At 35.2% G+C, this 243,793-nt stretch overlaps 12 protein-coding genes, 1 long non-coding RNA gene and 3 other non-coding genes across 26 annotated transcripts in view; 6 read left to right on the plus strand and 10 right to left on the minus strand.

The window, feature by feature from the left end:
* The window catches only part of LOC115440645 (ATP-binding cassette sub-family G member 1), a 46,946-nt gene extending 45,173 nt beyond the window's left edge, over positions 1-1,773 (minus strand). For 2 of the 3 annotated variants that reach the window (XM_030165041.2, XM_030165039.2), the window contains exon 1: positions 1,654-1,773. The gene's annotated coding sequence lies outside the window, so the exon portion shown is untranslated. Of the gene's footprint in view, positions 1-1,090; positions 1,165-1,653 lie in introns of those variants that run through there. The other variant, XM_030165040.2, reaches the window with a different exon arrangement.
* Positions 1,774-13,722: 11,949 nt separating this feature from the next.
* LOC115440591 lies at positions 13,723-15,528 on the plus strand. The gene has a single exon (XM_030164964.1). It carries the CDS (start codon positions 13,723-13,725, stop codon positions 15,526-15,528), a length of 1,806 nt encoding a protein of 601 aa, XP_030020824.1.
* Positions 15,529-19,588: 4,060 nt separating this feature from the next.
* Positions 19,589-19,781, plus strand: LOC115440653. The gene has a single exon (XR_003938380.1). It is a non-coding gene; the product is annotated as a U2 spliceosomal RNA (small nuclear RNA).
* Positions 19,782-24,441: 4,660 nt separating this feature from the next.
* Positions 24,442-24,634, minus strand: LOC115440654. Its single transcript, XR_003938381.1, has one exon. It is a non-coding gene; the product is annotated as a U2 spliceosomal RNA (small nuclear RNA).
* A 444-nt stretch (positions 24,635-25,078) lies between these two features.
* On the minus strand, positions 25,079-69,121 carry LOC115440644 (ATP-binding cassette sub-family G member 4). 2 transcript variants are annotated; one of them, XM_030165038.2, is made up of 13 exons: positions 68,898-69,121; positions 64,281-64,408; positions 50,142-50,259; positions 41,188-41,377; positions 38,220-38,544; positions 34,960-35,101; positions 33,615-33,817; positions 31,159-31,319; positions 29,837-30,005; positions 29,390-29,490; positions 28,934-29,089; positions 28,041-28,226; positions 25,079-27,546 (listed from the first exon to the last, which is right to left on the minus strand). In XM_030165038.2, the coding sequence occupies exons 1-13, from the start codon at positions 68,927-68,929 to the stop codon at positions 27,388-27,390; spliced, it is 2,070 nt and encodes a 689-aa protein (XP_030020898.1). In that variant the 5' UTR covers positions 68,930-69,121; the 3' UTR covers positions 25,079-27,387. The 2 variants fall into 2 exon arrangements, with proteins under 2 accessions (XP_030020898.1, XP_030020897.1); XM_030165037.2 differs by lacking the exon at positions 68,898-69,121 and having other exon boundaries at positions 64,281-64,578.
* Positions 69,122-71,587: 2,466 nt separating this feature from the next.
* LOC115440610 (etoposide-induced protein 2.4 homolog) lies at positions 71,588-86,323 on the plus strand. The gene is made up of 7 exons (XM_030164988.2): positions 71,588-71,817; positions 71,883-72,043; positions 73,484-73,739; positions 75,222-75,341; positions 76,969-77,192; positions 78,352-78,423; positions 84,426-86,323. Exons 1-7 carry the CDS (start codon positions 71,803-71,805, stop codon positions 84,526-84,528), a joined length of 951 nt encoding a protein of 316 aa, XP_030020848.1. The 5' UTR covers positions 71,588-71,802; the 3' UTR covers positions 84,529-86,323.
* A 2,200-nt stretch (positions 86,324-88,523) lies between these two features.
* On the plus strand, positions 88,524-88,989 carry LOC119190473. Its single transcript, XR_005112921.1, has 2 exons — positions 88,524-88,654; positions 88,780-88,989. It is a non-coding gene; the product is annotated as an uncharacterized LOC119190473 (long non-coding RNA).
* Positions 88,925-108,111, minus strand: LOC115440620 (equilibrative nucleoside transporter 3). The gene is made up of 7 exons (XM_030165009.2): positions 107,639-108,111; positions 101,999-102,153; positions 100,633-100,778; positions 95,940-96,377; positions 94,428-94,513; positions 93,677-93,873; positions 88,925-92,567 (listed from the first exon to the last, which is right to left on the minus strand). The coding sequence occupies exons 1-7, from the start codon at positions 107,867-107,869 to the stop codon at positions 92,456-92,458; spliced, it is 1,365 nt and encodes a 454-aa protein (XP_030020869.1). The 5' UTR covers positions 107,870-108,111; the 3' UTR covers positions 88,925-92,455.
* A 681-nt stretch (positions 108,112-108,792) lies between these two features.
* On the minus strand, positions 108,793-150,702 carry LOC115440611 (protein bark beetle). 2 transcript variants are annotated; one of them, XM_030164990.1, is made up of 14 exons: positions 150,000-150,350; positions 123,750-123,913; positions 117,368-123,570; positions 116,779-116,990; positions 116,281-116,416; positions 115,684-115,903; positions 115,126-115,251; positions 114,509-114,538; positions 113,381-113,642; positions 112,962-113,163; positions 111,910-112,042; positions 111,482-111,602; positions 110,177-110,777; positions 108,793-109,896 (listed from the first exon to the last, which is right to left on the minus strand). In XM_030164990.1, the coding sequence occupies exons 1-14, from the start codon at positions 150,348-150,350 to the stop codon at positions 109,622-109,624; spliced, it is 9,036 nt and encodes a 3,011-aa protein (XP_030020850.1). In that variant the 3' UTR covers positions 108,793-109,621. The 2 variants fall into 2 exon arrangements, with proteins under 2 accessions (XP_030020850.1, XP_030020851.1); XM_030164991.2 differs by lacking the exon at positions 114,509-114,538 and having other exon boundaries at positions 109,622-109,896; positions 150,000-150,702.
* Positions 150,703-151,649: 947 nt separating this feature from the next.
* LOC115440614 (RNA-binding protein Rsf1) lies at positions 151,650-153,718 on the plus strand. Of its 3 annotated transcripts, none has more exons than XR_003938376.2 (3): positions 151,650-151,828; positions 152,056-152,637; positions 153,475-153,718. XR_003938376.2 is itself a non-coding variant. In XM_030164998.2 (3 exons), exons 2-3 carry the CDS (start codon positions 152,067-152,069, stop codon positions 153,488-153,490), a joined length of 453 nt encoding a protein of 150 aa, XP_030020858.1. In that variant the 5' UTR covers positions 151,650-151,828; positions 152,056-152,066; the 3' UTR covers positions 153,491-153,718. The 3 variants fall into 3 exon arrangements, 2 of the variants coding, with proteins under 2 accessions (XP_030020858.1, XP_030020859.1); XM_030164998.2 differs by having other exon boundaries at positions 152,056-152,503; XM_030164999.2 differs by lacking the exon at positions 151,650-151,828 and adding an exon at positions 151,964-151,982 and having other exon boundaries at positions 152,056-152,503.
* A 426-nt stretch (positions 153,719-154,144) lies between these two features.
* On the minus strand, positions 154,145-162,429 carry LOC115440612 (mediator of RNA polymerase II transcription subunit 17). Its single transcript, XM_030164992.2, has 12 exons — positions 162,096-162,429; positions 161,310-161,562; positions 160,589-160,870; positions 160,200-160,335; positions 159,245-159,462; positions 158,882-158,965; positions 157,951-158,104; positions 156,938-157,074; positions 156,591-156,676; positions 155,860-155,992; positions 155,069-155,210; positions 154,145-154,414 (listed from the first exon to the last, which is right to left on the minus strand). The coding sequence occupies exons 1-12, from the start codon at positions 162,182-162,184 to the stop codon at positions 154,194-154,196; spliced, it is 1,935 nt and encodes a 644-aa protein (XP_030020852.1). The 5' UTR covers positions 162,185-162,429; the 3' UTR covers positions 154,145-154,193.
* A 356-nt stretch (positions 162,430-162,785) lies between these two features.
* Positions 162,786-166,537, plus strand: LOC115440613. 3 transcript variants are annotated; one of them, XM_030164993.2, is made up of 6 exons: positions 162,786-163,024; positions 163,452-163,634; positions 164,478-164,601; positions 164,898-165,058; positions 165,334-165,438; positions 165,593-166,537. In XM_030164993.2, the coding sequence occupies exons 1-6, from the start codon at positions 163,004-163,006 to the stop codon at positions 165,716-165,718; spliced, it is 720 nt and encodes a 239-aa protein (XP_030020853.1). In that variant the 5' UTR covers positions 162,786-163,003; the 3' UTR covers positions 165,719-166,537. The 3 variants fall into 3 exon arrangements, with proteins under 3 accessions (XP_030020853.1, XP_030020856.1, XP_030020854.1); XM_030164996.2 differs by lacking the exon at positions 162,786-163,024 and adding an exon at positions 163,092-163,111; XM_030164994.2 differs by lacking the exon at positions 162,786-163,024 and adding an exon at positions 163,220-163,241.
* A 1,735-nt stretch (positions 166,538-168,272) lies between these two features.
* Positions 168,273-186,262, minus strand: LOC115440635 (pancreatic triacylglycerol lipase). 2 transcript variants are annotated; one of them, XM_030165025.2, is made up of 8 exons: positions 185,950-186,262; positions 184,537-184,582; positions 179,588-179,855; positions 179,120-179,268; positions 177,752-177,975; positions 173,844-173,945; positions 169,382-169,538; positions 168,273-168,811 (listed from the first exon to the last, which is right to left on the minus strand). In XM_030165025.2, the coding sequence occupies exons 1-8, from the start codon at positions 186,002-186,004 to the stop codon at positions 168,694-168,696; spliced, it is 1,119 nt and encodes a 372-aa protein (XP_030020885.1). In that variant the 5' UTR covers positions 186,005-186,262; the 3' UTR covers positions 168,273-168,693. The 2 variants fall into 2 exon arrangements, with proteins under 2 accessions (XP_030020885.1, XP_030020887.1); XM_030165027.2 differs by lacking the exon at positions 173,844-173,945 and having other exon boundaries at positions 168,285-168,811; positions 185,950-186,248.
* A 2,272-nt stretch (positions 186,263-188,534) lies between these two features.
* LOC115440623 (phospholipase A1 VesT1.02) lies at positions 188,535-193,419 on the minus strand. The gene is made up of 7 exons (XM_030165011.1): positions 193,371-193,419; positions 192,648-192,693; positions 191,999-192,272; positions 191,019-191,167; positions 189,765-189,988; positions 189,214-189,364; positions 188,535-188,770 (listed from the first exon to the last, which is right to left on the minus strand). The coding sequence occupies exons 1-7, from the start codon at positions 193,405-193,407 to the stop codon at positions 188,692-188,694; spliced, it is 960 nt and encodes a 319-aa protein (XP_030020871.1). The 5' UTR covers positions 193,408-193,419; the 3' UTR covers positions 188,535-188,691.
* Positions 193,420-197,145: 3,726 nt separating this feature from the next.
* On the minus strand, positions 197,146-243,457 carry LOC115440634 (serine/threonine-protein phosphatase 6 regulatory ankyrin repeat subunit A). 2 transcript variants are annotated; one of them, XM_030165024.2, is made up of 20 exons: positions 243,067-243,457; positions 222,669-222,770; positions 212,834-212,935; positions 212,017-212,133; positions 209,793-209,885; positions 209,246-209,459; positions 208,594-208,790; positions 207,027-207,125; positions 206,456-206,600; positions 206,044-206,201; positions 204,496-205,723; positions 204,214-204,413; positions 203,527-204,063; positions 203,057-203,263; positions 202,280-202,973; positions 202,073-202,165; positions 200,922-201,133; positions 199,899-200,027; positions 198,861-198,996; positions 197,146-197,511 (listed from the first exon to the last, which is right to left on the minus strand). In XM_030165024.2, the coding sequence occupies exons 1-20, from the start codon at positions 243,391-243,393 to the stop codon at positions 197,285-197,287; spliced, it is 5,217 nt and encodes a 1,738-aa protein (XP_030020884.1). In that variant the 5' UTR covers positions 243,394-243,457; the 3' UTR covers positions 197,146-197,284. The 2 variants fall into 2 exon arrangements, with proteins under 2 accessions (XP_030020884.1, XP_030020883.1); XM_030165023.2 differs by lacking the exons at positions 200,922-201,133; positions 202,073-202,165 and adding an exon at positions 200,665-200,885.
* Positions 199,432-199,515, minus strand: Trnal-uag. Its single transcript has one exon. It is a non-coding gene; the product is annotated as a tRNA-Leu (tRNA).
* Positions 243,458-243,793: the final 336 nt, after the last annotated feature.

The following is a 243,793-nucleotide window of genomic DNA, read 5'->3' on the forward strand; positions in this document are numbered from 1 at the left end:
CGACTGTCGACGAATCATCTCTCATCAGTCGACATTCTATTGGCCACTCCACTTACCATCAGGTGCATTGGGATCACTTTGACGTGCGCGTATTACAAAAATATCATGTAATTTATTTTTTATTATATATAATATCATAATAATAATATCAGCCCTGTATTATATACTTGCCCACTGCTGAGCACGGGCCTCCTCTACTACTGAGAGGGATTAGGCCTTAGTCCACCACGCTGGCCTAGTGCGGATTGGTAGACTTCACACACCTTCGAAATTCCTATAGAGAACTTCTCAGATGTGCAGGTTTCCTCACGATGTTTACCTTCACCGTTAAAGCGAACGATAAATTCACAAAGAATACACACATGATTTTAGAAAAGTCAGAGGTGTGTGCCCCTGGGTTTTGAACCTGCGGACATTCGTCTTCGCAGTCCGTTCCACACCCAACTAGGCTATCGCTGCTTTTTGCTTTTTTTATTATATAAAAATATTTATTTGCTGGTATCGTATTTACATTCTTGAAAAGTTTGTATCAAGAACTATTTTAGACGAATTCCAAATACGATACACATATCAGCAGCATTAATAACTAATAAATAATAAATTTTAAAAGATCCTGACTGACTGACATCGTAACGCCTTAACCGGCACCATGGCTCTGAGTATATTATCACAAGTTCCTCACTAAGTGTAGATATATATTACGAATTAATTATTTAAAGAGATTGAAATAAAATTAATTTATGGATTTTATCGTGGTAATTTCGAAGACTGCAGCCTTCACGGTTAAAGACGATAATGACGTCTGAAATGTACTTATTCTATTTATTATTATAAAAACTACTGTTCCTATTTGTTTTTGGTTACGAGTGCCTAAAGCGCTGACCCGAAAGTTTGGTGTGTTTGTATAAAGGCCGACCCTGCGAGGCTAATATCGTAGTCAGGTTAAAAAAAAATGTTTTTGATTTAATAACTTTACAAGGAACACACTAAGACTCACATCAGCAGAACCACCAATACTACTATATTTTTTTTGCAATAAAACTATCTATATCTATAATATTATTAGTTAAAATTAATAAAGTAAGCTTACGCCTTTATCCTTGATGCCTAAGCAGAGACATAACAAATGCATTTGTAATCAGCTCAATTCCCATGCGATAAAGGTTATCTTATTATGATCATTTAAATTCCGAAAACTTACTTGTGTTTTATTAAATTAAAAAAAAAATGGTTTGGGAATCGAACTTAAAATGTTGATATATTTATCTCAAAATTGTTAATTCGTGGGAATCGTCAGAAAAGTAATTTCTGTTTGTGTCCTTTTTTTAAGTTACTTAAAAATTGAACTTATTAAAGATAAGCCAGAAACCTATATCATGAAAAAAAAGGAAAACAAAAATGGTCGCAAACAGATTTTTTTTAACGATTTCCACATATTAACAATTTTGGAATAGGTTATTATTTTATAAAGAGTGAGAATTAAGACATCGGGTTGATAAAAAAAATGCATTTTCTTCGTCCATCGTAAGCCGTATTACAGAGCCCGCGCATCACTACTTTACACATAACACAACACAACTTTCTAAAACAAATTAAATCCAATTTAACGAACAATTTCATTAAATACGAACAATTCCAAATTCAAACAATCACCTGTCATCAATCCACGATGTTTGGAAACAATTTTACACGTTGTGACGTCACGGCGCGGCGCATGCGTACAGCGCACGCGGGACTCTACAGCAAACTAACATTGCCGGTCGCACTTCACGGTCCTTCGCTCTGAGTGAATGGCGGGAATCCATACAATATTGGCTGGTTAGTCAATTTGTAAGACTTATTTCTATGTATGTAGTGTATTTGATATCAAACCAAAATTAAATTCATGTTATTATGATTGTTTACGGGAGTTTTATTAACAATTAGTTTTGGTCCCTTAATATGACATTTTTAGGGTTCCTTGAGTATTTCAAAGGAACCCTTGTGTGTTTTTTTTATTGTCCGCCTGTCTTAGGAACGAGTAGATATATAAACTTGAAATGTATTACGTAACGCAATTTTGAAGATTTTTGAACCCCCCCCCCACATGTAACGCGCCGTAACGTTTTCCTGTAACCCCCCCCCCCTCCAAAAGTTACGTAACTCTAAAGTAACAATTTTTTTTCTATTCACAATTATTTTACGCAAAATACCGGATAGTCGCTAAAATACATTTGTTTTTTTTTAAATAAAAAAAACACATAACACTTTGTAGGAGACCCCCCTCCCGCCCCTGTAACGTATCGTTACCTTTTACCAGAGCCCTCCTCTCCCCTAAATGGCGTTACGTAATACTTGAACAGCTCCTTTCTTATGGCCTACTCCACACTGCCGTCCATCCTGGAGGTCAACCGCGGTGTGCAAAGAAGCACACAACACACGACGACCCTCATCATGCTAAATATGTCTAGTATCTCATGTCGCCTAACAAATGTCACCTAGCGAAAGCTTATCCACAAAGAGTTCTAAGATTATATAGAGTGATTTGATAATTACCTATATAGTTTAATGTCTGCGTATACATGAATGAACCATGGACAATAGAAATCAGGTCATTTCGCAATAAGCATTGAAGTCTGATATCTCAAGGGAGTTTTCTTAAGTTTATTTTTTTTCAAAACGATAACTTGGCCGTAATTTTCAAGGTTGGTGAATTTTGCAATCAGTCTCTTTAGTCATGAGTATAGTGTATTTTTCGTCGTAGGTTATTTTTTAATGTTTACGGTGTCTAATATGGAACTGGTTCAAAAATTTGTTCAAAAAGTGGATATTTTTTTTAAGTTATACTTCTTTCGGCGCGTTCGGGAAAAAATATGAGAATATTTTTTTTTTTGTTTTCATGTTTGTTAGAAATAAAGCTAGAACCGTAGAATTTTAGCGCGAACGAAGCCAAGAGTGTTGTTGTTAGTAACAACATTAATAGTAAGATTTATTATTCATAAATTTCATTTAATATTTCTGGTTGAAAGCGGCGGTAGCCTTGGGAAAGCGGCGGTAGCCTAGTTGGGTGTGGAACGGACTGCCAAGACGAGTGTCCGCAGGTTCAAATCCCAAGGGCACACACCTCGGACTTTTCTAAAAAATCATGTGTGTATTCCGTTAAGGTTTGCATAGACAAATACTAAGCCTTTTTTATAATGTAATGTAAACTGGCCGCGTAATAGTATGTATCTTTTTGAATTATTGTATTTGGAATAAAATAACAATGTACTGTTACTAAGCAATGTGTGCTAATCTAATACGGTTGTCTAACATGTTAACTCTATTAAAATATAAGTTCCTATTCAACGGAAAACCTTGTTTATTTTTCACACTTACTCTGCAAGGGCGACTCGAAGCCCAAGATAGTTTTTATGAATTTATCGTTCGCTTTAACGGTGAAGGAAAACATCGTGAGGAAACCTACACATCTGAGAAGTTCTCGTTGTTTGAAATAACTGTCAGCGATTGACAGAATGCGCGCTGCAAATTCATAGTTAAGACGAAACAACGTCTTTTTACAACAATTGACAGTTAATATTTTCGTAACGTTTTCTTAAATTTTCTAATTTTCCGCGCATTTTTTTTTTATTTTTTTCTTTCATAAGAACCTTCCCCTGACAATAACAAACAACAAAAAAAATGTGAATTCGATCCAGACGTTTACACGTGATGGCGTGACCAAGGAAAATAGGGATTCATTTTTTTATATATATAAATTATTCTTCTAATGGGCCGAAATATTCAAGGTCGATGAAACGTTAAAAATACAACCCATTATTTTTTTAATTTACGTTGGGAAAAGATAGCTCTTTTAAAAGGCAGTTTAATAAAAAACATGTATTTTTAAGTATTAAAACAAATTTACCTTAATTTGCATATAAAAATATATTATTTGCATATGGATTAGGAAGTAGAAACACGTATACTAAATTATGATTATGTAACTTTATGCTTAATTACTTACGGAATAATTGCGTATCCGAATTGTTTTAAATAATTAAATGGTATAAAAATAATTAACAGTATGTCAGTTCCATTTTTAATTTGCTATTCACACCGCAATAAAACTATTTCCATTCAATAATGGCCTCTGATGAGAAACAATTTAAACGAAATAAACATGTCTACAATGTCAAAATTATAACTATTGGATACATAAATTAATTAGAAAAATGTACGCAATGAAGTTAGGCACGATACCTGCCCTAATTGCTGTACGCTATTCATAGCTGACTTCAATTAGAACATCTTTGAACTGTCGAACTGTACACAATATTAATATATAGAAGAGCTGTCAATACTACAAGTAAACAAAGCTAATGGATGTCAATGTCTCTTTTTTCGTAAGTAGTAATCCAAATACTAGATAAAGATTGTATTAGCCACATACTGCTTCAACTCTCTCACACTTTTCCGACAATTCCCAGCTAGATAAGATTGCGCAGACAATTCTCTAAGTCTAAAGCGACGGAATTTGACGCAAGATATTTTATAAGTACTTTGTCGCAGCATGAAACCCAAAATTACGACGAACATTTAGTCAACTATTATCCTGCGGCTTAATTAGATAAAGACTATAAATTAGACATCCGTTACTAATGCTCACGACAATTCATTGTCATTTGAAATTGCACTCTATCCCTGCAAAGTAGAAGTCATTTTGTGATATCACATTTGGTAATGGGAACGAGGGAGGCCAACGACCCATTGCCAGGCGTCTATTAGCGCTTTGTTTATTGCAAAAGGACTCAGGGCCAGATCGTTCTAGTGTTTCGCGAGTAACTCTAATTCTAATTGTTTATATTTGTCCTTATGTATGCATGTTAGTTGTAATTAAAGTCGTAGCCTTTATTGTGCGTTTAGAATTAATGGCGTATACCCTTCGTGAAGGTCAAAAATACCGCCAAGTAATGGAGATTATTGTAATATGAGTCCTGCATTAAATACTATTTACTGCTGAGCACGGGCCTAAGGATTAAGGCTTACTTCAGTTCATTACTTTGGCCTTATGCGGGTTAGCAGACTTCACATACCTTCGAGATTGTTATGAATAACTTCTCTGACTTCCACGCGATCTTTTCCTTCACCGTTAAGGCAAGCAATAATTCATAAAAAAAATACACAGTATTTTAGAAAAGTCTGATGTGGGTGCCTTGTGTTAGAACGGTCATTCGTCTCGGCCGTCCATTCCACTTCTAACTATTCTATCAACTGTCAACTTCGCCGAATATACATTAACTAATTGGCTCTCTGTCTACCCTTTCAACAAAACAAACACACATCACGCATTTATCCCTGAAGGGGAATGGAAAGGCGCAACCAGGACACCCACTTTTCGCCAATAGCGTTCCATCCCATGATACGATAGGGGGCGAGCCTATCGCCATACCGGGCACAAATTCCAGACTCCAGGCTGATACTGAGCAGAAAAACCCATATATCACTTACCCGGTCCGGGATTCGAAGCCAGGACCTCAGAGCGCTTCCGTATCATACATGTAGTACAACTACGCCAAGGGGGCAGTTCTTTCAACAATAAAATTTGAATTCATAAGTCATAACTGTCCGATATATTTTAAATATATTGTATCAAAGCCGCTTGCGTTATTAACCAATAGTTAGGTAAACCATATCCGTTGTATCAAATATACCAATTAAGCAATGAATCAAAATCAACGTACCGTTTGACAGCTCGTAATAAAACACGTTCGATTTATCGATATATTGTTTGTTATTTCAAGTTATTTTGAAATTAGAATTAATTTAATCGAATTACAAAAAATATTATAATTGATAATCGTGTTGTGAATTTATGCGGAGTAAAGGATGGCCTACGTGCCAAACATCTTAATCCGTTGAGCGACTTAAATTTAAAGAAGTCAAAACGTTTCAATACTCTTTCGCATATTTTATACGTCAAATTAAATAAGTACACCCGTATTCATAAACCATGCTATGTGAACCAAAGAGTATATGTGGACGCGTAGTGTGCCCGAACGCAGTGTCAGAAATTTCATTGTTTCCCTTGGCTTCGTTCAGATTTCTTTATCTGACAGCCAACTAAAGTAAAGGTGTATTGCAAAATTAGCCAATCGCAGCAACCCTGTGCCTATGCACTGCGAAAACTGTCATGCTGAAAGAAATGAGAAACAGACTTGTTATACACCATTGGTACCTATTTAACAAAATATTGTCTAAATACGGATGTAAAATAGTTAAGTATGCAATATTATTATTTTTTATAGTTGCGGTATAAATAGATTATTCGACCGCACATTTGCGGTTTCGTAAAGAATCTAATCCGATGTGTGCAGTCATCTGTCTATTCATTTATCGAAGCGTGCCAAAACCTTGACTTTTGTTTTGTCTTGTCAAATTGTTTTGGTGATAAAAAAAGTATTTTTGTCGACCACCTGAACGATAAAATAAAACTAAAAAAACCGCGATAAATCCGAAACTAGTTTTATTTCGATTTCTAACATTCGCGTATCATATAATACACTAGCTATTGCTTGCGGCTTCGCCCGCGTGAAGTTTTTCGGGATAAAAGCTATATATTTTCCCGGTATAGAAAGTAACTTATAACCTTCCTAGGGTCTTAAATTATACCAAATTTCATAAAAACCTTTCAGTAGACTGAGAAAATCGATAACATGCAGAAAAAAAAGAGGCTTTATTTTATAATATGTATAGATCATCGATATAATATGTACCTATTACGTACTAGATTTGGCGTTCCAAACATGCGCTGTGTTCAACTGATTTGAACTAATATCCATTCAAACTGACTTTAGTATGGTCAATATTGACAGCTTGTGGTTGTGTACGGAGTGTCACTCATGATATAAGAACTCGAATCTAAGTGTAAACCTGAATTTGAATAAAAAATATTAGTTAAATAAGTAAAATTATTTGTTGTTCAAGTGAAAAAATAGGTTGATTGTCATTTTAGTTCAGATTTTGAACAACTATTTTATATGGACGTTCGTGTCTATTGAATAATATGTCGTCAGTGGTATAGATTGTCGAAATTGAGGACGGAATACACGTGGCGAAAAGATGTAAATCTTGCGTGTAATCTATATATATAAAAATGAATCCCTATTTCCCTTGGTCATGCCATCACGCGTGAAGGGCTGGACCGATTTCACTATTTTGTTTTATTGTGTTTGATATTGTCAGGAGAAGGTTCTTATGAAAGAAAAAATTCAAAAAATTGCAAAGAAAATTAGAAAATTTAAGAAAACTTAACGAAAACATTAATTTGATATAACTGTCAATTGTTTGAAATAACTGTCAGCGATTGACAGAATGCGCGCTGCAAATTCATAGTTAAGACGGGACAACGTCTGTCGGATCAGCTAGTTATTTTATAAAAACTTACATAATAAATATTAAATGCTTGAATCCCTCTTAGTAGAAATAAAAACTGTTTGTATAATATAGAAATAATAATATTGCATTGTTTTAATTTTTATAACTAATTGTTTTTTCTACATAAAATGGTCTCTAATAACTAGTCAATTAAGATACTTAAATTTTTACGACCGCAATTTTTTTCTAACCTTGATGAATATATAAAAAAATTACAAATGCCTAGCAAGTCACGTTGTTTATCAATGCGTTATTTCCGCACATAAAATGCCATTAAACTGAATTTTAGTCCACATACTTTATATATTTCTAAGTGTAGCAATATCATATAGAGTTTGGTTGTAGGCAGTAAAAGCTGAAATTGCTACTACGATTTTAAATCTCCTCTTATAGAGTTTCGTAATTATCTATCATGCATAACATAATGACAACAACGTACCAAAGAGATCTGACTATACTATTTAATGTCTTTGTAACGTACCGTTTGCGCTTTGCATCTGTAAGACTAATAAGTTAATGTACCTTACGCATTACGTGCCTACCTCTTACAGGCTTTGAAACTCATGTAATTACCCTTCAATTTTTTAATGCTTTGAATGACGAGACGAGCTTGCCGTCCGCCTGATGGTAAGCGATACGACCGCCCATAAACAGTAGAAACACCATCTAATACCTTGAATTATAAAGTATTATTTGGAATTCCACTGCGCTTGAAGTCCTGAGACATGAGATGTTAAGTCTTATTATGTCCAATAGTTACACAGGCTACAATGTCTTTCAAACCGGAACATAACAGTGACTACACACTGCTGCTTGACGGCAAATATAGTCATTGCGGTGGTACTTACCCAGGCGAACTCTCACATATGAGAGACCTACCACGAGTCTTTTAAGATCTTAGAATATTAAGAACAATATTCGGTTTCTGTTTTTTATATTTGTTTTTCATGGATGTAATAAAAAGTTTTGTATTGTATATTGTTCTAGGTTGCATAATTGTAAGTGAATTATAGACGCGGCCATAGCCTAGTTGGGTGTGGAACGGACTGCCGAGACGAATGTCCGCAGGTTCAAATCCCAAGGGCACACACCTCTAACTTTTCTAAAATCATGTGTGTATTCTTTGTGAATTTATCGTTCGCTTTAACGGTGAAGGAAGACATCGTGAGGAAACCTGCACATCTAAGAAGTTCTCTATAGGAATTTCGAAGGTGTGTGAAGTCTACCAATCCGCACTAGGCCAGCGTGGTGGACTAAGGCCTAATCCCTCTCAGTAGTAGAGGAGGCCCGTGCTCAGCAGTGGGCAAGTATATAATACAGGACTGATATTATTATTTATAATTATAGACGCGGAAAAAACTTGTCACATTTCCTTCAAACCGGTTGTGTTAGAATACTTTACTGTATTTATAAGTACTATTTAACCTTTTATCTAGACAAAAATAGTCTGTGACTTTTAAATATCATTTAGGGTCTTGGTGCTGCACGCGAATACGTCCACAGAAATTCTGGGATTAAAGACCCTAATGTGTTCTGAATATAAAATTACCTATGCGCCATCCAGGACATTATTATTTCTTTATTCAGCGGAGTAGTTTAATACCCAATGATGACCCTTAGTGTTGTCTTATCGTTAAAAACAGATAGTATCAATAATACGGTTTTGAATATATTTTGTTTTGATTCTATAATATTGTATTTTGAAAAGAAAAGGGTCCAGAATTACGTTGCGCTCTGTGTTTACTTTTAACGAACATCCAAACAGTTCTACTGTATTATTAGAACTTTCCAGCAAATGTCAAATACAAATTCTAATGTGTTGGAATTCTCACGACATTTCAAATACCGCCGAAACAAACCAATTTGCATTACTTTAAATAAAACGATATTACCTACAAATAATAAAAACTACATGTTTGTAACTTTCCGTGTAATTCAATCTCCGAATGTACAGGAAAAGTAGTTGTTTTACCGCCATTTTCAATGAACAATACCAATCGCTTTTTTGATCGACCAATCAGAACCAACGTTTTTTTGACATGTTTACAAAATTAGTTATTTTAAGTGGCGTTCTTGGAATCGGATTGAAGATTGAAATTGCGATCGTTTATTGAAAACAGTTATAAGAGCGACATATAAAGATACAAAGTTTAGGTTTAAAGTCTAGGTTAGGTTTTATTTACTTTACCGATTTAGAAAATTCTATTACAGGCTACGATGTTTGTGTTACAGGATATTTTGTTTCCTCGATTAGTAATGGAGAAGCAAGCAAAAGATAGTTTTACATAGTATTGCGTCCCCAATATCGCCAATTGAAATTAGATTCCAGAAATGTCTTATATTATCTTTTTCGTCACTATAGTAGAGGAAACCCAGCTGTGGGTTATATTATTATTTAGCTGTTTTTATTATGATTATAAAACTTGGTCGAAAGTTCGATATTCAGTACAAAATACGTTTTCGGATTTCAAAGTTATCAGTTTTACTATATCTACCAAAGCGCAAATAAATTTGCTATAGGATTTTCACCTTAACAGGCAACAACAATATTTCGTGTCATTCACAATAGTTGATCAGTAATTGTAAGAAAAATTTAAAAATTGAAAAATTAAATTGGAAAAATCTTTTCACTGTAGAAACTTCTTACTGAAACGGTTCAGATTTTTGGGTATATAACAATAATTAGAAATAATACACTATAAAACACACTTCTAAATATTTATATTTCACACATAAAGGAACTACTAATTAATCATATTACTAACATATATGATTTGCTATGAATTGTGCTTGCTACATACATAAAGTCCATGTTAGTGCTCAAAGTGCTGATAAAACCCAGCATGGAAATAGCAGGAGCGTGGTTTAGAGGCTGACGAATATTTGTGTTTTAGACTGCTAAACATTGTCATCATTCTGTTGTTCTTTCAAATGAATATCATTCAATGTTAATTTTGTTGTTTTGTTTTGATTCCTCCCCCCTTCCTGCGATACTACAGCTACACCCATGCAAGCTAATGCATATGTGACCCTCTTTTGAAAAAAAAAACAGGGTTAACAAGGTTTATCGAACTGCTTGTCATCCTGAAAAATATTTATTATAGCCACCTAATGCTCAGAATAGATATGAAAATGTAAACCACGACACGACGTAAATTATACGCAATATCATCGCGCGTGATGCAATTAATTCCTGCGTGTCGATTTTAGACTAATTATAACCTCGGCAACCAGTGCTATAAAAGACACAATAAGTCCAAAACTGAATAAATACCAAGGAACAATTCCCTTCCCTGCAAACGCCTCGTGTTTGTAATGATATATCTTCGTGTCTTTCATTAAATTCTTTTGTATTAAACCATGTTTCTCTATTAAACCGTTCTCTCTTAAACGAATCATCATCTTGTGCAAAGAGGCTCTCAAAGGAAATCCCTTGTACATAAACATAGCGTAACTTAACTTGAAAAAAACATGATCAAAAACGTACAAAAGATTATTACCGTATTCATCATAATAATCATATTTTTGGTAAGAATACCAACTGTAAAAAACGATAGTAAATTTGTCATCTGACTTGCTCACAGTCCTGATGCTGTCAAAAAATAATTTGCAATTCGGGTCACTGTTATTTAAAGCGATTTTAGTTTCAGTAAGTAATAGTGTGTTCACTATCGAACTCACGCAAGATTTCATCTTATTTATACGAAGATCATTTACATTTGAAATCTGCGGCTCGTAACCCGGCTTGGTGATAAAACTATAAAGATTTGATTGATAGAAGCAGTTCACGAGGTACACAAACCATAACCAAAATATAATAATACATTTAATCGCCCACCCACAATAGTTGATATTGTACACTGTTTGTATCACCAAAGTGTTCAGCAACATTAAGAAAACATAGAACCTGTCGCGGATTTTTAACACTAGAATAATGAAAACTGCGACTACGACAAACGAAACGAAAAATAACAACCAAACACTATACTCGAATTCTATATAGAAATATTTCCATATAGGGTAGGGTGAGGCTTTCTTCACTAGACATCTTACTTCTTCGTCTAGGTTTAAGTGTGAAGATATGTAATCAAATACCGCCGCCCTTTCTTGAGACAAGACTACTGCACCTATCATCATGTCGGTATCTCCATTTTGTACCATACTCATTGGCCCTATAATGGTCATATTGTCAATAAACGTAGAGTACACTTCGTTAAAGTTGTAAATGTAGGTAATATTGAATTGTTCCTTTTCCGCTGCGATTTCTAGTGCGTACTGCTCTACACCCTTTGAAACCATACCATGTCTTATTTTAGAAGGATCCATGGCGTAAGGAGGCGTGTGAGTTACTAAAACACTTATCGTACAACCTCGTAGACTATTTATCAATTTGTCGGGAAAAATATCGACTGAAACTGACACCGTAGGACAGCTTCCAAAGTTTATAATTCTGTTGTAATATTTCCCACACCCATAATTTTCATAAGGGTTGTAAGTGTACAGAGAGAGATCTAGCCAATTTACAACCACTACTTCCACGACATGATAGCGCATTAATACATCAAATATTTCTCTCAGTTCACCCTCATCGACCCTTTTAACAAGTATAATGGATTTTACATGTGCGTTCCAGGTGGCTTCCCGCGCGAGGAGCGGGAAGTTCTGCGCAAATTCGGATGCGTTGCTAGTCGTAAGTAAATATCCTTCATTGTGGAGATGATAATTAACTGTTGCTTTGCGATAAATGATGCTCAGTAGAGTCTGTGAGTGCACCGCTCGTAATAAATGCTCATCGCTATAGCCTATCTCGACAAACGTGAGTTTGTTGATGGCGTAATGCCTCTCCAGCAGACGCATCACGCATGAAACTACTCGGTCTTCTGCAGAATAGTCTTCGCGTATCGCCCGTTCTTGTTCTAATATGTTTTGACCACAACTGGTGCCCAGGAGAGCCATCGTTACCCAAAATACGAGTAACATTTTCTAAAACTCGATTGTGTGTGTTGATTTCTTAACTTTCCAGGTAAAGGTATTTAGTTGTTGGACAATTAATCATTGCATTAGTCGCCATTATGATTAAGTAAGATAAAGAAACATTATTGGATATATGAGGTACCTACATTCACTACTGGACTACATAATTTTATGACTTATAAGAATGCTGATTCGGCCGCGTTATTTATTACTTAAGTATTATAATCATAACCTATTTTTAATGTTAACTATACACCATTGCCATTAATGCAAAATATTGTGTATAAAATCTTTTTGGACACTTCTTATTAATCTAAATATGAATTTGAATATATTAAAAGACACCCCAAATCCACGTCTGATTTCTCAGCTAGATACCTTCATATCAATTGTTCTGAATGTTGTTTAAGCAGTTTAATCGTGAACAAAAGACAGACGGTCTTACATTTATCTATATTTTGATTTGTTTTCAACAAATGTAGAATAATTAATGGTAATAATGATGTACACTAATGGTCTGTGCATTAGATTAGATTCTTATTGATGTATTATAAACGAAGAGGCCTAATGTATTCTGATGTTACAAATAAGGTAGGTTATTTAAAAAAATAATTACCAATTTTGTTAGTGCTAACTCTGATGGCAAGTTAATTTTTATATTTAATTTTAAATTTAAATTACTTTATTTTATACTGGCAATCAAGTGATTCTACTGCCTCTGATGGTAAGTGGAGTGGGGTCCAATAGAATGTCGATTGAGGAGAAATGATTACCCTCGGCAGTCGACCCAATTATGCCGGCCTGTTAGAACCGGATATACACAGGCTGGTCCCGGAACGCTACACATTTACGTGGGCCACTATGGCGGGTTTTAATACCTTGTGTACGGTGGTAGCTATCCGGGCGGACATAAAATATATCCTACCACCAATATAACTTATACAATAACAATTTATATCTGTTATAATTATATATGACCAGGGAATCTTCCTATATTACCCCAATTTAGGGATGTAGAAAAAAGATAAAGCCATACATATTTTAGCACGTCAATTTTGGTAAATAAACTTAATTCTATATATTGAGCACGTTTTAAAATCTTCTTTATGTTTAAATAATATTATAATTAGTATGTATCTGATCGATAAAATCTATATTACAAGTACATAGAAATATTATCCACTTTACCAACGCACGCCAATTACTTGCCTCATCAGAACACTAATTATTGTAATTTTCGCAGCGTAATTTTTCTCTACATGGATAATTATAATGACTACAAAATTATGATTAATGCCTCACAAAGTTTACTTCAATAACAAAGGACCTGTACAACTGTATTAGTTGTTCAAAATGTTACTCGTATTGGTAGTGACGAGCCTTTTAGGTACAAGCTATAGTAATAATGTATTGAATCAAGAACTGGGGATAAGTGAAGACTACTCCGCAGAAGACCGAGTAGTGGCATGCGTGATGAGTCTGCTGAAGCGACACTTCGCTACCATCGGACAAGTCACGGTAGTCGAGATTCGCTACAGCAACGAGCGCTTGCTACAAGCAGTGCACTCGCAGTCACTACTGAACGTTGTTAATCGCAAACCTATAAGTAAACATTATTTATACAATCAAGCATATTTAGTGACAGCTGGTAACGTATCCGACTTCACGCAGAATTTCCCATACCTTGTCCGGGAGCCTACTTGGAACCCACACGTAAAGTTCCTGATAATTGTTAAATGGATCAAGGAGGCTGAATTGAGGCAAGTATTTGACGTACTACTACATCTTCATGTCATCAACGTATTGGTGGTAAACAGGGCGGATCGATCCCTGTACACTTACAACCCTTACGAAAACTACGGGTGTGGGAAATATTACAACAGAGTTGTGAACTTCGGCCGCTGCCCTACATCGGTCAATGTTTATCCCAATAAACTAAAAACTGGACTGCGACGCTGTAAATTGACTGTTACAGTGCCTCACTGGCCGCCATATACCGTTCATCACACAAAAAAAAAACATGGAATGCATCCTTTAGGCGTAGAACAATTTATCATTAATTCTATAAGAAAAAAGGAAGGATTCAAAATTTCTTACATTTATAAAAACGAAAGCGAAGAGTACTCAAACGTGAGTAATGATATGCAGGCTACGGGACCGTTAAGTTTATTGCAAAAAAATAAAACTGATATAATGATGGGTGGAATGGTTCTATCTGCAAAAAGAGCAGCAGCATTCGATTACACGTGTGCCCACTTAAGTATGGCTGAAGATTTAAAAGTTGTAGTCAGAATAGCTTCGTTCAAGCCTGCCTGGACAAGCTTCTATCTAGCATTCGACATGTTAATGTGGCTGTTACTGCTATTGTGTTTGATAACATTCGCGATGTTGATGATGTTGTTACTAGAGACCCGTGACATAGGCGACGTTTATCTCAAGTTACTTGACGGCTTGCTCCTGCACGGATGTCACATTAGCAGTAAATGGACGGTGAAATGCGTGTTCATATTTTGGGTCTGGTTTGCTTACTTGGTGAATTGCTTTTATCAGTCCAGTCTGATGAGCCTCACCACCAAGCCTGTTAAAGAAATTGAATACACGCGAGTGGCTCACATATCGCAATACGAACTCAAACTGTGTCTTAGTCCATTAATGATTAAATTGCTTAAAATAGAGAGGAACTACAAGAAAATTCCGTATAAATTGCAGAAAGATGGTTGTGACGATTTTTTTGGTAGCATCAAAACTGTCGGCGAAACTGAAAATCAATACACCGTTGTCCTGTATTCTATATTTATGTACCACAAATACGATTACTATGATAAATATGGAAATCCCCGTGTGCGCGGTTTGAAAAGCACATTGTCTAAATTAAGTTACGCTATATACATGTACAAAGGATTTCCAATGTCGCATAGGCTGCATATGCTGGCACTACGGTTGAGAGAGAGCGGTTTTATCCAGAAATTTATGGATTACCAGCTTCACATGATGAGCACGAAACATCGCTACAAGCAAAAGGATTTCGAAGCTCGTTTAGTCGCTCCCTGGTACCTTTACATCTTTGGCCTTCTATCTTCTACGATAGTGTTCTTTGCGGAACATTTAAACCGAAAGAAATCAACTCAAAAGAGAAGACTTAATGCCCGTCGAGTCTAATTTGCGAAGCGGAATTAGGTTAGGTATTATTGGAGTGTGAGAAATTCCGTCTCTACAAAAAAAAATGAGTCCATATAAATATTAGTACAAGGAAAAAATGCTTTACTTAATAATCACATATAGTGCTTCGTATTTCAAAGTTCTAGATAATGACATTTATTCGCGACTTAGGTGAGCGACTTTTAGTTTCGTCATTCATTTGTATTTAAAGAATAAAAGTTTTGTGTATATATTTTACACTTCTTTTCGTAAATAAAGTTGTTACTAATCAAAGAATGGGACGTTACCCTATTCAAAGTAACGGACGCGTTAATTTATACCTATTTAGTGTTAAAATTCTGCAGTTCATCGAACCACGGCTTTGTGAACTATGAACCGATGATTTTGAATCATCGATACTTAAATGGATATATTTTTATCGACACCGCCATTATGTAGCACAGCGGATGAGAGACATAACGGTATCATGGGAAATTGCCCATGATAATTATGTTTTATAAATCGCCTTAATTGTTTACCCCGATCCTACGTATACATCATAGCCCCGTCATCTTATAGTGCAAAAATAATTTCAACCAATATTTCCGCGAGAAAGACGTAGGTAAGGTTGTGTATAGCCCGACCAGAAAAAAATCTAGCTATGTTACGCCAAAATATGGAACTCATTTCTTGTACCGTGAACTTTTAAATAAAACTATTTTCCATATTTCTGAAAAAATCTCTATTCCTTCCCTTCTTCCTTCTTGTTTTTTATATTACTAGGCTAGCGCAACTATTACTATTGTAGTATTGTGTACTAATCTGGGACAATATGCTTGTTCCAAGGGTTTTTTCCTCAGGGGGTTTTCTTTCAAATATACAGTTTTCCTTCTTCATTTTGTCTATCGCGGGTAGACTCAAAACTGCTTGCATCACCAGAGAGGAGGCTAACTTCCCCAGTTGAATGAAGCCTCAGTGATTTCTGGCCCTGTAATAGAGGAACGAGGACACATTCATTAGTATTTTTGAAAATTAGACAGTTCAAGTATGTACAGTGTACATTTATTGATTTTGACACCTTTTTATGTCAATGGCACCCTTATCTCAGTTTAATTGTTTTTTTTTTAACACCCAAGTTACAAAGTAATAAAGAACAGCTCTCGAATAGGCTCACGTCCCGCTCTCCGACCTTACCTTATTAGCTGGAACCCGGTTCTTATTTGTATTTGGCCTTAAGTTTAGCAAGTAAATAAATACAACATGAATTCCACCGGTCAACACGATTTTTGAGTCTGGCTCCTGAATGCGAAATTTTGGTTTCTCCTATGTTACAAATAAATAAAAAAATAACTGTTCCGACCAAAGTTTGCTTTTGTAGAAACTAGAGCAATTTTACTAAGTTTCAAAAAATACATACAAATTTTTATACCTCCTCTGTAATTTTATTTAAAATTACGATAAAAAAAGTTTTTATTGAACATCAAAGTCTTTTTTATACAAGAATTATGACTAATAATAGCAAACAAATAGAAAATAACAAAAAATCATGTTCAAAAATGTTTTTTTTTAATGGATCTTTTATGTTCGTGTGCGTATTAATCCCCAAATGTAATGTCCCATCATACTCTCGTTGTACTGCTCTTGGTAATATCGTTCAAAGTCCATTACATCTTGGTAAAAACGTTCTCCCTGCTCCTCTGAATAGGCACCCATATTATCTTTAAATTTGTCCAGGTGAGCATGTAGCATATGGAGTTTATGGGACATTCTGCATCCCATCAATTTAAAACTTTCAAGCATAGTTTCAATGAACTTTTCATAATTGTCGACTCTGTGATTTCCAAAAAAACAATTGACTACTGCTTTCAGACGCTTCCAGGATTATTTTTCGTGAGCAATAAGGAATTTTGTGAAATCATCGCTGCTCATTATTTATTTTATTTGTGGTCTAACGAAAATACCAGTTTTAACTTTAGCTTCAGATAATTTGGGAAAAAATCTCTTTAAATATTCAATAGCTTCAGAATTATGATCTAGAGCTTACAGAAATTGCTTCATTAGCCCTAACTTGATATGTAACGGTAGCATCAATATTTATTTAGGCTCTACTATTGGTTTCACTTTCACATTATATTTTCCAATTTGAAATTAACACAAGCACCGTGAGGCACCCATTTCTTATCTTGATTCCGTATTTTAAGATTATAATAAGCGTCATAGGCTTCGCAATGCTTCAAAATCGTTGCCGAAGCAAATTTCTTACTTCTTACTTTAATAAATTCACCGCAAATAAAACAGAATTAATCAACATTCTGTTTACACTTTCTTGGTGCCATTTTCTAACCAAGTGCCACATAAAAGTCGGTTGTTACAATTCAAATATACTTTTTTTAAATAGTAATAGACTAGTAAACACTCACTACTGCCGTTCAGACATAATTCACAATTTGCAATTAAAATGATCAAAATGCTACCGCCTATTCCTCGTAAGAATCATTTAAAATATTCAAAACGTACTTATCAACATAAATCAGACAAAAGCAAACTTTAAGGGTTAAAAATGGATATCGGAGTGTTTTTCGATGTTTGGAATCAGAATTCAAGCATTAGAACAGAAACACAAAAAAATATTTTTTTTGTCGACTTGTGCTCCCAGTCTGTGTATTGTTTTATTTATCTCGTGAAGGGGATATAATAGGGGCCGTTCTAGTATTCCGTAACGCATTTTTTCTTGTTAAACGTTACGATGCGTTACAGGGGCGGGAGGAGGTTCTCGTACAAAGCGTTATTGTTTTTTTTATTTTAAAACAATAAGAAAGGTAATTATTTTAGCGCCTTTCCGGTATTTTGCCTAAAATAATTGTGAATATTACAAAAAAATTACACTTTAGAGTTACATAACTTTTGGAGGGAGGCGGGGGCGTACTGGAAAACGTTACGGCGCGTTACATGGGGCGGTCAAAAATCTTCAAAAATTACGTTACGTAATATTTGAACGGTCCCATACTCCCCACGGGTTATATAATGTGCAACAATATATACTCTTGTTTAATTATCACTACATAGTATAAAACAAAGTCGCTTTCTCTGTCCCTATGTCCCTTTGTATGCTTAAATCTTTAAAACTACGCAACGGATTTTGATGCGTTTTTTTTTAATAGATAGAGTGATTCAAGAGGAAGGTTTATATGTATAATAACATCCATTAAATAGTGGAGAGCTCTGTTATTTTGTTACGTTATACTTACCCGTGCGAAGCCAGATCGGGCCGCTATATTTTTATATGCAACGTTCACAGTTTTTCTGTAGTGTATTTAGTATCAGCATTGCACCCGTGCGAAGCCGGGGCGGGTCGCTAGTATCTCATATGAATGACAATCCGTCACTGTTTGACGACAAATAAATGGAGAGCCGAGCAAACCACATACAGGTAAAATAATGATATAAAATTTATTTTATACATAATCGTACATTTCCAGTTCAGAATATGAAAATTTGTGTTAGTCCTTGAATTGTTAGTAATATTATGATAAATATACTATTGTCATTAAAGCCTATTCCGTCTACTGAGGCGAGTCCATCAATTTGCAATTACTTTTCGTCTTGGACAGCTTTATTAGGTAAGATTAATTAGCTATCGAAAGTATCGTTCAATTAGACTGTCCGTAATTACAAAAATACTGATTCGTTCCCGTAGAGGGAATAGGCCCCCAGACCTACTCTATATTATAATATTTCTTATCCAACTATTGTTGAAAGTAACCTTGAAATACAGGTATTCGGCGGGAAAAAAATCTTTTTTACCAAGTTTCTGTTGCAGTTACAAAATATTATAACATGAGTTACACCATTTTTCTTCTAAGATGACGATTATAATTACTGTAAAATGGCAAGTATTTATACAACAAAATAAAATAATTTACTTATTTATATTTACTAGCGGAATCACCGACAAAAGTACTAAATGATTCGAATGATTTACACATCGATAGAGGGCGCTGTCAAATGTGGTAAAAATCTACATCGCGATGTCAAGATTCTCCTCCGATTAATGACTTCACTGGAATTTCACTCTGCAGTTATCGCTTCTCGGCCTTTTGGCTAAGATCAAAGTGTAGTATCTGTTCTTTTCAGCTTAATATCTGAAAGTTCCCACATTGTGGGACCAGTATATTAAACTGATTTTTGTAAAGCGACGGGATGTTCGGAGCTCGCTCCACTCCCGTCACGGGTCGGCCCGGCATTGCAGTGCCGCCGGGATTGGCCCAATTAATCTCTTGAAAACCTTATTCATCGCTGAGATTGGGATTTAATAAATTCCTCCTGGCACGTATTACTGACTCAATAAGAGAAGGCTATGTATGAACCATGGACAGGCGTCGTCATGGCGTATAGGACGAATGGAAAAGTGGAAACAATACGGGCTCACTGGACAGGTTGTGCTATTGTTAGTTCTAAATAATCTACCCAATACTACTTACAACAACTATGAAAAACATTAATATTATGAGGATTGTTATCATTTTGTTACAACTAAATTTTTTTATATATACAATAATCTGGGGAGTGGTTCGCACATACTTTTTTTGTGTCACATAGTTTAGTTGGCGTGTTTTGTTGAACTTTAATCACATATTTTGGATTAACATTGCGTGCTAAATATTAATAACTTATTTTTGTATAATTTGTGAGCTGGTACATTGTGACATAACTAGGTCCGATTGAAGAAATAATTCTGTATGCTGGAGAAAAAAAAAATAAAAAGTAAGGTTAGAATGAATTATCTACATACATACATACATAACATCACGCATTTATCCCCGAAGGGGTATGCAGAGGTGCAACTAAGGCACCCACTTTTCGCCAAGTATGTTCCGTCCCATGATGTGACAGGGGGCGAGCCTATCGCCATATCGGGCACAAATTCCAGACTCCGGGCTGATACTGAGCAGAAAAACCTAAATATCACTTTGCCCGACCCGGGATTCGAACCCAGGACCTCAGAGCGCTATTGTACCGGACTAGGGGTCGCAATACCGGACCATTTTTCAAAACCGGTATTTTCGGTATTGACTTAAAATAAATTCCGGTATTCCGGTATTTTCGGTATTTCCGGTATTTGAAGAATTATTAGAAAAATAGGAAACATATTTAAGTTAGTAATTAAATATCAAATTTTAATGACAGCTTAGTGGTTAGTTAAAAGCTAAATGAAAAGAGATTATTTTCTTAAGCCAACGTTCATGCCGTTTTGATTTCTGAGAGCTGGCTCAAACCTCACCTTTCTTCTACCCTTACCCCCTCCCTAGTTTCATTTTGATTAGAAATGATCGAGTTGACAGGAGAGGGGGCGAAGTCGCTATATATTTACGTAGCGACCTGAAATATAAAACTGTAATATCTTCCTCTGCTTCTTATTCTGCTTATGCGAAATTTCTGTTTCTTGAAGTTTGGGTCAAGAGAGTGAAAACCTTACTAGGTGTTATTAACTGTCCCTCATCTGTTGATTACTTCTCCAGTCTGGAAACAGTTCTGGAATCTATAAGATCAGAATATGCTCATCACATTATTATGGGTCATTTAAATACTGATCTCCTTGCCAGCCACTCTTCCCGATCTCGTTAACTCCTTACTGTCCTTTACTCTGCTAAGCTGCATGTCCTACCACTGCAAGCCACCCACCCACCATGACACTTGGCTTGACATTATCCTCACCTCTGCTCTTTCCCTTTTTTTCTCCCACGGTCAATTTCCCGCTCCTGGCTTCTCTCACCATGATCTCATCTACATGTCTTACGCCCTAAAACCTCCCAAGTTCCCCTCAAAGATATTGCACTTGTTTAATTTTGGTCGCATTGATGCGGATAAGCTGAAAGGAGATGCTATTAACTTAAACTGGGATCACCTATTGGCAGCAACCTATGTTGACGATAAAGTCACAATTTTTGACTGCGCTGTCACTTCATTCTTTGATACCCATGCCCCTTTAAAGAAAATTAAATTACAACGTCCTCCTGCACCATGGATTATACATGGGGTTAGGATAAGAGCGGCGAGTTGTTGTGGTGTGTGCCTAGTTGGGTGTGGAACGGACTGCCGAGACGAATGTCCGCAGGTTCAAATCCCAAGGGCACACACCTCTGACTTTTCTAAAAAATCATGTGTGTATTCTTTGTGAATATATCGTTCGCTTTAACGGTGAAGGAAAACATCGTGAGGAAACCTGCACATCCGAGAAGTTCTCTATAGGAATTTCGAAAGTGTGTGAAATCTACCAATCCGCACTAGGCCAGCGTGGTGGACTAAGGCCTAATCCCTCTCAGTAGTAGAGGAGGCCCGTGCTCAGCAGTGGGCAAGTATATAATACAGGGCTGATATTATTATTATTATTATTAGGATGGCAATGAGACGAAGGGATCGGGCTTGTAGCCAGTACAGAAGGGATCGTTCGGAGGAGAACTGGTCCCTTTTTAAGGCTGCAAGGAATCGGTGTAACCAGATGGTACGTAATGTTAAACGCCAACACATTCTAAGTAATGTTTCTTCTTCCTCGCCAGCCAGTATCTGGAGATTCCTCGGAACTCTGGGTATTGGCAAAGTTAAAAACATAGATCTCCACGATGCGGTATTGGTTTGGATGACATTAATCAACATTTCACATCTGTTACCATGATTGATCACCATACTAGGCGTCGTACCAAGGATTTCTTAGCGGATCTATCCAGGCCTAACATTAATACTTTTCATTTTTCTTCTGTGCCGTTGGGTGAAATTAGAAAAGTCATCCTGTCCATTAAATCCAATACCACTGGGTGTGCAACATTCAGTCGTCGCATGATAATTCCTATCCTGGACCAACTTCTACCAATCATGTCCCATATCATTAACGTCTCCATCAGCGCTGTTATCTTTCCGTCTTTGTGGCGGAGAGCTATTGCTATCCCTCTTCCTAAAATCCCTAACTCATCACTTGCTAAGCATTTCCGTCCCATATCCATTCTTCCTTTTCTCTCGCAAGTGCTCGAGGCCTGTGCTCACAATCAACTATTTAAGCATGTGCACCGAAACAACCTACTGTGCCCACTCCAGTCTGGCTTCAGGTCTGGCCATAGCACTATTACTGCACTCCTCAAAGTGACTGGCAATATTAGGGCGGGCATGGAGGATTCCAAAGTCATTGTTTTGGCTTTTGTTGATTTCTCCAACGCCTTCAATATAGTCAGTCACGACATTCTTCTTGCAAACCTCTCCCACCTTATGATCTCGCCCACGGCACTGAATTGGTTCTCGTCATATCTTCAGGGACGCCAACAGTTGGTGCGCCTAGACGATTCTTCGTCTAGCTGGCGTGATATTGACTGTGGCGTCCCTCAAGGCGGCATACTCTCCCCATTATTGTTCTCTATCTTCATAAACCTCTTAACACAAAAGCTTCAATGTGCGTACCATCTGAATACTGATGACTTACAAATTTATTCTCAGGAGCAAGTCGATTGTGTGTCCGCAGTTGTAGATAGGATCAGGACAATTTCGGCCTTTCGGTAAACCCCGCGAAATTGCCATGAAATACCAGGCCATTATTGTAGGCAGCTCAAGGCTTTTAAACAGGTTGTATTTTACATCTATTCCCCCTGTTATGTTTCTGAGCTTTGTTTATCTGACAGCTTGCTGTTTGTTCAGCTTTGTTAATCTGACAGCCAACTAGATTCAAGTTGTATCACAATATTAGCCAATCACAACGGCCCTACGTCTATGCACTGCGAAGGCTGCCATGCCGTCAGCACTGAGAAACAGACTTGTTATGACAGCAATGCTCCGTCCTTAGATAAATAACGTCTATGAATAATGAGGATAGACTATAAAGAACAAAAAATGTATTATGCTCGCTCTTTATAGAATATACGCCTATACGAATAAATGAAATTGCAAGCAGCTTATATTTTTGCGATTTAAAACTATAGAAATTAATAATTATACACACCTTTTGTACTGAATTTTATTTTTATAAAATACCGAAAATCCCGGTTTGTGTAAAATCAATACCGGTATTTTGAAGATCTTAATTTGGTCTGGTATTCCGGTATTTTCGAAATCCGGGATACCGGTTTGCGACCCCTATACCGGACATGCAATACAACTACGCCACCGAGGCAGTTGTAAAAAAATAATTCGAGAACACGGTTTAACACGTTAAAAAAGCGTCCGATTTAACCCCAACACACCTTACATGCTGTGTGGGGAAAAATTATCGATGCCACACGGGGTGAGTTATAAACACGTGTGTAATTAAATATATTTTTATTAATATATTTTTGTAAAAAACCAGAAGCTATTATTAATAAATACACTTTTAGTTACAATTTCACACTATTGTGTAGTCAAGTGACTCGTGGATAATGTTTAAATAGAGAAATTAAAACATGTAGATAATTCATTCTAACCTTACTTTTAATTTTTTTTCCTCCAGCATACAGAATTATTTCTTCAATCGGACCTAGTTATGTCACAATGTACCAGCTCACAAATTATACAAAAATAAGTTATTAATATTTAGCACGCAATGTTAATCCAAAATATGTGATTAAAGTTCAACAAAACACGCCAACTAAACTATGTGACACAAAAAAGTATGTGCGAACCACTCCCCAGATTATTGTATATATAAAAAAATTTAGTTGTAACAAAATGATAACAATCCTCATAATATTAATGTTTTTCATAGTTGTTGTAAGTAGTATTGGGTAGATTATTTAGAACTAACAATAGCACAACCTGTCCAGTGAGCCCGTATTGTTTCCACTTTTCCATTCGTCCTACACGCCATGACGACGCCTGTCCATGGTTCATACATAGCCTTCTCTTATTTAGTCAGTAATACGTGCCAGGAGGAATTTATTAAATCCCAATCTCAGCGATGAATAAGGTTTTCAAGAGATTAATTGGGCCAATCCCGGCGGCACTGCAATGCCGGGCCGACCCGTGACGGGAGTGGAGCGAGCTCCGAACATCCCGTCGCTTTACAAAAATCAGTTTAATATACTGGTCCCACAATGTGGGAACTTTCAGATATTAAGCTGAAAAGAACAGATACTACACTTTGATCTTAGCCAAAAGGCCGAGAAGCGATAACTGCAGAGTGAAATTCCAGTGAAGTCATTAATCGGAGGAGAATCTTGACATCGCGATGTAGATTTTTACCACATTTGACAGCGCCCTCTATCGATGTGTTAATCATTCGAATCATTTAGTACTTTTGTCGGTGATTCCGCTAGTAAATATAAATTTCGTTTATTTGGACAACATAATTCAATTATTTTCCAATTATTTTACTTTAAAAAACAAACTATGAAACTGATCTTGAAAAACAATTCTATCGTACCTATCTGAAAGTTCATTCTTTCAAACAAAAAAATAATTTCCAATACGGTTAATATAATTGACTTAGATCGGAGGTAATATTGATCATATTATACAAGTATCATAGTTTCTCTTCATCACTGCTGAGTACGACTGACAATTTTGCATACCCTACATACAAAGGACATAACTGTCATCGAATTAAAAAACAAAATATTTTTTATCAACCATTTATTTTAAAAAAATATTACAAACATCGTAAAATCTAAAACCTTTAAATCTAACCATTCTTCGATACAAATAATTGGACCAATTTATTTATCTATCAATATAACTAAGTACAATATAAATATCCATATTCCCTGAGTCAGTAGTCTAATTTATAATAATGTACGAATGGTAATGACTCCAATTGTTATATGCTTTGAAGTAGGTAATTGTGAAACATATTAATGTATTTACGTTGTCCCCTCATGTTTATTATAGATGCATATTTTAACTAGTTTCTTTACAACTCGTATGTAACAAACAAGTTATTCCCACATATTTTTTTTTCATAGAAAAATGATATTCGGAAACTTCCTGTGGTCTTTTAACCTTATTTTACATATTTTTTGGCATTAACAGTAATGTAATAACTATTGCCTAAATTATTAGTAAAGCCACATTCAAAACTGAAAAAACTAACAGCGATATTTCAATTACGTATATTTAAGAATTTTATTTAACTTTATGAATTACTTACAAATTTCATAACAATACATTAAACAGTATGGAATAACAATTTATTGTGTTATTTTCGTGTACATCTTTGTTACAATCACTACCTGGTTCCAAAGACCAGTATTACAATTTGTAATCAATGTTTTTCCACTGTATAAATAATTGATTTGTCATTACCATACGTTAACTTACATATTCTGTGCCATAATGAAGTGACGGCAAGCCAAGCGGGCAAGACTCATAATGAGCAATACATTTTGCTGGAATATCTTTATTACAAACTGTAGTAAGTATTTATTTGATCGATTTATTTATACTTTTCGAAAAATATTACAATAACTGTTTTTTGATAAATCGTCACATATGATACATAACATGTATATGATACAACTATCAAAAATATTTGTATAATTATTTTTCAGTGTTTTCTTACTACTATATTCCTTACTACACTTGAATTTGAGGACGTGCATATTTATTTTATGTAATGGGTTTTCTTAAATACGAATTAATTATAATGTATGTAAGCTATTGTGAAGCAGGTATTTGAGCAATTTTTTAGGAAATAAAAATATATGGAAAATTAAGAAATATGATTGAAATAATTTGGAATGTTCCAAGTATTTTAGGAGCAGGACAGTCGAAATCAAACTGTTTTATTAAAAAGTATTTGCGACACTTTTGTCATTTCTTGGATCCCTGTATCGAAACTCATCAGATCTCATTTGATATCAATATATTTGGTAAAAAATATTTATTTGCATTTTGGTATAAAATTGCAATATACAACCATTGACAAACGATATATATTTTTGTTATAATATTTGGGCTGGTTACACTTAAAAATTTAGTCATTTGGAATTTATTGGCAAGTATACACAAATTATGTCAAATATTTACTATTATGTGTGGAATCACAGAATTACCAATAAGTTATCACATAAATATCACACACTGTAAATTCAAATTTGTTCTTAACAAAGTTTAAAAATATATAAATATTTTTATTGGTACATAAGAATGGTTTATTTGGTCACTATTTCCGTTCAATATGTCGATAAAGGCACTTCACTATCCATCGATATACAATAGATGAAACCACTTAAATAAATTATTGTCATGATAAATGATTTAAAATGAAAACGTCTGATAATATAATAACTTTTTATCTAGTTTGTATTTTTGTTCGTCATCATTTGCGTCTTGCCGAGGGACAGCTTCCAGTCGAAAAATATATTTATCGACAAATTAATCGATGAGGAATTATAAAATTAGTCTTACACTCTTGTTCTCTACGAGTGAAAACTAAGCTACATCTATACACTCAAAACAGAACCTTGTAAATACAACAACAAGGTTTAAATTTTAAATGTTCCATAAATCAATGCTAAACTATTCTCACGACAATACGCAAACGGCGACATCATTCCATCTAATAAATATTCGAATAATTACAAATCCATTTATCACATTTACTGCGTACGTGTACTAACTACGTGTTTCGGTACCTTGTCGAGTCATTTCAACAATTTTAACTTTTATTTTTAATACAATTTTACAAATAGATATGTGTATTTCTTATATAATATGCTATCCACTTATATCGAATATTAAAACGTATAAAATCTGCTACCTTCCACGACAAAAGCATACAAAAAATATTGATATGCGTCAAACACATCCCTAATACGACTACAAACATGCCTATTAAAACACTATCGATATGTAAGGATATCAAAATATCGATATGTAAGACCATCGATAACACGACAAAGTACCGACGCGTTATCTAAACACAACTTATCTGGTGGCCTTGAGTTTCCAGCGCAGGAACAGGAAGGCAGATATACGGAGGACGAGGAATATGAGGCAGAGGGCCGCGATGTCCAGGGCGATGTCTGCATCACTCATGTCTAGCTCTTCGAGGGTCGTCAGGGGATTCTTGAAGTGGCAGTACGGCTGCAAAATTGAGGATATTAATATCGATGTTGGGAGCGTTAGGAATTTATTAAAGAAAAGTTTTAAATAATAGCGCGGATTTGTTTTAAATATACTTGAAGGTTTGTAGTATCTGTTACAAATTATCAACTCATTTTTTATTTTCTTATATGTGCACGGTAAAATGATCCCACTGTACCTAATGGTAAGTGGAGTGCGGTCCAATAGAATGTCGACTGACGAGAGATGATTACCCCTCGCCAGTCGACACAATTATGCCGGCCTGTTAGAAACGGATATACACGGGCTGATCCCGGAAGGCGACATTTACGTGACTATTGCGGGTTTTAACACCTTGTGTACAGTGGTCGCTATCCGGACGGATATAAAACATATCTTACCACCAGCAAAGTAAAATAGTATCAACAGAAAAATATCTATGGAAAAGTAAATAATCTAAAATGGAAACTATTTCCACACTCTACGTATTGCGCAATTTCCATCTCTATACATACCTGATGACATTGCAACTTGGGCCTATTGAACGAGTAAGTAGCCAGCGCCGTGCCCTCGAACCCGTATCGAATGTAGGAGAGATACGTGATCCAGCGCAGGTACACCGGGATCGCGTTGAACGACACGAAGAAACCGCTGAACAACAGGAACGGCACCGACATCACGGGCGCCAGGAACACACCGTTCTACAAATATAAGATTGGCTTTGAACAGCATGAGCGTGGGTCGATCTTTTTATTTTACTTAAGACACACAGGTTACAATCAAATCATATAATAACTATGGCTAGGATTAGTACTTAATCTAGATTGCACTCTAAAATTTGTGCCCATATCATGACTTACAAACGATGTGTTAATATTTAATTGTAATGCAAAGATTAGACGAAACCGCCAACTTAGCGCTTTTTATTACAATATTAAAATTCTAATCGAATACTTAATGTTTTAAAACAGTATTTGTCGAAAACTTATTATAAACTTTGCTGAGTTGCTATTCATGATATCAATTTGTCTATGTTCGTTAGTCTATTAAGCAATCTCTATATATAAACACCCACATTATAGATGCTAGTGTTCGAGTCGATCACTACTATCAGGATGATTGTCGACGCCATTCTGCATTAGAGAATAGGAATAAGGAAAGTACCTGTTGCTATGGGAATATTTCTTTAAGATAAGTGCCGTGACAATCTATATTCAGTATCAACAATACACGAAACTTGAATTTTAAGTAATATGACATTATACACATTGTCCTTCTAACCGGAACACAATCGTCCTTGGTTTCTACTGTTTGATATCTATGTGGGTGGATTCTCAACCTACAATCTATGAAGCAAACGATGAAATACAATTATCGATAAAACACAAATATCGATATCGATACATACCTGTACATTCATAGCGGCTCCCACCACGAGTCCGACGCTCTGCGCCACGAACGATATGAGCAGGCACGAGGACAGGAACATCGCGAACCGGAACCAGACGGGCGGCTGTGACGTCAGCAGGTACACTATCACCACGTAGATCACGCAGAATATCGCCTGCAAGGAGACGTTGTGTGAGCATAAAGCAATATTAGATTAGGCAGCTGATTTATTTTGTATATAGAAATATATATATTTTTAAGTTCAATATACGCAGACTCAAGACAACTTGAAATAAAAAGAATTGACGCGTATTTTTTTTAAACAATTGGCCATACCAACTGTTATCGATAAATTTACGGAATAATTAAGTACCCTTCTTCAGCCTCCGGGAAATCTAGGGATAAAATCTTTAATCGAAACTTATTACATTATGAATTATTTTAAATACTTCTCATGATAAAATATGTCAATTACCTGGAACGGTATATCGGAGACAGTGATGGCTAGATAGTACGACCGCAGAGAGTACCACCTGTTGAAATGTTCTTTAACAAGCACCGGCATCTCCAGAGGGACTGGAACAAACAACACATTGATAAACACAATCGATAAAATTATAACACTAACGCGAATTAACATGTTTAAAAAAATAATATGTAAAATGTTACGTTATAAGTAATTTAATGCAGTTATTTTAAAGAACAAGCTAAGACTATAATTGTAACAATATACAACGAATACGTAATCGATACCTCCAACAATCGATTACACCAATGTGAGCAAAGTGAATATAATAATTTAAACAACACCCCAATCACTTCAAATCGATTCATTCAAAACCCTCAGCTTAATAAACATAAGCGAATCTTGAAATCGGTTAAAATCAATACCTAAAATTAAAATCGATGAATCTCTACTCACAACTAAGTATAGTGATGGTCATCGATGTGTACATGAGGAACAGCATGTTGAAGAACAGGAAGCCGAGGTTGGAGAGCACCTTGGAGCCGTCGTCGCCGATATCGTAGTACAGCGCCCCGATCAGGAAGCCGACCAGAATGTGAGCGAACAGGCGGAGGTACATCAGGGTCTACGAAACGTACAAAATATATCTAGTTAATAAAACAGGGTAATTGACGTTTTGAAAATACATATTTTATTCCATCAAAAATCTATCGGAAAAAATCATAAGCCACGCAATAACAAATAAGTTATGAAGCCTTGAAATTTGGAGGAAAGGGAAGCTGTCAAATTAAATAAATAGTGAAATGTGACGTCACCCAGAGCCACCGGCCATAACGCTGCGTGAGTGAGACAAAGACAGCGCGATAACCCCACCACGCCTCCACTTTTTTCACAACAATATTTCAAATATCAATAACTGCTTGATTTTTCAAGCTATTGATGCTGATTTCACAAAAAAAAACTTTTTATATTATTTTCTGTTACATATAAAGTGATAAACTAAATCAAACTACCCTATTTTTATTAATAAATGTGTGACATGCGACGAAAAATTTAAAACGTGGCTTTTGATAAATGAAATTTGCACACGGAATCTTTGTAGGTGTGAAGGATTTCAAAATAATCATCCACTAAACGCATGTTGTTATTGAATAATAAAAATATGAAATCGACCCAAACGACCGTACAGCCTCGAGGACACAACTTCTTTGTTTATTTTTTGTCAATCTTATATTTTGACAGCATCGAACCTACTATCATCAACATAGTCACTTAACGTCAATCCAGTACATTCTCTAAGTCAGAGAAATAGTGTAGTATTTTAATTCTTATTATTAATTACGGAAGGAAAAGCTATTTCATCGAGAACTCAATATATTCTCATAATCCAATCATTTTCTTTATTAAAAACAAAACACCAAAAAGTTAATAACTTAAAATTACTTTAACTACTACTTTACTACTACTTTATATTAAAATAAATACCACAAATAGCCATTACACACAAAGCACTCTTAATAAAATAATGACCCATTCCAAAATTGCCAATTTGCGGGAATCCTCAAACAACCAATTTCTGTTTGCGATCTTTTTTTTTTTTGTCATGCTATAGGTTTCAATTTTTACCTATCTTTAATAGGCTCAATTTTATAGCACCTTCAAAAAAAAGGTAGTAAGCAAAAATTTGTTTTCCGATGACTGCCACAACTTAACAATCTTGAAATAGGTCATTATATTATTAAGAGTGCAATGCTACATTTAACTAAGGATATACTAACCCAATCTCGTCTACTGAAGAGCAGCGTCCTCTTCAGCACGACCCAGAACTGCGTGAGCTCGGAGGTGGCGTACCGCCGCGGAGACCCGTCCGTGCCCAGCAGAGCCACTTCAGCATTATCCTGCTTTTCAGTCTCCATTTGTAACACCAGACCAGGCTCGCCTAGGAAGAAAAAATACAAATTGTTTTTTTTTAAATATGTCATCATTATCATCACCAACCAGGATCAGAAGGTCTACTGCTTTAGTCCTAAAGATTGCCAGACCAAAATCTAGTACGTCGCTCTTAGTTTTTTCACAGCCAGTCTCCACTGCTAAGCAAAAACTTCAATTCAATTTATAAATACATCCTACAAGTAATATACATGAATCGTGGTAAATTTTAAACATAGCATCTACATTTCCTCACTAGAATGCTAATGAAACCACAATGTATCTTAATATTGTGTGTAACATCTGTATAGAGGACGCGTTGTAATTACTGTGAGGTGCTCAATTAAAGAACATTGCAAGGTTCAACAGTCAAGGTAAAGAGAAGATAATATTAAACATGTATGGTAATTTATGGCCTGCCTTGGCAGCCTAGTGTAATGGTTCAACTGGAGTGCTGAGGTCTTGGGTTCGAAGTCAACCTCATTACGAACAAAGTGATCTCGATTTCTACTATCAGCCCGAGTCTGGAGTTTATCCATATGACAATAAGTTCGCTCGCTATCACGTCATGGGACGGAATACAGAATAATATAGTACTAAAAGTTTTCTGCTCCCAAAAAAAAATTACAACCCAACTCCATCCTTCAGTTTCAAAATATACAAAATATTTTAGGCGATATTTCACTGGTTTGTGTTACTGAATACATTAATAGATTTAAAGAGTTGCCACTTAACCTCCTACGCACCGCACGACTGAGATAATTCAACAAATCCAAGCCCTTTATTAAGCGTGGGCACTGTATATTGATGACAATTCATGGCGTATCAAATTTTTTTTTACATTTACTAGAGTATATTTTATAAAGTATACAAGGTAGTGACATATTAATGTATATGTTCAAAATATTGTTCTAGAAATAAAAATAAATATTTACCAACATGTGTACGATATTTAATACAATCTCAATGATATTCAAAAACGCATTAGCACGCACGATTTAAACACTCGAAATTACCCCCAATTGAGACGATTGCATGAACTACAAGTAATTGTATGTACTATAGTGGCGAAGGATCAAATTTTTCGAAAGGGACCCCGACACAACATATAAGTACTAATAATATTTAAAACGCCGGCTGCAAATCGTTCTAATAATAATTAGATTTTATATAAATTACGAAATAGGAAGCCAGCAGGAATTGGGTTGTATGGGCCCTTCGCCACTGATGTATAAGCTGTATTTTTTGTTCGCATTGATTTAAATATGTCATCGGTCATGTGTTTGACAGCAGGAAAGACTCAATACCACTTTGACCGAGCCGGGGATCGACCCCGAGACCTCACAGCAGTCGTACCGTACAATACGTCACCAAGGCTTCCAATATTAATATCTATTTCTATCAATTTATTTTAAGGTACGGTTTTTGTATGAAATAATTGTCATACATTGTGTATATTATGTAAATTTATGTTCATACAAATATACACATAGTTTACATATTCACATAGCAAAAGGTAAAGTTGATGGGTATTTCCTATTTACGTCCATATTGTTTTTTACGAACATGATACTCGTACATGAATTTTAAGTGCCTACAATTTTATAAAAAACCTTTTTCTGGACTTTTGTAGTTGTATAAATTTAAAATAATGAAACACCATTAATTTTTTTAAATATTAATCGATTTAGTCGCGACTTTTTTTCATTGCTTTGAATGACGAGACGAGCTTGCCGTTCGCCTGATGGTAAGCAAAACGACCGCCCATAAATAGTAGAAACACCATCCAACACTCAGAGGAGTTGAAGTTACAACTGAACGCAGAAACAGTTGAACGGATTTAGATGAAATTTGGCACACTTAATATACCATGTCCTAGATAAACACATAGGCTATTTTTTATCCCGGTAATTTGTAGAATTTTAAGATTTTATTATGTTCTTTTTAAATAAATGGCGCTGTTGTCGTCCAAGTGGCGCTATGAAGTTTCAGAGAGTTGTGTAGTTGGAATGGCTTTTCACGCGGAGACAAACACCTAATAATGTATAAAACGCCCGATATTTATGCTGATCTTACTTGTATAACCTATACAAAGTACAAATTAATATTCAAGTTTTCAAATTAAACTATTTTTACGTGATTATCGCGGTTTGTATTATACCTAATCATAATATTCAAGTTTTGAAGTTTCTTTTTATTTTTCGTTGTTTCTTACATTATAATTTTTTCCCAACGTTTCAAAGACTACAACCTTCGTGGTCACGCTGACTGAGGTCTTCATATTCTAGTATTACTATTTACTTACCTTTAGAAACCTCATTAGCAGCGTACTGCAAGATTCCGTTCTGCAGGTTCCCGTGGCCGTTGGATCCGTTCACCACATCAGCGAACTTCTCCTGCACTTGGCTGAGGTCGTTCTTGTCCCACTCCTTGCCCGCGTTCAGGGACACCTCCATGTCTTTCTTGTTGTTGTAGTTCGGCGTTGTCTCTGGGAACGGTTGGCCGTTTCTGGAAAAGGGTTTTTTTTTTTATGGCGGTGGATGCAGGCCGTAGTTAGATCTAGAGATTTGTGTGAGAAGCTAATGTTTTCGTAGTGGTCATCCGTTACTATAATCATTAAATAAATTGCGTTTAAGAAAATTCTCAGTAACTAGCTCATGCCCGCGTCATCGGTCGCAATAATTTAGTTAGTGGCAGATATAATCAAATTAATTTGGGTCTATCTGAGTCTATGGTACTACTTACTACCAAACCACTAAGGTATAAGACATTTAATGCATGTAGTACACTTTTGATTACCATTTATTTGATACAGTAACTTTTGTATTTGGTTGCATTATATTCTCAATATTATATTTTGGGCGATTCCCGTTTGACATCGTGAAACACGCGCTTACTATAACTATTTCACTAGCTCACTATTATAAGATCTTATAGATTTTTATTGATATTGAAAAAATGAGATTTAAAAATTTCATGTCAAATTAGAAATGATAATTCATGCTTCCCCGCTCATACATCTTCTGGGATTATTGAATTTTCTACGGATTAATATATAATCTTGTAAAATACTGTATACTGTCGCAGAAGTGTAGCGCTGCACTTGTATTATGTATTGCAAGCACCAGTAGGGTACCGGACTCATTTTTGTCCTTTACTATTATCAAATATTTACATAATATAAATTATAACACAGAAGGAATTATTGAAATCCGGTAAAAAATCAACAAATTATAAGTCTTTGAATTTCGGTGGAAGGGGTAATTAAGAAGAAACAGAAAAGAGACGAAATATCCACAGGTGACGTCATCGGGAATTACGACGCGTGCGAAAAAAAGAGATGAAGCGATATCCCCACATCACGCCCACTTCTGCACGTTACAATATTTTAAATATGAATTACTCGCTCATCTTTTAACCAATTGTTATGCAGTTTTCGCAGGAGTGCTTCTTTTTCGTATTATTAACCATTACATATAGAATAATGTACAAAATCAAGCATAGGCCGGTCCCCTGTTGTAAACAATAAACCTCTTTTTCTTTCTTTTCTTTCCTTAATTCAATTTGTGCGAAAAATATACCATAAATCCTTTACAATAGTGGGCCAGCAGTCCGTACCACTTTACAAACTCCAAAGTTCTAGCACGTACCTGATATCATTCTTGCCGTTATTGATAGCTCTCACGAGTTTGCCGGTGTTGTCCCCGTACTCGCCGCACGACACTTCGATGATGAACGAAGCTGGGTTGTGGTACGATGGACACTGCAGGTTGAGGCTGCCCAGCCACTCCACTGGGAATATAATAGTCAATAAATCATCTTGGTTCGACGCCTATGAAAAATTATATATCATAGTAACATCAGCCCTGTATTATACAGGGTCATTTTGACATTACGTTACTAAATGAAACCACATACTCGTCTTCACCTATGACATTGTGCCAAAAATCATCCATTAATAATGAATATTTTCACCAAAAACCTGGTTTTAGTTTTCAGATTTTTTTATCATTTTTTAGTTTAATGTGAATATGGCGTGTGCGTGAGTGTATTTCTGACTTAAATGTGAGTAATGAAAGAATTCTCTCAGAGTAGTAGTAGTGGCTTTAGGGCGCGTAAAATTAAAATGTTTTTTTATTAATATTTATTTTTTCGAAACTTACACTTTTTTATTTTACATCTAATGCTCAAGTAACTTATTGTATAGTGTTATTTCCAAGTAGATAAGTATGTGGTTTCATTTAGTAACGCGATATCATAATGACCCTGTATACTGTCCCACTGGGCACGAGCCTCCTCTACTACTGAGAGGGATTAGGTCTCAGTCCACTACGCTGGCCTAGTGCGGGTTGGTAGTCTTCCCACAGCTCTGAAATTATTAAGGGATCTTTCCAGATATGCAGGTTTCCTCACGATGTTTTCCTTCACCGTTAAAGCAAACAATAATTCACAAAGAATACACACATAACTTTAGAAAAGGCATAGGTACGTGTCTTGGGTTTTGAACCTGCGGTCTTTCGTCTCGGCAGTCCGTTCCACTACCAACGAGGCTTTCGCCGCTTTTAAAAAATATATACTGTGACCCCAGTGACTCCACTGCCCTAATGGTAAGTGAAGTGGGGTCCAATAGGATGTCGACTGACGGGAGACGATTACCCCTCGGCAGTCGACAAGATTATGCCGACCTGTTGGAACCGGATATACACGGGCTGATCTCGGAACGCGACACTTACGTGGGCCACTATGGCCGGTTTTAACACCTTGTGTACGGTGATCACTATCCGGGCGGATATAAAATATATCCTACCACCAGCAAAAGATAAATGTATGAAAAAACAAACACTCAAAATGACCGTATAATGACCTTTTTGTAGTTTCCAACCAATATCAGCGGTCGTTGCAAACCAGTTTTCAAATTAAACATTAACAACAAGTTTTCAACATAACTCTAGATATAATTGAAGTTTTAAAAATTATAATAAATTCCTTTTATTTTTTCTTCGCAATAAATGCTACCATAATGTGTATATACATGACTAGCTTTTGCCCGCGGCTCCGCCCGCGTTATAAAGTTTTTCAGGCTAAAGTTTTCCGTTATAAAAGTAGTAGTTTCCCGGGAGCCTATGTTCTTCCCAGGGTCTCAAACTGTCTCCATACCAAATTTCATCTTAATACGTTGGGTAGTTTTTGAGTTTAATACGTTCAGGCAGACAGATGCAGCGGGGGACTTTTGTTTTTATAATATATTTTTTAGAACTTTTTAAGTGAAACATTCCCGTCATACATCATTGTTGCATAACTTTAACCGTTTACGCAGCGCAGGCAACGGAAGCTCTCAAAACTCATAATTTTCCCCGTTTTTGCAACATGTTTCATTACTGCTCCGCTCCTATTGGTCATAGCGTGATGATATATAACTTTGAGCACTCCACAAACAAAGGACTATTCAACACAAAAATATTTTTTTCAGTTCGAATCGGTAGTTCCTGAGATTAGATATTACTGCTCCGCTCCTATTGGGTATAGCGTGATGATATATAGCCTATAGCACTCCACGAGCAAAGGGCTATCCAACGCAAAAATAATTTTTCAGTTTGGACCGGTAGTTCCTGAGATTAGCCATTACTGCCCCGCTCCTATTGGGTATAGCGTGATGATATATAGTCTATAGCACTCCACGAACAAAGGGCTATCCAACGCAAAAAGAATTTTTCAGTTTGGACCGGTAGTTCCTGAGATTAGCCATTACTGCCCCGCTCCTATTGGGTATAGCGTGATGATATATAGCCTATAGCACTCCACGAACAAAGGGCTATCCAACGCAAAAAGAATTTTTCAGTTTGGACCGGTAGTTCCTGAGATTAGCGCGTTCAAACAAACAAACAAACAAACAAACAAACAAACAAACAAACTCTTCAGCTTTATATAATAGTACTAGCTTTTGCCCGCGGCTCCGCCCGCGTTTTAAAGTTTTTCAGGCTAAAGTTTTCCGATATAAAAGTAGTAGTTTCCCGGGAGCCCGATGTTCTTCCCAGGGTCTAAAACTGTCTCCATACCAAATTTCATCTTAATACGTTAGGTAGTTTTTGAGTTTAACACGTTCAGGCAGACAGATGCAGTGGGGGACTTTGTTTTATAATATATTTTTTAGAACTTTTTAAGTGAAACATTCCCGTCATACATCATTGTTGCATAACTTTAACCGTTTACGCAGCGCACACAATGGAAGCTCTCAAAACTAATAAATTTTCCCCGTTTTTGCAACATGTTTCATTACTGCTCCGCTCCTATTGGTCATGGCGTGATGATATATAGCCTATAGCACTCCACGAACAAAGGGCTATCCAACGCAAAAAGAATTTTTCAGTTTGGACCGGTAGTTCCTGAGATCAGCCATTACTGCTCCGCTCCTATTGGGTATAGCGTGATGATATATAGCCTATAGCAATCCACGAACAAAGGGCTATCCAACGCAAAAAGAATTTTTCAGTTTGGACCGGTAGTTCCTGAGATTAGCCATTACTGCTCCGCTCCTATTGGTCATAGCGTGATAGAGTATAGATTACGTATAACGATCAATGTAACATTAGTGAAGTTTTCATTTAATTTAGTGGCTACTAAGGGAACATGCATGAAATTGTTTTTTGTAAAAAAACGAAATACTAAATTGATATATGTGTAAAAAAAATTAGAAGTGAATAGTGCATCGTAGCGTTAATAATTAGCAATGTTTTATGTCTTACAAGAATATGTTTTTTATGAGGAAATTCACGATGGTTCGTGCTGTTTAATGAGCATACAGCAGCAAAAAGTTGTTTATTTAATTTTTTTATATGCCATGATTAGGATTCTTAGATTTTTGTGCTGTTTCTTAAAACCAAATAAATAATGTATGTCTTTATAAACTTACCCAATCTCCCCGTGCTCCCTTGGTACACGCACTGCCCATCAGCCAACGTGTACAAATGATCGAACATCTCGAACAATCTCGCAGACGGCTGATGGATAGTGCAGATGATGGTCCTGCCTCCCCTCGCCAGGGTCTTCAGCAAGGATATACACTGGAAGCAAGAGGAACTGTCCAGCCCCGACGTGGGCTCGTCGAAGAACATTATGGGCGGGTTGTTGACCAACTCCAGGGCTATGGACAGACGCTTCTTCTGACCGCCTGAGAGGTTGGACGTCATCGTCTTGTGGTGCTCGGAGAGGCCTAGCGTTTCGAGGATCTCTTGGATCTGTAACAAGAATGACGATATTGAGCAAAAAATTACGCAAAAAGATCTGTTATATTACGTGAAGGAAAACCCAATAAATAAATTCAAAGAGTATTTATTTTCTCTTGATCAATCTGCTGATGAAATACGGATGTAGTCATTGGGCTGTAAAACCAGTGAAACCAACGTAACCATTCCACTCATCCCCCGGTAGAGGAAGGGAAATCGCGTTTTTTCCTCGCGAAAAAATTTAATATATTTCATATTATGAAAACACGACTACATGTAGAAAAATTATATAAAAAAAACCTTATTTTATCTCATACTGACAGAATATTATCTCGTAAAGGTACAATTAATCATAAGGATAACACAATTACTACTAAAGGAACTGTAATCATATTAATCATAATTAAAAGATATTATTTTAAAATGTCCTTCATTATATAATATATGTTTTTTTTTAAACCTTCACATATAATCATAATTGCACATGAGGTAAACTTAAATCTGTCAAATTAGAATCTAAAATTACGGCGCTTCTGTGTAATTCAAATTCAAGAGATATTTCAAAAGCAACTCGATCGTCCGTATTTTTTTCAAAGAAATAACTAGTGTTCACTTTCGAATTCAATAATTTATTGAAACTATTTGTACTGAATCTGAAACTATGCTTCCTAACGGGACTATCTTTTGGTGTCGAACAGTGATTGTGGACTTCATTCAAGATCGATTAACGAAGGATCAACTTTTTTGGTGTTGAATAATAATTATTTACTTCTTAATTTAAAATTAATATTCAACATAAAATCCATGACTACCAAAATGATTACTTACTTTATATTAGAAATTATAAAATGCCTTCATTTAGTAATTCGAAATCTCACGTCGCCCTACTTTCTATGGACAGTCTCTTTACAACTGCCATAGAAGAAAGTTACTTGACATCACGAAATAACAACAAAAAGACGTTTCCACAGCGCTTGAGTTATTAATAAACATGGATGTGTCAAAAGGCTCTTAAGACTTAATTAATATTCGAAACCAAATTATTATACAAAGACGTTGATTCTTGGACATTGAACAAGAATTTTAAACAGAAAAATTACAAGATACAAATACCAAATCTGGATACGAGGGCAAGTGCCCAATGTTAATAATTTGTGATAACAGTAAGACATAACAATGTATGCATAGTACTGACGAATCACTTTCCGGGGCAGCCGTTATAAATTATAATAAACGCAGTAAGAACATTCAACAACAGTAGGTATAGCAACCGTACAATAAAAATACGACGTTGCATTAAAACCACGCTATACTTAAACGAAATCAGGTATAGACGAGTTGAGAGTAAATCGGACTGACGAGTGGTGCGCATGTTCAAAACTTTATGGCACGCATCTCTAATTAATCTAAAAGGTTTTGTGTATTCTTTGTGAATTATCGCTTGATTTAACAGTGATGGAAAACATCGCGAGGAAACCTGCATACCTAATGAGTTCTGGATAAAAATTCCGAAGGTATGTTAAGTCTGCATATCCGTACTAGACCAGCGTGGTGGACTAATGCTTTAAACCTTCCATTTAAATAAGGCCCTTGCTCAGCAGGACTATATACAGGGCTGACATTATTATTATATTTAACAACGCCTTCATTGTATCTATTATTACAGAAATGTAAAAAGGCATCATACGTGCAAATTAATTCGGAAGAATAACATATATCCTAATATGGAGAAATAAATATGGTCGATAAACACAATTTTATCACACGTCATGACAAATACTATTTTTACCACGCAGATAAAAAGACGTCACTTATTGTTTGTTTACTATAGAAACAACGATCAAGATATCAGTATTGTCGCTGGCAAGTTGCTCGACCTTTGTCATATTCTAATTGTCACAGTTAAATAAAAAAATAAAAAATTGGCGGTACAAGTTTGGGTCCGATATACCAAAATTATTCTTTTTCTAACCGCCATTTGATTCCAATTTGACGCATGCGCAACACCACAAACATTAATCTAAACTCAACGCACTTTTTGAAGCATGTTGCAGAAAGGCTCGCCTGACTTCACTTGAATCCACTTTAGGACATTAAAAACCAACACAAGATGTTTCCAGACTTGAGAATTTAATCCAAAACTTCCCAATTTATAGCCCAAGTGCACTGTTAGGCCAGCTATAATCAACTTGCAGCCCGCCGAGCTTTACAAGTGGACCATTAGACTTCAAAAAATTTATTAACATTGACACTTGACCCGATATTACTTGAACTGTACACTGACCTTATAAGAATAATATAATTCAGTTAAATATAAATGCTTACTCAAATATTTCATTTTATTTACGTTTCTAGACACTTAAATAGGTTAATTAATTTACGTAGTGGGCCGAGATACCATTACTACGAAGTCTTTGTGGCCCGTACAATCAAAGGTTGAAGACGGCTGCATTAAACCATCATGACGATTCTAATTTGGATCTCTACAAATCTTCACCCGATATTTCCTACAACATTGGGTTCTTTGCGCTGATCCTGAAGAATCAGAGACCGTAATTGTCCCGATATCTTAGGGATACAATGTCGAAAATTTATTTAGGTTTCATCAGCTCTAATGAAGTAATTTTGCCCTGCTAAAATAAAAAGAAAACATACCACTTCTTCCTTATCAGCTCGCGAAGTAACGCTAGGCAGCTTAAGAGACGTGGCCACCGCCATTGCTTCCTCCACGGTCAAGTTGCCGTGCAGCTGGTTGTCCTGCATAATGTAGCAGGACAGTTTGCGGAAGCTGGACAGGTTACGCTCCATACCGTTCACTGTTATACTGCCTTCCATGCCTGATGTCCTGGGGAAGAAAGGATATATTGGCTTAAAGTCAAAAGAGACGTTTATGTTCTAGAACCACCCAATGCAATAAAGGTTTGTGTAAATGTGGTAAGTGTGATATTCGTACTTGCAAGTATCAAGAGTCAAGGGTATGCTATAACACTTTTTACTCAACATTATATTGTGCATGCTGTAAGGTCAAAAAATACTGTTTTGATAGTTATTTTAAATGTCATATCTGTCACATGCAGAACACAAAATAATCATAAATTACAGGCAATTTTAAAATTACCTCCACCGGCATAACACTGATGATAATAATTACTGATGTCGTGTGAGTATAATAGGTTGGTAAATAATCCAAATAATTTGACCTGAGGCAGATATGAGAATCAAACAAGTTTTTAATGAATATAAAAACAAATGAGTCATAAGATGCGTTTATTGAAATAAAACTATTTTGCGGATTTTATCGCGATTTTTATATTATAATTTTCTTTCGACGTTCTGAAAACTTTGTAGCCTTCGTGGCCACGGAACGGACTGAAGTGTCGGTCATCCAAAAAGTCAAAGTTACAATATCTACCTACTTTATACTTTTTTTTTATTTTTAGCTATTGATGGTCCGATCTACGCAGAATGAGCTTGCTGAAGAAGCAACTATCGACTGGTGGAACGTCACATTAATCGACAATAATTAACACCGAACCTACTAACTATCTGATGCCGTGTGGTCTCTATGCCGAAACAGGGCAGGAAATAAATAAACACACACGGACAAAGGCTCATAGTAACCTCGATTGAGACGATAACACGAACTTCGCATTTATCTAATGGATAAGACATAAGCATGCTTTGTTTGCACATAGCGGATATACTCCAAGAATTTCGCTGCAAGATAGTATTACGAAGCCGCTCGCTGCTGATCATACCTTCTACATATGTAGCATCACGCCTTTTTCTCTTTTAGTCAAATTATCGCAACCATATATTGGATATTGTATATTAAATATTTCGGGCTTTAAAACTCAGTATTAGTGAAGCATTCTCTTTCGAATGAACAAATTATCAGGAACAGACTGAGGGAGACTTGTCCAGAACACACCTTCCAGTAAACCTAAGAGCTTTAATCTATAAGAACAAAATATGAATGTGTGGTATCAGTGACTATTGCGTAGAGAGGATGACGACTGAAAATTTTCAAAAGCGAAGCCGAAAGTTTTACTCTTCATTTTACTAGGGCTTTACTAATAAACGTTGTATTATTCTGTCCCAATTATACAGTATTTTCTCTCACTTCCTCTAACTGGAAATGTCGTTAAACTTAGCGAAACAGAACACTGAAAAACTATCACAGGCGCTTATTAGTAAGGCGGCTATATACCTATTTGCTCAAGTTTCCAAAGATAAACCGTTAGGAATCATAGAATACCTGAGAAAGATAATAATCTACTAGGATTGGTCATCCATATCCAAATACCTCAGTCGCCTACATTTAGGCAAGAATGAGGAAGAAGCTATTCTAATTCTGTGGCCTCGTTCTAGACACAACACCAAGGTTTTTGCTCATTTCCTCGATCATCTCACTGCTGCCATTTGATTTCGAATATACTTTTAAGTCATTGGAATAAAAATATGGTAGAAGACATATGAAAACAAATACGAAAAAACAAAACCAAATAAAGATATTCAATGATACTAATTTAAATACAATAACGCATGTGTTTGAAGGTGAATTGAGATGTAGCTTTTCTAACAATGACAAAATTAACACGTGTTTATACCCAACTACGTCAAATGTATTGTTTGCCACTTAAACACTAACAGCAATGAATTTTGGTGATACCGAAGTATATACCTCACTATGCAATAAATACAATAGAGCGCCGATTAACTGGACGACGGTTTAAACGAAGAGCTGGTTCTCAGAAAGTATTGAATATCTATCTTGCAAAAAGTGCGTGACTTAGCCGCGGGTAAGAGGGTTGCTTCGACAAACCAACATGAATCAATTTATTAAACGGTATTTCCATAAGCAATTCAATATTGTCTAAACATGTTTTATTTCTTAAGCTATTTATACTTTATTTTCTACTTACCAATTTCATAAACGAGACTCATATTATCTATACATATTATAAAACAAAGTCCCCTTTTCTGTAAATCTACTGAACAGATTTTTATGAAATTTGGTATGGAGATAGTTTAAGCCCTGGGAAGGTTATAGGCTACTTTCTATCCCGAGAAAATATATAGCAGGAGCTGCAAGCAAAAGCTAGTAAAAATATAGTAAGCTATAAATACCTTTAAGAGGTAAGCACGCTTATATCTTTACCCTAATACTTCGTTTAATATAGTTATACTCTGTATGATCTAATGGTGTCTCGACATAAAATAAACATGTTTTTTTGCATATTGGATACATACAATATACAGTTCGATTATTCCAAGAAACCGGTTTTCCGATCACCCATGTCCCTCAATTATATCGAACAGTCGAGGCTCTAATACACATTCAATCACTACATAAAATTTACAAATTGTAAATAATGTATTCTGCCATCCTAAGCGCAAAAGCGGTATGTCAGGGAATCCTTATTTCGAGATAATCGAAGCTTATTAAATATAGTTTTATAGTTTTTTAAGTACTACTGAAATAGAGAAAACTCTTTTAATGTTTTTTATCAAGTTCTAAACAAGATACCGTTATTTAAGTAAGTTCATTGGATGGGCATTTCTTTAAGCTATCTGACGCCATAAAAATCAAGATTTTGATTGTTTTTTGAGATACTTACCGCTTTTGTATTTAGCACGGCAATATTATGATAGAAAATAGAATATAGTCCCCACAACGTCAAATCCCACATCTATTTGCGGATCACACAAACATGGCTCTTGTTAACTACGCACGAAGCAGTGTGAGATTTGGCATTATTAGTTCATATAGAGGAGAGCAGAAAAATAAAATTTATTGTGTATACTTACAAATATATTAAATTCGACGGTCGAATTTTGCCCACAGAACGACCATTAGTTAAAATGTTACACAATGACATACGATGTGGGAACTTATAATTCAAATGAACGAATTATACAAAATACAATTAGAGTTCGTATATAGCAACCGGTTCATAAACAGACATTACGTTTTATTACTTTAGGCAGAACCCGTTAGATATCATATCCTAGGTTCAGGGTTCACGACACTGCAAATAATGTAGCTACAGTGATATACATAGCTTATAGCCACTACTATTTGAGAGAAGACGAAGGAGTTTGACATGATAACACCAATCAAGAGCGGGGGAGCCAGGAAAAAGGCTGAACCATTGAATTTTATACGTCTCTTTCTTATGTAATGTCATGCAGGAGACACTACGCACTCTTAATAAAATAATGAGAAATCAAAATTGATAATTTGTGGCAGTCATCGGAAAACTAATTTTTGTTTGCTACCTTTTTTTGAAGTTGCTATAATATTGAGTTTATTAAAGATGGGTAAAAAATGAAACCTATAGCATGAAAAAAAAAGAGAAAAAACTAAAAGGTCGCAAACAGAAATTGGTTGTTTGACGATTCCCACAAATTGCCAATTTTGGAATGGGTTATGATTTTACTTAGAGGGCGACTAGGCATTTTTATAGGCACTAGCATTCTTACTAATAAACTTGTATTAGCGCTGAGAGGTGGTTAAGAATTTCTTAAATAGCTGTCAAAACCATCACCGGTTCCTAGTTTAAACCTTGTTAAGAGGGAAGATGGCGGGTTTTGACTTACACCAGATCGAGTAAATTTGTGTTTTAACTAAGCATAGCTTTGCGAAATTTTTATAAGTAAGACTGTAGATGTGTGAGCATCAGGCGAACGGACCAGTCGCTTCATTAGTCATTTGCACAAATCAACATAATATTTGCGGGTACGCATACAATATCTTGTGACGTTTCCTTAAGATAATATTTTCCTAGATCATTCAACGTATAAAAACAAAGACATTGTTACTTACGTAAACTGAGGAAAATATATAGAACCTAATTTACATTTTTATTTCTAATTCTCGACACCAATACAGTCTTCAGTTTTACTACGCGCCTTCTATGGTATCATTAAAACATGCTACGTATATAGAATCTTTGACTTGTTTTTGAATCGATTCCTCCGTAAAATAAAACCTACGATAGACGATCTCATTCTTGATAGTTCTCATCTTACAACCGTCAATAAAATATTTTTCGGCGTATAATATAGAGTTACGCCAGAGATACTAAAACAGTTACTCCAAGTTCACTGAGTATGCGCACGCAATTGCACAACATGCGCGAGCGCCGACCTCTTTCTACCGGTATCCACAAATTAGCACCATTCGGCATATCAGCATTACAAACACGACTGATATCCCTTAACCTAGTAAAACAATTGGTAGATCGATCAATTTTTGCCTCCCGTACCTCGCTGAAACTCCACCAAAGGTCAAGTTTTTTGACAGTATAGTATAGAAATGTTTTTGTAGGATGTCTCATTCCCAAGACCATAGCTGCCACAACCATCGATGGCGATGTTATAATAACTTTAAACGAAATCAAAGACATCCAGTCGAACCGAGGCTTGTGTAAATATCGATCGAATTCGAGGACGAGCGACAGATCGACGTACCGTTTACCGCCGATAACAACAATTATGCGTAACGTTGTATCACCGGCGTTTGTTACTAAATCGAAGTGGAAATTTTAAAACCTTCGTTTATGTTGATCATTCGATAAAACAAAGTTGGGAGAGAAACCATTGGGCAATAAAGTAAAATATGAACACTCATAATGTGCAAAATTAAAAAAACTCGGGCATCTTATCGAATAAAACAGATTTACATTGCCCAATCTTGAAATCGGACATAAATCAACAGTTCACACATACGGTGGGCTGCCTCATAGTCGAATATATTTCTAGACTATTGAACTTGATAATACTCTTAAAACTTATAATAAATAATAAAAACACAGGCCCTGTATTATATTACATTTCGCACTCCGGAACACAGGCCTCTTCTATTGAGACGGTTCAGGCCTTAACCCACCAAGCTGGCCTATTGCAGGTTGGCGGACTTCACATACCCTCGAAATACTTTTTTTGGAGTATTCTCAGGTATACGTAGGTTTACTCGCGATGTTTTCTTTCACTTTAATCTTAAAAAATCTAAATTTTAGATAATAGCAGGCGTTTTGTACTTTACGCACTACGCACTACGTATCGGACTGGCGTAAACGGCGATTCTACCGCGGCCCAATTACAGATACAGATACAGACCTACTCGTCGCGATAACCGAACCGGTTTATAATGACAACCGCTATTATTAAATTTTAGATGCATTCCTATTATTTTTTTTACATAATCTTCATCCTCAACTCTTATTCCTCATGAATGGAGTCGACGCCATACGCATGCTGCAGAAACAATTTGATTCGTTATGAATTTTAGACAGCCGCCTGTCCGACGTCGACTAGGTCACCCTCCTCGGGATTCAAACCCAGGATCTCTAGACCACAATATCTATAAAGTGCAAAGTTACCCATATACAAACTTCAAAAACATCACCTACACACATGTACTGTTGTTTCAGGGCCATCACCACACGCGAAGAAGGCGTGCTGCGCTGAGTCTAGATCGATATGAGAGATAATAAGCCTTACGTAGTCCTGGACCATCGCGGGATGTAGATGGACCTCCTGGGAATATTTCCCTGTTTGGTCACTATACTGGCGTCATAAGCATAGAGTCCAGAAGTTGTCATTTAAATATCATTCCCTACCCAAAAATAACTGATTCTCACATCCATAGCTTTATACAGAATAAAGAGTAGCTTTTGTCAACCAACAAAGACATTTTGTTAATGATCCACGCATTTCAATTAAATATACCATCATGCCTCTCATAGAAGTATCAAGCTTTGTCGAAGTCAAAGTATATGAGAAAAATGTAAAGAATTTCAAACAAATGACGTCATAATGTAGTATTGCACATACGGGCAGAAGAGCCGAGCCATTCGTTCCTTACACTGGCGTTTCATAACATCAGCTTAGCAAGCGGCACAAGGGGCGAAGCGCTAGCGGTAATAGTTATGGTATGTATATATTTTTAATCTACATATGACTATATTGTTTTTGTTCTTTTTAGATGAATAACCTTAAAAATCTTACCTATAAAATAATAATTATTAATTATAGGTAGGACTAGGCCATAGCTATCCGCGCGTCTATGATTTTTTTTTACGCCCTAAATGTATTTTTGACTGAAGCTTATGATGACATTCAAGGCGGAGCCAGTGGTTAAATCTATCTATTGTATATATCATTATGTGAATATATTTTCTGAAATTTATAATAAATTACATACGTGAATACTACTACTACTGTGTAGTATGATTATTTTTTTGTAAATTATCTAAATTGCACCGTTTGGTGATTCACCAGTCAATCTAGTGTCACATAGATTGTGTGCTGATAAATAAACTTTATCGCCGAAACATAAATATCCCCAGTTATTATAAATAATAAATTCTATCCTATATTATATACCTATAGGTAAGAGACTGATGAACGTCGGAATTCGATTTCCCCGTCAAGTAGTAAATTTTGGTGGGTTTTTAATTCGGGAAAACATATACACTATACAGTTCTTAGAATTTAATTTAGAATCCAATAAAGCGACAAACCTACTTATAAAAAAAAAGGAAAGTTAAGCAAAACCTGACTACACTTATTTCACCGCTGTCTACCTCTTTAGGAATAAAATGGTAAGTTATATATCGTTGAAGAACCTTGAAAAATAAAACTTTAAATTCATGTCAGTTTCGGATAGGTATTGCCTAATTTTATTTGGAAATATTAGATTCTTCTACTATAACAACGTATTATGAATTTCTATTTTTCTATTTTCACATACTCCTGTAACTAAGCAATAAAAATAAATAAAAACTCAGAACTCTTAAATATCAACGCGACATTTTGTTGCCCAGAATACATGCAATGAATAATGAATATTAATATATAAATACATTATTTAATACCTCTTTAATTAATTTACCTTTCGAGCAAAATATGCATACAAACTTTTATAAGAACAACAACACATCAGCGAAGGAAATAAAATAAACAAGGGCAGTGGCGAAGGGTGAAATTTTTCAAAAGTAACTCGAGGCAAAAAAACTTGCTTTAGTAAACATATCGCGGCTAGTTTGACAGCAAACAAAAACTAAGACTAACGTCAATAAACCTAGAAGGGAAGCCGGTAGGAATCGGATTGTATGGACGCTTTGCCACTGAGCAAGGGAACAATCTCCTATGACATACACCAAACACTGCGTTGTGCAATACGCTTGCAACGCCGAGCAATCTGTTTGAATTTGCTTTTTGCCATGTTAGATATGAGGTGGAAATTATTGTCAAATAGCATACACAGCTTTTACAATATACATACATTTCTGGAGATTATTATTGTGTTTCGTGGATTCAGGACTACACCCAAATAGTGAAATTATAACATTAAACTGCGCTCGACACCCTTAGTTAATATACTTTTTTTTTATTTCTTCTTCTTCTTTTATATTATAGTTGCCACATTTTATTTATCGGTGATTTTGCCAATGTCGAGTAATAATAGCGGATACAAAACAAAAAGAGACTGAAAATCAGGTAATCAAAAAGACAAAAATTTTCTTTTGAAATATTATTTTATGTGAGGAAATTTATCAAAAATGTTTATATACTTTGTATAATTTAGAACAAACACTATGACAGCAGAAATCACGCCTAGAAAAGTATTTTCGGATGGTAAAATAAAAGCGAAAAAATATAATGCTTTATTAGTTCAATTGCAGTAATAGTCACGTTCCCTGCCATCGATTGTGAGTTATCGATTTACCGAACAAAATAAATCGAATATAATAGAAACATCTGTGGCGGAAGTTTTATGTTTAACCTCGCTTACGTTAATAATCCTAATATTGCTGAGGGTCAACAGGCCTAAATAGTGAAATCCCAAATATGTCGGCAACAAACAGCAAATTCAGAACCGAACACTCACTCTTTATTATCGCATGTTGTTTCATTCTACTTAGATTATAAAGTCGTTTCTAAGATAAAGAGCATAGAGTATAAAACGATAGGGGCGGGGAGGGGCGGTCACGTTCGTTAACTAGACACATTCACCCGAGAAACCTGTTGTCCCTAGTGTGACGAAGATGGCCACGGAGGGGCTTTGTTTGATTTTGTTTAATGTAAGTAGGGGCCAATAGGGAGCCCTAAAGCTGAGGGGCCCGTGTCACTCATACGGCGGTAGGTAGGCCCCTGCTAATAATGAATTATTTTAACTAGTTTATATTTTTATAAAGACTATGTCTATTTCTTTTCTTTGCAAGCAGCAGTGTATACTCAATGTTGTGTTCCGGTTTGAAGGACATTGTAGCCAGTGTAACTACTGGACATAATAAGACTTAATGTCATGTTTTAGGATGACTAGCGCAGTGGAATACCAAACAATACTTCGTAATTCAAGGTGTTGGATAGTGTTTCTACTGTTCATGGACGGTCGTATCGCTAACCATCAGGCGAGCAGTCACCCCGTCTTGTCATTCAAAGCAATAAAAAAAAATTCCCTGCACCGAATGTTTGAGGTGAAGCCCAAAGCAAATGTCGATTGATAAGAGATAAGAAATACCCCGAAAAGATGCTCATTGATCCGAAAAAACTTGTTTGTTGAAATAATCCGTTGGATATTTAGTAAAGTAACTCACTTGTATCCAGTGAGAATGTTGAGCAGCGTGGACTTGCCGGCGCCGGACGGGCCCATGATGGCCGTAAGCTCGCCGGAGCGAAGCCGCCCCGACACTGACTTCAGGATTGTCTTCACATCTGCGGAAACATAATAATAATAATATATCATCCCTGCATTATATACTGTTCCACTGTTAGGCACGGGCCTCCTATACTACTGAGAGGGATTAGGCCTTAGTCCACCACGCTGGACGGCGCTGGCTGGCAGAAATATAGTTTTAGTTAATATAGATAAACAACGAGGTATTATTAATCTGTATTCCGTGTAGCAATATACATTCCGACTTCAAAACAAGGAGAAGGTTCTCAATTCGACTGTACTTTTTTTTAATTTTGTTACCTCAGAACTTTTGACTGGGTGAACCGATTTTGATGATAATTTTTTTATAGAAAAGCTGTTGCTTCCCGTGTAATCCCATATAAATTTAATTTTTGTTGGACCCTTCACTTCGGAGCTACATCAGAAAACTCTTAAATTATGGTGTTAACGTATACTGCTTTTTCAATATACAAGCAACTTTATACATAGTTTTGCTGTTAGTCCCCATTTTATATATTTTATGGATATTGAATACAGCTTAACACACAAAGTTAAGTCTGTTGTATATATGAATAATTTTTTACATGTCTTTATACAAGTCATGACCATGGTCCATGTGGTTTGATGAGGTAAGAACGTGAATGAAATTTTTTGATGATAATTCTTCACTAAATATGATGATTGCTTTTCTTACATTTATAGATAGGCTATGCTTTTTCTTAGAAACAACGAAACTAGCGTATCTAAAAAATAGTGATTCTCACTTTTTAACGTTTCTTTATCTCTGTACTGTTTACTACCAAACTCATTAAAAAATCTTTATTTAAGTATAACCTTTTTTTGGTGGGTTTAGAACTGAGTTAGTAAATAGAGAAAACTAAACGGTGCATATTACATAGATAACGAAACGGTATAAAAGCGTAAATCGCAATTTTATCAGACACGATATTTTACATAGGAGCCATCGAAATATTGAGATTCATACTATAAAAATAAATTATATCCGTTCGTTGTAAATATCCAAAGAGATAAGCCGGACGGCACAACAAACCTTGGACATTGGACGGGCACGCACCGTGATAGAACTAGTTGGACGCTATTCACAACTATCCGCTCTATCATAAAGATGTAGAGCTCAAAGTCGAACGAGAGGAATTAGTAGGTCCCACAAGTTGGTTGAATTGTCACCAACTTTCAAACGATTGCGCGAATTTCTCGCAATAAGTCAAATAGAAAGACATCTGGCGTGCGCAAACATTTGACTTTTCATTTATGACCTATTTATATTAAAGAGCTTCAATTTTTTTTAACCAACTGTAAATGGATAAGAGCAATGAAGTAGACTCCTATACGAGAAATATTTTATAAACAAAAGTTCTTAACGTGAAACAAATTTATAAAAAAGACGTTTTAATCAGTTGAAGAAAAAGCACCAAATTAGGTATCTCAAAAATTTGGCAAAAGTAGGCGTTATGAAAACAGCTTGCTATCTTTTTTCAACGCCCGAACATAAATGGCCGTGACGTCACGGTGTTGACATACATCCTTTATCTTTCATTTAAAACTTATCTCTGCCACCAGATTTAAATGGCTAATAAACTATATAGTTACCAGCGCATTTCCTTAATTCTTTCCAATATAAATATTGAAAACTACGCTTTATTTAGAATTACATTATAATAAAGAAAAATCATTGACCTATTAAAATAAATGAGTAGAAAAGGAAAAAGTCAATATATAGGTAAATATAGCGAGACAATATTATATAGGTAGATGTGTTACATAATTCAAACAGCCGGCAAACAATTTGAGCACACAACCGCGTGGTGAAGAAGTGTTCTGTACGTAAGCGTAGCTATACTAACGTATAAAAATACCATGTAGAAGTGTGCTCAAGTTGTTTGACGGCTATTATAACTGGCTATGAAACTACAGATCTAAGTTCACTCTTGCAAAATTCAATTTAACCCGAATCCGAAAATCAATCATAATAATTTTTTATCGAAAAAAAATACAATACCAACCAGTTCTTGCCGAAAGGTTGACGCACGTAAACGTCATAACAAAAAAAAATGTGTTTAATAACCAACGTTAAATTACGTTTATCATCAATATAAGCATTCGCAATATCACATGTGTTGGCAAGTCCTTTGTTCTATTACATTACTCATCGCAGGCCAAAGTTCCCTTCCTGCGTGCAAATGACATACCAAACGATATTATGATTAAATATTTTTTTTTATCAATACTTATGAACTCAACTCGAAAAAAAATATAAAAATCTGTGGAACGTCGAAGTAAGGTCTTTTACAAATGAAAAATAGGACCATTCCAAAACTATACGAATTCTAACTCAACACTCGAGAATAAAGAATCAACGCTAAACATAAAAAAAAATTACGACAAATAAATAAACCTTCAAACTTTAGTCGGTTTCAAAAAAGGACCATGAATCGTAAAAAAAATGTAGGTATTTCGTATGCGAGATCCCCTCTGGGCAGTTACTACAATATCTATTTCTGTGGTATTACTGCCAAGCAGCAATGTGGATGTACTGTTCTATACCAGTGACAAGCGCAGACGAGTGCAACGTCATGCCCTAGTAATTCGAAGTTTGGGTAGTCTTACCACCATTGGCCAACGGTGAAATTTTCCGAAATAAAACCCAACACTCCATATAAGTACTAATAGGCATGAATACGGTCTGCAAATCGTTAAAATGATAATTAAAAACACACAAATTCTACATAAAGAAAAGCCGGCAAGAATTTGGTTATATGGACCATTCGCCACTGTTGCCTCTAAGCATTGTATGTAGGTAGTCATATTGCTTACTGTCAAGTCATCGACTTACTCAACTTGTCATTCATTTGTAAAAATAAAAATGGTCTAAAACAAAATTCAGAGGTTATTAACCACAGTCTGAATATATACAAAAAATTAAACAACGTCTTAGTGTTATTTTCCTATACGTGGTATTTAAAAATATTTGACCCTTAACGTCGGTAGCATAAAACACAGTTACATCTGTTATTTCTTTGTTAAGGTGGTAGCTCAAGGTCCATTTTCATACATTTTGTTTCGGCTTTAATCTGGGTAACTAAACAAGTATTGGCAAGTAAAGAATTTAAATTCACGTCTAGTTAGTGATTAGTTCTCGCAGTTGAAAGAAAAACGTAAAATAATTAATAATCATGGATATTTCGGCCTTTAAAATTTAATATGACGAAATTTTAAAGGCAGAAATATCCATGATTATTAATTATTTTTACGTTTTTCTTCAACTGCGAGAACTAATCACTAACTAGACGTGAATTTAAATTCTTTACTTGCCAATACTTGTTTAGTTACCCAGATTAAAGCCGAAACAAAATGTATGAAAATGGACCTTGAGCTACCACCTTAACTCCTAAGAATTGACACGCATATTGTCAACGGAAAACAACATGTTTACACACTAAATAACGATGGATACTGACATAGAAACATCTAGACTTATAAAATAGCTTTTATGCACAAGGAATAAAGTTTTAAATTAGTGATACAATTTGTAAGTTCCGTAGATTCAAAACTTACCCATGCGGAACAAATAAAAAAAAAACTTATTTTTAAGATATTAAAATCTGTTTAAAAGGAAATCTTTAAGCCAAATGCTACTATGCATTTTTAATTATTGAAATGAATATTATACTGATTTTAAATCAACTAAATTAAATCAAATTAGAACGTGGAAAGGCAACGTTACCTGTTTTATAAAACCACCGCTTTTAAATGTGAAAGACAAGTATTCAATAGTAAATCAATTTAAATAATTAAATACAAAATGGCACTGGTCGATTAAATCAGCTTCTGACGTAAATAGAAGTCTTCGCAAACTGTATTATAATTCAAAACTGCAATAACTGCCGTCATTAAACAGTAAAATCATTTAGATTACATTGTTATACATTTTGTAAGGTTCCGGGCGACGCTGCATGCATTGAGCATAGTATCACCGCCATTATAAGTACACTTTGTAATGGCGGCTTTAGTGTTATAAAAAAGGCTGGCCTGTGGGGTTTGTACGCGGTATTACCGCTATTATAAAAACGCTTTGTAATGGCGGGTTTGCTGTTACGTAGGCTGACCTATAGGGGTGGTGGACACCCAACAAATCTCAAACATCTTGAATCCCAAGAAATGGTTAATGAACAGGCACACATGACGCCTTTATCCGTAAAGAAGTAGGCAGAGATGCAACCAAGGCACTCAATTTTCGTCTGTATTTTCCGCCCCACGTGATAGTTGGCGAGCAAATTGTAATATGAGACATAAGTTTACGACACCAAGTTGAAGAAAACAAATAATACTATTTTAAATCAAAAACATTAATAATCAAAGTGGATTAAATAGAAAAAATACATTTTATGTACAGTCCAACTTGTTGGATACTAGATCAATTACGCTTGCTATTAAAAACTGGGCCTTGTGAACATGATAAAGAAGGAAGTTAAATTATTAAAAACTTGTTTATTAATATTAATGAGACCCATTACGGTTGAATTCAAAAGAGCGAATGATTTTTCTGTTATAGACCATAATTACTTAATTCCCAGTAATTATTTTACAGTGTCCTTCAAAACAGAACGCCGCGCCATAGTAATTTGCCACGGTTGCCTAGCGACAGAAATAAATACAACAATGCTGCAATCTATCCAGGCGGACCTTAGGGTGCGAAATACCATTTATAATAAAATTAATGTAAGATTACATTACACATTTTAATTTTATTATAAACAATACTAACCAACTCGCTGAACCAAATATTTATTTTTTTTATATATATTTCACGGCCCTGTACCAAGAATTACTTGGGGTGGAGAAAGTATTATTATGTAGCGACATGAGTGACGTGTGAAACATAGCCGTAATACAACCAGCCTTCAAAAGAAAAGATAAAAAAGCATATTCTTAATCGCAGCCAATCTAAAATAACAGGGGTCGTAGCCTTTCTAAAGCTAATAGAAAAAAAAAATGTACGAGAAAGACATATCCAAGCCAGACTTATAATCGAATGTCATTTCTATACAGGGTCATTTTGACATTGCGTTACTAAATGAAACCACATACTCGTCTGCACCTTTTGCAGACATTGTGTCAAAAATCATCCATTAATAACGAATATTTTCACGAAAAATCCTGGTTTTAGTTTTCTGATTTTTTGATAATTTTGTAGTTTGATGCGAGTATGGCGTGTGCATGGGTGTATTTCTGACTGAAAATATGATGTTGCCGCTGCAACGAATTCTCTTAGTAGTAATAGTGGCTTTAGGGCACGTAAAATTAAAATCACTTTTTATTAATATTTATTTTGTTCGAAACTTACACTTTTTTAAGTTACATCTAAGGCTCAATTAACTTATTGTAAAGTGTTATTTCCAAATAGATAAGTATGTGGTTTCATTTAGTAACGCGATGTCAAAATGACCTGTATATTTTTTATATACGCTTGAACAAAGGCTTCTTGGTTCCGGCTCCTGGCTACGTCACGATAAAGTACTAATTAACTCACATACTAACAAAATATGAAATAAAAATATATATACACACATCAATCGCCACAATTATTACATTTTAAAGCATGTCACGCGATTTGAGAGTGAACAGTGCGGCAACTCAAGGGCTTGCCGATAAAAACAAGTAACCACTACGACATGCTACAATCCCGAATAACTGGCTTTTCGCTAATCTTGTATAATATAGTTTACATCATACTCACGGAACAAATATTAACAAATACAAATCAACATTTATTCAGTAAAATTGACAAATGAACAACAAATATTTGAACAGAAGGTATCAGTGGCGAATGGTGACATTTTCCGAGAGAGGAATTGACACAACATAGACTAAGGTACTACTTATGTGCATAAATGCGATCTGCAAATCTTTCCAATGAAAAATATATTTTAATTCTCATTGGAAAGATTTTCAAATCGGGTTACAAGGACCCTTCACCACTGGAGGTAAGTTTTGTTTGCGTTTTATTTTTCCTTCTCAAATTGGACGTAATAATAATAATAATAATATCAGCCCTGTATTATATACTTGCCCACTGCTGAGCACGGGCCTCCTCTACTACTGAGAGGGATTAGGTCTTAGTCCACCACGCTGGCCTAGTGCGGATTGGTAGACTTCACACACCTTCGAAATTCCTATAGAGAACTTCTCGGACGGCAGGTTTCCTCACGATGTTTTCCTTCACCGTTAAAGCGAACGATAAATTCACAAAGAATACACACGTGATTTTTTAGAAAAGTCAGAGGTGTGTGCCCTTGGGATTTGAACCTGCGGACATTCGTCTTGGCAGACCGTTCCACACCCAACTAGGCTATCGCCGCATTAAATTGGACGTAGATACGCAAAAAGGCTCCAACCCATACTATGGTCAAAAATGAGCCGAGTACGCAACATTTGTTGTCTATAAGATCTATATTTTCCATTAGTAAAAACGTCGTACTCAAAATATGTTAATTTGAACTTTTTATTAACAAAATAAAAAATGGAAATGAGCATACATACGATTTAAATTTCAATTTTCACTATTTCATAAGTGTCATTTTGTGGGCTGGATTCTTTTTACGTATCTACGTCTAATTATGTTAAAGATGCTTTAACAAATGTGCACATTCCGCTGCCGAGCTAATGTAGTTCTCACCTTCACAAGTTATATCTAAAAACAATATAGAATGGAAAGAAAATAAAAATGTTTAGCAATACAAAATAGCACTTGAGGCCATTGATATTTGATTCTACTGACGTATTATGTTTCGACACTTGAGACTTTTGTATTTTTTTAAATTCCACGCATGACCTTTATTTTCTTTTATTTATATATATTTGAATTTCTATATTTATTTTTATCCCGCACTAATATTTTTTTAAAAGACATAAATTTTATTTAAATTATACAAAAATACTGTATTTTATAAAAAAAATACAAGTAGAAATAAAAAAAAAATTCCAATGAGAACTGTTACTTTCAGTTCGAGTTTCCTCTTCCTGCTTTTAAAAGAAATTGTAAAAATAGCCTCGTAATTATCAAAATCGCATTGTTGACTTTTGTATAAAAGTTGACCTTCTGCACGTTAATGTTGGGTTCAATAACCTTTTAAAATCCACCACACATAATTAATGACAAAGGCGTGGTATGATTTATCTTTTTATTTCAAACTTTTATAAGATATCCAACAAAAATTACACGATGCACTTAAAGTGAACAAATTAATACATTCAAATTTGACTCAGATTTTTTTTATTGCTTTGAATGATAACGAGCTTGCCGTTCGCTGATGGTAAACGATACGACCGCCCGTAAGCAGTAGAAACACCATAAACACCTTGAATTAAAGTATTGTTTGGTATTACACTGCACTCGCCTTCCTGAGACATGAGATGTTAAATCTTATTATGCTTGGCAACTACAAAATAAACACGTTACAAAATATATTTTTTCAACCAGAAAATATGTATATTTTTAATGCATCTAAAAAAAAATTAACAATCCAACTAGCAAAAAACATTATCAAAGTGCACGCGGACTAATTATTTATACAAAATAAATTATTGATTTCGCAACAAGTTGGTGCCTTGACACCAAGATAAGCAGTACCTGTTCATATCAGATTATCACTCGGTGATTACAGTAGAATGCGGTTTAAGCAACATGAACACGTGTCACTAAGTGTGTATTATCAACACGTTTTTATATTCCACTTTCTTTGTTCGGAATACATCTCCCCATCTTTTATACAGGATTATTTTGAGACTCCATTACTAAATGAAGCCACATACTTATCTACTTAGAAATAACACTTTAGAATAAGTTACTTGAGCCGTAGATGAAAAATAAACAAGTGTAAATTTCGAACAAATATTTTTTAATAAAAAGTAATTTAAATTTAATGCGCCCTAGAGCCACAACTATTGTTGTAAGAGAATTCGTCGCAACTCGCAGCCGTAACATCATACTTTTAGTCAGAAATACACTCACGCACACGCCATATTCACATTAAACTACAAAACGATCGAAAAATCAGAAAACCATGATTTTTGGTGGGAAAATTTTCCTCAATAATGGATGATTTTTGGCACAATGTCAACAAAGGTGAAGTCAAAAAAGCCACACACTCGGATTCATTTAGTAACGCAATGTCAAAACGAGCCTGTGTACTAAGTAGAAATTTTATTAAACTTATCTTAGAACTACCTGGTTTAAAGAATTGTATGTTTTAAAATCGACTGAATGTTATGAAATTATACAAGTGTAATAGTCTTGCATGTATATAATTATGAGATAAAAAATAATATAGCGAATCCAATTATAGCAAATGCCACGTATTTCATTTAAGTCTTATAATATTTTTATAAATTTATATATTTACCAACTTTTGCTCGCGGATCCACCAGCGTGACGGAATTTTCCGGGTTAAAAGCCCCGCTATAGACTTTCTCAAGAGAGAAAGTATATAGCCTATAACCTTTCCAGAGCCTTAATCTATCTCCATACCAAATTTCATAAAAATCGGTTCAGTAGATTTTGAGAAAAACGATAACATAAACAAAAAAGGGGACTTTGTTTTATAATAGGTATAGATGAGAATAAGGGAAAATAAAATTAACAGACTAAGTTATTCTCAAATAACATAAATTATATTGAAACAGGCGTTGGACCACTCTATCTCAAAACACTATTGTATTCTGTAGATTTCTTTCTTCTTGTCGTAAAAAAATCCACAAGAACATGACAAATTAAATTACAAAAGATAAAAATACAATATCGAACACGCATTGCATAATTCATATCATAATCTTTAACTTATCATCAAGCCAACTATGATTATTTACACAATGATAAATACAAGAACCTTAATTTCAGCAATGAGACTTTCGATAAACTTTATTATAGAACAAGAAGTAATGAAATATTTACAACCAATTATATTACGCTATCAAACGTAAAATCAGTCATTCATAAAACTACTTATTTCAGACCCAAATGTATTTATTTCCTTAAAAGAATGTCAGTAGATACAATTTATACAGTAATTACAAAGTGCACGTGAATCCAAGCAGCGTCCAAGAACACGTACGCGCGTAGAACGAGGTATCATCAATATAAATTATCAACATTAATAATAAATAATAATACTACCCTCTGGTATACCAGAACATAAAAATCTGGGTCTGTGAGACTGATTTATCAGAAATTCAATGTATATAAATCTTAAAATCAATTCCTAAGCCTCTGACCAAGCTTGAAGCAAATCAAGAAACACAGACAAACACACCGACACTACTTTCCTCGAGTAACAATAGTGGCCGCTGACCACCAATTACTGTGGATGTACTAAATTGCTTCGTGGACGCCTACTACTACGCAGGAATTCACGTTTCCTTAGCTATTTCATTAATGACCGGCACTACACTAGTATTAGTAGCTACTACTAAATCCTGGCTAGACGTTGCTTCCAAATTTGTGCATTGATGTGCTAAATAAAAATGACTATATCTGTAATCTGACGAAACAAACAATCGACATATTGTAAAACACAAGATAGTTTTGTATTATTTTTGGATGAAAAGAATCTAGATACTAATGTCGTCCTCTGCACAAATAGACAGCCATAACCAAGATACCACCGCTTTTTCGTTCGTTTCCTTCAGTCAAAAGGATTCCTATTCCTTCCCAAGACTACCAACAACTCCTTTATGTCTCTAGGTACCTAACTATAAAATTGTATTTCCTCTTTGTTTTTTATCCTCTACCTCATAAGTTCAATTTATTGGAAATGATGTTTACCAACCAATCTAGTGGCAATAAATGTTTTTTTTTGCTTTCTTTCTTTCTTTCCCTACTACTCTTATCAGGAGCCATAGTTGCTAGTATCCTAACCATCTTTAAAAAATGACAGTATAAAAAGATTCAACAGTGATACCACCTAACAACTCCATAATTGCCCTTTAGACATTGGCAAACCAATGACAACCGGTCGTGACAAACTGCTATTAATTAAAACGATGCTATAAATACACGTGTTGGTACCTTAATGATACAGAAAACACTTGGACCTTGACTGAACAGGACAAGGACGTGTGAGGAGGCAATCGTTATTATATGTGGAAAACCATGCATTGCTCAGAAAATCAAATGACATAACCGTTTTGATAATAATTTACTTCAGGACTTTATCACGAATATTTTTTGATATTTTGTGATGATTAATTATTAAGACACTCATTATATTTGTCTTGAACTAACTAACTGGTGTCAGGTCTCTCATGTGTGAGAGTCCGCCTGGGTAGGTACCACTGCAATGTTTTTTTCTGCCGCCAAGCGACAGTGTGTATAGTCCCTGTTGTGTTCCGGTTTGAAGGACATTGTAGCCAGTATAACTACTGAACATAATAAAACGTTAATTATAATATAAATAAATTATATAAAAACGATGCAAACGTGCCCATAGATCATCTACACGTCATCACCTTTGACCATGAACAGCTTCAATGTCAGAAGAATTGATGCATTGCTGATATTTAAGAAAAGTAATGAAGTTTAAAGATCCTTGGTCTAAATCCACCATATAATGCTAGGAGGGGAAGGTCTAAGGTTCAAAATCCAAGTTGGACAAACCTAGTACGTGTTTTTAAAAGGCAAGTGGAAGAACAATTAAGATTAGTACGAGACTTCAGAGACATTCAAGATATGTCCTTAAACTAACATAAACAATATAGCTACTTATATATTATATTCCAAGAAAGACTAGTAGTAATTGCATTAGCTGTTTGTAAACTAATCAATAACACGACGTCTCCGGGTCGCTCGGGTTACATTAACTATGCGAAGTTTTCAAAACAGACATTTCATTAATAAATAACTTCGAAGCAATACAATATGAGTTTAAATTGATCTGTTAAGCAAACATTTACTTATGTCTAAAACAGTTATGGTATAAATTTGGAATTACCCTTACGTAAATTTCTTTTTCCGTCTCATCATGCAATTTTCTAAGATAAGAATTTGCTCAATGTCAATGCAGGGTATGTTTTGCTTGAATGACTTTCATGTATCAATTCAGCAGTTTATGTGTTTTAACATCTACCGTCACAAACTTCCTCGTTTCAACCTATAAATCAATTATACAATGTACTAGAACATATACTTTTACAGCCGTTTTCAATAAACGATCTCAATCTCGAACTTCAATCCGATTCCGAGAATGAACCAATCAAAATAACTCATTTGAAAGCATGTCAAAAAAACTGTTCTGATTGGTCAATTTTTGAGACACATCTAAAAAAGCGATTGAGATTGCTTATTGCAAATGGCAGTTAATCAGGTGGTTTAATTCAAACATCAACGTCAAAACTGATCATAGTACAAAACTGTTTCCTATCTAGCACATCTTTTTTTATTTATGATTATTAATGTATTATTAGCCTATCTTGCTTAAGGAATACGAAAAGTCATTTCGTACCGTTGGCTAACAATTACAAAGTTCTAAGTTAATTATTATTTATCTTGGAAAAAATATGTTAAAAATTTGAAAAGTCATGATTCCGCGTTTATATTTCGAAATAATTAAAATGTTTACTGAATAAGATATATATTTATACGAAATATATAACTTAATTTATGCAAAGATGTAACGTAGAACGTTAAAATGTATTATATTAATGTAATATGTATTATAAAATCCAGCGATATAATGACCATAAATGAACTAACGCACATAAGTATAAAAAAACCTGAATTTTTATTCGCACGCCATTGAAACTCGTATTTAAAATAAAAACATAGCCGGTTAATCGTATGACCACAAAAAAGGTTAACGTTATTACAATATAAATATTCATATATTTTATATCATACACATTTTAATGTTATGTTTCAAATGTTATTATAAAAATATTGCTTGAATTGGCTAAAATATGAACTTTGTCTGTCATATTTGGGTTTCGTGCAAAAGGTTAAGCTATTGCAAACCTAATATCGACCTTAATAAAACTTAATATTGAAGATTACAACTAGCTGCTAGACAAATTGTGACAGTCAAAAAATAAATAAAAAAATTCTTATCAGATCTACATATAATTAAACTGAGATCTAATGTAAATAACAAGAGAGTCTTCTTTTGTTTTTCAAAGCACAATAGCGTTATCATTGTTACTGAACAAAGAAGTTCATTCGCACCACAATAAGTCATTGGTGATGGCGACATTGAGTCCTTAGCGCACGACCCTTTGTTTTCTTGAATATAGACTCTGATATTGAGTATCCGAAATAGCTGTAAATGAACCTACCTCAACGTATACTCGAAGATCATGATACTAGTGAAATATGGAGTCTGGATTTAGTCTTACATGCATTGTTTACATTTTTACATTGGTTTAATTTCGAAGATACATATTGATTTATTTATCAAATATAATTAATGATCATCAGCGTCATGTCAGTATGAAAGTGTTATAGTTAAAAATATTTAATCTAAGGTATAGTGTAAAGTAGGGACGTAGTACGAACATCTTTCTATCTCTATGTAAAAACAAATGTCCTTCCATTTTTTCTTTAATTAAAAAGTATGACTGTATGTATGAAATCCATAAAATTCTGATAAAAATATTACAATTTGTACCAATTTTGACATATCGCATATGGTTGATGTGAATCAGAATCGTATAGATAAGGAAATGACGCAGTAAGTGCCAGGTAGCAACGTCTTTAAAACGATTTGCATAAGATCTAGTTTTGCTTTATAAAAACTTTCAATAAGTGATTTAAAGAAAGCCCTTATCATGAATATAATCTTTTCCAAAAATCCATATAATATATACATACGTAGTATAGCTTTGACGAAGTATAATCTAGGTTTAGATTTAATCCTCAATGGATTGATAGATATGCCCTCTAATACTTATGACCAGATGACCTGAACAACCTGATAATGAATATAATAGTTTTAAAAACGGTAATGGGTATCACGTAAGCGTCGACAATTGGAGACAGAGATTTAGCACAAATTTATATATTTGGACACGATATTGATGATGTATATAACTATTGGACAACTAAGATGTTTTTATACAATAGTTTGTATTTCAAGGTGGTGGATGGTGTTTCTACTGTTTATGGGCGGTCGTATCACTTACCATCAGACGAACGGCAAGCTCGTCTCGTCATTCAAAGCAATAATATATATATTTACAAAAATACAAGGACAATCTAATTCAAAAGATCTGAAAAAATATCATTAACATGTTTGCGATTTGATTATCGCAATATGCGCTCTCTTAATCCTCTGTGGTGAGAACAAAAACTAATTTAATAAAGCGTGTTTATCGTCAAGAGTACAAAAGTCCACTTTACAGAAACATTGAGGTCGCGCAAGTTGGCTCATTAAGTGAGGCGGAATTAAACGACTAGACTAATTAAACGTTTCAAAATATAATTATCTAGTTGACTATTGAAAATGTTATTTCTGCTTAAGTATAATATGGTGACCTTCGAAAACAAGATATTGCAAACTTTTTTGAACATGTACACAAAGAACTGACAACAAGATAATGACAAGGAAAATACAATAATAAATCTTTATAAGAAAATGCCATGTCCTCGAATCTGATGGCACAGAGTTAAAACGATAAAATAGAATATTAATTAATCTAAGATTTTTCTGAGCAAATGCTAATCCATAGAACCGCTCTTACCCTAAAAATAAAATTAAATATGTTACATATATATATCACTAGAAATATGTGAAGAACTACCGTATGTAAATTTATGAAACATGTACAAAGACTTAAACTAGTGTTTTCAAATATGTCTTACTTTTTAAAGTTAAGTATTTTTTTATCAATAGACGTTCTGCAACATATAATTAAATATAATAAAACACCTTTATTGCGCTACCAGTTGATAGCGTCCAGTTAACTAACGACTTTATTATGGCACTACACCTCACATTACAAGCAATAAAAAGTTCTTTAGCTTTCAATCCAAAAATAACAAAAAAGTACTCACTGCTCTTCCTTCCCTCCTGGACTTTGTAAGTGAGGTCCGTAAAGGCCAAGTCGACTGGCGGCCTCTTCGGCAGATGAGTGAGGGTCTTGTGCTGCGCCGGTGTTATGGTCACCTTCAAACTGCCCTTCCTGTCGGAGATGATCGGTTTAGTGTCCACGGGTCCCGCGAGGGCTGACTCTTTGTCCACTTTCATGATCAAAACTATATTCTCATCACAATACGTCACAAAGGAATTTTAAGCGCGCGTTACGCGGCCACTCCGCGCGCTGTTCTGCGTGTGACTGAGTGCCGAGGGCTGAGGCGCGGAGTGGCCCGAGCGATAGCAACCAGTAATCAGAGGTCGGACATGTAGGAAGCTGATGCGACAAAAGTTAAAGTTCAACCCTTTTTAGGTGTCGTATGGTGGTCATGAGAATTCAGTTTTGTTAATTAACCTATGAGTCTTGTGCCATAAACGTTGCTTTTATAATAATTACCTTTTTGTAAGTAACATCGATTTCCATTGATATCGGATATGGTCAGCAAATATCTTTATATGTCATGCTCTATCGCAAATGTTTTTAGTTGAGCTAATAGTAATTAGCATCGTAACGTCAATTTTTAGGAGACTAAACATGTTCAAGGGAGATCAACATGACAAAAAGTGTAGAGGGAAGAATGAGTTATTAGCATAGTACCACGGTGACGATATATTATTAAAAACTGGTCAATTTCATATTTTTTTAAAATGGCAGAGCTATACTGTAGACAAATACCATTATGGGGGAATCGACCATGGTAGTACATGTCACAGAAAACCACTTTTAAGTTTTTTTTGTCCGTTTCGTACGGTAAGTGGATTTTCCTGAAGCTCAAAACTCCCTCTGATTGACTTAATTCCTTTCCTTTTTTTGAGACCGGGAAATCTTGAATTCTTTTACGAATACGGGTGTTTATGGTGGGGATTACTAAAATTAAATGACCTAATTACAATTTATCAGCCAATACTACATATAAATAAGCAGTAAAATTTGGGAAACTGATTGCCGCAATATGTCCTAGACATTAAGATGCGAACAAATATCTGTGCCGGAAATAAAAACGCGAATTATAATGCAATTATACTTTTGATTTCAAGAGAAATCGTCCTCAACCTTTCATTTATCGTCAAACACGGAAATAGCAAGGTACGAAGGAAAAAACATAATTGATTTTAAAAAAATATACTTAAAATAGCTGTATTATTTATCTTTTTTTGTTTCATGCAAGCAAATGAAATTAAGCTCATAGGTAATGTATTGCGTTAGTTTCTGCAAAGAAAATGTTCCAAAAGGTGCACCACTCAAAAAAATTCCATTTTATATAAAAATGCTTTAAATAGAATGTATGCCCATCTGAAATTATTCATAAATTAATATTAAATATTTTTAGAAATTACTTCAATTCAATTGAAAAAAATACATTTCGAGTTATTTTTTTTCAATTTAACAACATAATTTTGATTCCATTATCGCAAGATATGAACATTTATGAAGATCCTTGTTTTTTGCGCTTATCACTTATAATAATATAATTATTTAAATAAAATCGCAGTTTTGCATGTACACCTGTTTAGGCGATACTATATATTTTGCAATTATGATATCGTGTTCGTGTCCGATATTTGACATTATATTATCATAATAATGCGGGATTGATATTACAATAGCGGTGTATTTTTATATACACCGTTGATCATCGACATAAGTATTAATTCGCCAATCCCTAGGCATAACTTACAAATTTTGTTCAAAAGTAAACATGACAATATGTAATTGTACAAAACTTCCTTATTAAAAAAGAGTATTTATTGTTTTACTTGTAAATGTGTTATATCTTCTTTTTATGGGTAATTTTCTCTATTATACAAAATTAAAATATGCAGGACGGACAGTGGACGCCTATATACAGATAGGCATTCTTCTTTTAAAACAAAATATTAATGGAGATTTTCTTATTACTATACGGCAGGTATAATAGTTTTATACAGCAACATGGCCATGCAGACATATTCTACTATATACATACATTAAACCGACTCTAGAGTGGTTCTTTTACTTTTAAACAATAAATATTATTATATATTTACATATGGATGTTTATAGTTTCCCCAAAGCGGTTTAGTGACGTCATAACTATTACAACTGGTTTGTTATTCGCTCGTATATATTTTTTACATTATAAAACCGGTATGAATTCTATACAATAAGTAGATTATCTAACTAAGCAATATGACTGAAGGAAATCTGTTTTCTTCAACATAAATTTTATTTCATTTTTAGTAGATCTCGTACCATGGCTGAATAATTGATCCTTAACAATATCGTATTAAAAAGATTAAACGAAAATTCAGAGTACAATATTTTTTTCTTACATCCCCAATAATGAACACTTTTCTATTTATTTTTAAGAGAATTTTTTAGTTTAATGGGTTTTCATTAATTATTGTTCACTTTAAAGATAAATGAAAAGCGTACTAAGGATTTTTTTTAAATTCGAAAGTACGTGAAGTTTGCCAATTTGCATTAGAAGAGTTGCATTAAAGCCTAAAACCTCTCTGTAGTGGAGGATATCCGTGCCGAGCAATGGGACAGAGACTTTCCCGCCTTCACACCCACCACTACAATTCCTGTAAGCCAGGATCAGCAGGGGCACGCATTTTATGACACCGAGCAGTGAAGCTCGGCGAGTCTCAGGGAAAACTTATCTGTCATTATCCAGCAACAAAATTAATCAAATAGATAGGGAGGAGTTGGAGCAATGGGGCAGTATATAATGCAGAGCTGGAATTATTATATATTATCTAGCTCTTCTATTAATTTCCGGGCCTCAACCTGACATACCAACATTGTATCCATCATTCAACATTAATAAATAATTGTGTTCATAATATTTAATTTGCAAACTAATCTCTATGATAGAGGCATATCATGGATCCTTGAGTTCATTATCTGCCTACAATTTTAGGTCAGAAACAAATTATGTTATTGCACTGTGCGGAAATTATAAATATTAATTTCTTCATACTGATAACAACATGTATACATATATTTTATTAATCTATTATTTTTATTTTAATGAGTCTAAGTACTAAGAAATCAGTTTAGCTAGAATAATATCAATACAACACTTATTCTGAGGTTTTGTTATAATTTTCCCCAATATACTATAACAATATATTACTATGCGATGTGTGGACTTTACGTTTTTAATGATTTGGTTTAATTTTTGTGACTAGCTGCTTGCGTGAAGACAACTAATATCCAATTCCAGACAAATAGTGTTAAAAAAGCTAGTCTTGCTCAACTTGAGATTTACACCCAGGACCTCCACAATCCATTTAATCCTATATGGAATGTATTGTAATATGTATTGATTATTCTTATTTTACCTACCATTGACTAACAAATAACATTGAAATCCCCTGAATCAATTTCACATGATGATATAAATGATGTAAATTCCAGATTTTAATTGGATATTATGATATTTATTGGCCAATCAGAGTGATATCAATGTAATTTAGAACTTCATCATCATATTATGTCACTAATGCATGTCAATTGAAATCAATTCAATGACATGCATTAAGTTGTCCATCAGGGCATTCTAATGCACGTCAGAAGTGAGGGACAAGTTTATAACAATTTACAATATATTATGTTGAGCAACTTCTATACAAGTATTTCATTTATGAGGCATTGAAATTTACAGGATTTTATACCAATACATATTCTCCCGTTAAGTTTAAGACCAGAGTATGAATTCTTTAAATGAAAAAATATGTGTGGTCTATATTAAAATAAACCAGTTCTTATGTGCTATGCAAACATTTTTTTGCTTTGTACATTTACAACATACACTATGTAGTAATTAATTTATTAATTACTTTTTACATAATATCAATAACATGAATTGAAAAAAAAAGAACTACCCTCTGACATAAATCTCTACTAATATGTAAAGGTGAAGAGTTTGAACGCAATAATCTCAGGAACTACAAAACCAATTTTGTTTTTTTCACGAATAGGAAGCTATATTACTCCTGAATGATTATTGTTACTTTTTATCCCGAGGAAAAATATTCTGTTGAAACTATTTTATGCAGGCAGAGCCACAGGCAAAACTAGTAAATAAGTAGTAAATAACTAATCATATGTACAATGTTGTAACGTACTCAAGTTTTGTGAAGGACTTAAACAATTGAAAATTTTTTACATCTAAATGTATTGGATGTTTATAAACTTTTTTTGACTTATTAAGTGATAGGGCTAAAAGTGTGAGTATAACGTTAAACAACCGTTATACACAGGCAACCATATAACTTTCTACGTAACTGTACGACGCAACAATGATCATTAAAACTCTATTCTAGAATAAACTTCTATTAGACCATTTTCTCCTTTAAATTTACTTTCTCCAATAAAGCCACTGATTGTATAAAGGTTTGGTGCATTCGTTTACGATGTGGGTAATATCCACTCATCTACCATCAAGTAGCTACCAACAAAGTGAACATTGAGTTCGCAACAATGTAGACATTAATTAACATTGTTTGCAAAATATTATATTCTTAACGACTACAATCTACATTCTTACCCCAAATTATTAAGAATATACACGTTATCCATCTTGTCTACGTCATCAGCACGATACTATAAATGGGTTTTACTTTAAAATGTTTATTAAGCACAAATTTCGCAACTCACAAATAAAAATCACACAGTATTTAAGTTTTAGCGACACAAAAGTCAAAACAAAGTAGCCACTTTCTCCAAATTACGGCAATGAAAGAGACAACAACTTATGAATTCTGTAAGAGAAAATGAATAAAGGAGATCATTCCTATTTCTTAATGCTTAACATCTTTGCTTAACATAATACTTGTTACACATTACGAGCCTTTTTTTTGTAGGTAGCTGCAATTGACAATGGACCAATGATAAAAGAGTATGGACAATTGACATTGACAATTGATGACAACTGAAAATTGAGAAGTTTATTTTTAATGTAATGAAAACAAAGTACACAGTCTACTATGTTGCTTATTACAAGTAACGTATTAAAACTGCAGAAGTAATACATATATTTAACATAATTTTATCTTCACATATTAAATCACTAGCCTTTGCTCATGGCTTCGCTCGCATCAAATAGTTTTCCTTGTTAAAAGTCCCACTTTATATTTTCTCAGAATAGAAAGTAGCCCTAGTCCTTCCCAGGCCCAGGATCAAACTATCTCCATACCAAATTTCATTGAAATCCATTGGGTAGTGTTTGAGTTTATCGCGTTCCGACATGCAGTCAGATGCGACGGGGGACATTATTTTATAAGTACCTAATAATTATGTTTTTTTAGAACTTTTTAAAAATAATTATTTCATACATTTTTTATATTTTTATATGCATGTTCTTTTTTAAATGTATATGTAAAAATGTAAAAAAAATACCTTTAAAATAAAGATTATTTCATCATACATTATTATTGCGTAAATGTAGCCATTTACACAGCGCACGCAACAGAAACTCTAAAAAGAAATTAATTTTCTCGTTTTTGCAAAATTTTTCATTTAGGCTCTACTCGTATTGGCAACAGCGTGATGCTATATAGCCTATTGCCTTCCTGGATAAATGGGCTATCCAACATTTAAAACAATTTTTCAATTCAAACCAATAATTCCCCAGATTATCACGTTCAAACAAACTCTTCAGCTTTATATAATAGTATAGGTATAATAATATTGTGAACTTCATATGAATTGTTGCCACTAATAATATTGTTCACGTTTAGTAGAAAAGCAAGTTGAGTAGAAAAGTATCAGTAAATTACGATCACAGACAACTTTGAAGAGTTTTACCCAGAGCACGAATTTATGCATTATATTTACATAATTACGTTACGTTTTCGTGTAAAATTTTATAGAAATGTGAACTGCGCCCCGTTAGTTTATTTGGAAATAAAATTCGGTAGCATGGACATTGGGTGTGTGTAAATAATTACGAATAGTAAGCCGTGCAATCATTAACAGTAAACTCAAAATATAATATAAAAAATCGCAAGTATGAATCTTTCTTTTAACTTAGGTATAGTATTGTCTTAGGAGACGCCGGGTGGACGACTGACCGGCGTCTCCCGCCCTGTGGAATGGGGGCGTTTGGAGAATACCACCACGGTAAACCCCTGCCTGTCGTAAGAGGCGACTTATAGGGGCCACGAAGGGGGTCGTCGGCGGGCAGCAGGGGCTGTCCGCCCTAGTGCATTTTTGTGCATTTCTTGCACATTTTCGGTTGACCCCGGGATGGACGGCAGTGTGGCGTTGACCTCATGCTGCCGTTGACGCTGAGAGCGTCCTTCGGTGCGAGGGGCTTAGGAGCCCCCCATACATTTAGGGAGACGGGCCGCAAGGCGGCACCGCGCAGGGGCGGCCGCGGACGAAGACTCGGACCTGCTGTCTCGGGGAAGCCCGCAGTCGTCCCTTATGCGCCGAAGAGGGTCAACGCGGAGTTTTAGTTGGTAGGCCGTTGCGTAGGGACTTAGGTTAGGGTCATTGGTTAGGGACTCGGCCCGACCGCCGCCCGAGGGTCCCGGGCTGCTTCAATTGTCGGGTCGTAAGGCAACGGTTACCCCAACATAACCGCTCAGTCGCCCCCCGCGAAGACTGGACGGTAGTAATAAGGGACTTTCTCCGCGAAAACAAAAAAAGGTATAGTATTGTCTAACGACTGTAAAGAAACAATAAAACATTAATTAATTCAATACAAACACGTCGAACGAACACGCGTTTATTATTCGTGCTCGGGATACACATTATTTACTATAAACGAACGAAAAAATGCATAATAAAAATTAAATTAGTCCTAGGTCCTGAAAACTAACTTATTTTAGTGTAGACTACTGTTTATTCAAATAATTTGCTCCCATGAAAAATATTTGTTTTTTAGATGGCGCTGGTGTCGTACCTATGATGATTATGCTATTGAAGCAGGATTTATATTTCGAGTACAATGGTCTCCATCACGGTGGATAAAAATATCTTACCACTATGAAATAAGGTTATGAAGACTTGGCTTAGGCCTTATCGTAATGAATCTCATTGAAAACACTATTTAACGAGGTTGTATGGGCTAGAACCCTTTGCCTTCCCAATAATAAAGGGAAAATCAAAATAAAAAAAATAATTAAATAAGGTCTCTAGGTATATTGTAATTTTCAAATTCACAGTATAACTACAATATTTAAGTATATCTTTATCTTTATTCTCAGTGGCAAAATATTTGATTTCATTTAAAATAGTAGATTTTAACATTATTTCGTTACCACACTGTGTTTTGAAATTATTCGAAAGTACTAAAACATAATATGTCACAGTGTCATTTCATTCATTTTTTATTAACTTTACGGAAAATAAACGTCAATAGCAACTAAATAAAATAATGTGAATAAAAAAATATTTACTTTTAGACCAACAAATATAGTTCCAACTTTCAATTTTAGTGCACGAGAATGGAGAGCATCACCGTAAGTGTTTATTTACAAAGGTTCCTTTGTTCTTGGATTTGTTGTAATTTTTTGTATTGTTTCAGAATTTTTCCGTATCGCTTATCAAGGGGTTCATAGACAGTTTGCGCGGGGTTACAGTGCTCTTATATTTAGATAAAGAAATAAATGAGCGAGCAATTAATAGATCACCGCAACCCGATTTTGAACATTCAAAACACAAACAAAAACAACCCATAGTTAAACAGTGAGTTATTTTTATATTCTAGAATTATCATAAATAAATACCACGTGCTTTATTACAATTTCATTTAGCTTTACATTTTCCATATGGTGTCAGCAAAATATACTAAAATAAAAGTCTAAAATAGATTTGTATACATTTTTTTTGCAAATGAGTAGTCTACACATTATTTTTTGTTAATTTAATTTACAATTATTTTTATTTATATGAAAGTTATTTTCTCTTACTTGTACTTACAATATTTTGTGGATACCACACATTGTAATCTAAAAAATATACAAAAATCACAGTCATGATCTTCCAATGATGGATAGGCAACTATAAATTAAAAAGTAAATTAAAATTTTTAATTTTTTCGAAGTTGCTTAGTAAAATAAAAGTAGTTTCTATATGGTGCATTTGGCTAATTTCAGATGGTTTTTCAATAAGTTGAGAGGAGACTCAATTTTTTTTCCTTATAAAATATTCAAGCGATTCTGACACTTTATACATGAAACTAATAATTGTTAAGGCTACTTATCATTTCATCATAAGGTTATCATTTCATCATATCTGAATTCTCTCTGTGTAAGCTTAAAAGTAGGTGATAATATCTTTATAGAAATTGAAGACCCATAGAAAATATCGGATATTTGCAGGGTCAGTTCAGACTTCATTTTTATAACACTTCAAAAGCTAGTATGATAAGTAGCACTCCCAATCAGTGTAAAGAAGAGCGAAAGCCACTTTTTTTCTTTCACTGGACACAATACAACTGTTATTGGTTGTAGCATTAACTGAGGTATATAGGGCGGGACAAAAAGAAATGGTGTCCCAAATTATGTAATGTAAACTAAAAACTAACTTTAGTTTCATGGTATTTTTTCATTATACAATCTTACCTTGTATCCGATCTTACCCGAATGCATCTTAGTTCTGTTTGCCTATGTATATATCAGCTATTTAATTCAATATCTTTAGAGAATTAACATAAAGAATGTTGTAGACATTTGGCTGAATATTATACCTGTGGGCCTCTTCATAGTTCTGTATTAATATTTTTAATTCTTGCATCACCCAAAAAGGTGGTAATTTTTATCATAAATAATTAAATAAAGATAATTATAATCAATCAACATTACATGTTCCTCATATGAATTGCAAAGTATTTATTTATAACAAGCTCGGTCGAAAAACATGTTCAAAATAATAAATTCTGCATAATAATAATTTTGAAACAGAACATGATTGGTATAAGTGGTCTAAATAAAATATTTGGAATACAATGCAGTCTTACCTTATAGTTCCCATACCATCCCATGCTTACTATATGGATAATTAAAAGAAAACAAATAAATTTTCTCATTTGTACACTAAAATCGCCTTATTCATTATGAAATATTGTACATTAATATTTAATTACACACCTCTTATCAACCTCTGAAATAAATTAATCTTTTGCAGGGAATCAAAAGTACTTACAAGAGTGTTACAGTCATGCATATTGAACGGATTTATATTCTTACTTAGTATATTGGTATTTGAGTATGTATTACTACCTGCGGTCAAGTACTTAGTGATTATAATATTTGGCCACGATCCTGGCGTGGCGCATAATGTTTGGGGCTGGATGCAGCCTTTCCTCTCCATGACCTTCAAGATGCTATGGGTGCTTCCACTGTTCTTGTTGAGTAAGCTCGTGAACAGTTTATGGTTTCAGGTGAGTTGATTTACTTTAAAAATTGAACCTGAATTGTAATAAATTTCTGCCTGGAATGTTAATAGGCTCGCTACTAGTATGAGATGGATGTTGCATTAAAGTAATGCTTAAAACTATTACCATACAGAAGTGGTTTATGTAGTTTAAATACATTTTGGCATTGCCTTACTAAATGAAAGCACATACTAGTTTTCTTAACACAATTAGTTACTCTGTCTTGTATTATTATCCCCACTGGGTGTGAGTCTACCAATACACATTAGGGCAATGTGATTAATTAGGGCCTAATCCGTAGCAATAGTTTAAGAGGCCTGTGTCCAGCAGTCAGACAGTATGTAATACAGGACTGATATTTTTATAACATTCAGGTGAATAGAGTAGAGCATATTTCTGTCGCAATTAGCAACATATACTAGTTAATTGCTAACAAAGAACAATTAGAGCGACCCAGTTGCATTCTCAATACTATCAGTATTTGTGTTTGTTCATATAAGTAGAAGAGTTGTGTCCTAGATACATTGAGATTGCCGGGGTATGCATTTTAGATGGACCCTAGTTTATAACAAATTGTAAGTTTATTGTACACATACGCAAATAAATAGCCCTTATGGCCAGTTAGATAATGCATATTTATTATTATAGTATCAATACATTAAGAACTGCGTTATTTCAATATATGAAAATAGAAGTAAGGAACTTTACCTGGACTTAGGTATACCTAAAATAAAAACAGACTGATCACTGAAATAATCCACGGTTTCATACGTGCATGGCAAACTGCTCCCACTGCACCTGATGGTAAGTGGAGTGGGGTCCAATAGAATGTCGACTGAGGAGAGATGATTACCCTGCGGCAGCTAACAACAAACGTTGAGTAGGACATACAAGAAGCGGTACATTTGTCCGGTACATGACGTCAAAATGTAAGAGTGGCTCAAAATTATATATTGTATTACTTCAAATTTTATGTCGCGGCCGTCGCGTTACTCATTCTCCATCTTTGGTAAACTACATATAGGACGAGGAAAGTGAGATAGAGAACCGCATACTACAAGTTACAATAGGACGTTATTTTACAATGAACATTACATTACTGCGTTTCGAGTCGCGAGCGAGAGGGAAATATTTTCAATGTTAACATTAAAAAATACTGTAAGACACGCATTGAAGTGCTGAGCCTCACTACGCCTCGCCTCATTTGAAGTAGGACATTGTACCGGCTCAATGCTAAAAAGAGGCTACTCTTATAAACTCTTTTTCATGTCATGTCCTACCCAACTCTACTAACAACTGCCTGTTGGAACCGCATGTATACAGGCTGATCCCAGAACGCGACATACTTTCGTGTGCCACTATGGCGGGTTTTAACATCCTGTGTATGGTGATATATATAATATATCCTACCACCAGCAAAAGTATAAGAGTCAAGAATAATGCCATCTCAATTTCATTACATAAAGTTATTCTAAGTGTGTTTCATAGGACATAGCGGATTCCGCATACAGACATCGCCGGGGCCGGCCGCAGTTCATGTCGAGTGTGAGCAAAATTATTGCAGACTCATTGTTCAGTTTGCTGGTGCAAGCGTTATTTTTAATGCAGGTATGAACTTAGTCAATGTATATTTGTACCTATATTTTTATAAGTAGAATAACTTACAATTGATTAGAAATACCTACTTTGCTTACCGTTTTCTACCTTATAATGAAATGTCGATCTTGCGTATTATTTAAGTATAATTCTAAATATATATTAAGGCCAGGGGGCCCTGTTCCGTCTATAGGGGCTAATCCGTCTTTCTGCAATTACGGACGTGCTATTCGAAGGACAGCTTCGATAGTCGTATATCTAAGAGAGAAATAAATCCTCTATTTACTTATACGGCCATCAAAGTTGTCCTTCGATTACGACGCCCTTGATTGCGAAAAGGCGGATATACACACGTAGACGGAATAGGGCGCCCTGACCTTACCAATTATTCTTGTTACTAGGGATTGAGGAAATTTCAAGCTTTTATAATTGGAATAAAGTTTAAAATATCCCGTTCGAACATGCCCCTTAGTTGCAATATTATATGTATGTAACCACACGCATACATTACGTGTGCTGGATAAAGTATACTAAGTTGTGTATGCTATATTCAACTGTATTTTAAATTGCGTAAGGCCGAAACTTTATCAAAATTAGAAACTCAGCATGGTCGATCGTAGGTTAATGTTTGTATATAAATTACCTTCGCGACACATCGTCGTATAAAAGTCGACTTTGTTTTCAAATTATGCTTACCTTTGATCGGCCTCAAACAATGGAAATTCAGCAGATTCATTTTCATCTTACAGCCGATTTCAATAAACGATCTCAATCTTAATTTTCAATCCCATCCCGAGACTAGACCAATCAAAATAAGTCATTTAAAAAAAATCTTTATCCTGATTGGTAAATTTTTGCGTCCGATCGAATAAAGCGATTCAGATCAATTATTGAAATCTGTGGTTAATGTGGTAAGGAGAACGTGCTAAGTCTCGGCCGTAATTCGTTTAACAAAATTGCCTTTTCGCTCTCAACGAATAATTTACTGCACATTTGTTGATCATTTAACAAAATTAAACATCTGCAACCTTGATTAGTGCCAATTTCTTTACATCTTGCCACGTTTAATGGCGTCTGAGGCATTCCTTGTTGCTTTCATATAGATACCTATTTTGAATTATTAAATGTGTGAAACATTATTAATTAGATCAGCATCTGCTGTTCCAAGCGTTAAAAAAATTAAAAACGAATACAAAATTCTAATTAAAATAGCAAAAAACGTTTTTTTTTTTTTCATTTAATTAGACTTTATTTGATTTATAGAGCTAAAGGTTGTCTGGAAAAAATCGCCGGTAGCGATAAAACCGTCATTTGTACTTCCTGTTTATTCATAATCTCTATTAATATACTTTTATAAAGACTTGATGTACAATCAAGTTTATAAAATAAGTAATAAATTATATATCTTTTTATACTTTAGTCTAAGATACCATCCAGAAACAGGCCTCCATCCACACAACAAAAATAATCAGTAGTTATAGTGGATTCTGTTTTCACTTAAAGGGAAACTGGGCCACCCTTAACCTGAAGGGCTTGGGGCGGGCGCTCAGTATACCGAGTTTAACTCGAGCAGAGGAAAACCTTAGCCTAAGATAATGCATTATTAAATATCATGTATAATATTAAAAATCATCCACAGAGCATGTTAGTAAGCATGCTGCCCATCACATACGTGGGCGAACTCCTCAGCCTGGTCCACATGTGCCTGCTCTACTCTCTCTACTCGTTCGAGTACAAATGGTTCAACATGGGGTGGGAGCTGCATAAGCGGCTGACGTTTATCGAGACGAACTGGCCGTACTTCCTCGGGTTTGGACTACCATTGGCTGTGCTAACACAAATACCGCAGTCTTATATTATTAGGTGAGTTTAAAAAAAAATAACGCTAATAGTATTATGATTCCTGTAGGCACGTATAAGGGCAAAGGAGATACTATCTTAGTAACAACACTGAATAGTTACAAAAGTAGCTGAGCGAATTCAAGATATTAAATTTCTTTTAAACTTTTGTCTATGTAATAGTTTTTTCTTCACTAAAATAAACCTCATAGAGTTTATTTTAGGTAACGAAGAAAGAATATTTCGATTAATGCTAACGTGTAAAAACATTTTCAAGTTTTTAATTTGTTTAGCTAATTTGCTGACTGAACGTGGGAATGGGCCTAATATACTGTCAAATAAAGAAAGTCGTTGTGTTCCTCTTTTTTTATACGGGCACATTGTAAGTGAAGTTGGGTCCAGATAGAGTGTAGACTGACGAGAGATGATTATCTCTTGCCACTCGACACAATAATGCTGGCCGAACACATCCATATTACAAACAACGAAAACAGTAGTTATAATGAACCGTATACATACAATTGAATAATCTTGATCTACAATGAATTATATTACCATCGCGTTACGTGTTCGCGTACTTTGTCCGCCGTATCTTATCGGTTCAAGGGAATTAAACACATGTCACCTTAGGAACGTAAATTATTCCTCTGTGTTACCCTACTTGTACCATATATGGTTTTTGTTTTATCTACACGCGTCATTCATGAGACCTTATAAGATTTTTTAAAGTATATTATAACTATGTTCATTGTCAGTCCGGAGTTTGGAATTTGTGCCCGATATGGCAACACTTGGCGAAAATTAAGTGCCTTGGTTACGCCTCTGCATACCCCTTCGAGGATAAATGCGTGATGTGTGTGTGTGTGTTTTTTTATTCTATGACTATACTCAATGACAAGCATGACTATATTTGATCATTAAAAATGGTCTATATCATGCATTAGTTCTACTAAAATTGTACACCGTATGATGCAATAAATTGTCTAAAAACATCGTCTTTAAGAGTTTGCCTTTAAAAACTTATCATATATTAATCATCATATATTTTTGTAAATAACATTCTTTTGCGTTATTTCGAATTTATATTTAGTTGCTTATGTCTATTTATTGTTTCCCTACATACATACATTTTTAAACTCACAATGTAAAAGGTGCATATATAAAATATTTGTTTTTGTTACAGTGGTTGTGTGTTCTCAATATTCTTCCCGGTGTTCATATTGAGCGGGAATGAAGCCACACCAGTCATAGGGAGGTGAGTTATGTCGCATAACATTGTTAACCTTACCAACTTCATCTATTTACAATTATGTTCAGGCTCAATTCCGTCTACGAGGCCAAATCCGTCTTTTGCAAATCCGTGAAGATTCTATTATACGACTCTGGTTAAAATATACCCTAAAGCATCAGATTCATGTATATAATGCCTTTGATTGCTAGTAACTTTTTTGGTGTAGTATATAATATTATATCAGCTATATTATATACTACCCCACTGTTGGGCACGGGCCTCTTTTAACTGTGAGTGATAAGGCCTTATTCCACCACGCTGGGCTGGTATAGGATTAGTAGACTTTACACACTCTCAAAATTCTTATAGAGAACTGGTTTGCTCTAGATGTTTTTCTTCGCGGTTAAAGCAAGCAATAATTCAATAAGAATACATACATAAGTTTAGAAAAGTCAAAGGTGTTTGTCCTTGGGTTTTGAACCTGTGGACATTCGTCTCGGCAGTCCGTTCCACACCCAACCAGGCTATCGCCGCTTTCTGTGTCTTTCTCGTGTAAATAAGGCTTAAATTAATAAAAATTCTATACTTTGTACAGTTAGTACACAACAAAAACGTTATCTTAATGACTTCCTTATGATATAGTCGTAAATGGAGGCAAAGAAGTTATTAAACAATATTTATCTGTTAAACAAAACTATTATTAATCATATCTGTAATAAGTATTAATATTTTAACTATTTGTCTATATGTCCTCTGCATGTGGTAAATGACAAAAATGACAGTTTCACGAATATATAAGACAAACTTTTGCCCGCAGCGTCACCCGCGTGGAAAATTTTTTTTAGGATAAAAAGTAGCATCTGTAGTACCCAGGAGTAATGTAGCTTTCTAATGGTGAAAGAATTTTCAAAATCGTTTCAGTAATTCCAGAGATTAGCCTCTGCAAAACCACAAACCTTTAGTCTTTATAATATTGGTGTAGATAACATTAAACGTAAACCTAACTTAATACGTTAAGGGACATTTTAGTCACTGTTTAGATAAAATATATTTACATTCTATTACTATTATGCTGTCAACACAAAAGACAAGGCAAAAATGCAAAGGAACTTAAAGTTCTCAGCTTATATTCGTAACTGCTGCTCCCATACTTATTTTCAATTGAATTAATTTGATATACATATATAGTATCACGCCTCTATCCTATAAGGGTAGGCAGAGACTATGGATTGCCACTTTGCACGATTCTGGCATACTTCTCTTGCTTCCTCAACTTTCATCAATCTTTTCATGCATTCCCGCCGGTTAAGGATATTTTTAGCCTGGACTTTACTAAAAATATCAGATATTTGACATTAGACATACTACACGTCACCAGAATTGCAAAATTAAATAAAGAAAGCAAGTCGCCCAGATCAATCATCATCAAAACACGTAGTCCCCGTACTCGGGACACCTTAATTGCTGCCGTATCAAAATTCAACAAGAGGAATCCTAATAACAAACTAAACTCTCATCATTTGGGCATCGGTGGCGCCCGGGTATCTGTCTTTGTGGCTGAACACCTCACACCTTCAAACAAAGCTCTGCATGCCTCTACCCGCCAGAAAGCCAAAGATCTAAGTTACAAATTCGTGTGGGTACGCAACGGAAGGATCTACATTAGGAAAGACGAAACTTCTCAAGCACTTCTCATCCGAAGTGAAAGAAGTCTCAAGTCCCTATCTTAGATTAATCAATACTTCCTGGTGTTTTTAATTCAACTTATTTGCTGTTAATTTTTAATCGCTACTTAGCTTTATTTTGTTACATTTAAGATATTTTTTTTTTTTTTTCCATGGCTAATATATATTATCAAAATGTTCGCGGTCTTCGCACCAAAACTAACATGTTTATACAAAATATCCTTACATCGAATTACGACATTATTATTCTAACAGAAACATGGCTTAACTCGGGAATTACAACTAGAGAGCTCTTCGACCTTAGGTATGTTGTTTATAGGAAAGATAGAGAACAAACCAGAAGTTTAAAAAAAGACGGGGGAGGCGTACTCATTGCAGTTTCAAATAAACTTCAATCTGCTCGGGCGAGCAACTTTGAATCGGAATGTGAAGACCTATGGATTACAGTGAAACTAAATATTAATAATATTCAGAGAAAACTTGCTATATGCTCAGTGTATTTACCTCCTCCCGTCAAATTAGATTCGTTAAACAAATTACTAAACAATTGTAATAATGTTCTTAGTCAAATCGATGATGTTCTCATAGTCGGTGATTTCAATCTTGGATTTATCAACTGGAAAGCACCCGATCTAAGCTGCCTAGGATTAATACCCTCCAACTACAACGTTTCTACTGGTTATTCCCTCGTAGATTTTATTTATTCGAATAATTTATCTCAAATTAATCACATAGCCAACGAAGATAATAGACAGCTGGATTTGGTGCTTACCAATTCACCCGACATATATGTAGATTTTCCGCAAGATGTTCTTTGTAAATTAGATAATAAGCACCCGGCTTTGAACCTTAATATTTCAACACAATTCCTTAACACTTTACGCCCCAAGCCTCGTGACGATTTAAATTTCTTTAAAGCAGACTATCATAGCATCTTACTTGAACTCAAGCAAATCAATTGGCACGAAAAACTACCCACTTATTTAGGCATAAATGATATGGTCGAACTCTTTTATGATACCCTAACTGACAAAATTACTAGGCTTGTTCCAATACGCAAGGTAAAACCCCAACGTTACCCACAATGGTTCAATCGAAAGCTTATTAAGATGCTTAACGAAAAAGAAAAGATTAGGCAACGGTTCAAAAAGTACTTAAATCCTCGCGATGAAATTGAATTTGATATACTTAAACAACGATGCAAAAGTTATTACAAGAAATGTTATAATGACTATATTAGAGATATTGAAACCAACATAGTTAAACACCCGAAATTATTCTGGAGGTACATCAAGGATAAACGCAACAATGATAGTTCAATACCTGCGGAAATGCATTCCAATAATATACTAGCTGACAATGGCTCAAGCATTGCAAATCTATTTGCCGACCATTTTTCATCGGTATACTCTTCCGATATACCTTCAACTTCTGACAATAATAGCGTAATGTCTTCAAACAGGCAACGGCCTCTATCCAATACAAATTCCCCAGTATGGTCCCAAACTTTAAGTACGATCCGTTTTAATGAAACTGTTATACTAAATAAACTAAAATCCCTAGACATTTCTAAAGGTGCAGGGCCTGATTATATACCACCCCTCTTTATTAGACGTTGTGCTACTGGTCTTGCTTTGCCAGTCACGATTTTATTCAATCACTCGCTTACAACGGGTGAATTTCCACAGAAGTGGAAAGTTGCTAAGGTGGTACCCATCCATAAGAAGGGAGACATAGCTCAGGTACAAAATTACCGCCCTATATCTATATTATCATGTTTCTCCAAGTTATTTGAGAGTCTTGTCTGCCCAATAGTTACGCAACATCTCAATCCACTTATCTCGAACCATCAACACGGCTTTCGTAGTCGACGTTCAATTACAGTCGAATCCGTTTATAATGACATCGAAAGGAATTGACAAACACGTCATAATAAGCGGACGTCATACAAAGCGTTTTGTGAAAAAAATACATTTTTATGTAAATAGTATGCATGTATTTAACTACTTTAATAAAGAAACATAGTAACTTATAAAATAAAATTTGCACGTAATAAGTACATACCTATGTATGTATGTATGTACATAAAAGTTATATTTTTTTAATGTAAGTAATCTGTAATTTTTGTCCGCTTTTGTTTTTTTATTTTATTGTAAAAACAGTCTCTAATACTATTGTGTATAGAAGACATCGCTATGTCAATTACTCACTGAGATTGAAAACAAAAACGAGCCACGTGCTGAATGTCGTCGGGAATCAAGGAACATTACTGAAGGCGTAAAGAATCATGTCGGTCATTATAACCGGACATAATTTATTAACGTCAATATAGGCAGAGTCATAATAAACGGATTATACTGTACCACCAACCTAGTCCCTTATATTACCAACATATCAGCTGAAGTTGATCAAGGTAGACAGGTTGATGCAATATACACCGATTTTAATAGCGCCTTTGATAAAGTCAGTCACACTTTACTTCTGACAAAACTTAATGCATATGGTGTGTTTGGTTCCTTACTTTGCTGGTTCCGTTCCTACCTAAGCAATAGAATGCAGATGGTGACTGTAAAGGGATATGTGTCTAAAGCATATATTGCTACATCCGGAGTACCTCAGGGATCCCATCTTGGACCTATCTTATTTACAGTATTTATTAATGACATAACTGAGGTAATTTACAATTGTAACTATGCTCTTTTCGCCGATGATCTCAAATTATGTCTTCCAGTGGACTCTTCAAATGATATGAAGTTGGTACAAGAAGACATAGATAGAATATACGAATGGTGCTCTGCTAATAACATGACTCTCAACAGTAACAAATGTTTTCATATCAAATTCACACGCAAAAAAGTTCCAATAAAATCACATTATAATATAAACGGTCACACTCTTCACGAGCTTACTGAAGTGAGAGATCTAGGCGTCGTGATAGATAGTAAGTTGACATTTGTTCCACACATTGACACTATTGTCCAAAAAGCAACTAAAATGATGGGCTTCCTTAAACGTAACACTAAAGATTTCCATAGTCCCCATATAAAGATATATCTTTATAATACATTAGTTCGCAGCACGCTAGAATTTGCCAGCGTTGTATGGAATCCAACATACACTATACACTCGCAAAGAATCGAGAACATTCAACGGAATTTTACACGTCACTTAGCTTTTGCAGCACCTGGTTTTTCACACAGGAACCCCTACACTATACGCCTCCATCACTTTAACAATATGATGTCCCTCAGACATCGCCGACAACTACACGACCTAACATTCCTGTATAAGCTGATCAACTCACAAATGGATTGCTCTGCCATTTTGTCACTTATTAATATTTCCGTACCTGCCAGGGTTCCACGATACGTTATTACTGATACATTCAGATCTCTTCCCTGTAGAACTAACTTGGGCCGTAACTCTCCTATTTCGAGACTGTGTACCACATATAATGCTGTATGTAAATCCGTAAAAGATATTGATATTTTCCACGACTCGCATAACAAGTTTAGACAAAAACTGTTGAAATATTTTGAATCTTATGCCTCCGATTGATTCCCTTTTAATTTTTGTCCTTTTAGCTTTTTAAGTATAACATAAATATAATTTTAGTTAGTTCTAGTTATATATTCTCATATTATGTAATAGCATAATTTAACAATGTACGCATTACTTTAAAGAATGTTGTGTACTCCTTTAAGTTGGTTGTGCATCAGAATGTGACCATCGTTATACTACTTCTGTAAAAATTCAATGTATAATCTGCTGGAGAACCTAAAATTAAATAAATAAATAAATAAATAAATTAGAAGGTTCGGTGCGGTCGACCCCTACCGGCTCTTCCATCCACATTCGCCTTATATATCTTCTTTGTCAGTCTCCTATCATCCATTTTCTCCAAATGCCCAAACCACCTTAGCATATCCTTCTCAAGTTTGGTTACTACATCCTCTGTCACTCCCATGGGTGCCGCCAAGATTATTTTCAGGAGGGTGCATCTACTATCTATCGTAGGTACTACAAGGTGGACGGACGACCTGGCTAAGGTCGCAGGAAGTCGCTGGATGCAGGTCGCTTCCAACAGGTCGACGTGGAGATCCTTGGGGGAGGCCTATGTTCAGCAGTGGACTTCCTGTGGCTGAGATGATGATGATGGTCGATAGCTCTCATGGTTATTCAGTTATTTTTATTGTTATTTGTTCCGGACAGGGGGTGCACGTGCACCCCCTTGCACCCACCTCCCGGCGCCCATGGTCACTCCAAACATGTTCATTACCGTAGTATTCCGCAGTCTATCATTAATAGTCACCCCAGATTGAATGCATGTATTATTTTCAGTGAATACCCCTTACGACTGTTCTCGCCGGTGGTGGCGATATCGAACGGCATGTTTCGGTTCGTGCGACAAGGCGCCGAGGTGGTGACGCAGAGGAACAGGTGATCCGCGCCACATACCTGATTATATATTAGGAATTAGCATCGTCACAGGGTTATGTACAATTATGGACACGATATGGAATTTGGACATCTGTATATGTGGAAAAAATCTGTAGTAGTCAGTTAATAATTTAATCACTTAATGATTTATGGTTACGCGAATGTTCTTTTATAATTTTCGACCGACGTTTCGAAAGCTTTGCAGCCTTCATGGTCACGGGAGGAATACTTAGAAGTTTTAGAAACGTCCAAAAAAAATTATAGTATAAAAACCGCGACAAAATCCGGAAAACAATTTTATTTCAAATACCCACGTTTTAAATTTCTGATTAAAATCTGTTAATTTTGTCTTATATCGCGTGTATGTTCATATGAGAACGGATCTGAAGTCTGTTTGTGTAGAAACTGAATGAAAATTTTTGACGCATATTTGTGACGTGAAAACTGGCATTGTTACAAATATGTGTCATTTATTGCTTCACGTAGACGATACATTTTATTACAATGAATTAATTAAAATAGTATTTATTTTGTGGGAATAGTTGCTTTGTATCGATGAGTAACTAGTCGATTTTTGTTTGACAGCAAAATCGGAACAATGTAGTGAAATACAAAGATTTTATTAAATCGATTCGACCTTCAAAAGTAATACTATTTTAAGCGCTTCACAGTCTAGAATCAACTACGCTACAGATCTAACTGTAAATAATTGTAAAATAATTAAACGAGTCTTTATGTCTACGGCATTAGGTATAATTTTGAAGTCTTGTCGGATTTGATACTAGATATATTTTTACATATAAGTACTTTTCAACAATTTGCCTAACGTACCTGAATCAGGAATGAGTAGTTCTGAATTCCAATCCCATGAGATGTATACATAAAAGGCTCGTTTTGTTAATATCACTCTGTAAATAGCATATAATTTTACATAACCCCGTTACAGAGATATAAAATTTATATAAAAATATATAATGCTCATGTATGTACATGTTGCTCATATATTAAAGCATATCACAAGGGATATAGGCAGCTGTTTAAATAATATTCCATTTGTATACTTTAATAAGGTTTGGTACATAATGTATGGCAAATGGTATAAATATATTGTATATTTGAATATTTTTATATATGATTTCATATATTGGGAATGCTGCGTGATCATTTTTATGCTTAAATATCGAATTATGTAGCAGATGCTTGTATGAAGGGAAAATAAAATGTATTTACTTAAAGGAAATTAAATATTTTCCTATGTTGCTAAATACGTGATTTTTGGAATATTATTTAATGCTTGGTTGTATTGTGAACTTGGTGTATATTGCGATGGTGCCTGGAGATATTATCACTTTTTAATAAGACATTACGTGACTTGAAAAAATATTGTTTTTAACTAAAACAATGGCTGGGATCAATCGTTGTTAATCGATTTTTTTTGGAATATCGATATTTTTATTACATAATACGAACAACGACATTACCTAGTCATATCCCTGTGTACTTGATTATAAACACGAGATAATTATTTTATATATCGATTTCAGAGTAATCGATTTTATTTTTTCGAGTCATGTAACAATATACATTATAAAACGATTGTAACAATGTGTTAATTAAATTGAATATTGCAAAAGCATTGCTGTTCGTATATTTTTATTTTCGAGTTTTTGTTGTATGTATTTAATTGACACGTGTTAGAATCGATATTATATTTTGTGAATGCAATCATTCTAGTGTGTCACACATCTGATATTGTGATTTGTCATGACATAATTTATTAAAATGATTTGACTGATTAATATATTTTTTTCTTTTACTCAAAACCATATTTTATAATTTGTCACCCATAAAAATCGCCATGAAAAGAAATAATTTAATCGATTATAGTTAATAATTATTTTGTTCCAAAAACTATATCAATTATAAAATTAAAAATATTAAACGGAGTGAGAAATAAAACAGCTTCATTCGTCATATAATTTACTTTAAGAATTTTAAATTCATTCAACAAAGTATCACATCGCATGTACCCTATACGTTGAGTACTGTACAAACTAATTTGCGGATTTTGATGGGCCGTTTCATTTTATTCGAGTAACTGCAAAAAAAGCTATTTAAAATTTAAGCAAATGAAATAAGTCGTATTGAGCAAAATGAAGTACATTTTTTTGTCTTTTATTATTAGTTGCATAGGTATGTCTGTTTCACCAAAAAAAAGAAACTGTATTTCAGTCAGTTAGTAAATCTTTAGCAAAATAATTGTTTTTATAGGAAGCTGCTTTCATACTCTATGATCTTTTTGTAATATTTGAAATTACTCGAACAATTTGAAATCGGTATTTATTCACACAATTCCAGGTATAAGTGCTTTTTATGAAATTGAACATGTCTTACATACTGTAAGCAGAGAAACAATTAACATCAATTTTAATTATTATATTTTTTTGTTACTTGTCGATGAAAATGGGTGAATAGTGAAAAAAAAATTAAAAGTATTTACAGTTTAATACGCCATTCTGCTCCAATGTTTATATTGAGATAGGGTTAAATTTATATTAAGAAATGAAAATTACTGTCCTTACTTATATTTACTTATAATAAAATTATTAAACTAAATCCCATGAGTAATAAAACATTAAACAAATTGATAGTTTGAGCCAAAAGTTTTGCTTGTGATATTCTTTTATCATTACCAGTACTTACTATGGACAATAAGTAATACATTGGAATAAATGTACTGAATACATTTTCTACATTTTTTTTACTTATTTATTTTGCATACATTCGGCTACCTAATTTGTTACATTATTGTAACCTAAAAAAAAACTAAATTTACGAATTTGTGAATAACAATTATTAACTAAAATAAAATAAGATCATGAAATAAAATGGAATTATTTAAGGCGCTAGCTTGAGACACCGTTCAGGTAACAAACGTTTCATACGCGTTTCCAATTACATATATTTTGTTGGGGCCGAACAATATATATGTGGTTATGTTGAGACGAACAAAATATATGTGATTGGAAATGCGGCCTCACGCTTGTCATCTGAACGGAGTCTAAATGGGGTACGACTTCATACAAAAATATTTTAAAATTGCTTAAAAATAAAACGAATTGGCTATCTAAATTATTACACAATATTTTTGAGTGTATACATAGTAATCACTGTAATATCCTTAGAAACAACCAACTTAATAAAAAATATCAAGTCGACACTCCAATTCCGATATCTGTACCAAGAATATAGAAAAAATATGAACAATAAAAATTGTTATAAAGGACAATGCCCAAAACCAGGCTATCTTTGCGTCAATCATGCGTCTTAACCAAATAACCATGTAAAATCATAATTTTAATTATTACTTCATTTGTATTTATTTCAGCCATGAGCAAATAGGGGTTTTAAAGATATGAAAAAAAAAAGTTGTTTAATTGTTGCAAATCAAACACCGGATAATTTACTGCCAATATGGCGAATTGATACCAATTTATAACAAATTCCCCTTTTAAATGAAATAAAAAAGTTAATATGCACAATAAATATGCTTGTATTTGAATCTATACTTAATATGTGGATTAAATATATTATTCGTTAAACAAAAATATTGTTATAAAAATATATTTTACTTAATAATTATAACCAAACTCCAAATAGCTGGTAAAAAAGATAAAATATTAATCCTTCTAAAAACAAACAAATGGCGATTTGTAGTTACTTGCAATGACAGAAATACTAAAAGTCAGCTAAAACATGTCTGGACTTTATTTTTAATTAAATGAATATATGGGTACTGATTTTTATTACACTGGCAACTGAAATTAATGACATTTTGACACTAGATTTGTCTGAATGAAAATTTTCATTATTAAAATATTTTACTCAAGATCCAGAGTGTTATTCTTATGTATTTTAACGTTGAGTCGAGAAATTCACTGTTCAGAAACAAGGTGTATAGTGTGTGTTCCGAACTTTGAGACGGAAGGCTTTTAGTTAGCAACACAAAGTCGTCTAGAACCTAGACCCAGGACAGTTAATCGAGACGACATATTCCGGCGGCGAATTAACTGCACCATTGCGATGCCACAGCAACGATAATTATATTTCTCAGACAAGCTATCCAATTTGTAAGTTATGTAGATTATTATTAACCGACCTACAATGTGGGAAAAATCTTGCAAAAACTAAAGAACACAGTTTAACAATAATAATAATCTGAACATGTTTACTCAACTTCTACATTATATTTCAGGTTTCAAGGCTGGAATGAATTTGTGCTGCCTGCTGGAGAGCAGTTAATAGAGAGGTTTACAGACAACAACTGCAGCACTGCAAGAAGTCATTCACTCACTTCAGCAGTATTATAAGCGTGTTGCGGCCGCATCAAGTTCTTGTCTGTTTTCTGGGAAGCCATATCTATCATAAATACACATCTATATAAAAATATACATCGGATTTCGTATTTCTTGTTTTATTTTTATTTTCCTATGATAAGTAACTATTAGTCTAATTAGGCTGTGGAGTTAGTTCCTGGGTTCCTGTTCGATTTCCAGGCCAAGCAACATTTTATCTCGGTGTTTCTGACATGACTTGCCTGGGATCGGAATCCTCCAAAGAGGGTTGGCATCAGGCATGCGGCCGGTCATAAAAACTAAGCTGAATTTATTCTACAATATATGTTGGAGCCATATTGAAATGAGATAATGGTAGGTGAAAATAAAGATTAAGTTAATCCATGTAATAGAATAAGTCATAAGTCAGAAAAATATGTACTTACACAAAGGGTCGGGTAGTATATGCTTAGTGGAAAAATTCATATTCCGCCATACTATCTTAGAAGTTTTATTGGAGCTTCGTCTTATCAGATATGTTAATACCTATCAGTTTCTTATAAGGGCGATTAAAGCTAAGTGAAAAGAATGTCCAATAATTGTTTATAGCAATATCAAGTAGGTACTGCAATACTGAACTTAATTAGACACGTAGGTACTTTCTACCGTACATTATTGCAGTCCATACTTAACCTCAAAATAACCGAGTTAATAAAATTCTGATTACTCCGAACCCCCATCGAATATCCAATTGTTTTTAATTTATATAAGATTTAGGATATATTCCCTATAGTTTAGTAAAGGTTTTGTACAGACGCAAGCGTAGCCCAACTTTCATACAAAAATGGGCATTCTCCTTTGCTACTACAGAAGTATTCTGAGTAAATTACAAACTTAACATACTTATGATATTTCAGTTTTATAATTTAAACTTAAAAAGGTAAAATATTGACATTGTACACTTTGGAACTGAGGTATCGAAGTGTGCAATGATTACGTTTACAAAAATTAAAACATATTTGAGATCGAACTTATTTTAAAAAAACATATATTATTTACACCTCCTTCTGCTAACTAATTACCTAAAACGTAATTAACTTAAAAATGAAACTGGTAACCACAATCATTTATCTACACCCACTGTTATTCGTCATATTCAAACTACTTGCATAATAAATAAAAATTGGTTGTATTTAGTACTCTGCAATAAGGCAAAGTATAATGTCAAAAAATGCAATAAATTAATAGGAACGGATGGAATGGTAAGAATGTCAACATATACAATATATAAAGAATGCTACAGTAAAAAGGACAGATTATTTTGATATCAACCTGTTGCTTTCGACATTACTCTATTTTGCACTATTATTAAAACACAACATTCCTAAACATACACTGGAAAAAGTCACAAATGCATAATATTTTAAATATTTTCAATATAGATTAACTGATCTTTCAAACACGATATTTTTATACCCAATATTCTCATAGAATTACATAAAAAGCAACTACTCAATACATGACACAGAATAACACAATATCAATTAATATTTAACTATACACATTATACTTATAATTAACGAGTATATACTTCGTTTACTTTCATACAAAACCATTTTATCTGTCGAATGTTCTGTCTCTTTCATTCCTATACCTCAAGAAAGGAAGAAAGAGACAAAACATTTAATAGTTAAAGGTTACTGTTGAAACCCATAAAATATAACTACATCATTACAGCCGCTTTGATAAGTTATTCGAGACAAATATGGGAATAAATGATATTAAAAATGCTATTTTGTGGTTGCGTTATTATTAAGTACATCTTATAATTATTTTATCTATAGACACTTATTACATTGATCGGCAAGACACATAGGCTAGTATCCAAAATTATCTAAAACCTTGGAATAATTATTTTGACATTGGGATCTAGAAACCTGTTAAACGCAATCGATCGAATCAGTATCACTTTCCATTCATTTAAGAGTGGCACGAAACAAAACAAAGAGGTAAAATGATTAAGCGCTTAACAAAGGCAGTTAAACTTTTTAAATTAAGTAAATTATTAATGCAAGATTGATATCACTAGCAGCTGTTTTCAATAAACGATCTCCATCTCAATCTTTAATCCGATTCAGAGAATGAACCAATCAAAATAACATTTGCTTATCAGAAAAACTGTTCTGATTGGTCCATTTTTGAGATAGATCGAACAAAGCGATTGGGATTGTTTATTGAAAACGGCGGCTAGAAGGAATGTGCTTTGGGAATCCGGTTATAAAGGAGTCATTATTCGTATATCCTATGTATTTGAGTCAATGTTTATGATATGCTATATTACAATATTTTTATTAATATGCCTTAAAATATAAATAATTGAGAGTTACCAGCGATGTAGAATATCACTGGCTCACTGTTACAAGGATCTATATTTGTTATATTTTTTCCGTCTTTTTCAGTAAAAAAAAAAATATATATATTCCCTGAAGAAAAATAAAGAAGAAACCATGAATTATTATCTTACAAATTTTACGAACATGACAAATAAATCTTATTTTTCCAACATAAATATACATAGAATCTTGTAATAATGAGCCAGCTATAAGTTGCCATAGTAAAAAATGACTTAAGTTTAAGCTGTCACTTGTCAAAACAGTATTACGCATGAATGCAACTTACGTGTTGTATATATGGCGTACAGCTTCCTAATCTCTAGTAAAGCTTGACCTTAAGAATATTTTTTACATTCGTAGAGAATATATCAAAAATTTAAATACACAGGGTGTTATTTTTATACATACGATATGAGTAGTGCGTTTATAACCGCTGTTTTTGAGCTTAACTATAACTACGTGATTAATGTATCAAGTACCAATTCTTATATTTTCGAGTTACGTAAAAATAATGTCAATTTAATACTTTTATGCAGCCGATTTCTATAATCGATTCTTATATTTGGATCGGTTTTAAAAATTTACCAATCAGATTACTGTGTGTTTGACAGCTTATAGACCACGCATTTTGATTGGTTTATTCTCGCTTAATCTAAAGATTGTGTTCAGATTGTGTATTAAAATAAATAATAAATATACATACACCTACAGCATAGTCAACTTAATTGGCAAACTTTTCCATATAATATTCATCCATTCACAATTAAAAGTGATCAAGTCCGCCAGCGTATAGTCCTTATAATTGAAATTACTAACGAAACGACACGCTATCTGTATACATGTATTGTAAGTACAGATTTTTCTATTAGATTTGTCAAACATGACAATAAATTATTAAATCAGTTAACCAACTAGTACGGCAATTAAAATTTTGTCGGTGAACTGATTGCAAAAATATAATATCCAGTCGACCAACTAGTTGGCTAACCACTTTGTAATATAATATCCAGTCGTCCAACTAGTTGGTCAACCATTTTTGCAATATAATATCCAGACGTCCAACTAGTTGGCCAACCACTTTTTTAATGTAATATCTAGTTGACCAACCACTTTTGTAAGATAATATCCATTCGCCCAACTAGTTGGCCAACCACTTTTTTTTTAATAAAAACGAATCGTTTAGCCATTGTATCTAAGCATATACTTATAGTAGATGCACAAGCAGCATACCGACCGCCGCGCCGACCGTCAACCCGACGCTGAGCATTGTCGCAATCACAGAGGACGCCTTCTCCCTTTCATGCAGATCTACCACTCTGTAACAAATGTATTAAGTTTTGTTGATTTCAAATGTTGATGAATTGATGTCCTACGGACCTACTTGATAAATTGTTTTCGGATATTAGCTATTTTAGAAACGTAGCCAAATCTAATTAATTAAAGAAATAGTGGTTATTTTCATATATCCTCATTTACACCAAATACTATAGAATATCAAAAGTAAATACTTTATATTTTTTCATTCTCTAAATGATTTATTCTGTTTGTAAATTATTTGAAACATGAATACTCTATTACAAAGCATTAATGAGCTGATATTAAAGTCGATAAATACTATATTTTTTTCATTCTCTAAATAATATATTCTGTTTATGAATTATTTGAAACATTAATACTCTATTACAATGCATTAATGAGCTGATATTAAAGTCGATAAATAAGGGCGAAAGTTCGAGATACTATACAACTACAACTAACTAGGTTATCAATATTTATTGCTTTCCTACTTACATACATGTCTAAATCTATAATTACTGTTGACTATTATCTTTTGGCCTCCTAGTTGCAAATAGTTTTATTAAAAAGGCTTAGATACGAATTTGCTTTAGATGTTGACTTATGAAGAATTAAATAGGAATGCAATAGAATTCCATTGGATATACTCAGTATTTTTAAGTATAACGACAACAAAAACCTTTCATTAATTGTAAATCACTCTTCACTCCCCAATTTTGACAATTAATGATTCCAACCCTTCCCTTTCTACATATTATATAATAATTTTCGTTTTAGAATAAGAACAGATCTTAAGGAACTTGGAACGGTATATTAGGGATCTTCCATTACGTTACATTTTAAGAGGAGGGAGGAAGTCAACGAAGTGAAATTATGTGACATAGGGGCGGGGATCATAAATTTCGTGATGTCACAAAACTAAATCTTCAGTATTAAATCACAGAACATTAATTGTAATTCAAAAAAACTTTAAAATATGTGTAATAGTGCAAAACATCGTAACACCAAGGAGAGGATCTGGCAAATGTAGCCACGTGTGACAAGCACAGGAAGGGCCTCAAAAATAAATTTCCTGTGTCGTTATGGATGGTAACTTAAGATTTAGAATGGTATGGTATCGGTAAGTTACCTGGTAGCATTAATCATGACGATGTTGGTGAGGTATCCATTCGTGAAGGCGAAGATGATCATGATGATGATGTACTCCCAGTCCCACAGGAACACGACGGGCAGGTGTCGGCGCGGTTGCGCGTTGCACAACATCAGCATCGGCACTCCCACCACGCGGAGGATACTCGCGCCCGCTATTATCCACTGGTTGTCCGGCTGAGGATAGAGTGGTCTTATATCGATACTGTTTAATATATCGATAGTTTATTGCATCGATATTTAAACACGTTTGTGTCACTACACTAGTCATTACTAGAGTATTATTTTTAACAGGTTCTTATATCGATACCGTTCAATATATCGATAGTTATGACATCGATAATTAAAGAATTGACTAGTGTTCTTATTATTTTTTTTAATAGGTACACACGTATACCAATTACAGTATTATGTTCTTTGGTATTCCATGCTAATACTACAAGATTGCCAACATTTTGTACGAAAAAAATAGAAATCGAAAAATTATAATATATTTTTTAAAGGAACCAACTGCTGAGACGTATCACAATAACACACCTATGGATCTTCAAAGTTACGTGTCAATGGACTTAGCACTTACTGCTCGTTTTAAAGGTGAAGGACTACTTTCACCAGCGATGACGAAAAAAGTATGTTGTATACTTTTTAAAAATTATAATACTTTACAGTACGGTTAGCAACCTTGCCTAATATATACGTAGTACTATTATATACTCTGTGCTTTTACTAACCCGTAACAAAAACCCGGCGACAAGACGGCCCGCATAGTCACCGCAGTTGAAGATCAAATAATTCACCACCGGAACGAAATATATGTCTGAAAAGTAAAACGCGTTCGATCAGGTATTTAGGCGATAAGTACATTTGTTTTAACAGTGGTAGGTCCATCGGAAGCGACAAAAGTAACAGCCATTTTGAATAAATGATTCGAATCTTAATTTTTGATCCGATCTCGAGAATTAACCAATGAAAATAAATGATTTGTATGTCAGAAAACTGTGTTCTCATTGGTCCATTTTCGCGATGGATTGAGAAAAGGGATATGGATCGTTTATTGAAAACGACGGTTAGTCCAAATGCGCATTCGAGTTGAATACTTTTATTTAAATCTTATTTTATACTTTGTTGATATACAACATCCTTGTTTTCAGTAATAATTTGCTTATCAGTTACAATTAGCTGATTGCAAATATAACGTTATCAAATATAAACATCACGCTTTATATGAATAACTAGCTTTTGCTCGCGGCTTCACCCGCGTTATAGTTTTTCGGGATAAAAATCCCGCTTTATATTTTCCCGGGATAGACAGTACCCTATAACCTTAAACTATCTCTATACCAAATTTTATAAAAATCCGGTCAGCAGATTTTGGGAAAATTTATAACATACAGACAGACAAAAAAGGGGACTTTGTTTTATATGTATAAGTTTAATATTTTGATGGGGTAATTAAGAGCAGAAAGGGGAGGGGTCTAACTACAGTGGATATTAGAGAAAATAATTTCACATTAAATTTACATTAGAAATCATTGTAGGCCTGATTCAATAGCACTTTCACTATAACCCCACAGTAAATCAGAGCTACAAGTATCATACTTTACTGATTATATGTATGAATATTTACGCCGCATGGTTATAAGGAATAATTTCACCCTCACATAGAGCATAAATTTGTAAGTTGGGACGCACACGTGGTTTCGAGCAGAAAATTTCTCACAATATTTTTTGGTCCTTCAAGTCGAACAGTACCACAACGGTTTCAAAAACTAAATACGCCATAATTTATAATCAATAAAGTGCTACATTATTTTAATAACAAAATTGCAAATCTAAATCTAAAATCATTCTTAGATATTGTTATTGTAATTATTATGCCAAGGACAATCACGCGACTTTTATGACTCAATGATATGCGTTCAAGCAATAGATATTTGTTAAGAATACCTTTAAATGTGCTTGCCAACGCGGTGATACCTACTCGAAAAATCTCAAATACATATACCAACCAGTTACTATTATAGTAGATATAATAATATTAGCCCTGTATCATACACTGTTCCACTGCTGTACGGGCCTCCTCTACTACTGAGAGGGATACATACGAACGTATTAGACGTTAGGATGATATAATGATTTCTTATATTTACGCGAATGTTAGACGTAATAAAACTATTTAAAATAATCCGTAAAATAGTTTCATTTCAATGACGAATAACATTCAAATAAGTATAAATACTCACTGTTCCAATCCGTTCCTTTTGTGACTGGATGCGATTCGACCAGCACAGTCACTGCTGGATACACAGCCATGCTTATAGCGAACACCGTGAAGATACTAAACGCGTACACCCATATCTTCTTCAAGATGCTGACCATGGACACCTCCCTATGCCGATTCGTGGCCATACCGCCCGAACCTCGCAGAATGTGATACGTGAAGAAGTCTATCTTGTATAGACAGACGTAGGACACTAATGACGTAATAACCATGACGTCAGCAATGATGAAATATATCAGCGCAGTGTGGAGAGGTGATATTTTGAAGGCCAGGGATATGATCTGCGCTATGGCTGCGATGATGCCACCCAGTGATTGCCCGCTTACTACAGCCGCCATGTATTCTTTTGAGAAGCGGCTCGCGATCCCCACTAAACCCCCGATGAAGACTGCAGCGGCACCTGGTAAGACAAGGCTGGGTTAATTTTAATAGGCTATCCACGTCTTTAACGCTCTGCAAAGCCTCTTATTTGGGCCATATCAATCAATCAATTGCTATGGGGAGTCCAACATAATTTCTTAATTCTTAAATCGGGGCAATAAGAATTATTCTCGCTACTGAAAAAGACTAAAATCCGAATGATAATAAATTATATAATAAAATCAGTAAGGTAACTGCAAAAACATAATTTATAATCAAGCAAGAGAACTAGAAAAAACTACTTAACACGTAAATATATCATTGCATAAGTCAAGATCCCCTATTAACCCGTCATGACTTGTCAAACAGCTACGCGTGTGACGGAAAAATAACCTTATTATGTAGTATATAAGGTTATAATCCCGTGACACACGCAAATGTCATGTAGCTGTCTTGGCTCGCCGGCGAGCCACGAGAGACCAAGAGTTAATGTAAATTAGTTAACGTTTTTTTGTAAACTTTACCTACCCGGTCCCTTAAGGAAGTTGTGCATCACGTGCTCCCTAAAAGGGATCGGGTGACATTTTTTGTGACGACAAACTATCCCTTGAAAGCGCGTGGTTATTAACAATCGAGGGGTGAAGTGTATTACTTGTATTTTTTGGCTTCGTTTTGTTGAGTATACATGTCAAACAGGGGTGTTATTATTAAAACCAGTTTTTATTTTTTTTCAAAAAAATTTAGGGCATTACTATGTTTTCTTTGAAAAAACACACTCACGCCATCTATCCTTATAATAGAAACTAAGTAGAAAAACCTAATATCACTTTGCCCAACCCGGATCGAACTCATGTTCTCATCCACTGCAGTCGTACCTTAATATAGTACGCCACCGAGGTAGTCTGGGTAAATATGTTCTAAATAGAAAATAGTACTATTTTTTTTTTACTTAGAAACATGCCGCAAAAATATTAATATATAAACTACAAGCAAATCATGCAATAATGATCACACGATAAATACTCGATTATTTCACGTCAAATTTGAAGAAACGATCCCAATCTTAATCTCCAACCCGATCCCGAGAATACACCAATCAAAATAAGCCATTTGTAAGCATGTCAAAAAGCTGTATCCTTATTGGTCCATTAAAATTAAACTATATATTGGATGTAACTGCGGTTTTTATATTTTAATTTTCTCACGACGATTCGAGGACTTCTTAGTCACAGGGCGACTGACTGATTGATCCATTTTCTTGATCGATAAAAAAGCGATTGAGATCATTAATTTAAATCCATAATCCTAAACCTACATTACATAAACAAACGCATACATTGCAATGTCATCAATAGATCGCATGACCTACATAGGACACGCAAACACGGGGTCAGATCGACACCACGGGTCGTCTAACATATTGCACTGCATTGATATCGAACACGTGGCGTAATAATCACTGTATTTAGAACATACATACATATTACATATATAGTATCATGAATTGATCGCTTTCGATGGGTAGGCAGAGGCGTCATCATACCAATTTTAGCAGCTATGTTAGATGCCATGTGATAGGGTGTGATGCTATTGGCATCAGAGATTCCAGACTCCAGTATAAATTGTGCATTTAAAATATTGTATACAGAGTGTTTTTTTTAGCTGGGACTTTATGGGTGAATCCGAAACCATACAAGATACAAAAATGTCTTAGAAAACGGTAGGTGTAAATGGGGAAAAAAAAAAAATATTTTTTGGTCAAGCCTGAGTCGTCCATAAAAAGATATTGATATTTTTTTTAATGCCAATGACTTAACTTTATATAAAGTATATATCATTATATCGAAAAAAAATCAGAATAGTAGAAGTTGGAAAAATTTAGTAACGTTTTATTTTACAATTAGGAAACTTAATAGAGTACTAACGCAAAAACTAACACGATAGATTTTTAATGTGTTCTCCATCTTCTTTTCGCTCTTCTTTCAAGAAGCCTTTCGTGCCTATGGACGCAGACCTAATGTTTCCCAAGACAGACATACTGCCCCAGTTTAAAAAACACATTAAAAATAACGCGTAAAACAATAAAATATAGTTTCTGAAGAAAAAGACTATAAATTAAGATGTGACAGAGTATAGGTATGTACCTTTTACTCCAAAAGAATAGATCAGGTAGGTATAATCTAGGTATGCGTCGTAGCGTTATTCAAGCCAAAAAAATATATTCACGGAAATACTTTAGACCAATCTTAATTTTTTTTTTACCACCAGAATAAATAATGAATATCATGATAAACAAGGATTATAATAAGCGACTAATTTTAAATCACACGAGACGAGAGAAACATGTTATCAGAATGGTGAATCATTCTGGAATATCACTGAGTCACTTTAGCGCTTAAAAGCCTTATCTAATGCAAATAAATAGTTAAAACTCAACCGAATCTTGGAAAATCCATGTATTAGATGTTTGAATGATTTAATGGAAGAATCTAAAAGAAGCAAAATAGAAAAAGAATATCCAGAATAGATTTAAAATAAATCTATAAATTAGATCAACTGTTATGCATGTATATAGCGGCTTCTCTTTCATAACTTATGTAATATCTAATTATCATTGGAATGATTTTCAAACCGTATTTACGCAATTGAGTAGTACCTACATGTTGTATCGGGTTCTCTTTCGAATTATGTCACCCTTCGCCACTGATGTATATTTAATTAAATGTAATATAACTTAACCACAACCAATTATAAATATGTTTGAGGTTGACAACGATAAAGGTTTTAAAGATCTATTAATACAGAAAAACCTATAACATAACCTTAAAGAATTAGCGTATTATGATAGAAATTTCCCTTTTGGAACAAAAGAACAGAAGGTTCCGCCCCAAATACTTTCAACGTTTATATATCCCAAGTTTATCAGATGATTAAGTACTATTTTTGTCTTTTTAACTGACTTCAAAATTAAGAGCAGGCCATCAATTCGATGTGTATTTTTTTTGTGTTTGTTACCTAAGAACTCGATCATTTATGAACAATTTAATTCAATCCTTCACCGGCATACTACGCTGTAGCACACGGACTGTAGTTTCAAATTTCAATGTCCCCCTCATAATTTGATTTTGCAAGGCATCCTTATAAGGCGTATGCAGTGATGTAACTATGGCGCAAAGGCCCAGTGGCAAATAATTTAAATGAAGCCCCTTGTAAGATAGATAGATAATCTATATAAGATAGATAGAGATAAAATCTATATCTATATGGATTTCCGGCGACCTTTTATAGGTCCCAGTTCATAAACCTTAATAAATTTTTAGGGCCGCTAAAGCTAGGGGACCTGCGGAACTTTGCCCGCAAGCCACGCTATTATAACACTTCTAGGCAAAGGCTTCATTAAAATTATGTGCGGCGCGGAGGCCTTACATGATAAGTCTAGTACGGGGACTGAGAGATAGCCAACACGCGTGCTAGTAGTGGCATGGCAGAATATAATTCGGGTACGCAAATAATTTGCCAAACATTGTATATGTATCTTTGGACTTCACTTCGCTTAACATCGGGTGCAGTGAAGCCAATTTGCTGAGCACCGATAAAAAATAGAACAAAAACATAGTTGGGTCATAAAAAAAATCGCTAAAAAGGAGCACTCGGTTAGATAAAACCGGTCCTGGAGGGCGCGTTACTTTTTAATTTTATAAATAATTGCACGTTAACCATTAAAGATCCGCCATTCCTGGTCTAATCTATTATCAAATTAACAAAAATTTCGCGTATAAATTTCCTTATCTGTAACACAGAGGCGATATGTCATTGGCAGCCGGTAATACTAGATCGAGTTATCAAATTATTAACAACAAAACTGCTAATCTATATATTAGTCACATTAATTGGCTGTGAAACTTTGCTACTACAATTTTATTTTAATACGAATTCATTTTCAAGCAAGCAAGTGCATAGATTTTAAAGTAGTGAAAATGGTTATATTATTTCTATCGCACATAAACAACCACAGTACCAAAAGAATCATCGATGACCTGCCGGCCTTAAAACATTAAGGCTTATGGAGGGCGGGAGAATGTTTGACTTCCTGAAATCCCACTCGCCCATATAAAGATGTTGAAATACATCATTCCAGCAAAATAGAATACTAAAAATGTTTATATTAACCAACGAGAAGCTTTTTTAAACCATTGAGCACCGATTAATATAACCTTCATTGCCATATTTAGGTAAAAGTAATTGCTAATAAAACTAGAAGAAAAAAGGAAGAGACAAAATTAAATATGACTCACCAGTCATGATGACAACAGTGACCATAGTGATGATGAAGAACCCGTTCTGCCACTCATCAGTGTCAACCTGGACCAGCGACGTAGTCACCAGAAACGCTATGGTGACTACGATCAGTGAGCCCTGCAGCCTGCTCTTCACGGACACTCTGCGGACAAGATTCTCATTATATTTTTGGCTAAGTAGCCAAGCAGGCGATGATCGAGATTTTAGATCAGAGTTTCTTAACTTGGGGTACAGTTATTCCTGAGGTAAAGCTCGTAAAGCCGTTAGTCCTGCACCTCTCTCCGGTCATGGCGTAGTGCCGTCTCACTAGACTATAAGGTTGAAGAAACAAAGAGTGCACCTGTATATTGCGCACATACTTGTGCACTATAATATGACCTGCGTACCTGACTGATCTCCGTTGAGATCAACAGCCATGGCCCAAATTTGGCTAGGAAGGAATCAATTCCTGAGATTACGCCACTAGATCAAAGGTGGTAAGTATGGAATAAAATTTCCTTGCGGCTGACTAACAGACAAAATGTGTGCTTTTTTAGAATTGCTGTTGTTTGGAAATGTAGTCGTACGTGGATCTAAAGCTATGATTTAGCCTCATCAAGACGTTATACTATGCTCTATAAATGTTTATCTCATTACAAAAATTATGTGCACATCTCAGAACTCGAGAAACAAACCATTATAATTACTTACACCTTCTATCTCTTAGATGCAAACAGCATGGCCTATTTCTTAGTACGTTATACCCTTAACACCAGTAAACAAAAAAAAAACTTCAAACGGAATTCCTGATAACGTTTCTTTAGGAATGTGTTTAAAATGTTAACAAAAGGAATAGATAAAGAAAACAAGGGCCGCATCTTCTATTTGTATGGCACTGAATACACAAGATGGGTGACAAATTGGCAAATTCTAAGGAATAAAGTAGATTTCGCCGTAACTCCATTCGTTTCAAAGATACAAGTGAATGTGGTCTATTGCTGCATCTATTAATAGTGAATTACAATCTGAAATACCGTAGAAGATACCAATTAGCAACTATATTTCCTGTTTAAATACATAATTCCTGTATCAAAACATAAAAACATCTCGCCTTTACCACGACGGGATGAACAATAGTGCAACCTTTGCTCACTTATCGCCACTTTATCGCCAAGTGTGTTCTGTTAATGGCTGCATAATATGCTTTAGTAGTGTAGAAGTCAGGTAGAATTATTGGGTTTTCTGATCATTATCCAGGGTTTGGAATTTTGCCCAGTAAATAGCTGACCCGTTCCACATTACATTAAAATGGGACCTAAAACAGCTGACGAAGTTTATACCTCTGCCTACACGTGAAAAGGAGAAGCCGTGATGTATACTTACAGATGTCCAAACACGGAGTTGAGTATGAGGAAGATCAAGTTCGGTATGGCGGTGGCGACGTTCAAGTACGAGGTGAACTCCGCCTGGAACTGAGTCTTGCGCACCTCCATGGTCAGATTGTTGGGCGTCACGTCGCGGAACTTGTACATCCAATACTGGAACCAATGTTTGGCGTTGACATGCGGTTTTCGAGATGTGAATAAATTTTAATTTTAGCTACTGGCTGTTTGCTGACGATTTTAATAAATGATCGCAATCGCTTTTTTCAATCCATCGAGAAACCGAACAATCAGTACATTTTTTTAAGATACAAGTGACTTATTTTGATTGGTTATTCTTGGGTTCGGATTCGAGATTGCAATTGGAATGGTCTATTGATAGCCGTAATAAATTAAGGTTATTCATCAGTGTTTAACCTATTCATATGGTTGAATTTCTTCCATACGCAACATAGTTAAAAGTCAGTGATACAAACAACTATTATATCACTAGTGTAACTCCAGGATTAAAATCCACATCGCTACCATTCGTTAATTAAACTGTGTCAACTATGTTACGTGCCCACTACTTATTGCATACTAAGCTATTACGCGCGGCTTCACTCACGTGGACGTTTTCGCGGAATAAAAAGTAGCCTATGTGCTATTCTACAATACAATCTATCTCTGCGCCAAATTTCATCCAGATCTGCTTAACCGTTCTAGAATGATGAAATAACAAACATCCACATTCCCATTTCTATATATTAGTATAGAAAAATAAAAGTATAGAACTATAATATCTATCTTCGCCGGAAATAACTGCAGTGACAGCTAATCAGGAAACTATTTCCCACCTTAATCGAAGGGAAAGGGGAACGAGGCAGGATGTCGCTTCGCAAATGATGTATACGCTTGTATATGCATACATATACTATGCACTATATTGACGATTCAAAGGTAACGGATGAATGCCTGAGACGTAGTTGTATAGGGTGCTTGGTGGAACTAAATGGTTAGGTTTGACCCCAGGATCAAATAAAGTGGTATGGGGTCCAATGGCGAAGAGTCCATATAAACCAGGGTTAGGTTTTACCACAGGTTCAAAAAAAATGGTATGGGGTTAATTGGCGACTCTTCCATATAACCCAATTCCTGCCGGCTTCCCTTTCGCAACTTATGTAAAATCTAATTATCATTGGAACGATTTGCAAACCGCATTTATGCATATAAGTACCTATATATTGTGTCGGGTTCCCTTCCGAAAAATGCCACCCCTCGCCACTTATGTGGTTTACCGTCAAGAATCGTTCCGGAGTTTGGAATTGTGTCTCCTTAATACCCATAGGGTAACCACCTCTTATATGGTGTTTAAAGTAGGTAGCAAAATATGGATTTGATTAGTCAGGACCTTTTTGCTGCAATTTGGCCTTGTTACCTATCACTAATTAGACTGCCCATGTACTGGCTACTGTGATCGCCTTCTACTTTCGGCAGAAATAGAAAAGCGATAATCTATACACCCAAACTCTTGCCAACAAAAGATCAAGCTGAAAGTTAAAACTTGCCAACGAAAGACCAATTAATTTGTATCGCTATTTTTGCTGGAATAATTGAATTCCAATAGTCCAGATAACGCTGAACGATGGAGCGGAGGCAAAAGCTGATTAAATTAGTTGAAGTTTTTCTAATAGAGGAGTCGTTTGATGCATTTACTTTATTTGCGGATAAACTGGTTCCTTATTTTTAAACTTGTGAAGGCGTATTTTTTGCTCAACGGGCGGACATCTTGATAAGCGAGTATTAAAATAAAAGTATATTTCGGGCAGTGTTTACCGATTAATATGTAAAATTTTAGCGAAATACGTTGTTAACAACATTCAAATATTTCCACGAACATCATATTTACACATTATATTATCTAGGACATACGATGGAATGGGGTAGGCATTCCATATTTGAACACCACCAGCTGAATGAACAGCATTTTGCATCGGAGCTAATTCAGTTCCTAATCTACCTAACACCTAAACCTACCTAAAACCTACATTAAGTTATATAAACTAAAATAAAAACTTAGCAGACATTATGGTCACAGGTTGGACCGTGATCACGAAGGCTGCAGTCTTCGAAACGCCGGAAGAAAATTATAATATAGAAACCGCGATAAAATCCGCATAATAGTTTTATATTAATGTCTAACATTGGCGGAAACATAAATTATACTAGGTAATATATATTTATAAATGTAATAAGAATGAACAAATAATTCATTATTGGTGAATCATTCTGAATCATCATTTCTTCACGGTCTTTGGTATGAAGACAGGCTCGTCCTAATACACCATGGCACAAAAACTTTGCTAAGCAGGTGCGCTGGTTGTATTTATTACGTATCCCTTTAACACGAATGTGACCTTGTCGATATTTGGCGCACATGTAAACATACCTAATATTTTGATTAGTTCTGTTGAAGATCCAAGGGTAACGGTTTTTTTTTTGAGAGCAGTCCTGGTTATCGCCGGGGGTACCCTGCTATCGGGGTACAGGCATCCCCCGGCTTAGCAACCACGGCAGTCCCTAGGAAAATTTAGTGGGCCCTACCGTTATCACAGAGGATGCCGACGGCCGGCACGCTGGCGACCCACAGCTATCCGGTCACCGGGCCCGGGAGGAAGAAGGGAGGGGATAGAGGGAAGGAAGAGAAGAGGAAGGAAAAGGAGCCCTCTCAGGATAGTTGGAAGGGAGAGGAAGGGGAAATGTTCATGAACCATTATAGGCTCAATGTGTATTTAGCAACCATGAAGTATACACACTGAACAGTGTGCCTAGGGTCGCGGCAAATATGCCCCCATGCATGGGCGTGCATTTTGGTGTGGAGACCAAGCGTACAAGAATTGCCTCGCGGGGCAAGGGTAACATTTGGTAAGGTTAGGGGACCCTTTTCCATCTACGGAGTGAACCCGTCTTCTTTTGACTAGAACGACCTAATTGTAAAAAGACCGATCTGGTAGACAAAAATAGGACCACTTGACCTTAATTCCTAGTTCTTAGAGTAAATACATGTATACCAAACAGTTAAAATATAATCCTGATAACCAAAAGACAAATCTTTCATAGTAGGTAGGTAGTAGGTACGTATATTTTTCGATTTCACATCACGCAAATATCCAACAAGTATCTTTGGTAATACAAACATTATTATTCCATTTGGACATTCTGTTGCATGCTATATAGCTAAAAAAGTCTTTGAAAAAGTTATAATATTCACTTTGAATTTAATTTAGTAAAAATAAAACTTGACAACACAAATCACATATTTTTTATACCATGATGTCGCAGATAATATTTTTATTTGTGCAACCAATTTTTATATGTTATCTCTATTTGGTGAATCCATTAGATCTATATTAATAAAAAAAACATATCAATGTCAATAACCTATTCATTTGAATAAGATTATCTTAATTTGTTTACTTATCTAAAATAATCCTATTCAAAGTGTCCTCTGCAATTTGATAAAATGTACTATAAAATGCAGATTTTTTTATTTATGTAATAAAAAAAAAAACAATTAAGAATGTGGAGAGATATTCTTCAATGTTTGTATACAATTACAGAAAATAGAATGATAAAAATTATTAATGTAAAAACAACAATAATTTTCGATTCCCTTTGACGAATTATTTTGAACATGTTTTAAACCAGCCAGCACTCTATAAGAATAGAGCTCTGCATCAAAAATTATAACCATCCTTTTAACCTTAAGTAAAAAAAACAATGTGAAAAGAATGACCTTTTTAAATGAACTAAAAAATAATTTATTGCCTTAAACAAATGAAGTTGAAACTTCATTGAAAAGGTACTTCCTGTCTACAAAATGGGAAAGCAGTATGTACCTGTTATGTAGAATTATTTTTGTGTTTTTAAAGGTGGTTTACTTTACGTTAAAAGATTTTAATAACTAAGACTATTATTATTGTCTTAATTATTACTAATACTAAAAAGAAAATACTACACTATAAACTATTTTCAACTTACATGATTAAGAAGCATTTATTTTTTAAGTATAGAATAATAAAAGAACCCAAGCCAAAAGTATGTGAAATAAACAAGTTAAGGCCCTAAAGAAAAAAAGAAAGCAACATACATATTTTAGAGCCATTGATTGTGTAACCATTTGTCCTACTTAGTTATGTACTGTACTATGTTATTAGTTGCTTGAATAAGCCAGATAAAAATTCTATTTACCATTATTTGTTTTGCATTATTGAAAACTTTGTGAATACAAAGTTGTAATATTAGCATAAAGTACCAGTTTCTTAGGGATTTCTGTCCCAACACTTATTTCGCTAACTTAATACAAAAAAAAACAAGAATAAAACATTGATCTAGAAGCAACATAATATGTCAATGTACTGGAAATCAATCAAAAGGTGAGGTGGTCAAAATTTGTGTGGCCTATTTCTATTTTAAAAAACACTGGTAATTTGATTGCAAATGACACCAAAACCAAATGCACATCACACCTATATCCCTAAAGGGATAGGCAGAGAACCAGATGGAACCAGATCACCAAATATGATATGTAAATAGTTGATCGTATTGTTGCAGTACAAAAAAATCAGCCAGGAGTTCTGTTTCCAGTGAAATTTATACACAGTTTGAAATTTGCACCTGATATGGCAATAGGCTCATCTTCTAAAACATGATGGGATGGAATACCATGGCAAAAAGGTGTCCTGATAGTACATCTGTCTACTTCTTTGGGGATAAAGGCATGATGTGTGTTTGAAAATTAATAATGAGAAAAATGTTTATACAACCAAATTAAGTCATCTTAATTATGTTAAGAATGAAGTTTTTTACATTAGGAGAGGTATGGTTATTTTGATTCGTAAACTGCAGGTTTTAAGACATGTTGATGGCTTAACATAATCGGGAGCATAGCTACCTCCATATCAGCCGTATCAGTGATATGGGGCACCCAAACTTTGGGGCCCCTTTTGTCCCATACCTGTAATAAACTAAGCAGATGACCAAAAGTTCGCACTGCCATGAAGAGCCTCCAACAAATTTTAGATATAGGACCCCTATATCGCCAACTATGCTACTGAACATAATGTTATAAAGTGTATACTACATATTCATAAAATTCTATCATATTGCTAAGTATGTGCCTTCCATAAATTACTATAAGTACTATGCAAGTCCTATCTAAATCCTTTATAATGGGTTTGTATCTTACAAACAGAAACACTCATTTACTCTTAATTACATGAAATATAAACAACTCATTGTTTACTATAACAATAAATGAGTCATTAGTTAACGATATAGTACTCTCTCACTGAAGTCAAGGCTAGGTTTTTGCTAACAATTAGATATTTTATTACTGAACAAATTCAATTCAATAATATATATTACAATAGTAATATAAACTGTTTTGAGGTCATTTAGTTTTTATTTATCAATCTGGTGGCCAGTTTGTATTATTTAGAAAAAAACTTGAATAACAATTATTGTAGTTTTATTAGATAGTATTAAATATAGCATATTATGTGTAATTTCGGTACGTTTTTTTTATATTTTTTCAATATTCCAGTCCAAATATAAACAAATGGACAATGAAAAAGTAAAAAAAATATATAAATATACTTACATCATTAGCCGTGATCAAGAAATTCCATGGTACTAACGAAGTCACTCCAAATAAATAGAATAGTATGTACACTATACAATATCGGTCTCGCGGCTGTTCAGAATTATCCAAGACTTTCGTCGAACATGAATCCGTCACTAGCTCCCGTTCTTCTGAATCGTCAATAACTTCTTCTTCATTTTCAATACTATCCAAAGTGGCTTCGTTATTTATAGACCCCGTTGCATCCATTGTCTTTAGCGTATGGCCTATTTCATAGAAAAATATTTTCGCCAAATTTTATTTTCACAGTACCTATATTAGCGAGGGTCACGGGTTTTCACTTGTAAAAAAAATATTTGTAATATTAATAGCAATTTTATAGTGTGACGGAACGCGTATCCTGCTGTGTTTTTATGGAATAATCGTATTTTTTATTTATATTGTGTAGCCGAGACAATCAACACCTGCCCAGCAGCTGTTGCAGTCGACCACAGACTAAAATAAATATTATTTGACAACTTTTGACAGATACCCGATAAAAATCAATCACACATATTTGCTCTGGCAATAATTTGGTCTCAGAACAATGACAAACTTATTTCTTTATTTTCTTTACAGTGTGTTGTGACTTTAAAGTAATAGACCGAGTGTTGAACACTAGATTTTATATTAAATCGCTACTAAAACTCTAAAAACATTCAATGAAATAACGGATTTCGAAGACGGTACTCAGAAGGCTTAGAGGGCAAGCGGGTAACAAATTTCAAGCCAATGATAAAGTTTTGCGTGATTGGAATTGTGTAATACCGTATATAAATGTAAAATTCTGCAGGCGCCTTCTTCGTGTCTATCTACGCCTGTTGTTACCTACTTGTTAGATAAATCACCTTATTTTAATTCATTGTATATAATAAAAATGTAATGCTGCTTCCTTGTATGGAATTTAATGTGGTTTTGTCGTATACCTTATCACTCGTCGCTACGACGTGTGAATGAGATGAAAAGACAAACATGATTCCGCAAAAACGCCTTCAACTTTGATAAAACTAACTCATAAGTTCATGTTTCAAATACGATTAGGTGGATTGTTTATTTTTTATCTCTATAAGCAAAGTACATGTTGCATAAAATATATAAACGTATTACATATCAATGGTTAATAAAACACATAATAAGAATATTTGTGATATTTATTCTTCTATTAGTCTTATAGTAATTTTTTAACACTACCTGCTGGTCCTATTTTGTCTTGTACATTTTATAATTAAAGCATTAAGTCATAAAATCATTTAGTTATTTTTACAAACAATATAAATACTGGAAAATAATTCATAACAAAACATACATAAAATATCTATAAAAAAATTGTAGAAGTCGATTAAATGACATACATTTATGATTACACAATGGTGTTTCATTTGAATATATTCTAGAAATACCTTAATTTAACTTAACATAACTCACTTGATACAAGGACGGACAAATACATTATACAAAATATAAAACTATTGTAAATTGTAAATATAAAGGAATGTTTCAGAACAGTATAGAAAAACATAGAAAATAGTACGCGGCGAAAGTACGACAAAGCGTTAGATATTTACGCTTATTTATATTGAGATCGTGCGTTACTGTTATCGATACATTAATATAAAATGGAAATTTTTAGTTCGTTAATATAAGTATATAGTTCATAAGGCACATTATCGTGGAAACATTCAGTAAATGCAAAAGAATAGCATTTCGATCAAGACATTAAATCAGTCTTTTCTTTCTACTCCATTATAGTGTTACAAAAACCCTGTCACTTCAAACATTCGAACACATAATATTAACCATATTCTACACATATACCAGATTAAAAAGTCTAAAGGTAGAAAAAGATCTCATTCGTTTTAAACGAGCGGACAAAGTAAGTTTTTGTTTTTATATTTTAATTACCATTTTCTACGCTGGTCATTCGAAGTTCAGGGTTATTAGATACCATATCATACTATACTATCACATGGCGGTCTCTAAAGGTTGGCTGTGCGATCTACTCGCCTCTGTCATAGGCAGAGGACTTGACTCAGAGTCGTCAAAATCAAAATTAGTTTCCAACAATGCTTCCGATTTTGAGCGGTGGTAGTCCGACATCGGAGAATCGAAATCCGTGGAAAGGTCCCGCGGACTGGAATCGTAGCTCGGAATGTGTTCTGAGTGGCTGTTGTCGTATGGACTTGAGTATACTGGCGGATGCGGCGGGCTTGGCAGGTCATCTTCGTAATATTGTTGGTCTGGATGAAATAATTTACAGTTATAGTGCTCTGCAACTGGTTTTGCCTCCCACACGTTTTATGGTATAAAGGAGTAATAAAGACTACTTTGAATTTGCTTTCCTTATATGAGATGTTGGTGGCCCAAGAGTACTAGAGGGACTACAATAAAAAGTATGGTTCATTGAAAAAATACATAACGTGCTAGTATTTCCGTAAAGTAATTCAAAATGGACATTAAAAAACACGTATTTTTGGTAATAAATGCTAGATTAATGTTATTTAATAAAAAAAATCATACCATTCCTCTGTCCAAAAGTAGTCGTAGGCACAGCTCCTGGTTGCGGCTGCTCCGGCATTTTCGATCTTAATTCCATCAAAAACGACAGTTTCGGCTGACCGCCATATTGCGGTGCACCGTACGGGCCGTATTTATCTTTCTCCAAATCATTCTTCAACGCTAACGTATCACTGGACTTATTCAGATCCCGTAATGGGAGAGTATCTGACGTATAGTATTGACCATCATTAGGTAACGTATCTTCTTCAGGTGACCTGATCCCAGCGTGGTGTAGTATAGGAGTTTCTTCTGTCATAGTGTTGATAGATGGCGCCCCACTCGTCTGACCGGAAGCGTCTTTATAACCCTCATTCCTGTATGCCAAGTTAAACGGTCTCATAGTCTGTGGGACGGAATATTCTGGCGATGCGGGTTTCTTAGAGAAAGTACTCTGTTTCAATTGGATGTTGTTGGGGTTATGTGCCTCGTAGATGTCGAAGCTCTGGTTGTCCTCGATTGAGGAGTTGAATTGGCTTTTTTCCATTGATTCCATTGAGGTGGTTGATGCTAACATTTTGCGGTAGTCTGATCCTTTGGTTAGTGTGTCGGTGGAACGGGTGCTCTGCGAATTGCATTTATATTGAGTGAAAAATACGTGCGACAAATAAATTAAAATATTTAGTCAAGTGATATGATATAAAATGTATGTAGACGAAAACTATCACCTTTTTCTTCCTCTTCTAACAGAGCAGCGGAAAACAAAAGATATATTTGAAAATTAAAATTTTTCGATTTAATATTATTGTAGGGTGAAAGGCTTTAGGAGACGGGCCGCAAGGCGGCACCGCGCAGGGGCGGCCGCGGACGAAGACTCGGACCTGCTGTCTCGGGGAAGAACGCAGTCGTCCCTTATGCGCCGAAGAGGGTCAACGCGGAGTTTTAGTTGGTGGGCCGTTGCGTAGGGAATTAGGTTAGGTTCATTGGTTAGGGACTCGGCCCGACCGCCACCCGAGGGTCCCGGGTTGCTTCAATTGTCGGGTCGTAAGGCAACGGTTACCCCAACATAACCGCTCAGTCGCCCCCCCCGCGAAGACTGGACGGTAGTAATAAGGGACTGTCTCCGCGAAAACAAAAAAAAAAGGGTGAAAGGCTTCAAAGAGAGTACAAATACTACGTAAAAAACGCTTATTGATTAAACGTCATTTTTACAACGTAATATAAACAACGCAGTGTCGCAAAAATTGTAACTTTAAATCCATTAGCCTTTCAACCATCGAGTCGATATATAAACGACCGAAAATAACCATTGAATATAATTTATGTTACCATTTGCGCCAATTTCCTCCTGTACGCGGTGTCAGGGAACCCTCCGTTGATGCTCCCGATGGACCGCACCGAGTGCAGCGACTGACGAATTGAGTTACGTCGCTCTAATCGCTGGACATGTCTGAACAAACAAATTGAACTGTGACAAGAATCATATAATTGTATCATTTAATTACCCGTGACAAGATTTGTTTGGAATTTTAACTATCACTAAAAGTCTCTCAGTGTGTTTTCCATCTAACTGCAAATCGAACCTAGGAATTCCCAGCCACATATAATGTTGGTATAAAATATACTTAAGGCTATTGAACATATTAAAAGTCTTAGTGTATAAAATCAGGAACAATCTTTGTACCATAATCTAGGCAAAGACCGCTGAAAACATAACTGATTCCTCTTTTTTGAAATCGGTTAAAATGATGAATTACCTGTGCTTAGACTTGGAGTACCAGCAGATGAGCGCAGCGGCGACGAGCAACACCGCGAGTAATAACAATCCAATGAACGCGACCGCCAACGTGTCGCCCTGCCACGACATCGGGTCGATCATTATCTTCGGGTCTGTGGACAAATGTGGAATATTATTATTATGAGCACACTCGTGATTGGAGGGTTTATTTTCCACAAATGATTCACAGGAGGGTTTTACGTGATTCGCATTTGTTTTGGTGACAGAGTTTCGCATAAGGGTGAGAGGGGAGGTGCGAGGTTCCGCTATTTGATACGTATTTCTTCGAGGGTTTGACGTCCAATGCGACAATGTCTCGTGGGATTAGTTTCTTCGTCGATGCTTCTTGTCTATTGCCTTGTCTATGAGGCTACTTTATATACTTTCATCCAATTTGTATATACATGTGTTCGTTCCCACCAATGTTTATTTTGTGCTCATGACTTGTGCCATTTCCTGTAACTTATCCAATTTTATCATAGTTTTGTGTTATTAAAAACTAAAATGGAATACGACGACATTTATTTACTGATGGTGAAATCTCTTGCGGCCAGATAGCGACCATATGGAACGGAGAGTAAATAGTGACCCATGTGAGCGTCTCACGTTCTCTGATCAGCCTGTGTACGATCGGCTCAAACAGTCCGGCAAAATTGTGTCGACTGGCGAGAAGTATTTATCAGTCACCAAACGATACTCTATCTAAAGGAGATTGTACTAACCAATAATCACTATGCCGTGTTCTTATAAAAGATGTTCTTGCAATGCCTCTCCAACTAATGAATCTTAGCAGTCAATACATTGCCCTTAGTTTTTGATAAAAGTAAAGACTAATGCTGGGCCCAAAAGATGGATAGACCAGATTTCCAGTGCGTTGAATATTTCCATTCTGACAGCATTTCATCAGGCAAAAGAACGATGCCGATAGAGAAATATCATATTGAAGATAATTAAGTCACTCAATAATGAGGGAACGACTGGAGAGAGAGAGAAAAAGGCTAATAAAAGTGGTAAAAAATAATTGAAACCCACCAATTTCACAAATGAACGCGTTCTTCTGATTGCAGTCGGTGATGTCCACACTGGAGAAAGCGAAGGATGTGCACTGCGTCACGTAGTCGATGTGGTTGACCCACACGCGGTCCCCGTACTGGAACCACTGGTTCTGACGCTGGATGAACTCGTACAGTGCCGCGTAGTTGCCCGTCACGTATGGCATGGACGCGTTGTCAGACTGGAGAGGAAATAAGGTTCAGTATAGATTACTTGCGGTTAACGTATGGTTGGAGTTCGTAAGCTTAGTTGGTAAAAAGATTGTTGCGGATACAAATAAATGAAATCATTGGCTCACTAGTACAAGGGTCTGTCTATAACGTAAAACTACATAAACTACAAAACTACAAAAACTATATAACAAAAAAATCTATAAATGCAAGTAGAACTTAACTCACCAAACAGAAAGTCCTAGCCTCTTCATACGTCATAGGTGCGCCGACGTACATATAACATGTTCCGGCTATAGCGTCCCATCCTGGGGGACATTTCCCCCCTCCCAGGACCGTTAAGTTGTTCATGTAGAACGGCCTGTAGTCCACCTCTAGAAGCAGAGGGTTGTCGGCCTGGTCCCGGATCCTTCCCGCTACAGCCAACGTTTCGTTGTAGCTCCAGTAGTTGTGTTTAGCATCGATTCTCGTACGCCAGAGGTCCAGGGAACTGTTGAGAGATCCGGATTATGGGTAGGTCGAAAATTGGGATGTGAAGGTGCGGTGATACGTGATTTGTTAATTGTTTTTTTTTTGTAATGAAGTATCATTTTTATTTTTAGTAGCGAAGTATGTACAAGAAATTCTAGTACGCCAACGGTCGAGAGAAGTGCTGAGAAGTCCTTATTGTGAGTAGGTCGATATTTGGTTGTGATGATTATTAGTTATGAAGTTTTGTGTTTTATAGTGAAGAATGTATTAAGAATTTTTCATACGCTTGTGGCGTATGAAAAATTCTTAATACATTCTTCATGTCAAGAAACTGGTGATTAATATAATTGATTGTAGGGTAGTTTAAGATTTGGTTGTGGTATTAATGCTGCGATGTTTGTGTATTTTTATGCAATTAAATTGGTTTATTTTACTGAATTATTGCGTCGAGTGCATATAATATTTTCTAAAAAAAACAATTTACTATTGCTTATAGATAAGATAAATAATATTATGGATTTTCAATATATCAGTGCCTAATAACAATATATGTGAAAAATGTTGCCCATAAAGCTGAACAGAAGGAAGAATATAAATGCTAAAATATATAATAGATATTTTAAAAAGACCGTAATAAGAGCGATCGAATATACGCAATTTTCAATAAACGATCCCAATTTTTCGATCTATCTCAGAAATGGACCAATCATAGCAGTTTTTTTACATGATTAATTGATTCTTTCATTCGTTCATTGATTGATTGGTTCATTCTCGGAATCGGATTAAAAATTGAGATTGAGATAGTTTATTGAAAACTGCTGTATTTGCTACATGCTTAATAACTGAATGACATGCAAGTATGACATATATTGACGAATAACTTACCTCATGAAATTCGGGTTATAGTCAGCAAAGCTATAATCCCGGCGAGCCATGCAAACAAAAACATGCAATTATAATATTAATTACTAATACAGGGTGTTTCAAAAAGAAGTAATCAAATTAACATGAATCAATTCATGATTTATAATTATGATTTAAAGACCAAAAACTGAAATATACATCATTATAAGTGTAATACCTCCATTCTGCAACACCCTGTATGGCACAGATACTTATTCATGCCTTTAAAGCTCTTTATATTTTACTATGAATCAACAGACTTAAATATCTGAGGGAAGTATTATCAAAAAATTGTGAAAAGGTATATTTATTAGTAACATTCATTTAGGTCCATATTTTTTTTTTTACTGAATTAGACACATGTGGTGATTTTAAAATGAACACATTTTTGTAAATATTGCAACAATATAACTTTATATGACACATAATAAATTAAATTGACAAATAATCAGGTAAACAGAAAGTGATGTATTCATAAATAAATTTGGAGTATTTGGGTGTTAAAGGGTTTGAAGAAAGTTAAAAAACAGACTTAACTAAGATTTAGGGGGTTTATAATCCCCATTGTCCTCCACAGATCCACAGACGGGTATACTCACATAGATCTATTGACGGTAATCATTTCATAGTCGTTATCGGGATTAAAGAAGATATTGTCGACGTAGTTCTGTCCAGCGGTGCCTGCCACCACTGTGGCGCGACCTTCGCGGTCTAGAGCATAGTTTCTGTAACAAAAGAATATTTAGTTTGTGAATTCTTGGTTACATCTCTAGATTTCTTTTTAAGTGGGAATAGAGTGGCCCCCTATCATGATACGGAAATATCTTTTCAAACTGTGGAAAAGTCAGTAGGTTCTATATCTTTTCCAGCATTGCAATTGGTCTGATACTCTGGGCAGCAAGAGTATGTTCCCATATATTTATTTATTCGAGTTTACTTAGGTACCTTAAAGTTAGGCTTCACATACTAAGGTAGCATACTAATTTTGTTTACCATTCTTGGATAAAAACATCGACAGTTAAAAGGCTAATTGACTTAAGGGCCTTTTTTGGTACATATTTAAAATCAGATTTTTTTCTATGATTTTTTTACTGTGTTAAAATTTTTCGAAAAAAAACAAATGTCGCCGATATAATATTGCACAATTTAAATCTCACCTGTAAAATCCATTATGAGAAGTGGTCTGGTATATCGGCAGTCTGACTTTATCGAAACCGGACACTTCTAGAATCCTTTGTCCGGTGTTGTCGTGGACGTAATTGTACGTGAAATTTGAGACCACTTGGCGCAACACTATGACGTCCTCGAACGGAACTCGATTGCGGGTGAAGTAGTTGCGGTATATCGTCACTTCTTGGTAGGGGGACGATTGGCGACCTGGAAAATTATTTGATTTATTTTGAGTAATTTCGTTGGTTTATGAAATAGAACATCATTGCGATGTCATATTTGATTTAATTCCAGTATTAACTATAAACTTCAGCTATAAACATAGATTTGCCATAGAGTAAGTAATATACTACATCAAGTTCCCATCACTGATTTCATTTTATTTACAAGTCTGCATAACTCTAGCAACTGGTGAGGGACGTAATAGTCGTTATGACTGAAATATAACGATTACTGTTGAAGAGGTCGCGTGGGTGTAAAAAATCTCGTTGGTCGGGATTTACGCGGGAAAAACTTTGTGAATCGCTGATTTACACGTCGGTGAAGCCGCGGAAACAGCTAGTATAGGATAAAATACAACGTACCTTCGACTTTCAGACAAGGTAGGTCGTGGTTAGCGAAGAACAGATTGTTATGAATCCAGCCGCGTAGCGACGTCGCCGACCCTCTGGAATCAGCTCGCACTAGCAACCCTCCAACGTTATCTCGCACCAGATTATTCTGGAAAATAAATTATTATTACTTTTACCACATTAACCTTATTAAAACTCTGATGTTTAAAATAGAAGTCTTATACCGTTAACAGAATTTTCACTCTTGGCATTTCACGAAATCACTATCCGGAGTCAGCTGATCCATTAGGTACGCAATGTTACTATCTTTCGGATTAGACTAAATCAAACAATTTAGTAAAGTTTTCGGTGCAAGAAATAGTCCCGACATTTAATATAATGATACAAGATAGACAGACGTCCTGGTAATATCGCAGAAACCCGCTGGATGCAAGCTGCTTCTAACAGGTTGCTATGGAAATGGAAATGGAATGGATTTCCATAGGTTGAAGAAGATAATATTGAACTCACCCTAAACACCAAACTCTGAGTATTCTGAACGTCGATCCTCACAGCTGACTGGCAGGAAGTGAAGTTCCCGTACAGTTTGAGGCAGTTTCCATGGATCTCGTTCCTGGTTATAGCCACTAATGGATTCACTTCACCGACCGACTGGTACGTGATTGCACCGTCTCTGTTGTTCATGAACTCGCTGTTCGATATGTTATGTTGGACGTCGCGGTCTGAAAAAATGATTACGTCGTTTTTATGGAAGTTGGAAAAACAAGGTCCAAGTCATTGACGTATATTCTAGTACATATAAATCGATGGTGTAAGTGCTTACAAAATCAGTAGTATGCATATTTGTTTTATTTATTTATTGTATTTTTATAGAACAATAGGAACTTATAATATAAACAAATGACCTATAAACTATAGAAATATTTTGACTATTGAATTATTATGTATTTATTTTTAAAATGCAGCCAATAATAACTTACAAATTTCTAATATTTTTTTACTGTTTAATATCACATAACAGATGAAGTTGAATCCCGAATATACTACTATAAATGAACCACATACTACTAGATATTATTGTAAAAATAAGAATACTCACTAAATCCAATTGCAGATATAGGCAACGTGACGATCTCAGCAATGAACCCATGCACCGCCGACGCCCCGTTCGCGAACAAACTCACGCTCAAACTAGAGCCTTCGGTTCTAAACAACTTCTTCTCATCAGGCGAACCGTTCTCCAAATACCCAATCATGGGAGCGGTGATATTGTAAATGTCTCCATCGTACAAAGTCAACGAATCCCTCTTACCGTAATTCAAGGTATGGTTGAACAAGTTAAATTGGAGTAAGCGGAACCCGAATGGCTTCACTCTGAACATACTCTTGAAGATTTTCACGCAATTCACCGGGTTATTATCGTATTTGTAGTACAATATTACTCTTTCTTCCACGGTTACCATTTTACTACTGTCGCAAATGTCAATGAGAGAGAACATGTGATAGGGAAGATTCAAGTCTTTGAGCGGTGTGAAACTAGATTCCTCCGATTCTCTACCTTCCCCGTTCAATGATATGGCACTAACACCTTCACCTAATATGTCACTTACGGAATTAAACATCATACTTATAGTATCGGTGGGAGATATTAAGTTAATTCCGTGGTGAGCACACTTGCTTATATTAACGTTTCTTATATCTGGGTTTTTTACTATACTTTGTATGGCTGGAGATTTCTCGTTGTGCAGTATACCTGCGCCGTAAATTTGGACATGTCGTAACACGCTTTCTGGCCGTTTCATTGTTTCGTGTGTGTGATGGTCGTGTATCCTATGCTCGTATAGGGAATACTCGAATTCAGGATTTGCAAATCTTATCCCACCCCAATAGTCTAGGTTTTCTTCCAAATTCCTCGTTCCGCAATGTATGAAGACAAATTCAGAGTCCCATCTGCATTCATGTCTATGGCCATATAACTGTCCGTTGAGTCTGATTGGACAGTCTTCGTATCTATCTTCTGTACCCACGCATTGCAAAGGCTCAGGCCACGACCAAATCCTTGATAAAGAGTTGCTGTGATACTCCACTCTTCGGTCGTGAGCGAAGAATACATTGATCGGATCGAAGCCCAATTCTCTGCACACTACTTGAGCATTTCTTTCCGTAAATCGATTATCACACATAGGAACCCATTGTAAAGTAGTTTTATTATAGTACTCAAGGAAACCTTCATGGTTTCTCTCGCTAATATTGTCACTGATGGAACAGTTTCTACCCGTACACAGTCGTATAGAATTTGGTAAGGACAATAATTCTAATTGCCTCCGCTGTTTGTGATGATATTGCGAATATTGACCAACTTCCCTCTTGTCTTTCCTATTCATTTCAATATTTGCGGCAGTTGATATCGGTCTCATAATAATTGGAAGTTGGATGTGGCCAACTGCCTCTAATAGACCCATTACAAGAATGCCAACATTCGGAGGAAACTCCAATATTACACCAGGATGGATAGTAAGAGTTACATCTGGCATGACAGTTATATCGGATTTGACAATGTATGGAGCAATTCGTGATTCTATAGTGAGATTAGATACCAGACGACCGCCCAATTCATTAACATCTACTTCTGCATTTGGACTGAAAGATGGCGAAATACTAGCCTCAAAGTCGTCTTCAAGCAAATACGGTAAGTAAATCGCTATAGCATGGTTATTCCAGTCGTCGAAATCGAATATTTGCTTTTGGATTTCTTTCTCCACAGCACTGCCCCACCAGTTTTCAGCTACGTCCAATAAATTATTAATTTTCGCAGTTCTAATACCAGCAACCAGTGTGTACTCTAATGCGTTGTTGCCAAACAAATTCCTGCTCACTTTAACTTTTTGTACTCCTTTGAAGCCTATGACGTAGGTTGGCTCGAAACTGTGTATCAAAGATCCTCTGTTAACCATAGACGTGTGCTGATTATTTTTCAACTTGTTGAACACGAATACAGCGTACACGAGCCCCATTATTTCACTTTGACTGTCCATATGGAATTTAACCATGAACTGTCCATTATTCCTTTCGATTAGATTACCGTCAATCGTCATTTTCTTCTCCATTCCTTGTATGGAAATCAGTCCAAATCTGCAATTGTTATCAGTGAACACATTTTTCGTTATATTAAGTTCTGAGAAGTGTCCGTCTACGATTAAGGCGAAGTTCTGATTATTTCGCCAAGTGTTGTTGTACATATAGACAGAATGCGTGAAGTTTTCGTTATATTGCCAAACGTATGGTAAAGCGACGTCAAATCCACCGTTCTTGTTTCTCTCTATAGTATTATCTTGAAGAATATAATGATAAAGATTATTGGAGCTTCTCAGATCTCTTGCAAAGTGATGGATGCCTCTTCCGTTATCAGTGATAAGACTGCCATTGACCATAATAGTTATTTCTGTAATGTTACTGTCATGGATATCCCAGAATGGAGTGTTTACATAAATAGCTTCTTCTTTATTATGTGCTATCTCACAATTAAATATTTTGATACTTTCATTAGCTTTTCTTAAGAAATGATCACCAAGTTCATTTAAGTAACGATTATAGTACAAAGCTTTGACACCTTTCGTATTACCTTTAATTTTTGTATTGACCACTTGTAGGGTTGGAACTGGACCCTTAACGATCCTGTTTCGAAGGTTTTGTACTGGTGCTGTAATTGTACTGACTACGAGGACTACGCCGCCTAGAGCATTTGTACCACTTTCATACGTTAATACTACTCCAAAACTATTACTAGTCGTTGGGAAAGTCGACAGGTCCCGGTTCAAGCACCATTGTGTACTTCTCTCGTTAATATTCTGCGAGTCATATATACATATGTTTTCAGTAGAGAAATTGTGAATAGGATTCAAAAGCTGTAAACCAAGTACGAAACCCGGATTGCATTTAATATTGTACGTTTTAACAATGTTTTCGCCGTGGTGTTTAGAAAATACCAAATGCCTTGTTTCTCCGTTTACTAAAGATATATGTGTTTCGTACTCAGGTATTGTTATAGGACGATAGTTGGATTCGTCAAAGTTAAACCCTCGATCTAGATTAAACCATCCAGCTATTTCTCTTTGCTGTGGACCCGTTAGATGTGGGTTGTGATATATTCCCGCCAAATTATTATTTTCTATAACAGATCCATAAACTTTTAGTCCCAGTTGTTTGAAACTTATACCGCTGCCTTTGTTGTTACTAAATTCGGAGTTGCGAACTGTGTTTATGGCATCGGCTCCATATAAATCGGAATACAATATGCCCAAGCCGTCATGATAATTGTTAGCAATTTTCACGCTTTCCAAACTGTGTCTAGCGAAGTCAATTTGCAAAGCAGGTTTGAAAACATTAGATGAGTAGTCTAGTAAACCAGCTTTTTCAATAGTAACGTATTGTAAATCAGCTCTCTCTGAGATCACGCTAAATCTGACTCCCGCCCAACTTGTCTCATAGCACCGAATGCCAACATCGTTATCATGAGTGCAGGAATTTTCAAAATTATCTCTAGTTTCTGCTTTGCATTTTGTAATATCAGTATCAAATTCAGTACATTGTACGTTCGATAGAATAATCTCTTCCGAAATTCCAGCACTTGGGATTTCATTAGGTTCCAAAAACCAATCCTCGGGATTCAAAGCGAGACCCAGTTGGTTGCAAACCAGAGCAGCATTGATAATATTCCATTTATAATTACACACCGTACCCCATCTGTCATCAATTCTAACCTGCAATCTACCTTCATTCTGCGTTCTACCTCCCAAAAGCCTTATTGGTACTACTGGCTCTACGTAGCCAGGAGTAGTTGGTTCTACATCAGTCTCATAATAACTTTCGTTAGATAAGACTACTTCTTCTTTAAGAGTAAAAGTGATGTCATTTGGTCGCTTACCTCTTGCTTCAATCTTACCTGCGACCATTATGCCAATAGCTGGTGGGAACTTTAATGTTACGCCTGATTGCAAGACTAGTTTACCTCCAGGCCTTATATTAATGTCTTTGTTAACGTCATACTCTCCTTGCCTTAGAACTTCTATGCCTTCCACTTCACCCCCAACGACAAAAGTACCCGGCACGTTGAATTGAGGTACGAATAATGAGTTATAATTGATCTGAGTAGCACCAGGATTACTATTGTGGAGTAAGTACGGCATGTAAACTATTTTCGCTAAATTATACCTATCTTTTCTATGAAATAGCCTATTGTAGACTTTTTCTTCTTCGCCGAAACCGAGCCAGTTATAAGTGCAATTTAAGATTTTGCTCTGATCTTCAACGTGTGATCCTATCTCGTATTGTGCTTCTGGATTATTAATTATATTTCTGAATACGTCTATATTACTTGAAGATAGTACTATAGTTGCTGCAACTCTGCTTCTTGGAGTTAATCGAGTTGAAATTCCTTCTATCGGTTCAAAAGGCTCCTGTACCTTATTGTCTCGTAAGAAATTTCTAGTGAACAATATATACTGTATGTCACTGTACGGCGATAAACCTAAATTAACTACAAATGGTCCTTTATTTCCAAAGAAATAGTTATGCTGTATTCTAAAATTGGCTGGCAATATCTCAAATTCTTCTAAAAACTTTCCTTCTATTCTATTGAGTATTACGATTGCACCATAGTGGCCATTCTCGAAATAGTTATGTTCTATCCTACCATTCACATTGAGGGCCGGCTGTATTTTCACGGGAACTTTTAAATTTTCATAGAACCTATTATGACCTATCTGTAGGTTTAATAATCTTTGAGGGTTATTAAACCTCCAACATGTAGACACTTCGATGGTGCTTTCAGCGCTTGTATTGAACCAATTGCCTGTTATGTTGACCCAACTGTCGCCACAGAAGTTGCCGTGTAGAATTCCGACATCTAAGTTCTTAAAAATTTCTGAATACTCAACGACGGTCGTCTGGTTTAACGGGATGTATTCAGTTTCTTGAGTGTCATTCAGCCAAACAGAGATACCGAAACCTTGATTCGAGCTCAATATACTTTTGGATATGTTTCTATTACCGCCAGTAACCGTTATATTAACTCCGTCACCTTGGTTGAAGGATATTCTGCTTTCCGTTACATTAACATCTCCCGCTCCACTCACCACATGCAAGCCAGCAACATGATTGTTATTCGATATAGCTGTACGGTGTATATGAACTTGTGATCTCAAATTTTCAATTGCCACGCCCCTGCCATTGTTGTCAGATATGATAGTGTCGGTCACATTTAGATCATACGTTTTACTGATACCTGACGTAAGTCTCAAAAAACCAGTTATGTCGGTGCGCGTGTTGGCGCGAAATCTAACGTACATCCTATTTCTAGTTGACGTCACGCTCTGTGGGCGCGTAAAGTTCCTTATATTAAATGCCAACAGTAGCCTATCGTTGGACGTCGAACCATCATATATGTACATCTCTCCAGTGTTATTTTGATTTGTTAACAACTTGAGAAAACTCAAGGTCAAAACATGATCGGATCGCGTATAAAATTTTTGATTGCAATCTCTCTCCATATTAGAATATCTCGACTGCTCGATTGACATTTGAATTGGAAATGTCTGACTGGGGGTGGATGCGAGTGTGCACAAGTCGAAAACTTCGCTTCGGTCGAACCTCTCATCCATATTCATCTCGTGTACTACGTATTTGACCCCGTCCCCGCCGTTCTCGTGAATCAAACAGTTTTCTATCTTGGTCATACCGTAAGTTGAATTCACATAAACACCGTAACCTCTATTGTTTCGAATCGTACAATTGTTTATGACTATAGGAGCGTCGGGTGAGGTCACGTTGACCGCGTTGAAAGCCGAGTACGATATTTCTATATCTTCCATGACCGGCGGTACACCCATAACATCTAGGGCACTAGTGGCATTGTTATTTCTGCCGAGCCCTGCATTTTTTATTACGACACGCCTGAGCCTGGACATCGATGTAGGGACATATAAAGTGTTAGCAGCTGTTAATATTCGTTCGTACACTGCATTTTCAAAACGCAATCCTCTCCAATGTCGTGCAAGATTGCCACTGATATCGTGCCGCGGTTGGCATTGTATCGCCAGATCTGGGTGATAGTCGCAAACGCCCGAGCCAAGTTGTCGAGAATTCCAATCGCATTGGAAAAGGTCGCTCTCTGTCCCTTTGCACCTTGGTTCTTCGAATAGAAGTCTGGCTAGTCTGCCTGGTTGACGATCCATCCAGTTGTAAAATGAACCACCCATGAAACCCAATTGTCTGCAAGCTATTTCCATGTCGTTGATTGTCCAACTGAAAAAAAAAACACTTTCATTACATTCAAAATATACCTTTACTAATATGCTTTTCTCATAAAAATTTTGCATTAATCTTATTAATATTCTACAATTTATCTAATTTATGGACTCGAAGGTACAAAGCAATATTCTAAATTAAAAAAGATACATATACATACAGTCTCTTTAACTTACTTTCTTGAATTCGTACAGACAGATCTCCATTGTCCCCGATGTAAGATTTGGACTCTTCCAGCGAGTATCGATGGTCCATCCACCAATCGTATGTCTGGCACAGCTTTCGGGTTTCTTACTGGCTCCTCTGTACTTGTAAAGGTTATATTATTTTCATGATTACCCTGAAACAAAATGATATGCTATTAGAATTATAAAAAAATATTTTAAAGATCTATCAAATAAAGAGAAACATTGCGTTGTCTCAAGGGAGGATGAATAGGGTACCTTCATTTGAATTACACTAAAGGACTATTTAAGCGATTAATTATGTGCAAAAAGTAGTACCTATAAGAATCTGATTAAAGGTCATTTTCCAAAAAAATATAAACAATCCCAATCGCTCTTCGAATCTATTTTGAAAATAAACCAATCTAAATAAATTAGTCAATTGCAATCATGTCAAAAAAGCTTTCGAAAACGCGATTGGAATCGATAATTGAAAACGGTGATAAGTGAATTACTAAATCAATATTACAAATCATTCTATTAAAAGATTATCATTCTAGGTCCTTATTTTCAGGCTTTTATTAATGGAGCCTAAAATCGTGTCTAGGCTTTAAATTATTAAGACAGGTAAAATCTTAAAGTTAACTGTGTCATAGTTTTCACCTGTATTTGAGTACATGATGGCAGTTGCAAGCAAAAACAATTGGCATTGTTTACGTTTTGCAAGTTTTTAGTGCCGATGAAAGTGTCTCTACAAGTTTGTGAAACCAAAGAATAGACGGATATACGCGTGTTCTACTATTTCAACACGAATCGTAAAGGTGATGTATTTAAAAATAATTAATTAGGCACGCAATAATGTCAAGATACAGAATTCAGCCTAAGGTACAAAATGTAGGCTCTAGCCTCTTCTTATTCAAAATAAAAATATATTAACCATTCATATTGAGTTAGCAATTAAGTGATAATTCATCCAAATCATGATATTATCTTAATAGTTTGTTTGAGTCCATTACAAAATGTTGACTTCGATAGCTATATCTATCCTAGTCAACGTATATCCGACTGAATTATGTTTGCCGTTCCATTTTTAAAATCTTAAACAAATGGCCTGTTATCTGTGGTCGACGAAAGGAATGTGATTCTTTTTAAAATTGGAACATTAAGTGATCATCTTCAACTGGTTTTTGTATTTACAGATGTTTTTGTGACTCGTAAAAATGTTAATGATAATTAGCAAAGAAAGTTATTACTACATAATATGTTACAGCGTTTATTAGCAAAACCTAGTTGTTTCGCGGGACAGGGTTTACGGTAACCGGTACATTTCTCTTCAACGTAGCATTTCAAATGAAAATCTACAAATAATTTGTCTTTAATGTACTTTGACATTAAACAACTTTCTATGGGAAACTGTTCTTCCTTTACTGCACTTAATGAGTAGTTGATGGTCGGGAAATAGTTAATGACAGATCGTTAGTAACAAATAATAAGTCTGGAGTCTAGACGTTTCATTCATAATTACAAACAAGGCGGGACAACAAAATCAAGGGCGAACCCTTCTAAAATCTATTATTTTGAAATGACAAAGGTTAAGAAATAATTAGATTAACTACTGGACCTGAAAGATTTGATAGATTGAACTACTTTTTAACCTGTAAACTCCATAAAGTTAAGATTGGATCAGCATTCTGTCTAAACTCTCAAGTATACTCTCAAAATCCAAGTGCCTACTAGAGTTATTTTATACTCTATAGTTTCTAGTCTAAACAAGTTATACTCAAACTGCGGCCCCTTGAGCTTTTACAAGTATCCCATTTGACTACAAAAAAATTATTAAAATTAAAGATTTTTTTTGAGATTCCTTGACTTGTAATCCTATAACAATAAAATCATTCAGCTAAATGCGAATACTTTTATTAAAATAAAACTAACATTTTAAGTACGTTTAGACACTTAAGTAGGTCATTGAATTTACGTTGTGGCCCGAGGCACCATAACTAGAAGTCTTTGTGGCGCGTGTAAAAAAAAGTTCAATACAGCTGGTTTAATATGATGTAACGAGCACTAAATGGAACCTAAACGTAACCTTATTGCAAAACATTTCCAACAGTAAGCTATCGTCCATTGCATCAGGCCTGCACCGGTCCGCCCTTGCACTTCATCTAACTTCCTGCTCATTCACGCAGCCCCATTCATACCGTCACGTTCCACTTCCCAACTGTTGCCGTGTTGGCTAAATTATCAACGTTTATAATTTTACATTCCGGTAGTATCTCTTATTTGGGCATTACATTGAAAACCAGCGCTGTACTATTAGATAGATGATTTTGCATTAAGTAGCTGAATGGAAAGCATGTTAGTGTAATTGCATTGTAAAAAATAATAATTGTGTTTTTCTTTTTGTATCATTATTATTCCAATAGTCAACTTGTTTCTCTTTCTTCTTTATATTCAAGACTGATGGTACGTGTAGCGGATAAAGGATATTAATGCACTGTATTCAGCACCGTATTTTCAAAGCAATGTGTTCGAGTTTGGCATTAAAGCCAGTAAAATGAATCAACAAAGATCGTTTATCAGAAGTCAGGGCTACGAGCTCAATGCAATTTTCTGGAGTACTCATAAAAGTGATAATGCAAAGGGATAGACCAATGACCTGCCAATAAAAAACCGTTAAGTAACCAAAAGTAACAGAAACTATAATACCAGCCATTAAAAACTGTTCAGTGACCAAACCTAACGGAATCAATATGGCTCATTGAACTAAACGCATGAAACATTTAATTCTGCTAGTCTATAGGGAACCTTGATCTAGAACCGTATTAATTGTAGCGTGTAACGTGAACAGTATGGTCGACGGCCATTGATGTCTGTAATTACTGAACTCTATAGCGAAAAATGATTCATATTTGTAAAGATGGTTGAACCTTGCTGAAATACAAAAAAGGACACGGTCAGAAAAAGTATCACGTAGGTGGACTCAAAAACAGTATTAAATTGTGATGCCAAATATAATTTGCAAAAGATTGGGCATTTTTATAAGCCATTTATATTCAGAAATCTCTTCGAAAGGCAAAATTAATAGACGATTAAGGTTCCATTACTATATCTTGAAACGATTTTATTTAATATTGAATATTTTTTCGGGGCCTTTTGATTAATTTTCACGATAAATGTGCCACATACAAAAATACTTTTTATGATAACGATCAGCGTAATCTTCTTCTCAGAGAAGAGAGAAGTATGCATAAAAAGTCCACATCACAGAAGCCATTAAACTGAAGGAGCCCCACCTAACACCCAATTAAGACCACCCAAAACTCAGGCACACGCCAACATTATTCGTTAAAAAAACTTGTCGTATCAGAGAAACGATCTACTACCTACAGGTGAGCCATTGGCGCATTTGATATCCTCAAAAGCATGATACAAAACAATACGATACAGAACGGTATCAGAATATGAATTCTTAGTATAAAAAACATAATCAGACTTTACATTACGAATATTGAAGATAATTTTGTTTCACTCCTTAGTTCCTTTGTCTTCATGAATAATTGAAGGTTAACCACCCCTATACATATATACTGTGTTCACAACCACCTGCCTCAAATTCCACGTACGTCACAGTTTTAAGGCAGGTCGTAAGTCCGTTACGACACGCTTGGCTTATCACGAGACAAAAAGGCATAAAAACCCACAGATGAACACTTACGACATAAGGACGAGACAAGGACGCGTGAGTCAGAATCTAGTAGAGCCGAGTGGGCTGCTTCAGAAATATCAAGGTAATCCTTTCGCTTATTTTAAATGTATTAAAACAATGTATCAGTCGTAATAAACTATTGGCCTATTAATCTACTATATGTATAAAATCTCCATAACGTCATGGAAACTAAGAGTCGTCAGGTAAAGAGTAATTTTTAATCGCAATTGGTGTTTACTGTTATTTATACAATTTAATTTACACGAGTTGATAAGCATAGCATAGCTGTTAGATGCTATGATATTAGTGGAGTTTTAGTACAAGTTGAGAATAACCAAAAGCATCGCATTTATTACCTTTCTTCAATGTCACAAAGCATTGGAAACTGGTAGTCGCTCCAAAGTTAATGTACTCGTGTTAATCAATCAGCCTAAAATATTTTATTGCAACGTATATTCTTAACCTCGATTGGAATTACTGGAAGCTGTAGTGACGGATGGATTCCAAGAAACCGATGCGAGGTAAATTGTATTACTTAATTTAAGAAATTCGCTACACATATATGAGAGTGAGTGGGAGGTAATTTGAATTCTTTGTATTAAAGTTGCTAGTGTTATTGTAGGAAAATAATATTTAAGTTTATTATAATTACAATGAACCCATGTAACCGCAATATGAAAATTAATTGAAAATTATAAATTGTAATGGCTGACAATAACCCAATCCGATAAAAACATGCCACGACAAATCCCCAACTATACGAGTTATTCCAAATTATATACAATCTAATTATATAGCGGCGATAGCCTAGTTGGGTGTGGAACGGACTGCCGAGACGAATGTCCGCAGGTTCAAATCCGAAGGGCACACACCTCTGACTTTTCTAAAATCATGTGTGTATTCTTTGTGAATTTATCGTTCGCTTTAACGGTGAAGGAAAACATCGTGAAGAAACCTGCACATCCGAGAAGTTCTCTATAGGAATTTTAAAAGTGTGTGAAGTCTACCAACCCGCACTAGGCCAGCGTGGTGGACTAAAGCTTAATCCCTCTCAGTAGTAAAGGAGGCCCGTGCTCAGCAGTGGGCAAGTATATAATACAGGGCTGATAATATTATGATTATTATTATTATATACAATCTAGAGCGGGAAATATAAGAATCATTTGTGATATTTAAAAAAACATTACCAAAGTAATGCCCAAAATCGTTCAAAACCTACGATTATAATCGAACAAAGCTATAAAATGCACAGACGAAATCACAATAGAAATCCGGAAATATAGGCCACTAGGCTAACCAAAGAAATCAAAACTGACGACAAAAAACCTTACCGTGTAAGTTTTTTGTCATAACAATAAGTTATTGAAAAACTACAAATGTACCGAAGATATTAAAGAAATCAAACAGACGAAAGTTCCAATTCTAAGCATCAACACGTTGCACAGATGCCGATTGATATCAAATAATACTTTTTATAGTTCCAATATCACGAGAATGACTTGCGAAGTGTTTCACAGTTGATGGCACATTGATTGATGAAGTGGTTAATATGACTCCAATATGACTGCGATCAACTTGTTAGACGTAACGGTTGTGTAAGGCTATTATTTAAATTATATTTGATTTGTCCATAGTGGTATGGGAAGAATTTCTATATCGAATTAAATATATATTTTTTTAGCTAATAAAGTTATAGAGGACTCTATGAAATGAAATGAATGCATCAGGACTAGAAAATGTTTGATGTACTGTTTATATCTTAGATTTAATAGAGAAACATTCTCTCAAAATAATTTTCATGTCTAGTACAACAAAATCTATCATGAAATTATCATGTATGCAACTGTTGCTTTAGTAGTGTCTTTCGAACATTAAATCTCGATTTGATTCTTGATTTACTTTTCCGGTAATTAGAAATGTTTCACGTTAAATATCTCTTTTACTAATAATATTTTAGTAGCACTATAATTAACCACAATTTTATTTTTATTGCATACTTCCCGCGTCAAACTTAAACACAGAACTGTTCGAATAAGGCGAAAGATATTCATTTTGTCTTTTGTTCTTAATGAGAGTTGACGTTACTTCTAACAAATTTTATATAAAATTTATGAATATTAAATTATTGAATGATGCTGATTTTAAGGTAAATTAACTAATTTTAAGCACAAGGTTCGAAAAACTTGTTTCTTAAAACTCATTCTCATTATATTTGGTTGCTTTCTGTTTTTATTATCCCACGATTTTGCAGATTACACAGTACTGCGTTTTTACCCAAATCCGAACAAAGTATTTCTGCACACAATGAAATCTAACAAACCATACAATTGAGTATTGACTCCATTTTTATAAATTTTAATAAAAACGTTATTCAATACATTTCAATTCGTTTCGATTTCTTTAATGCTTAGTAAATCTATAGCTTGGCATGAAGCTTAAAGTTTTCGGCTCAAAAATGAAGAATTAGTTCTGATCAGTTTTTGTAATAATTTTAATGGTAACAGTGGATTGCATCTAACTGGATGTACCGTTATGGCAAAATGCAACAGCGAGAACAACAAACGTGTTTCCATCGCATCGACTTTATTGACCGAAGTCACAGCCTCTTAAACCTACATTATCCCTGAATGCAGGTTTTAATCTCTTAAAAGGATTTATATGCGAACAGAGTCTTGCAAAAGCTAGTAAGATATAAAACTTTTTTATGTTTTTACATAATGAAAAGATCAAGTAAGAACAAACTGAAGCACAGAACTTTACCTGTCTTACTGGTTATATCAGGAGGCCTATGAATAAGCCGTATTAGTAGATTACATACTTTCATTACCTTCAGATATCCCATACCTTATATTGCTTAGTCCACTTTACGGGTATTTGAATAGCCTTTATTTATAATCTGGGGCCTTATTCTGTATGACACCGTAAACGCGTAACGCGGCTGTGTCATGTTATCTTCGCGAAATTTGCGTGGAATGGTATTTTATATGCCCATTTCTATTGTCTTAAACATGACGCAGTGCGTTACGCTCTTTTAAAATAACATGTGGCATAGAAAATAAGGCCTCTGGATCCTTTGACAAGGACTTCATTAAAATCCACATTGTTTAACAAGCCGTTATTTTCAAATGACAGTATTGGAATAAAGCTGTTACTGGATATAATGTTCGTATCAGATTCCATATTTATGAGTCGACGTTTCCTGTGCTCAAAGAATACATGCCGCGTGGAATTTTAATCAAGTGCGATACGAAGGCTGTTTGGACGGTTAGCCGTATGATACTTACCCCTTTGTTTGAAAGTTTATTATAACTATTTCTAATGTTACCAGTGGCATATTTATTTTACTGTTAACGGCACTGTAGTTTTTTTTAATCTTGGTAAGTTTTTGATTTTATTTCTGAAAGCTTTTGCATCTCCATTTATTTATAAATAGTAATGTTTATTGCAATACAAATAAACAACGTTTTGTTTTAAGTTAGTTATAACTTTATTGCTTACGGTTATTTCACATTTTTACATGATGAGGCTATTGTTTCTTACTAAATATTATTCGTTACACCTTGAGGGACATTAAAATTCCTGCAATTTAAACAGCCAGTAGCCACCTGCTTGCTTGTGTTGTATAAAAAGATAAACTTTATCTTCGTCTGATAAAGGTTGGACAACAAAAATGTACATCTCATCAAGGGCATCGCAAGGGGGGCAGGGTACCTGTCTCCTCCACCTAGAGGTTCTAAAACTCGAATGAATTCACCAATTCCATGCCTAATATTCCGTACGCTCAATTATGCTCTGCTCCATGTTATTGTTAAAGCGGTAGAGGGAGAGTGAGGGAGGAACACGTGCTCTCGACATTGCCTACAATTCATACTTTACTTATTCTCCATATCAACTTGCCCTCCCCTGGGCTTTCGGCTGGCGACGCTCATGCATCTCATATTGAAGTAACCGTAGGGAATTCTTTTTTGTAAATAACAACTATTTCATTTAGTAAGCTAGGTCTTAAATTTTAGTAAATTTCAAGTACATCTTATTGAAAAATACTCATCATTATGTAAATACAATAAGTTAAAATGATATACTTAAATAATAAAAGGTTGGCATAATGTTAACATATAATGTAATGGAAAATAATATTTCATATAACAGATACCACTATCAGTTTAGCCTAAAAAAATTGTAGCATCCTTTGCAGATGTTGTAGTCAAAGTCCACACTAATTACTACAAATAAAAAGGTCAAAATTGTATGTTTTGATCGGAGCTGGCTTGTGCTGCCTTTGATTTTATTAGAATTTCCCATCCTCACAACTCGGAGAATTGCACGGAATAGGAATCGAGGCGTGAACAACTTACAATTCCCTGCCGATGTTCCCAAGCAGGATACGCGCAGGCGGCTTCGTTAATACCTACCTAGATTTATTGGATTCATCGTCCCTATTCGGCCGACCAAAGGTTTGTTTAAATAGGTCTGTTGGTTATGCTTCATAAAGGGTTCTAAAACTTTTATGTATTTTTATTATTAACTTAGGTATGGCCACCGCATAGCTTTACAAAATCAAAATTATAATACACTTAATAGTATGCCTTAAGTTGATTATTGTTGCCCAATGTAACGGCCAGTGTCGTGCGAAATTAATATCATAATTATCCATTGTGATCAGAACAAAAGCACGTTTCGCCATTGCAGGAGCCCAATTTTGTTAACTTTCTTGTTTTATCATCAGATATAACGTCATCACCCAGATATGACTTCAACCTTTGTCCATAAGCATTACTTTGTATTTGAATGTTTTGAATATAGAGCGTTATTTTTTCCACCAAGTGAACTAATGGGAGTATATTTAATAAATGACAATAGACTCGTACCCTCCCTTCCTGGCTACATGGGGTAAATATGGTGGAGAATGCGAATGTGATAATCTCCTGCCTACCCCTGAAAAGGGAAGGAAGCGTGATGCTATAAATATTCACGTATTAGCAAGCCATTATCTATGTGTTAACATTCCAAGAAATTAGTGTACATGACCAAGACTGCCAAAATTATAAACAAATTTCGTATTCACACGACTTTTATCCTTCCGCCCTCGACAAACGATACTATTTTGTATAGAAAGCAATGGATTAAAACGGACATCACAATGTATAAATAACGGTGTACTAGAACATAGCCTTTACAATGGATCACGAAGCGTTCCAGACACGACTGCCGGTTGTTAACCCGAACTAACATTTTTGCACGAATTAACAAATTTGAACAAAAAACTTTAAAGAGTGAATAATTTATATTTGATGTAGTTTTTCTTTTTTATTTTTGTTGTTATCGCAAAATATAAATAAAACACAAAGTACAAGGAAACCTAAAAGGAATTCCTCTGAAACCTAAGATAAATTACTGGCTCGAATACCTCTAATGGCTAAACAATCTTTAATGCATTAAAAGAATTTGGGTATAATTCAATAATGGATAGTTAAATTCTCCTCAGGCCGTATCTAACAAGATACTTAGTAGAATGCGGCTCGTACAGTTCAGAGTATGGGTTCATATTCCTCAAGCAATCCATTGGTATCCCTAGAACTTGTTACGACATAAAAAACAGGCTTGCCACCAAAAAAATAGCTTAACAGAAGCGGAGACAAAGTTTTATACGTCCCCAAATGGTAAAAAATATAAAGTAAAGTAAAGCAAGAAGCACGTGATGCGATTAGAAATACTTGGATCATGGCGCCATGCAAATTCCAGCAAAAACCGTGAAAATAGCAAAATACTTTGGTATTGCCAGGTATTGGCCAAGCGCATTGATATAGATGACTCGCAATTTTGAAAGAGATGCGGAAGAACTACATTTAACTTAGCGCAGAGTCGTTCAACTTTTTGAACGAAATAGAAGCATCTATTAATCGCTTTAGGGGTATTGAAGCACCATCTCTCTAAAATAGATGACAGTAGCTGATTCAGAAGATTTGTAAAAGAAGCTGAAAAATCTACTAAAATCGTTCATTCGGACAAAGTTCAGAGACCTCCAGGGACAACCAGTAAGAAAGACCGGCATAGTTCCGACGGACCTATCTACTATCTGAGATCTAGGAACGCAACGTTTTCGCTAGTGGAATTATATTTAGATCACAACTCGTATAAAATTACACCGCTGTGGGACTAAAATCCTTAAGGGTTATGAAAACTGCCAGTACTCGCGGAAGTTTTTGTTGTCGTAAATTAGTTGTCCACAAACGTTTATCATTACGAACAAGCTGTTTGGTCACGCTTTTCACGACCGCAAGCAGAGCGCAACGATGCTATCTCTGAACGCCGGATCTGATGTCTATCCTGCGTTGTGGTCACTATCTGGATTACTAGACACAAGGCCTCTAACTATTATTCTCTAACCACATTATTAATAAGCGTGGGGAGTTTTTTGTTCACTGGAATTTTACGCAAGACAATAGTTTATATTGTAGCCGTGTCATTTATGTCTATATCGTTAATGTATTTTTACTTTTACCAGATAAATCAAAAAACAGGAATGTCCGTGCGTGTGGGCTTATTATACAGTCATACAAACGTCACATTCAGGGATTTAAATACACAACACCCTGGGGACAATGCAGGACAATGGCTATTGTCACATGTTACTGACGTGTTGAAACGACTGAGTGATTATTAAACACAGGTGTCAGTTGTGGTAGATCGACGATTATAAATATTTAACGATAATTATTATATGATACCGTAAGATGAAGATTTGTGAGTGGTCTAGAGCATGAAAAGATCACATCAGCCTCATCAGGCTACAATTGTCCCACAGAAAACTAGCTATGAGATTAGATTACACTACTGTACTTGATCAGAAATAAACAATATCCAAGAGAGCATAGATGCAACGATCTTGGTTTAAAGTATAAAACGCCTGATTATACTCCGGATTCATAATCACTCTTGCATTAATACAAACTAGGTCTTAAAAACGCATATTTCCTAGATGTAAGGAAGTGATAGTACAGTTGAATAACTATCGACAACAAAGGTTCCGGCATTAGCTAAAGACCTCACCAGTCACCGCAAAGTAGGCGTATACAATGCCACAAATGATGCAAGTGGTTCGCTTGTGACCGCTTACAGTTCTTACAATTCTTAACTCTGTTCACTTTATTACGGTAGGTTCGTAGTTTAGGGTGTTATGCACTCCTGTCACTAAACTAATTGGGATTATAGATTTAAAAGGATTAGGAGATCTGCAAACTAACAAGATGTAAAAGTATAATAATTATGACATCAATACCTAGGTGAGAGAGCAAGTGTTTATAGGCAAGAGACTTCCCTTGTGACCGCTTACAGTTCTTACAATTCTTAACTCTATTCACTTTATCACGATAGGTTCGTAGTTTAGGGTGTTATGCACTGCTGTCACTAAACTAATTGGGATTATAGATTTAAAAGGATTAGGAGATCTGCAAACTAACAAGATGTAAAAGTATAATAATTATGACATCAATACCTAGGTGAGAGAGCAAGTGTTTATAGGCAAGAGACTTCCCTTGTGACCGCTTACAGTTCTTACAATTCTTAACTCTATTCACTTTATCACGATAGGTTTGTAGTTTAGGGTGTTATGCACTGCTGTCACTAAACTAATTGGGTTTATAGATTTAAACGTATTAGGCGATCTGCAAGTTAACAAGATGTAAAAGTATAATAATTATGACATCAATACCTAGGTGAGAGAGCAAGTGTTTATAGGCAAGAGACTTCCCTTGTGACCGCTTACAGTTCTTACAATTCTTAACTCTATTCACTTTATCACGGTAGGTTCGTAGTTTAGGGTGTTATGTACTCCTGTCACTAAACTAATTGGGATTATATATTTAAAAGGATTAGGCGATCTGCAAGTTAACAAGATGTAAAAGTATAATAATTATGACATCAATACCTAGGTGAGAGAGCAAGTGTTTATAGGCAAGAGACTTGTATCCGACAATCATATACTTTGGTCACAACTGCACAACAACAATTTACTCCTTTAGTAAATTGGACACTACCATAAATACGCTAGACTGTTATGGCGTCCCACCTGCACGGAGCTAAATAAACAGAAAGCCTTCCTTGAATGGGAAGGGGCTTTGCCCTGAAGGACATAACGGGCTTAGCCAATCATAAATAGTAACAAAATCAAAGTATAAATATAATAATGCAATAGACCTTCCCTTGCTCCAACAAATGTTACAATAACCGACATTTTTAATAAAATATTTTTTAAACCTCTATTTAAATTCCTATATTACCCTATGGAATTACACAACTGATATCATCATTAAATCGTAGGAATTAATATTAATGTGTTACGTGACGCGGAAATTACGCGAAAGCAGGTTGTAAAGGGTTTGTGATATAAATCTAAAATTATCATAATGTAAACCATTTTAGTTTAGTTTAGTGTCGTCGGTTATTCTGGATTTGTTGGTGACTTTATATCATAGATTTATCGGTTCATTACCGCACCTCAAAAACATAAAAATATCGGCTCAATTTGCCTACCATTATGATTACGCGTATTAGAAATTCTCGCTACTCAGAAAAAATTGTATATAAAAGAATATATTTTTTATTAGCCTTACCCTGTAAGTACAAGAATAGCCTTAATTTTTGAAGAAATTGTAAATGGACCTAAAATTTTCGTAAATTCCAAGTTTAAGCACAACTCCAGTCATATTTGCCACGTGGAATTTATCAGTGTCAGAAAAAAAGATACCATACAAATATCTTTTTACTTACAAATATCAAAACATTAAATTGCATTTTTTTCGATTTCAATCTTTATTTAATCACCTAGATAATAATTCGATTAACTTGTTGAAATCGATACGCAAATTGAACTTTCGAATCGTGCTAAACGCATTGGTTGCACAAAACGAAGCTAATCGAATGTTTCGATTCATCCATTTGTCGTGGATCACGAACGGACGCTAACGCTTCGAGCCAATGAACTTATCTTTTAGGTATCAAGGATATTGAGACTGTTTCCATTATCATAAATATAAGGTAAACATCCAATTAGAATAGGGATGGCTAAACTCAGCTAACGTTACTGGTGGTAGGTCTCTCATATGTGAGAGTCCGCCTGGGCAGGTACCACCGCAATGTCTATATCGGCCGTCAAGCAGCAGTGTGTAGTCACTGTTGTGTTCCGGTTTGAAGGACATTGCAGCCAGTGTAACTACTGGACATATTAAACAATACTTTGTAATTCAAGGTGTTGGATGGTGTTTCTGTTTATGGGCGGTCGTATCGCTTACCACCGGGCGAATGGCAAGCTCGGCTCGTCATTCAAAGTAAGAAAAAAAATTACCTAGATATTAGATCGTAACACTTCTTAGTTATTTAACATATTCACGTAGTAATTTCGCATAATATTTTTTGTGAATTATCCAAACCTACTTCATACACCATAATGTCAGACAACGCAACTATTTTTTGCCATAAACAATAGCTCCCTTATTGCCAACAATCCTTGGCTTTCACTCAATGTTATTTTAAGTATATAACGGTATCTAACAGGTACTTTACACTTAAACATAGTTCTGTTTATCCATCCGAGCGTGCTGGAGCCCAGTGTACTATTGTCGACGTCGCAAAGCGTGGCAAGTGGTACGAGTAATAGCAGGTCTGGAATCGCGAATGCTCCGCAAGAAGTTTACTGACGATAATAATAAACCGAGAACAGAAACTAAAATCCAAAAATATTGCAAAAAGCTTCCAAACTGACGAAATTCAGTTATTTAAACGTCAGGAAGCACAAGAAATTATTTTAGTTTAACCCCTTCTGGGATGAATTTCAAAAAATCCTGCCTTAGTAGGACTTACCTCGCCTATCGCTCACCTATGGAACTTCGATGCAAAATCTTATAATTTAAACTCACCGGTTTCAACTATGTGTATCATCAAATGTTAAGAGTTCTGTGTTAGCAATCTATCTCCATGCTGTGATGATGCAGTCATAAAGCACGGCTAATCGCATAGCTAATCACACCTTCGGTGTCGTGTGCCGTAACGAGATAGCACCGATAACGTGAGACATTGAACCCGCGCTGTTGAACCTCGCTGCACCGTGCACTCTTATGGAGTAGCGATGTACTAGTTAGGTGTGGATGCTTAACTAGGCATGATGATTTCCATATACATAAATGTAATTGAAATGTCTGTCTATGATTTTGAAAAAAATATCCTTAAACTAAGGAAAATCTAACATCGTGTTTTATCTATAGGACATAGAAACAAGCAGGTAACTCGTTTGATTTTGCCTCGACAATTCATAGAATTACACGAATCTTAGAATTATGTGCTAGTCTTTTCGATTTCAACAACTTTGACAAATTTTGTGTCCTTAAAAGATACCTCTCAACCCTAATATTAGCTTCATAGAGATCATTCGTCACCTCTGATCAAATCTCTGACTTAGGTGTTTCTAACGAAGACAACCTGTACTGCAAGTAGAGCAACCAACCACTTGGACAAATAGATGGTATCACCACAACCTGCTTCAGGTGCTAGTGTCTACGATGCGTCATGACGAGTGGGCGAACCGGTTAGAAGTTTAACAAACAACCGATTTATTAATTCGCAAGGCCTTTACAGTTGCAATTATCCGGTGGTTGCGGTATCTTGATCGATACAATTTGATAGGTTCTTTTAATGCGTTCTCATCCAAAATTATTTCTAAGACATTTTCCGAGAGGTTTCTGGACTGCTTTAATTGAGCTTATTGTAGACGTTGTAACGTACAAAATATGGTGTTACTGACATTACTGAAATTGATATTCAAAGGAATTCAGGTAATTTTAACAAAAGTGAAATGGTCACTGGCAATGTATTTTTTGTTTGTGGAACTTGAACTTAAGTTATGATCTGTGATTATTTCTTTATAAATTCAGAAATATATCGATGAATTATGATGCGACATTTACGAATTATGATTGCAACCACCATCCTTTCAGAAACATAATTGCTTAAGTTTGTTTATGTAATTTAATTGAATCCCTGAAGAAAATTTTGTGTATGGTTATTAATTAAACAACTTGATTACTGTATAAAGAAACATTACACATCGTCGCCTTATAAGCATGCGGCGCTTCGGGGGTTACAAGTAGGTGGTTTGAGGCCGAAACCTCAAGGATCGATGAGGTGTCGCCACGCAAGCTGCTCGTTGTACATATTTACGTTTCATGTTGTAAGCATGTACTAGAAATCATTGGATATTTCGTTCCAAGCAAAATACAAAATGATTGTTTTCACGTTCAATCATTTACATTTTACTCTTCCAGGCAAAGTTGAAATCTAGCAAAATCTTGTTGCTATTAATTTATTTAGATTTGAGCTATTTAAAAGATTTCCTCACATACAGAAGATAGACTTTCTCCCTATGAATTCAGGACTGTGATGTTTTGAATATAAAACATTTATAGTGTTAAGAAAATGATAATAAAAAAAAACAATATGGCTTTGACAATTGCCCAACCAGGACAGTCAGATTTAATTCAATACACAATGTTACCGTGACTGCTGTTCATTTGCGACTTCGTTTCGTTTAGAACAATTGGTTGGCAAATTTTGCACTTGCGGCTTGGTCAATCGGAAGCTTATTTATTAGCAATAGTTAAGGTCAACATTGATGGTGTCGCAATTATTTTGTAAAGTATTTACAAATAAATTGGAGTTAATTAATTACACTAATATTATATGCTGACATTTAATTTGTTTGAATCTACGTTATAAACATCTATTCTAATTCAAGAAATGTGCAAAAATCTGTATTTCTCATATTTTTATTATAAATATTTTTATAGAACAGCTGAAAAATGGTTAGCCATAGGTTTAAGTAAACACATGACATAACCAAGATAGTACATTCTAGGAAAATCTTTGTTATTTCGATTACAATATTTATTATACTGTATTATAATAATATTATGATAAATATTTTATTTTTAATTGACACATATGTACAGCGCATGTGCTATATCAGGGTCAGAATTCAATCCATTTATAATTTTCTTCACCTTGATTAATAAAAACTTTCATCGTTATTATAAATATTAAATATCTTGTGTAAACAAAGTATTCAATTTTATACCCGTTATTTTTAAATTTTATAGTACACGCAGACACGATATTGTATTTTGCTAACATTCATACAGCAAGTTGTATCGCAGGTCAATAAAAAAATTGATTTGTAATCAATACGACGTGTTTGGACTTTGGAGACTATTGCTTTAACATACTTATCATACGTGAAGATATTTAATCCCATGTAAAAAAGAATTAAATTAATCTAAACTGTTCAAAATACGTATTTAATAACATGTGAATAAGAATTAAATTAATCTAAACTATTTCTATGTTCCGGCCACATCAACATAATAATTTTTAGCTAATCTATTTTGATATCTCAGCGTCACATCTAATGACGGTGGCGACGGAAGTGACACCGATACGGCAGACGATAAACAAAGACGTTACTCACTTATTCCGGGCGTTGACTACGCGTCTGGTGCGATGCACCTTCATACCATATAGATCGAATCAAGTATTACAAGTTCACTGCAAATGGCTAAGGCAGGTAATATCAGGTTTTTTTTTAAGTACAGACCCCGCAGTCCACACCGAGGGAAACCTACGAACGGTATGCTTCCCCCCGGCTTAGCGACTGCGGGGCCCTGGAGGAAGAGAGGAAGAGGAGAAATAGTGGAGGAAAAAAGGGGAAGGAAGAGGAAGTATTAGGATGGCCGGAGTGAAGAGGAAATGTTCACGAGTCCCTCATAGAACCCTATGTGTAATTGCAACCATGGGGTATAAACATTCACTGTGTGCCTAGGGCCGCGACAAATGTCCCCCGTGCATGGGCGTGCATTCGGTGTGGAGCCCAAGCGCACAAGAATTGCCTTGGGTTAATGTCAGGTTGGTATTCTCACTATTTACATTAGGGGATAGGGGAGAGGGTTGAGCCGAATCTTACATCTTACTGAGGGCAGGGACGGTCGGAAAATCGCTACAAACGTCTCATGTTATTAATGGATACCCACATAATATTATATCTCCTGTATAAAGATTTGATTCCAACGTCTCACAAATTAGTTAACAAACTTTTACTTATATTCCTCTAAATCATGATATTGCCACATTTATTCAAACTATTAAAGGAAAATAGTATTCCGCAAAAAAGACATTCATACCGAAGTGCAAATTAATGCAATTTCTTCGCAAGTGGCTTGATTTATTTCCGCGTCACTTGGTTCATTTTATTTTATTTTCAGAATCAATTTGCAAAGGAGAGAGTGCAATTCGCAATGCCTGAATGTTGGTTATTTGAACAAAGCTTTCACTTTCCTCGGAAACTTGTGCAGGATACACGCTTTTGTAAACGTTTATTTCTTGAATAGATACTAGTTTGTACACGATTACTATTTGGCTTTGCAAAATAATCTTAGATCACTATTATGACCTCATGTTTAAATGTATCGCTGACTTCTTTCTTTAAAAAAGCTATTGCTAAAATTTATCAGCATTACGGGGAAATGCATGAGAACATACGACGAGGTTAACTGGGATTCTCCATTTTTAAATAATTTGATAAAGGTCCCATAACCCTAAAAATAATTAGTTAACAACAACAGCCATTGTCTAATTCGCTTATAGGAATATGTAAAACATCTGGCAGAATAAGTATTGCCTACATTTATTGACACACCTATGTATGCAATATGTACACTTGTTAGCAAGAACCATAGCCGTCACTAAGTGACCAGTCACCCACGTAACAGATTCTCAATGACAATGACTCACCAGGCGCCGATAATGAGGATATAAACTTGATGATTCAGATGCAATTAACAAGTCTCATACTTTAACGTATTCTTATAAATATGTTTTGTAACCTCTAACGAATGCTAAGCAGTTTCTGAGAAAATGTCTAATTAGGGTCAAGGAAGATTATACAACTAGGTTACAATTTACTAATATCGGATATGTTTCTATTAGTTTTTAGAAAATGATTTAAATAGGTGCCTTTTTACTCGAAGTATTTTTTAGTTGGTGAATATGAAAGGACGATAAAACCAATTTTATTTACCGACTTCCAGACAGTTGCACTAGAAGTTACAACTAAACTCTGGGTTTTTATATGTACTTACGTATTGTATATGATCCAATATAGAACAATTTATGGTATGCTGTTTCACCTACAAGAGTGAAAGTAATCATTGACCAATATTCATATATGTGAATCGTAACAAAAGTGATGTGTCACGATATTCTGTAGCCCCGTTTCATTTATCAAAAGGAAACACTTCATATAAAACAAACAAGACTTCACAATCACATACTACTATAATGAGTCATTTATATTCGATATAACATGAGTGCAAAAACCGCAAAAAACCTGCAACAATTTCACTGACTGACTGACACGCAGTCAGCGTATCGACAATTTTAAACTGTATTGACACAAAAAATGGTGACTGCTGATTTTACTAGCGATAGATCATAACTTTGCTCGCGTGGATATTTTGATTTCGTAATAACTAAAAAGGGGATTGCATGTTCGAAAGTTATGGTAATCAGTTTACTAGGTACTATCAGATTTAATATCTTCGTGCGCAATCTCAAAAATTTACCCTGTATTGAGATATAGGGTAGATTTCCGTGATGATAATTATTCGTTTAAAGCATTGAGATTAAATGGTTACGAAATGTGGGAGAAAACTTACTGAAAAAAGGCGGGAAGTCTAAGTCAAAGACAAGTTGAAATTCTTTATTAAGTTATTAGCAATCAATGTTTCGATTTAAAATATTCCTGCAGCTTTCCTATCTAGGCTTAATAAAAACTTAAACCGCGACTTTGACGTACAAACACAAAAAGATTTGCTTAAAGATACGTAATATTTTTTTATGAATCAACACAATTATCTTCAAGGTTGTCAATACTGTATTCAAATGCAAGATGGTGAACCCAATGGAGCACGACCGTTAACCGTCGCAGAATAACTGTTAACTGGATTACAGTGACTGCCGATATAGGTCGAGCAGAGAGATAAATTAATATTCGTGCTAAGTCCTATAATAAGTCTTAGCTACTTAAACTCTACAGTTCTGTTACCCTGTTGTTTTGTTTCTACTTGTAAAATATTTTTGTATGAATGTACTACCCAGCAATAAGTTATTTATTTTTGTTAGTTGTCAATGTCATCTTGACATTACGCTTCTGTTTTCAATAATTCGTTCGAAAACTTATCATTCATGTGTTATTTATAATTTTATTTTGTTTGTTATTTATTATGTCTCTGAATTTTGAGCTGTGGTAGTGGTTTTTATTATTATTATTTTTTTTCTCTTATCTCTTGTCTGTGTTATTTTTTCTTGCAATTCTGTATGCCATTGTGTGCTATGTGCAGGTTGGCTGGCGGGTGGTGCAGACAGTATACACTGCGCCGGATCGCTGAATGCTGATTTATATGTATATTATATTATTATTCCTATTTATCAATATAATATAACTTATACCTTTTTCCTATTTATAATATCATATATATATTTATATTATTGCCTATACACTATTATTTATGCTGTCTGATAATGAATCTTTTCATTCTGCCAATGATGATGCTAACTCCTCCAGTGACGAAAGCTACAGTTCGGCGGTTTATGGGCTTGGCGATTTGGTGCATCAAACTTTTCACCACTCAACTACCCATAGTTTTAATGTCTGCCATATAAACGCACAGAGTGTACCAAGTCACTATAGCGATTTTGTTGAGGCTTTCTCTGGAGCCAACGTTCATGCCGTCCTGATTTCGGAGACCTGGCTCAAACCTCATCTTCTTTCAGCTTTGTACCCTCTACCTGGGTTTGTCCTAATTAGGAACGACCGACTTGATAGGAGGGGCGGTGGTGTTGCTATTTATCTCCGTAGTGATTTTAAATATAGCATTATCGCCTCTTCTTCTGGTCTGGATTCTGCTTCGGTGGAATATCTTTTTCTCGAGGTTTGGGTCAAGGGAGTGAAGTCCTTACTCGGTGTAGTCTACTGTCCCCTTCCCTTGACTATTTCTCCAGTCTGGAAACAGTCCTGGAATCTTTAGGATCACAATATGCACATCACATCGTCATGGGCGATTTTAATACCGATCTCCTGGCCCTCCAATCCTCCCGGTCCTGCAAACTCCTTTCTATCTTTGAATCTGTCGGCCTTCATGTATTACCTCTGCAAGCCACTCACCATAACATCGATGGCCATGATACTTGGCTCGACATTATCCTTACCTCTGTTCCCTCCCTTGCTTCCTGCCATGGTCAATTTCCTGCCCCTGGATTCTCTCGCCACGACCTCATCTACATTTGTTATTCCCTAAAGCCCCCCAAACTTCCCTCTAAGGTAGTGCGCATTCGCTGTTTTGGTCAAATGGATAGGGTCAAACTTGATAGGGACGCTGAAAATTTAAACTGGGACGATATGTTCAAAGCCAACTCGGTTGATGAAAAAGTAGACATTTTTAACACAAATATTCGATCACTTTTTGATATTCACGCCCCTATTAAGAAAATTAAATTGAAGCGCCCTGCTGCGCCGTGGATGACACCTGGAGTTCGGATGGCGATGAGACGAAGGGACCGTATTTTTCGCAAATATAAAAGGGATCGTTCAGAGGCAAACTGGTGCCTTTTTAAGGCTGCAAGGAATCGGTGCAATCAGATGGTACGTAACGCTAAACGCCGTCATATTCTTAATAATATCTCATCATCATCCCCAGCCAGTATCTGGAAGTTTCTCGGGACTTTGGGTATTGGCAAGGGCAAAACTTCGATTTCCATGGTGCGATCATTGGATTGGATGATATTAATCTTCATTTCTCCACTACTTCTCTGATAGATCACCAAATCAAGCGTCGTACCTTGGATTTCATAGCTGGTCTTCGGATCCCTTCTGTTGATCCTTTTCAGTTTTCTCCGGTTCCACCGGGTGAGATCAAGAAAGTAATCCTTGCGATTAAATCTAATGCGACTGGATATGACAACATTTGCCGTCGCATGATAATTGCGATCCTCGATCATCTTCTCCATCCCATCTCACATATTATCAACTTTTCCTTAGTACTGGTGTCTTCCCGTCCCTATGGCGGAAAGCAATTGTTATTCCTCTTCCCAAAATCCCTAATCCCTCCCTCGTGAATCACTTCCGTCCTATATCAATTCTCCCTTTCCTCTCCAAGGTGCTAGAGGCTTGTGCGCACAAGCAATTAACTAGATTTGTGCACTTAAATAACTTGCTGTGCCCACTTCAATCTGGCTTTAGGCCTGGCCACAGCACCGTTACCGCGCTCCTCAAAGTGACTGGCGATATTAGAGCGGGCATGGAGAACGGCAAAGTCACTGTACTGGCTTTGGTTGATTTTTCTAATGCCTTCAATACCGTTAGTTACGATATCCTCCTAGCAATTCTCTCCCATCTTCTGTTCTCTCCCGGTGCACTGGATTGGATCTCATCCTATCTTCAGGGACGCCAGCAGTCGGTGCGTTTAAATGACTCCTCGTCAAATTGGTGCAACATCGACGCTGGAGTCCCTCAAGGCGGTATACTTTCCCCATTGCTATTTTCTATATTCATTAATCTCTTAACTCAAAACCTTCATTGTTCGTATCATCTGTATGCTGATGACTTGCAGTTATATTCGCAGGCTGGCGTTGATTGTGTGTCTGCTGCTATAATGAGGGTGAACGAGGACCTGGCATTTATCAAAAGTTGGTCAGATAGTTTCGGTCTTTCTGTGAATCCCACGAAATGTCAGGCTATAATAATAGGCAGCCCTAGAATGATCGGGAGATTAGACTTCTCGCATATTCCTGCTATTAAATTTGATGGTACCATCATTCCTTGGTGCTCCAGTGTGAAGGACCTCGGACTACACATTGATGCCACCCTGAGCTGGCGGTCCCACGTTACCTCTGTTAGTCAGAGAGTTATCGGCACACTTCGTTCTCTTTATCGTCTGAAGAATCTCTTGCCATCCAAGACCAAGACTATGCTTGTGCAAACCTTAATCCTCCCAATAATCGACTATGGCGATGTATGCTATTTTGATCTGAATGCAGACCTGCTCAATAAACTCGACCGCCTTCTTAATAACTGCATTCGATTCGTTTTTAATCTCCGCAAGTACGATCACATTTCTTCTTTCCGTTCGCAGTTAAATTGGCTCCCCATCCGCCAGCGCCGCTCGTTACGCGCGCTTACTACTCTCTATTCTCTCCTTAGGTCTCCTATACCTCCTACTTATCTATCTTCCAATTTTAGTTACCTTTGCGATGGGCATGATAGGAATTTGCGTTCGTCTACCAATCTTCTCCTGAAGTGTCCTTCGCACAGTTCTGATTTTGTTCACTCTTCCTTCGCTATCCAATCTATCCTTCTTTGGAACGCACTCCCGCTCGAAATCAGGTCGTCCTCAACACGGCTGGCTTTTAAAATGAGAGTTCGTCGATTGTTGCTGGCAGAAGTAGCAGATTCCTCTAATTGACTTATTAGTGTATTTATATATTTATTTATTTTTATATATGTATATATATATGTATTTTTTATATATATATCTATATATTTATATATGCGAGTATGTTTTAATTACATTTGTTTACTATTTCTCTTCTTATTTGTTTTCACTTCTTTTATTATACACCTACCTCCGTCCTCTCTACACCACCCCAAGGTTGACTGGGAGAGAATGCCCATGGCATTAAGTCCGCCTGTATACCATGTGTACAAAGTGTTAATAAATAAATAAATAAATAAATTAACACACCTATCTGGTTTACTCTGATTTGGCAATGATGGTGTAAAAATATTTCTAAATAATTGGCCAATGCGGAACGATTTGGGCTGTTTGTTTTAAGAATATGTATAAGTAAGTATTGGTAATATATAGTGATAATAGGTTCGATCATTTATTTTTAGTAACTAAATACCTAATTCTTAGAATTTGCGAAGATTTCTGATATTCTATAACGTCATTGCATCGCGCCGTAATAATTTTTTTACAAATCATTTATTCTTTATATGATTATCTTTGCAAAATGTTCCTATTAAAACGACATAAAAATACTATAATATAAGACCGGAAAATATTACCACACGCAACGTGTTAAGAAAAATAAAAACGTACTCCTTATCAGTGTAAAGATCTTGACACAATTTTGATACGAGCCCTATGAAACAAGTTCGGATTTTCTCACAATACCGTGAATCTGCGATAAGATGATAAAATATTTTTACATGATAATAAAGGATATCCTGCTTTTGGCGGAATTAGCTACGTCCCCGGCTTTGTTGTTCAAATACTTTTAGAGATATCCGTGTATTTATTAAATTATTTTAGTTGTTCCATTAAGGTAGGATGTAAAGCATCACATATCCATTATAAACAGTGTAGATCTAACAAAAGTACTTCTACTGCTTAAAAACGGGGTTAGTATTAATGTTCATGTAGTAACCTTTATCGCAGTAACATAAAGCCAACTGAATTGGAAATTACTATTCTTTCTTCAGCTGCAGACTATTCTCTTTGAAATAAATTTATCAATAAAACTTTTTTACGCAAGTAATTGCCAATTGTTAAGTTAGTATTGAAGTAATTGTTACCAATTTGCGGTTACGTAGATTTAGTATTTCGTTTCTTTATTGTTCTTATAATTCTATTAAAATGTTTTATAGAGAAAGTGATTGCGTTTTTCTGCAAAATCTTTGTAAGCGTACAAATGTTAGAATACGTGACTAAAGTAATAAATAAAAAATTTTGCGTTTCGTTAAGCGAATGTTTTTGGCAATCAGTCGACGTCAAATTGAATTACAATAATTAAGTTTCCTCTACGTAAATAAGCTCCGTGAATAGTGGTTGATCTAGTTACAACTTTGTTTACTTCTTTGTAGATACAATGAAGTATTTAAAGGACTTTTTAATTTTTATTAAGTATTTGGAATTGTTTTAAACTTATTTAAAACCCACACTGTATTCTTACTTTTGCTTTGAACAAGGAACTCTGATACCCTATCACTAATTCCTAGTCCTCTTTTATGGTCTTCAAAGGTGTAATTATTGTTGTCAATTAACTTATGCGACAAAGGAACAATAAGTAGCGCTATTTCTGCGCTGCTTTGTTAAGTAATTAGCACTTAATGTTTGGCATCTATACAATGGGCGATCGTGAGAGAATTTCACTCATCAAACTGCATTGAAACCTAGAATCTATAATGCAAACTGCTATGCGTAATTTCATATGCAATACCATTATTTCTTCTACTTGAAGCCATCCTACGATCATAGACCGCTTTCCTACAGGCTATTTTAAAGAATAATTATTTCTGAAAGACAGTTTGTTATAAACATCACTTCGTGATTTGCAATTGAGATGTTGCTTCTTTCGGATTTACATAGCACACAGTAGGAGTACCAGCGTTCAGTACCATCTAGAAGCGTGGCTCGAAAGTTTCGAGCCACGCTTCTTTCTTTCGAGTCGAAACCACGTAATAAACAAAAATTTTACGCTAATTCCCAGTTACTCCCAACACCAATATTCTATGACATTGAAGTAGCGAAATCACCGAGCGAGGAAGTAACGCGTAATCTGTGAGGATGTCATCTGTCTCGACGTGGGAGGGATCATAGATTGAATTAGCGGAGGATGTCGCCCCGGGGTCAGTCGGTGCCCTTTGTGCCATCAGCTGCCTCTGCTCATTATGACCACTCCTTGATTGATAATTTTGTAATCTGACTTTCGTGAGATGATGTGTAGAAAAACTTAATGCTGGCAACATTATCTGCCAACCGAAAAATACGCAAATAAACAGGATGTTTATAGGACAGGATAGTTAATTCTAAATTTAAAATGGTTAAGAGGTAAAAAAGAGTATTTAGCCAATAACGCCTTTTCCCTTTTTCTGGTAAATTCACTCGGAAAATTTCGTCCTCGATTAATTTATTTGTAGAATGTTTATAAATTCTGATAAAAGAACGGTGTAATAGCCGCGAAGTTAAGTTTAAGGGGAAGTTTTCATTTCCCCTTGTATTCAAGGTTCCTTCTGGACATTATGGTCTTTCGTTGTCTGGTAAAAACTTTTTGTTATTGCCATTTCCCGACTGTTGTAACTGGTATCATTATTTTGTAAATTTCGAAGCCAACCAAAAACCTTTTGAGTAAATACAGAAAACTAATGTAAATAAATTAGAAAAAACAAGATTGTCCGATTAACTTTGTTGAAATAAAGCCATGTAAATAAATAGGTGTTAAATATTGACTCAGCACACAAACAGGTGAACAAATCAATATCACAGGTGAATGAGTACCGAGGCCCTATCGGTGAGTAGGTACGTGCCATTATCGCATTGTACTTATCAGCATTATCAATAGGGAAAGCATGGCTGATCGCGCGTGGTCTCGTTTTTATATTTAGGTTTGGCATTTTAGGGCATTATGATAGTAGGGTTGTTGCCTATTTATCATAGTAATGACCTATTTTATAATAGTAACGAATTTTCGAGAGTAGGTACCCATTTCAAACCGTGGACACAATCTTAAACAGTTCTTACAAACAAATAAAATTAGAACGAAATTCTCGTTATGTTCAAATCTGGATCAAAAAACTTAAGTTAAGCTTGCCTCAGTTTTATAGAAAAAAAACAGTACTCTAAAACTATCGAGTTCTTTGGTAGGACATCACAGAAAATATTTTTGAGAAGTCAGATCTGTTTATGCAGTTAAAACATGTACTTAGATTTATCTATTCACTGTTCTTAAAAAGTTATTGGAATTCCAGCATATTGCATGACTAATACAGTTGGAGGGACTTTTTGAGTAAAAAAATCAGTGCCTAATTATACAACCAAAGGGTCATTTGATAACAAAGAAGTTTTATTTTTCTTTATTTGTTACATAGAATAGGAATTACCAAAAAAACTAAACAATTCATAGACAATATTATCAACGTAGTTACTAATAAGAATTGAATATTACTACTTGATTGATAATGAGCGATCTAATCAGATTCCGATACGAAACATGATATAAATACAATTTGTAGGACAGTATAAACTGTTGTTTTGAAACTAAATAACTTCGCAAGCATTTTCAGATATACTTTCATATCGTACGTGTTTATTACAATCCGTGTTACTATGTTAGTAATATTGATGTTGTGTTTTTTGCAGTAACCTTGTTAATGTAATCTTACGTGTCTCATTCATAATTTTATTATCTAAATATAATATTGAGGTACTCAATTCCATTATGTACTTAAGTTCAGTTTGACCCGCAACTGCTGCATCACTTTTCCGCAAATTTCCTAGTTACGCATACTTCCTTGTTCATGATCACGTGGTATATAAACTCTCAAGTATACAATCAATCCTGATATGAATACTGATGCTCGAAAGTTACCTACTTAATGTCTTAATCATACTTACTTACATACCTAGCTAGGTCTATAAAAAATATGTTTTAATTTACTATTAGTATGCACTTACCACGGCTATCAGCTTGCCCCGCACAGTGATGCCCACCATAGGGGAGAATCGGACTTCTACTCCGGGCTCCACCACCAGCTCTGCATCTCTCTCCACCAGGAGATCATCCCGCAGTAAATACGGATTTCCATCCGCCTTCCACACCGTCCGACCACCGGCCAACACGCCGCCCGGCAACTCCGTCAACACCGAGGACTTGTTTACTAGATACGGATCCGTGCCTGTAGACACTTGACCGTTGCACGCACTAAAGTAATAAACTATTAACACAAACACTGTCCGCCACTTGTACTTGGTGTCGCTGAACTGGCTGTGTCTTTTTTGCACTCCCATGTCTTTAGAACACTTCATTTTACACTAACTTAACATAAAAATATTCATTTCACTTTTACTAACGCTCCTCGTCTGCCTTCAACCTATTTCGACACCTATCCAAACACTGTTTATAAACTTCTACACAACGTAACATGGTACATAGTGGATATTATATATCAATTTTATGTTACAAAAATATTTTAAAAAGATTATTTCGAATCTAAATAATCCATATCGTAACAAAGGTGGGGCCAATAAGACGAAAACAAACGAAAATGCGCGCTACCGCGCGACCGTTGGGCAAAGTAGTTTGGCCGGTTTCGTACAGTGAGTTTCCACCTCCCTACCCTCCTCGCGTCACTCCACAGTCCACACTCGTTCAAAGCCTTCACCCCACCCTTTTTCTTACTCACACAAACATAGCCCGAAGCCGAAGAAAGTAATGCCAACCTTCAAAAATGTTAACATATGACCAACATCACCATACAAGAGTTCAAAACTCATTCAATTCGTTCATTCTTGTAGTTCATTATGTTGTGGTAATGTTACAAGTTATTAAATACAAATCCATCAAAAGCATTTAGTTACACCGGCAGTAAATGAGACCAATTGCAGCTTTCAATTTGTGAATTTATAAGAAAAAAAAAATCATCCGAAATAACATTTATTAGCTCCCAAGCATTCAAGCTTTCAATCTTTGTTTTAAATTAGTTATAAGCACTAACATTACATACACATAATAATTTAATTAAGTATTTATGTGTTATTATTAGTTATATTTTGTTTTCTTACAGTGTATTCGAGATATTGCCAAACAACTAAGTGTTGAACAAATTAATGGTAGATGACGCGACCAGTACTCAAGTCTTATCAATTTTGATAGAGTATTATGTATCTTGAATTTTCTTTTTGGTGATCAGGTTGAGTATGGAAAACTGACAACATAATAAAACCCAAAGACACCTTCCATTTATACTTCTATTACAATGATGTTCCATTGATCATAATTGTAAATATTGTTCACAATACGAAGATAAGTACTAATTTATAATGACAGGAGACGATAGCGACAATTATTTATTTAGTATATATAGCGTACATACATAGCGTGTTTGCTAACCGTAATCTAAATATCTTACAAGAATTTAAACAAGCACCAATAGACGATCTTATGCTTGCATCATTCATTAATACGCGTTATGAAAACAATAGCAATTTGAAAAAAGAAAACGAAAACAATTCTACCATTTAGATTATGTTCGAAAAATAATGTTAGATACATAATTTTATAAAAATATGAATAAAGCCCTAAATACTTGTATATTTTTGGTCTTGCAACACCCACTGATCCCACTCCAAACGTTCCATTCGGTCAAAGCGTTCACTCGCAAGAAATTTTCATCGACCTAGTTTGCGTCTTGATAATTTTTGTTTTAAAAAATTGTTAAAATTACTTTTTATTCAGAAATTTCCGTTTATATTGTAAAACAAGTAGTTTTATTTCTTTAAAACACGTAAGTTGCACAGTATATAAGTTATTTACTTAGATTTAGCGGTTGCTGTTTGCGTGGCGTGGCAATGATCACCGACGACATTTTGTTCTTTGTGTTAATTTATGTATTTATTCCCCAATGCGTACATCGTGTCGCAGCAAGCCGCGCCATTAAAGTCGGTTGATTGTTGTTAGAATGCAAACAGTTTAGATTCTAAAACGGTTATAGTAAAGAAATATTGGTTTTAGAAAACACAATCATGAGCACTGGCGGCACTCGTGTATACGTGGGCGGACTCGTGGAAGGCATCAAAAAGGAAGACCTGGAACGAGAATTTGACAAATACGGGAAACTAAACTCAGTTTGGGTAGCATTAAATCCCCCCGGTTTTGCGTTCATAGAATTTGAAAGCTTGCAGGAGGCGGAGGATGCGTGTAGCGCTATGAACGGTTTCGAGATGTTAGGCGCGACGCTCAAAGTAGAAATCTCGAGAAAACGGGACGGGCCCCGCAGAGGGGGCAACTTCCGGGGCGGGCGCGGTGGTAACTTCAGGGGCCGCTCGTTCGGGCCTCAGGGAGGGCGCTTCAACTCTTACGGCGGCGGGCGGCCGTACAACCGCAACGGCGACGGATACGGCTCCGGCGGCGGCGGCGGCGGTGGCGGTAGCAACTTCAGATCCAGGTCGCCGCTGTCCCGGTATTAATTTAGTTGTTAGCATAATTAGGTTTAGTGTTATCGTAATCTGAAGCCTTCCAAGTGTTAAAATTCAATGAATATATATTATTGGGGGTTTAATGCTCGGGAGTGTCCCATTAACTGAGGAATTAGAGGTAACAACTTCTCATATTTTTCCCTCATTAGATGTAACAACCGTTTATGTACTTGGGATTGTTTGACCAATTTATTTTGCTGATACTGTATTTTAAAAATAATATGTCATAATTATAAAGAATCCATTTTGTGTAATAATTGTTTGATATGCCTGTATTTCAAGTTTTTATATAACTTAAGAATCATTTACATATTAGCAAGGTATTTTAGTCAATATTAATTTGCATTTACTTGGTTAATGTAATTGAGTTTATTTTACATGCAATAGATCAAAATAGTATTTCACTTGTTTATGAATGCATATAAAAGATAATATGACAAGGTGTATAAGCAAAAATGATCTGTATTTTTGCATTTGAATTGTTTTTTCTACAGTAAATATATTTTTGTTCGATTCTTTGTATACTGTAAGTTACTTTATATCATGTATTGATTTTTTATATTACAATGTACTAATCATAAATACATTTGAAGTCTACTTTGTTATCTGTCAAATGTAAAAGTCCACAAGATAGTGCTATCAAAGCATTCCCTAAATTATATTTACACGGGTAATAGGTCCAACATCATTTTTAATGTACATTTTTATCATCCCACTGTTTTTGTATGTAGCAAGTTGTGAATATTCCCTTATTTTTCTTTTGACTTTTAATATTGTGTCTCTAGTGTGTTGTCTAATGACTCATGTCTATTTTAATTAATAAATCTTTACAGAAATACCTTTTTACTCCGAAAATTGTACCATTATTAAAAAATATGTATAGTCTGTTCAGGATTTTTGTGGCCCAAATACCAAACGCCATTTTCTTTTGCTAATGACATTTTGTATGTTTCAGTTCCTTGGACCCTTGATCTCGATTCAAAATAATCGTCGAGACATAATTTCAAGAACAATCTTCAGTTATTATTTAACATTCTACCTAAGTACTCTAATGGTTAAGATTCCCTTACATTATAAATAAACAATTGTGACTGCTTCATTTGTTTTTATTGTCGTCAAATCTTAACTACTGTAGAGGTTAGGATGATACACATTTTGATATTGTAAAATTAAAATCGAATAAATCTACTGGAACTAAACTGTTTTTGGATCAATATTTTGAGTACCTTTTAGTGGTTAATTTTGGCTTTTTTACAATAATTGTAACACGTGCTTTTACTGGCGCAGACTAAAACATAACCTCTGCCGCCATTTTAGCAAACTTACAAATGCACACCGAATATACCCATAACAATTGAAACCACTAATGGGTTTTTCAAGCTAGGAGCTAGACGAGTGCTCTCCATATAGCGGGCGTTGACCTCAAGCGCCATATATTCGACTACACGTGACACAGCGCTGCCCTTGACGCGGTGTTATTAATTCCTCGCTCTGCACGTGTTTAGCCGCAAAAATATTAAAACAGACGAGACCGGTACCTAGGATTTCAAAATAAGTTTTTATCGATGCGGTCAGATCCATATTGACATAATGTCATCGTCGGGAGATAAAACAAAAATAGATTGTTATGAAATAAACAGTCGATGTATTCGTGATAATTTATTGCTACAAAATTTACGACGGGCTGCTGAGACAGGCCATGAGAAGCTCCATTTTGTTTAAAAAGTTTTTGCCCTCCATTTTATCTAATTTAATTTCCTTGAACGCGCCTCCAAGGTTCTCCCACTTTTTGTCTTGCACTAGTTCACTGGAAAAGAAGTCCTTTCTGGGCGACTGAGCAATAAATACTTGAATTCCAACAGATGGTTCGCATCTAATTGCTATCATTCTATCACCTGAAACAAAAATATTATAATACGTTAGTTTTGGAAATAGTAGAGTAAAGCCGCAGTTTCATATGAAAGCTTTAACAATTCGTATCGACCGGGATGATTCCACTATATAGAAAATTGGGGTAAATCAATAGTTTTGCTAATCTGAAGCGATAAGACTTGCCATCAGTTGGCCAGAGATAATCAAATAATCTCCCTTCCCAATGCCCATTACCTACTCTTCGCAATATAGTCATAATTTATATAGAGCCTAATGTGATAGTAATTTTTGTTTGTTGATTATTACACAAGATTCACATGCACAAATTATTTCTTTCTGCCATAAAAACAAATATAATAACTTTTAAGAGGAAACACCCATATGTGGAATAATCCATTGTTGACACTATAAATGATCTTTGACAAATTACATATTCCATTAATAAATTTTATATTTAATTATTACTGATAGAAAAATTTACAAGATATTTAATACATTATAAATAAAATATAGTAAAACCGCACTATTTATGTATCTATCCATTTCTATTCAAAAAAGACTGAGAAACATCTAGGATATCATCATTGCACCTATACAAATAGATTTAGAATATATAATTATTTAAAAAGATGACACGTAACTGACATAGAATGACACGCAAATTTTTGCAAACGTACCGTTAGGCGAGGCTAGGAGGCACGACGAGGCATTCCCTAAAGGTTCTACGGGACCGGAGCCTAAATGCGAGCTACTGGCCAACAGCTGCCAGCCCATACAGCGGCCCACAGCCTGCACGGCGGTCATCTGATGCTGGTAGATCTGGCAAAATAAAATTGACATAGTATTTTTTGTATTATGATTGACGAACACGCTGCTTGCCCGAAGGTAAGCGATACGATCGCCCATAAACAGTAGCAACACCATACAGAACTGAGTTACAAAGTACTGTGTAGCACTTCACTACGGCCACCCTGAGGTAAAAGATGTTTAGTAATTCCCAGTAACTACATTGGCTACAATGTCCTTTAAACCGGAACACAACAGTCCATGCACTCTGCTGCTCCGGTACATTATTTGGGCCTCTGCATTTACACGATTGACCTTATAATAAAATAATATATTTCCCTTACTAACAAATTATGCATCTTCTGCAAAATTTTTATATCATATACGTATAGTTAGAGTGAGGGTCGCCGGAGTCCGATGGATGAGGGTGGCCCAGAACCGGTTCCTGTGGCGCTCAATGGGGAGGCTTATGTCCAGCAGTGGACGATTCCCGGCTGAAATGATGATGATGATGATACGTATCATTAAACAACGAAAATTAATGTTTTACACTCACGCCTATATATCTGAAGGCGTGGGCAAATGGACAACTACTGCACCCATTTTTCGCCGTGTTTATTCCGTCCCATAACGAGTTAGGTGGCGAGTTACTTTATAACTAGATAATATACAACAAACATACTTGACAATAAATGAGATCTCGTAGCTCCTGCAGTTCGTAGGACAGATGGCGCACCTTCCCGTCGCGGCAGATGCACTTCAGCGTCTTCTCCCCAACGTGCACGACTAGAGACGTGCGGCACACCGCGTCGTAACTAAAATTGACAAACTATACACTAACTTGCATATGTTGGCTGTAGTCATAATTTATCAACTGAAAATATGAAAAGGCACGACTGGGTTCCTAATAATGTTTTACAAAACATTGTCTGTGAATTAACAGTTTGGTATTGCTTTTGGTGCAGATTATTGAGATTGTTACAGTTAAAATACTCAAAATCAGAGGCTAAGTAAAACGTGGGCAACATGGGCCACGGGCGTAAGACCTCAATGTATTGCACACTTACACCTCAATCATGAAAATTCAATTCAGATCATTAAAAGTTGCGACCGAGGATAAAGATTTGAGATTGTAAGTATAATAATACTTGTTCTGTATTATATACTGTCCCACTGGTGGGCACGGGCCTCCTCTACTACTGAGAGGTTTAGTCCTTAGTCCACCACGCTGGCCTAGTCCGGGTTGGCAGACTTTTACATACCTTCAAAATTATATTTACTACTACCAGATTGTACCTACTCGTAATAAAACAATAAATTTAACAGTATATATATAAGTATATATCTGGTAGATGCATCTTCAGGTACTGTTTATATCTGAAGCGCGTTTGGTTATACTAAGCTGATACATACCCATGTGCCATAATGTTAATCTTCACACAAGACTGCGTTGGACTATTCAGAGCGTTCCAGTGAGAAACAATCAGCGGGTCCTTAACCTTAACAAAAAATCCGTGTTATTCTATTCCATAAACTTTTTTTGATTTTTGATTATAATGTGTATGATTTTACAAAAAAGTATATAATTTTTTTAATAATTGTAATAAATAATTTGTGATTTTTTTTTGACAGACAATTCTGAGCTGTTGCTGGTCTTGTGACAATCTAAAATGTTTATAATTATAGAAAAAATATTGGTACGGTACTATTTAACTCAATTAGCGCCATTTTGTCAATAAATTAAAAGAGTTATTGGTTACCTCCTTAGCGATGGTATCGAGCACGTATTCACTACGACGGCGCATGAAGAAGTGCTGCGCCTGTTGTATTATTTGCTCGAGCAGCGATTGTTCTTTGCTCATGTCCAACAACTCGTATCGATCTGCTGCCATTGGACCTGATAGAAAAAAATATAAAAAACTGTTAGAGCGTAAATAGTTATATTATTATCATCATGATATAGACCTATCAGAATTTATTAGTACCTACGTGAAATAAAAGTATTGTGAGGTACAAAGTTTTTTTTACATAAATAATAGGGATGGAGGACCATTTAGCACTAATTTTATATGGAGAAGTAATGCAAAGAGAATATTTTTATATAATATGCATTAGAGATATATTAAAATAATAAAAAAAAGCAAATTACACACACTGCCATGTGTTCGAAACACATGTGTACTTTTTGTACATGGTTAAAGTCTGTGGTCAAACTAAGGGGCTAATATTTTGTCTTTAATATCTATATTCTTAATGAATATCAAACATAATAATAATCTAAATATCTATATACTAATATATACATGAAGGAAAGCGTTGTACCCCTTTTTAAGCACATTGAGTGAACAGAGGAGTGAGATTTGGCATAAATAAATTTAAGTATAAGTATGTGTTACAAATACATTAAATTCGACGGTCGAATTTCGACCACTAGTAAATAATAGATAAATCAATTTCATTCTTAATACCTACATAGGTATTAAGAATGAAATTGATAGCAGAAAATATATACCTATACATATGGGTATGGTATATATTTTCTGCTCTTACATTCTAGCCTGAGCTGGCTTTTTTAGTTACATAATACTTTGCTTTTGTAATTTTATCTCAGCACTTAAACATTTTCAGTCACAATAGTAACTCTTACAGCAAAAAATATGAATGGGTTTAAGAACAAACTTGACAAATATTTTTCTGAGAAGTGAAACTGAAATCGAAAATTTGCAGGCTGTTCGCTTATGTGACTAATAAATTGTATTATTTTAATAATTACCTGCAAGACACCGTCGTTTCGAAGGCCCCAGTGGTCCGGTGGCCGGGTGCGGAAAGGGATGGTGAGTGTTAGAGTGATGCACAGCTCTTAGTAGCTGGTGTAGCGAGTGTTCCAACACGTGGTCATGGTCAGATTTGCCCGCTGTACCTTCTGGCTACAATAAAATTAGTGTCAGTTTACACCTGTATCTTCATAGGCATTGATGGAAGTACAACTAGGGCACCGACGATTCAGGGTGTGTTTAACAAAATACACAGTAAAATAATAGATTTTTTAGTTTATAGTAGGTAGTATGTCTGGTCTAGTTGAAGCGTAATTTATGTACCACTATCGAGGTAACCTATTAAAGGACAGAAACACTGTTAGAACACTGGAACACTCTGAGAAGTGCAGAATTTTTACTTTCTTGAGTATACGCCACTCAATTTGTGCTGCTCCGCATGTTCTGCGTGAGGGTGCCTATTTTGCGGGAAAAAAGCAACGAAGACGCCTCCTTAGTACGTCAACCCCTTTTTTATTTTGTGGAGAAAGTGCACTACCTCCACTACCCAACCTTCGCGGACGGCAACTGGGCGGTTATGTTGGGGTCACCGTGCCTTATGACCCGGCGTTCTGTCGCTCGGGGAGATGGGAAACATCGGGCGACAGCTGGAGCGAGTCCTCAAAATTATATACACCCTATGCACGGCATACCAACCAAGACTCCGCGGTGGCCATCTTCGGCGCATTAGAATCGGCTGCGGGCTTCTTCTGAGGGTAGTAACTAAATTGTTAGCCATAGTCGCCCCTGCAAGCTGCTATCAGCCCTAGGCCGCTACCTATACGGCCTATTAATAATTCCAGCATGGCCTATAAGTGTTTAATTTTTTAACTATATTAGGGGACACAATATCGAAGGTATACAATCGACTTGTAAATATATTTTTTTTACCTTGACACCATCCACGTTCGTATTGCTGTTGTTTTGTCCGTTGTTGTGACAAAGGCCGATTAACAACTGAATGCCGGGTAATACCTGCAATACAATTTGTATAAAAGTGTATGCTCTTATAAAATTATTTACCTTAATATTTTATTACAAGCATAATTTGTAATTCTACTAATCTAAACAATATATAAATATAGATAGTTTTAATTGGGAGAGTTTTTTTCCAGTGCTAATTAAGTTAACGGTGTTGCTCCTTGCATAGGATTATTTATGTAATATTGGGTAATCTATAAATTTAAGACATAAGTAATACTATTTATTCCACATATACAATATCAACTATATTTATTTGTCTGAATAACTTACCGTAGCCATGATCTGATTCCCAACAACCATGTGCGGTATAGAAGCGTCAAGCTGTACGGCCTCCGCCGCTAGCCTCGCGAACAGCTCCTTGCAAAACAGCACGTTCTGCGCAGCTTCCAGCTTCTGCTGCCAGTGGAGCTCCGCCCCGTCGCCCGGTAGTGTCCCGGGGCAGTTGATTGCCGACGAACTTAGTGTTGCTGTCACCACATCTTCTTGCTCTGGGGAAAATATTTTTTTTTTATTACACAGGGACAGCAGTGTGACCTCATTACACCTAATAGTAAGAGCTTTGCCAGTCGACGCAATTATGCCGGTCTGTGAAACTCGATATGTACACATTTTCATTTTACATACATACATACATACATATTTTTTAGGGTAGGTAGAAGTGGTAGGGAATGGATATTCCAAGGAAATGTGGATTTGCAGCTCCATTTTTCGTAAATACGTATGGTGACAATTTGATTGTCGCCAAAAGTTAATTAAACATTATTTTATTATTATTATGTAGTCATGTATTTAAACTGAAAGTAGTTTTACAATAATAGAGAATGTATAAATTAATGAATCCCACCTAGTCAAATTTTGACCATGGCGGCCAAACTTTACAAGGTCAGCCTCATATGCACGAGATATAGTGCACAAGTGTGTGCAATACTCAGGTGCACTTTCTGATCTTTCACTCTCATAGTCTAATGAGATGGTAATCCAACATGACCTGAAAGAGATCAGGCGCAGGACCGGTTTTATGTGCTTTCCACGGCATCGAGGTATCACATAGCCAACTTCCTGACTCCGAATTGCAACTGAGTCATTTTTGAGACGGAAAAATCCGGTCACATATATGATCTGATCTGATCCGTGATTCTAAACTAGGACCTCAGCGCCGTAGTTGTACTCCGACCGTTACGCATTATAAATACGCCACTGAGTCTGTCAAGAGAATGTATATTACCTTTCTGACAGAGTACGGAAATGAACGCAACGCCTTGCAATTCAGGAGGGACGGTGACTCGCAGCGCAGAAGGCGCAGGACCGCTGGTGTTCAGACTCATTGCTTGTGCTATTTGCTCCTCAGGGGCTTTGGTCACCTGTGATAAACATTATAATCAATTTTAAATAGCATTGAAAGTATAAATATGTTTCCTAAAATGTCTCCACAGCTTTCGGCCTTGTTTTTCTACAAGTCTGGTGTCTCTTTAATTGAAAAACCTGGAAAATATTTTAAAGGATTTGTTGGGAGCCAGGAACATTCATTTAGAGATTTAACAATGACAAGTCTGCAATGTTTACACAATTTCTTTGAGTATTTCAAGTTATCTCACAGCAATGAATCAATATTACCTCAAAAACTCCAGTCTGGTTGAATTTAGACCCAGCGGTCCTGTAACTCAAGTCTCCGATTATGGTATTAGAAACTTTCTTCAACCTCCAATTCTGCCTCAGTCTAAGCAGGTCTATATGGAAATCGGGCATGTTGCGCGTCATGCGCATCGTCTCGCTGGCTCGGAGCCGTTCCACTCCAGCCAGCAACACCGCTGCTGCAGCTGCCAGGGCTTTCTTACGTCCATACACTTGCACCATCTGACGGCTTTCCACTGGTTCTGGTTGGACTGGGTCTAAAACCTGGAAATAGTTGTAAAATACATTCTCTGGTTGTAGTAGTATTAAAGGGACCACTTAAGAGAATGCTACAATTGACTGATTATGCTTTTCTGCTTCAGGACTAGCTTTTCTAAAGCAACCTTATACTAGAGATCAGAATGCTTCCTTAGATCATTATTCTGTCACCCGTTTGGCTATGAAGGAAAGTTATAAACATTTCCAACTTTTTATTTCCTATTTGAGTAATTTGTGGGATAATGACAGAATAGGGTTCCCTAAGACTTGCTGTATTTAACCTCTCAATGTGATAAAGTTATAGTATAGTGTATATTGACAATACCTTTGCTTAGCCTTAAAAAAACAATAAGTATTTAGGAGTTAAGATACAGAAATTGCTGAGTTTTATTATTTGGCCAAAACAAGAATGTGGCTTAAAAATTAATGAAACATGATCACTCACCATATACCTTTTCTCCTTAGCAATGTTTAGCACATCGGCCAGCACACACACCTCTGTGAGAGCATTCCGTAACTTGTTCCTCACAGAGTCCCACGGCCACAGGCTCGACTGGTAGCCAGGATCCTTATCATCCTCAGATTTAGACTCTGAGCTACTCTCACCCTCTTTCTTGATGTTGCAGAATTCATCATCAGTTTTAGAGAAGTCTATTTTTTGGGCGAGCCTTGCAAGGTTCTCTGACATTGACAGGGGCCTGAAAGAAAAATTTTGTGTGGGGACTTAAAAATCAAACATATTATAGAATTATGTATATAATAATAATATCAGCCCTATATTATAATATACTGTCCCACTTTTCGGTACGGCCATCCTCTGTGACTGAGAAGGTTTAGGCCTCAGTCCACCAAGCCAGCCTAGTGCAGGTTGATACTCTTCAAATACTTTCGAAATTATTATAGAGAAATTGGGTATGCTGTTTTCGTCACAATGTATTCATTCACAATTAAAGCAATGATTTACGAAAAAATTAAAAACATATATTTTGAAAAAGTCAAATCCGCATGCCCCTGTGTTTCGAACCTGCGGACATTCGTCCCGGCAGTCCGTTCTGCTTCCAACTAGGCTATCCCCGCTATTGTGTTTATAGTCATGTTAATTAAAGTCATAGTTTAGAGGTACAGGAGTAAGCGATATTTATCGAAGAAAGGCTGGGTAGAGCATCAATTATAATGTGAAAATCCTTTGCAAAATTCGATAAGTTATGGAAGCAGTAATTTTTATACTTACGCTTGGTATATCTCCTGTCCATCGTAAGTGATTTCCTGGATTTGATTTTCAATAGGTGCTTCAATTGATATATTCACAGAGTTTGCCATTTTTACCTATTCTTAGATTCTTTTATTTGTAATTTAACATTTTAAGTTACTCTTAAACCTACTGTGTACTTATACAGAAATATAGAAAGTAATAATATTTCTATGTTTCGGTCAGGTTTAATTATTTTTTAACGTGCTAAGTTATGTATATACGTTTTATAATTAAATATTTTTCCTATAAAATTCAACACGAATGGTTTGACACAAACAATAAAAAAACGAGTTGCCAAATTAAATAAAAATACTGTCAAGTGTCAACTTGCAACGGTTTGAGTTGCAGATAAAAAAATGATTAGTTTAGCATGATGGTATTCGCCATTCGAAATAGACTAAATCGTGACAATCCGGCATTTACAATATTTTGTCGTGCTGACACTCTTCGAAAAATCGCCTAATATGATAACACTGTTTAAAACACTTAATGAACGTACTACAATAATACTCTAAAAACGAATAAGGCGTATTTTTACTTCGCGACCCGATCCGGCCCGCGTCGTAATACTTGGCACAAAAAATATGGTGTGTATTTCTGAAAGAAAAAACAAAATTATAATTAAAATTTTAAATTTTCCCCATACTGATTAGTGAGTGATCACTAGGACTATTATCAAGACTCATCACTATTTGATCACGACGCCCCAACCAATGGTTGTCATGCAAAATCCTTTCGATGTTTTTTGTGAAACAACATTTAGAACACACGAATAGGATTCGAAATGGAAGTCGATCATTAGGATACTAATTAATTTTAGTGTTTGTTGTCAAGAGATTATTACAATGGCTTTCATACACCCTTTGCAGTAAGTGAGAAAATCCAAAATGACTGACCGTACGATAGCGGTAAGTGACTCTCGTAGTAAGTAATAGTGTATTTGTATTACTCCGAAATGAAAACTCGACCAGCTTACGCCGTAAAAGCTTACTTTTGTCGGTTGATGTTTTAGTAAAATATTTATTGAAAAGCGATAAGTTTATTCTATAATCATTATTAAAAATATTACATGATAGGTACTTGACAAACGTGCAATATGATAACGAAGTCATTTCGTAGGATACAGTAATTAACATTTTTATGCTATCCTGTTAAAATGCTCGTTTTCTTCGATTATAATGTCATAATTTACAAATTACCGTGGCGTATTAAAATTTTAAATAATTATTTCAAATTTAGAACAGTAACGCAGGCACAATGTTCTTTTTTTAAATTTAACTTTTAGTAAAATTATTATGCCAGTGTAATTTAATTTGGGATTGTATGTTTTTCCAGTCTCGTCCCAGTCTAGAACAAGTGACTGCTATAGTGGATTTTATGGAAAAGCACCCTGCCCTGGCATTGGGCCAGTTGAGAGGTTTGGAAGGACGGGATGAGAGCAAGAAACTGTGGCTAAAATTAACACGGATAGTAAACAATATTAATGGACCTACAAGACCTATGAAATCTTGGATTAAGGTGAAATAAGTTTCTTTTTAAATGAAATCTGTACCATGTGACTTTCAAGTAGGGTCTGCCCTATCTTAAGCACAAAATCACATGGGTACAAGAACATCAAGGTACTTAACATATGTGTTAAGTACCTATGGGTCTCACACAAAGGACATGTCCGCTTTTTTATTGATGCTGGTTCTTTTTTTTTAATAAATTTCAATCAACCTCAAACTTATAGTTATTGGATAATAAAGTTACAAAATGTAGAGCTTGGAATAATTAAAAGAATAATAATTTAAGACACCTTCATTTATAAGAAAAATAAGAAAAAAATGTCTGGAGTAACTCATAAAAATAACTTAAATAACTTAAATGATTTAGCTGTCAGTTATTTGTCTTTCATGGATATAAAGGAGAAATAAAAAGAAACTCATTCACAGATATTTTTAGACAATTAAACTAGGTTTTTTACAAGTATACTTTTGTAGGGGTGCATTCCAATGTAAGAAACATTTATGTTGTGAAAGGGTTCATTTTATGAGTAATATGTAAGTCTAAGCAAAATTATAAAAATCTCAAATCTGAGGTCTTTAAAATCAAATTTTTTTGTTACAATATGCTCATTTTTTAAAGTTCTAACCAGATATATGTATCTCTGTTAAAATTTCTGTGAAATAAAAAAAAATTGGATTGTGTTTTTTGTTTTAAAAATCAGAAATGTTTCAGTACTATTAACAAAATTTGATGTATTACTTTATTGTAGAACTATCTATAATATATACTATATATAGTGTATGACTTGTGCACTCATATTCCTCATTTTCCTTACTTTGAATTTGTTAATCACTTTTGTACACCATCTTACAGTACTGGGCTGATAAGAAGTCCACAGTGAGATCAAAAGTACAGGGTTGTGGAGGAGATCCAGACAGCTTGTGTTCCAACATTGAGAAGAAGATTTGGGATCTATTTTTAGCCAACGATAATACAAGTAAGTATGTTTTGTACCTGTTGCTGCAATTTTTGCCTCTAATAATAATAACCAAGATAATGTTAATAATAATGTTCTTTACAACGAGTCTTATGCTCTGGCATGCAAATATGCAGTTTTTTATGTTTTAAATTGCTCAAAATCTTTCCTTTTTCTGAAAGGTATGTGTTTCCATATGTTTGTTTAGCATAGTTTTTTGTACCTTATAAAATAAAATATTTGTGAACTTTTTCAGTACTCAGTGCTTGTAAAGTCAAGATTGTATTATAAATATACATATATTTCTGTATTCACAGAAGGCCGTGGAGCAGTCAAGCAAGAATCTCATTATATGGAAGACAGCTTCTTTAACGAAGACAGTATGGACCAGAATCATGTTGAGACAGAACCTGTGTTGGCCTTCGAAGAGCCCGCAGCTGACATGGAGGAGAGACATGTGGCATTGATGGAGAAACTGGTAAGAACAGTACATATAAAATTTTTCTTCTAGATTCAATAAACAATAAATTATGTGCCTTATCTGTAGAGCAAATTACATTTATTTTTTCGGAAATTTGTTGTTGAAACATCATAGAAAATAATTCTAGAGTATGTGGCCATTCATATTAACCATGGACCAAAAGGAAATTAGTACTTCACATAAGAATAAGTAGAATAAGAGCAAAAACGTTGGTTAAGAAAGGAATACAACTCATTTTGCCAATAATTCTTTTCTATTTTTGGTTTGTACAGGTGAAGGTAATGAACGATCAAGCTGCGGCGATGACGCAGCTCGCCCACGCGTCTCATGTTAACGCTCAAGCTATGGAGCGTCTAGCTGAATCGTCCCATATACAGGTATTTTAATTATATATATTTTACATTAGGGTGTGTTATTCTGGTGGTTCTGTATTTAACTGCGTAATTATAGACCATGTTACTACAAGATTTTTGTATCCATATACAGACTATTTATTCGATCCCTAATTAAGTCCTATAACTTTGTCACCAGGCACGGGCGATAGATCGTCTAGCAAACACGTTCGATACCATGAGTGCGGCCACGCACGACGTACGTAATGCCATCGTGGACATCGACGCTACCATGAAACGATTCTACTCTGCCGCGGGCTCGTAGCATCCGCATCATTATCTGCCGCTCTGAGGGATATCATTCACGGTGCTACCAGTGTGGCGTGACGTCGACCTTACTGTGAAACAAATCTACTGGTAGCACACGCATCATTACCCGCCGCTCTGAGGGATATCATTCATGGTGCTACCAGGGTGGCGTGACGTCGACCTCACTGTGAAACAAATCTACTGGTAGCACACGCATCATTACCCGCCGCTCTGAGGGATATCATTCACGGTGCTACCAGGGTGGCGTGACGTCGACCTCACTGTGAAACAAATCTACTGGTAGCACACGCATCATTACCTGCCGCTCTGAGGGCTACTACTCATAGTGCAACCAGACTACTATTATACATTAACGTCAATTGCGACTATTGCCGTATTGTAATTGATGAAATTAAATGTTACAAATAGTAATTACGAGAGGCAACACCATGATAGGGTTCCATGATGATGTGTATACACAACAAGCCTCCACCGTTCTATAAAGCAATCTGATTAGCCAATGTAATTTTAGATTTTGTTTGTGAACATCATCAAAATATTGCAACTCCGTATACATTATGTTTTTTTCGATATTTACTGGTCACGACCAGGGGATTAGTCCCTTCTCCCAGAGGTCACTAATGAGATGACCTTGACATTTGGTGGTTCTCTCATTGTCAAGTTGCTGCGTTTTAGCTGCGCTTAGACCATAAGTATTATAGGGTAAATAAAAAAAAGAAAATAAGGCCATAGACAAGTATTTTAATTGTAAATAAAGATGTATTAAATTATGTTGTGTATTGTGTAAAATGAAACATGATATTGCATATTTTAATTTTGTTTTATTTATCATAAACTTTAGGTTACAATGTTTCTCCTTTGACACTTTTTGATGTCGTTTTGTCGAAAAGTAACATTATTACAAATTGGTTTGAAGAAGAAATAAAAAGATGCTGCATACATTCGTTAGAAAAGGATATATATACATCGACAGTTACGTAACAACGTTAGTGCCGCTCATTGGCCGTCGATTCGGGCAATTACCTTACTTTTGTCTTGCCAGTATTGAGTTTGGACGACGTACTTATCTATGTAATAAAAACATCTTAGCTTATAAGTAATTTACTAATACTTGACTATGAAATGAAAATTATCAACTAACCAGTCGTATAAATTGCGTGAAAATCGCGATCGGAATACTTTTAGGCTCCATACAGATGACGCGTTTACCACTTTTTGGAAACGCACTAGTGCTTAGGAACGCGTGTTGAAAACTATCATAGGAATAGAGTTGTAAAGACAAAGAGAGACATCGTTAGATTTTGGGCTATTTTTAACCTTCATTATATTGGTATAAACTTTTAAATTGCTGATAAATAAAAGGTATTCTAAAGCATATCGACGGTTGAAAAGCTAAATGACTTGAGCGACATTTTTTGCGACACTAAGTTTCATACATATTAAAAAAAAATTCACGTTGAATTGATAACCTCCTCCTTTTTTTGAAGTCGGTTAACAATCAGCACATTTTTCTATGTTATTTTATTCAGTTAAAATTTGTCGATATGTACTTATAGATGTTTGAAATAAACGATTGCAATCGTTTTCTCAATCCAACGTGAAAAAGGACCAATCAAAATACCGTTTTTTTTTTACAAATAACTTATTGTGATTGGTTTATTTTCGGGATACGATAGATTAGGATTGGGTTTATTGAAACGGTGGTAAAACGTAGTTATAAATAATTATTTTTTAATATAGCTTTACGTTTATTATTATATTATTATACTAGCTTTTGCCCGCGGCTCCGCCCGCGTTATAAAGTTTTTCGGGCTAAAGTTTTCCGTTATAAAAGTCACGCTATATATTTTCCCGGGAGCCTATGTTCTTCCCAGGGTCTCAAACTGTCTCCATACCAAATTTTATCCTAATACGTTATTACTAGGTAGTTTTTGAGTTTAACACGTTCGGGCAGACCGATGCAGCAGGGGACTTTGTTTTATGATATATTTTTGTAGAACTTTTTAAGAGGAACAATCCCGTCATACATTATTGTTGCATAACTTTAACCGTTTACGTAGAGCACGCAACAGAAGCTCTCAAAACTAATAAATTGTCCCCGTTTTTGCATCATGTTTCATTACTGCTCCGCTCCTATTGGTCATAGCGTGACGATATATAACCTATAGCACTCCAGGAACAAAGGGCTATCCAACACAAAAATATTTTTTCAGTTCGAACCGGTAGTTCCTGAGATTAGCCATTACTGCTCTGCTCCTATTGGGTATAGCGTGATGATATATAGCCTATAGCACTCCACGAACAAAAGGCTATCCAACGCAAAAAGATTTTTTCAGTTTGGACTGGTAGTTCCTGAGATTAGCCATTACTGCTCCGCTCCTATTGGGTATAGCGTGATGATATATAGCCTATAGCACTCCACGAACAAAGGACTATCCAACGCAAAAAGAATTTTTCAGTTCGGACCGGTAGTTCCTGAGATTAGGCATTACTGCTCCGCTCCTATTGGGTATAGCGTGATTATATATAGCCTATAGCACTCCACGAACATAGGGCTATCCAACGCAAAAAGAATTTTTCAGTTTGGACCGGTAGTTCCTGAGATTAGCGCGTTCAAACAAACAAACAAACAAACAAACAAACAAACAAACTCTTCAGCTTTATATAATAGTATAGATGTACTTTACACACTACTATGTTTATTAAGGCCAGTATCCGAGACTACGAGAGAGGGCAATAGACCCAAGTGGAGAAACCCTCATACTTAAGAGACTAAAATATGATAAATACCTTCAGTAAATTTAACATATTTGACCCCCTTGCTATTGACATGTCATAAGTGCCATTTGATATTAATATCTAAATTTCTTTATCCGTGAGACGGAAATCATTTATTTAAGTAAATAGTTTTGCTAGAGACTATTTATTTAAATAGAAATTTTAAATAAAAATTATTTTAATTTAATTTATTTAAATAAAAATTCCTGTTCCTGTGACTTTGGGTTTCGTCCTGCTTGGCTTCAGACCTTCGCGTCCTCGGCTGAACGGAGACTCGGAATTTGTTGAGAAGTAGAAGTTGCCTTCAGCACTGTGAAAAATATAGACAATATAGTTAAGGCAGTGTTTAGCAAAACGGCGCGTTAACTATATTTTCAGCAGCTATATAGTTGGAATTTACAATAATATATCCACACTAATTTTTCTCCTAGAGTAGAGAGTAGGCATTGAAAGCGAAAAGAACCTGAAATTATTGCTTATAAGCAGGGTTTTACTACAGCAAACAACTTTACTGGTGGTAGATCTCTCATATGTGAGAGTCCGTCTGGGAAGGTACCATTGCAATGTCTATTTCTGCCGCCAAGCAGCAGCGTGTAGTCACTGTTGTGTTCCGGTTTGAAGGACATTGTAGCCAGTGTAACAACTGGACATAATAAAACTTAACATCTCATGTCTCATGATGGCGAGCGCAGTGGAAAACCAAACAATACTTTGTAATTCAAGGTGTTGGTGTTTCTACTGTTTATGGGCGGTCGTATCGCTTACCATCAGGCGGACGGCAAGCTCGTCTCGTCATTCAAATCAATAGACAAAAAACTAATAGCGCCTCGTAATTTTCATCAGCAAATTTGATACGATCATAACCTCATTTTAAACTTACTTTGTGCTGGTCAATTCCCCCAAATATATCGTCAGATTTGTTTTGCCATAGTTTGTTGCCCAGGTTTTGTAATCAGGAGCTCCAGCTGCGAGGATCGTGGTGGGAGCCGCGATGGCTTCTACGTAGTACCGCCACGAACGATCGTGGCTGCATAGATCTGGGAATGGGTAATTCTCATATATTAGTATATATTTCCAACTTCTAGTTTAGGATAGGTCTCAGTGGCGAAGGGGGAAGTTTTCTTAAAGGGAACTCGAAACAACGTATAAGTACTAATATGTATAAAAGCAATTTGCAGGTCGTTGCAATAAATTAATTAGACTTTATATAGTATATTTGAAATAACGAAAGTGAAGCCGGCAGGAATCGGATTGTATGGACCCTTAACCACTGGTAGGTATGCCGTAAAGTTTATTGGAATGTGGGTGGAATTGTTAGACCAATGTTTTTTTTTCTTTGCTTTTCCTTTGAGGAAGGGATTATTTATTGCTTTTATGTTTTACGTTATAATTATATAATTACTACTGGATAAAAGCGGCGATAGTCTAGTTGGGTGTGGAACGGACTGCCAAGACGAATGTCCGCAGGTTCAAATCCCAAGGGCACACACCTCTGACTTTTCTAAAATCATGTGTGTATTCTTTGTGAATTTATCGTTCGCTTTAACGGTGAAGGAAAACATCATGAGGAAACCTGCACATCTGAGAAGTTCTCTATAGGAATTTCGGAGGTGTGTGAAGTCTACCAATCCGCACTAGGCCAGCGTGGTGGACTAAGGCCTAATCCCTCTCAGTAGTAGAGGAGGCCCGTGCTCAGCAGTGGGCAAGTATATAATACAAGGCTGATATTATTATTATTTATTATTATTGGCTAAAAATAACTCCATGGTCACTCGAAGTTTTCCAATATTCTTTTAGAATTATAATTTTAGAAAATCTTCGAAATTGTATTTATAAATACTGAATAAAAAGTTTAACCGAATTCACGTCCCAGTTAGAAATAAAATCATTAATAAAATATGCATTACACTTAGTGTGCAAAATAATCCGGCGTAGAATACCTATTATAAGCCCATATCAATTAGCGTTATGTGTTTGAAGCATATTTGGGAAAAGCGAAAAAGTTGCTTTCATTCCGCTATTTATAGGCTACTTTAAAAAGCGGATCTTAGAAAATGTTTCGTATAATATTTATAACTTATTTTATTTACTAAAATGTTATACAAAATAACTAATGTGCACTTTGATGTCGCAATAGAGAGCCTAACATAATAGCCATTAATGAGTAGGTACTTTCTCATTTGCGGATAAGCAGGACACAGACGTACATTTTGACATAACTGTCTGGGTCTTTATTACAGATGCTATAATTGCGTCTAGTAATATTACATTACGTTCAAATGATCAGTCAAAATATCAATTGACTTATTCTGAACATCTGTTACCTTTGTAAGAGAATTTATTACCCATTCTTATTTTTTTTTAATTTATTTACCATAAAGTTTACTATGATAGAAAATTAAATAAAAAAAAATATATGCAAAGAAGTGTGTCTTCGTTTAACGGCGATCTCTGCACTAGGCCTGTAACGCAGAATCCTTAATGAAATTAAAAATTAAATAACGAAGTTAATTTGGAGTTTATCGAGGAATCAATTAGTGAATTTAAGCCAAGTCATCCAAAGAATAATAATTTTATATGTTGAACATTATTTAAAAACGATTTAAGTTGACCTTAATGATTATTTAATTACTGTTTTAGGAACTTTGATTTTAGAAAATGTATCCAAAATTAAGTAAACTGAAATCTTTACTACGTCCTCTGGTATGAGACATCAGACGGCATATGTAAATATACGAAGAATAATAAACTCTATGAGCAGTGACTTTCATTAATCTACTTTTTCATAAATATCTACCTGGTACGAATGGAGCATTATGTACTAGGTAGGTATTTATGATATTACAATATTATACTTAACAATTTCGTGTTAACTAAGAATGCTGGCAATTTGAATTTTCTGAATAGAGAACTTCAATTGTTTGTATCTAGTCAATCGTAATGTTGTTTATTTTTATTTATCGCTTACAACTGTGCAGTATTACGTCATGGTACCCGAGTTGTCCAAGAAAGTTGTTTTTTGACCAACGGACTTGTGCAAAAACTCATGCGAACCTTCTCTAAACAGAATGTTGTTAACTTGCACCCAGTGATTCAATTAATTGTATGGATTATGACCGTAAAAGAGTTAACTTAGAAGTAGCTTTTTTATTTTTTTTATTATATTGATAGATGTTGCAAGCAATGAATATAATAAGATGTAATAAAATCAAGTTGAACTGAATTCGTAATTCTTATAAATTAATTCGCAATGCCTAGTTAATATACTGAGTACAATGATTTTAAATTGTCGTAGAAAAGAACTACTGTTGCTTGGTGGCAAAAACAAACAAATCGGTAGTACCAATTCTCACATAGATACTAGAAGACTCACGTCGCGAAATCATGAGTGCGTTGCCGTCCAACGAAACAACAATGCGTGATTCGCCTCAGTTTTATGCTAATAATTATTAGATATAATTAATGAAAGGAAATAATTAATTTGAACCTATAATTCCCACACACACTTCACTTACCATCAGGTGCTGTGTGCTCACTATGTCGTGTCCTTATAAAAAGAAACAAAACAGCGTTCGTTTTAGGGCAACTTGTACAGAGAGGGGTTGCAGGGATCGCACTGGGATGGCTCTTCTTAGCTTTCTTAGTGTAACAGAATATCTCGGGGCTGTTTCAAGTCTCCGCGTAGCAGTCTTAGTGCCACAGTATATATCTCGGAACTGTTCCAAGTCTCCGCGTAGCAGTCTTAGTACCACAGTATATATCTCGGGGTTGTTTCGAATGCACTGAAGGCTATCGCGGGTTTTTAGTCCGTATGCTGGTGTAGGGTGAACATAATGTTAGGGACTCAAACCAATGCTTGCTCGTATGATGATATACTTCCGAGCATCGTAGATCGCAAGATCGGTGCAACCAAAATATCTGTATCACTCTTCCTAGTGGAGATGATTATATGTTTTTTTTATTCTTCACAAAAAGGCTCTACCAATTGAAAGTATGGCGAGCGCGGTGGAATACCGAACAATACTTTGTAATTCAAGGTTTTGGATGGTGTTTCTACTGTTTATGGGCGATTGTATCGCTTACCATCAGGCGAACGGCAAGGTCATCTCGTCATTCAAAGCAATATAAGAAGGAAAGAAGTATCTTACACCCAATCTGTTAATAATCTGGGATTTAATAAACCTAATTAAACCTGTTAGTAACTGTTTACCACTTTTACGTGTTATGACTACTTCACGGGCCAAATGGTACAAATAGAAGTCATTCACGTTTTGTTACGTTGAATAATAATCCCATAATCGTTTGCATAACTTTACGCGGACCCAACTCGTTTTTTTTTTGTTTGGCATGAGATTATGAAAGTAGTGCATTGCGGTAGCGCCTTTATTTCAAGGTTAGTATTGCAGTGGTCATGTTAAATTGTAGGTTAGTAAAGCGTTGTTAGGATTGCTTATATTTGCCAATGGTTCACAATCTCTGTTCTATAATAGAGAAATTTAAACCTTATCTTTAATAATGTTAGAATCCAATAAATCTGCTTTCAACGTTTTAGCGTCGCATCGAACTATTTCTGATGGCCTGCGTATTCTTTACCCGTAATGTGTATAAAGGGTGGTCCGCATGTTCACTCTTATTGTGTTATAAAATTTAAATGTAATAACTTAATATTACGCAATATTAAAATTATACCGATTGTATCTCATAAAATTACTGCAAAGTTTTTTTTAGCGTGGCAAAATCGATAGCTAATTATATATTTGTGAGAGCATCCTAAATTGAACTAAGCGCTATTATACCCGATATTAAGAGCTAGATTTACCAGTTCTCTTAGCCTTTGTGCAAGCAAAATTTTTTAAATCATGTAGTTACTTCCAGCACGGGACTCTGAACTGAGCAACATAAGTAGAAAATAAAACGTGCTATCAAAAACTTGTTATCTAACAGATCTGCCGTACGGACGTTTTCAATGAACGATCCCAATCTTAATCTTCAATCCGATTCCGAGAATGAACTAATCAAAATAACTCATTTGTAAACATGTCAAAACTGTTCTGATTAGTCCATTTTTGAGATAGGTCAAAAAAGCAATTAGGATCATTTATTGAAAATGGCGGTTAGAATATGCCAAAAAAGCGAATTGATGTTTGTGATTGATCGAGAGACCAATGCGTTGGTCACGTGTTAGTCTTTCCACAAATCACAATAAAACAACACGAAATCTTGTGTTTTTGGCACATTCTAACAGTTCGGGCAAACACAGACACCTGGCACTAAGCAAATCTAAGCAAAACCGCGATCCATCATATGCTTACATTTTGCGAAGCTAGTTCAGAGAGACTCACTGGGCTTCCTCAAAACATGCCGCAGTATTTCCTTTAAATACTTTACGTTTGTCACCTTTAAGATGTCAGTAATGTTGTGTGTTCTGTGCTCGAAATCTGTATCTGAAAATGTAAATAACTTTATCTATGAACCTAGACCTCATTTAATATTTTAGTTTTATAGCCTAATTCTTTATACTGCAGTATCTGTGTATTTAAGTATTGTACCTAATGGGGGTAATTAGGTAGTGCAAGGAAATTTACAAATACATTAGTTAAGATGTAATTTTTTTTCATTTTATTTGTTAAGGACTGCTAATGTCATTAACAATATAACATACGGTTAAAAATAAAGAAAATAAAACTATATTGGATGCTCTTAGGTAAAAAAAAATAGGTGTTTAGAGTTATAGTCAGTCTTTTTATTTATTAGGCATGTGCTATAATTGTTTTTAAAATTTGAATGTAGAGCTAAAACGTGGTCATTCTGCACGTGGGATACGAATTTGACTTCAATGTAACTTAAAGATTTACTCAACTGGTTTCATTAAAATGCAATTATTATGAACATTGATTTTTGATTATGTCGTATCAACTCATACGAATAATATTACAAACGAAAACCTCTTAACTTTCTCATTTAAAAAGATTATGTCAAACTTGAAGGTCCTTAAAGAATTAAGATGAAATTACGTCGCCGATTTTTATCATAAGTCATAATGCTATTCAGTTGTCTTTCTCAATCTTGTACTTAAAATATTATTTTAACCTTTTATAAGATTTATCAATAACAACATTGGATACTAATATAATGTCTAACTGTCGCGTAAACTTCAGAAAACATTGGATACATTATTGGCAAAGGTTTTTTAGAATGTGGATTTTACAAATTATTTATGAGCTAACAGGATAAAAGGAACTATTTCAAGTCAAACATTTCGTTTTTAAAATGTGCTCGTTTTTTCAACTTAAGATTGATTATTGAAATACCCGCATTCGATATAAATTCAAAGCGCATTGTAATGTATTATTAACACGCGTAATTACGAGTGATTACCATAATTTTTTCTTTTGTTAAATGTTAATTTTAATCGGTATGGTTACCTGTACTGCCAGCCCGTATTGTAAACCATGATTTACAACATTCCAAAAATATCTCACTTCAAAATCAATAGGAAAATTTATGAATTTAAATTTAAAAAAAAAACGACAATAATTATGACACTATTTGAAACTATCGACTACATAAGTAAAGGCCAGTAATTAGGAAAGTTATCTTTATAGATATGGGATCAAATCTATACAGCACTACTATACAGCTATATTATATAAAGCTGAAGAGTTTGTTTGTTTGTTTGTTTGTTTGAACGCGCTAATCTCAGGAACTACCGGTCCAAACTGAAAAATTCTTTTTGCGTTGGATAGCCCTTTGTTCGTGGAGTGCTATAGGCTATATATCATCACGCTATACCCAATAGGAGCGGGGCAGTAATGGCTAATCTCAGGAACTACCGGTCCAAACTGAAAAATTCTTTTTGCGTTGGATAGCCCTTTATTCGTGGAGTGCTATAGGCTATATATCATTACGCTATACCCAATAGGAGCGGGGCAGTAATGGCTAATCTCAGGAACTACTGGTCCAAACTGAAAAATTATTTTTGCGTTGGATAGCCCTTTATTCGTGGAGAGCTATAGGCTATATATCATCACGCTATATTCAATAGGAGCGGAGCAGTAATGGCTAATCTCAGGAACTACCGATTCGAACTGAAAAAATATTTTTGTGGAATAGTCCTTTGTTTGTGGAGTGCTCAAAGTTATATATCATCATGCTATAACCAATAGGAGCGGAGCAGTAATGAAACATGTTGCAAAAACGGGGAAAATTATGAGTTTTGAGAGCTTCCGTTGCCTGCGCTGCGTAAACGGTTAAAGTTATGCAACAATGATGTATGACGGGATTGTTTCACTTAAAAAGTTCTAAATAATATAACAAAAGCCCCCCGCTGCATCTGTCTGCCTTAACGTGTTAAACTCAAAAACTACCTAACGTATTAAGATGAAATTTGGTATGGAGACAGTTTGAGACCCTGGGAAGAACATAGGCTCCCGGGAAACTACTATTTTTATAACGGAAAACTTTAGCCTGAAAAACTTTATAACGCGGGCGGAGCCGCGAGCAAAAGTCTAGTCTAGTCTAGAATAATTGTCCACGGCTGACGTTTAAGAAGGCCTGGGAAAGATTTGGAGCTCTGGCTTCAGGAAATGTCACTCAATTTAGTAAAAATAACAACAAACTGTCAATGTACATCGTTTTAGTAAGTCATGGCGCCAACTTCATTCAAGCTATATATAAAGTCATAGAGTGTAAACAAATACTTCTAGAACAAGACTCTATCATTTATAAAGTTTTATATTTAAACATAATTTTAAAATTAACTGGTAGGCCGGAATCATTGCACTGTCCATCAAAATAGTATAATGAAAAACGAACGTACGTTGTGCAGCATACATTTTGGTTATTCTTGATTTCGACATTTGGACTTTAAATTCGCGGCATTATTGATTGCGCAAGATAGTGTGAACTTCATTTGGATTCGGAAATCTATACTAATATTATAAAGCTGAAGAGTTTGAATGCGCTAATCTCAGAAATTTCCAACGATTTTGATTTTTTTTTTCACTATAGGCTACTTGATACCGGGAAATTTTTATCCCAGAAAAACTTTTTCACGCGGGTGGATCCGTAGGCTAAAGTTAGTCACAATATGCCTGTTTTTCAATTATATGCTTTAAGCGGCGATAGCCTAGTTGGTTGTGGAACGGACTGCCGAGACGAATGTCCGCAGGTTCAAATCCCAAGGGCACACACCTCTGACTTTTCTAAAAAAATATGTGTGTATTTCTTTGTGAATTATCGTTTGCTTTAATGGTGAAGGAAACCTGGCATACCTGAGAAATTCTCTATAGGAATTTTCGAGGGTGTGTGAAGTCTACCAATCCGCACTAGGTCAGCGTGGTGGACTAAGGCCTATTCCCTCTCAGTAGTGGAGGAGGCCCGTGTCCAACAGTGGGACAGTATATAATACAGGGCTGATATTATTATTATTTAAGCAGATGTATGAAATGTGATTAATGCTTCAATTTTTTAAATGGTTGTTAGTAAACACATATTGGTAAGAAATTTCTTGTATCATAATTATATTTATGGGGTAAGATCAAAAAAATTAATATGTTTTAAAATTCTCCCATCTTTTTTACTTTGACATTGGTTGTAAAGGCATTATCTATGGTATTAATGATTCGTCTCGGTCGACATTTATGGTGTTGCATGTTTGTCAATTGATTTTTAAGTTCCTCGATTTCAATTTTTACATAACCAACAACGTCAATCAAATACCATGTTGGATATTTCTTAGAGCAGGTTTTTGTATACTAAACACATAATATTGGAAATAATATTTGCAATAAAAATTAAATAACCAAAGAAATGATCTCTACATAAATATCTTCGTTTTTTGTTTACTTAATTATTATAAATTATTGATTATAAATGCCTTTTTTATCATTGAGACGGTTCGAAATTTTCAATAAATTTAAATATTTTGTACGTAGTTTTCGTATTTAAATAAAATAATTTAAAGAATGCAATGACGATTGCTTGTAAGAAACTAATTATTACTCGATCCAAAACAATATCGGAGACTACATTACTGGACAGAATTTAGCAAAGGTTTTCTTACAAAGCGTTGAAATTTTTTATTTAATTAATTAGTATTTATGAAATGATAATGTAATGGTATCAATAAAATACGTATTATGCCTTAATAAATAAAAACGTACGAATTGGCAACTTCGTTTTTTTTGGAAGTCAGATAAAAATACCTCATAATTCTGTCTTCAACTATCCGCTATCTTAAGTACATTACCTTCAGGAGTGAACATGGAATGAGATCCAGTGGAGCAGCCAGGCTGCGTGCCCCCAGGCGAGTAGTTGGGCCAAATGTCAACAGTGCCAGTCGAAACGCTGGTGCCATAGCCCCTGGGGTCCGTGTGGATGATGTCCACGAACTTGGCGCAGGTGCGGTCCAGACCGCGCAGGACTGCGAACGTGCCTTCGAAGAGCGCTCGAGCCGGGTCTAAACCTGTGATCCTAGTAAAAGGGGAAGTTGTTTTATAGCTCGATATTTGTATCCGCTCGAATAGCGTAGAGTGTACACAAGCTATAAAACCCGACGTAGTGGCCACTAAATTTTGTTGCGTTCTAGGATGAGCCTCTGTACATGCGCATTCAAAGAGGCCAACTATATTTTGATTAGAGAGATGAACATTTCTAGTCAGTCGAGGTTTTATCTGGGCCCCATTTTTCTCACCAATAGGAGCAGAGGGGTCATTGCACGTATAAAAAAGTACATACATATTTTCATCCGCCTTCCCCTTCCAGTGGCAGGCAGAAGTGTTGTCACATATTTAGGTATGTTAGATCCAGTATAACTATTATTCAGTAGAAGGACCAAATGTCACTTTCTTCTGCCCTGTCGAACCCGACACCTCAGCACGCAGTAATACAATTATGTCACCAAGGTTTAATAATTTTTAATTATCAGACGACATGTGAGTCGGAACGTGGGCCTCCAAAACCACCTGATGTGGTTATCTGAAGATCTGAAGGTCATGTCAGCGCCTTAAAGACTTTTGTTTACTGTATTGACAATTAGAAACATATACTATAGCTACCAGTAGTCAATGATATCGTTGAATAGTCCATTATTTCATGGTTAAAGGAAAATCTTTCAAGTATCTTTCTCATTGGTTGAAACTATTTGTTTGAGGTCGCAAGTCTTCAATAGAGGTGAAAACAATTTAACCGATTAACCTTGGACTTAACAGTGGTTTTATAAGATATAAACAATCGACTGAGCTATTGAAAGAAGAAAGAGCTAAAGTGATTGCGCGACTACAACCTGTCCTTTTTGCTCTATAGGGCATGATAATATATGATATATGTACTGTCGTTTGAATGTTTAGAAAAAACACAAACATACATCATGCCTTTATCCCTAAAGTCTTTCGTCCAATGTGACAGAAATGGAGCCTGGCTTCATATCGATACAACTTCTAGACTTCGGTCTGCTACTGAGCAGAAAACTCAATGTCACTTTGTTCGATCTGGGATTCAAACTCGGAACCTCAGAGCGACGGTTGTACACGCAATACAAATAAGCCACAGAGGAAGAATTACAAAATATCATTACTGCATATTAGTAAGGCTACTTAACTATAATGAGGATGCATACCTTGGTACAACGTGTCCACTCTCTCTGGATCTTCTACCGGCGAACCCCATGACGTGAGCGCCGAGCGAGTGCCCGACCAAGTGTACATGAGTCATGTTATAACCAGCGTCAACAATGTCTATCAGCCTCTCTCCCATTTCTTTCCCGATCTGAAACCAACTGCTGGTTGGATGGTGCTGATATATTTAGTATCTGATTGGAAAAAGACCATTGTAAAACCGTTGCTGTGATGGGTCTTTCAACTAATAGTGGTAGTGTCTTTCCACTATTACTCGAAAAACTAGGTACCCCGACCGACAACTCTAATGCGAGCCACGCCCTTGGATGGATCTAATTTTAAGCAATACATATTAGAACAACACATAATACGTTGTGTTACCAGACGGATAAATCAAACCCAAGACTTTCGAATTGAATGAACGATTTTGCCACTAGAAATCAGTGATTATAAATTTTTATAAATATTACCTTCTTAGACTTTGGAACAACGGAGAAAGCATATCCCAATGCTATTCCTAGTATTCCACTTTTAGCTTCTTCTTCCCAGTCCATCAGGAGTACGTTGCGTTTCCTGGTAGCTATGTAAGCAGAGAGGACGGCCGTGGTAGCTGGGCCAGCCACTCGCCCCCCATAACCGAACGTGTAGATCATTATTGGGAGATTTGAGTCCAAACATGACAGGAAAGTAGGTGGAAGCGGCTTGTCTAACGGTGTCACTAGATAGTCTTCCAGCGTGCTGAAACAAATATAGGTACAGTTACAAGTCCACGCCACTTTCCTTTTTTGGAGGTAAGCAGAGGTATAGTAATTCTACTGGTACAAAGTTACGCACTCTAAACCACTTATGACGATTGTGTTTGATAAGTCATTTAGTTTCGTAATCTTTGAATTTTGGAAATTCCTTCCTCAGACGATTAAATACTAAAGGAAAAAAAGGTTTAAATCTTAAGAAAAATCTTGAGATTTAAACACATTCATGAAGCACCCGCATTGCTCAGTTTACAATGTAAAAAATGATCCTTTGTGAATACAAATCGATGCCTCATGCAATTCCAATAACCATTGTTGTTGTTTTGAATATTCTTAAACAACTGTATAACTCATTGTCTTTATGAAAATACTTTTTTATATAAATATGAATGTATTAGTAAGTACACAATAGTCACGATCCTATAAATAATATATTAAAAGTATTACGAATTATTATAATCTGATTCAGTTTAAAATGTACGTCAAATTATTCGGATGTCGAGGACATCACATTTGAATAGAAAACTGCATCGCCCAAAAAGACCTGTCTCGAGTTGACCCTATGTAAATTCAGAGTTTTTACTATACATCCAAAAGACTATAAGGTGTAATATCGTTTTTCTTTCTTTCCTTCCTACTGTACAAAGGTTTGATGTCGTGATTTTGAAATCATCGAGCTAAGAATCCTTCCATGAATCGTTAACATGTAATGCTATTGTTGTAAAATGTAGATAGAATGATTCTTCATATATTTGTTTTGTCTGTACCTACAAACTAGATTTAAACATCTCGTAACCATCAATATTCTTTCGACCGTTCGCTGAAGTCAGCAAGGTACGTTGAATAGAGAAGTAATTAAAATGTCATGTATATGCAACATGCGTTTACCAATGGCGCAGGATGCAGATTGCTTCAATTGTATCGTTGAAATTGAGTGTCGGTGCATCGATGACGCAATGACCAATCTATTCAGCGGTGTAATGCCGACGAATAGCTGGTTACTTTGATTTGTTGCAGCGTGTTTTTTTTAAATCTATGTTACAGTGGGGCGCATTTGATATTGACGCTGGGTTTTGTATTTCGATATTTTAGGTGCTTTGGTCTATTATTTCAGATTTTATCACTGAAAATTGATACTAGTACTATTTGGATATGTTGCTTAGCATTATTTTTAATTAACAGAGTATATTAACAGGATATTTTAGTTTTTATATTATTAAGAAATAAATTACATATTCTATATAAATAGTATACATATGCGAAAGCCCATATAACAATAGGTAATTAGTTTTTATTATTACTCCAAATATTTCGAAACAGCAACTTAAACTAGTTTTGTGCAAATTCGTGGGAAATGTGAAATAATTTTATGTACTTGAGTGGTAATAATAGGTAGGTAATTCTGTCAAAGTATTACATTTTTTTTCTGAGAGAATTGAAGACTTGGACTCTATGAACATTCCACATTGATATGTTTTTCTGGATATATCTATTCTTGACTTAGATGATAGAAGTTTCTGAAGAAATACATCCACTGGTCTTTTTATATCACGTTAGAGATGAAACAAGTGCTCGCAGAAGGTGTACATTCATTTAAAGTCCTTGAAACTTAAACTTTTGAGTTACGTATTATACTAATGAAACTGAACTATTACAGCAATGTAAACAAAAGTTTATTTAGTAAGAAACAAGTGTCTCGTGTATATAATGTGAAGTAATTGGATTAATCTTCAATGGGGTAATAATGAAATGCTTGAACCGAGGTCCTAGTATAGTTGTCCTTGAGCTACATGCTTTTTCGCGGTCGGACATCGTATATAGTGTTAACACAGCGCTCTCTTAATAAAACAATGACCTATTCCAAAAATGTTAATTTATGGGAATCGTTAAAAAAATTATTTCTGTTTGCGACCTTTTTTTAAGTTGCTATAAAATTGAAATTGTTAAAAATAAGTAAAAAAAATTAATCTATAGCATGAAAAATAAAGGAAAAACAAAAAAGGTTGCAAACAGAAATGAGTTTTTGGATGACTCCCAAAATTAATAATTTTGGAATAGGTCGTTATTTTATTAAGAGAGCGTCAGATATAGTGTTAATTTGATACATTTTTATCTTTAATTGCGTCTAGAGTTTTGCCAGAAATGATTTTGCAATTTGAATGAATAAGCAAAAACATACTTTGCTTATTGTTAACTAATACGTCTAGAATAGCTTAAGCTATTTATGTGTCCGATGTGACGTAAATAATTAGGTTAAATATTTAGTTCATTTACAAGTATTCAACTCAGGATTCGCCATAGGAAAAAAATTATTACGTATGTTTTTATTTATTACAATTCTTTAATACTGCAGTCCCTAATGTTAAATTCATAGTGGCTTCAGCATAATCTATGGAAATTCATGTATATTTAGTTAACTCTACACTTCTCTTTATTTACAACTACCTCCGAGTGGAGCATCTTACAATAGAGTTGAAATGCCTCGGACGCGACGGTGCGTGTCGATTGTCGACGGGCCCAGTTTATTCAAACAAATTAATCGATTACGTGTATCGTTTATACATCAGTCGTGCTAATGAGCAATATATCACGACCTTAGTTTTGTAAGGGCTCCTAGTTAAATATTCCTCTGTGTTTCCGTTTACGAAATTTAGAAACCCTTTGGAAATTTATGCAGTGTTGTATTGAGACGTATCGCGACTGTTAACTAGTGGCAACGTATGCAAGTAGACTTGCAGGTCCATAGTTCGATTGCAAGGTCAAAAGACTTGGTTTTGTAAGATATTAGAATCTGAAAGTGTCTCGCTTCTTCCACCTTTATTTATATATGCTAACTAGATTTTTGCATTGGATTCTAGTATTGTGTAGTAGAATAATAAATGAGACGATTATAAGGTCAAAGAACGCAGTCATGCACGTGTATATTACATTCCTTATGAGGATAGTTATTGTCTCATGTATTGATGTGGTATGCAATACGCGAACAACTAATGTATTATTCGAATCACACGTCGAATTCTTTATGTTTTCCTTTATACGGATATCTGATAAGCAGTTTTTTTCAGGTTCGTGTATTAGCATTTTGTTTTGTGGGCATGTGTTTTTATATCACCTACATGTAAAGTAAGGTCTAGTCATATGCGGAACTGCTACACCCGTGGCATTAATAAAAAAATAATAAAGGTTACTAAATCATTCATGTGGTAGAAAGGTGAGTCCATCGCCATACCAACAAAGAAAATCAGCCATGAGCGCTTCAAGTGTACTTTGGTATTAAAAAATTATAATCGTTATAATAGCTGACTTGTAAGTAGAATGCTAAACTACACGATGACAGCCCAAGTACGTTTCCAGTACTAATAAAGTTCATTTGGAGTAATATTATAAAGAATTTGATATATGTATGTTTGTTTCTAAAAGATAAACTGAAAAACTATTTAACCGATGATTCTAAATTTAATTTAACCTAAATTAAACCGTAAATTCGTTCTCTCATAATAATCTTACTATATATCTATATAACCTCTGAGCTGGCTGTTTTTTCTCAGGTATGGGCGTTAACATAATTATATTACGCGAAGAGATCGTAGGTTAAGATGCAATGAATAAATATTTGACACACATTTCCGCATTCAACACACGCCATTATGCATATTTCATTTCGTTTGTTACATAATAACTGACCTAGAGTAATAAAAATAAAGCAAATTAGAATTCTATAAATTAACATAAGGCTATAATTATATTATATTTTTTTGTAGTTGGCTTGAACGCGTTTAACATTGGAACTACTACCACTGAGTAAATACTATCTCCCATCTGAATCCTAAGGTCCTTCTTTACATACTTATAAATGCAAATAAATAGACAATGCTCTACTGCTTCAAGTCTAAAAATTCTTTCGCTAATAGAAAATACTTTGTGCTTGAGGTGGACTCGCACGGAGAAGCTGGTTTTATTATAATAAGTACATAGTAAAATATGTTCAGTTATTATAATATCGCCTTGATAGTGTGAGGTTACCGCGTTGTTATGGTTGAGTGCATCGATGTTTTTGTCAATAAACATTCAGTAGATTGAAATAACAAAACTACAGACTATACGAGGTATAACATAGTAATATAAGCAAATTACGATATTCATGGGCAGCCACATATTATGAATAGTTGCAAAATATAACTTAATTAAATAATAATAAGTATTTAGAAAGTTTATTAAACTAATATAAGTGGCAAACTAATATCAGGCAAAAGATTTTTCTTGCGTTTTAGTTTTATATTTTGGTCTTTCTCATTACTGTTTCTGCCTCGATTTTGTACAAAAAAGAACAAAGACTAACACGCCTTAATCCCCTAAAGAGTGGGCAGAGGTGTAACCAGGGTACCCTCATTTTGCCACGGGTACTTTGTTCCGTTCCAAGATGTGCTAGGCGACGAGCTTATTGATATATTAGATGTGAATTCCAAACTTCGGGCTGACAACACTGAGCAGAAAACCAAACATGATTTTGTCCGACCAGGGATTCGAATCCGGGATCTAAGAGTGGCTGGTGAATCAACCACGCACGGAATAAAACTACGCCATCGACACAGACGAGAGACTGTAATTTATTGACGTGTAATGAAGAAAAACATGTACTTGTAGATAGAATAAAGTAGATAACTTACCCTTTATAACACCTGAGAAAAGCCGCGCTGGTAATTTCGATGGTACCTGAAATATGTATAATATAAAGAATAGAAATAATTTTAAGATCTAGCATTTGCTCATGGTTTCTTCCATGTAAAAGGCTTTATCCAGAATAATAGTAACCTATTGGTACATTGTTGTTTGGTAGAGCTTTAAATTAGTGAGAATTATTAGTTGTTTTAGCAGTACTATAGATTTCCTCCTATATTAACTAATAGACTTCTCATAAAACGACATAAGTGTACATTTTATAAATTATGATTATTATATACAATAGTTGTGGATTGAGCTTGTGAAATAGCTGTCTCGTAAGCCGGGCTTTTTCTGCATTTTCAGCCAGTAGGTACCTATGTTACCTTCTTTTGGGCGTATGTGGGAGTTCAGGATATTTCAAGTGTGAACAAACAAGCGAGAAACAATAACCTCGATATAAGTTATCAGTAGTAGCAGTAGCAGTTACAGTTTTACATTATTGATATCGTGGCATATTTTTATAACAAAAAAAAAAACAATGCAACGGCATCTTTGGTAGCTATAAGATCAATTTGGCCTTGAGTAGTGAGACCGCAAAATTATGCACACAACTGTTTAAACCATGTAAATGAAAATATTTTAGGTATAAAACCCACAAAGTATTCAAATATAATATTTGTGACTCGAATACTTATTATTTTAAAATCAAGATTTTTTTTTTTATTATAGGCTAAATCATATTATGACTTGAAATTATTTTAATAGTTTATAAATATGAAATGAAATTTAACTATTAATATTTTTATATAAATATAAAGAGGTTTCTTTGAACGCGGTAATTTCCGAAACTATTTTTGTAATCCTGAATATTTCTTGACTTATGTTAGAAGTTACTTTAAAAAGTGTTTATTTGAATATTATAAAATAAAGCCACACCTTCTATCTCTTTGAACGTGATAAAGTCAAAAAAATATTCAGAAGTATATGAAACAATTTATATAGTTTAAATCTATAATACAGTTCTGCTCTTCTTTAATAGAAACACAAACGTGAACACGTGTTATAATGTTTGATATTATTGAAAGTATTGTAAACAAATAAATAGGACAGTGCGAGTGATAATACTATCTGGTAAATTTATTATTTTTACCATATGAAACTCTCAAGCAATAGTTTCTGTTCACATATAAACTGGGATTAACAAGCATAATTAATAATTGTGACTTGGACATAATTTTTTTTTATTGAAATTGAAATCCCCTTTATCGGTTTACTTACTAAAAAAGTAAACACACAAACATTGAATAACTGATCAGAATATTTAATTTAAAAGTGTGCATGTAACGGTTTATTGCATAAAAATATTAGTGTACTATGAACAATAATGTTTTAATTTATTATACTTGAGATATACTTACAGGAATAAAAAAATAAGATCCTCAAAAATGGACTCAACTCACGGTCCCACTTCATTTTGATAACCACTAAAATTACCGCAATTGTTTAAAAACAACCACACATGAACATTATTTTTAATTGGCGCGTAATTTTTTTTTAAAGCACAGATTTTAATTCACGAGAAATAAGAATGCAGTTATTCACAACCTTCTTTTATTTATTTTTTCCCGCGTAAAGGCACGTGCCTTAGGTAACGCACAGTGAGTCGCGTAGTGCTCGCGCATGGACTGACATTACCAAATTGTGATATCACTTTTAAATTCCAACGTAAATGTATAGTAGATTCTTATCTTCTTACTTTTGAACTAATTTGGTTATATGTGTTGAGGATCGTGGATTTTTTAATTACCACTAATGATGTACGGTTTGTTCAGATTAGTGTTATCTCAATGAAGGTTTATCAAGTAGGGCTTTATACCCGCATTTAAATACGGTCAAGGTCATGTACATGTTTAGGTGATATTGAACTTCTTGGGGTTCTGATCGAGTTATATTTAAATTTTTTTGTAAAACATAAAATCATTTTATTAGCTACTGGCCAGTACTAACCATAAAATCTAATTCCGGTAAAAACCAAAAAGGCAAATAAAATAATTTGGTATAAAGTTCAGTCGCGTTTTTATTAATTATAACTGTATTTAATGTATAGAAGAACAGTCGGCCAATTTCAGGATTTCGGGTTAGATACTAGCGCATTTACTTGACTTTTTATTAATTATTTGGTTTTTAATAATTATCTTTCATTTAATTACGTAAGAAAACCGGTTTATTTTTTAAAAATTATCACTCTGGTTCTCCACAAAAATTTCAAAAGTATCAACTGTGAAGTATGTCGGTCCATATTAGGCTAGCTTCGTGGGAAAAAAACAAGCCTCTCATTGTAGAGACGGCTCGTGCTCAGCAATATGACAAGTTATTAGTCGGCGGATGGCACTGTGAGATACATTGTTATCATGAATAGTAATATTGATATTTTAACCTCCATTCGTTTGAACAGCCTTCATTATATTTGAATTGTTCACATTCACTTTATTTAATTTCACGCTACAATTATTCATTAATAACTAAAAGTAAAATGATTTTCTGCATTGTTTGTTATATAAAAATAATTAATTAAATTATACCATTCCTAAGGTACACTGCTTCATTGACTCGTGGTCGTATAAGTTTACTCTTGAAGTAATTATGGTAAAATCCGTACATTGCGGTAGCTATATTTTATAGATGGATATCACAGCTATAAAGTTAGAACTACTTGATTTATATTTACGAAATAAATATATTATGATTGGGAAGGGAATGATGAACCGCACAGACTGCTTCCTTGATGGTAAACGTAACGCCTGATAAAGAAACATAGCAATGCAAATATTCCGCAAAGCAATATCTATGTGGCATTGTCGCACTGCACGGCTAATCAATCTGGGCCCTTATTCTGTATGATAGTGTAAACGCGTAACGCGGCCGTGTCATGTTATCTCCGAGAAATGTGCGTGGAATGGTATTCTGTAAGTCAAATTTCTGTAGTCCGAAACATGACGCGTTGTGTCACGTGCTGTTAAAATAACGTGCGGGATAGAGAATAAGGCCCCAGATACGTCATATGCTAAATTTTAAAAGTACTACTTTGTAAGTATTCATTCATTGTCTGATGCTATGTCTTGGTGAAGATCATGATACAAACACTGAATAAGTATAAAATGCGTATATTTTGATCTTTGCAGAATACGGAACGCACCGATGCCTTTGATGCTCCAGAGAAGATTACTATATCAAAATTTAGATAGGACTCATGCAGTTAGCATAGATACAACTTCCATATCTCATGCAGCTGCAATCGAATTTGATTTTGAATGTCAGCCTGATATTAGGCTGAAAATTTTCAACTGTAGAGAAACAGTATCCTTTGTTGGCAGAAATCATATTTTGTCTATTTATACGTACCATCACGTTTGGTTTAATTTGGATGAAAAAGTCCCACAATCATACCAAACTATACTATATGCATATATTATGTGACAGTAGTTTTATTCCCAGTAATGGCGGTAATGATAAGTATATTGGTAAGGGATATTACAAAATGCGCATATTCGATTTTTATGCTAGTTTATGGCAATTTGAAGGAGTCCTCGTGTGATGTAATATAATAGTTATTGAAATATTTGCTTTCGTTTTAGTTTCAAAACGTTTGACACCTGGATAGACAATATTGCCCATATTGTAATGTAAACCGTTACCAAAATTATATTTGTTATTATTATATTCGTATTCTAGGTACTATGTACTAACATATTGAATATAGTTAAATAATGCCCAGTAAGATGAAATAGGATTCTGCAGTTAGGTTGTAAAAAAAAATTATCATCCATTTTTCTGTCAACTTTTTTTAGGGCGCTACTGCACTTTATGGTGTCATGCTAGCCAGATTCTGTGGCGCCTGCCAAGAACCTGGCGTCCCTGGAAAGCGTGTACTGAGATACTATGTCATCGATGAATAATAAGTTTGTATTTACATTGCGACTGCGCTCCATATAATTAAAAAGTATTTTTTATTTCTTAATGCATTTAATCTCGTTAGTAAAAGTAGTTTTGTAGAGAAGATCCATAAAATATTTCTATGTATAAATTACAAATAATTAAATGGAAGTCCTTGTACTATATTTTGATACTTTTGAATTTTGTTAATAGTCTTAATAATAAATTTATTCGCTTAATCCTGCCGTGCTTTGTCCGAATGGTTCCGATGGATTGGTGGTCATATAGTAATTACCCTCGGCGTCTCTGTGGAAAGAACAAAGTATTATAGAAGAATAATCAAAATATATTATCGCCATCATTAGCCCTGTATTATATACTGTCCCACTGCTAAGCACGGGCCTCCTCTACTACTGAGAGAGATAAGGCCTTAGTCCACCACGCTACCCTAGTGCGGATTGGTAGACTTCAATAAATTATATCCAAATTATTATATCCAAACAATATTATTAAGGTAAAATCATTAAATATCTCAAAATAAGAAAATTTCCTATTACATTTTCAAAAATAATATTTTAAGGGTCACAATCATGTATTAGTTTTGTACGTGTTAAACTAGGTTTTAATATTGTGTCATAAATTAGAAAAAAGTGTCCCTCATATCCCACAGACACAGAATATAGAACTATGTCAGATTCCTGATCTAATGTATCACTCTTCATTAGATCTTAGCAGAACTCCGTACTTACGTCTCATCATCGTTTCCTATATCGACGATGTTTGTACTGACACCATCGGCAGCGACCCAGTCCCAGTAGTTCGCAGCTGCACTTGCGATCAGAGTGCTTGGTTGCTGCATAGCGTTTAAATAACAGAATATAGACCGTTTGTGACTACAAGCTGAAAACAAACAGTAAATAGTAATTTAAATTTCTGATAGAATTCTCCTTTGTGACTATATAGATTGGAATACAGGTAATGATAAATACTACTAGTTATTACTACTGCACTAGTTACGCTGCTGCCTACTCTTTGGGATCAACGCGTGAGTGTGTCTGGAATCTCTGCACAGCACTCCTACGGGCAAACGTTACATGTAAGTCAACACGATGTAGTGCTTCATCATTGAAGTCGCACGGTGGTATTATGCATTCCCTATCAAATACTTTTGCTAATAAAAATACTTTTCCTTCATTATCAACATTTGTGAAAGTCAAATCAAAATCTACAACTAGCAGGTATTCATGGAAATATAAATATACTCAAAAAATTACCTTAGTTTTACTTATATTATACTTACCACGATTTATACTTCTATCTGGGCAGCCTGGTTGGAGATTGTTGCCATCAATAAAAGGTCTTTGGTTAATATATACATCGCAAGTACCGTGCGACTCGTTCAGGCCAAAGTAATAAACATCAGTGTGAATGATGAATACAATCTTAGCACTTTTTTTGTCTAGAGGCTTCATCACTGGAACCGGTTTCCCATAACCAGGTTTCGCTGGATCCAAACATTTGATTCTGAAGTATGTAAAATTACCTTTTTAGTAATGTGCTTAGAGAATCCCTTGGGTCCTGTCTTTGGTGGTCAGGAAAAAGTGAGAGTCCGGAATATAATTTTTTACAGTAGGTATAAGAGCACGGGAGCACGAAGACCATTTTATATCATACATCCAGGAGTATTGTGGATGTCTTGTCCTAAAGAACAGGAGTAGGTATTGGGAAGTAGAGGTGTTTAATTGGGTCTTCGAAGGTGTATCGACAACACTTAAAACTTTCATCGTGGAATTTATAAAACTAATATAAGCATCATTAGGTGAATAAAGTCAACTTTGGAATTACGGACATTTTATTTTTAAATACCTTACTAATATATTGCGCCATTTAGCGACGCAAGCTATAATTATATAAAAGAAATAAATAAAATCAGAAATAAAACAACAACAAAAAATAGCTATTTTACGAATAAATTTTGTTGATATGTTTTATCAAGAATAAGTTATAATTTACGTTATCTACATAGATATCTTTACATACTGGTTACAATTGTGTCAATAAAACATACTCAAGTTCGTATAACCACCTTTCGACATTAGGTTCTTACCTACAAATGTTATTAACAAGTGATTAGACATATTATTATCATATCTGCCTATCACTTATTTGACCTTAAGATTAAAGTAATTAACCTGATCAGTGCAGATTGATTTACTTAAGGGTGTATGGCATCGTGGATTATGTCTCTTGCTAAGTGGGGTTACATTAAATTATGACCAGCGCCGTTTTCACTCCAGGGCGCAAGGGGTGAGTGACAACTGAGCACAAGAATATAGGGGCGGAAGCCAATCGCCCGCTAAAAAAAATCTCTCGAAAAAAACGCCCAAATTTTCTCTCGTTCCTATTAATATTGGAATATAAAGAAATGTTAGTAAGGGGGGCGCGGGTCGATCTTCGCACCCTGGTTCCCATGTGGTTAAGGCGGCTTTAATTGATTGTTAATGAATATTCATTTTAATATCTTTCTACAACTGTGATTTCATAATATACTCACTGAAATATTTGTATTCCTTGGGACATCACATATCTCCCGGCTTCTCCTAATAAGGGGCACCCTAAAGACCATCCTAGTAGCACTGCATTCAGCAAATTCAAGCCATTATTAAACAGAATTATCAACGAATTTCCCATTTCCCTTCCGATCTGAAAATATTAATGATTTAGAATCTCACAAGAGACTTTGAAAGAGAAAACTCTCTTTAGAGACCGTACATATTTTTTGAAGACATTAAGATCGGCATTCACAAATTTCAATAAATATCTATAATCAACAAAAAAATGACCAATTTGTGCAACAACTTTCTTATGTCAATCGATCCGGTCAAGGTAGCTGCCCTTGCTGGCCCATCTCAAAAATTCACCTTGTATACTGCCCACTGCTGCGCACGGGCCTCCTCTAATACTGAAATTCTACTATTCAGCGGGTTCACATAACCTCAAAAAAGCGGCGATAGCATAGTTGGTGTGGAACGGACTGCCAAGACGAATATCCGCAGGTTCAAATCCCAAGGGCACACACCTCTGACTTTTCTAAAATCATGTGTGTATTCTTTGTGAATTTATCGTTCGCTTTATCGGTGAAGGAAAACATCGTGAGGAAACCTGCACATCTGAGAAGTTCTCTATAGGAATTTCGAAGGTGTGTGAAGTCTACCAATCCGCACTAGGCCAGCGTGGTGGACTAAGGCCTCATCCCTCTCAGTAGTAGAGGAGGCCCGTGCTCAGCAGTGGGCAAGTAATACAAGGTGAATTTTGTGGTAATAATACAGGGTTGATATTATTATTATTATTATACATAACCTCCACATGCTTTTTGTAGAATTCTCAGCTATGTAGGTTTTTTCACGATGTTTTCGTGCGTACGAAGCGAACGATAAATGATAAAAATACATAAGTAGCATCGAAAAGGCAGTGTGTGCCTCGGGTTTTGAACCCTTGGGACTTTCGTCTTGACAGACCGACTCTTATACATACCACAACGGAATTTCCCGCAGCTAAGCTGTAAAAAAAAGCGTCATCCACGATCGTCATGTTGGAACTGTAGTTTTCTTTGGACCAGTCGAGAAGGAGTAAATTACAGTATCCTTTTTCTATATAGGCTTGAAGGATGGCTTGTGTTGTATCATCATCGGGCGTTGTTTTAAACCCGAAGACGTAGATGTAAGTTCGTAGACCAGTATTAATACATCCACTTTTTATAAATACTTGGGGATTGTTCATATCAGCAATTTCATAATTGTTTAGTGAACTGAAAATATAAAATAATACATTTTAGGATACAAGCAATTTTTCTAAAGTGAAAAAAAAAATACAAATACAGCTATGAATGATCAAAATGGTTTCGAAAAATAAAATAGGTTATTTATTTTGATGAAGAATTAAGGAAAGGCCATGTGAGAGTATTTTATTCTGTCATATACTTATGCGTGGTTTTACTAAGAGCTGCATGTAGTAGGTACTCTTTTTTGAGTATGTATGAGTACTCTTTTGAATTATAAATCGACTCTTCTGCTCTTATAATGAATACCTACTAAAAAGATATTTTAATCTAAAAATATACCTACATATTAAGTAATATAAAAAATGGGTTTTAACGTTAGTTTTAATTTAAAGCATTACTTACCCCCTATAGCATCGAAAATTAACGCTTTCTGAGAGCTGTAAACTCCCTGAAAATATAAAACCGATGGAATCATTTTGTACTACATAGAAATAACACTAAACGCGCAAAGGTTATTTTGTATAACAAAATTAAATAAATCCGCTTGATCTTTAGTTGATTCGCAGTTTGATACATTGGCAAATAGGAACAAAATTATATATCAATTCACATTTTGTCTATTAACATGTCTAATTCAAGAAAGAATAAAGAAAATGCAAGCAAATAACTAACCACCAATTTAGTATCTTTATTTATTGTTTTATTTGGCCCTAACAAGAGAATCAAGAGGATGTAGTGTACACACATACACTCACGCCTTTTATTCACAAAGGGGTAGGCAGGGGTGCAACTGATGCATCCATTTTTCAACTTGTGTATTTCGTCCCATGATATAGGGGTAAGCCTATCGCCATATTGGACACAAATTCAGACTTCGAGCTGTTACTGAGTAAAAAAAAAACAATATCACTGCCTGACCCGGGGATCGAACCCGAGACCTCAGCACTGCTTTCGTACTGTAATACAACTACGCAACCTATTTTATTCTTCTTCCTTAAATATGGTTAGATTAACATTTTACCATTTAATAGGGAAGGTATGCATCATAAAAACAATGCTGCATACCTTATTTGTGCAACAATTAACGTCAGAGTTTACAAGAATAAAAAATAAAAATATTATTACCACAAAGAAAGATTAGAATCCACAAGAACACCCACATTGTGAGACAGTTGGAAATGGTTTGCGGATTGTATTATTTTTAATGTAGTAGATAAATACTTGTACAGTCAAGTCCGTATTGGAAACACACTCTGAAGGTTCCGTTGGCGTAGAATATTAATATTAAATAGTTTTATTTCGATTATCGATAGGACATGACATTCTCATACGTTTTTCTGTGTATTAGCATTAACGGTTGTGGAAAGGTATCTTGCTTACATCTCAAAGAGTTCTAAATACACATACTCGTAAATGTGTTAACCAAATGAAAAGTTTATTAAGAAAACTATTTAATCCAAGCCTGCTACTAAATGAAGGGACGAGCAAGTCGCTCGTCTATAACTATAGATAGACAATCTGCAAGTTGAATGTACTGTTCAGAGTTCCTTGCCCGTCCTTCTCTGGTGAGAAATGTTTTCTTAACTGGTGGTAGAGTTAATATTGACTGAATATAAATAATGTACAACATTTTACAGATAAAAATAAATAATTTCATTTCATTTCAAGCACTTTGGCATTACACTACACTAATCTTTACTAACCACTGTTAGGTCCCATGATATCTAGTAACTACACTATACTGGCTATACTGTTCTTCACATCGGAGCACATCAGTATCAAAGAGAGTAATTTCTCAAAAAGTAACTCGAGGCATTTACGAATGCTTTGGCTAACATGTCGCGGTCAATTTAACAGAAAATAAAAACTAAAACAGACGTAAATAAACCTAAAGGGAAATCTGGTTGTAAGGACGCTTCGCCACTTGAACACAGCACTATCAGTACTATATTGTTTTAATTTATTATACTTAAGGTTTTATTATTACGATACGAATCCCTTACAAATACTACAGAACACCTGCTATTATTTATTTAGTTTTATTCTTAGGTACTTGTAAAAATGTAAAAACAACTGTTTTTATATAAATATCCACCACCCTCTTGTCCCATTGTCATTCCTTCTTGACTTGCCACCTTGACTCGCCCTTCGCCATAATAATATCTGCACTGCACTATATACTGTCCCACTGCTGGGGTACAGGCCTCCTCTACTATTGACAGAGATTATGTCTAGTGGGAATTGGCAGACTTTATATACCTGATGTTGACGATGAGCTAGTACTCTACCAGTTAAGATTACAAATAGGCGTTATAAGAAAAACAATTATACGCATACGACAAAAAACTTTCAAGTGATAAGTTAGTAAGTACATAAAGAAACAACGTTTTATCCAGGGATCAAAATTTAAATAATTAAAAAAAAAACAAACTAAATTTTACCAAAAAGTATTCGTGTCGCCAACACCTACCATCAAATTTATTATAGAGAACTTCTCAAGTAAACAGGTTTTCTTACAATATTTTCCTTCACGGCTAAAGCAAACGATAAATCACAAGTAATACACACACATAACATTTTAGGAATATCAAAATTGCGTGCTCTTGGGTTTTAAACCTGCGGACATTCGTCTTGGCAGTCTGTTCAACTCCCAACTAAGCTATCGCCTTATGACCTCGTCGTATTGTAGTACAATATGGAACACATTTTACCGACAATGTCATCTATTCGCAAATCTAGGTCACTGGGTTTGAATCTTTATAGATTTAAATTATCTTATGAAATCGCAAAATATGCGATATGATAAACTATCATATTTCTTGATCGCGTTAACTTCCAAGTTTGAGTATTAGACAGCTAAAGGAGACCGTAGACCCGAGTGTTTGATATAAATTTCAACTTGATACCTCTACGCGTTCCTCAGGAAATGGGTCTTGGCAGACAGATGGGCTACAAGGATGATCCTATAGGGTTTCCTTTTGGAGTATGGAACTTAAAAGTTAAAAATATGAAAGAAAATTGATGCACGAAACTTGTAGAGAATATTTTTTTAGACACATGATAAAAATTAGGGAGATTTCACTAAGAATAATCTGTGAGCTACTATCATCTATTTATTTTTTTTGTATTTAAATGATGTTTTAACCCTTATCGCTGTGATATTAATATCAATGATGATATGATTACAATCATGTTGTTAAGTAAAAATAAAACAAATTCGACAAACGCACTGTTTTTATTTTAAAAACAATAGGTATGGTGGAGAATAAGAGCTGCCATATGAGGGTACACAGATTAAATACACAACTTTCCTATACACAATGCCAGGGTCAGATTCGCGAAGTAACAATGGACCCTTACTCCCCACAACCGCTCTATCACCACCAAAGATTTACATAAATACACAACACGTTTATTTATAAAAATATTAGTAGTTAGATTACACTTATATCACTAGACAACACACTAAAATGGAAAAATATTAACGCTATATTTAGTTTTGTATACAATTATTTTTCTAACATTTATTAGTTTACTAGTTAAGCAAAAATAATGTCAGAATTATTCATATTATACCTGATATCGATGACTTTTTTTTAACATAATATAGGTAATTTTATCAAGAACCTACTGCATATTATGACTATTGTGTTTTGAGTCGCTAGTGTTTTAGTACCGTTAGGGTAAGAATGTACGAAATCATGTAGGGCCTGGATAGTGGCGGAACGAGCATTGTTAGTTTGTCCGTTATTTTGAAATTATTTATATCTAACGATCCTTGTTAAATCTTTTCTTTAAGATACGAATATGTTTATAGCGACGTAGCTACGGTTCTGTGGGTCTGGAGGAAGATGTTTTAAATAGTTGAATGAGATGTGCAAGTTTGATAAGTGCAACGAATGCCCGTATATAGTAGAGATGCCATCCAGAATCTCCTAATGCAAAATTCTACGAACTATAAGTTCATTTGCATTTTGGTATCTCTGGTCCTGCTATTACGCTCCTTAGAGATGTAGTATATTATGTATATTCATTAAAATGTTCATCAAAATATGTTATAATTTTAACAATTTAGCTAGGTGTATCTCTCCGCTGTTTAGACCCTTGAAGCCAGACCCTTAGTGCAGCCCTGTTTACGCTGAAAGCTTGTGGTTATGTTTCGTAAATTCCTCAGAAATTTTGATGAAGTTTTTTTTAATTTATAATAAATTCATATATTAAATTTCGATACATTGTTACTTTTTCCCCGATGTCCTAAATAAAAAGATTTTATATGTATGACTTAATAATGCGCGTTATGTTATTATGTACACATACATTTATTATTTACAAGGCTTTACAAAATCTAACACGGAAGTTAAACAATTATGGACAATGATTAAAATTGTTGCCTAATTCGGGTTTTGATACGTATCTGTAATAGCAGATGTTATTTCAAAGAAGTAATTGAGTATTGTTATTACACTGAAAAGGATTTAAGTATATTTTGTTTATGGTTAAACACTATAAATAAACCATAGATGAATTAGTTATTAGTATACATAATTTTTCCGGGCGATAATATTTTTCTACTGTATATATTGTACTTTTTACCGAATACAAATAAACAGAAAAACAAATTAACTTAATTATGAATCCTTAATTTCAAGTTTAAACTACTTCTGAGTATACAAAGTCAATATGACTAGAAAAAATGACTAGAAACAATCCGATTGTTATCGTAACTAAAGCCAAGTATCATTTGATGCACATAGAATGCCACTATTATAGGTGTATTATTACTTTCATTGCGATTCTTGAATCTATACCCACTGTAACTTAGAGATATCATTTTTGTAAACACTTGCAGTTCTTTATCTACACTGTAAATCTTCTTTATATCAAACATTTTTAAATTTCATTTTCTGTTCTATGTCTTTGCGTGGCAATTCTTATGGTATTTACTGTTACTACATGAAGAATTGGGTGTAATATTTTTTGTTAAATAAAAACTTTTTAAAGATAAAATTATGCCGCCTTCAATGAATAAAAGTATAAGTTCAAGGCGGTGCTGCGGATATGTTGTTAGGCACGATTTCCGACACATCGTCTGCGGTGTCAGCCTCATTTTCAACTGCTTGTGGTTCCTCAGGCTCGTCTCTGGTAAGTGCGCGGTATTTCTTCGCGATCACCTCCCAGTCCACCACGTTTTCTATCCTGGTGGCGTTGTTGAAGCTGAGCTGAGATCCCAAAGGACTGAGATGGACGACTGATAGTCGCGTTGAATCTGTAAAAACAACGGTTAGTTTGATGTTAATAATGTTTTAGTACTATTAAAGATAGAGAAGATTGGGTGAGAAGAAGATCTCTGATTATAAATTCTGTAACTAGAGATAAATCGTACAAAAATGGAGAAAAGTTTTCTTAAGAGATCTCTGAATATAATCAGTCTTATTTATGAAATTTTCGCAAAGCTATGCTTAGTTAAAACACAAATTTACTCGACCAGCTGTAAGTCAAAACCCGCCATCTTGCCTCTCAATAAGGTTTAAACTAGAAAACCGGTGATGTTTTTGTCAACTATTAAAACAATTCTAAACCACCTCTTAACGCTGCAACAAGTTTATAAGTAAGACTGTATATTATGTTTAACTAGGGACAGATAAGAAATCAAAATGTTTGTTTAGGTTTCTATTAAAATTTTATACTGCAAATTAGATTCGACTATATAATAACAAAATAGACTTTCGAGAGCTGTAGACAGAATTTCACTGCTGTATCGATAAGAGTAGTTTTTCGAGTTTTTTCGGATTTCATCTAATGATACACATCACAAGAATAAACATTACGTAATCATGTTTCCTAAACATGCTGTTGGTGCTGACCCAGATTTTTTCAAGTTCGACTATAAGCTACGGCTTGACCCACTTGAAAATACGATTAGAGAATTCTTAATATTTTATTGTTTTGTAGAATTCGGTCAATATCGTGTTGTTTCAATGCCACCTCTACTTCGTTCTCATTGTCAAGGATTCGTCTAGCTAGTTGTCCTTGGATTGTTACATACATTAATATATGTTACAAATTCGTTTTCTGACTATCCTTTGTGGATTTATTGTGTATTTGCCATGTAACTAGTGTGTTAGTAGGTTTGATCAAAACATATACAGTCTTACTTATAAACTCGTCTTATGTTTTAATCAATTGCTTTGCCACCGATTATCAAAAAAATTACTTGGAAACTTGTTTTAAAGTCAAGAGGTGGTAAATCATTGCTTAAATAGCTGTTAAATTTGACCATAGCCGGTGATTAAAAGTTTACGAACAGACTAGTTAAGTAACTAAGCATAGCTTTGCGAAATTTTTATAAGACTAATATTGGTCTTTAGTATATAACCTGAAGAAATAGTTATCCTCTATTATAGTAGATTTTTGGTACATTTGGCACATTCATATTTTATTTATGTAACAACACAAAACATCTTTATTTATAGAAATTAATTAATTAGTCTAATGTCTACCTTACATATAAAATATTGGTCGTCGTATAGCAGGTATGTAAACATTAATTAAAGGAGACTTATGTGTCTCCTCAACTCAGCTCCACAAACCAAAATATAATCTTATCTAGGTTACCTTTAGGTACGACCTGTCCTCTCTTGACCTTGGATAACCACTTGGCCCCAGCTTTAGACCTGGCACTCATCTGATCCTGTCGCTGAAGACCGATCATGTGCACTAGGCTGGGCCTCTTCTTCTTACTAAGCCTTTCCTGATTAGAATAAATATGCATCAGTATTGCGTGCTTATTTTAGAGGGGTTATATGCTTTTAAATAGTTGAAAACTATCTATCTAATATTAATATATTATGTTCATGTTTATGCAATAAATGAATATCTATTTTCTTTTTTTTCTTCAGATTATTATAATTAAATCAAGAAATTAATAAAGCATTAATATTAATACAGCAATAATGAAGATAACATTTTGAAGTTCTTATAATTGCGAAATATATATTTATACCAACTTGTTTTTATTAAAAAGCATCATTGACCCAAACGTTTAGATTACTTTATAATAAAAAAAGTCTTGACATCTATCGAGTTTTGCAATTTCTTCTTACGCAATATTCTTTATAGTTTAAAGGTTAATTGCCATGTAAGAATAAACCTCTATATTATACATATTTATTGTAATTAAAAGAAATGTCAGAAGTGGGATTCGAACCCACGACCACAGAAGTGGACTGCGACCTAAACACAGCGCCTTAGACCGCTCGGCCATTCTGACTACATGAAAGCTCATCTGAAACTTTCGTACTGATGAGAATGAGCTTTCACTGGTAATAAATTTACACCAAATGTTTTATTTCGTTTGAATATTACACGGTAAGTTACATTAATAGACGTGGTGTTATTTTTTCGGTATTAAATAATAGAACACTGCGTGAAATCGCATATCGCTGAGCATTTGAGGAACTTCACGATATTCAGCAAATAAAGTTAATCAAGAAAGGAAGGTAGCTTTAAAATATACAATTATTATTAAAGTGTCTAGTAGATTTGTAAACTTTTCCGTATATTTCGCATAAAATTTAAACATAAGTTTGCTCTTGAGGTGGACCTATTTTTAAAACTAAGCAACTTTGACATAAATAAAAATACAATACTTACTCTACACCTAGCTATAAGCCACATCAACCAGGTAGTGACCAAATTCAGTGGAGATGGAGCTGTGTTTGTCCTGTGCATATTCCTAATCAACTTCGACAGGCCATACTTCCATTCTATGTCTGATTGGGCCTGGAACATAATTTCATATTACGTTTTGTTTATTTCTATACAGTAATAGCTTTTTTGACGAATATTTTAACGATGAAAAGATTGCTAAGAATGCTATCCACACTTGCATTTATTATCACCAAATTAAACAAGTTATAAATATTATGGATATTCAAAATATTAAACTATACATTATTTTGTAACCAAAATGTAAATGTGAGTTAAGAAATCCAATGATTTAAGATTGGTGCATCTTCGAGTAATGTTTACATAATATTAAAATGTATTCTAATGACTGATTCGATGTCCAAAGGGACCGTTATATATTGTCGTCTTTGATATTCCAAAGGTTTATAAAAATTGCGTAAAAACAGAAACCGTTTCATTACAAACATGTTTTCTAAAATTTCGAACATCATAAGTTATTATAGTTAAGAATTATAGATCGTCTTTTAGAAGTCATGTTGTTATTGTTATTTATTGCTCTTATTTGGTTTTATTGTATGTGTAGTTCTGAAGCTATACCAAACAATAACATTTGCTAATGTGTCATCGTAACACAACTATCATACTTAATTTATTTCGCATTGAAATTCTTATCTCGCAATATTTGTATTGTCGGCACGCTCGCAACATGTTTAATCTGTTCACGCGTTACCTGTATCCTCTGGTATGTGTCGGACATCATAGCAATGAGTAAGTTTATAAGCACCACCACTGACACCAGCATGTATATCCCAAACACGATTTTGAACAAATAATTCGTCCAAGCGGGCTGAGTGTTACTGTCGTTCCGATGCACCCGCGTCTGTTCCGTCGTCGTCTGACCAAACACAGCGAAGAACAGCAACTCGAACGAATACAGTGGGTTCATTGTGACTGCGAACAAAACGTGAGTTCTGGGCGACAAGTTACCTGTATTCGTTGGTAAGTGTCCGACATCATCGCAATGAGGAGCGTTATCAATACGACGACAGACATCAGTAAGTAGGCGCCGAACACGAACTTGAACAGGTTCGACGTCCAGTACGGTCGCAAGCTCGACACGTAGTTCAGGTCGGACAACGTGATCTGGCCGAAAAGGGCGAAGAACAATTTCTCGAACGCCTCGACCGGTGACAACGTCGCTAGAAGACAACACTCACATGGACCCGTTTTTTATCAACTTCGACGAGATTGAATAGGGGTAGATTGATGCATTGTAAGATTAACCCGAATATGCTTCTGCCTTAACGTATGATTACACATATTTGTATAATTAATTACATCTATCTTCCCCCGCTAATGCTCTATCTAGAGATCTAAGAACCACGACTAATTTCACGTTGTGTTTCGATGAGGTAGATTGATACAGACTTTGATATGTATATATTTATATTATTTTATGTATTTTTTAAAACGATCATATTTCAAAATTTCTGATTATTCACAATATGAATTACGTTGACACTGCATCATTCTACCCCAGCGGCTCTACAGCAGTGTGTCGAGCGACATCGAGAGCGTGGGCGACATACGCCACGGACGACAAACAGCCAAACATATCCGAACATAAACAATACCTCAAGACACCGGCGTGACAACGTGACGCGGCACACAAGCCAGCCGCGGCATGCGCAAATCATATTGCTCCATCAAATGCGGTGAGGTCGGCCACTCATTCCACTAAAACTATCAACGTGAGGGCAATGCATGTTCTGTCTCCATCTGGAAACGTCAGTAAGCTCACGCGATGCAGAAGATGCATTGTGTACACTGAGTTCACATTCTAACCATCGAATACATCCAGCGCCACGGATGACTGGCAACATGCGCCATCATTCGCCGCACGGTGTGTTTGTGTGTAATTTTGTATAGTACAGACCTAATTCATCACAGTGTTCGATAGCAACAACCATCTATCAAAGATCTAACATGAAATTTATTGACGATGATAACATTCTCGATGTGGCAAGCCTGCAAGCGGATGCATGGGTCTTGGAAAATAAAAAAACAAGCACATCGAGATATATCGCGATCGTAGTGATGTATGCATTTGTCAGTGAAGTTGTTCTCTGAGGACTTACGTCCCGCTGGACCTTGTTTCCGTCTGTAAGACTCGCCGGGCAGTTTATTTAGCCACGGCGTATCGAGTACTTGACGTTTCATTCGTAGAGTGTCTATTATGTAACAATTACACAGTTATTTGGACATAACTAATCGTGATTTGTATTCTAGTGTAGACATTGTGAGATGACGTGTGGACGGTGACGATGGAATAGAAAAACACTCACCGTCGGAGAAGAGCTTCCGTCTTGCTTGTCGCGCGTACTTATTGTCCTCGGCTTTATTTATATTTCTGAACGGCTGATTCAATGCTACTATGTGCATTGAAAAGCCAAATACGAATATTGCTAACACGGCGAGAAATCTTCCTAAATCTTTCATTAGATCCCCGATAATGATCGCCCACGGTCCGAACAGGTGATGGAACGATAGGAAATCCATTATTTGAACGCACGCTAATAGAAATGATAACGCAAAACACTGGTTCCTACAGTACATTAACGTGGGCCAATACTTGGGTAGAACAAATATCCAACCAATAACGTGTGTTGCTACGCCTATCATACCTATTAATAATACAGCTATCTTTATCCAACCTAGACCAGATTTATCACTGGGGTTAGTAAGTTCAAATAATAGAAGACCACTTAAAGATATGAGTAACATCCACTCATACCACCTCGGCACCAGACTCTCTCTAAATATAGAATTATAAATAGGCGTTATAGCTACTAGCGCTAACAATATCATAAGGTATATGTGCGCTGTTAAATACGACATAAATTTAATTATTGGTATCTTATTATATTTATGGCCTAATGGAAGAGAGAACACCACCCAAACTGGTGGACATATTATGAACGCGACAAAAAGGAACATAATTTTGATGCCAGTCCATTTGAGGCTCCCTCTCCAGAGTTCCTGGAAAAGAAGATGCATGTTATTACCAAAATAATTGGGAAATACGAGACTTCTGTGTAATAGGGAAGTTACCTATTTTTTACCTGAAGATATCTTTGGACCACGGTATGGGCAATGACCTCTTTTTGTTCGTTCTCTATTAAAACGTCGAGGAATTCAATATTTCTGTTGTCAGTGGCGGTTAGGATGTGACCGGCAGAGTTTGCACCGGCCGCTAGCGCAAGCAGTTCGGTGGCCATCGCCTCGCATTGTTTACCCGCCGCTATAAGGTCTTTGGCACGCTCCTTTTCCTGTTAGGGTAGACAATACTATCTGAATGTTGATGTTTGTAATGCATCTAATTAAGCAATGGTGACGTCAATTTCATAAAAACTATGTTAAAACACCACAAACGTGACGTTGATGAGAAAAATCTATGTTATAAATATCTAAAGATAGTTGAAAAAGAAGTTAATTTTATGACCTGTTTTGCTATAGCCGTACATTTATAAAAGTGACAGGCTGAAGAGTTGTCAATCTATAGCTCACTGCCGCCCAATTTCTCGGAACATACCTTAGTGGATAAGTTGATGTAAATGTTGGACAATTTGGCTGCGGTGTCTACTGGAGCCGGCGACACCAACACAAACTCCTCAATCGGGATATTGTTGTGATTCTTGGAACACACCATGAGGTTGTACACGAATCGTTTGTCATCCATAAGGGACTGCGTATCGTGTTCCTTATGTAGCAAGTATTCAAGCACGTCATTATGGTTTTCCGACGCGGCAAACCAAATAGGCGCACAGTTTAAATTAGTTTCGCTTTTTGGCGATGCTCCAGATTCACATAATAACTTCACGACGTTTAGATGTCCAGCTTTAGCAGCACAATGGAGTGGTGTCCAGCCATTTTTGTCTGTGGCGTTGATTTCTGCGCCTTGACCTAACAACACTTCTACCATTTGGTAATGTCCGTGCGTCGATGCGATATGTAAACCAGTTTTTCCATGTCTGTCCGTGCTTTGAAGTAATTCTGCAGATCTGCTAAGCAAAAGGCCGACGATAGACATATGGCCTCCAAAGCACGCGAGGTGAAGTGGATTGTACCCCTGAAATAAGGAAAATTGGCAAGATTTTTATGGCCACTCAATATATTATTCGCGTTTTTGCCTAGAATTTTATTAAAGGATTTTGTTTATTGTAGCATGTATGCGTATTATTATAGAAAAATATTTGGTAGAAATAAATTTAACACTCACATTTTCATTACTAGCCGCATCCACTTGAACTCCAGCAGAGTTGAGAAGTAATCGCACAACATTCTCATTACCATTGTAAGCCGCTAAATGTAGTGGCGTCAACCCAGACTCTGCTCCCAACTCTGGGACTAAAGATACCCCCGAGGGAGCTTCTGACTTAACGGTTCCGGGAACGTGAGATAACAACTCCCGAACTGTTTCTGTAATTGGCAAGAAGATTCATTAAAATTTAGTTTTTTTAAATTAAACTTTTTTTACTTTATTGTTAAAAGTACAACTTACCAGCTTGGCCATAATATGCGGCTATATGAAGTGGCGTTAATCCTAATTTTTTACTAGATATTCTCAAAGTATTAGTTGATCGCATAACATCCAATACATTTGTATGGCCGTGTTCTGCTGCCAAATGCACAGCTGTTAATCCAGCTCTGTTTTCTTCAGTACACGACGCTCCTGCTCTCACTAACACTTTTACAACATCTGCGTGGCCTCCTTCGGCAGCTAATTGCAGTGGCGTAGAATCGTTTAATTTATTTCTCGCTGAAATAACTCCAGTCCTGTCGAACTTCATTAATTCTTCGATCACTTTCACTGATCCTTGAATTGCTGCTATATGGGCACACGTGTTTCCATCTTTTGTTGTCGCCATCACTAAGTTCGGATGTTGTTGTAGAAATAATTGAACAACTTCCGAGTAGTTGCTTTGCGCTGCCGCATGAATGGGTTTCTGACCGAGTTCGTCAGTCGCGTCTATATTCGCTCCGAGTTCTAGCAAAAGTTTACAAACTTCCATTTGTCCACTCGCAGCGGCCAAATGTAAAGGTGTCTGTTTCTTTAAAGTTAAAACATCGATCACAGCATTATGATCTCTTATTAAAAATTTAACCAAATGCGCGAAACCATTCATAGCTGCCAAATGAAGTGCTGTCCTGCCATTTCTTGCTTTTGAATTTATGAAAGCTTTGTTTGTTAGTAACGCATCGCATACTTGTAAGTACCCATGTTCCGCTGCTAAATGTAACGCTGATCGACCTTCTACATCAAAAACATCCACTCTTGCATGATTTGAGAGCAAAGTGCTAACAAGTTCCATATGCCCTCTATTGCAGGCTATTAATAACGGTGTCCAGCCTATCGAATTTTGTCGGTTCAGGGCTCTGCTGACATCGGCTGTTGATATGTGGGTTATCATTTCTGTCATGACATCATTGTTGCCGGCGACAGCACAGAAATGGAATGCTGTTTCGTGGTTATGCCTTGTTTGTAAAGACACATCAGCTCCATTCTCTATGAGGCATTTGACAACTTGTCTATCTGCTGTTGGTATTTTTACTTCTTCTTTAGTAATTTTGCAGGCGAAGTGTAGAGCACTTGCTCCGTCGTCATCGACCGCGTCAATGTATGCTATGGCAATATTTTCCCCTTTATGTTCTTTGATGAATTCTATTAAATGCCGGACAACATCGGGCTTACAACTACGACAAGCCATATGTAGAGGTGTTTCTCCACTCTGAAAAGAAGACATTTAATTATAACTTTTTTATTTTTTGTAGATTGATACGGGATCAGTTCCTTAGTAAGTGATATTCTTTCTTAGTTCAGAATACTAAATTTAGCTTTTGCTTGTTGATTGCGATTTTCAGACGAAGAAAAAATTGGGCACCAATTTTGAGTTATTTTTGGGCTTCCTATGAACCATCGTCTAGATAATATATGTTTGGATGTTACTTAAGAATACAAAAGATAGGTTGGTTTTTATGGCGTATTCAGAATAAGACTTATTTTGGGATGTGTAACGTGTATAAATCATGTGTGTTATAATTCTAAAACCTTAGTTTTTCTCAACGGGTCCCCTCCGTCTTCAAGTAAGAGTATTAGCGTAGCCAAGTTTCCAAACTTTGCCGCGACGTGAACTGGTGTCATGCCATCCTCGGTAGCCTTATTCGGACCAGCGCCGGATTTTAACAGCATTAATGCGCATTTATCACCTGTAGATTAACGTAGATATTTATTTTCAACAACAAAAGCTTCATAAATACTGCGAGCAGTTTCCCAGTTCTGTTTTTGCTACTAAAATTATATCAGGCGCGGTTAGTAATAGTCTTGTCAATATAAATAGGTATTATAATATTATTATAAACACTCTTTAAATTCGTTTGTTAACATGAAAATAATACCTTTATACGTCATTTTTAAGACAAACAAAAAGTGTATAAATATTATAAATAGTGGTGTTTCTTACCGTCTGGTATTCTCGCAGCTATATGTAAAGGGGTTTCTCTTTGCTTCCCTCCCCTTATGTGGACATCCGCTCCGTAGCCCAGCAAGGTTTCCACTACCGCTGGTTTGCAGGACTCCACCGCTATATGCAGTGCAGTGTAGTTGTCCTACAATGATGAAGATAGCTATACGTTTGGGTATGTGTTACTTTGCAGTAGCTCCTTGGACTTTCGTGCAAATCATGACACTGACAAAGTCCTCAATCCTTGTCAGCTACTGGACTTAGTCTTTAAAAGGCTGGACTCCCATTTACGATTCCTCCGATATGGTGTCTACTAATGATGATACTAGCCCTGTGTTTTATACTTTCCCACTATTGGAAACGGGACTTCTAATCGTAGGATTTTTGGCCTACTATACTATGTCTTATTATCGACTATATCAATAGGAATAATAATCGTGTACCACGTGGTTCAAATAATCTATATGGTATAAAGATAACATTTATTTTAAAACAAGAAACCAGGCAAGGAAATTGCCAGTTCCTATTACTCCTCGAAGGAAGATGAAGGAAGGTCGGTTATTCAGCTTACATTAGTAGTGACGTCAACACTTTCGCCTTTCTGGAGTAGTGTGTTGATAATGCCCACATGGCCATACCTCGCGGCCGTGTGTATGCTCCTGGCTCCGTCCTGTAATTTTACATTGATTAAGAAACAAAACATTACACCTTTTTCCTTTTCACCTACATTTCGTCAAGTTCTTATATTTTTTGTTTAATGAATGCAGATTGGAATTTTAAAATACGCGACACTGTTAAGGACAATTATTTCGTTAGCCTGTAAAGATCCTTTTTTGGTTAGTTAGTTCTCATAGAATTTAGATTAGCTTGTCTAATACAGATTGGTGGGTTGTCTAATACAGGTTAGTACCTCGTTTGTTTAGCATATTCTCTAACCTACAAACGTTTGTTATAGTCTTGATGATGTTAGAATACATACACACATATACAAGAATACACCACAATAATTTGAAAATTATTTATCAAAATTAACGGTTTTAGAATTTGAATATAAAAGCGTTGGTTCTGGGTAGCATACCTACATGTTCAGTTTCTTACAATGTCGCTAAATTCAATGTTTTACTTCAGACTGAGTTTATTCATAAAAAAAATATTGCGCAAAACACAAATATTATATTATTTTATGAAAAGCAGTTGGAAAAGCATTTCAGAAATTGCTGCATAATAAATTTTGCATACATGCAGTAAATTCCATTTGCATGATGATAACCTCAGTAAAGCCTTCATGTTGCAAGAAAAGATAATTAACGCATACATTAGAGTAAAAACGGATAATCGTAACACAAAGGAAAAGTAGGAAAAATGTAATGTTATGCACAACTAATAAAGTAAAGCACGCGACGTCGCGCGGTCCCCTTCGTGCTGTAGCTAGTGTTTATTAAGGAAAGACTTTCTTACACATTTATACATATAAATGTACATTGTACGTACGGAATTTCTTTATTCGCCCACTTCAAGGTTAAGGGTATCTTTAATGGTTTAAGTTGGCTACATTTTCGCTGTGTCGAGTTGGAAGGAAGTCGGTTTTGTTGTATGTAAAATTACCAATTTCGAGGTGTCAACTTTAAATTATTTTGTATTAGAAATTAGTAAAATACTTTAAACATAGTAATTTGTTTTAAGGTAGCAATTGATTATAATTTTCCCTCCCTACATCTTGAGTTTTAACTTGGTAAATTTTCGCATTTTTGACATTTTTAATACTTAGCAAATATTTTTGAACTTTAAGGGATTGTATAAGTTTCATTTCATATAGGATTAATTTAATATTAATAATATTTGATACATTTATGACGACAATTTATGAAATCTTATGATTCGGTGCCCCATACTTTGTTCGTGAAGGTGTTGAATTTGTAAAAGATTGGCACAAATTTTTGCACATTTCTTGGGTAATGTATGGAGCAGTGGATCACTGTTTTCAAATATCCAGGTGGTAAAAAAGTTCGAATAATTTAATATAGATTTGAGGAGTTTATGAATGGTGGGAAGGCATGTTATGGGTTTGTATTTTTTTGGCTCCATTGAAAGATATATGGTACTAAAACTGAGATGGTCAGTCAAGCGAAAACACCAACCTTATTTGGCATATGAAGGTACACTCCTTTCTTGAAGAGCATCATGGCACAGTCAGCGTGGCCGTTGAGTGATGCAATATGCATTAACGTGCTGCCGTCCTTCGTTCTTTCGAATATGGAAGCCTTGAATTTATCAGCCAGGAGTTCGATGATGGCTGCATGTCCGTTCTCTGCTGCCAAATGCATTGGAGTGCGGTCTGAAAAGAGTTTAGTAACTATTATCATCCTTCTCGTTTCATCTTAATCTGAGACAAAGTAAAAAAATACTAAAAGGATATATACAATTTGATTTTACGCAATTCTGCATGATGGTCAAATATCCTGAAATTTATATTTTATGTAGATACAAATAAAATTAAAAAAGTTATGTAAAATTATGACCTAGTTAGGGAGCATACATTCCGGTTCAATGTAGATTAAGGAAACGAAGAGTGTAATTTATAAATGGCTGGTTATGGAACAAGATATTTTCACTTCCATTTTGATAATTTAAGTCCTTCATAATTATTTAACTAATTTTTTTATCACTAGTATTAAAAGTATTTCAAATTTTTAGAACCGTCATATAACTTAAAAACTTATTAATCTGAAATGTTCTTACGAAGTTTACACATATCTAATGTTTTAGTAACCTAAAGTTTTAAACTCTTACCTTCATTATCAGCTATAGCAGCATTGGCTCTCACTCCGTAGAAGTATTTCACTAGTGGTTCGTCTCCTTCCGCGGCTGCTATGTGAAGGGCGGTCTGACCAGCTCCATTGGTAGCGTCCACCACCGCCCCGTAGTCCACTAGTATCCGAGCCATATCCACGTCTCGTCTTCTGGCTGCGAGGTGCAAAGCCGTATCTCCCGCAGGAGTAGATGCCTAAATTAAGTTGAAGTTGAAGACGTTAATTAAAAAGAGATACTTTAACCAAACCTGTAAGTTATTGATATAATTTTTAAAAAAAGAAACCAATAAAGGAGAAAAGGTAAAGCGTGTATTTTTGTACATGTATGTATTTTCTTTGACATTAATATTATGCAAAACACTAATTAAAGCTCGCGTTTGAAACAGTTAACATGATTTTCGTTGCTCCGCAACAAAGAAGTGCAAATGTGGAACATAATTTAAATAAAACAAAGGAAATACAAAGTTTAGTGTATGCGGAAGCAGAAAATGCGGTAATATATCCATAAGTAGCACTAAGTGACATACCCTCAGCTGCTCTGCGGTCTGCGCGCTGAGCAGCTCCCGCACCATGCTCTGGTTGCCAGCCTCCACCGCAAGCAGCAGCGGGATCTTGCCCCTCTGGAACACCAGGTCGCGTATTAACTTTTTCCATTCCTTCTGTTTCGCCCTCTCCTTGTTCAGCTCTATGAAGCTGAGCTCGAGTTTTTGTATGTCCTTTTGCTGGTTAGCAGGCGGGCTGCGGACGCCCGAGGAGATGTTAAGGTTCGCGCTCCTCGGCTGATCCCGCCCGCCTTCGGACATAGCGCAAAACTCGCGTCAAGTCCGCATTAGAGATCGCGCGACGCGACGAGCCGAGACAACGCGCTACTAGCGGCATGCACCGCACGAATGCCTCGCGGCGTGATACCACAGACAATAGTATTAGACTTATGTGCATCGCAATCTTCGTACCCAGTCTATTATAGGGCATAAATCGATCGGTATCGCGGTTCACATTCTATTTCATATTTACGCTCGGTCACCACCACGATACGTACTTGCTCATCCATCGCCACTACTTGAACGCAAACGTCGCGTCGGAGGCCATTGCGAAGCTACCTTCCTCTGCTCGTGACGGAGGAGCGACTGAGACTAGTATTAAAATTAGTAATTTTGAATTTCAGTGCTGACGTTTTACTTAAGTAATATTCAGCGAGTGATTTGCATTGTAAATTCGCGCTGTGACGTTTGCTAGGGCGGCTAAAGCTCCGCGGATAATTAGCTAGTTTCTATTCGTGCGGGGTGGCTCGTTCCCGCAATCGGAACGTCCTTAAAACGTCAACTACATTCCCCCTTTAGCGAACTGCGGCCGAATTTTAGTAGCTATAATTAATAATTGTCAGCTAATGCGTGTTATGTCACATGATAAGTGTTGTTAGGATGTTTGAGCATTTGGATAAATAGGATATGTTGTGTTCGGTGAAAGACGGGGTTTTGTTTACACTCAATGTGTAGGGTGTTTTCGGGGTAGTTCCTGAATCGCCGCATGGCGGTGCCAGGCGACGGCGACGGCGGCGGCGTCGGCGCCTGCACGCGATCCTCGTTGCATCCACTACTACTATTGTTTACCGACTGAATCCCTATTACGCTGTAAACTTAAAACATTATCGTTACACGCGATTTCTACAAAATATTCCAATTGTCGTTTAACAATTTCGCATCTGCATACATTTGTATTCAGTTCAATGAAGCTTGTAAGTCGATGCACCTCAAGTAGGCAAACGACCTTGCAAGGATTTTGTGACTGAATGATACTAATACTATAGTTTAAGTGCGGCTTTCTTAGGGCACGAAATAGTGATGTTTATTAAAACTTTATCTAAGTACTAAAATTTAGTATTCAGGCATCATACCAATCATTGGCATTATTTATTCTCAAAATAACAATAAAACTTAAAACTTTGTTATTAAGAAAAGCATATCCTTGTGAAGACATACTCTATTCGTTGGCGAAGGGCGGTATATTATCACGGCTTTAGTTTCCTGGTCGATCATAAGTGATGCTAGTTTTATGGGCATTTCTCACGTCACGCCCGAAAACCCTACAAAATATATTCTTTCCCATTTTTATTTGTCCAATTTTTCTTCTTTTGTGTTACCGTTTATAAATTGTATGCAGTTGAAACTTTTACAATGAGGGTTAGTTGTGTAAGTAAAACAAAATTTACATAACTTTTTCGTTTTGTCAATTTATTGGTCAATAGCTTCTAAACACTATTGTGTCAAATTGTATATAAAATTCCGTACAAATATGAAATCTATACTTTACAGACGTTCTCGATTCGTTACCTTTACCTATACATGAATCCCTCCTAGTCGAATTCGGACCACGGCGGCCAATCTCAAAGGAGATCAGCCAGGTACGCAGGATATATTATGGTGCACAAGTGTGTGCGCAGTACACAGGTGCATTCTCTGTTCCTTCACCCTCATAGTTCGGTGAGACGGCAATCCGACATGACTGGAGAGAGATCAAGCGCAAGACCAACGGCTTTACGTGCTTTCCGAGGCACGGGGGTATCACACCACCAACTTCCTGACTCCGAGCCGCAAATGAGTAATTTTTAAGATGGAAAAACCCAGTCACTATTATTTTGGCCCGACCCGGGATACGAACCCAGGACTTACGGTAGTCGTACTTGTACCGTGTACAGTTACAACTACGCTACCGATACATATATTTACTATGATAATTAGCATATTAACTTACCCCATCTGCCCTGAGCCGTATGTCTTTGCCAGCAGCAGTGAGGAGAGCTCTAAGTATGCTGGTCGCTGTGCCAGTCTGTCGACTCGCCACAATGTGCACTGCTGTTTGTTGTCGGCTCTTTGAAAAATACACTTTATTATAATAGATATAAAGTTTTATAAAGATCTCTATGCTTTTAAGAGTATTCGGTTCCAATAATTGTGTCGACTGCTGACGGGTAACCATCACTCGTCAGTCGACATTCTATAAGACCCCTCTCCACTTACCATCAGGTGCAGTGAGGTCATTTTGCTATGCTCGTAAAAAAAAGTAAGAAGTAATTAATGTTTCGTATAGGGTTCCCCGCGCATTATGTAGTGACGCAGAGACTGAATCGGCTATGGCAATTAGTACAAATAATCAAACTATTTATACATGCTAAGTCTAAAACACATATTTATTTTGCTTTGACTAAATTATAGGAACCGCACTATAGTTTCATTTTGTAAAAAAATATATTGCAGTTTTAATGTTTAGAATTTTTAGCAACTTTCGTGGTTGACATGCGTTATAGAACTAACAGTCAGTAACCGTATTCACTTGCAAGGCCTACATCACACATTCTACATAAAGACATCGCTTGGGACAGCTTGAGTGAGCCGTATTACCCTGGGCTTCGTCGCTGGCATGGCAGTCCAATCTTGTCATAAAGAACACAGAGGTCTAAGAGTTTGAATTTTGGACATCCAAAATAGATTGTCCTTCCAGACCTTAATCGAGGAGTTGGGAGTTAAAAATGATATATTGTAGAACTGGCAACTCTGGTACGAATCCTTACCCCTCCAGTGGCGAAAGGATCGACTCCTCTTTTTGACAAAAGCAGCTTGACGATGTCCTCTCTGGAATACATGGCGGATATGTGCAGCACGTTGTAGTTGTCCTGACAACAAAGGTAAACATTATACATGATTATTCAGCGTCGGGTATGAAATTATTATGTACCATGATGGGGTCATTTTTTTTATTGTTTTGAATGACGAGACGACCTTGTTCTTCGCTTGATGGTAAGCGATACGACCGCCCATAAACGTTGAAACACCATTCAACACTTTGAATTACAAAGTATTGTTTGGTATTCCACTGCGCTCACCATCCTGAGACATGAGATGTTAAGTCTTATTATGTCCAGAAGTTACACTGGCTACAATTTCTGTCACTATAAACTATATTTGTACACAGTTTTCAGGGCACCTGGCCAGGCTGGTGAGCCGGTTGCTGCGGGTTCGATTCCTGCACGAAGACAAAATTTTGTATCAGGCCAGAGATTTGTGGAACAAATTGGGTTTACTTTGTTCTTAATACTTACGACACGAGACTGAGAGCGTGGCGTACGCAGTATGCACATTGCACATACAGGCCTGGATATATTTATTTTTACTATGCGTAAAACTATTTGTGCACGACTCAATGCCACTGGAAGCGACTACCAAGACGAACGTTCTCAGATCCAAAACCCAAGGCTCGACCTTTTTAAAGTTTGCTTTAAGGGTGATGAAAAACATCGTGAGGTAACCGACATACCTGAAGATTCTTTCTAAGAATATCAAAAGGAGGTATATGTAGATAAGCCTTAGTTCACCACACATTAGTTCAACGTGATGAAATAAAATGAAAAAATATATTTGAACCCGTTAAATGTTATAAATTATTTAGATTCCGTCAATATTAATTCTACCACCAAATAACCGCACCAGAGAAAAACGGAGAAGAAACTCTTGTGTTGCTATTTTTCAAATTAAGGTATAAACTACAGTGCATGATAAAGAGAATAACAAAAAATACAATAGGGTACCGGACTCATTTTTGTTCTTTACTATTATCAAATATTTACATAATATAAATTATAACACAGAAGGAATTATTAAAATCCGGTAAAAAATCAACAAGTTATAAGTCTTTGAATTTCGGTGGAAGGGGTAATTAACAAGAAACAGAAAAGAGACGAAATATCCACATGTGACGTCATCGGGAATTACGACGCGTGCGAAAGAAAGAGATGAAGCGATATCCCCACATCGCGCCCACTTCTGCACGTTACAATATTTTAAATATGAATTACTCGTTCATTTTTTAACCAATTGTTATGCAGTTTTCGCAGGAGTGTTTCTTTTTCGTATTATTAACCATTACATATAGAATAATGTACAAAATCAAGCATAGGCCGGTCCCCTATTGGTTCTTTTATTGTTGTTTAGAGCAGTTCATTCATATACTCGCAAAATAAGTAATAAATTAATTTGAAATTCCATACGAGGGCAAAACCCTTTCAGGAATCATGAAATATTATATTATGCTTATAATTATTCCTCTTAGACTTAGGATTTTGATAGACTAAGGCCCAGTGGCGAAGGGTCAATATAACCCGATTCCTGCCGGCTTTCCTTAATCGCCTCTGCTAAGGCCTAAACCCTACCAGCAGAAGAAGAGGCGCAACAGTGAGCATTATACATATAAAACAGGGCTAGGATTATTATTATATGTTATATTAATATCTATAAATTCATAATATCCCATTCCTAACAAGTGGCCATCTTGCGTATCACCAACTCAACTTTGATTTCTCAATACCTACCAGAATTACCTTTTGTCATAAACTAAAAACGCGGAATATCTTCATTTTTTCAGTGAAGGACGCCTGGTAAGGCAACAGGGCTCTATAGATAGACATTTGGTAAACTGTGAGTCTAAATTGTACCTTTTACGACTCACAGAAAGAGTATTAAATATTTGCGTAACCACGCGTTTTACAAAATTGTCCTATTTATTTTTTGTAATAACCGGAGTTAAAAGGTATTTTTAGTGTTATTAGTTATTTTTTATGTATACCAGGAAAAAAAAATCACGCCGACGAAGCCGCTAGTAAAAGCTAGTGTAATATAAATTTCGAATAGACAGCTTCAAAAATATGGTTATCACGCTGTTAGGAGAAAATCAGAAAAACATTTCTAGGGCACCGCCTAATTTTATGTAGAGATGTAAAGATCTCTTAAAGGACTTTAGTCGTAAGATTTAAAATCCAGCCTTTCTACTACACGGTTATTAATTCTAGAATCTAGGTACAACACATGACCTACAAGAGCTACGTATCGGATCGCGTGCGATACTATCTTGCCCCAAGAATAGCGCGTATTATTACAAGTAATAGCCAAGTACACTTCCCTCATTACTTGAAGTAAACATTTTTTTATCTTGGCATGGAGAATTGATTACACTGCAGTTCAGATATAATGTACACCATATTATTGCAATAAAATCTTGCAATCTATGTGTAGGTATCAGTGGCGAACGGTGACATTTTCTGAAAGAGAATCCGATACAACATATAGGCACTTAATATATGCATGAATGCGCTCTGCAAATCGTTCTAATGATAGTTAGTTTCTCCATAAAGAGAAGCCAACAGGAATCGGCTTATGTGGACCCTTCGCCATTGATGAGTAGAATGCGTGTTCACTTATTTATGAAATAGCAAATTGTGTTTGTTAGTATATTTTCCTCATGTCTGTTATTGGCCAAAGGCATAGGCAGGGGTATAACCAGTACACCTTTTGTTCGTCGTGTGTATTTCGTCCCATGATATGATAGAGGGCGAGCCTTTCGGTATTCGACTGCCTCGGTGGCGTTCATTTGTTCCGTGTACGGTACGACTGCATTTGGTGGAACAGAGTCCTCTCCTGGGTGGGGCAATATTGGGCTTATTTCTCATTATCAGCTTGGAGTTTAAAATTTGTGCCCGACATGACTGTATTTTTCTGTTCTTAGTATTATTAAGTATTTTATTAAATTCTTGTTTATGCTTGAAAAGTATGAGCAAAATTTAATGATGTGCACACTTGTCCGACATGTTTTCTAGTTGTATAATTCAAAGGCTTCTATGAAACAATCGCCTTATTATAAATTATAAATCAGTTTTTATATTCATTACAGTTTTCACATTCTATTGGACCACACTCCACTTACCATCAGGTACAGTGAGAGCAGTTTGCCATGCCGGCATAAAAAAATAATCGCATTTTTTTTAGAATATTGTAAAGGCCTTACTGGTGACAACTAGTGGGTACTTTTAAGATGTTTATACAGTAGGCTTGTTTGTCTAGTTAAAAAAGCCGTTAATAAATTCCGATTTTTAGTCGTTTTGCGTGTAGACTACAAGACGTTTTGTAGGCTCGTGCTGTCAACGGCTCTGTAAAGTTCACAGACCTCGACTAAACAATCATATTTTATAGTTAAATACAAAAATATTATTACTAAGCAAAACAATTAATGCTTTAAAACAAACAATTTAATGCGCATATCTAATACTAGCTTTTGCCCGCGGCTCCGCCCGCGTTATAAAGTTTTTCAGGCTAAAGTTTTCCGTTATAAAAGTAGTAGTTTCCCGGGAACCTATGTTCTTCCCAGGGTCTCAAACTGTCTCCATACCAAATTTCATCTTAATACGTTGGGTAGTTTTTGAGTTTAACACGTTCAGGCAGACAGATGCAGCGGGGGACTTTGTTTTATAATATATTTTTTAGAACTTTTTAAGTGATACAATCCCGTCATACATCATTGTTGCATAACTTTAACCGTTTACGCAGCGCAGGCAACGGAAGCTCTCAAAACTCATAATATTCCCCGTTTTTGCAACATGTTTCATTACTGCTCCGCTCCTATTGGTCATATAGTATATATATAGCGTCATTTTGGTCATATAGCGTGATGATATATAGCCTATAGCACGCCACGAACAAAGAACTATCCAACGCAAAAAGAATTTTTCAGTTTGGACCGGTAGTTCCTGAGATTAGCCATTACTGCCCCGCTCCTATTGGGTATAGCGTGATGATATATAGCCTATAGCACTCCACAAACAAAGGGCTATCCAACGTAAAAAGAATTTTTCAGTTTGGACCGGTAGTTCCTGAGATTAGCCATTACTGCCCCGCTCCTATTGGGTATAGCGTGATGATATATAGCCTATAGCACTCCGCGAACAAAGGGCTATCCAACGCAAAAAGAATTTTTCAGTTTGGACCGGTAGTTCCTGAGATTAGCCATTACTGCTCCACTCCTAATGGGTATAGCGTGAAGATATATAGCCTATAGCACTCCACGAACAAAGGGCTATCCAACGCAAAAAGATTTTTTCAGTTTGGACCGGTAGTTCCTGAGATTAGCTATTACTGCCCCGCTCCTATTGGGTATAGCGTGATGATATATAGCCTATAGCACTCCACGAACAAAGGGCTATCCAACGCAAAAAGAATTTTTCAGTTTGGACCGGTAGTTCCTGAGATTAGCTATTACTGCCCCGCTCCTATTGGGTATAGCGTGATGATATATAGCCTATAGCACTCCACGAACAAAGGGCTATCCAACACAAAAAGAATTTTTCAGTTTGGACCGGTAGTTCCTGAGATTAGCTATTACTGCCCCGCTCCTATTGGGTATAGCGTGATGATATATAGCCTATAGCACTCCATGAACAAAGGGCTATCCAACGTAAAAAGAATTTTTCGGTTTGGACCGGTAGTTCCTGAGATTAGCGCGTTCAAACAAACAAACAAACAAACAAACAAACAAACTCTTCAGCTTTATATAATAGTATAGATTACTGGTGATCGTCCACAGCCGTAATTCGATCGACGCATTTAATATATTTGTAAGACAAACTATACTTTTTTTTCCGCACTCCTTTTTATATGAACTTTAATTATATGAAATGTTAGAACCCACTGTGCGCGCATTGTGCTTAAAAAGGAGAACAACATTTTATCTTAACATGGCGTTATTATATTTCATTCGGTTTTTGAGAGGCTATATACAATATTTATTGAAAAACTGTCACTTGTTAGTGAAATAGACAAAAATAGTATCATCTAGACTACTTTTTGAATACCAGAGATTTCCCACAACAAATCATTTAAGACTTTTTTTATTGCTTTAGTAGCCAAACAAGCAAGCAGGGAGTTCATTCCAAAGTTTACCCGTGCGCGGTAGGAAGGAACAATGAAATCGCGTCATACGTATTTTACTAATTTTGACAACATTACGTTACATTTAAATACTATTTTATATTAATTCGTTTATAACATGAACAATACTCTTACAATGGAAAAAAATATCTTTAAAATGTTTACCATCTAATAATAGTAAGTTCTCTTGTAGTGACCTCTATTCGATGATTTCAGCGATTTTCACGGAATACAGTCTTTAATTCTGATATTGCGTGTACGGCCATTGGTTATAGTCGATTTAGTTTCCTTTAATGTTGCAGTCTTTGTTATGGTCTATGAAACAATGTTTCAAGTAACGGAAGCAGAAAGCTATCATAAATTACTGTTGTCTTTCGCCGTGGTTAGAGTGACATTAAAAATGAATTTCCGAATAATTTAATAAAATCGGGAAATGCGAATATAGTCACAAAGTTTTTTGTACCATCAACAAAGGTGAATACATCCAAAACAATGGTGTTTTTATTAAAGGTATAGGACATAATAAGACACTTTATATGAAAAGTTTATTAATATTTGTTTAACTAAGCTTTTTGTAATTGCAAGTTCCATTGATAAACTGTAGGTAATGTGTTTTAAAAACATTAATTATTAGACAATTTAGACCCAATATTTTCGCTCTAAAACTATAGTAGTTCGAAATAAGATATTCTTACTAATATAATAAGAAAATTTTAAATAAAACAAATGTATGGCTAATAATTTTTTATACGTTCACTATTCAAGTTTCAAATGATGTATTATTTTACCCTTTTCGTTCAAGCTGTGTGGAAAAACAAAGTAAACTTTTGACAAAGAATTCGTCACTTTGCATGACGGTGACGCACTGTCGCATACTTTTGAGTCATCCAAATAAATTGTTGGAAATAAACCGTTTCTTAGAACACGAAGAAAAAATATTTTTAACAAGCTGTGCTCGCGGCTTCGCCCGCGTATAAATCAGTATGTCACAAAGTACTTCCCGCGTAAATCGCGACCCACAAGAGTTTTTACAACCACGCCACCTCTTCAACGGTAATCGTCATCTTTTAGTCAATATACATAAAACTGTAACTATTAACGCAAACCTTTGTCAAGTATTGCACTATGTTTAAGTAAAAACCGTACAAAAATCCGTCCAGTCGATTTTGAAAAAATCGATCACACACCGACAAACATTTTTGGTGACTTTGTTTTAAATATGTATAGATTTAATAAAATGAAATGCGAAAAAACTTTGACAATACATCGTGAATAAAAATTCCATTTCATAATTTCGCCTTTCTTTCGACTGTTGAATTGTTAAGTCCATTATGTCGAAAATTGGTCGCATGCATTGACGTGTGTAAGTCAAAGCACGATCGTGCCAGTTTCTATACGCTGAAACTTGATTAAAAAGTAATTTTCATTATTGTAATCAAAAACGCCATGTAACATGCCAAATGTCAAAGTTTATTAAAAGACCTATTGTTTAGCGAAATATCGATCAAAGAAAACTCATTAATAATATGACCTAACATTCTAAAGATAAGATTTTGAAAATATATGAGTAACAAAGTTATATCTATTGAGAGTAACGTGAAGTCAAAATTAGTACAATAAAGTATAATAATATCAGCTCTGTATTACATACTGTCCCACTGTTGGGCACGGGTCTACTCTACTACTGAGAGGGATTAGGCCTTAAGTCCACCACGCTGGCCTAGTGCGGATTGGTAGACTTCACACGCCCTATTCGAAACTTCACACACCCTCGATAATTCCCATAGAGAATTTCTCAGGTGTGCAGGATTCCTCACGATGCTTTCCTTCACCGTTAAGGCAAGCGATAGTTCACAAAGAATACTCACATATTTTTAAAAAAAATCAGAGGTATGTGCCCTTGGGTTTTGAACCTCTGAACATTTGTCTCGGCAGTCCGTTCTACAACCAACTAGACTATCGTCACTTTCACAATAAAGTGCCAGTTGGTAAATATATGCGTTTAGCTTCTATATCGTCAATAACACCTCATTTATAACTTAGGTGATTTTTTTTACTACGTAACTATTCTCTGTTCCGAATCCAGTACGACTCGCCAGCCCTATATGCTATCACTAGACTAAGGGGCGACTATACAGTTTCAAATAAGTATTTCTTGTTATAATTATAGATAGAGCATGATGTCTTTTTACCGTCACTTGTAAGTCGTGTGACCTGCAGTAATTTATGCTCATAAATCCGTGGGCAGCGCCTATCACGCCATCTGTGACGGCAGGCATAACTACGACTTTGCTTTATTAGTCTAGTTGTATACTATTCACAAGCTATATAGAGCGATGATTGGCTATGATTTTTTAATGTTTTGACGCATAAATGTATATTTAGACAAAGAATATTATGATAGAAGACATTAGCTTGGGAAGTTTTCGTAAGGTTAAGTCATGTATTCATGGATAAAATAGAGAAAAAGTGGCAAATTATTTTAAAACTATTAGTGACCTTACACAAAATCAGTATAATTCGAAATATGTCTTATGTCGTCATACTTATGTTATATAGGTTTGTATCTTTTTATATATTGACAAGGCAAAGTGACTCCACTACACCTAATGGTAAGTGGAGAGAGGTCCAAAAGAATATAGACTGACGAGATATGATTACCCCTCGGCAGTCAACACAATTATGCCGGCCTGTTGGAACCGGATATACACAGGCTGATCCCGGAACGCGACACGTGAGGTAAAATGGCGGGTTTTAACACTTTGTGTACGGTGTTCGCTATTCGAGCGGATATAACATATATCCTACCCCTCAGACCTACGAAGATAGATATACGCGTACACTCATATAGATTCTAGAGAACGTCGGGTGCAATTAAAGTCATTAGAGTGATTACTAACCATTTAGTGGATAGCGCGCTTTATAAGGGGCAACTTGGCACGCCTTGCAGGAAATTACCCCTTCGCTCTGGCTTGCTTTGTTTCAATTCATGTACACATGGATTTAATTATGGTTCTAATAAACTTATCGTCTTGTATATTTGCTGTTTTTTCCTTACTGCCTAGCAGTAGCGAAGAAAAAAAATTCCAAAAGAGAACTCGACACCACATATAGGTACTTATATGCATGAATGCGGTTTACAAATCGTTTGAATGATAATTAAATTCTACGTAAAAGCAGCAGGAATCGAGTTTTATGAACCCTTTGCTACTGCTGCCTAGTGTAAGCAGTGTGTTCTAGTTAATAATTGCTAAAATGTTAGAGGTACGTATATATAGGTACGTATATGTATCTATGGTAAATATTCTACTTACTGTGTTTGTATCTAAAATCATCTATAAACGTCTATCTAAAAACATTGCTCTAACTTTGTAGTTAGAAGCAACTGAATTTATTTTGGATCCAATTTTTTTTCTATAGCATCAATAATAATTTAAATCTTAATAAAAAAAAAATCGAAATGTCGAATACTCAGATAATTAGTCTTTCAGCACTGTTTTTACCTATTTCGTCGTCGCAAATGCAACTATTAATAAACATGTCAACACGAATCCAATTATTAACTAGAACAAACTAAACCTATTTATTTTTAAATATACTTAAAAAGTTAAATTGACTTGGAACCGGGTAGAATTGTAATATCGATGGACGTTGTGTTGAAAAGTTTAATGTGCCAATTGTAATGAAAGGATAAAAAAATACTCTACAATTATTGGTAGAGATGTTGATATTACTGACCAAGGCAGGCAGACAGTAAAAATGAGGGACGGTTCCGCGCAGCTATCTTAGTGCAACAAGATACCCCGGGGCCGTCCCGTATGCGCCGAAGAAGGCCACTGCGTGTTTTGGTTGGTATGCTGGTGTAGGGTATATCAGGGGTTAGGGACTCGGTCCAATGCTCGCTCGGATAATATTCTACACCCAAGAGTCGTCATTGGGCCGTAAGACCGATGAAAGGACATAAACGTTCCACTGATTTCTAAGTGCTGGTAACGACAACGCGTTTTTTTCTCTGCGTAAAGAATGACATGGCAGATAATTGCCTCACTGCATCTGTCTCATGTTTTTTTTTTGAGATAAATGTGGTTATATCTATGGAAGTTGGAGTGAAAACTTGAAAGGGCCCATTGAAATTTTGTTATGAAAGGTTACAAAACCCTACAATTATTAGTAGAGAAGTTGATATTGACTCTGGACCTGATTCCTCTTCTAAAGCAGATACTCATAGATTACTACGCTATCAGTCTCAGTCTATTTTGAGTTAAGATATGTAATTTTTACTCAATTTATTATTACTTATATATAATATAGGTCTTGTATTATATACTGTCCCACTGCTGGGCACGGGCCATCTCTACTACTAAGAGGGATTTGGCTTTGATCTACTACGCTGACTTAGAGCGGATTGTTAGACTTCACACACCCTCAAAATTCCTATAGAGAACTTCTCAGGTATGCAGGTTTCATGATATTTTCCTTCATCGTTAAAGCAAGCTATAATTCACAAATAATACACACATAATTTTAAAAGAGTAAGAGGTGTGTGCCCTTGGGATTTGAACCTGCGGACATTCGTCTCGGCAGTCCATTCCACACCCAACTAGGCCATCGCTGCTTCTATGATAATTTTAATATTTGATTAAAATTAACACTCACATTGTTCCTAGCACCCACGTCCGAGCCGAGTTCAATGAGGCGCTCCACAAACGACGTCCTGTTGTCTTTCACTGCGTACATTAGCGGTGTCATGCCGGTGGTCTGTAACAATACATAAATATATATGCACACCATCACGCATTTTAATCCCCGAAGGGGTATGCAGAGGTGCAACCAGGGCACCCACTTTTCACCAAGTTTGTTCCGTCCCAGAATGTGATAGAGGGCGAGCCTATCGCCACATCGGGCACAAATTCCAGACTCCGGGCTGATACTGAGCAGAAAAACCCAATTATCACTTTGCCCGACTCGGGATTTGAACCCAGGACCTCAGAGCGCTGCCGTACCCCGCATGCAGTACAACTACGCCACCGAGGCAGTAAAATAAATAAATATATGAATAAAAAATATTATACTAATAGGTCTACTCATACATTGTTTTTATGTATGGGCACAGCAGTGACCCCACTGCACTTCATGGTGTAGAGTAGGATCCAATAGATTGGCGTCTGACGAGAGATGATTACCCCTCGACAGTCGACAAAATTATGCCGGCTTGTAACTGGATATATACAGGCGGATCCTAGAGCGTGACACACGTTGGTCACTATGGCGGGTTTTAACATCTTGTGTACGGTGGTCGGTATTCGGGCGGATATAAATTATATCCTACCACTAGCAAATACCTATACAGAGTGCGTCTGTATATGTTATTGCATGTTCGTTTCTCAATAAAGTTTTCTATAATAAAAATATAAACGTTTCACTGCGCAAATACCCATACATGGGCGCCGGGAGGGGGGAGCAAGGGGGTGCACGTGCACCCGTCTGTCCAGAACAAAATACAATAAAAATAACAATTACAATCGCAACTAGCGACCACAGAAGTTTTATTATGGTTTAGCATACGCAAATACACGCGCGATTTATATTTGGAAAAAAAAAATAAAAAATTTAATCATATTATGTAGTACCTACTTATGCAGATGCACCTCTCTAAAGATAATCTTAGCGGCGCCCATGCTTAGTGCCATAATTTAAAACTTGGTAAGACACTGTTTAAGTTTACCGTTGAGTATCTAAATATAATCAATAGTTTATTCTGGTAAGAGGATAATGTAACCATAAAAGTAAATATTGAAAAATACAGCAATTCGTTAAATATAGGCTTTTGTAAAAAGTATTAAAACCTTTGTGATATATACGTATTGCGAAACATCACTAAATGAATCACATCTTCATTTTCAAAACTTAAGAATCCAGATTCTCAGTTAAAAATCTGAATACAAACGTACAATATTTGAAGCATCATTAAAAATATAGTTCATATTTATTTGTCCCCTGGCCGATCTAATTTACTACATCGTAGAGATTTCTGAAACGTAGAATAAATATTAGTTATAAGACTTCATAGCGGTTTCTACACTTCCATAACATATCTTTGATGTGACAGTTCAATGTTCAATTAAGTACAAATTTTATTATTCTTAACATAATATTAGGATTTTTGCTCGTTTCAGAAACCGGAAACACATTTTTTTTGCAATCGGCTAATGTCGGTTTAATTAATGATAAAAGAATAAGCACACATCAATCTTTATGTTAACGTGAAGTGGCCAGGGGCCGTAGCCAAGAGGCCTCTCTACAATCGTCAAGACTAAGGTTATGTGTGAGAATGATATATCCTAGTGATATTTTTTTAATTTTTTTTTATCAAACCTATCATTCAACACCGGCGGAGACCTACGAACAGGATGCTGGAGTTCCCGACTTACCGATTGTAGTGCCCTAGAGGAAAGTAGGGAGGGGATATGTAGGGAAGGGAAGTGTGCGGGAAGGAAAAGGAACCTTCTTAGAATGAGCGAAACGAAAATGTTCGCGAGCCTAAATAGGCCTCAATTTGTAGTTACAATCATGAGGTATACACACTAAGGTATGCCCACGAAGGCTGAAATCTTCAAAAGGTCGAGAAATTATAGAATAAAAAATCGCGATAAAATCCGTAAAATAGTTTTATTTAAATGTCTACATTCGCGTAAACATAAGAAATCTTTAATGGCAGTAATTTATCGACAACAAAAAAATATATATGCAAGCCACTTAACCTTTTCAAACAGTATAAAGCTTGTTAGTTTTTCGCAAATTAATAGTGTGTATGTTCCGCCAGAACCCTTGAACTTAACTGTAATTGCAATCCACTTTAAAGTTAGTTCGTGCAGTTAACTATAGACTAGACGTGGTGCAAAATATAAGCGAAATGCCATATTGTTAATTCGATTTTTCATATTTTAATTTAATATTTGACGGTTAAGGCTAAAGTGTATTATGGTAGATATCAGAATTTTAAATGGCAATTTGAAAGTTTGAGGTTGCTGGATTGTTTTTGCCAGTATGTAAAATATTTGTGTGCTTGTTTGGAATATAATATGGTTTGTAATTGTATGTTGTTTACTCTGTAAACATTTTGTGTAAGTTATTTTTCTAACCTTTGTAGATACTTAAACAATTATAAGTTTTACACTTAATTTTAGTTTCAAAATGTTTAGAGTCTATTCTTTAATTTGTAATAATTAGAAATAATAAACCACCAAATATAACGTCACCGTCTCTAGACAATTCATGAGAGGGCGAGTGATTTGAGCCAAATTTAAAACAATATAGCTTATGAATTAAATAAACAATGTATATTTAATCTAATCAGTATGTAGTGTATATAATAAAGTGTTTTCATTCAGCTAGTTGATAGTTTGTGGACACTCTTATTAGTTAAAGGGTTTGTTTTTTTTAATAATTTTATAGAGCTTTGGAAAGTAATTATATCCTCAACGTGATTTAGAAAAATATGTGGACAACTAACGCAATCAAATCGAATATTTTTGTGAATATTTTATAATACATTTATGTACGTTATGATCATAATCACATTATAAAACCGTTTTTTTATTAAGGGCTTTTGCATGAGTGTGACTAAATTTATTCAACATGAATATTAATATCGCTTGACGCTCGTGACTTGCACTGCTGCCTGTTGAAGAAAGATATTAGTAAATCCCTTTGAAAGTAATTATTGTAAATTGCAAGCGTGACTTTTATAATTACTGTGAGAATAATTTCTTCATGCTGGTTATTAATTAACAACCTATATGATGTTCTTTTGAGATAAGTTCATAATATATGCAATTCTTCTATCTTTTATGTAGGCCAATAAACAGAATACAAACTCCCCTAATGACTCGGTCAAAGTCGGGTTGCAGACTTTGTATTCTATAAGACTGACCGGCATAATAATTGCGACTATTGAGAAAACGTTTGCTGATCCACATTATACTAGTACAATATTTAGTTATATGAAATGATGTATATAATATATTTAAACTGCGATAAAAAATTGGTACGGGGATTGCTTGTTCATACAGGTATATATTGATATTGTGTTACCAAATGGTATCATACTTATGAAAAATAAATCGAATTGTACATATAAAAAGGGCGAATTTTAAACAAAATACATATCAATAAAAAGTATTTTTTATTTTACATGACCTACTACTATTCTAAGAGAGTTCGTCGCAACGGCATCATCACCTTTGAGTTAGAAATACACTCACGCATACGCTGTATTCTCACTTTACTACCAAATAATTAAAAAAGAAACAGAAACGTACAACCATGATTACTAGTTAAAATATTCGTTGTATAAAATATTGGATGATTTTTGGCATAATGTTAGCAGGGGTAAAGACGAGTATGTGGTTTCATTTATTAACGTCAAATATCAAAATGATTTTGTAGGTGATAGTTGTAACTAATCAGCACATCGCAGTAATAGCTTCTATGAATATAAAGGCACGACTATTTACGCGGCTGTAAGTTTCCTTACCGGAAGCAAAATTGTTCCACACACGAATTTACACTCAAAAACAAATAAAATATGTGTAGAAAACTACGAAATTACCATAACAATACAGCGTATTTGGCACGGACCCGTTTTGCATAGAGATTGTTCCAACAGCCGTAATACAAAACGGTGTCAGCAATTAAGGCCACGTATACGTGTTATTTTCGTAGATTTTCTGGTAATTTAAGATTAATATGGTAATAAGAATTTTGTATATTTTTTATAAGTCAATCAGTCGCATTTGTTGCTCACATAATAGGAAATAAGTATTAAACAGTAGCAAATATATATTATAGAATTTATGACATTGAAATAAAACTATTTCACGAATTTGGTCGCGGTTTTTTATCTTACAATTTTCTCCCGATGTTTCGTAGACTTTGCAGTCTTCATGGTCACGGAGGGGACTGAGTTGTTTGTCATCCAAAAACTTAATGTTACAATATATACCTACATTTTACAAACTACGTGGTTTTACACAATTGTTGACAAAAAAGTAATCCAGGAGTATTTTTCTGCCTTTCATCTTTGCGTAGTTATCACTAAGGTAGGTAGTGAAAGGCTAATAGGTTAGCTAGGCTAGGTCTCATATCGACCTCACCGGTGAGGATCTCGACTCGTTATCTTTTTATCTTCCCTTATCAGCATGAGCTAGTTACCTCGGTTCTAATTAAACTAATTTTATCCTTAATTTAAAATTACTGTAGTTATATAGGTGATTTCAATGTAATTTAGTAATAATAATTATTCTAATAAATTGTATTCACGGATCATATGTGCAACTTTGTTCGCTTATGTGATAAATAAATATATATTTTTTTAAAATTTTATTTGCGCTTATTTACGTACAATTTACGAAAGCGGGTCTTAGTTTCTTAATGCTCAATAATTACTCTATTTACTATGATATTTAAGTGGGTACACAATAATATTACATTGCTGTTTGGTACCAGAAATGTGTACGTAACAATAAATAACCGCATACAAACATAATATTACAATTAAAAAATACGATTTCAACAACCAGTTGAAGTATATTGTATCCAATACAATTATTGTGGATTATGATATTTGACAAGGGCCTAAGATCATCACTTAGTTGTCTAAAATATGCTGAATTTTCCAACCATTTATCATAAAGGCAATTTCCTTAAATGATAACGCGCCATCGTTCCGCCGGCTGCTTCCGTTTCCATCAATATCCGGGCTTTTAGCCGATTAAAACTGCACTGACCCCGGCAAGCGCTGAGTCACGCCTTGAGCGGCCATTTTGAACCACGAAAATGACTAATGTTTGAACTAAAAAAGTTATGAGACGTGTAGGTGTTCATAGCAAAAATCATAGGCGAAGTAGATACTGGAATATAAAAGTTATGATTTTTGTCGGATATACTGATGTTAGTGGTGAGGCTAAATCAGAACCAACTAAATCAAGGTTGTCCCAGTGTCCACCAATATTGGAAGAGGGCACAAATTTTGCATCCCAGTCTGCTCGCCGGCCAGACATCAGTGGATATATTTATTGTCATATGGTATAAAAAAATAAATATCTTTTGACCTATGTAAATAAGCTTTAATCCACACACCGCTTGATTCTAGATGATGCAACGCAGTATTGTGTAATTCAAAGTTATATGTGAATTGCTGTTTAACCAATAAAAGATATTTGTTCAACACTGTGACAAGACAAACGTTCAGTATAAGGCTTAAAGTTCACAAAATGAAAAAAACATTGTTTTGTAAATGGATATCAATTTTCAATTTTGACTAATTTATTATACTTAAAAATAAAATTTTAATAAATACATTACATATTCGTGATATAGTGATTGAAAGCGTGCTTCATATTGATTCATAGGACGCGCTTTACCGATCGGAGTGGTGTCAACTTTGACACTTAGAAGACATCAACGCACACTTCGTTTCTAATTTGTAGTATCTAGTAAATGGCTTAATTTCGTTTTCACTTTTCTTTTTTATATTATTAATGGCGAGAAACAAACATATGTAGGTTAGATTTATTTTGTTTATTCTATTATATAATAAAAAGTTGTCGAGAATAGTTGATCTCACAATAGATAGACGGGCTTCAGAAAGCTTTAGGCATATATTTAGGTGGATAGGAAGGATATGTGCAGTTCAATAATGACTGATTAATGATTTTTAGTCAATAAAGTTACTACGCATAACGATACTCGAAATGCTTGTAGTCATCGTATTAATTTTAATTGTTGTGTGTCGTTGTTAGTTTTCATTTTGTAAATACTTAACATAAACCGTAGTTGTATTTAATAAGTTTCTTTATATTCTTCATTGTCTTTCATAACCTTCATCAGACAATAGGTACATTAGTTGCGCCAAAAAAAATTAAAAATGTCACTGACCCGACGATCCGTCCCTCGATTTCAATAACCTTTATAATCCATTCACGATTAACAATTGTAGAAATTGATACAATTACGTCTGCAAGCAATAGGACTATGTATACTTCTATAGTATTTCTTTGTACGCTTATGTCGGGCGTTGTGTCAACCGCCCTTGTGAAGGCCTTGACTTGTCGCGAAATACTTTGATACTTTAAACAATTCTTAGAAACGATAATCCGACTTTTAAAATTATACATAAAGGTTTACATCTGAATGTTTCATTATATACATGGTATATAATACGTATGCATCACCCAAAAGGTTGACTGGTAGAGAATGCTTTCCGCACTAAACTAGCCTTTATACATTGATGTAAAGAAAAAATAGAAGTAGTATTCAATAATTTTGTGATCCCTTAGTGGTAGACGGGTGCCTACCGCTGAAGAGTTTCCTTACCCATCCCAGTATAGAGATTCCTATAATGGGAATGAAAATATTCTTGGTGAATTGTAGATTACTTGCGTCTCTGACTAGCTTCTTAAGGTTTCGAGCTCATTTTATATATGTTCAATTTTGAATATAAATATATCAATACTAATTGTCCCATGTATATACTAATATATTATAGTTCTTTAAAGGCGCCGACAAAATTGAACCTTGAACCCTAAGGTGACGCTGTGTTACTCATTCCACAAGGTTATGAAGTTATTGAAATAAATTAACCATAATTTCCCACTTTAAAGAATACTGTTGCGACTGCAAAACTTTTTTTATGAAAATTTAGATATATTTAAACACACAGTAAAAGTTATTTGGTGAAGTATCCATTTATATAAGATGTATTTATAATTCCATATTAGAATTTGCTGTATATTTAAATATCTGTGGCGCCTGTTATAGAGATTTTATAAGTAGTCAAATTATATTTATACGTACAATTGCACATATTTAAAAAAAAATACATTTTGCTCTGAACTTCTTTTTAATAGATTCTCGAAAGTATAGAAAAACTGTCAAAACTCAGTAAAGGCTACTTCCGTGTAAAAATACGAATTAATATAATGTGTAGAAATAATTCCTAATCGACAAACTTTACGTTTTAATTAGTTTTTTAGATAAAGGTTTTGGTGAATGTTTTATACCTGTAAATATATTTTTTGCAATAGCGTGAATACTGAATACAATTTATACAAACTTGGCATCATTCCACTGCGCTTTAGATCTGCTTCTAAATCAGATGCCGTCACAACTCGTCAGTTTCGCGAAAATAAAATCGAAAACTGCATTACGTGTATTGCACGATGTCATGATAAATCGTATTCAATTTTTAAATTTTGTCGTAAATCACAATATTCAGATATCGACATTTGGCTGTCAGCAGTACCTATATATTTCATCATTGACTAAACATTTTTGATATTGCAACTTGATTACATTTTCCACCCATGATAGTCTCGTTGTATGTTTTTCGAATGTATATTTTTTAGATTGCAGGCAATGGAATGCTTTCATGTTGCAGTAGCATTTGACTGGATAATCAAAATACCTCTAGAAATCGCATGTACCAACAGCGCATTAGAAGCCATTCCACGGAGTATTAAATAGGAAAAGTAAAAAGTAACACTAGAGCAAGCGGAAAACTGACCCACTTTATTCCCCAGTGAATAATTCATAAACATTGTTTTAACGTTTGATTGACGTTACTTTGCCGGGGGATATAAAATGGCTATGGGGTAGAAATTATAATTAGTACAGAATGAGTTTTGTTGTGATTTACTGCTGAATATTGTGGATACGATGGGCAAGTTCATTACTAAAAAGGTTTTGTACTTTGAGGCCGCGTATGGTAAAACGTGATGTTAGCAGTTCGCTTGCTAGATATTATATTTTTATTTCAAACGTAGCTTGTTCTATTTTAAAAAAAAAAAATGCATTTATATCGTCTGTGTATTATTCATATGCACCCACTGGCCGAAATTCAGATTAAAACCGTTTGAAAACAATTTAAATACTATATAATAATCTTCAGTACACTTTTACGATGTTTCGGTGAAATAAAATGATTCATGGTCGTCTTGCTAACTGTTTTAATGCATGATGTGGGAAAGTTATTACAAAATTAACGTCTATTTTGCTGAATAATATTGTAAATAAAAGCGTAGATTGTGCAATAAAACTATTAGTCGGATTTTATCGCGGTTTTTCATATTGTATTTTTTTTCCAAACGTAGATTCTGTTTATGAATCTTGTTGTACATACTTACATACCATCACGCATTTATCCCCGAAGGGGTATGCTGAGGCGCAACTAGGGCACCCACTTTTCGCCAAGTATGTTCCGTCCCATGATCTGACAGGGGGCGAGCCTATCGCCATATCGGGCACAAATTTCAGACTCCGGGCTGATACTGAGCAGAAAAACCTAAATATCACTTTGCCCGACCCGGGATTCGAACACAGGACCTCAGAGCGCTATTGTACCGGACATGCAATACAACTACGCCACCGAGGCAGTCTTGTTGTATTATTTAATAATATAAATTTTTGGCAAATCGAGAATGTACCTCATAATGTTTAACATTATGGGGTACATTTTTAGTGTAATTAATTATAAAAGATAAATATAATTCTTCAGATTTTTGAATGAATGAACGGAATAAATAATGTTGATAAAATTAAGTACTTGTTAATTCTTTTTAGTACTGTATATACATTTTTATTGTATATTTTAGGCATTGATAATATAAATCTCATTATGATTACGTATATAAATAATAAAAATACTTGTGTAATACTCTATATTATTAGGTAAAATTAAAGGCCGTATTTCATATAGGTTTCTCCCAATTTGTTTTGAAATATAACGTAATAAAGCTATTAGAACCGCCTACGCACTGCCCTTCAATTTCTTAGAATTTAACTACTTTATAGCACAAATATGAGGCCTGACTCCAGCTACCGTAGAAATGCTACGAAATGAGCTCACAGAAGCATAGACAATATTTATTTTGACCCTTTGAATTTCGTGAAAAGGTATCGGGTGCCAGAGTTGTCTTGCTTCGTAGTATTTACTTATTACGTTTACCTTCTATAGTGGCGAAAGGTGAAATTTTCAGAAAGGGAACTCCACACAACATATGCATACTAATGCACGAATTAGGTCTACTAATCGTTCTAATGATAATAAGATTCTTCACAAAGGGAAGCCGGCAGGAATCGGGTTAGACGGACCTTTCGCCACTGCCTTGTACGATACAGATATAAGCCTCCATAAATTTTTAAATGACTAGTAATTCTACTTTAATAAATATAAAACAATATTTGAAATAAACATGTTATTTAAGTAGAAATCGAACTTGTCTCTCGCTACACTAGTTCCCTACGAAGTTGTATTCCATACACGCGTAAACACTTAAAACTTGACGCATTCTTTAGTCGGCATTAATTAAAAGCGTAATAAAGGTAAGTCGATTTCGACCAATGGCATTGGGCACTGGCCTTCTAAATATGAGACAGGTCAGCAATTCCCAAGGATATGTGCAAGGTCGCCGATCTCCCATCGATTGTGCGGTGGACACGCAAAACTCCTTGTGGGGACCTTGACACAGAAATTACGTTTAACACCCCGAATCGGACCCGGATTTGTTGCCGTTTGTGTTGATTTATCTTTTGAGGAATTTGTTTGAGGGTGGGGGAGGTGGAGTTGTCTGTTATGGACATGGGATTTTGGTTATTAATGTGGTTAGATAGGGGGCATTTTCGGATTGTATGCCCTCAGATTTTGGCATTGTATTGTTTTTTGATAAATAAACGGCAATGCGTGTCGAGAGCGGGCTAGCTTTTTGTTTTCGTGTAAAATCTTCAACCATTCATAATGGTTAAAACTACTAGAAATAGCAAAAAATGCAAGGAGTACAATCTGAGTTTTGATTTCTAATATTCAAATAGAGTATCACCTTATGTTGAATTTGGCCATGCGGCCCAATTGCGTCTTCGGGGGCAAATCCATCTTTTTGCAATTGCGAGCGTTCTAATTGAAGGACAGTTTTCTCACACGTAAAGGTGAATAGAGGATTTTCCGGCGCTTTTACCTATACGGCTATCAAAGCTGTCCTTCGATTTGAACGTCCGTAATTGCAAAAAGACGGATTTGCCCCCGTAGATAGAATAGGGCTTCCTGATCTTACGTGTTATAATGTCCACATTACAAGAAAAATATTTGAATCCCCAAATATAAATAAATATCATAGCATAATCGACTTTGAAGACAGACTTTTATATCATAGCATGTATTTTTTATTAGTATGACTCAAAAACATTAAGTCTAGTAATAATTTGTTTCTGAGAATAGAACAATTCGCGGTATAGGCTAGTCCGCAACACATGGCCCGAGGGACTTGGAATCATGAGCAATAGCTATTAACATTAAAATTATATATAATTTAGTAACACTGGCAAAAAGCGATAATATCGTCGCAAATTTTAGATGCGTGACAACATATCTTATGTATTTTAAGTATGAATGTAGTGGAAGTGAATTAGTGAAATTTTAAGATAAAAGATAATGTTTTATTTTATTGTATGAATATAGCAATAAACAAATAAATCGCCCTAAGCCTCTTTGACACATATCACACATTAGCTCACGCCTTACTAAAGGACTCAGGGCTTTCGCACGAAACCTCCAAAAATAGATGACCATATCAATGGCTCGACGTAAATGAAGTTCAATTATATTTCGTTGGGTTTATGTGGACCGTGACCTGCTTTTTGTTTGGTAGAAATTTAACTAACTGTTAGGTATAAGTTTGAGCTTTGGAGTCTGAAGGTTAAATTATGTTTATACCGGCTTTTTTTTAGCTGTAAGGGTGATGCAATTTATAATATCCGCGATTGGTATAAAGAAAATATTATAATTTTACTCTGTCTGCTTCCACAACTTTTTATTTCTAAGACATATTGCCAGTAATTTTTTGCGCGATTGACTTCCATATGTGTTTAGTAGCTGTTTTTGCAGTCTAATTGAAGCGTAAGGGCTGTGGAATTGAAAATCTTGGCTAAAATTGCCACGACAGACAACACTGTTTTTTAATACACGAATTGAATTTGTATACAGGGAGTTCATGTCAAGCAGGCGGCCGATAAGTAAGTGCAGAATAGTATAGTTAGAATGGAACGGACTGCTGAGACGAAGTTCTGCAAGTTCAAAAATCAATGTACACGCTTCTGACTTTGAAGTTACGCGTATTGTTTACCAATTATCTTTCGCTTTAACAGTGAAGGAAAATGATTTACGCGAAAGTTAGACATTGAAATAAAATTATATCTCGGATTTTGTCGCGCTTTTATATATATTGTAATTTTCTGTAGACGTGTCTAAATTTGCAGCTTTCATGGTCACGGAGGGGACTGAGATGTTGGTCGTCCAAAAAGTCAGTTACAATTTATAACAAAATTTTACAATTATACAAATTTATTTTTTTAGCTGTTGATGTCCTGTCTTCGCAGAATGAGCTCACAGTGTCTTGGAAGGTAGGGGTACAGGCCTTTGCTCAGCAGTTAGTATACAATACAAGTTGTGTATTATTATTTTTATATAGGTTTCTGTTCGTAAAAACTCAGGCAAATTGGGTTCTGTAATATATTATGTTTTAAAAAGTGTGTTGCGCCGACTCCTCATTGGTATGGAATAAGGGCGGACGGAAGAACACCATCAACACATTTTGTAGTAAGTAAGTATAACTGATTCGACGATTAATCTGTCTTGCAATAAAGAAATAAATCACGCCTCGACCCCTGAAGGGGCAGGCAGTGGTGCAACCAGGCCATATTTGTTCCTTCCATGGTGTGATAGTGGGCGAACCTATTGCATATCAAGCACAAATTTCCGTCCCTGGGTTGACACAGAGCAGAAAAAGCATATCACTTGACCAGACTGGGAATTTGAACCCGGGACTTCAGAGCGGTGATTGTCCGTTCGAAATATGACTACGCCACCGAGGCAGTCTTATAATAACAATTTTAGATTTGAAGTAATATCTCTTTGGTTGTAACTCCTATTAAAATTATACTGATACTCGTAATGTTAATAAATTTATTAATTTTATTTATTATAATGATAAAGTTTGTAAAGATGTTTTGATGGTTGCATTAGGTGTTTGTTACATGTTATTTCTACATCACATTCTACATTATACATTTCATTCTACACATATCCGATGATTTGTATAAAACTTGTTATGAAGATTTACTTTCCTGTCGCAGAAATTCAAAGTCAATTATATAAAAATCCTATTATGTATCATTATACACAAATAAAATCACGTGTCGAATCAATTGCGTGTAAAAATTATGTCTATACCCTTTTTAATAATGACGTCACACGTAGTACGGATTGAGTCCAAATTTTGCCGAAAGCGGCACTTAGAAGTGTTATTATACCAATTATGAGTGTGAAAGCCGTAACTTTTTGTAAGGCCCCATCCAAGGTCCGTAACTCTAGAGGTGCCCTTGAGCTAGTTGCTCCTACTTGTATTTTAGCTTTATTAGTTGAAACGCTTGTTTCAGTTTGCCGACACAATACAAATCATTTTGATGTTAATAACAGTGATCCTACACCTGTTCCTTTGCCTCATTTTTGTAGAACTTAATATTTCATAAGGTCCAGTGTATACTCTTTTCGAGATATTTATTTTACGGAACTATGTTAATAACATTTATATTTTTGGATATTTGTCAGAATATATATTAATATTATAAAGCTGAAGAGTTTGATAGTAACACTACTTGAACCGTAGGTGTAAAGTAAAAAGGTGTAAGTTTTGAACAAAATAAATATCAATAAAAGGTGATTTTAATTTTATACGACCTAATACCACTACTACTTCTCTGACAGAATTCGTTCGAGCGGCAAAATAACATTTTCAGACAGAATTACACTCATGCACACGACATATTCATACAAAACTACAAAATGGTAAATATAATTAAGAGAGTAAGACTAGAATTTTTGGTGAAAATATTCGTTATTTACGGAATGATAGTATATGTAAAGACGAGCGTGTGGTTTCATTTATTAACGCAATGCAACGCAGTTAAAATGACCCTGTATGATTACTACATATATTAATAAATATCAATCTATCGCAACACAGTCATACACAAAAACCATTTTGCCTCGATTGTCATTTTTTCCTCCGTCAGGTAGGGCTGTATGTTCGATATCTTGGCAACGGATCGCGTGCTGCCGTCCACGAGACATCTTTCCACCTTTTTACTGCCTCTGTGGATCGCTTACAGCCAATCGATCCGTTGTATCTGCTTATATTTGTTTTGGTGAGATTTTTGACGAATATTTCTAGTTTTCGTGTTTGTTTTGGTTATGTTTCGTAGTATTTGAGATGGTGTGGAATGGTGAATTGGTGTGGAATGAACTCTTATGTAATTGAATTAAAAACTGTAAAATGTTGGCAATAAACATGTTTTAAATAAAAATTTGGTCGGACCATACATATCTATATATATAAAAGAAAGTGGTGTTAGTTACACTATTTATAGCTCAAGAACGGATGAACCGATTTGGCTGAAAATTGATGGAGAGGTAGCTTAGAACCAGGAGACGGACATAGGATACTTTTTATCCCGTTCCCACGGGAACGGCACGTGACATAAGACGTGCTATAAGAAAGCAAAATTTGCTATGGAGACAGTATGAGACCCTGGGAAGGTTATAGGCTACTATCCCGGGAAAATATATAGTGGGACTTTTATCCCGGAAAACTCCTTCACGCGGGCGAAGCCGCGAGCAAAAGCTAGTAAGTGATAATCACAAGGCGTTTCGTCTCGATCACCCATGTATTTTACTATTTTTTTATTATTATTTAAGGAACTATTCACCACATTCAATTTAAAAGATTTTAAACAACAGATATTATATCTGAGAGTTTCAAAACTTTAATTATTAGGTAATTATCATATAATTTATTTTGGCGCTAAATGGAAAAGGAGTTATTAAAGTAAATGAAGTCAGGGGGCCCTATTAGGTCTATAGGGGCGAATCCGTATTTTTGCAATTACGGGCGTTCTATTCGAAGGACAGCTTCAATAGCCATATAGGTAAGAGAGTTAATAAATTCCCCTATTTACTTATACGCTCATCAAAGCTGTTCTTCAAATAGAAGGTCCGTGATTGCAAAAAGATGGATATGCCCCCGTAGATAGATTAGGGCCCCTTGAACTTATACTAGTAATTATTTTAACTGTCTTTTGACTCCTTTTTCAATCGTGAGAGTTAACAAAATAAACACAATTGGAAACCAATATGAGAGTAGACATTTCTAGCTAGATTTGATTACCACATACGGTGGAACACCTATTGCTTAACATTTAGATTTCAAGTATCAGATTAGATATGACCCATAATAGATTTATAATACGCCATTACATTATGAGTAAATGTAAAGTAAATTAATTCGAATTAGAGGTACCACTTTATGATATAATAGTCTAAAGGGCATACTAAACAATGTTTAATTATACAATGTTTAAATTAATTCAATTGTTATAATAGTTGTAAATATTATACTTGAAGGTGTGTCTCTCAAGTCAAAAACTATCTTTCAGAGTATTAAATTAGTGAATGATACAGTTAATGCGCAATAATACCCTTGTACCAGTAATTAAAGTTTAATTTAGCGTAATAACATTTTTAATGCGAAGCTTTTGAACTACAGTCTTTGAGACGAATTGCCTATTCGTATGAACTAAGCATTCCTCTTGACTCTTCCAGTTATATCTATAGGGTAATGAAAGATCTAAGCAATAAATATATCTATTTATGTATACTTAGCATAATCGTAACCGTCTTAATAACAATCAATGTATACAAGGTATAGAATCTGCCATAGTGCCGTTAATGTGCTGCGTTCCGGGATCAGCCTGCGTATATTCAGTTTCAAACAAGCCGGCATAATAATATCGACTGGAGAGGTTAATCATCTTTCATCAGTCGAACCTCTATGTGGACCATACTCCGCTGCCCGGGTCACTTTCCCGTGCCCATATTAAAATGATCACACCTTCTTCATTCAGGGGTAGACAGAATTATTACGCTCACATTTTGTCAGCTATGTTTTTTTTTTAGTTACAGACCCCACAGTCCACACCGGGGGGACGAGCGAACGGGATACTTCGAACCCCCCGGCTTAACGACTGCAGAGCCCTGGAGGAAGAGAGGAAGAGGAGAAATAGGGGGGGAAAGAAGAGGGAAGGAAGAGGAAGTAATAGGATGGGCGGAGAGAAGTGGAAGGGAAATGTTCAACGAGTCCCTATTAGACCCCCCATGTGAACTTACAACCATGGGGGTATAGACACACTTTCTGTGTGTCTAGGTCCGCGACAGATGTCCCCCCATGCATGGGCGTGCATTCGGTTGTCAGCTATGGTTAGATTTCGAAAAATAGTAAGCAGGTATTTTGCTACTTACCAGGTAAAGTTTTAGATCTCAGGCTGATTCTGAACAAGAAAACCAAAAATCATTTTATTCGACTTTAGAGTCGAAACCAGGACCTCAACACTGCCAACATCACAAAACTATGCGGAGTAGTCTGTTTATATACGTTTTCTAAATATTGTTTTCAGATGTCGCTGTTTTGGAAGTTATGCAATTGCAACATCTTGTATAAAGGGTACTACGGTTTTATGGTTTACCGGGTTTCTGATAAATTCATGTTTACAATAAAAGTTTCTACGTATGTTCATATTTCATACATAATTATATTACAAATTAATAAAAGCTGAAAAATACATTGTTTTTTTATATGTTTGAACGTCGAAATACCGGTCTGATTTTGAAAATGTCTGCACTAATAAGCTACATAATTCATCTATTATAATTTAGTATGATATTAATTGTTATCTCAGTAAAGGATTATAAAGCCGACGAAGCCGCGGGTTGCAGTTAGTCCCTAATAAATTAATTATACGTCATGTAATTAAACATGTCAAAAATATTTTATTGACATAGTTTATTAGGTTAACACGGTTTTTTGTACAACTAGTTTTTGTATGTATCATTGTTTGACCTAGACTCCCCTGGGAACCTAAGCTGAGAATTATAATTGATGTATAAAAGTATTATTTTATTGACTTTATTTTTATTCATGGAAAAACGTACATATAAATACATACGTACATACTGTGGCAGTCACATGCTATACCTATTCTGATTCAAAAACCATTTTGACACTTTTATTAATGCAAATGTGGATGAAAGAGTCGGTAGGGATCGACCGCACCGAACCTTCGAATGTCGGATATCTGAAATTCCCAGTAAAGGCCAGGTCAAAAGTACCCGGAACCGGCGGGAATGCATGAAAAGATTAATGAAGGTGGAGGATGCGCGAGCAGTATGCCAGAATCCTTCAAAGTGGTAATCCATAGTCTCTGCCTACCACTATGGGATAGAGGCATGATACTATGTATGTATTAATGCACCCTCTTTCAATGTTAATCTACGGTATGCCATGTTAGAAAGTTCAGACAATAATTAAGATTTTCATTCTAAATTCAAAATAAAGTTGAAATTCGTAAATCATTTTCTAAAGTTCCCCCTTAAATACTTTTGTTATGGAACTACGAATGCGTAAAGCAATTAAGACTTTATGGGTAAAGTTTAGGAATAATGTTTTGTATTGCGTCATAATGAATTGTGTTTACTATTTTCATACCTTGTTGAAGAGCTATGATTATGTGGATTGAGTGGTCTAAGGTTTGGCATATCTTGTGCATAGTATAAACGATAAAATTTTAATATCCAATATTTTTTTATTTATAACATAATAAGACTAGGAGATTATTTATAAATAATAGGTTTTGTAAAATATCATGATGTTAATGTAACAGATTTTTCATGTAATATTTTTTTATTGCGGCTTGAATGACGAGACGGACTTGCCGTTCGCCTGATGGTAAGCGATATGACCGACCATAAACAGTCGAAACACCATCCAATTCCTTGAAATATAAAGTATTGTTTGGTATTCCACTGCGCCTGCCATCCTAAGACGTGAGATGTTGAGTCTTATTATATCCAGTAGTTACACTGGCTACACAGTTCTTCAAACCGGAACACAACAGTGACTACACACTGCAATGGCAGCAGAAATAGCTATTGCGGTGGTACCTACCCAGGTGAACTCACACATATGAGACACCTACCACTATTAATTTCAATTAAAGTTACTCTACAAACCAACCATTATGTAAATACTAAATTTTTAATGATTGCTTAATTTAATGTTTACAAAATCATGTGGCTTAGTATAAGCGTTAGTTTAGTTTGTCAAACTGGCAACGGGTCCGGGGTTTAAATCTCGATATGAGAACAATATTTTGTACTTTTTCTATTAGAGTAATACGCGTAACTTGGCTTAAAAATGCTATTCCTACAAGGAACTGATTTCCAATGTAATTGAACAGTGTGCCACAAAAGTAGCTGAACATATTCATAACTTTAAAACACATTTCTACACATTAACTTCAATCGCAATATTCTTTTCTCTATCTAAAAAAAGTAAACCCTTTGAAGTTTATATAGTGAAGAAAAAACGATTGTAAACGATACAAAACTTTAAAGGCGATTTCAAATTTCGAATTTGTTTAGCTACTTTCCTGGCTGGCTGTACAAAAATATTATAAATTCTTTTAAAATGCTTTAAAAATTATAATTGATTTCTGAAGCTATAAAATTATCAATATAAATACTTATAATGTAATTTTATAATTATCGCATCAAGTCCTATAAATATTGTACAAAAATCATTAGTTTGTAACCAGTTATAGTACTTTTGCACATTATCAAAAGCTTTTAGTGTTATCTCTTGAAAAATGCGATAAATGATTGGATGGGGTGAAACCGTGCTTCTGTATAAGTATTTAATATTAGGTTATATTTATGGTAGGTGATAAATAATTAGGTAATATTAATAGATTTATAAGTAAGAAAAAGTATGGCAATAATTTTATAGTTCTTACTTTTGCTAATATTATAAATATTTTTTTTTCAAAATGTTTTATGTATTTAAGAAGTAAACGTAGGAATAGCTGAATGGATTTGGGTGAAATTTGGCACACGGATAGACCCATCCTGGGTAAATACAAACGTCAATTTTTATCCCGTTATTTTGCTCCCTAATAATGATAATTTTTAAAGGGTTTTAGGGAGTATAGTAGCGGAATAGACTTTTACCGCGTGAAAGCGCGTGCAATACCTAGTGGTACGAAAGGGAAGGAAGATAAAGTTAAATGATTAATACTATTAACCATGTTTGGATTTGCGGTAAAATATTCCATTTTATAAAATTGAGATATATAACCGTAATTGTACGGTGCGCACAGTATCTTTATGATAGAATGATATTATTGTTTGTGAGAATGAGAGAAAGTCCTTTTTTGATAGAAAATAGATATATTGAAATACTTTAATATAATGATAATGAGTACGCGCGGAATGATTGATGACCGAATGCGAACTGATTGGACAATATTATGATACTATGACAATTCAAACGGCGTAAAATGCTGATGATACAATTTGTACGTGCTTGCACGTACAGTAATATTTTCCAAAAATAAAAAAAAATCCTAATTAAAATGTGATCAGTATTTTTATATGGAGACAGCCTACTAACTGACTTTACTGCACATTATGGATATTAGACTGGACTTTAGAAGTATGTACTGACAAATTATTATCAGGGGACACAATTATAAATTATAACCGAACGCGACATTCGTGTGGGCCTCTTTAGTTAATTTTACAACTATATGGTGATGTTCCAAATAAAAAATTTAGACCTAATTCCTAGGTTTACCTGGAATATATTTTGATCAGTCTATATTTGTCATTGCAGTAATCGTCGTTGGTATAACACCAAACATTGGTCACAGCCGAGAGCAAAGCAATAAATATTAGTTTACGCGCCACTATTGTTACTCGTAAACTGCTTACTCTAAAATTAAACAAAATATTTTTAATTTTGACATTGGGACACCATTATTTGCGACTACAATTGCAAAATCACTACATAGTATAAAACAAAGTCGCTTTCTCTGTCCCTATGTATGCTTAAATCTTTAAAACTACGCAACGGATTTTGATGCGGTTTTTTTAATAGATAGAGTGATTCAAGAGGAAGGTTTATATGTATAATAATAACATCCATTAAATAGTGGAGAAATACTGTTATTTTGTTATGTTATACCCGTGCGAAGCCAGAGCGGGCCGCTATGTTTTTATATACCACGTTCACAGTTTTTCTGTAGTGTATTTAGTATCAGCATTGCACCCGTACAAAGCTGGGGCGGGTCGCTAGTAAAATTATAAAAGTTATTTATAAATGTATAGTGTTGTCATATTTTCAGGTAATTTTAAATTGTATATTTTTTTGCTAATACTACGTTTTTCCTCATAATTATATGAAAGCAGGTTACCGTGAAAATTGTTCCATTTCTTGGTAATAATACTAAGTGGCATGTCGGCTAATTGTATGCAAATATAAATAAAAAGTGTCGTTATTCGATGGTACATAATATACTTAAATCTTAGGAACATAATATTTATTAATGTATTATTATTAATCAAGTAACATAGACCCATTTGGGTTAGTAAATGATACTTATGTTTATATTAGTAAGATAATAGTGATGGAATAAACTTATTGAAAGTAAATTAAAATTATAAATAGTTGTGTGAGAAAATATAAAAGTTATGGAACAGTTTTTGTGCTAAAATTTTTGTTAATAAAATATAATGTTTTTACTCTGACTGATAAATATTAATATTATACTTGAATGTTTTAAATAGCCTACATTATTTTTCATTTATACTAATAAACACTCATTTCGTATATAAATTTGAAGGATCGACTTAATTACAATAATAGATCGAGAGAAAACGATTCTTTTCGGTATTTGTAAGTATCAGTTTACATAGCTTATGTGTCAAGGAAAAGCTTTAAGATCAGCTCTTAGCCTCAGTTTATTACAAGAACTCAAACGAAATAACGAAAAATAATCACGAAATTCAATACTGCACACCGATCAAAAACAATTTCAAAAAAAGACAACTACTTACCGGATCCAAGATCCCGGCCATAGGAACCGTGACGGTATCCTCACCACCGGCAGCCACTAACTTCTCCAAGACCTTGAGGGTCTGCTCCACAGCCGGCCACTCTCCCTTCTGCGCCAGCACCAGGATCTTGCTGGCCACTTCCCGCATGTTGATCCCGGCGCTTGGCGGCTTGACAACATCCACTCCGTTGCCTTCCTTAACCTCTTTCTTATCGCCATTGTTGGAAGACGTTTCATCTTTCTCCTCCGTGGGTTTCGCTGGTGGGTTTTTGTCATCATCGTTCTTCTTCGGCGGACCCTTGCCCTTCTTGCCGGCAGCCTGCGACATCCTGGCATGCCAGTATCACTCGGTTACACTGCACCGGTCGCGGGACATGGTGGCTGTTATTCGACGGGCGGTCGAGGCATGACTGCGGCACGGTTGCGTACAGCTAGCCGATTTCTTGCATGATACGAGTAAATAAAGGTGCCCGCCTGGATTTACAAACAAACTTCCAAGCGATGTCTCACCGTGTCTCATGCATCGACCCATTTTTTTGGGGATGTCGTTTGTCATTTATGATGATTGCGCTATGTGATTTTTCTTTTTGCTTAGGAAATATTTTATGTTTTTTTTTTATATTGAATATAGCTAAAGCAATAAATTCCTTAGTTGTTAATTGAGATATTTAAATGTAAAAATATGTATTTAGTAAGTTGAGATCTTAATTAATGGCGTATACAGTCGT

The sequence above is a fragment of the Manduca sexta genome, chromosome 24 (genome assembly GCF_014839805.1).
Source record: "Manduca sexta isolate Smith_Timp_Sample1 chromosome 24, JHU_Msex_v1.0, whole genome shotgun sequence".
NCBI classification, from domain to species: domain Eukaryota; kingdom Metazoa; phylum Arthropoda; class Insecta; order Lepidoptera; family Sphingidae; genus Manduca; species Manduca sexta.

Coding starts and splice junctions, on each gene's coding strand:
- LOC115440591 (XM_030164964.1), top strand. CDS start 13,723: ATGTTACTCGTATTGGTAGTGACGAGCCTTTTAGGTACAAGCTATAGT.
- LOC115440644 (XM_030165037.2), bottom strand. CDS start 64,473: ATGAAAGTGGACAAAGAGTCAGCCCTCGCGGGACCCGTGGACACTAAA. Junction 29,491..29,836: donor GACCATCACTATACTTAGTT/GTGAGTAGAGAT, acceptor TGTTTGTTCCAG/TCCCTCTGGAGATGCCGGTG. Junction 29,090..29,389: donor TCTCCGATATACCGTTCCAG/GTAATTGACATA, acceptor GTCTCCTTGCAG/GCGATATTCTGCGTGATCTA.
- LOC115440610 (XM_030164988.2), top strand. Junction 73,740..75,221: donor TGAACAGTTTATGGTTTCAG/GTGAGTTGATTT, acceptor TGTGTTTCATAG/GACATAGCGGATTCCGCATA. Junction 75,342..76,968: donor AAGCGTTATTTTTAATGCAG/GTATGAACTTAG, acceptor AATCATCCACAG/AGCATGTTAGTAAGCATGCT.
- LOC115440620 (XM_030165009.2), bottom strand. CDS start 107,869: ATGGATGCAACGGGGTCTATAAATAACGAAGCCACTTTGGATAGTATT. Junction 102,154..107,638: donor TCTTGATCACGGCTAATGAT/GTAAGTATATTT, acceptor CATTGGTTCCAG/TATTGGATGTACAAGTTCCG. Junction 100,779..101,998: donor AACTCCGTGTTTGGACATCT/GTAAGTATACAT, acceptor TCTTGTCCGCAG/AGTGTCCGTGAAGAGCAGGC.
- LOC115440611 (XM_030164990.1), bottom strand. CDS start 150,350: ATGAAGTGTTCTAAAGACATGGGAGTGCAAAAAAGACACAGCCAGTTC. Junction 123,914..149,999: donor GGGGCAAGCTGATAGCCGTG/GTAAGTGCATAC, acceptor ATTTTGTTTCAG/GGTAATCATGAAAATAATAT. Junction 113,164..113,380: donor AGGCTAGGACTTTCTGTTTG/GTGAGTTAAGTT, acceptor TTTCCTCTCCAG/TCTGACAACGCGTCCATGCC.
- LOC115440614 (XM_030164998.2), top strand. CDS start 152,067: ATGAGCACTGGCGGCACTCGTGTATACGTGGGCGGACTCGTGGAAGGC.
- LOC115440612 (XM_030164992.2), bottom strand. CDS start 162,184: ATGGCAAACTCTGTGAATATATCAATTGAAGCACCTATTGAAAATCAA. Junction 160,871..161,309: donor CTAAGGAGAAAAGGTATATG/GTGAGTGATCAT, acceptor AACTATTTCCAG/GTTTTAGACCCAGTCCAACC. Junction 154,415..155,068: donor CCTCCTAGCCTCGCCTAACG/GTACGTTTGCAA, acceptor TTTTTGTTTCAG/GTGATAGAATGATAGCAATT.
- LOC115440613 (XM_030164993.2), top strand. CDS start 163,004: ATGACTGACCGTACGATAGCG. Junction 163,025..163,451: donor TGACTGACCGTACGATAGCG/GTAAGTGACTCT, acceptor ATGTTTTTCCAG/TCTCGTCCCAGTCTAGAACA. Junction 165,059..165,333: donor TGGCATTGATGGAGAAACTG/GTAAGAACAGTA, acceptor TGGTTTGTACAG/GTGAAGGTAATGAACGATCA.
- LOC115440635 (XM_030165025.2), bottom strand. CDS start 186,004: ATGAAGTGGGACCGTGAGTTGAGTCCATTTTTGAGGATCTTATTTTTT. Junction 179,856..184,536: donor TTTCTCAGGTGTTATAAAGG/GTAAGTTATCTA, acceptor TATTTGTTTCAG/CACGCTGGAAGACTATCTAG. Junction 173,946..177,751: donor TTCCATGTTCACTCCTGAAG/GTAATGTACTTA, acceptor TTACATTTTCAG/ATACAGATTTCGAGCACAGA.
- LOC115440623 (XM_030165011.1), bottom strand. CDS start 193,407: ATGTGGGTGTTCTTGTGGATTCTAATCTTTCTTTGTG. Junction 192,694..193,370: donor GATTCTAATCTTTCTTTGTG/GTAATAATATTT, acceptor TTATATTTTCAG/GGAGTTTACAGCTCTCAGAA. Junction 189,365..189,764: donor AGATAGAAGTATAAATCGTG/GTAAGTATAATA, acceptor GTTTGTTTTCAG/CTTGTAGTCACAAACGGTCT.
- LOC115440634 (XM_030165024.2), bottom strand. CDS start 243,393: ATGTCGCAGGCTGCCGGCAAGAAGGGCAAGGGTCCGCCGAAGAAGAAC. Junction 204,414..204,495: donor CGCATATTATGGCCAAGCTG/GTAAGTTGTACT, acceptor TGCCAATTACAG/AAACAGTTCGGGAGTTGTTA. Junction 202,974..203,056: donor TGGTCCAAAGATATCTTCAG/GTAAAAAATAGG, acceptor CTTCTTTTCCAG/GAACTCTGGAGAGGGAGCCT.